This window comes from Oryzias latipes, chromosome 5, assembly GCF_002234675.1.
Source record: "Oryzias latipes chromosome 5, ASM223467v1".
Lineage (NCBI taxonomy): Eukaryota > Metazoa > Chordata > Actinopteri > Beloniformes > Adrianichthyidae > Oryzias > Oryzias latipes.
Genome location: NC_019863.2, coordinates 24,400,555 through 24,688,912, shown reverse-complemented (window position 1 = coordinate 24,688,912; position 288,358 = coordinate 24,400,555). Strand labels below are relative to the sequence as shown.

At 39.4% G+C, this 288,358-nt stretch overlaps 11 protein-coding genes and 2 long non-coding RNA genes across 30 annotated transcripts in view; 6 read left to right on the top strand and 7 right to left on the bottom strand.

Annotated features, from left to right (window-relative positions):
- LOC101172809 (protein TMEPAI) overlaps positions 1 to 30,118 on the bottom strand; it is a 32,736-nt gene extending 2,618 nt beyond the window's left edge. The window contains exons 1-2 of one of the 2 annotated variants that reach the window (XM_004069203.4): positions 29,522 to 30,118; positions 1,057 to 1,211 (exon numbers count right to left, since the gene is read on the bottom strand). In XM_004069203.4, coding sequence (XP_004069251.1) covers positions 1,057 to 1,211; positions 29,522 to 29,618 — 252 coding nt within the window. In that variant the 5' untranslated portion in view covers positions 29,619 to 30,118. Of the gene's footprint in view, positions 1 to 1,056; positions 1,212 to 4,887; positions 5,165 to 29,521 lie in introns of those variants that run through there. The other variant, XM_011475326.3, reaches the window with a different exon arrangement.
- Positions 30,119 to 61,406: 31,288 nt separating this feature from the next.
- On the top strand, positions 61,407 to 67,568 carry LOC101156161 (RLA class II histocompatibility antigen, DP alpha-1 chain). Its single transcript, XM_004069056.4, has 4 exons — positions 61,407 to 61,589; positions 64,067 to 64,324; positions 64,412 to 64,693; positions 66,904 to 67,568. Exons 1-4 carry the CDS (start codon positions 61,535 to 61,537, stop codon positions 67,029 to 67,031), a joined length of 723 nt encoding a protein of 240 aa, XP_004069104.1. The 5' UTR covers positions 61,407 to 61,534; the 3' UTR covers positions 67,032 to 67,568.
- Positions 67,569 to 68,046: 478 nt separating this feature from the next.
- On the bottom strand, positions 68,047 to 74,071 carry LOC101155921 (ADP-ribosylation factor-like protein 8B). Its single transcript, XM_004069055.4, has 7 exons — positions 73,865 to 74,071; positions 72,245 to 72,325; positions 72,080 to 72,153; positions 71,907 to 72,000; positions 71,626 to 71,693; positions 71,391 to 71,461; positions 68,047 to 69,296 (listed from the first exon to the last, which is right to left on the bottom strand). The coding sequence occupies exons 1-7, from the start codon at positions 73,985 to 73,987 to the stop codon at positions 69,247 to 69,249; spliced, it is 561 nt and encodes a 186-aa protein (XP_004069103.1). The 5' UTR covers positions 73,988 to 74,071; the 3' UTR covers positions 68,047 to 69,246.
- Positions 74,072 to 75,360: 1,289 nt separating this feature from the next.
- On the bottom strand, positions 75,361 to 83,843 carry naaa (N-acylethanolamine acid amidase). Its single transcript, XM_004069054.4, has 11 exons — positions 83,629 to 83,843; positions 79,804 to 79,968; positions 79,593 to 79,716; positions 78,077 to 78,167; positions 77,921 to 78,006; positions 77,673 to 77,845; positions 77,540 to 77,602; positions 77,396 to 77,462; positions 77,286 to 77,314; positions 75,950 to 76,019; positions 75,361 to 75,861 (listed from the first exon to the last, which is right to left on the bottom strand). The coding sequence occupies exons 1-11, from the start codon at positions 83,802 to 83,804 to the stop codon at positions 75,796 to 75,798; spliced, it is 1,110 nt and encodes a 369-aa protein (XP_004069102.1). The 5' UTR covers positions 83,805 to 83,843; the 3' UTR covers positions 75,361 to 75,795.
- Positions 83,844 to 88,277: 4,434 nt separating this feature from the next.
- dec1a (bHLH protein DEC1a) lies at positions 88,278 to 90,000 on the bottom strand. The gene is made up of 5 exons (NM_001104731.1): positions 89,910 to 90,000; positions 89,753 to 89,816; positions 89,556 to 89,663; positions 89,194 to 89,317; positions 88,278 to 89,116 (listed from the first exon to the last, which is right to left on the bottom strand). Exons 1-5 carry the CDS (start codon positions 89,984 to 89,986, stop codon positions 88,287 to 88,289), a joined length of 1,203 nt encoding a protein of 400 aa, NP_001098201.1. The 5' UTR covers positions 89,987 to 90,000; the 3' UTR covers positions 88,278 to 88,286.
- A 1,661-nt stretch (positions 90,001 to 91,661) lies between these two features.
- On the bottom strand, positions 91,662 to 200,923 carry LOC101155104 (inositol 1,4,5-trisphosphate receptor type 1). Of its 14 annotated transcripts, none has more exons than XM_020703412.2 (64): positions 200,715 to 200,922; positions 199,657 to 199,767; positions 193,657 to 193,727; positions 178,251 to 178,366; positions 178,065 to 178,151; positions 177,402 to 177,560; positions 173,874 to 173,972; positions 173,664 to 173,747; positions 173,408 to 173,554; positions 172,668 to 172,772; positions 172,446 to 172,490; positions 172,273 to 172,302; positions 171,766 to 171,920; positions 169,173 to 169,272; positions 168,929 to 169,089; positions 168,657 to 168,798; positions 168,418 to 168,576; positions 168,164 to 168,336; positions 167,131 to 167,250; positions 166,862 to 167,053; positions 166,420 to 166,671; positions 166,179 to 166,320; positions 164,505 to 164,661; positions 164,201 to 164,394; positions 163,988 to 164,126; positions 163,818 to 163,872; positions 163,566 to 163,731; positions 163,313 to 163,480; positions 163,149 to 163,220; positions 162,750 to 162,887; positions 162,528 to 162,653; positions 162,243 to 162,443; positions 161,727 to 161,978; positions 159,946 to 160,071; positions 159,667 to 159,795; positions 159,482 to 159,499; positions 158,056 to 158,082; positions 157,703 to 157,823; positions 157,420 to 157,604; positions 155,197 to 155,345; positions 154,023 to 154,134; positions 152,502 to 152,537; positions 147,543 to 147,578; positions 146,066 to 146,113; positions 145,383 to 145,512; positions 142,738 to 142,922; positions 132,966 to 133,149; positions 130,589 to 130,851; positions 129,763 to 129,963; positions 127,571 to 127,681; positions 127,188 to 127,283; positions 126,979 to 127,113; positions 126,583 to 126,690; positions 124,683 to 124,914; positions 121,918 to 122,040; positions 113,075 to 113,250; positions 112,836 to 113,000; positions 112,532 to 112,721; positions 110,556 to 110,648; positions 109,699 to 109,844; positions 107,644 to 107,809; positions 106,687 to 106,847; positions 93,924 to 94,085; positions 91,662 to 92,690 (listed from the first exon to the last, which is right to left on the bottom strand). In XM_020703412.2, the coding sequence occupies exons 2-64, from the start codon at positions 199,743 to 199,745 to the stop codon at positions 92,604 to 92,606; spliced, it is 8,397 nt and encodes a 2,798-aa protein (XP_020559071.1). In that variant the 5' UTR covers positions 199,746 to 199,767; positions 200,715 to 200,922; the 3' UTR covers positions 91,662 to 92,603. The 14 variants fall into 14 exon arrangements, with proteins under 14 accessions (XP_020559071.1, XP_020559084.1, XP_020559083.1 ...); XM_020703413.2 differs by having other exon boundaries at positions 92,580 to 92,690; positions 130,589 to 130,845; positions 200,715 to 200,923; XM_011475324.3 differs by having other exon boundaries at positions 92,580 to 92,690; positions 172,677 to 172,772; positions 200,715 to 200,923.
- Positions 166,941 to 170,373, top strand: LOC105354127. Its single transcript, XR_908824.2, has 3 exons — positions 166,941 to 167,056; positions 167,145 to 167,237; positions 170,190 to 170,373. It is a non-coding gene; the product is annotated as an uncharacterized LOC105354127 (long non-coding RNA).
- Positions 200,924 to 208,699: 7,776 nt separating the features above from the next.
- Positions 208,700 to 211,155, bottom strand: LOC101172575 (histone-lysine N-methyltransferase SETMAR). Its single transcript, XM_004069202.4, has 2 exons — positions 210,984 to 211,155; positions 208,700 to 209,767 (listed from the first exon to the last, which is right to left on the bottom strand). Exons 1-2 carry the CDS (start codon positions 211,074 to 211,076, stop codon positions 208,970 to 208,972), a joined length of 891 nt encoding a protein of 296 aa, XP_004069250.1. The 5' UTR covers positions 211,077 to 211,155; the 3' UTR covers positions 208,700 to 208,969.
- Positions 211,156 to 211,325: 170 nt separating this feature from the next.
- Positions 211,326 to 215,982, top strand: ap5b1 (adaptor related protein complex 5 beta 1 subunit). The gene is made up of 3 exons (XM_004069201.4): positions 211,326 to 211,668; positions 212,477 to 213,271; positions 213,939 to 215,982. The coding sequence occupies exons 1-3, from the start codon at positions 211,531 to 211,533 to the stop codon at positions 215,808 to 215,810; spliced, it is 2,805 nt and encodes a 934-aa protein (XP_004069249.1). The 5' UTR covers positions 211,326 to 211,530; the 3' UTR covers positions 215,811 to 215,982.
- A 541-nt stretch (positions 215,983 to 216,523) lies between these two features.
- Positions 216,524 to 219,447, bottom strand: c5h1orf50 (chromosome 5 C1orf50 homolog). Its single transcript, XM_004069050.4, has 5 exons — positions 219,277 to 219,447; positions 218,429 to 218,544; positions 218,247 to 218,333; positions 218,041 to 218,172; positions 216,524 to 217,079 (listed from the first exon to the last, which is right to left on the bottom strand). The coding sequence occupies exons 1-5, from the start codon at positions 219,323 to 219,325 to the stop codon at positions 216,894 to 216,896; spliced, it is 570 nt and encodes a 189-aa protein (XP_004069098.1). The 5' UTR covers positions 219,326 to 219,447; the 3' UTR covers positions 216,524 to 216,893.
- Positions 219,448 to 220,722: 1,275 nt separating this feature from the next.
- p3h1 (prolyl 3-hydroxylase 1) lies at positions 220,723 to 235,977 on the top strand. Its single transcript, XM_004069200.3, has 15 exons — positions 220,723 to 221,227; positions 223,023 to 223,175; positions 223,246 to 223,435; positions 223,516 to 223,647; positions 224,661 to 224,800; positions 225,362 to 225,451; positions 225,525 to 225,577; positions 225,659 to 225,786; positions 225,855 to 225,982; positions 226,051 to 226,146; positions 228,182 to 228,332; positions 233,441 to 233,558; positions 233,635 to 233,710; positions 234,510 to 234,650; positions 234,756 to 235,977. The coding sequence occupies exons 1-15, from the start codon at positions 220,772 to 220,774 to the stop codon at positions 235,782 to 235,784; spliced, it is 3,081 nt and encodes a 1,026-aa protein (XP_004069248.1). The 5' UTR covers positions 220,723 to 220,771; the 3' UTR covers positions 235,785 to 235,977.
- An 18,722-nt stretch (positions 235,978 to 254,699) lies between these two features.
- cldn19 (claudin 19) lies at positions 254,700 to 267,587 on the top strand. Of its 4 annotated transcripts, none has more exons than XM_011475321.2 (6): positions 254,700 to 255,412; positions 260,899 to 261,063; positions 261,324 to 261,408; positions 262,882 to 263,028; positions 264,484 to 264,523; positions 266,792 to 267,587. In XM_011475321.2, the coding sequence occupies exons 1-5, from the start codon at positions 255,190 to 255,192 to the stop codon at positions 264,506 to 264,508; spliced, it is 645 nt and encodes a 214-aa protein (XP_011473623.1). In that variant the 5' UTR covers positions 254,700 to 255,189; the 3' UTR covers positions 264,509 to 264,523; positions 266,792 to 267,587. The 4 variants fall into 4 exon arrangements, with proteins under 4 accessions (XP_011473623.1, XP_011473624.1, XP_011473622.1 ...); XM_011475322.2 differs by having other exon boundaries at positions 266,406 to 267,587; XM_011475320.2 differs by lacking the exon at positions 264,484 to 264,523.
- A 20,083-nt stretch (positions 267,588 to 287,670) lies between these two features.
- Positions 287,671 to 288,358, top strand: part of LOC110015081 — a 2,859-nt gene continuing 2,171 nt past the window's right edge. Inside the window, exon 1 of the long non-coding RNA XR_002290144.2 lies at positions 287,671 to 288,033. This is a non-coding gene — a long non-coding RNA (uncharacterized LOC110015081). The remainder of the gene's footprint in view (positions 288,034 to 288,358) is intronic.

The window sequence follows — 288,358 nt, the reverse complement described above, 5'->3', positions numbered from 1 at the left end:
ACACACACACACACACACACACACTTTGAGGAGCAGGTGATTTAGAAAGCACAAGCAGAGTCAAATGTTGAGGGAACCGTAAGCTAGAGCGTGTGCATCTTGAAATAGGTGCTGCGGGACATAGAGGCCCAAAGCGCACAAATGAGTCAAGATGTGAGTATTAGCCCGCAGCAGCATTTCATCACTGTGATTGCATGCCGTCTGTCTGCATGCCTAAAAGTCAGCCTTACTTCCCATTCCCTCTTTTTGATCAGGAACTCTCCTCAGTGTGACAAGCCCAGGAAACGGCCACTCCCTTCCTCTGTGTCTACTGCAGACTGTCAGCTCAAAACTATGTAATAACTGACTGCCCGCTCGGTTGCTGTGTAATTTGAGATTTAGTTATCATGGGGTGTTAATGTATGTATGGATTGCAACTTTTTTGTCCATGGAATTTTGTAGATAAAATTATGTTTCTTTCTTAAATACAAAGAATTGTATACAACTTGTATACAAAATTTAGCTCTATTTCTGTCAAAGTTTTTGCTTTTTTCATTACTTTTATATCTTCCTTTTTAATATTTTTCCCCTTTTTCTTTCTAAACCAGTCAGATTTGAGCTTACAATGAGAAAAAAAATGTATTTTACGTATTTGTGCAACCAGTTTTCCATTTTCTTGGATTTTTTTTTAAATCAAATTAAAATCAAATCAGACTTTATTTATATAGCACTTTACATCTAGAACATGACACAAAGTGCTTTTTTACAGCTGTTATTTACAAAAAAGCTCAGATCATACTGACAAAAACTTTTGTACGTAGCTTGAAAACATATATTTATAAGCCATCATTTATTTTCACTTTTTTTTTCTCTAAAAAATTAGTGATAACATTTGAGATAAAATTGCATTTTAACAGCATTTTTAAATTATGTTCTTAATTTTTTAGATGGTTCCCGCCACTGAAACAGATCATATTTTTCATTTCGTATCACCTTATTTCCAATATAAACTGAAAATAGCTGGAACACCTGGAAGCGCCCCAGTACAATCTGGGTGTGACAAGTCATGTGACTTACGTTGGCCAATGGCAAGTGTCTCCTGCGTGTGGGGGCATGTCTGGAAAGGATGGAGCGTGCCGATAAGCGGTAGTGGTTCAGCAGACAGGTGATGACCACCACCATCACCATCATGACAACCACGATCACCAAGATCTGGACAAACTCCAGCTGGGCTGCAAAAAAACAAACAAAAAAACACAAGAATAAAAAACTTGAACAACAATCCAAAATGCAAAAATAAAAATGTTACAACCAGACGACAAAATATTTATCTTTAAAGTCCGACCACAAAGTCAGGAAGTTACTTTTGCTGTTTGCCGTGGCTTCAAAACTACTAATGTTTAAGGAAAAAGAAAGATTGCTAAATATAGGCTTCATCCAGTTGCATTGTGGGAGTGTGTAATTTGAAGGGTTTTAGGGAAAATCCACAACTTTGTAGATGATCAAACCACAGAAGTTATCTGAACTCATAATGATTAGATTAGCCTCCCCTTATCCACCCACAAATCTGTGTATTGATGTTAAAAAAAGAATCTTTTCTCACTTGTAATGATGTAACTTTATTACTTGACACAGAAATGTTACACATTCCTATTTTTGCCATCACACAGGAAAAAAAAGTTAAAATAAGTTGAAGTCTTTGTTCTTTTTACTTTAATACAAAGAGCAATTTAAAATCTAGCATAATATAGCATATATGAAAACCTAACATTGCAATATAACTGATGTTAACAACAAATATTCAACAATATTGACGTTCAGCACCCTATTAAAGTCCTGCCTCTGTCATTTGCTTTGGTTTAGTCACGTTTCTAGAAACTGTAAAGAGAAAGGTTATTATTGTTTAGTAGAGTTTTTTTATAGAAGAATAGTTATTCCAAAACAAAAATACAGCAGTAGTTTTTCTAACTAATTAAAACCAGAGATAGACGCAATGTTTGATAATTTTAATTAAACTTAGGAAACTTTATTTAACACAAAAACGTTTCAATTCATGAAAGCCCCCAGGTAAAAATGAATAGTATACATATTTCCTCATAAGCTCAAAACTAAAATTAAAAAAAGAAAGAAGAAATTGATGAAAGAAAAACATGAAATGTCAGGCTGGTGTTTTAACTCTGTCATGGCTGGAAATAAAAGAGGTTTTTAGACATGCAAAGGCCAGTCCCACAAACGCACAAAGGCCAGACGCCAAACCAGACAGACAGGGCTACCTTTGTTTAGAAACAGTCTGCTCTGACTACCAACTGCTGCTCAGGGCCCCCCGCCCCCTCCGAGCCACGCACACACACATGGTTTTTCACCCACTTCTCACACGGAACAGGCAGAGGTCAGGGCTAAGTCAGACGGTGGAACAAAAACCACCCTGCAGTCGACCAACACGCATGTACGGGCTCGGTTCCCACAGTGTCATCCTTGTCTATATCTATGGATTTGGTCATGTGACTCCTGCCAGAAACACTTTTTGTATCAAAAAGCAGAAACATTCATAAGACTTTAATTAAACAGTTAAGAGTGCTTAGTAATATTAGTCTAGATTGATGCTCCCCTGCAATGTTCAGCCTTTCCCTCATGTTTCCAAAAGCATTATGAGAAATGGAGTCACACCAGTGGTGTGAATGCACTCTGAGTGGTCACTCCAAGTGTGACCACCAATTTTTGTTTTGACCCCCCCCCCCCACCACCACCACCACCACACACACACACACACCCAGGGTGTGTTCACCACTTAGTTTGGAAAGTGTGAACACTCATTTAAGCTCTGATTTGGACCAAACAACTGTAGTCTGTCCGTAAAAGAGGATCCCGGTTCATTTCCAACGGAACCTTGCTGTCATCCAGCAATAATGAGATTTTCTTTATTCAATAAATCAATAAATTGAATTGATTCAGTGGGACTAGAACAGTCAAAAGCTGTAAACAATCATTTTAGTGAACGGTACACTTCGTCTAGAAAGCAAAGATAAAGTAATCCAGCTAAAGAAACAGCAAAAGTGACAAAAAGGATATTTGAGCATTTAGAGTCCAAATAAAAAGTCCAAAGTCTGTGAGGATCCTTGTTCATCCATGTTGTGCTAACACTGAACTATTTCCGCCTTTTCTAGAAACTGGTCGTCCAAGTTCTAGAGATTTTTTATCTTTGCAAAGATCAAAGCCTGAATCTGAGGAAGAATCAAGGAAAAAAATGTGTCGATATGGTCTTAACAGGGACGACACAATTCTCAGTTTAGAACCGAATTGTAAGTTACACCATTGAACTGAATCAATGAAAAGTAAATTGTTGCAACCCTATTGCATACCATTAGGTCTACATTTAAAGTGCCAAAAGCATACTGTGCTAAATCTAAGAAGGATTTAATATATATGGTTTTATAAAATCACACTAGGCTAAGCATTTGTCGGCTGAAAGGTTTTTCTTCTTCAAATTTAACAAAAAAAATTCAGAATTTTTGTTGTCATTTGGTATTACACAAATAATAAATCAAACCGTAACGTATTATAATGTATTTCTAACATTCTCAGAACTGTGTTTTTGCAGGGGTGTTTCCATGAAGCTGGTCCACTCTCAAAAGTGCAGTGTGAAAGCAAACCTGTAGAATTTTAGATGGAAAACTTTTCAGCATTTCCTGCTGAGTGAAACTGAATATTCTAAACTTTTCTGGTCCATACACTCTCTAATGTTCATACTTGTATCTCACAGCAGTGTTTTGTTCAGCGCAATAAACTGAAGAGTCTGTATAGCTTCATGTCAAACAGTAAACAGGCTCTTTAAATTTTCCTTAACAAAATGGACTGTAACAGCAAACTTTGCCTTTGTATCTAAAGCTGAAAGGTTTGATTCTTGCCAAGTGAACACATTTTCACCTTCAGTTCAAGAGTAAAGCTTGGATCTGAGAAGTTCATGGCCTAAATGTGGGTGGGGATTTGGTGCTTCTCTCTCAACAAACCAAATGTCCTCTTCAAGAATAGCTGAAGGAAATGTGGTCAAAACATCAGAAAATGTTGCAGGCCATCAAGACTGTTGTTTAAACCTTCTCCTAAAAAATCTGCATTTTGAATTCTACATACAATTGAGTTTTTATAACTTTCCAAGTATACTGTAGTCAATGTAAGGGCAGGTATTGCAGGAAGTATACTAACTAAATACTTTTAAAGACTAAATCGGAACATTTTAAGTTTACAATGGATAAATGGTATATAAAAAACGTAAACTTCAAGTATGCTGCCTCCCTTTTAGTATAGGCTAAGTATCCTTGTACTACACTTAAATAGTAGAGGTGTAGCAATTCATTTTAACAACAATTCGATTCATATAACTTGTGGTTTCTGATACAATTCAGAGATATTGGTTCATTTTAAACAATCCGATTCACTGACCTAAAATCAATCTCAGACATCTTTCGCCTAAACCACAACAGGCGTGTAAATAGCTGTGTATTAAGTGTAAATTAAATATGCGTACAAACAAACAAGAAGACAAGAATTCATGCCAAATCCACTCACATTTTAGTTTAATAAAGTTCAGTCCACTGTTTTGTTTCCACATTCTCCCCTAATCTGATCAAAGTTTGACAGCAGGAAACCTTTTTCTGCAAAAGTAATCTGCTTAAATGTAATGCAAGTATCCTTAATCTAAGCTAAAAGTGAGGCAGTGAACTTGAAATGTACTTTTTATATACTACTGTAAGCTTAAAATGTTCCACTTTAGTTTGAAGAAGTATTCGGTTAGTAAACCTCCTTCATAGACTTGCTATGCTTAGGACACTTAAACATTAAATGACTGCTTTTTGCTAGGGGAGACATAAAACCAAATTCAGAGCCTGAAGTAAGCACAGCTTTAAAACTCACCACACACTTGTCTCTGAATGCAGTTTTCATGGTTGTGAGTCCCTGACAGCGGCTGCATAGTCTCTGTGCTGAACAAGATCTTTGCTCAGACCAAAAACACCCGTATTCCACCGACTACAACCCCAGGATCTCTTCTTAAGGCAACACTGAGAAATAAAGTCAAAATAATAAAAAATAAAAAAAGATACTAAAAAGACAGCATTGCTGCTTCTAAATGTTCGCCCTACATGTCCTGCGACGCGCTGGTGCGTCCTCCCCGGCTGACACACGCACTCTGAGCCTCAGGCAGGCTTTGTCTGAAACTTTTTCTCACACACATTCCCACACTGTCCAGACGCCCTCACACACACCGAGGGAAACAACTGACCAGACCCTTCCTGCCTGCCCCCCCACCCCCACCCCAGAGCGCTCAATGGCTGTGAACAAAAGGGGTCAGTATGCGGGAGGGGGAGGACGGGGGAGTGGTGGGAGCGTCTGGAAGAGACAGATGGGTCAAAGGGATGGACGGAATAATGAGGGATGGCAGGGTCTGTGTTTGAGGACCATATATGTGTGTGCGTGGATGTTCAGGGTATCATTAGGACATAAAATTAAGACTCTTTTCAGTAAGTCCACTTTCTACTATCATGGTACTTTTGTGCAGCTCTAACCATGTATGGTTTTCTTTACCATGTTGCATTTGGTGCACTTTTTATTTCCATTTTCACGTTTTCACTTTTTTCCACAAGTCCGGAAATACATTTTTTTTTTTGTCTCTTCAATTTACAGAATATTTGTCTGGATATTTTCTGTAAAATACAAGTGATTTTTCTCTCTCCTTGAACTCTCCTGTGGATCAATTGTCACTTTCTGACTGTTGGATCATGAACTCTGACCTTAATGGAGTCCAGTGAAGCCTGAACTTCTTTCATTACTGCTCTGCTTCACTAATGACCTATCTGAACTTTTTTGTTTTTGTTTTATTCGTTCACTGTCAACGTCAAATTATTACAGCCTCATTTATTTTTCTAGCAAATCAACCTCACCTCAGGCATCGGAAAATAAAAATAGGGAAATAAGAGCAAATAAAATGAGTTTTAAGAAAATATCTGGTGCAAAATCTCTTTTAAAAATTATTTTTTAGCTGTTTTTTTAGAATAAATATTCAAAGATGTTGCATCATAGGACTTAAGTTAGTTGGTCACATTGTTTAAAGCCTAGGTGGAGAGGAAGTTAATACATATTTTATGTATTACTGTATATCTGAAAATAAAGGTTTTGCATTTTTGTACAAAAATGATGGGAAGTCGTTACATCAGACCACTTGTTGGTTTTTTGGTGCCAATTTTGTCTTTACTGTTTTTGTTTTGCATATTTATCAAGTATTAATTGTAGAAGGTAAACGTATGTTAACATAATTTGTAATAACTTGCGTCTATTTCTTATGGTTTGATTTGAAAGAACAAATAAGTGGCTTAAAGTGTGTTCATTTCTGCAGTTTTTCTCATTTCGGATTTTGCTGGTTAGAGAAAAGCGACATCAGGAATTATTAAACCATTTTCACTTGTCAGAAACATGAGGCTGACTTGTGATCTCTTCCCTCCCTCGGCGGTGCTGTCTAGACAGAAGCAGGCTGTAAGCCTTACAGGCAGGCAGACACTTCATGGATAATCTAAAGCAATTAGCTCCTTTGTCATTCGCTGGCTGCCCTACGTCGATCTGCCTCCTTCGCCTCCTCCTCCTCCCACATTCAGAAAAAGGTCACTGGCAGTCACTGGCGAGTTAGATGGCTTGGCGAGAGCAGGCAGGGATGGAGATGGCGGGGGGTGGGGGGTCTGGGTCTCATAAGTAGAGAAAAGTACACGGAAAGTAGAAAATGTCGATCATATGTGGTAAAAACCCAAAAAACGACTGAGTAAGGAGTGAAAATACCAAACTAAGATGAAAGATGAGGGGAGGCACAGTGGGAGAGGAGCTTTCCAATTGCCCCCCCACTTTCCCGTGGCATGACTCAACAGTCTGGGCAGTTAGAAACTCGAACACGCAGTGTGTGTGTGTGTGGGTGTGTGTGTGTGTGTGTATGAGACAGACTTATAGGTCGTGGGTCCACACAATTTGCTTGCAAATTTCCATGAGAAAGACTTTTAGGGGGTGTGATGATGGGCAACAGACACACATACACACTCCACTGACTTTGGGCGCAGCCAACAAGTGTGGGAACTTTGGTCAACAAAACACACACTATTGGCTATAAGAGTGGGAAAACGGGGAGGAGGGATCATGTTTCCGAACCAAAGGGTCTGTCATCGTCTTGTCCACCCACTTAAAGAATCTCTTCAAAAACGCACTTCCAACGAGCAGTTTTATAGAGGCACGCATCCTGCTGCAGAGGTGAGAAGCTTTTCTATCACACCGTGAAAGAAAAAGTCAAAAGAAGAAACAAATTTCTGTTGGTTTTTGACCTGTTCATGACCTTTGGTGCTTCGCTACTCTACCAAACTCATAACTAAAAGCCAAGACACACTTTCAAACTAAGAGAGATGCATGCACTTGCTACATCAAAGGCATGCAATTACAAAGGGTTACAGTCCAGTAGTGCAATTCTGATGAAAAAAGACAGAAAGTCACTAGAAAGTAGAAGAAATAGGCTTAAGAATTCACCCCCCCCCCCCCACCCCCTCCCACATTCCCGATCATGCATACTGAGTGCAAAATACCAACTTCCTCAACCAGAAAGGCACAGAAAAGTTCAAAGTTCTATGGGAAACAAACCCATACCACTTGTATCTGGGCAAGAGAGAATCTATCAAACGCTTCGAACGTTTGACATTCGCCCACATACTTTTATTAAGACATCTGATTGGTCAGTTATAACTTGAATAACTTGCACTAAACAAAGAGAAAAAAAAATCACAAAAAAATAGGTTTATTAAGAATATGTTAAAAAAGTTAGTAGAGCAGAAATGGATATTCTGACAAATAGAATGACTGTGTCTACGAAGTCCACCTTCGCCCAACAGTAGTTGGATCGGCTCCAAAATGTATGGATATATTTTTTAAGTTTAAACATTATCTTTTTATACAGCTTAGCAGAAGAAGTTAAATTCAGAAGTTCAGAGAATGTGTCAGTGATGGAAAAAGTCATAAAGACATCAGTTAAAACAATGATTTCATGCCTTTTTCAATGTTGTTGATAAAACAGATAAGGCGTTTACATGCTTGAATGCTCCTAAATAAAATCAGCATATTCCATATGTGTGTCCCAGTTAGTTACAGCTTATGGAAAATAAACTTTTCCAGGCTAAAATGATTCAAATCATCATGTCTTCTGCAGGATTTGAGCTTGTTTTAGATCTGAGCATGGACGTTCATGACATGCCAGCATCATATTGATAGTATCAATCAGCTGTTTTTATCAACATATCAGGTAACAGCCTGATATGTGGTTAATTTTGACTTTAAAAAAATTCAGATGAAGTGCAAATTGTAAATGCAACCAATAGCAAATGTTGTCCACAATTTCTTAAAATCAATATCGGCTTTTTCTTTGTTTGTTCTGGGTGTGGCAAAAAAAAAAAAAATCATTTAAATTTCAAAAATGTAACAAAATGGGAAGCATACATTGTGATAAGAAAGCATCTTTCAGTTTCATTCGATTTGCATTTTAACCAACCAGATGAAGTCGTCAGCACATGATTTTACATCAATAAGAATGGAGGTTTTATAGTTATTCTGCAAAATTTGAAAATCCATGTAAATATCAGTGGATTAGAAGCTAAAGTGGGCAGAAATATTTTGGAGACTCTTTATTTGGGACACCAGACTTTAGATTTTCCTACTGTTGACTTTCTCTCTGTAGCCCAATTACATTCAGCCAAGTCTTCATACATGCATTCAGCGAATATGTTGGTGTTTTTGTCTTAATTCTCAGCCTTTCCAGGTCGTTGGTGATAAAACTAAATGAGAACAAATACAGGAATTAAAGCACAGTACATTATTGTGTCTACGGACGCCTTAACAGCCTCGTGTTGTCTTTTTTCATCAGCGTGAGAGAAAAACCTTAAGAATTGTTTGCCCAAATTCAAAGATGCTGTTTGAGAGACACAACTGATATATCGGCCAGCAAAAAAAAATGATGTTCGGGGCTTCCACGTCTGCAAAACTGAAGGAAAATATAGCATGAGACTTTAGTAAGAAGGTGACCCGAAATGACGGTGAGAAGAAGGATGTAAGGAAGAGAACAAAAAAAGTGCGGATCTAAAGAAGCAGAAAGTAGAGCGATGGGAGTGGAAGACAGAAGAGCATTACTCTAAATTTAGCGTGCTAATCCGGGGACTCCCCTGTTAAACTGTGAGTCCCATCTGGACGACTGGCTATGCTAACGCAGAGTAGGTCACCGTCCCTGCAGCAAGCCAGACATGCCGATGGTAAAACTTGCTGACTCTCATTCACTCGGTCAAAGTGCAACGACCTACGACCCCTTCACCTCCTGATAACTACTCTGGCAGACGTCTGGCTGATCACAGGATTGACAGCTTGTTCATAAAGATATGATCAAAGCGAAGATAAAGACACATGAAAGCTCACCACAACACAGATATTTGACAAGAGCATGAAGTTCAGTGCAAACATCTAAAACCGCAGACACTTCCTTGGAGCACAATGCAAAGTTGCAGATGATACAAGTATTCAGTATGTGATTTGGTCTTTATTACAAATGTTTTAAGAGGCAGCTCAAAGACTGTTATGGGGACGCAGCGTCTGAGTCAGTGTGACATAAAAACTTTGTCAGTTTCAAAGTCGAATTAGCCTTTTCTTGGTTGAACTGAAACTAAAAAAGTACTGTGCTGTGGTGGTTAGCTGCATCAATTTGTAGCCAGAATGTTCTGGTTGTAATCCAAGTAGTTACTTCCTGGATTCTCTGGCTTTCTCCCAGTGTCCAAAAACTATCCAATACCTTAGTTAAGGTTCCTGAACTAAAATAAGTGTCAGAGTGTGGTTGAATGTGTATGCATGAGGTTATTGGCAAGTCCAAAGTGTGGCTGGTGTAAGTTCTCCTGCATCCTCAGCCAGGAAAAGCAGGTTTCGAAAAATGGATGGACACTAGGTCAACAACATCAGAGTTCCCCTCCAATCAAATTAAGACTCTAGTTTTTAGGCGATTCATTTCTCGTGTCAACAACAGAGTTTTAAATGAGCTTTAACAGATATCCAAATAAGTAGACGTTCCAAGGAACTAATGTCTGGCTCAGTCAAAGCCAGCCAGGATTTGAATGCACTCTTAGATAAGCACTCCAACCCAGAACATGCTCCATGTTTCTCCAATGGAGAAAATTGGAGGATAACATATTTATGGTTGTGATACTTGAAGTGGGGTATCTGAGGGCCCTATAACAGACTGGCGACCTGCTCAGTGGGGGGCACCTTGCCTTCACCCAACTGGGTTAGGCTCCAGCAACGCTGTGACCCCAACAGCGATTAAGTGGGTGGGTTTGGAGAAATGGTTGGATGGATGGCATCTCAGCTTTAACGCAAAAAAGCGTATCCCCGGCTGTTGTAGTGGACCCTGATCAGAGGTGAATGGACATGATATTGGGGGTAAGTGAACAGTTTTGGACCCTCTCAATGTCAGCCACATAACAGTTTGCCATTTTCATTGTAAATTGCTGCAGGCTAGTGGAAAAAAAAACATGGCTTATTGGATCAAAGTTTCATGCTGACTTCATCGTCATCTACCAGAATTATGAAGATACACAAGGTAAGAAGTGCAGCATTACGTGTGCTCTTTGTTTTCTTTCTTTTGGCTTAGTTTCACATTAGTCTTTGACTAACTCGGAATCTAATCTGGCCAAACATTATTATATAAAATAGATATCAAAGCAGGTTTTTTTCTCACCAAGGAATTCAATGCTTTGGTTTAGATTATCTTCAAAAATATCTGCAAGATATGTTTTAAGTTCTGATATCTTATTGTGTATGTCTGTAGAACTGTAACACTGAATGGTGAAACATTCATGGAAAATAAAAATAGCAGGAAAAAATATCTCAGCAGAAAAGCAATCAGAGTGTCTGGCCCTGACAAGCTCAGTCACAACAAAGTGACGCACCTGGAGGGGTTATTTTTAAAGTGTCTCGAAAGTTTGAACATTTTTACCGGCTCAGAGCAGCCCGACTGCTGAGAGGAGCAAAAGCACACACGAACAGAAGTTTGTGATGACACTAAAAAACAACTCAAATATCCAGACAAAACACAGACAAAGGAAAGACATGCACCTGATCCTGCACTGCGGACTCACAGTCTCTGATGTTAGCTTAATATAAAGAAGGAGACAGTTTATAGACACACACACACACACACCCACACACACACACACACACACACACTACTGGCTCGACCTGCAGAGCTTTCTGTCTGAAACATATGAAAATCAAACCTCATTATCAGCGGCTTGTCTGGCTGCCTGTGTGTTGCTCATTTCAATTCTAGCCAGAAGGAGCTGAACTGCCCCTGTCATCTTTCACCCACACACACACACACACACAGCGAGACCTTTGTACACAAACACATTGTTCATTTGAATGTAAAAGAGGGGCAGATCGCCAGTGTGACGGCTGTGTTTGATGGCAAAAACATGACATTAGACATAATAATCATTAACACAGGCATTAGACATTCACAGGCCAGTCACCAAAACTACAAACGCTGTAGCTTCCTATCAAAAAGCCTTCAGTTCTTCGTCATAAAACCTGTAAATAATCAGCATTTTGTGTTTTACAGTTTGTGTCAGCACCAACTTCAGTGCCGCTCATGTTTTTATCGGCTCTTTCATAAATGTGTTGTAAAAAAAATGTTTTTCATCTCAAAATGTTTGACAAGCTTGAACTGCTGATAATTAAAAAATCCATTTTAGAAATTATAGCATGAGATTGAAGAATCATAAATGGATGATCCTTCCATGTTTCTAACTTATTTGGTTTTATCATTTCAACCGAATTAACAAACCCAATCTCTGAATTACTTGCTTGAAAATAAGTATAAATATTTTCAGATTAACCCTTGTGCTATCTTAGATGACCCCACCCTTACATTGACGTGTTCTCCCTACCATGACAAAGGTGGATAAAGGTGGAAAGATTTCATGTAATCCATGGACACCAGTGAAGATCACAAATCATTGAAGAAAAAAGGTTCAGAGCACTGTCTAGTGGGTCTAGATGACCCAACGTTAAAGTGCCTAGGATAGCACAAGGGTTACAAGCAGATTTTGATGTTTAAATACTGTGCCAGCTTTCTTAAAATGCAGGTTGCTTGTGCACTGTACAAATGTTTCAACCAACTGGAAATCGTTTATATTTCTATTTATTTATTAATTTTTTAACATTCAGCTCAAGTTAGTAAAATCATTAAGATATTCCCAAAGGCTGCCTTGTAGTTTTACACCTATTTATACATGATAATAGAATCTTGGGAAGACACAAAACAATTTTGCACAAAAAGAATTTTGTGCAGGTCTTCCTGATCACAAACACCGACGATAGGTTGCAGTTTTTTTCCATTAAGTTGTGCATTTTATTTGTGGACACAATCAAGTCTAGACGCCAATAGATAGAATTAACTGTACCCGCAGACGTTCCAACTACCCAAATGATTTTTTTTTCTTGTTCTATGATTATCCCACGGCGGTTCTGAGGTTTGTGCTCAGACAATTTGTCTGTGAGTCACTCCTTTAATTTCAATTGAGTCAGAGCTTCCGATGTACATAAAACACTTGAACTCTGTGACATGAGAGAACTGGTGAGTCTAGATCAACTCGAAATGACTGTTTTGGAGTGGCTTTGATGCTTCCTGACACTGCCAGGGCTCACAAAGCAGACAAATCTGTATGGATATCTGCCTTTGTTTCTCTTCCTTTTGTCTTGATTTTAAATTTAAAAATGAAGGCTCATCTCCAAGCTCTCCGTTTGTAAACTCAAATCTCTAGTAAAACAAAAAGTACAGTAAGAAGGTTGCTCATTATGAGCAACCTCCTGTTGGTGAAAGAGTACAGTGAAGTTTAAATCCATCAAGACTTGGACTGTCTGTACAAATAAGCTTATCTGAAAATGATTAGAAGATTTTACAATATAGAAGTAGAGGGCGTTGGGTTTAGCTACCATTGTAAAAAAAGAGGTGTTCCTCAGGGATCTGTTATAGAGCCCCTCCCACCTCAAACTAAAATACACAGACTTCCATCTTCAAAATGTGTTTTTTGTATTTACGCTCAGCTAGACTTTGTGAAAGATCTTCAGTCTCTTCTGTCCATCATCAAATTTAAGGCACTACGACTTAGTTTTAACCCTGTCATGCTGCTTGTCGCTAATTTGCAATGTACCATTAAATCCAGGACTCCAGTTAATTTAGCATCACCTTGAGATTCCTGAGTGTTTTACTACTTGTTAATTTACCAGAAGTTATACTGTCATCACAATATTGATAACTAATCTTGCATATCTCGAGTTTTCTTCATATCGTGCAGGTAGGTTGGACTGTTGGCGTGGAGTAAGCCTGTCCTCATTTCCCATCATCCCTTTGTTTACACTCTCTTCCACTATATAACAGCCCCTCACACCCTCAACCCAACATTGCCGGTGCAACAAAAATGGCGAGCAATATTGGAGCTGTCCGGCCACACAGTATTGAGCCAGCCGCTAACTGCGATGAGGTAAACAAAGACGTTCATGGATCTAGTCTCCGGCAAGTGGGTGCATCAGAATAGAGGAGAGCAGGGAACTTGTGTCCCACCAACTACACACTACGTAACAGCTACAGGCTTTTTCAAACACCTTTTTGTCGTTTGCTCCTGTTTCACAACAATTTAAAGAACAAAAATTTATGAAAGGCAATTATAAGGTTAATCTCCTTTATACATGTCTTCCATCATAGGAAAATACTACAAGAACATGTTAAAAACACCCAAAACCTGGTTTTCATTTGGTTATGCATGAATCTTTGGCACACTTGTCTAGACTGAAAACACTGAACATTGCAGCCAAAGATTGAAGGGTCTGCTCCTCTTTTCCTTTGATTTCAAATGTTTGCATTTTTTTTCATTAAAGAGGCTTTTCATCTGCTGCAAGGTGATATACCTGATCTACATGTTTTTCCAAAAAATGTATTTTTTGCTGTTTCTAGTGCCCTTGTTCAATTAAAAGATAAAAGTGCTTTTGCTGCCTCTGCTTTGAATCCGCTGCCATGGATAATTGTACCTGAGGTCTGAGGTGATTTTGCCCAAACATTTATATAGATGAATGCATGAATGCATTTGTATACTTCATCTGCATTTCAGCTGTGTGTCTCTTATGAAGGAGTTTAAATCAAAAGTGTTGATTTCCTGATTTGTACCATGTGAGATTAAAGCTTTTAAAAAAAGGATGCTTCCTAGTGTAATTAGCGTGAGATCAAGCTTACAAAAGGAGGGGGATGCGAGGTGCTGTCTGCTTCTGTGTACGAGCCAGACATGCGCTCCCTCTCCAAACTGTGTTCAGCTGCCAAACAAAAACCAGCTCAGCCGGTTTTCAGCCACACACACACACACTCCCACAAGCACAAACACACACCTGGCTAGACACAACAGTGTCTGTCTGACCCCGCGTTTGTATTTCTGGGAAAGAAAAATCAATTCCACATCAATACACAAGGCTAATGAATTGAAAGTGCATCTATCTGGAGATGGAGTTTAGTAAATATGCACAGAAAACAGGTCAACGGTGCGAATGGCAATAATTTGCTTCGTGAGGAACTTACAATGCACTTTGAAGTGCGTTTTCCCCTGATACACAAAGATTTTTTTTTGCATTTTTAGGTCTGAAGTCAAGAGTCAAGAAACCGAAAGAAGTATGCTCAAATAAGATACAGAAGAAAACATTTTTACTAAAAGCCTGCATTATTCTAAAATCTCATTTGGCTTTCAGTCTGCTGACCTTGTGACCTCTTGGAAATATTTGTTTTCTGTTCTTTTTGTAAAAAAGATGGAAACAAACAAACAAAACAACAATACTGATAGGACAGGGGCAAATGCAGCCCTTTCTGTTTCCATTGGCTGGATTCCACAGCGTTCCAGAGGAGAAGCAGGCAGACATGACTGTAAGCACCGGCAGCATGCATCACATTTTTCCTGGCTCATATCACCTGAAATCCAGAGATAAGATGTGCCCAAAAAAAAAAAAGAGAAAAGAATCCCTGAAGCTGAGAGTTTCTGATGGAAACTAATCAGCAAGAATATGTCCGAGACATTATGTCATGGAAAAAGCTCCAACTTATCTGTTCAAGATTAGAGCGTAAATATAAAGAAATTTCAAAATAAAACAATAGGTACATAAATACAGTGCATTAAAAACATGAAGATTTAAAGTTTCAGACATTTAATTAGATAACAAAAAGCACTCTTCAAGTACAGTTAATGCTGCAGTTCTTAAAAGACCCACACCGATCATCTTTTAAACTATTGTAAACGTGTTCCCAGTGGTCTTTGAACCATAATTATTTTTGTTAAAGTGTCGTTTTGTTAGGACAGTTTCTGCAGCGTGGCAGTAGTTCAAGAAAAATCCCCCTCTGAGTTTGGGTGGGATTGGTGGCGTAGAGAAACCCCGCCCCCTCTCCCTGTCACCCTGTCAGTAAACAGAGAGCCCTCTGTTTACTGCTAGCTTACAGCCCCCATTTCAGAGGAACAAAAATTGTGAAAATTATTGGAGCTCTCCAACGGCACAGTTTTTAGCCAGATGCCAGCTCGGATGAGGAATACCGAGACCTGCATGGATCAGTTTGTCTGCATTTGGGTGCATCCAAATGGAACGGAGAAAAGAGCATCTGCTCCTGATTAACAATGATTTAAAGAAAGATATACAATTTCTAGCTGAATTTTCTTAATATACGTACTCCATCATTAAGAGAAATACAATAAGAACATATTAAAAACACCAAAAACACTAATTTATTTGAGCAGCTCTTTAAGAGGACACATTTAAAAAACGTTTTATTGTTCTGAGCCATCTAAAACCAAGTCCAGCCTTTTTTATTTTTATTTAACTAATCAAAGTCCTATCGAGATCGGCGGATCCCAGAACTGTGAAGCCAAAAGGTCTTAACCTTTGTGCTATCTTAGATGACCCCACCCTCAAATTGACGTGTTCTCCCTACATGACAAAGGTGGATAAAGGTGGAAAGATTTCATGTAATCATGGACACCAGTGAGGTTCACAAATCATTGAAGAAAAAAGGTTCAGCGCACTGTCTAGTGGGTCTAGATGACCCAACTCCCAACGTTAAAGTGCCTAGGATAGCACAAGGGTTACAAGATAAACTCTACACCTTTTTGTCTGCTTTACAACACAAGTGATGTTTGCGGAAGTAAAAACCATAAATTGCACCAATGGTCACATTATTTGTTTCATTGCACACCTGCTTCTCAGGGCATTTTCCGATTCATAGGTGGAAAAATAACTTTTTATATTTCAACATCCTGAGTAATATTCGAGGGGATAAAAAAGGAAAAATGTTCTATGTTTAACAAAAAAAAACACAACAAAAAGTCAGTCAACAGGTTGCATATTTGCCTGTGAAACTTTCTGCAGAGCTGCGTCTATGTGGTTATTCCATGTTAAAGTAACCCCGTGTTGTTTTGTGGAAATACACACTAAAACCTTACTCTTACGGACCGTCAGCACCGACAGCTAGACCTTTTCTCTTTATCGTCTTCTTAAGCGACGGGCCTCACCTGCGGCTCAGTGGCAAACACCACACACCTGGCTTTGAAAGCGTTCTTTCACTGTGAAAGAGCCGGCTCAAATCAGCCCAGATCCTCAGTGCATCCTCCGCCTGAGTCAACTTGCCTTTCCTTTTGTGCCGCTGCGTGTTTGTGTGTGTCAGGCAGAGATAACCTCCAGTTCAGACAAAACAAATATCTGCAGAAACCCAAACATGGCTGTAACAAAGACGCTGGAATGAAATGTTGCAAGCAAAGGGAAACTCTGAGTGGGAGGTGGGCTGGAAATCAAAAATAACAGGAGAGAATATTTGAGTTCCTGGAGATTTTCTGTTGCATTTGAAATGGTTTAAAACACCTAAAACAGCACCTTTTTTTTTCACTGTGACATCTACTAGACTGTCTCCCACACAGGCACAGACTCTTATTACTTATCAAGACTTTAAGAACAATATATAAAGCTTTTTTCTTTTGTAAAATCCCTCGCCAATGACCCTATTTTGTGTGCAAAATCCGTATCTTTTATACTTTCCGTGATGACAGAGCAGAGTAGGAAAAGAAAACAGTTCCAGTCCAATGCAAAAAATGAGAGATTTGAGTCATGTGTGAAGCAGACTCAGCCAAGAATCTGTCCAATCTGAGTGACGGGAGCTTTTTTAAAGTCACGCCCTGCAAGATGTATATTCTATATTCCGTGAAAAGGAAAAACCACAGAGGAATTTCATAAACATGCCACATCTATTACACTTGTTGGAATCTGGCCTAAAGAAATGTTTAACTGAAGATCAGGATAGGAGTTATGCTGGGGCTGGCCGTCCACCTCCTCAAAAATGTAAATGAGTGTTGGAATCACAAGAAACTACTGGTAGCCGACTGAGTTTTCATCCCATAATCCCACCATAATGCCAGCCACCCCACCCTGTTGGAGTTGCCCTTGCTGCTCCCTCATAGTGGACTCAGTCATGAAGGAGCTGTTGACACACAAAATGTATAACTTAACAGAAAAACCACCGGCGAAGCGCAAAGACATAGCCAGCACGCTTACTGTTTGGATCCAATAACGATCCAAAGATGGTACATTTCTAAATTCTGCTACCCAACACCCAAACACGGTGGCTTTGGTTGCAGAGAGTAGTGTAAGCAGCTGAGATCAAAACCTATTCTGGTCAATGAGTGTGGTCTCCAGGGATGCAGCGAGTCCCTTTGCCACGATTTAGTTCCCCTCCATTTTTGGGGCACGGTTTTATTTCAGTTGGATATATGAATTGTGTCGTACAAAACAACAACAGAAAACGAAAACTTTGGAAAAATCCTTGTCATAATTTGCTACTAAGCAAGTAATGATGGAAAAGCTTTCAGTTGGCTTATATGGCCTGGTGTAATGTAATAAATCAATAATAAATCTGTCTTATACCTTAGTCGCAGCTGCCCTTGTTGGTGGATACACACCGTCTGTGGGCGAATAATTGCCAAACCTGTACGGAGCATGCAGATGGCCCGCTCAAAATGTTGAGGCTGTAGACCGCTCTGTGAGCCCGTGGTGAGAAAGTGTTCGAGCACATTTCTTTTCTATGGGCATGCTGGGCTGACAGGTTGTAGCAAACACTTAAACACATGAGGATAAGCAAGGGTTAAGTAGGGGAGATGCACGTCGTACACATTTCTTATTTTTCACCCCTGAAACCTGCATATTGTGCAAGGGGCCTGTTAGTGCGCTCTTTGTGCTTGTAGTCTGACTTTTAGAGATTAGGATATTCGACAACCAGAGCACTGTTTTTGGGCATCCTACAGACACTTGCATACCACCTGCACACCCTCACCTGCAGCCAGTGTCAGTACTTTTACCTTACGTACAACTGCAATGCAGCAAAAGGACACCGCACAACAGTATCACCCACACGTCATAAGTGCGTGTAACTTAGATTATCCTTACAAATATTTTACCACACACACAACCATCATATACGTTCCATTTTAACGTAAAGGTGACCGTACGAGCCACAAGAAAACTTTAAGACACATCTGGGCTCTCTTTAACATGACATTCCCTCTTCTCTACGACCCTCCGCGGTCCCAGACATAAAATTGACATTAACTGGATCAAGCAGACAGGAAATAAAAAGCACAACTATAAGCTTCGTTTTCACGCCCAGGTAAAAATGTCCTTTTGCAGACAGAAGAAAACTGTCCACACCCAGCACACGTTGGTTGGACCAGCCTGGCTAACACGTAACTAAATAAAATGAAGCTTTGTAATAAAAAGTCATTCTGATCACACATTGTTCCTTGCACATGACAGTATATGAATTTAATGTGTGTGTCTTTATGTGCTGCTGTCTAGACACACTACCGCCTACTTTATATGATGTGCTTGCGATACTTGAGGATGGGGGGGGGGTTCATGTCTTTGAGTGTTTGGTAATGAGACCTGCCTGTGCACTTAGACTGTGTTTGAATACTTGAATATGTAATGGTAATTAGAGGTAATATAAACAGAAAGGAGGAGTTAGTGGCACTTGTGTGTATGTGTATGTGTGTGTGTTTATAGATGCAAAAGATGTGGTACCAGCTGTTTCCTGTGAGCTGGGGGGGGGGTATGGAGAGGCAGACACAGTCCTTTCTTTAAGTGCGTGTTTGTGTGTGAGTGCGCACGTACGTGTGTGTGTGTGTGTGTGTGTGTGTGTGTGTAGAGGGTCAAGCCCACGGTCATGAGCGACTGGGACATGAATGTGTGCAGGGGAGGCAGAGGGGATGTGTGTTGTTTCTCAGACCAGAGTGCTTATTGTCTAGACCGAGTCCCACAGTCAGGGCCAGCTGACTGGTTGATGATTGAGCCCGACGGTCTCACAGCAGACTTTATGGGAAAAAAAACACTCTCCGAAATGCTGTGGTGCTCCACATGTTCATCCCGTAAACAGAAACAGGACGTCAGTGCATTACGAGCCAGACTCCAACAAATGTGTGGAAAAAATCCTCATATTCACGTACTGTGCTACTGCTTGACCATAGATAGATACCCGTACCTTGGTTTTGATGCTAATATAAAATACTTTATGTAAGCGATGTATATTTTATTAGTTTCCCAGTGGCTAGAATAAACTTTGCTATTAAATGCCCTGAGAAAGAGAAAAAATAAAGTAGAAAAGAAGACAATGAGCATTTTACCGTGTTTTCTCCTCCTCCTCTCATGACCTGACCCCTGACCTCTGCACTCCCAGACACCAAGGCTGTTTCATTTCACCCCCGCCCTCTCCGCAGATGCACGGCACCCTGGTTTTCATATGCAAACACTCCCTCATCAACACAACAAGCATTAGCATGCATGCATTTCTAATGCAGGTGCTTTTCTGTGCATAAATTTATCCACTCTTTAAAAATGAATCTAGAGCTCGGAGGATCTTTAACTGTGTACATGTGAATCAACCACTGTTCTATTCTTGATGACATGTCCATGCTCTTCCATTCAAACAAATATAGTTGTTGTTGTGAGTTTTCAGACCTTGACACTGATTTTAAGACGAAAATTATGGTTTAAACTGAAAGGTTTCTCTTGCGTTTAAAAAAATGTTGCTTTTATTGCTTTAGCAATCAGCCAAGGATGCAGCCAGTGACTGGACCCCTCCCACAGACATCTGAATTGTGTTCATACATAAATCTCTATAGTTGCACTCAGACCCTCAGGTCTGAATTATGGATCACAGAGATGTTCATTTTTCCATTAAACCATTTTTAACCCAAATTCCGACACCATTATTGTAATTTTTAAACAAGTATTTTGACCAAGAAAAGGTAAATAAAACCAACAGGCTCACATATTTATGAGCCATGCTAGCAAATTAGGGTTAAGTTGTTGCAACACGTTCCTTTTAAGCTTGTGTTGACACAGCTTCTAAATGCAAAACAAAAGATCTTATCTAGATCGTATAAAATTAATGTCTAATTTGTAGCCAAATTTACACTTTTACACTTTATGTCAGGCTGGAAAAGTTTTACTCAGACAGAAGACTTTTTTGGAATAGAAGTCATTATATTTATTAATTACAAGAGATATGTTTTTTTCATATAAATGCAGAAGAATTCTGATTGCAAATATTGTGTGAGCTTCTCTCCATCAGCAGGTGAAGCTAAAGCGAGAAATCCCAACTTGGCAAGACTAATTAACAAAACCACATGTACCAATTTCTTCTGTTCACATAATCAGACCTTATCATGAGCATTTTGCACAGCAGACTTCCCCTGTGCCAGACTAATTAAGCTAAGACCCTTTTATTTCATCAACGTAAACATGCAACAACCAAAGTATTTAGAGAACCAGACAGCCATAAAGGACGTATTTTGTCTTTCTCAGACTAATTAATGTGAAACAAGACAATCTTTTCCACGTTGCCTCATGACACTCAGACAGTCGCTGCCTTTATTTACAGAGGAGCCTCTCGGCACTCAGACAGTCTCTGTGTGGATTTATTCACAGTGCCAGGCAGACATATAGGCCCAGCTCTGACTACAGACTAATTAATGGAACTACATGGTTCCAATGGAGGTCCAGGGCCTCAGCTGAGAGCCGTCTCATATGCAGATCATATGCAGAGCACACACATGAGCACTTACACAACCCCCAAAGTGTCAGTGAACTTGACCCCCAAGCGCACATGCTGGATGCATCTACATATGTGCACGATGGGAGCATCCCGGTGACTTTTTGGGATTCTGTGGGGGTTGCTGCTGTCTAGACGGAGAAACAAAGAACAGCTGAGAGGACCAAAAAGGGATGGGGTGAGGGAAAAGATTCAAGGAAGCTGGGACTTTACACCCCAATGACGAAAAGCATCAAAATGACTCAGACGCACCAACATTTTGATCTGGTTGCACAAATATTTGATTCATGGTGAAACAATGCCTTGAGGATCGAAGGAAATGGGGCCAAGAGAGGAAGAAATTCCAGTTAAAGGGGCAAGGAAATGAGACAGCTGCAGCAGAAGGAAGCAGGATGTGAGCCCTTTGGACTCTGTCCTCGTCCACGTGAACACGGAAATTTGAAGTTCTTCCCTCCTTCATTCTCAGAAAAGAAACAGCAACGGTTCCATGATCTCTGTCCGAGGACAAATTCAAATCCCATATAGAGAAGGAAACGCTGCCCCCCTTATAAATACTTGTTATTCTTTTAGCCAAATCTGAAGAAACTCTGCAGCATTTGTGAGAGGTCAAAAACTTAAAACTAATGCCTTGAAGTCCCACTCTGATCATCTGATCTATTGTAAAAGTGTTCCCAGTGGTTTTAATTATGATTATGTCGTTTTCAGCCAAAAATCAAATTGTTTGCGAGGACATAGTTTCTGTCAAGCGGCAGTACTTAATTAGAAATTCACTTCTGAGTTGAGGTCGGGACTGTTGGCAAAGGGTAAGCCCACCCCCACTTCCCATCACTTATAACTCTCTGCTCACACGCTCTCCCACAAGCCTACAGCCCTTCACAACCCGCTGCTGCAAAAATGGCGAGAACTATTGTAGCTATCCCGTCGTACAGTGTTGAGCCAGAGAATAGCTTGGACAAAGAAAACAAAGACGAACACGAGTCTAGTTGTCTACAAGTGGATGCATCAGAATTGAGTGGATTATGTTGCCGCCCACAAATGCCCAAAATGCATTTTTTCGTCTGCTCCTGAATCACAATTTAAACATAGAAATACTCAGAAATGCGCTTCTGAACTTAAGTTTTGATATATGTCCTCCATTATCAGTAAAATGCCACAAGACCATGTTACAAGACCAAAAACAAGATTTTCCCAGGAGTGGGTCTTTAACGTCATCTGAAATCAGAAAAACAACGGAGGGCAGCCGAGTCAACTGCTTTTGGAAGGTTGCTTCCAATTCACCATCTTCCTCAATCTTTTCAAATCGCCTTGTGGTTCAAAGCAAACTGTCAACCGGGTTAAAAAAAAAAAAAAAAAGTCATTTGATCCACACATGTTTCCGTAAACAAAACGTCTGCTGGTCCCTGCTTCATGAGAACAAAGCTGAGCTGCATTTTCAAAGAAAAAAAGAGCAAATCTTAACTCAGCTGACTATCACAACATCACATGCACAGTCACACAGAGAGGAAATTAACAAACTAGCACGTGTGTAGTCTTGCACTAACAGCCAGACAGAGAAGTTTACATAATACGTCTAGGAAGGCGGCCAGAACCGCCGCAGTCATTTAATTTCCATGATTCACTGAGTTTCAGGGAAACGGGACAGAAAGAACCTGAATCAATGAGAAGTAAAGACAAACACCAAAGGCAAACACTCCCCATGTGGCCAAACAGTCTCGGAAACGTCCTCTCAGACACAAAAGTCACACAAAAGAGCGTATGTTTAGAGGTACATTTTATAAGTAAAATGTGTTTCATCCAACTCTAAAAGTCAGCCCTCTCTGCTGTCGTAGCTCCCAATTCAAACTGGGAGCATCTGTAATAATTGTCCCTACACTGAAAGCTGCAGCCGTCAAACTGACACAGTTTTGAGATCGGCAGCACGGTCAGAATCCTAATGAGTCATTATCTCTGTCACATGAAAGCAGAGTTTAGAGGAAGAGAAAATATTTCCATAAACTTCCTAAACTGCCCCCCCAAGAGATTAAGCAAAGTTGATTTACCCGGTCGGGCCTGTTCAGAATGTAGAGAACATCCCTGCAAACCTTTCCTGCCGCTGTCACTCAAACAGGGAATGCTAAACATCTATTTTCAGAGTTATTTCTCAAAAAGACATTGTTCATTTCGGTCGTCAGCAGCACTTCGAGGAGCTATTTTAATGATATTTATGGACTATTTGCCATTTGATCTCTTCCAGTTGCATCCCAATATCAATGTTTACAGCATAAATATTAAAAATATCTATGTTGACATTCATGTTTTTATCATATTTTCACTTCTTTGAGAATAATTTAATTGATTTCACTAAATGCAAAACAGCATTTAAGATGTTTTGAGGGCAAGTCATTCTTAAATACACATTTTTGTACACAATTGGTCATGCAGTCAGAAAAAAAGATTACTTTAACATTTTAAATCAAAATATCTAGAATGCTTTAAATAAAGAAGTTATTTAAAGGGGAACATGGGGGGGGGGGGGGGGGGGGGTTCAAACGAACAGGTAGAACCTGCTGTGAAGACCCACTCTGCACAAAATGAAGGATTTGTCTGAAATATCAACATATCAGCTCCGCTAGCAATAGTTTAAAGCGTTTTGTCAGATTTTATTAACAATACAAAAACTGGATAATACCAATATGAGCAAGATTTAAAGTGCCACTTTAATATGTAATTGCACACAAAAAAATTCAAATCATTCAATTGCACAAGAAAAGATAATGCATTTGATAATGCATTTTTGGGATTTTTGTGTTATGGCTGCATGGGTCTTAAACCTGTGAAAACCGAGACAACGCTGCGGTCCTCAGGCTTCGTTCCCGTGTGGCCAGGTAGGGCTCATATGTTGGTGTTCTTCCCTCTCAACGCGGCAGTCACCTCCGGTCTACCTTGGAATACCATTTCCTCAAATTCAAACAGCAAAACGCTGTTACCCTGCAGCTGAACTCCCAAACTCTCACACTCTTGATAGGAACATTTGTGTTGGCTGCACAGACAGATGGCGGACGTGCTGATGTCAAACCCAGGAACAAATGCAGCAGCAGCTACTTGAAGGAAATGATGCTTGAGGGCCGATAGCATCAGTGACTTCTCATGCACCTACAGACCAGCACGCATAGTCCGCCTGTGAGTAATGCTGATGTCATGTGCTTTGGCTAGCAGGGCCTGCCGCTTGGAACAGATGTGTTCTTGCATCTGTGTGTGTGTGTTTTCTTATGCCCAGTACATGAAAGCCTACAATTACAAAGCACAAGATCCACATGAAAGAAGGATAAACGGATAAATGATAGTGAGAAGTGAGTCAGGGGCTCTGCAGCTCTTTTATAGATCTGACCGTTTGAATGCTTGAAATCCAGCTGTTGTAGGTGGATGGGGCGGGGTGCAACCCTACTTGGAGCTGCATTAGTGTTGTATCCAGGAACTGCTCTATAGCTAATTCAATCAGAACCCAGCGGAGCTGCTGATGTCTTCTCGCTTCCTGGTATCTGTGTTGGAAAGGAGCAAACTCCCTGCTTTGCTGAGGTGTCACGCTCTAACAAACACAGAATCAGGCTCTCATTCTCCTTCCCTGCATTGTTGGACACAAATTGTACTGTTTTGTTCCGGCTTTAAACACAGTTTCTCAAATGCATTTCAAAGGAACACAGTACAAAAAAAATGAATCTTAAGTAACATTTTTATTTCTGTCTTGAAAAGGTAGTCAGGAAAGTTTTTCAAACACAAAATATTCTTAGTTTAAGCAAACATGCTTCAGATTCTTTCCCTTAAAATGACATTTTACCCCACTGGCAGATTTTTTTTTCTTCCTTTAAAAACATTTTTCAAATTTAAATCCTTTTTGACTTATTTTTATAGGGGGCTTGTTTTTGCAGAGTGAACGCTAGACGAAGAGCAGACAGGTTTGTGATTGGAGGTAAAGTCTGAAAATAAGATCAATTACAAATTGTGTCACAGGTCCCTCACCAGCAAAAGTCACACTCGCTTGTATTGTGTTTCTAAACGAAGAATTGGATTTGTAAACGTGTCTTTCAGTAGCACAAAGCATCAGAAAATCATTCTCTCTTTTTTTAGGTAAGAGTTTAGATATTTCCCTCACGTTAAACATTCTTTGGATTGCCATCTTTCATGTATAAAATGTGAATTCTTCTGACTTCCTCCTGCCACACGCCAACACATACTGCCCAGGACATCAGCACGAAGATTAAAAATAAGCTTTCTTTGTGAAAATAAAAAAAGAGACCAATGCATCATTAGTTTCAGTCCTTCGTGACTTTCAACTCAGCAGATCCTCAGCGCCATTCTTCCCAAAGTTTCAGCTCAGTCCTCCCTCTGCCGCCTTCCTCTCCTCTGTTCCCCACCGCATCTCCTTCTTTGGTTCATCTGTTTCCCTCTCTGTCCTCCAGACTAAACATTGTGTCTGTTTTCAGACAGAGGAATTGTGCGCATGTGTGTCCGTGCATGTGCATCTGCATTCTTATCTTCCCGTTCTGTAACAAGTTCAGGCAACGATCCACGCAATCTGTGACGGGAGCCGGGTTCACACGGACATGCTCTCATTCGCTTTCGTTTAGCCCTCATCGCTCGCTGCGTCTCATTCATTTTTCACCTAGAAAAAATGTAGCATGACTCACAGTTGGAGCTATTTGACAGCTTGGATGAGCATGAAACAAAACATCTGGCTCTTTGCATTTTAAGCTCTGCAACTGCAGATCTGAAATTCTTTTGCAGCACGCAGCAGGAGAGAGTGAAAGATTAGGAAGATGACTAAACTGGGGATACACAGTCTATAGCTTAAAGCTGAGGCGGGAAGAATCTGGGGAAGTATTTAAAAAGAAAAGCCAGAAACCATGAGCATTGGCAAGCGCCTTAAACGTGTTAAATGCAGATTACTATCAAATGGAGTCAAATCCCACTCCCCCAGATGGTAGTCAGCTGTATAACCTTTTCAGATATCGCGTCCCACTTCTTACAGAGACTTTTATCGCTTTTATTTCCATACAACTCAAAGATCAAGCCTGAAAGAAGCAACATTTTAGGCAAAACCTCCGTGTTTGAAGGCTGCAAATAGACCAAACAAATGCAGAAAGGTTTCCTTCGACACCTTACGGGGTTTCAGCAGAATTCCACAGATTAAAGTCCCACTCTAAAAAAAATTGTGTTTTGGGTGTTTCTAACATTTTCTTGTTCCTTTTTTCTTATGATGGAGGATATTTATAAAGAAAATTCTGCTTAAAACTGTGTTTCTGAGTATGTCTTTATTAAAATTGTTGTGAATCGGTAACAGACTAAAAAATGCCGTTTGAAAAAGCTTTTAGCTGGGATGTCGAAGCTACTTAAGCTAACGGGAGAGAGAGTAGACAGATGGATGTCGGGAAGTAGGGGAGGGCTTACTATGTGCAAACTGCCCACAACTCGAGGCAAATTTTTAATGAACTCCAGCCGCTCTGCAGAAACTATGACCTAGAAAATGACACATTTTTTGATTTTGGCTAAACGACAACCATAATTAACAGGCCACTGAGAGGAACACTTTTAAAATGGATCAAAAGATGATCCAAGTGGGACTTAAAACCCCAAAGTTTTTATTTTTATTTTTAATTGAGCTTTATATTGATCCATTTATATTCTGAGGTAGATTTAATAAATTCCGTACTTTCAGTGCAGCAGCAGTTAGCTGCAAAGACCCCAACAGTGGTGGCAAACCTGCCGGGTCAATGTTTCTGTCCGCACCTCCTTTCTGAAATGGGGAAACACACAAACGATGTGAGTTTTTTGGTTTGGAGAGACTGGAGAAGCACCCGCCTATCTCTAATGTCATGTCAAAAAAGTGTAAGGAGAAAAAAAATAATCAAATAAAATCTAAAAGGACTGGTGACACCAGCATGAACCTTTTCCCACACATGATTGAGTAAAACGCATTACTCACTGGGTTCCCACATTACTTTGGTTACCAATTTAAAAAGTGGAAATTCATAAGAGTCTTTAAAGTATTAAAGCTGCTTCCAAGAAAAAACAGTTTCCAACCTGGAGTGAAAGCCAGAAGAGTTGGTGCTGTGAAGACTGGGACCACATGTTTTTAAAAGAGCTTAAAGGTCATGGACTCATTCCAAATGAATGCTAAAATGAGGACGTACCACTCTGTTTGGTTACACTGACAGAATGAAACAGGAAAATTGGCTTTTTCAGCATTGACTGGGCATTTCATGTGGGCGATATGGATAAAAATATCTCCAAATTAGCATAAATTAAGTGTTTTCACCAAAAAAAAAAACAAAAAAAAAAAGAGTTGAATTTTTTTTTATAGAGGGAGTCATATATGAACTTGTCATAGAAACATTAAATAGGATTCTTTCTGAGTTAATTAAGACTATCCCATAAAAATACATTTTCCAACCAATAGAACTTCAAAAGCTGTATTTGAGAACCTAAAAAATGAGCATTTTGATAGGTTTGATTTGGCTGGAACTCCTGTTGTCTTTGCTTGATGCTCACAGCTGGCACTGGTATGGAAGAATGTTAAGGTCCTTCAGAGTTCCACCCCCACCCTGAAAGACCATCGTTGTGTTGGGCCAATCTCACAACAGGCCAGCCATACCAAGTTGGAGCATGTTTGACACTCAGTCTGACTTATTTGACTAGTACTAGTACGATTTGGACTCCAGTCTTGATGGTTAAGCTCAAAGTAAACGCATCCCAGTGGGGAGTAGAGAAGAGCACCGCGGGCTCTGGTTAAAAAACAAAAACAAAAAAATGACGCGCTATAAAAGCCAACCACAAAATCCATCATTTTTTTAACCAAACTGTTCTAGTCCTAATGAAACCACTGTCACTCTGCTACATCAGATCATGAATTTATAAGTTTACTTTTTTTGCTTGTTGTTTTTATTTCTGGTACTTTTTACTTTATTTATTTATTTATTTATTATTCAATCCAATTTAACCAAGATTATTCACAAACTTCCTTAAAATCCACTTGAATTTTACAAATAAATAATGATTATTAACTATTAGTGAGTTTAATTTAATGGTAAAACTTGCATTATTAATGAGTAAACATTATTTTGAAATGAATAAATCAATATTTTCCCTGTCATATTTGAGAAATCTCGTCTGTTCTACCTTTTTTACATTGACTTAAGACTGAAAAGCATGAAATGACTTTCTAAAATTCATAGTGTGATTAAAATAAAACTAACCTAGTTGACATTCATTTAGACAAAGCATGTTCAAAGCCATCCTGAAATATAATTTTATTACATCACAAATGTGTTGATTAAATGTGACAGAAATGATTGTAATAAAAGATGGAAAATGAGGATTCCTTTCACATCTTGTCCATTTCCACCCATTTATAATTAGGCAATAATCTTAAGCATAACTACCCAAAAAATGGTTCCTCAATAGGTGTAAAAAATAAAAAAAAGTAGCAGATTATTTGTGTCTTGATCTAAAAGAAAATTACATTTTTAGAAGTGCTGACAAACGGCTAACAGGAGCGGTGCTGCTGCTGATCTGCACTGAAAACGTTAGTTTAGACAAAACAACACTTATTCATCCTGACTACACGAACCACGCGCGTGCACACGCACGAGCCGGCATGAGTCAGAACCTGAGCTGACCTCAGCCGCGCACGCGTACAAAATCAAGACCTGGCGGCATCATCATCATCACTAGATTATCTCTGGAAGTCACAACAACACACAGACGGTCGCGCGCACGCAGGGATTTCCCGGACACACAAACACACACACGAACGCCTTCGCGTGAACGCGCTGAGGCGACCAGACAGACATCTGGCTTCAGTGGGATGACTGAACTTCCAGCTCCCCCATCCTCAAACTCTGAACCACGGAGGAAAAACCGCCCTGTTCACGCAGATCCATGTCTCGCCTGACAAAAATGCATCTATTTTACGTTTAAATCGAATTTTTAAGGCATTTTAAGAACATCTTTGACTTGTTTTGGCTGCGATCAAATGTTTGTTTCAAGTTCAAAATCAACAGTGGGAAAAAGCAAACACTTCAGACAACGTATTTAAAAACATGCAGAAAGTTAAAGCTGGGCCACTCAAAAGAACTAAGATGTTTCTTTGTTTTGTTCTTTTTGTTTTTTTTATATTATGTCAGAGTGACAGAAAACTAACACACCTATGGGGAATGAGCATTGTAAAAGCAGAAGACATCAGCAGCAGCTTCCTTCCTCCGACTTTCACACCGCAGCAGAAGTTGCTGCGACATAAAAGATCCACGCAGGAGCAGAAAAGTGGAGTAAAGTGGTCAAACTTACTGATTTCCATGCTCTGCTGGGAAGTGAGGCGCTTGCAGTTACAAGTACAGGAGACATTGGCGGCGGTGGCGTTTAAAACACCCATCAAGTTCAACATTTACGGGGCCCCGAAAGCAGACATGAACGCTCCACGGGAGGCGCGCGGGGCTCAGCTCGGGGAGAGGGAGAAGGAGACCGAAAGCAACGTCACCTCGCCCCCCTCTCAGTCTCCCGTTTGCTCGCTTCTCCCCAGCCTCCTCTCCTGGTCCCGCTCTGCGGTCCGCCCGTCCTCCCCTCGTCTCGGTTCTCTCCTCCTCCTCGTCTCTGGTTTCTCCCCTTCCTCAAACGGATATTTTTCTGCGAACGTGTCTGTCGTTCATCTGTCCGCCGCGGAATAGAGTCGAAAATGGGGGACTTCTGATAGTTTCATCGTCCGGTTCGGGTTGAGTCAGTTCATCCGTCTTTTCCGTCCCGTGACCGGCGACTAAACTGCCAGGGGACGTCCGTCTGGTCCTGGCAGTTCCTCTCTCCTCCTCCTCCCTCTCTCTCTCTCTCCCTCCGTCTGCCCGTCTCTGGGGATTTCTCCCTCTGCTCCTTTCTCCCTCCTGTCTGACTGTCTGAGAAGCAACAGACGGAACAGAAAGATTTATGAGCTCAGACACGCCAAACTTCACAAGATAACATTGGATTTCTGCTTTTCTTTTTCTTTTTTTCTTCTTTTTTGGTTATGCACCACTGCGTTTCAGCGATCCATGACGGACCGTTTCAAGCACATAATCATACTCAGACTAATAATCCACACAACCTCCTGTGAGAAATGACTCAATGCTTTTGTCTTGGAGAACATAAGCAAGGTGGAGACCTAAGAGGGAAAATCAAAAGAAAACTAAGATGCCTTTTTGTTGCTTGCTGCTTTAGGGTTTTCAGTTATGAATTAATGTTTTATCATGAAAACTCTTCCAGGTCTTAAAGATGCAAGTTACCCCCACATGATTACACCACCACCACCGTGTTTGACTGCTGTCAAAGTGCTGTTCATCAAAAATGCAAGTTTGCCTTCTAATTGGCTGGAGAGTTTCTCCAACGGATTTTGAAGAAATCCAGATGTTTTGGCGTTTGTGAGATGAGTCTTTGTGGTGTTTTTCTTTTTAAACTACTTGCACACCAGGCTCTGCATCGTGCATTCAAGCAACCACTTCCAATGAAAAGTCTATGGCTGAATCCAAATTCTTCCCCTATCCCTCCGGCTTCTCCTTATCCTTCCAACTGAAGGGGCATTTGGAGGGATAGTGGTGTCCAAACCTTTGTTTTTTTTTTTTGAATGGGAAACCCTTGCAGAGGAGGGCTCTGTATCCCTTCGCTGTTAGGGTAATCCGTGTCGCGCTGTGCCACAGGAGAAATGCATGCTTGACGTGGGTGTGGTCTGATGCACAGAAGTTTATATGTAAATATCATTAATGACCATTTGTTTCAGCATGACCTTATAAAGTTATAAAACCAATTTTATGTTTTTTTTCCACAAGCGCAGGCAGCTAAGCGCTAATGTAAATGACTGGAGACTATTGATGACGTCAACGAGTGAGAGTGACGTCCGAATTAGAACACACTATTTTATAATAACTCTCTGGAGGGTGGGGAGAAGCCATAGTGGTAGGGGAAGAATTCGGATTCAGCCTAAGTAAATGTGCGTATTTGCTCGTTTCTTTAAACTGTCATGTTAACGCGTCACTACTATAGTTTTTTAGTCCGTTTTCAGTCTGCGTAAAAAAAAGTGCAGCTATTTAACAGTTGTCGTGTTGAAAGTTAAACCAGTTGAACTTTGACCAATCAGGGACTCTGATTTTTGTAATGATACACAAGTAGCGTTCTTTTTTTTCCATAGAAGTGCCAACTTTAAAAATTTACAGCGGAGAAGAAATTAGTTGTTGTGGTTTTTGTCCAGCCAGAATCATAAGACACCAAGTCTTTCATTTATTTGAATGAAGCAGGAAAAGACATTGCTTCGACTGCTTTGTCATTTCACATCCAGCCTCTTCCAGCTGTAAGTTCATGCGCTAGTGTCGGGTAGCAACAGTCCAGTGTGAACACCGTGTGCTAAAAGCACGTTGAAGAACCTGCCTTCAGCGCATTCTTGAATGGACGATACATGCCATGGTGCAAATGTACCGGTACTTCTGATTTAGATTTACTTTATTGCTCCTGGCGGGAAATTGCATAAAATTATTTGAATTTCCTTAAACTTTTCCATGGAGCCACTTTTGCCTTAACTGAGACACTAAGTTTGTGAGCTTACCTGATCTCTGTCAAGTGGTCCATTTCAGAGCAATGGCCTTGGTTCACACAATTGTGCTTCGCTGCAGACTACTCAAATGTGAATGCCTCCACCCATGACCATGATCCACGAACCCTGACCTCAACTGAGTCAGTGAGTTTATAAGCTTACCTGAACTATGGCATGGATTACACAAGTGAACGTTCGTCTACTTCAGACCAATGGCCTCGGTTCACATGTAAATGTACCGGTACCTTGATGCGGATCATGCCAACGTCAATGCAGAAGGAGCCTTCACAGACTGAAAAACAGAAGCAGAGCAAAGATTGTGAATGATGTCAGCGTTGTGCATTAGAAAAGAAAAACAGCCCACAGCTCAGATCTGAGTAAGTGTGAACGATGATAAAGTTAGAAAATCCCAGTTGGAAAAATATTATGAAGTGAAGAGGTGTTTAATTAGATGGTAGTCAGAAGAACATCTGACTACCATCTTTACTTTTATTCTGACAAATGGTATAATGAAGATGTGATATACCTCAACGTGTTTCAACTGCTAGCCTCTTTCTCAGAGGGTTTCAGCAATATTCATTTATTTATTTTATAGCCGTTTGTTCCACTTCAGTAGTTTGCTACACAGAGCGGTGAGTGAAAGTCAACTAAGGTATGATGAGTGTCAGCATTCCCAAGCGTCTCTTAAATAATGTCTACTGAACTATGCTAGTGTGAAAGCAAGTTTTAGGAGAGTTAACAGAATTGAAGAAATTCTGGTGCAAGTAGATCCTTTGTCTGCGTTCACACCAGGCATGTGACACGTGTTCTTGAATGCAGATTTTCTGCATGGTGTTCTCACTGGACAAGCATAGAAGGGCTTCTTCATTTTTTTACTGTTTACTAGTTGGAAGAGGCTTGTTGCGAAATGTCAAAGTGGTGCAAATCTCGTGAATCTTGTTCCAGAATTTTTCTTTCACAGCTTTATTCTGATATACGAAAGTCTTGGTTTTGTATCATTCTGGCATGGCACAAACTGCAATTGTTAATTTTTCCCTCCACGATCAAGTTTCAAACAGTGAATGTAAAGGAGCACCAATCCGAGTCCCTGATGGTCAAGGTTCAACCTGGTTTAACCTTCACTGGCCACACGTTTTGTATGTAAAGCATTGGGACGGTTGTAGAAACTTGCATAGCTATGCGTGAACATGGTAGTATTGACCAATGAAGCCCGAATTCCCTTTTAATGCCCCTTTACATAGACATTTCGTTGGAAATGGTTGCCTGTAAAGCGCGTTGCAGAGGGTGGTGTAAACACAGCTTTAGAGGGCAACAGAAGGTTCCAGGTGGAATACCGGTCATACCTTGGGGTCCTGCAGTGTCCACATGAATGACAACATCGATGGATTAAGATAGAGCAAAAAAGAGGCTTCCTGACCCTGATCAGAGTGAGTTAACATCGAAACACAGGTTTGATCAATACATTTTGTTGATTTGATGTTGACACATTTAGATTGTGAAGTTCTTTGATGCAATAGAGAGTTCACACCTACACACCGTTAGTAACACCTCTGCATACTTCTTTGGCATATTGATCCTGTCCTTGACTTCAACACAATGTGGTTTGTGCCTCAGCAGAAATGCTCCATTGCTTTGAGAGTGTGTGGGTGAGCCCCAGAGTACACTCGCTGCTTCCATACCCTATAAGCTTATGATATGGTTTTAATTTATGATGTGCAGACAGCAGACAAACAAGATAACGGTTGTAAAGGCTTGAGCAAATAGAAGTTCGCACCTGCAATGCACAGGACCCTAGTTTGCAGCCACAAAAACAAGGAGAGGGAAAGTTTTGACTGGTTTGAGAGTACAACATGTCTCAGCAGAGATAACGATGCAATAAACGGATGCCTGTAAACAACCAGTTTCAACAAAGTCATGCAGATTTACAGAGCAATGCCTTCAACCAACATACTCATTTGGTTGATTTTTAGACCAACTAAAGCACATCAGTGTCTGAAAGACTAACTTTTCTGTTACTGGATGAAATGCGGAGTTCTTTTGAAGTGGGGTTACTTGAAGTAATGAGTAAATTGCGGTTTACCATCGGTTGACAGCAGACAAAGTCCTCTCAGTTTGCAGAATGAGGGAGGAATTCTGATGGGGAGGCAAGGCTAAAAATTTCTCAGAACAGGGCCTTGAAAGAGCAAACTTTTCAAAATAAGCCTCAAACATTTAATGGTTGTCTGAGCGATCACATTGTGGGTATTATGTATCACATTGGTATGAGACTGTCACACACAGTCCCTTTGAGACCTTGAGTCATTTTGAAGATAGTTTTGCCACAAAATTCTCAGCTGCAACAAAAGTTTAGTATTAAAGTGTCTGATGAAAAGGCAAATAAAAGTTAACCCAAACACACAGGCTTCTCTCTAATATTCACACAATGTTTAAATAATCTTTGAGTCACAAAAATTCTCAAATGCTAATCTGTTAATCTGCAGTAAAACAATTAGCAGGAAAAATATGCACCATTTTTTGCTCATAAATTTTAAAATGTTGTTTAGTCATAGCGCTTTTCTGCTCTGCTTTAAGGCAAAAAGCGCTTAACTGTCAGAGTCCCATTCACGCAAACACACACATACTGATGTTTCGCTGTCTAACACTGGCGCCAACCTCAAACCACCAGGAGCAATGTGAGGTTCAGCGTCTTGTCCAAGGACTCTTTGACGCTTTAAACTTGTTTTAAATTGAATTGCTGAAACGTGTATGTATTACTTCAAGTTAGAGCTCTGTATTAGCAGCATGAGATTAGATGTTCTCAGAATGTTTCAGGCCAATGACAACTTTCTGCACACTTTAGGCAGATCACGGCCCTACGGTAAGTCGAGAACCCCACACTTACTGTAAATAGGCCATTTATTTAACCTATGAAATGTGGTAGAAAAGAACTTTAAAAAAAACTAAAAATACAGACACACAAACAAAAAAGGGATAATAACGTAAAGGTAAGGACACACCTGGGATGTGACGCATGTTTAAGACTGGATGAATAAAGAGGAGTTTCTTCTTTTCTTTTTCCTACTGCATGTCCACCACCCAGAGTGGGATTAGGCTTGGTGCGAAATGCAGAAGTACTGGAAATCTAGCAAATTTTGCTCCAGTCTTTTTCCTTCACAGCTCTATTCCGATATAAATATGAAAGACTTGGTGTCATAAATCCGGACAAAAAGGTGTTATGTACGTGAAGGGCAGCCACACATGAGCGTGAGGGTTTTGAACATGGAAGTCCAAAGCGCACGTTTAAAGACTTTTCATTGAAAGTGGCCGCTTGAACGCAGGTTGCCGAGCGCATCTTAACATTCACATAGAAGGGACACTGCTGGACAGGCATTTCTGCTGAGAGGGGACAGACAGCCCTACCATGCAGCCTCTTGTGTTTTTACTTTGTTTTCCGGCAAAAGAACCTGCCGAGGGTGGCTAACAGTCTATTTTCAGTCCTCACTCGGATTGTTATTAGATTTAAATCAAGGCAGAGACTAAAATCTCTTAAAAAACATTTGAGCAGTGAACACTTCAGACCCAGTATCTGCTGACATGTAGGATAAGGTGTGGTGGAAATCTCCAAAGAACTTCTGTCCACTCCTCAGACTGACAGAAAGGTAATATCACAATACTGCTTTTTAAGACCAACATGTGCCAGTTGACATTCCCATTATAGGATCACACAGTACACTGTGTCTCGTCACATTTATAGACAAACTTGACAGTTGTCCTCCCTGATGGTGTGAAGGACCTGAACATATATGCAGTAATTAGTGATAATGTCGGTTCCCATCACTCTGACAGCATCAGGCAATGGTTTTCCACCCGCTGTTACCCTTGATCCCTCAACCTAATCAATTTGTTTTTCCTAAGCTATGAGGTGAAAGGTTTACGCTCATCATCCCTGTTCTTGGATGACCCTACTGGCTGCCATGGATGCAGTTTGTGAGCATATCAGCGGAGGTACCTGTAGAGGCTGGACTTAGACTTCAATTGGATTCTTCCCCACGCTGCAAAGCAAAGGAGGAAAATATCCGTTATGATGAGGATGAGGTATCTGTGGTCCAATGGAGGGGATGGACATGATCCATGAGAAAAAGAAAGTCACTCTTGGCTATTTTTCCACTTTTAAATAGCATTCACTGTTTTGAAGTGCTGTAAATGTGTTTTCTGTGCCCCAGCAAAAATATAAATAAGAAACCACACCTTCATATTTTAAAGACACCAAGTATCACCAGATGTGATACTTGGTGACCAAAATGTGCATCTGTAGGTTTAATATTGAAACCTAAAAACCTCTGTTTATTTGTCTAGGCCCAAAGAGCCAGACAGCATTATGTCCCTTTGATGATTGACAGGCCCTTGGGACCAATAAGACTAGACAGTAACAGTATGTCTCATCTGAGTCAGCTTCCTAATTATGCCTGTTGAAGTTAATAACTGCAGTGTTAAAGTAGTTTTAATGTCCATCTGGATGCACTAATGCATCATCAGACAGAAAACACAGATAACAACCCAAAATACTAAATATTTGATCTCCTTGTGTCTAAAAAAATAAAAAAGCTTGAATCTTCAAAGGATTTGACTCAGCCATTATATAACTGTTACCAAATATGACTTGTGATATTACAAAAGAAAAAAACAATCAAATATAACTTTTTAATTTATTTTTTGACACCAACTGTAAAGGAAATGCATTTAAAAGATATAGAGGAATAATATGAGCAGTGTTGGACATGTTTGACTGCTTCATTTTGATAATTAGACATGAATTACCTCTAGTATGTTTACTTCAAAATTTTAACAAAATAATTAACAGAACGAGGTTTAGTCAGGGATTTTTCTGGCAAAATATACTGCCCTCTGCTGGAAATCAGCAGTCAACTTGGCAATTAGCATGTTAATTTGTTATATATATCATTTTTTAATACAATTATAAATTTGCAGCAAATTTTGGTCAACTAAACCTAAAATGCTGTTGTTGAATTTTTTAAATTTCACATGATGGGCTGTTAAAATACTTTGCCATGTGATCTACTTTGAGGATGCATGTGATGGATTTGAACTTCACAGCTCTTTTCTTCACAGGGTCAAAACCAAGCGGTGAGTCGTTCTCCCCGATGATCCAGTGTAAACACATTCATCCTTTTTAATACAGAAAAAAAATGTTGGAACTGGAAGATAAATACATGGACTTAGAACATAGACAACTTTTAAAAGTCCACACGGGAAATATAAAAAAATAAATCTAGTTTTTCTGACTAACAGGAAATGCACAAACCAAACACAAGAAAACCAAAAATGTTTCCAAAGATAGAATCGTGCAAGTGTCCCTTTCTAGTCACACGTGAACTGAAATAGTCTGCACATCTATTATATGTACGCTTTCAAAATAGTAGTAATAAAACAAACCATGTGGAATAATTTTGCCATAGTGGTCTCAACATAAAAAAAAAAGGTCTAGTACCCCCATCTGCAAATTGTTCAAAGCTGAGGGTGCAGACATCTTTGTTGTCTGCGGCCTCCATGCAGGCAGCAGCCTGAGACTGATGATAGAGCGGGAGGTTAGTCAATTTACCGTCTGAGGGGGACTGAGTCACTGGTCGGACACCCAGGTGTGGTCATTCTTTGTGTCTCCATCTTTATCACACCCCTCTCCTTTGAAGATTGAAGTGACTGAATCAGCCGGCCTGCCTGCCGCTCTTTTAGAGTGAGTGTATCTGTTTATCGCAGTCTTTTTGAACTGAAAATGACAGCATTAAGGCAGAGGGGGTGGTGGTGGCGGCTCTTGTGCCTCTTTAAGAACCAATGAAAAGATGAAAGACGATCCAGGAGGGTCAGTTTAAGTAAAGGACACTTGAGTTTGGCTTATCAGATGCCACAACCAAGCACAGCTCTTTGTATTGTAACACCATAGATAAGAAGCAGAACGGAGACAGACCTGCAGGTTTACAGCTGTTCATGGTAGAAGAACAGAAAACATCCAGGTTTCCCTGAATCAAGCTTTGCTTCATCACTGCCTTCATGAACTCCATCAGAAACGTATTGGAGACATTCATCCAAAAGTGTTAACCAACCACGTTTGTATGAAAGAGTATTTCTCCTGTAACATACACCCCTGCTACATCTTCCTGCATGTAGCTCAAGAATCACCACCCCATGAAGAAAAACAAGCAAAAAGAAGTCTTGTTTATGAAGTTTATCCGATGAATTCTTTAATGGGTTCCTAACTAAACAAAACAGTAAAAGAGAAGCTAACATGCAGAAGTAAACTGTAACTCAAATTGTTCAGTGGGAACTTAAAGTTCACTTCATTTTGCTCCATTATGGTGACAAAGGATGTGATTCAATTTATGAATGAGTTCTTCTTTTCCAATTCACAATTGAGCAATAGACCTTTTTCCCAAAAACCGGAAGTACGTCATCAACGTGTAAACCTAGTTCCGGTTTGTGCTTCGCTGGCGGAGGAATGGCAGAGCCTAGAGTGTTTTCGAAGAGCCTGAGTTGTGTTCCGAAGTTCACCAGCACCGATGTGATGAAGAGTGTGAAGATGCAATCGTCCACTAAAGGAAACAAATTGGACATGGGATATAAATTCGTCCACGAAGAGTTTATCCACCATTACCAAGGTAAGCTTCAGCTAGCTTTAGCCATAGCCGCATCACCGGTAACTCTGTGTGTTTACGTCAACTGTAAATCCTGGTGTTATTAATTTGTAATATAAGGCATCGCAGTGAATATGTTGTGTGTATGTTTAAGTGAAAAGGCATGAGATTAACATAACACCCAAAAATTTGGTGAAGCTGTAAATAAGAAATGTTAAGTTGCCCGTATGCGTGTTCATTTTGCTGCGGTTGCGGCACTTTCTTCACTTACTAGTATTATTTTTCTGAAAGTATGGTGAGCAGAAGTCCTCTTTTCCTGGACATGTCCTCTCTTTTGATACTTATATAATAAAATAACATTGAACATAGATGAAATGTAATTATATTTGCTTCATGTATGCAGCTCTGAACACCAATTACTCTCGATGAAATATCTCACAAACTCACTTCACTCCTCTTTTTTACAAACTCAAATCTGGTCACCCTATTGACAGTTATAGTTTCATGTCATTCTGAACATTGATGTAGCAACATAAGTATGTCCTAATTTTAACCTATATAATTTATTGTGTCTAGATATCACTGGACGCAGAAAGTGCCAACCTGAAAGCTTTCGTCTGCAGTTGTGTGGCTGCTAAAGGATTTTGCAATCACATAGTTGCCATCCTGTTCCAGACCGCACATTATTCACAGCTGGGTCTGCAGGCTGCTCCACCCCCCTGGCCTGCACGAGTGGCTTGCAAAGATGGCACAGGTGGGTTTGTGATCATATTGTCATTATTTTTTAAGAACGTATGTGTATCCATAACAACTCTTAATTATTATAAAAACACCCCCAGTAGTGACTACAGACTTTAATTGCTTTCTGCCTTTTACTTATAAGGGAATCCATCCTGAACCGGTTAGTGAGCTGATGGTGCAAAAACCCAAAACAGTTGGCAGGGACGGTCAGAGGTCCACACTGTACAAGGCATACAGGTGATTAACTTTTTGTTGCTTTGTGAGCAAGTTAAGTTTTTTTTTTTTTTAATCTTATGACTAACCAAATTATGGTTACAGCAGATATAATGAATTAAATTGAAATGTAGTTATGCACTTATGTCTAACTTTTGTGTGTTGTGTTTCTCTTGTGTAGGACCACAGCCAGATCCATATGATGGCATCTGGAAGCAGATTATGCCAGGTGCAGCCCCAACCTCTCATGGTTGTGTTGGATGGGTTTCTGAGATGGAATGAAAGAGAACTTGGATATATATTGTGGCAAATGCATGAATGCATACCTTAAATTACACTTATCTTGTCTTTAACAATCAGTTCAGCCTTCTGTCTTACTGTTGATCTGTAATGTTATTTTTTATTGTAAATGTTTGATGTTATTTGCATACCAAAAAATTAAACGAGGCACAATTTTGACCAAAATTGTTTTATTTGTTCATCTAATTTTTTTGCGTAGTCAGTCACATTTCAACAGAAAAATATTACGAATATAACAATTATATTTAATTAGATTTTAAGAATATGTGGAAACACTAAATTTTTCCATACTATTTGCACATTATACATTATTTACATACCAAACATTAATTCACTCTTCAAAACAAAAAAGTTCATGATAATTTGCCAAAACACGGCGGTTAAGCCAGATCTGATTCACACTGCCCATCAGTGTGAGCGGCACAGAGAGTTCCTGATGTGAAAGGACTTTATCCTACTGATCACTCTTTCCACTATAATTCTGAGGCGGGTGATGGCTGCGGTTTGTTCTGTTTCCTCCTTGCTGAATTGAGCTGAAAGCTTAAAAGGTGGAATGATGATCTTAGATCCAATGTCAGTTAGGAGGTCTTGAACGAGGAACTTTTGTCCGCCATGACATCGTCTCCTGGCTCCAGCAAAGGAACTTGGCTTCTAAGTCATGGATGTAATCCAAAGCCTCATCCAGAGCACCTGTGAAGATAAAGAAATTAAAAATCAGTCTTAATATATAAATGCTACCTTTCAACACAACACAGTAATCATGTTTTGAAAACTATGTTAAGTATTTAATTACAAATACATTTCATTTATTTTTGTTAAGGAAATTACAAAATGACAAAATGCTCAAAAGTGATTAAATACATGTAATTAAAATAGGTGAGAGCATGAACATCTTTTATTATAAATATTAATTTGTTCAGGTAGAAATGCATGTATCCAATAACGGTACACATAGTTGACTAACGTTAACCAAACACATTATGAACAACCTTACCTGCAGGTGGGTGTGTCACGTAGTCGTGATCCATCTTTACTGTCTTAGCTTAGCCACCATGTCGCTAGTATCTTCACAGCTTAGCTGCATAGCCTGACGTTTGAGGTTCTGTCATATTCTGACTCCCTTCTCAAAGGATCAGTAAAGTTGTTCCAAGGGAAAATACTCGGGGCAACACCACTCTTCAGGCGACGAACGACGCAGCCGCACCACAATCCCGGAGCGAAGTTAGTAAGTGCCGGCAGCAGAGGGTGCTACCTGTGTTTACATTAAAACTATGCCCTTCATCTCTTCGGATCGCCTATATCCATTTGGGTTTCAGGTTTGGATCCACAGGAAAATAATGAAATGAAAGGTAAGGCTGTTTTTGGTTGGAAGACGAACAGCCTGGAACGCAACAGAGACTGCAACTCTTCGACTCTGCCATTCTTCATATCTGCTGCTACGCTAACAGGAAGTTGTTTTACACGTCATTGACGTATTTCCGGTCGAAAAATGCGGAAGTGTGAAAAAGGTCTATTACAAAAAATGTGTGCGTGATATCGTTTTAGTGTGCCGTTTCTGCACTTGGTTTACATCTTCACTTCAAACCAGGAAGAACTTCATGTGTGGAAACTACCATCCGCATGTTGAAATGGGTTACGCAAGAGAAAGCCAATAACTCACACAAGCCCTGTTATTAGCAATGTTTGGAGAATTCCAGATGCATTTGTGTTTAGCTCAAAGAAAATGACAGGAAGTGAGCTGTCGAGTCACGTATTGTGCCTCTGATCAGGCATGCCACTAGTCCGACCCGTGGGCCAGATGTGGCCCGCAGGCTCTTGTCATAAAATGAATAGCATACAGCTCCCAGGACCTTCTAAAAACTGTATACAATTTCTTGATTGTGGTTGGCTAAATTACATTTTAAGATGTTGTAAACTTGTGGCAACACTGTCAAGTGACTTTTCTGTGTCACCTAACTCATTTAAAAAATAAAAGAGTTGACAGTCAGGGCCATCACTTACAGATCAAGTGAGAATTGGTATAAAAAAAAACTGTCTGCCTAATGTTAGTAAGGCACCCACTAGTGAAAGCTAAGGTTGGGTCAGGGGTGGAGCTATCCTCCTAGCAAAAAGCTTTGACATCCCTCCACTTGCCCCCCAATTTTGTGGTGAATAATTGTATCATTGTTGACAAAAGATTAAAAAAATCATCAATACAAGTTTCTTTAAGCTTTGCAAAAATAAAAGCAATGTCTTTAAATGAAAACTTGGGGTCATCAATGTATTTGCTTCGCCCCATCTGGGCTTTCAAGAATTCAACACTTTTGTTTTTGCAACAGCTTTACTTTAGTATTAGCACTTCAGCCAAAAGAACTCCTGTTTTAATGTGAATAAAATCAATAATAAAACTGTTTGATTTACATATTTTGATGATTTCATTTGTAACAGCCTTCCAGTCTGCTGTTCATTTGCCACCCTTCCAAAGTGTCCTGCCCCCTCCCACCCCCGCCATGGAAAATGTTCTAGCTCTATCACTGATTGGCGATCAGAACAGCCTGTTAAATTAAAGCCAATATAAATAATCCATTTCTCATAATTGTGGGTGCATTGACATTTTTTTGTCTCTGTATATTAAGTGCAAACTACAAAAGGCACCCAGGCACATTTTTAGCCAAATTTATAAGAAGAAATAAAAATGACAACTCCTCTCTTTTATACCACACACTACACATATCTCCAGAGTTACATGTTAAAACATATGTATCATTTCAGCAGCAATAACGTACTGTGGCTAATGTTTTTGTGGCACAATTAAGTCATTATTTTTTTCACTGCACTGTAACAGTAAAAAGCCTCCAACTGGTTTCTTGGTAAACTAATTTGGCTCCAAATACTTTGGTTTTAAAACCAGGATTAACTTTCATTGATCTAATATTTAAGCAAAGTTCAAAAGGACAATTCAGTTAATAATTTAAACCATTGAAATATTTAGTATGGAATCCTGTTATTTTACTGATAAGGAATGGAGTCGCTGGCCTGTAAAGTTTTAGCTTGAACTCATCATCACTTTTGCATGGAACTGAAAAGTAGGATAGATAACATGACTGGCTGCATTCCAGACAGGTGAGTAAGTTTAAGGTCATGAAACAGAGCATGCTGCTGTATTGTTCATTATTTACCATGACAAAAAGGTGGAAGTGAGTCACAGTAAGATTGTTTTACTGTTGTGGTTCTCTTGACATGATGGTTTTAGAACATGGAAATGCTTTTTCACTGTTGTTCGTTAGGCTTTTGTACCATTTCTGTTTTCAGAGGGAAAAAAAATCATGTTTGACCCCCCAATTTGACTAATTTCTACACATTTATGTGGCTCATATTTTACCTTGGTATGGTGGAGTCAGGCTGAAGGATGCCAACTTTTATGAAGCTCGATTCCAGCAGATGGGCCAAAAGTTTAGCCAACAGTGAAACTTTGGATGCAGGATTTCTCACCAGGACTAAAGGGAAGTTTAGGAGTTGGATCAGCCGGTTTGTATGCATTTGTGAGCTTTGTAGCCTTGAGGGTTAATAATATAACCCCTGACATGTCTTGGTGCTTCAGCAGAATTCGCTGCTTGGACCTCTTAGCCTTTAGTGCAGATTACATTTTCACTACCAAGTTCTTTCCGACTCAAGCTGTTCACTCTAAATGTCACTTTTGAGAATTGCGGTTTCTGGTTTTTCATCCATACTGAGAAGTTCCATTCTTCAGTTTGACACAATATCCCAAGAATTATTTCAATGAATTGTTGGTTACTCATATTTTTGAGATTTTTGGAATGCTCCAGACTGAAAAGAGGAAAATCTTGAATTTAACCGAAATTACAATAAAATTATTCATGACTTTCATTTATTTTTTAAATTTTTTTAATTAAAACTCCACTCCAATCATCTTTTGAGCTCTTTTAAATTTTTTTAAAAAAAGAGCGATTGCCTCCAAGATGTGGGCATGCAACCCCGCCCCTTTACCCTCCCCGTCGCAGAGTCGGGAGTTTGCGGCCCCATCCAACATGTTTTCTAGGTCACAAATAAGCTCTTTTTCATACTGCATTTTTTCTTCTGCTCCTGATTCACAATGATAAAGATCTTCAAACACAATTTTGAGCTTAACTCTTATCATTTATGTCCTTCATCATCAGCAAAAGGCCCCAAGAACATGTTAAAAACACCCAGAACATGATTTTTATCAGAGTGGGTCTTTTTTTTTTTCTTTTCTTCTAAATTAAACATAATTGTTTTAACCACATGGTGTGAATTGTCAAAACAGGAAACTTTTTTGCATGCATCTCTCTCTCCTCTTACATCTACAGTAAGTCTCTTGGCCCAGGTGTGCAGCAGTCTGCAGGGCAGTCTTAGGCAGCGGCCAATCCCATTGCAGGTGGAATTAAACGGGGATTAAGCATGTTTCTCCGTGAAAGCAGACAGACAGACTAGCACTAATCTGACTTTAGCCCTGTACTGAAAAACAGCAGGCTTGAGCAATCCCACTCTTCCGCGAATGCATAATGTGTAATGTGCGTGTTCATGGGTGTGTGTGTGTTCTTGTGCTTCTACCTTTGTGGGAACCAAATACTCTCTGAATACTGAAACGTGAGAGAATAAACTGTTGCGTGGGGCTAGATGTCTGCAAGGGGTTAGTTTAGGATTAGGGGTTAGGGTTGAAAGCACAGTCAGGATTAGGGTTCAGGTCAGGTTTTACTGTTTTGGATAAACCTTACATGCAATGATAGAAGTATCATTTATGCAAGTTACAAATCATTCCTTTGAGTACTTTAAAGTTAGTTCCCAAAATATTGGATTTTATTGATATTTTCAGTGTCAATTTTACAGGAACATTTTCTCTAGTGGGAAATGCACTGGTCCGATTCAACTCTGACATTAAAACAATCATTTAATAGTCAATTAGATAAAAAATGAATTTATAAATAGAGGTTTAATTGACTGGATGAGTGGAGAGATCATCTCTTAGCTCCAAACCAACTGGGTTGTTCTGTTACATAACACCCTTAAAGCTGTTTGTTCTAAGATGCAACAGCAGTGACACCCAAACTGCCCCCTGTTGCACAACGAGAAACTGTCCCTTCCATGGAAGCACTGGAGCGCCAAAAAAGAAAAGAAAAACAGACAAAGATGTATTCACAGATTGGTTAATAGCCTTTTAGCCTTTTAAACTGAAAAAGGCTGATTGAAACCACAGAAAGGAAGTTTATAACTCCAAAGTATCTGTATATTACAAAAATAATAAATGGGAAAAGTAATATACATAACAGTGCTAGAAAAACATATATCCCAATAGGACAGTAAATATGTCACACATGGGAGATCTAGGTATGAGGTTGTAGGCAATTCCAGGGCAGCATCTTGCAGGGTGGTATGGGGGTTGTCCATACAAACATTTATTTTGAATCTCTCTCTCCCAAGTTATTCTAGATCATTTATATCGACACATGAAGGATAGTTTACCTGTTTAAAGTGTTTTTCCAGGTGTAATCTCACTAGAAACTGTTCAGAATTAAGGGGTGGGGACTAGCCAGTGTAGTCACCTTATGGAATTAGGAGAATCTATACTTCACACCCAATGAATGCATCTCTTTATTTACATACTCTTACGTATAAACCAGTCATTGACACTCCTGTTTTGATGCCTTTGTCTTACAAGAATGTATTGCTTTTTGCTTAAATAATGAAGGACTTAAGATGATGTTTGTAAAGCGAGTGGGAGGGGTGACAGTTCCAGTTTGAATTAAGAACAAGCAAAAAAGAACTAAACCTTCAGGTCAAATACATATATACACACACACACACACACACCTATAATGAAACTGTTCAATTTAGACATTTGCGATGCTGCACTTACACCTTCCATTGATTGGCTTAATGAAAAAAATATTTCTTATAAGATTCAATTTCTTACAAGGCAAACATGAAATAACTAGTCCATACATTTTGGTTAACTGAAAACTGCAATTAAAAATGTGCTTGAATCTGGCTGTAGAAATTATATATAAACTTTATTTTAGTGCAATTAGGGAGACTCCTGAGGCTTTTTGTAACCACCTCTGCTGACAGCCAAAGATGAGGAGCCACCCTCTTTCACACAATGACAGGAACCAAAGTAATGGGACAGAGTTTGTGACAGAAACTGAAAATTTGGCCAAATAAAACTAAAATGTTTGACCCAAAAAAAACAAAACAAAGACCACCAGATACAGCAAAAGAGGTAGCCGCAGCAGGTAACCTGGCAAGCTTCAAACGATGAACCAGACACTTAAATCCACTGAAAAAGAATTAGGATGAATGAAAGCAGCTGTGGATGATTATCAAATGTAACCAGGTGAGACTATGACTGAGAGAAAAAACACAAAACCTAAAAACAAAACATAAATCAAGAAAACATAACTGGGATCAATCTACAGATAAATTAATCCTCACACTCAGCAGGTTTTCTTTTCATTAAAAAATGTTGTAAGCTGAATGTTTCTTTGCTCAAAGGGAAAATGAAAGAAAATAAGGATACAGCTGGATTTCCTCCATTATGATTCCTCGTTATGGAGAAAAGAGAATTTGCTTCTGTGTTAAATGAGGAAAACTGACTAACAAGGATTTGCGCTGACAGTATGTCATTTTACCACACATACAACAAAAATGAAGAGGAGTCTCTTCCTATAAAGATAGACATGGGAGATGGAGTGGAGTCAAGAATGTTTAAATCAAAGTTTAAGGTTGTTTACTGATGAAACAAATGATTAACCGAGTTTCAAAAAGTTTGACAACAAATGGTTTAAATTAATACACTTATTTGCTGTGCATTGCGTAAAATAAACCATTAAAAAAAATGAAAGTCAATTTGTGGCCTGGTTCTTTACTTCTTTATGGAAAGCAGTGATGGTTGAATACATAAAAATTAGACCATTTTTCAAGACAGTAAAACAAAGTTGCAATTGATTGCACATGTCGTTTGCATCGGCAGTGAGTAACAGTTTTGTTTCACGTGTTTCACTGTGTTTTATTATTTTATTGTATGCTTTTTTTTTTCCTTGAACGTGAGCCGTCTCCCCATGTATAAGAGCTTTGAAAAAACTTAGCAGTTTCTGCTCTCATTCTTAAAAAACGACTCAAAATTATGTTTGGTTCCCTTTTGGTGGTTTGTGTCACTGACTGGAAGTGACCTTAGGTCTGCTCAAGGAAAACTTACTGCATCTATGACAGGAAAAACATTTGTATGAGCAGCTTTGTTGAACTTATTACATGTGGAGTTCATCAGGGTTCTAATTGTGGACCAATGACATTTACTTTTCTTCAGGTAATGGTGTTTTTTCCCTTGCATGAACGACACGGCCCCAAACTAAATCTTAAAACACATCACACTATTAAATGGCTTTTTAGCAGGATGACTGTCTGACAGATTTAGAAGAGATATACGGGCTTCACTGACTGAATCCAACTAAATATAGACATTGAAAACTAGTTGGTAAAATAAGACAAAGGGTTGAACCCCCTTCATTTTGCATTAGGAAAATAAAACTTTTTCAAATGATTTGTTTACCTTGCATATATTCTGGCTATTCTTCAACTCACAAGTTTAAACAGTATGGCAAACGAATATGCTTAAAATACCAAAACTGTACAAACAAAAAACTGGCAGATCACCATGGCACCTATGTAGGTTTTTACCAGGAGTTTAAAAAAGTTTCACAACAAATGGTAAGAATTTATAAATGTTAAAATTATTTATTCCTTGAAATAAACCAGTAAATGAAAAAAGTGAAAATTAACTTGTGGCCTGCTTCTCAACTTCTTGTGTAGAAAGCAGGGATTGTCACATGGCACACTGACAGATGAGGTACAGTTGTCGACAGAATGTATCAGAGAGACATCAACAAATGATTCAACAATATTCTTCGGATTTATGCTACGTTCACAACCGGCATGTGACGCGCATTCGAGGAACACGCTAAAAGCGCATTTTTGAATGCACTGGACTGTCCCTACCCAAAACCATTGCATGCAGGTACAGTTGGAAGAGGCTTGCAGCGAAATGTCGAAGTGATACAAATCTGGCGAATCTTGCTTAACTTTGAAAGGTTGGTACTTCCGTGAATGAAAACGAACGCCATACGCCATTTTACTTTCAACATGTGTTTGATGGCAGCGCGTTTTGCACTTAGAGCCAGAAAACACACCTAAAAATATGTGTAGTAACACGTAAACGCAAGAGTTTTGAACACGGAAGCCAAAAACGCACGTTTATGTTATACATGTGCATTTACATAGACTTTTCTTTGAAAGTGGTCGCTTGAACAGGTGTTGCTGAGGCCGGTGTGACCATAGCTAGAACATAGCCTTCGTTTTATTTTGCCAAGATGAACAAATGGATGTGTGTGACTTGTCAATATTGTGCTGTGCTTGCCTCAGCATCAGCGTTTGGGCACAAACAGGCGGAGCTGAGACAAAAACATCAGCCCTGACATTTTTCCATGAGTGGAATATTTCCTTTTTGATCCTGTATGAAATAAAAATTGAACATGAAAGAGCAAAGCCATTAAAGCTCCCCCCAAAAAAACAACAAAAAACCTGTGTTGAAAACCGGATAAAAAAAATACATTCTGCAGTAAAAGTGTGACATTTGACTAAAATCTATGCTTTGGGATGTTTTACGCAGGTTTGCGTCTGGCTGCACACACAAACACACTCTGTCACCCTCACTGCAGCAGCTGTGTGAGGTAATGTCTGTCTCTCTCCGTCTGTGCAACACCCGCAAGAATAACACATCCGCCTTTTTCTCTCAACCTTTTTCTGTCTCATTATCTTCCCTTCTGTCTGTCTCTCTGCCCCCCCCCCCCCCCCCCGCTCCTCTCTGTCTCTGTACTGTCTAACACAAATTTCTGTTCAAGCCCTCATCCATCCTGTACGCCCCCACTAGCGTTTGAGGCAGCAGACTATTAAAAATGTCCTCTGTTGAGCAGAGATTGTGTTGTAAACAAAGGGGGGTAGAGAGGATTAGTGGAGCTGCAGGGAGGTGGAGGAATCACATGAAAAAAACTGGTGGGGGGGGAATGATAGAAAGCGAAGCGAAGGAGACGAAGGCTGCAGAAATCACACAGAAAGTTACCTTTTTTAAAATGTGTGACCATGTTTACAGACTTGCTTCTTGAAGGCTCAAACTGGCCTTTCTGTGCAGCAGTATAACCACTGCCAAGTGTTGTGTGTAACTTGGATGTGTGATCTGCTTGGATATGTGTTAATAGTGGGCGTTTTAAGCTTCTGTTGTTGTTTGTGTGGCAAATACCAAATTGAGATGATATGCAAGTAAATTCATAAACAAAACACCCCTTATGGGCTTACATTTAATTGTTTTTTTTTTACTTTTAAATGATCAGAATGTTAATTCCAGAAATTCTAATTGTGTTGGTTTGGCTAGCTTCATTAAAATGGAGCTAAAAGGAAATGAGCACTCACTTCTTACTACACTGTTGATGACCCCCCACCACAAACCATGACTGTGCAAAAACTCCAAAGAGTGGGGTCTGCATCTTTCCCTGTCACATGATTTGACTCCTCAATACTAGGACCACAAATCAATTCAACTAACTTTGTGAACTAACTTTGTGATACAGTGCAGTTATTACACCTTAATGAAAACAACCTGGATATTAAGATATATTTATACATCTATATATATGTTAATGGTTGGCTGATTCTGAAGAGTGGCTTTGCGTGACACATTACCACTTTACGCTAGTAAAGGTTTTGCTACATGTCATAAATCAGCAGATTCATGTTGATCGAGAAAGCGGTCAAATAGTTCTGGTAGGTCAAATAGCGTGTATCACCGGCGAAATTTCCTCCTAAAGGGTTACATGGGTGTTGACTTTACCTTTAATCGGGGCTGATTTAAGAAGTTAGAAACTATTTAATTTTTTTCAGATTTAGATGATGTTCAGCATAAGCAAGTCTTAGACAAATGAAATCATTTACTATTGCTTGACCCTTGTTAAACTTCTGTGAGCTGATATGTTGTGTTGACAACATTTGGCTTCTTTTGTGCCTTTTGCTTAGAATTTGGATTTTATTCAATACGTTTGTGAAAAGAGTCAATCATTTTTAAGGAAAAAAAAAACAACATGTATATATCATTATTGAAAAAGGTTGAGGTACCAGTATTGAATTCAGGTTAACAGTACATTTTTCCATGTACAATGTTTTGGGAATAAACCATTGTTGAGTTACTAAGTTTCATTTCATGCCTTGTTTTTTCTCTAAATGTTTTCCACTCATTCACAGCACAGAATCAGCCTTTTTCATGTCAGTTTGTTCAGGGATTTTGTGTTTTTGGCACTCATGCTGTTTCAACTGCTGATTTCAGCAGCAGATTTGTTTTTTTTCTCCAAAATAACATTTCTCAGATGTCGTTAGAGTTTTGTTTCAGTCTCTCCTTTTTTTTTTGCACTGTATCTTAGTTTTCCTATTAGAAAACTCTAGGGTTAGGGTAAAGCTACAGTCAAACTTGTCCTCACTGTTTTCCATGTTGTTCCATAATCTATCATATTTTTAATGAAACAGCCAAACTGATCTGCTCATCTTTCTTCTTTCACTTCCTTTCCTGTGCTTCGTGTGTGATGCCCCCTTCTTTTCAGCATTAAGCAGCTTCTCATTTCTATTTGTTTGCAATATTTTGACGGAAGCATGAGGTAGTATTCTATATTTTTGCTGTTTAGTTGCAAATAAAAAGAAAGGCTTGAACATGTTTGGGTATCCAACCCTAACTACTCATTTGAAATGCTACTTTTGCTGTTTGTTTGTATTTTAGCTAACCTACAGATTATAATTTTAAATGTATTATTTGGGTTTAAAAAAACAAACTCATCAAAAAGATGGACATTTATTTCATGAATTCATGTCCAGGGATTGTGGCCTTTGCTGCTAGTTTTTCAATGTTCTGTTTTCCTCCTGCTATGGTTTCACCTGTTTTCAGTGCTAATTATGCACAGGTGTCCTAAATTAAGCTAATCGTCCTCAGTTTATATAAGTGTCTGGGTTTCAGGTCGTCTGATTTGTCACCAATAAAGTTTCTCCAATTGTTTCATGAACTTGATTTTGAGTGTAAACATTGTGGTCCTGTTCATATTTTCTTAACAATTGTACTGTCATAAGCTCAGTCTTATGCTTCCTAATTTTGAAGCCATCAATTCCCAACACCATGAATCTTTTTTTTTTTTTGAGCAATTGTGTTGTTTTTTTCAAACATAAAGCAGCTAATGTGTTAGAATTGCCGGAATGTTTGAGTTGATAATATGTAAAATTTCCGCATTTATTCCTTATTCATTTAAGCACTTGGCTAGATGGATTTATACTTGTAAACAAACAATATTTGGCTTTAGATTGGTCAATTCCATATTGATTTTAACTGTTTTAAATCTAAAATTTAACATAAATGTGAACTTTTGAAAATATCAAATCAATTTGGCATTTATACCCAGGACTCTTAAAATATATTTTACAATTGCAATATTGAGGTACAAAGAGTGCCCATTGAGAGATGAAACTTATCTCACTAATTATACACAATAATCCCAAACTGATGTAGAGTTTGGGATTTTTTGAGGATCACAAAAGTCTTTTTTTTAATGTAAAACAATTCATAGTTGTATTGACCTGATTAATTTGCTATTTATTAAGAAAACTTACATTTAAAAATCACCTTAAGACCTCCTAGTTTCCAGAGTTTGTTGTATTTTTCTTTGTTTCGTCATAAACGCCAAAACGTTAATTTGAAACACTGCACTTTTATTCTATGTAGGGGGTCACAGAAAAGGCTGTTTGTGTGCCAGTGCTGGGATTTCAAATGTAAAACTTTTAATCTTTTAAAGCTATCCATTATGTGGTGGAATCTCCCAACGGCAGTAAATCAAAGTGAGCAGATGGGAAGCCGGCAACACGATGCATTAAAAGATCTTTTTTTTTAAAGTATTGTGGCTGTCCCCTACAACCCACCCACACAATGTGTTTTATTTAACTCTTGCGAATTACAACCAGCAGGCAACTTGTTAAATTTTTGTTTGCATTTGTTATAATGTCACGTAAACACATTTTGTTTGGTAGAAACATTACGCACACAGTGAACCGCATATATTCAACACACGGTCTGGCACGAGTTATTTTAAATTCTGTGGGAGTGTGGGTGTCGCATGTTTACTGTGATGTCATTGTATAATCAGACTAATCTGATTACTGTGTGACAGATTTGATGCTTCTTAGTTTCCTGTCTGTGTTGCTGCTTTATCCCATCAAAGAAATTCAAAAAATTGAGACTGTCTTGTTGACTTCCTTACTATTCAAATTTGTATTTAACTTGCAGCTTAAATACATCATCATTGCGGTCATTGTTTTTTAAAGGCTTACAGCTAGATTGTTTTTATTTTTCACAGAGAATAAAAGTGGGACCGGAACTAACTGGAGTAAGCGTTACCATGAGTCTGTCTTCTGCTGCTGGACCTGCAACTTTGGTACATTCAAGTTTTGAACGGGCTGTTGGAAAATCTGATCTGGTTATTTTAAATGCATCTTTAGGTTCTTTAGGTATCTATCATTTTCACAACTCTTTGTATTGCTAAAAATAAACAATTTTAATAAACTGGAAAAACAAGAAAGATACTTATGTGAGTCAATGCAGAAATCTGCTGTTTGATCATATCAGCTTGGAAAAAATGTCAGCCTAAAGGCCCGTACACACCGGGACGAATTTCGCGCACGATATTCCCCGACGTTTAACGCCTCATGACTAAACAAAGGGCACCAATGTGAGTGTGCACACCGACGCGAAAAACGCCACGCGTGAAAGCGTCATTTTTTAAATTTTTTTGGTGTGGGGATGACTGGGCACTCTCCCTCCTTCTTTTTCCATCCATCATCCATTTTAGAGGAACATGAACACTCACTTGAGCACAGGTGTTAGTTCAGTTTTACACAAATAGTTTGCGTGATTCAATGAAATATCTCACACTAGTTGGTTTGAATGCATAGGTATGCGTGTGGGAACATTATTTGTATTGTGTGCATGTTGACATGTGAACATTTTTGGAGCCAACAGGTATGTTTGTGGCATTTGGGTGTGTGTGTGTGTGTGGACAGGCCCCGCCTTTATAGACCTGTATTACATCATAACCTCACTGTTATGAGTATAACCATCCAGCAACCTGTTGCTTTATGCTGCTTCATGGTTTTACCCCCCCCCCCCCTCCTTTTCTATAATCACCCTCCTATCCCCCCCCTCTCTAAAAACTTTTCCGTCCGGTCCAACACAAAAGATTTTCAAATATGATTAAAATGAGTAAAGTTTGGCCTAGATTACAAAAGGGGTTTATTCAGAAATACTGTACCTCTGGTTTGTCAGAAGAATCATAACCCCTGTTGTTAAAATAAAATTTATACCATGGTCCGGTTGAATACTCGATTCTGATTGGCTGCTGGGCATGCATTAAAACCTGATAACCGCACGGTGAAAAAAGAAGTTCGGTCAGCTTAAAGCTTAAAGGTTTTGTATCACTGCGCCGGCTTCTTTAAAACAACCTTTTGCTTCATCATCTGGACAGAAACATGCGGTAAGAGGTGAACTTTCTCTCTTAACTGATGCTTTATTCAAGCCATTGGGACCATCAGCATATATATATATATATATCGCAGAAACTTGACTGCAGCGGTGGCGCTGCGCGACGCGGACTATATGTTACGTGATGCATCGCGCCGCATCATGTAACATATAGTCCGCTTTTTGTGAGAAAAAGCGATCCAAATCCGCTTTTTCCAACTTCGTGGAAGCAACCGCCCTCCGCTTCGTGTCGGACGGTTCAGGCTTCCACGGCGTGTGTTAAAAAGTAATGACCGCACACTTCGTCGGCCATTAACCCTTACATGTCCAACACGAGGCCTTCAGCTCTCATCTGTTTGCACAGCTGTTGGACAGGACAAGTTAAAAAAATGTATCTTTAGGTTGCCCTTCTCTACAAAAAATTGGAGAAAGTGGTCTACCTCAGAGCTGTGACGGTGTGGGATTTTTGATCACCACAGTGATGAAGCAGCAGGGGGCGCGGTGTCGCAGCTAACTGCACCCCCCCCCCCCCCCCACCAAACACAAAATGTTGGGGGTAGGGGTGGTGATGAGGTCATCACCGCAGAGATGTGGTTATCGTCACACTCGTACCTACTGATAACCCTTGTGCTATCCTCGGCACTTTGACGTTGAGAGTTGGGTCATCTAGACCCACTAGACACTGCTCTAAACCTTTTTTCTTCAATGATTTGTGATATTCACTGGTGTCCATGGATTACATGAAATCTTTCCACCTTTATACACCTTTGTCATGGTAGGAATAACATGTCAAAGTAAGGGTGGGGTCATCTAAGATAGCACAAGGGTTAAAGTCCTTCCTGGACTTGAACATTGTCTCTGAGATGTTTCTGTCCAGCTATAGCACCCTACACAGAACAGAATCTGCTCTGTTGAGAGTCTTTAACGCCTTACGATAGGCCCTTTGTTGGTTTTTTGCTGCATTTAAGACTGTCCCCAAATATTTGGTTTGGCTTGGGCTTTACTGCACTCAACTGGTTCTCTTCCTATCTGGTTGACAGAACTATACATGTAAGCATTTCTGGATCTAATTCTTCAACGGCTCCACCGTTGTTTGGGGTTCCGCCAGGCTCAATTTTAGGACCTCTTTTGTTTTCTCTGTACCTCCTTCCTCTGGACTCCATCCTGAGTAAACATTAAACAGAGTTTCCTTTTACTGCTGACCACAGTCAAACGTATTCACCAATTCAAAAAGTTGCTTTGTCACAGCCCTTTTGTCTTTTTTACAAGATATGGAAGACTGGATGGCCATGAGATTTTCAAGTTTTAATTGTAATAAAACAGAAGTGATGTTATTTGGTCCAAGCAAATAATCTGAGTCCTTCACAGTACACCTGGGTCCCACGGCTCCACTATAAAACATTCTATGTCCCATTAAACCCCGAGGTCAAAGTGGGAAATGTGTAGAGAAGGAGAGAGCAAAGATCCTGTGTGAATTTAAGACACAATTGGACAAGATGGTATAGATGAATCAACCAAACATTGAAGTGGTGGATAAAGAACACAGGAAAGCTGTTGTGGTGGATGTGGCAATTGTTAGCTACATCAGGTTTAATGAACATGGGAAACTGGAGAAATACCGGGGATGCAGGGAAGAACTGGAGAAAGCTTCAGAGGTGAAGGTAGCAGTGGTGCCTGTGGCAATGGGAACCCTTGGAAGTAGCCTCCAAACTAGTGTCTGCTTAGGGCTAGTGGCCAAAGTAGTGGCTACAGCAGATCAGTGGAAAAACCTCTGACATCTCAGTCCAGAAAGTACAGTTTGTAACAGCACCCTGTTCCGATTTTGGAGGAACATCACTTAACTTCTGGCAAAAATTGTCTGTCAAATATGTTGTAATGCACAAGCCAACATTTAGCCTATACTTTGGAAAAATATTCTAATCATGTCTGCAATATCCATCCATCTTTTGAAACTACCATATCGCTTTCAGGGTCAGAAGACTGCTGAGGCCAACCCAGCTACTGTTGGGCAAAGGCGGAGTACACCCTGAACAGGTTGCCAGTCTGTTGCAGGCCCACATAATCGCATGCACACCTAGGGACAATATAGAGGTACCATTTAACCTACGAAGCATGTTTCTGGACTGTGGGAGGAAGCCAGAGTACCATTAAAAATTTGCTTTTTTTTGGTGGCCAGATTATTATTATGAAAAGAGAGTAATTCTGTGTGTTTTTTGTTTTGATCACACCTGAACACATAAGGGAGCATTCAGGAGGCTAATACTTTGGCATTGTAGGAATTGGTTGGTTTAAATGCTCATGTAAGCACAGCCTCTCTTTTGGTTCAAATAGGCAAAGAATGGGAAAAAAAAAGTTTCTTTGATGTACTTTGAAAACAAAGTAGACCAAACCAACTGGGGGCACCGTGCAATTACCAAAGCTAGCTCACTTGAGGGCAATATTACCCAAAACAAACAGAAAACAGGTGATTTTTACTGGTTCAATAATGACTTAATAATAATAATGACTGTCTGCCTACATTCGATTTGCCAAGAACCATTTTCTAACTTTTTTTTGTTTTTCTTGTTTAAAGTCCTGCCACCCTGCGACAGACTGGCAACCTGTCCAGGATGTACCCTGCCTTCGCCCACGAGTGGCCGGGATAGGCACCGCCAGCCCCGTGACCCGAAAGGGACAACACGGAAGAAGATGAATGAATGAAAATAAATAAATAAAGTCCTGCTTCAGGGTATTTATCCAATTAGAAATGAATTCCTCAATTGTAACTTACTCTCTTTAGCCTTTTTGTATTCACACTGTTACTAATCACACCAGGATTCACTTGCAAGGGAACTAAAACTTTCATTTTGAGGTTGACAGGGGTTTTTCGATCCAAGGTATTCAGATGAGCTTTTAAGTCTATTAAAAAACGCAGAACATCTTTGGAAACAAACTTTTTTTTTTGCCGAACAGAAAATCCTGTAACTTATTTGGTCACTAATTACTGGTTATTATTAGAACATGGGAAATATGTCACAGTCAATTTATCAGTCTTCAGTTTTGTATTTTTAGATGTGTTCAGACACCTTTCTCTCCTTTTCCCACTCATCCTCTGCCCATTTCTTTAATTTCTTGTTTCATGTACACTAGGAGTATCACAGGAGGCAAAAAAAAAAATAGACTAATCAATTTATCACGTCTCTTTTCCTCTCCGTCGTCTCATTTCCTCTTTTGTCACTTTTCTTTCTCCCTCCATTGCTTCCTTTGTCCATTTTCTCTCTCAAGTGTGATCTGTGTGGGGAGTCACTGTCTAGACAACTGATTATACCGAATAATGAGGGAGAGAGGGAGGCGAGCACAGACAGAGCTTAAAAAAGAGGAGGGAGGAGGAGGTGAAGGAGATGGTGCCAGACAGTGAAAGAGATGTGTAAAGGGGAAGACAGCAAAAGAAGAAAAACTATCTGAACTGGATTAAAAAGAATACAGACAGATTGGAGAAAAGACTAGAAATGAAATTCAGTAAGAGTCAAGGGAACAAACAGGACATTATTTAAACACCAGTCGGCACTAACCTTACAAGTCCTATAGGCACTGACATCATTAAAATGAATTTGGTCCCTGGAAATTGCTGTCTCGTTGGAGGAAAGTCACTCACAAGCTTTACTCTGTCTGTCCCAGCTCATGAGCAATCAGTGAGTCCAAAAATCTCCCACACAAACACAGAAATACACAAAATCCAACACACGCACCTTAATAGGCTTATCTGGAGCTGCTGTTTCATCCTTCAAACTGGTTCATTGTTGCTGTTTTGGATGATGGAAAGCTCTCTCTGCTAAAATGGCACAGAAAACTAATATCAGGCGAGAATAGGATCAAATTCAAAACCCAGAGCTCTAGCAACAACCTCAATGGGTTTTTTAAAAATAAAGCCACTGCAGAATGGTAAACCTCTCTTGCATGGCATTTATGACATTTTGTGCATCATTCATTCATTTTATTTTTTCATCATCTAATCCATTTATTCCCTTTCGGGGTCACGGGGCTGCCGGAGCCTATCCCGGCCACTTGTGGGCGAAGGCAGAGGACACCCTGGACAGGTCACCAGTCTGTCGCAGGGCCACAATCACACACCCATGCACTCTCGCATTCACACCTAGGGACAATTTAGAGTTACCAATTAACCTATGTAGCATGTTTTTGGACAGTGGGAGGAAGCCGGAGTCCCCGGAGAAAACCCACGCATACACGGGGAGAACTCCACCCAGAAAGGTCCCCCCTTTGATGTTCTGTTTCAGGTCCCCCAGCCGGGACTTGAACCGGGCCTTCTTGCTGTGAGGCAAGAGCACTAACCACTGCCCCACCGTGCCACGGCACCTGCTGCCAGCTCTGCGGTCCCCGCGAGGGGGATCCATGCCTTTCTCCGGCCCTCGACCCGGCAGAACCACGGGCGGATGTCCCAGCTCTGCGGTGGCAGGGGCGTGCGGTGCCTCGGCTGGGCCCTCGGAGCCCGCCTCGGCCCGCCGTCCGTCCCCGTCCAAACGTTACTTGGATAACTGTGGCAATTCTAGAGCTAATACATGCAAACGAGCGCTGACCCTTGCAGGGATGCGTGGATTTATCAGACCCAAAACCCATTATGTACATCAGAGTGTCAAATTCCTGTTTAAATATACACTCACTGGCCATTTTAGGCACACCGAGCTATTACCGAGTTAGACCCTTTTTGCCTGGCATAGATTCAACAAGGTACTGGAAACATTCCTCAGAGTTTGGTCCATGTTGACATGAGAGCATCACCCAGTTGCTGCAGATTTGTCGGCTCCATATCGATGATGCCGATCTCCCGTTCAACCACATCCCAAAGGTGTTCTATTGGGTTGAGATCTGGTGACTATGGGGGCCATCTGAGTCTAGTGAACTTGTTGTCATGTTCAAGAAACCAGTCTGATATGATGCCAGCTTTGTGACTTGGCGTGTTATCCTGCTGGAAGTAGCCATCAGAAGATGGTACACTGTGGTCATAAAGGGATGGACATGGTCAGCAACAGTACCCAGGTGGGCTGTGGTGTGAAAGCAAATCAGCTTTTACTGATTCCCACACGTGGTTGCAGCATGCACACTTGGTACTAATGGGCCAAAAGTCCCAAGAAAATATCCCCACGCTATTGCACCACCAGCAGCCTGAACCATTGATACAAGGCAAGACCCATGCTTTCATGTTGTTGACTCCAAATTCTGACCCTACCAACCGAATGTCGCAGCAGGAATGGAGACTCGTCAGACCAAACAATGTTCCATCAATCTTTTACTGTCCAATTTTGGTAAGCCTGTGCAAATTGTAGCCCTCAGTTTCCTGTTTTTAGCTGTAGCCCATCTGCCTCAATGTTGGACGTGTTGTGCGCTCAGATATGCTCTTCTGTGGACCTCGGTTCCAACCAGTGGTTATTTGAGTTCCTGTTGACTTTCTATCAGTTGGAACCAGCCTGCAATCAGTCTGCCCATTCTCCTCTGACCTCTGGCATCAGCAAGGCATTTCCACCCAAAGAACAGGCGCTCACTTAAGATTTTTTCTTTTTCGGAAAATCCCAGTAGATCAGCAGTTTCTGAAATACTCAGACCAGCCCAACAACCATGCCACGTTCAAAGTTACTTAAATTACTCCCCATTCTGATGCTTGGTTTGAACAGCAGCAGATTGTCTTGACCATGTCTATGTGCCTAAATGCACTGAGTTGCTGCAATGTGATTGGCTGATTAGAAATGATCAAGCATTTGGACAGGTGTGCCTATTAAAGTGGCCAGTTAGTGAAGCTACACTATCTATTGTCTGTTGTGAAAAAAGCATTTTTAAGAGTCTCAATTTTTCCAAGAAACCTGAACTCTAGAAAAATATCCATGTGTGCGGGTAAAGTTTCATGTGGTCTACTCGTGAAGAATGGAAAACAGTTGTGAGTATGAAGACAGTGAGTAGAAAATAAAAGACAGCAACCCAAGGAGATGCACTTCATCAGCTGTCAAATGTGGCAGAACTGAGTCAACACTTTTCCTGGGGCCATACAGCAGTTGTCAACAAACATTTGTGCAGTGGAAATAAAGAATGATACACTGAGTTGACCGTTGGAATATGAATTGGCACTTTCAAAAATAACAATATTAAGTGAAGGACAAAAAATTGACTGCTTTTTCCTAATAGCTTAGGATTTTTTTGTTACTGAAATCAAACGTTTTAACACAATTTCAAACATGATGTAGCAGTAAATTATCTTAAGGAACTTATAGCCAGATGAGTTTTATAAAACAATCACAACCACGGAACTGTAATATTGCAAAATCATGACATTGGTTTAGCTAAAACAAATACCATTAGCTTTGTTTTTTGTAAAAAGTGCCCAATGTTTTAATCCTCTACAGATCCTCTGCATGCTACACGTTCAGAGCTGTTAAGGGGCTGGACTTCACTCCAACAGTCACAGGCCTTGAAAAGATAATTACACTCTGGATAAGTTTGTTAGTCCATTGCAGGATGAGAAAAAAGAAGTTTTCAATACTTGTTTCTCAAGGTAACAAACGTACCTCACAAAGAGCCTTAGGCATGGCTGAATCCCTCAATGTCATGAGGGACTTCTCGGTCTGCTGCTGATGATTTAATATTTATAAAGGGCTCATCCCTGAGCAGACAGAAGTTTTGATGTGGTACCCAAGTTGCTAATGTCCTTGTACCCCTGCACTGCCATAGGCTGGATATACATAATGTCAATCTAAAGTTAGTGGAGCAAAAACTTTTTTTATTTTTTAAAGCATGAAAGGTGGGCTGTGAGTGAACCTACACACCTGGTTTGGCTTGACTTCATCCCTTTTTTCTGTGAATTATAAAATTCACTTATAGCTACACCTGCTGGCTTCAGTCTTTTACATCAGGGATGCCATGAAAATATCTGCATTTCATAAGAGAAAATCCAGCATGTTAAACCTTTTGTATTTTTACAACCTTTTCAACATCTATGTAAGCATGTTGTCATCAACACATTGGTGCAGCAAATGCCTTGCAATGGACTAGCGACCCGTCCAGGGAGTACCCTGCCTTTGCCTAACAGTTGCCGGGCTCTGGCATCCCTGTGACCCCGAAAGGGACATAGACCGTTAGTGGATGAATGGAAATTCTTCAATTTAGAAATTTTTGCCAAACTAAATGTAATGTTCCTCCTGCTGGCTGATAGCACTGTCCTCTGGAAACTTAAACAAATTCAAGCCAAAATGCATTTCGGCTCTTCATAAAAACCCCTCATGATGTCACCATGCTGGTTTGGTTAATTGCCTTGAGTTGATTCTAGTGTTGACCTCTTTTAACCACAACACAACAGACGGACACAGGGAAGTATCCTATTCATTGAATATGAAACAACCTGGCTGCACACAGCTGCAATTCCTCTGTGACAGGACCGGCAAACCATAATCTTTGGCAACAGAGGGACTAAATGTCTTCCAGATAGGTATAGAAACAAATGAAAAACGAGGTCCAAACAGGGGATTCTGCAAGTTTCCAGTTTTTAAATCAAAAGTCAGACTGCATCAGTTAAAACTAGCTTTAGTTCAATTATTGTTTTTGACTTTGATGCCTGTGATGCTTTGTGTACACAGACTTTTATTGTTTGGCCTTTTCAAACCTGCACTGAGTGCTTGAGCGGCACCACTGAAAGGAGACAGTAATTATTATGGAAATCTCTCTTAAAAACAGTGCAAGTCACATTAAGTCACCTTTAATGAATCAAAGTTAAACACTTTGTGCGTTTTGGGTAGATAATAAGGTTATTTATTGTGGCCATTTTCATGCTTGTTTTGTGATTTTTAGCCCTACAATACACTGTAAAAATCTAAACCTTCCTCAGTTTTCAATATTTAATCCAGGCGTTCACCATTCCTTTTCATGGGTTCTGTATAGATGACTTGAGGGTTACACCCTACACAATAACAGTTTCATATTTTAACTCTTAAGTGTGTTTGGTTCTTTCTACAGAACTTTAACTACAAACTCGATTCCTGCATTAAAAAAACAGTCCAAAGGGCAACGATAACACAGAAGTGTAACCACGTACATTAACATTTCAGGATTCAAATGCAGTTTCACTTCTTCATGTTGCCTTCTAACCATGTGACAGACGGCACAAGGAACCAGGCAGACCACCTCTCTGATCTACCAGGCAACTGTGAAATGCTCATCTGTGACTGGCTCTTTCCACTCTTCGCCTCGCTGACAGTCTGGTCCAGCTGCTTACAGTCCTGGGGTTTAAAATGTCTCTTACTTCACTGCTTTTGATCACCGGAGCTGTTTGCGCTTCTTCAACAAGTAAGACATTAACTGCAGCTCGATTTGAGCTTACGTCAGTGTTTGGTGACGGAGTCACAATTTACTTTCAGTACAAAACTCCAAGAGGATTAGAAGTATTGCTGGTACAACAAAGAGGATGTAGTCTTGTGTCTTTCTAGTCGGTGAAACTTATGAAAACAAAAAGAGAACCTGGTTATGTATCTATTGACAAAGAGGAACAATCTTAGCCTTTAGATTCTGCTTCACTCCTTTTAGGTGCGAGGATAGTCTGAACATGTAAATATTTTTGTAAAACCCAGACTGATGGAACTCCAGAAGAATTGAAAAAAAGTAATTTTCAAAATTGATGCTTGCTATAGATCTCTTAAAACAGTCATAGTGTACCCTTTTTTTAACAGTTCAAGGATATTAGAGCACCGAATTCCATTACGAATTCCTGGAGTTTTTCTGTTGGAATTCTGTCTTGGTCCTTTTGTCGAGGTTGTAGGTTTCCAGCTGTCTAACAATCAATCTGCCATCAACAAAGTCTGTAACTCATCAGTGAGCTGCTCTTTGCACAACACTGTACAACCATGTCTGCTACTCTTTGGTCCAGAAGACGCATCATCAGAACTGAAAAGGTTAGGCAACTTTGAAAATAAAGAAAGACATTTTCAGATTTTACCAACCGGACATGATGGGCCTTCTGGATCATGTTCAGATGTGGCTTCCTCTCTTTGGTTCCATCCACAGGCAGCTCAGGCGTTGCTGGAAATATTCCCAAATCATTCATTATTCTCAAAAATGGAATCATGCGATGGGTGAATTGGTTTCATCTGAGGACCTGAACACCATGGGTATCCAAAATAAAAAAAAGTGATCAGCTTTGTTCCCGACCCACAGAGACTTCTCCAGTTTCTCCAAATCTTTTGGCGATTTTCTGTACTGTAGATTATATACGTAAAGGCCTTTTCTAGTTTGACACAGAGGAACATTGTTTATAAAGTAGTCCACAATGTTTTTATACACTTTCACAGAGTAATTTTTTTTTACCTATGAGACTCTGACAGTCTGCAAAGCCCAGATCATCTTCTGATGTCGATTCAATTATTCAGTGGTTAATTGTTCTCTCCACTTCGTCTTCTAAATATTTCTTAGATTTTGAAATGGTAGCACACGTGGCTGAAAAACTATTTGTTGTAGTAAATTTAAGTCTCTGCAAATATATATATATATATATATATATATATATATATATATATATATATATATATATATATATATATATATATATATATAATATATATATATTTTTTCCAAATATAAAGAAGTAAAGTTTTTCTTACAGTTTTACATTAAGGTGTTTTTTTTAATTGATAAAAACTTATAGTTTTATTCTGAAATTGAAATGTAAATATCATATAGTATCAAAATTAAAAAGAGCTATGTTATCATTATTTTTGTCTTGTTATAAATAAAATGGTGCTTTGTGTTATTAGGAGATTTTTAGTTTTCATTTAATTTAAAGTTAAAAAGTAAAGGCGTGAGCTGTGGCCCGCAGACGCTACCCTGCCCTGCTCTCGCTGCCCCCATTTGACCCGCTCTCAAAGGCTGAGTGGCTGCTACCCCCCTCACTCCTCCCTTCTGCCCCTGAAACCCTGGTCAAAGCTGCACATGAAAAATAATCAAAAAGAAAACTCCTTTTTTTTCCCAAATAGGAGCTTTCCTATCGATTCATCTCCATAGCAACCCTTTTCTTTTTTCGTCGCCTGTAGCTGACGAGCAGGCCTGTGTAATTTTCAGAAAAATCTGCAAAAGTAAATTTTTGGATATCCTTGGCAACAGAGGTTTTTGGTTAACCACACCCACATTTCAAACATGTCATACCGTTTCGTTCAGCTTGAGCAAATGAATCTGAGTTAACAGGGAGTTAGGAGGCTACTGATCAAAATCCCTCACCGGAGTTTAAATTTTTGGAAGGTACTAAAGGTGTTTTTTTATTTATGAGAAAATTCAAGATGGCGGGCTCTTGTCAAAGTCAAAGGTAAACAAAACGTCGTTTTTTTCCCTCTGTGATGTTGTCTTTTTATTATTTTGATTTCTTTTTGACTATGCAGGTGTGTGCATAATTTGGTGAGTTTTGGAGTGTGTGGCAGGGGGGAAATTTTTCCTAAAGGAGCAGAACGAAAGAAGAATGGCAAAAAATAGTATGGTCCTTGCAAGACTGCTGCAGGACAGAATAACACAATTTTCCCAGAATTCAAGTTGTAAACTCACCCCAGGAATAAAAAATTTAAAAAAGCATCAAAAAATATTTTACGTGTTGGCTCTTATGAGTTTTAACTCTAACTTCTTCAACCCCTTGTACAAGAGCAGCTCTTACAGGACTATCACTCCTAATTTTCCATGTGTTGCTCCTTTGGTACAGAGTTTAGCCTCCTTTAAACCGTTAGTTTCCAATTGTAAAGATCTGCAGTCTTTCAGTCACATAACAATGTCTAAATTTAACTTTTTAGCCCCAAGGCACATGTTCCACTTCATCTATGGATGCTATGAAACAGACGAAGTGCGGGTGGACTTGGTTGTTGATGACGACACGATTGGATACGCTGATTTCACCAAACAAGAGATGGTGTGGTGTTTACCTTATGTGCCGCCCAGTGGCAAAGACTTGGAGAAAGAGGCTTTCAAATTTGCCAAAAATAGCATTGCAAACTGTCATTCTGTTTTGGCAAAGGCAAAAAAAGCAGATCACGGAACACCTTTACGACAAGGTACTGAACGCTACATTTTGGGGGGTTTAATTCTTGTGAAATCCAACCAATTGATGGGATTTTTTTTTTCGCTCTTCAACTGACCAGAGCCTCCCGACCTCTCCATCTATACCCGGTACAAGGCTGAGGAGGGGGTGCTCGACACTCTCTTCTGCTCGGCCAATCATTTCTACCCCCCCACCATCAACTTCACATGGACCAAGAATGGCGCGGAGGTCACGGAGGGACTGCTAAACCTGCGTTTCAGTCACAACAAAGACGGGACGTTTCGGGGGATCTCAACCCTGAGCTTCACTCCTCAAAGGGGGGACGTTTACTCCTGCTGGGTGAGCCATGAAGCCTTGGAAAGACCGCGCATCATTACCTGGGGTGAGGCTGCATTTTACACAGCGACGAATGAGAGAAGATGCAACAGTCGTTCAAATGGAGAGTTTGGTTTGTTTCATAGAAAATAAAACAGCCATGTGGGCTTCTCTGATCCTTAGAAACCAGGTCAACAGAGTTGGTTATATAATTAAACAAAAAATTATATTTAAATATCAGAGAACTGCCATCAGAAGAATCAAAGTGCTTTTATCATCAACATATCAGAGAAAAACTACATATACCCAATGTGAAAATATAGGTTATGTGCACACATTGTATTAAATGCAGTAATTAAGTACCGGTAAATATGTATGACTTTGTTGATTTACTCACAAGTAAACATTATAAGGGTAGTTCAAATATCCTGGTACAAAACAAAAGAGATGTGAAAGATATTAATATATTATGCATACAGCTATACATATAGACGTACATATACATGGGTATATATGTATATGTACCTGCATTATATATACCAGTGTTTTTCAACCAGTGTGCCGCGGCACACTAGTGTGCCGTGGGAGATGGTCAAGTGCGCCGTGGAGAAATTGCCCTCATTAACTGATCTAAAAACATTTTCCATCTCCAGGAAATCAGCTCTTTGTTCATCCAAACAGGCACTGATAAAACACTGAGTAGTTAGGAATATAAAAGATCTTAAAATTACTTTTTCTTTGTGTTTATTTAATTCTATTAAAGACATTTTGATAACAATCACGGTACCGCGATTTAGCTGCAGCTATAACTATGTAAGGACAAGTCCCGCCCCTTAAACTGTCTCCGCCAATCATTCTTGAAGGCTTAATCACATATCATCAGTCTGACCAATCAGAAGTGCTTAAAGTCTTCTCTTCCTTGTTCTTAATTCTGCTGATAAAGTCGCTCAGTTCTAACAAATATACCAGCTAAAGACGAGCTTTAGCTGGTGGTTCATCTCTTAGAAAAAAACAGCCGCAACTTCCTGCTTTTTCTGCCACAATTATCACAAAAATTCACGTGAGATTGCGGGGGGGGGGGGGGGGGGGGGGGGGGCGCTGTCGATCAATACAGACCATGAATTTCTGCTTCTTTTTTTTTGGATGCTGGTGTGCCGCGGGATTTTTTTTCAGGGTTAAAGTGTGCCGTGGCTCAAAAAAGGTTGAAAAACACTGATATATACACACACACACTAACATGCACACACAACCATGTCGTGACTCAAAGTACTTACAGTGTTCAGCCATAAAGTTTAAAATCTAATCTGCATCTTTTTGAGCAGATTTTAGAAGAACTTCCTATTTAGTGGTTGGATAACAGTGTAGCCAAAAGCAGAAAACCTTTTTCCTGAACTAAAAGTGAGCCTGACATTTAAGTTCTTTCCCGGGCTGATTTAGTCTCATCTCTTTTGCTGTCTGGCTTCTTAATCTGAAAAAAATTAATTGGTTGGGAAACCATTTGAATAAGACAAAATAGACATAATCTGTTGGGACACATTTAAAATAATTAATCATGAAAACATTTTTCTATGTTACAGTCCAGCTGAAAATCAACTTTGGAGTCTAAATATTTTTCTGGTTGAACCCTCCTTGGTTTTATTAACTGCTTTTAAAAGTTGAGCCATGGCTCGCTTCTGCCCCCTGGAGGAAGAACAGAGGCGTGTCATGAGAAGGTTGAAGGATTTGCAAATGACTAAAAAAAGAATACAACCCAACGGAAACTGTGTTTAACATCAGTGTGCAAAGTATTTATTAAAAACCTAAACCCGCAAAAAAGTCAAAAGAAATAAAGTAAACTAAAAACTTATCTGGAAGGTAAAACTGTAAGAAAAACGTTACTACTTTATATTTGAATATAAAGACATAAACCCAGTTGTGAAAAAATAAAATGATTTGCATTACTGAGACTTAAACTCTATTACTATAACAAACTATTTTAATTTTTCTTTCATGCAACATAATGAAGCCAAGCAGTTTTAAGCGGATAATGTCAGATATATTCGTATTTTCGTACTTTTTATAAAATCACTGATTTAGACAATTGTTGCACTGCAGCTTACATCATCGGTGATATTTTTTTTAGTCATGTTTAACTAACTTTACAGTAAAATGGGCTTTACAAATGATCAAAACATTTCTGCTGAGTGTTTGTTTCTCCAAATTCATTTGGCTCCATATTTTTAAGCTCAAAACGCTTTGATGGGAAATATTCATTTGTTTAATCTCCTTCGTTTACAGAATCCAGAAGACGAAGAAGTCCTGCACGGATGTTCTTCTGTGCGAGTCTGATTTTGTGCTTAGCTGGCATCGGGACTGGCCTCTACTTTTTCATCAAGAAGCCAAACTATTGCTGTGGTTGTCAGTGAATCGTTTGGATCCGCCATGCAAACCTGCAGTCTCGTATATATATTTTACTAATCTAAGCTGAGGCTTCAGAGACACATGCAGTTCTTTTATCCATTTGGGTTCTTTCACTTTGAAGAAAAATATTAACTAATCAAATAAATAAGGATTTTCCCGTTTTAGTTCATTTGAGTTATTTCAGTTTTTCTCTTTACTTTTAGATTTCAACATGTCAGACAGCTAAGAAAAATGATGGTGAAAAAAAAGGTCTTAAAGTATAAAATTGGATTTAGGCTACACATAAAGATTTTTTTAAGTATTGGATTTTATCGTTTTTTTTTTATTTGCAAAAGGAGACAAAGGATGACTGCACACCAAAGTCATATGGATGGAAATTGCCATGCTTGTTAATGTTAATTCAAGTAAATCTGCTGCAGCAGATCTGTCTTATTTGACATGTGTGTTTTATTCTGAAAGAAACTAGCCGGTGTCAAAAGTTTGAATTATATAAAGAATGGAAAACATGTCACTTTCAAACTAGTAAAAAGGTACAAGCTACATTTTGAATGAATTGCTTAATGGCCACAAAAATATTTCCCATGACTAAACAGTGGGACAGTAAGAAACCACGCCAAATAGCTCTTTAGTTTGAAGACCCCTGAAGACAAATCTGACGTTTTTGGAGGATTTTTATTTTTTTTTCAGATGGACACATGTATGCAATGAACAACCTGAGTGAGGGGGACTCTGGAGAGGAAGAAATCCCCTTTGAGAAGAAACCATCAAGTCATTACCTTCCACTTTGAACTGTCAATTCCTAACAATATTTATTCATTTCAGTCAAAATTTTGACTTTGTATTCTTTGTCCAATTCTTCTTTCTACTCTTGTGGCTTGGTGTTGAAGAAATATTTGTTTGTGTCTTGCCTACATAAACCAATGGGGTCACTTATGTCTTATTTCTCTGGTCCTCTGCTACCATCTAGTGGTGGAATTTTGAAACTCCTTTTAAGTGGGGGGAAGAAAAGCGAACATGAAATCGTTAAAAATAAAAACATTTATTAGCAGTCACAGGGAGAAAATGCATGACATCTACAACAGTATGTCTGAATAAAAATGCTAACAACTTTATTTACAAATCTGCAATAGAACGTGGATAAGCACATGCACGTACAAATGATCACAGCAAACAGCTTTCTGCAGAACAACCCGCTGGGACGGCCCTCGCTGCTGCTGTGGTCCAAGCAATCAACGTGAAGGATTAAAATGATCAAAGAACAAGAAGCAAAAGGGGCGGGGTCAGAAACGCAGCAGCCGTTTTGGGCTGGACTTACCCTCTGCAGACGCAGAACCACCAACTCTGGACATTCATTGGCTGACTGCTTTGAATTATTGATTAACGGTCCAAAAGCTGCTTCCTGGACAGGGTTGAGGCAGAACCGGATCAAACGGTGACCCCTGCTGCCCGTGGGCTCTGTCAGCATAGCCAGCGATGCTTCTCGGTCAAATTAAGTGAGACCTACACTGTAACCTCCACCCAAGCAAAGTCTGATCCATAATTCAAAACTGCACACCAATTTACCCAGAAACCAAGTGTAACTTCTCTCACACACTAATTCACTCCTCATCTGTGCAGAGCTGCCACTTCTCAGACATTAGAATGAGCTTATATCATTTCAAAACATGAGATTGTCTAGAGGGGGTCTGAACCCAGGGCTGAGGGATGACAGCAGTTTGAAGATGGAGCGACAACTCTCTGATTGGGACGCTTTGGTAGTCGAAGGCACTTAAAATTTTGCTCAGGATCTTTTTGCCTTAGACACAACCGCCCCATGAACCTTTTTAGAGTAAACCGAGGCCAGTTTTGCTCGATTTAAAGCAGATGCCTCCGCCTGCCGGCATGGAATCTAAGGCATCAGCAGAAGCAGCCATCATCTCTTGGAAAAGAATGGCTTGAAAGTACAATCACGTGTTTATCTGTGTCCTGGTTACAAAAAAGTGATGCAGACGCGCGGCGCGGCCTCAACCGATAATGATAAGGCGGGACAAAGCAGGACTCCAGACGACAGGGGCGACACATGAGTGGTTGTGTGCTAATGAGAGGTGTGGGTGGAGACAGAAGCTGGAATATTTCACACAGGCAGTGGAAGGGGCGGCTGTCGAGGACCCGGGACCAGGAAGGGGCAGACGTCTGAGCTGCAGGGAGGAGGAAGAGGAGGACGAACCAAGCCTTCAACTTTCAGCTTCTCCGTGACTTTGAATGGTGGATGAGCCACTGCAGCGTGATATCTGGAGGGAGCAGGAAAAGCTGATTTAACGAGCTCTGAGGTGGCCGACTCAACCATCAGAGCGGCTTCATCACACGGGGAAAGGAAATACTGGAACACACACAGCCAATGTAAACCCAAACATTTGCTGTAAAGGAAACATTTAAGGCGTTTGGTAAACATACAGGCTGGACAGGTAGAGAAAAGAAAGCTACATTCACACTTTTTGTGCTTTTTGGTGTTTTTAAAGTGTTCTTCTGGCATTTTTCTGATGATGGTGGACGTATGTTTAGATTATAAATGCATTTCTGAGTACTTCTTTATTCAAATCATTCGGAATCGGGAGCAGAAGAAAAAAAACACTGCTTTAACCCTTGTGCTATCCTATGACCCCACCCTTACTTTGACGTGTTCTCCATACCATGACAAAGGTGGAAAGATTTCATGTAATCCATGGACACCAGTGAAGATCACAAATCATTGAAGAAAAAAGGTTCAGAGCACTGTCTAGTGGGTCTAGATGACCCAACTCCCAATGTTAAAGTGCCTAGGATAGCACACGGGTTACAAAGAGCTTATATGCGATGTAGCAAAATATGCTGGGCGGGCCACAAGCTGATTGCTCCGCAACAGGGAGGGGAAGAGGGGCGGGGTTGCTCTGTGACAACCCTCCCTGCCAGAAATTATGGTCTAGAAAATGACCATTTTTGATTTGGGCTAAAAAACGGCATAATGGTGACGCCAAATTCCAAAGGGAAATGTCTGAAGGCCCTTCTGGTAGAGTCTGAACTCTGAACAAGCCTCAAAGGTTTGCTGACAACATTCGGTTTTCAGATCTGTTCGCAAACAATTACAATTTAGTGTCACTGGTCAACAAACGCAAAGTTGAATTATTAAAAAATGTGCAAAAACAAAAAAAAAAAGGTAGCGGGGCTTCAATCCTCCCTCTGAATTTTCCTCCAGTAATCTGCCAAAACTTCTTCCTCTGAAAGAAGACCTTTTTGATGGTTGATATCCGAGTACTTTCTCATGAAGCTGAGGAGTCTGCACCAGAGAACACGTCTTCAGAGATCTCTGGTTAAAGCTCAAGCGAACTTCAGTGCTTTGTTTTAACAGCGTTCCCTCCATAATCACCAGAGTTTTGTTCTAAATAAACCTGAGATTGGAGATGTTTTAAGGTTGTCAAAATCCTCACTGCATACTTTAAACTCAGTTCTCAGACAGATATGAACATTTTTACATTTCCGTCTTGTTTAAACTCTCAGAAGTTCAAACCTTCATGGGAAAATAAATCCATTATTATTATAGAATGAAAATGATCTTCTCACTATCAAAGATTTCTGTAGATCTGGCAAACGGAAGGCATTCTGAACAGGATAGACTGCAGAGAGAAGATTGACTGACAAGGTCTGCAGCCAATCAGGAGGAAAAAAAAAACATGCAAAGCTGCACTGAAAAACAAAAAGCCCCAGAAGGGAAATCGCGATATAGCGAGGGATCACTATGCTTGCGAGATTAGCAACAACGAGTGCCATTACGGCGGCAGAAGCGACCCAATGTCTGTAAGAATCCTGGTCCCTGAAACGGGCAGAACAGATCCCTGTGAGTCTGGAATCGGAACGAGCCTTTTTCATTTGTCTCCATCAGAAAAGCTATGAATGACATCACTTCACTGAGGCTAAAAATAGAACGGTTGTCAAATTTCAGGCCTCGAGGCCCAGTGTCCCGTGTCAGGTGGTCGGCTGCAGAGGAGGCGGGGTTTCTGAAAAAGCCCCTGATTTAGAGGATGTGAGATGTGAATATCTGACCATCACTTATACTTTTAACTTCAGATCTGACTAAATAACCTCAGGGATCTGCAGTTGATGGTGTATTGACTTCACTTAGCACATCTTCTCAATTATGAGTCCTAATGTTTTGACATACAAAAGCATGAATTCGATTCAAATAAATGTTCATGCCGTAAATTGTCAGTTCACTGAAATGTTCCGTTTTTTCAAATACATTTTTAATTAAAATAAATGTAATTACAGCAAATGTTGTGCTGTTTTTCAAAGTATGTATGTATATTTTTTCCCATCCAAATCCATTGATGAGAATACAGTCAGATATTTACCTATGTTGTCTTTCTCTTTGCAGGAAACAGAGTAGCAGCAGATCTCTCTGTCCTGAATAGCAGAAAGGTTCCTGCAAAGGGTTAAAGTGAAGGACGTCAGCATCCACGCGCCACTACATCAGTCTCCAATCAGCTAGCATTAACCGATTAAATCAATCTTCAGATAAAAGTGCACCCGCCATATTTTACTCAATGTGACATCTATCATTAAGGAGGGACAACGAGATTTCCTCACATTTTTTCAATGAGCTGCTTCTCATCGAGTGCGTTGGGCAAGTCTCGTTTGTTTCCGAGGACTAGAACCTGAAAGACAGAGGAAGCCCGGATCAATAAGCATTCTTTAAAGGACTGATCTCTGTCTAAACGCTCAGACAAAACTCACAGACTGTGACACACCTAGCAGTCATTTATTCTGGTTTTAGCCTGACTCGTGGCAGCTGAAGAGACTTTGTAATGAGATCATCAAACACAAACGACGTGCTGTGAGACTTTTCAACACTTCAAACGGCGACTTACAGGAATTCCTTGTAGTTGTGGTTTCTCTAAAAGGTTGTGCAGCTCGTTTCTGGAAGCTTCTATTTTTTCCCGGTCGGCTGCGTCCACCATGTATCTGCACGCAGGAGGCACATAAAATGAGATCCCGCCCTTTCAATGCAGCCCAGAAGCCCAAAAAATGACGACAAACCTACACGATTGCATTGACCCCTCTGCAGTAGCGCTCCCACATGCTCCTGAAGCGGGGCTGTCCTCCTATGTCCCATATCTGCAGAAGGGGAGGGGGACAAAGCACAGCATGAAGTCCAGATGAGCTCATTTCCTGCACTGCTTCGGTCCCGTTCTGCAGACGACCCCACCTTTATCGTCACGTTGCCTTTGGTGACCTTCCTCATGTTGAAGCCGACTGTGGGGATCATGTCTTCGCTGAACTGTCCCGACTGCACGGAACACAAAAAGTTAAAAATTACATCCAGGAAATTCATCTGTCCAACTGGATTACAAAGAGGATTTAAACAGGAGATGATACCTTCAGGGAACCATTATGAATCTGCAACAATTCAATCTGTTGTACTTTCCTCTTATGTCATACTTTACTTTACCAAAGTAAACACTGACAGATTTTTGAGTGCAGTGCACAACATAAAATCAATTCATACCTAAAGTACACCAGATTACAATGCAGATTTTCTATTTTTGTACAAATTCCAGGACTTAAAGTGTCCCTTCTGATTCAAAAAGTCACTCAATTAGCTCTGATTGAATTTTCTTTTAGTTATTTTCATACATTTCTGGCTGAGATGCATCACAAAATCTGACATAAACTTTATTATTATTAAAACTGCTGACATCACGCCACTTCAAACTACATTTGCTGCATTGAGACAATCCTATGTGGCACAGGATGTCTTTTATTTTGAAAGGAAGTCATGGAAACCTTTGTCAAAAGTTATAAAACACATCATACTAGGGAAAAAAAGGCTATTTTCTTTTGTTGTTTGAAACCCCCCAAAAAACAATAGTTATTTTATATTCATCATAATAATGGAAACAATAACAAAAATACAAATCTGTGTCTTGTTTTTGTAAAATTCTGAAATAAGATGTTGTGGCTCTTTTGGTGTTGAAGCTTGTAGACCCCTAGCCTAGTCATGTAAACATCTTTACAATTTTTGGACATAATTTCAAAATGGAACCAAAACTATCAAAGCAAGGAAAATGACCAATTCAGCCTTTGCTGTAATTTAAACCGCTGTAGATTACACTGGATTACACAGAAAATGATTGCCGATAATCCAATTTCTTTCAATAATAAAGGTGATAAATTGTAGACATTATTATGTGACCCTACTACTGGAATGTTTTTGACAATTGTGGCTTTATTGTTGTTATTATAAGTTTGACTGATAATTATCCAACCATCTGACCAAAACAACAACAGCAGGACAACCTAACCTTTCTCCCACATCCATCCAAGACTGACAGGCGACACTTAAACTGGAGCAAAAGGCCACACAACACCACCACCCTTCCTTTGAACGTGTTGCGTCATTGAAATGATGTTTTCAAATTGTGCTGTTCGGGTAACTGGAAGCCCTCATCTCCGGATCACCCTGAACGCAGCGTGACGCAGCCTGAGAAGGGGAACGGCAGGCCCGTGTTGTCGAAACACGGTTCACGTTGCCTCACCGGCAGCAGCTCTCACCATCCAAACCCTTTCACATGACCAGTTTCACAAAAACTGCACAGTCAACACCAACAACCGCCCCTCCACCTAGCCCGACAGCTCTGTTGAGTTCCTCACCGGCGCTAAAAAACACCATTCTGCCCCAGTTTTACTCTAAAACCACTCCGTTTGTGAAACCCTCAACTTAGTTTCAGCAGAACCCCAAAAAACAAAACGTCTGGACTAAAACTAAAGACATTATCTACAACTTCTCCAGGTCATAGTCGGGGCCCGCGCTAACGTTGCTACTTACTGCAATCACGTTAACAAAGGTAGTTTTCCCGGAGTACTGGAGTCCCACTAATGTGAGCTCCATCTCCTCCTTCCAAAACAGCGCCCTGAACCAGTCAAGCAGTCTGTTGATGAGGGCCAGCATCTTGGATGGCACAGTAGGTTGCAGTCTCTGCGGCTGACTACAGCACAGTTGGCTAGCAGAATACAGGAAGTAGCCAGTGCTTGGTCATGTCATGTGATCGTGAAGAGACACGATGTCACGCGCGCGAGCCCCAGACAGTACTCCGCCTTACAAAGATAAACAAATGTCATTTAAACTTTTAGGTTGGAATATTACTAAAAAACTACTGTTTATATTTTAATTAAATGTGCATTTTAAAATGTCAGTCTATTTTATTAGCAGAGTTATCTGGAGGAGCATGGTGGTTTTTTTTTTTTTTTACATGTTCTTGTGGCATTTTTTCCTCATTGGAATCGTTGTGAATCAGGAGCAGATGGAAAAAATGACAATTTAAAAAAAATTGTAATGTGATGTCACAAATATGATGGCACAAGCTCCATTCTGATGGATCCACTTGCAGACAGACACCGGTCTTTGTTTTCCTGGTCGGAGCTGGCATCTGGCTCCAAACTGTATGGCTGGATTATAGCTGCAATATTGCTCGCCATTTTTGGTGCCCCGTAAGTTCATGTAGTTTTCATTTAAAACATACATGTAAAGAAGACTTGTTCAATAAAAAGGAATAGATTTACTCTTAAACTTTGATCTTTTGTAGTTGATTAAATGTAAAGTAAGATCTCAATCAGGTAAAGTATTATACTTATCTTTTCCTCTTCAGTGAAATCTTGCAGAACAAGTTGGAGGATGTGTGGTGCAAGAATGTTATCAATGTTGAGTGGCTGAAATCCCTTTTGATGGGTTTTGTGATCAAAATATTTTGTAAAATTTCTTTCAGAGGTAAAAAAATAATAATAATCTACGTTTATGTGCTCAAAAAAACTAATCAGATTCAGCAACAACAGCTCTTTCACAGTGAATGATTTTTCAAGCTACTTTAAAGTCCAGGTCCTGATGATACAGCCCCACACCATGAAAGTTCCACTGCCATGTTTGACTGTTGCCATGAAATGTTAGATTGAATACAGATGTAATGGGATCAAAACCTTCCAAAAAGCTGCTCCACAGAATATTTGTCCAAAAATTTGAGCTTATCCAGATGTTTTTGCTAAATTATAAAAAAAATATGTAAGTTTCTTCATTCTTGAAGTCTCCCATAGCTTAATTTTTGTCCCAAATTTTTTTTCTCCTGTATCTCTTTCCATGCCGTTCTGTTTCTTCTGATGACCTTTTGGACATCTCCTTGTTTTATTTTCTTTGTCATTTGGTTTTAATGGCGGCATAACGTATTAATAACGTATTGCCTTTGGTGTGTTTTTGGTCAGACAGCGTCTACTGAAGTGATTTCTTGATTCAACAGGTCCGATGGTTGTTAAAAATGTGCAGGAAACTTTAAAAAAAGTGATAAATCTGTTTATTTCTTAATTACCTTTATGCATAGGGCTAAGCAGATTAAGACATTTTTCCCTTCAAACAGCCTTTTATTGAGTGTTTCAGTATTTCATTAGAGTTGGTCACACCTGCATCATGTTATAAATACACTTTACAGAACTGCAAGCTGTCATTTTAGTATTTTTATCTAAAGACATGTGGTCTTTATTTATGATTTCTTTGTAACTAAAAAAGCAGAAGAAACATCTAGACAGCAGTATATAATGTATTTTAACACTATTTATGCCTTTAATCAACTTTCTGTCAATTCCAGATTTTGAGTTTTTAAAAAGTGCAAACATATTATTAAAAAAAAAATCACTATTAAAATCTCAGTAAAAAGCCAGATTTATCTTGATAACCATAAATGCTGCAATTTCACATGACTGAATTGATAAAAATCAGTGAAAAGTCTGTGCACCCTGCACTGTTAAGAGACTGTCGGTGTTGTTGGTGTAACGACACCCCTGGAAAGAGAAGGAAAAAAAAACATTTATTTATTTGTAGAGAAAAAGTCTGTCATCATGGTTCAAAGTCATATATATTTTTTTTTACCTTTGGCCAGACAACTGTCATGTACTTTTCTGCAGACTTCGCGCTCATTACAGTCGAGTAAATGGTCCCTCTGGTGGTGGGAGGAGGAATAGCATAAAACACAAAATAATAAATGCAAAACATTGCTAAAATGTTAAATATAAGAGCAAATTTGTGGAAATCTGTTCTCTTAACTCATATTTGGATCCTATGACTAATTGGGCATGTCAGAATACTAATATTTCACATGCAATACGCTTTTTAAAATTCAGAGTTATTAACAGATTAAACTAACATTTAGATTTCTCCAGTAAAGACTAAAATCCTTGTTATTTTAGGCGCACTCATGAATCCGTTTTTTCTTAGAACGTTTAAAAACAACTAATTAAAAGCTTAAAACTAAAAAACAACAGATCTAAGAAAAAACTACAGAGTACCAAACGTATGTAAAGTATACATAGATTTTAGGAATATAAATGGTTCTAAGGGATTTTAACTTGCATGTTGACAGTCCTTCAGAAATGTATGTCTGGGATTTTGTGAACATCTGAACAGCTATAGATTTTAATTAACATGTGAACGTCCCCACCCTCAACAGAGGTCACACTGTGGATCTTATTGGGCCTCGGGGACCTCTGTTGTGGATGAGGGCACATTCAAGTACGGTTTGTTTTTTTAAGTTCATGATTGCATAATTGAGAGGCTTCCTGAAAGAACCATAGAAGGCGCTGTCTACACCCCGAAGTGGCTGCAAACTTGATCTCACATTTGAAAACCAGCAACAAACTCTTTCACATTCATCTATGGACTTATCGATTCAGCATTTCAATAATAAACTCGCAGCAATTGCGGTTGACAAAGTTTCCCCATTGAAATTACAAACTGTTAAAGGGAAATTCGACTTTTTCATAAAAATGTATGTTTTAAACTGCCTGCAGAGGGCAGTATTCACAAAACAGAGATTGTTTTTGTTTGCCTCTTTTATTCCATTTTCTTAGTACAAAATTCGGACGCCAAAAGAGTTTTACCATTTTTGCAGCTATTATGTAAGTATTTTAAAAGCTTCCAGCACCTCATAGAAAAGATTTCAGAAAATTTTGCATTTTTGGTTTTAAAACAAAGTGGCAATAACAGTATTGTTATTCTGCCTTGGACATTTGAATGCAGACCTTCTGAAAAGTTTTGAGAACATGACTAAAAATAATTAAACTGCTTTTATGATCGTTTCTTTTTAGGATTCTGCTGTTGGGAAAATATTCCTTTCTCCAGGTTAGTTTTTCCTGGATGTGAGTAAACTGTGAAGCGCGTCAGCCTGTCAGAGCTTCATTGACAGGTAAGCAGATTCCATCTTTCTTACCTGTTACACACTGGAGACAGCGTTAAAACCTGCAGAAAAGACTTGGTTTAAAAACCAGTCTATGGGTTCCTGAACATTTCTCTGACTTAGTTGAACTTGTTCATACTTGCCTGATAAAGAGAGTATGAGTTGATGCGTTTTTGGCCTATAGATTTTAGTGCATCGTTTGCTACTTGCCTGAGAAACAAACACAACAGCAGCATTACAACATCCATCCCAGCATGGAAGAATCACCGTCACGCGAGCTGACTCACCGGCGATGATCAGAAGGTGGTGGGGGGAGCCAGTGGTCAAAGTTGGTCTCAACTCTGAACCATCTGAGGAAAGTGGAGAAATGTTAAAGAGAACTCACACACATGCACACGCACGCCAGCTGCCGCTGCTTACCCGTCATACATGGGATCCAGCGGCCAGATGTCCACGGGGCCTTTACGATCTCTGGTGATTATGACCCCTTCCCCTGGTCGAACCCCTCCCACGATGTAGTACACCCCTGTGATGAGGGGGGTTTTTGATAGACGAATGACCGCGTCCTGGAAATCTTCTGCTTCCTCCAGGGTCTGTGAAAAACACACACGCTGACTTTCACTTCCTCCTCGGTTCGGGTCAACTTCTCCTTTGTGTCGCCTCCTCACCTCCCGCACCAACCAGCTGACGGGTGACGCGTGGACCAAGAGAGCAGACGCCACGTTCTTCCACCAGTTCCACCAGTGCTCCGTTCCTGATGAGTTTGAGAAACAAGCGTGAAGACGAGAAGAAAAGAGCAGTTCTGCGAAGCTCAGGGGTTCTACCTCTCTGGTCTCCGGAGATGGTGATTTTCTTAGGACTTTGTCCGGTCCACAAGCCCACATATCCGGCAAATGTAGTTCCCTGGTAAGCCATCTGCAAGGTGATGCGTATAATTATGAGTTATTAAGCTCATTTATCCAAGTTCCAGGGTATTTTGGTTTATTGTCCTTTTTCCTCTATGATCCAGACCCTACAGAACAGGCCAGATTATTGTCGCCCTTACCAACTCAGGTTCTGTTGGAAGAAGAAGGTCATTCCTCTCCTTTGTGGCCTCATACACAATCAGTACCACAAAAATATACTTGATGTTATTTCTTTACCTGGATGTAGTTATTTAAACTTTGGCTTGTAAATTAAAAATGTGAACCTTTTAGGTTGTGCTTCTTTAGCCCCATTCAGAGTGAGAGATCGTGGGATTTCAGCAAACTTAAAGGCTTTGGAGATGGTCGTGTACAGGGTTCCCTCACTATCACGGTTTAACTTCCACAGTTTTTCTGTTTTGAGAAATTCTTTTGTTCAATTCTGAATTTTTTTTGACAGCACAAAATGTTCTGCATCTTGATTGGCTGTCGACCTTGTCAATCAATCTTCTGTGTGCCGTGTCTCCTGTACAGAATTCGTGCAGGTTGCCAGATTCACACAAAACTTTATCCCAAGCAGGTCTTTGTTTCCACTCTATAAAACTGGACTTCGGAACTTTGAGACTTTAAAGAAGAGAAAAACGTGTAAAATTGTTCGTGTGAGTGAAGTGTGTAATCCCACTTCACGGATTTAGAACATAACTCGCAAAATAAACAAAAGATCTCCGTATATTGGTTTAACACCAACTAGTTTACAATGAATTGTCTCAAGAAAAAACCCCACTTATCACTGAATTGGAAGCAAACCTGGAAGAACCACTTATTGCAGTTTATCCGTCCGTCCGTCCGTCTATCTCGATATCTATCCATCTAGATATCTATATTTATAACAGTCTGGTTTCAAAACACTTTACATGTTATCAAACCCTAAATTTTGCACAATGTCAAGCATGTTTTTTTAAGCGTTTAACACCAGAACTTTAGCTCTAGTGTTGGCATTCTTTCGACTACCGTAACTCTTCAACCGTTTACGCATTTAACAAAACGTCATCAAATTCTGAATCGGAGAAAAACCGTCTTGAACGGATATGCAGCATTTTTCAGCAGTGAAGTGCTTATGCAATCACCGTAAATCAGATGATTCAGCTGAAATGCGGCTCTGTGCCGTTATGCATATCGGTGCACACCGACATGAAAACCACTTTCCCCTGAACACACTAGGAGTTACGGTAGGTTAAAGAGCGTGTGTTCTGTAGGTGTCGCCTGCGACAGCTCCAGTCTTAAAGGGTTAATTAGTGGGCGGACCAAAAAAAACTCTTACATTCTTTGCCCCGCCCATTTGCCCTTTTTTAGACATTGCTGAGTTGGGCGTAGTAACCTTCAGAGTTGATGGCAGAGTTTATGCGTTCAGTGTATACATCTTTACAACTTTTTGTACCTTCCCATTCTTCATGAAAATCACATTCAGAGTCATATTCCTCAGAACAGGATGTGGGTAGTCCAGATTCCGGCCGTGGTAAATGTTTCCAGATTTGTCTTGGGTTATGATGCTGGTGCAAAAGCTGCAATACAAAAGAAGGGTGACTGCTAAAGCTGACGACGGACGTCTGCAGGAAGCTACTTTTGAATACAATGAAAGCGTCACATACGCTGAAACTTCATAGGCAAAGTTGAGGATGACGATGTCGGTAAGGTTGCCTCCAAAGTGCGATGCCAGTCCTCGGATCTCCCCGGCATAAGGAGGAGGAATGTACTTTTCCAAGGAATTCACAATAGGCACAATCAAATGATGCACCCATTTGGGAACTGTAGAACTAGAAAAAACGACAAGAAAAGAAGAGGACGCGTGAGTTAGCATTTTGTTGTGGTCTCCTGTTTTTTGAGATTTTTTTGGGGGGGGTCGGGCTGTTTTTAGATGTGTTTAGTTTTTTTGTTTGCTTGGATTTTCTTCGTCTTAAAGTTGAGTCAAAGCATTCCTCCACCACTATGCTTGAGAGCTGGTTGTGCTGGTGTGTTTATGGTCAGGCATCCTCAGGTGGCGAATATCTTTACAAGATTACTTTAAAGCCTTTTCCTTAAGTTAAACCTCTCAAAGAAGAAGCAACTTTCTGCTGTCAGCAAAATGGTTTTAATACATTTTTTCATTAATGACTGGATATTTTAAATTAAACCTTTGTATACTTTTTGAAACCACACTTTACTTTAGTAGAGTGTAGTTTATTTTTCTAATGCTTTACTTGGGAATCTATAGGAAATTGCTCCCTTTTGAAACCAGCCTCCAGTGGTCATTTGAGGAACTGCAATGATTGCAGTGAATTGTCACTTCAGACTTTGCTTTCAAATGAACAGATGTGGGGTTTTGGTTGGGCCAATTTATTTGAAAGCAGTCACTGTTAAATGAAAATACACAACCGCCCCCCAAAGCCTTTAAGTCGGACCAATGAAGCCAAATGGACGAGTGGTGAGCCATTTCAAAATAAAAGATTTTAAACGTCATGACACTACTTCAAGACAGCATTACCTGAATAAATGAGAACCTTCACCAACGCAGGTTTTTGTTTAGTTTTCTTACTTGTTTTCTTGGTTAATTGGTATTTATGTATATGTCACTCTTCAGATTCTGTCTGGTCTGTTCTGTTTTGGGTGTGTTTCATTTTTGTCAATCGTTCGCTTCTTTATGAACCTTTACTCAGATTGCTGGTTCTGTCCTCTACAAACCACTTCCCCTGAAAGCAGTAAAAGCCAAACTACAACAATTGGTTTGTGTCAACAGGGTTCGCCTCCTTCTTCCAGTGACATTTTGGGGCAGAGGGTGAGTGTGTATCCATATGTTAAGCTCAGCGATCAGCGTAAAGATCACTGACTGACTCTTGTTCCAAGTCGGACTGAGTAATCATTTCTCTCAGTCCAGGTCTCATATACAGTCAACGGTAAAGACCACCTTGACTCCTAACTGCTCTCCTCTTGTGCTGCAGCTTAACAGACTGCTTCCTGTTTCAGAGCCTGCACATTGGAGAGTTTGGTCTCCAAGAGTCCACTTTGCTCTTTGTTTTGACTGTTTCTGCCAGTGTTTCCACATAAATCCTTCTGGATCACCTTCTACGTTCTCTTGTCTCTTTGTTTGCATTTGGGCTCCTAACCGGTCTGTGACATCACCAAGGCCTTCAAACTGTTGAAAGACAGAACAAGAACTAATTTTGGAAGAAGAAAGGATAAACTAAGACATGTTTAGGCTTTTTACACCAACTTGACTGTTGGGGTCTGCAACCTGAGCCTCCAGAGCCACATGTGGCTCCTTTATCCGTCTATTGTGGCTTTAAGGAAAAATGTGGACGATTTCAATAAAACAATTGGCTGTTTAAGTTTAAGTTGTAAAAGTTTTCCTATTATTAGAATTATTAGAATATTCTTCTGCTGCAAAACAGTGTCTAGCTGAGAGGCAGTTCAGAGGCACAGTCCTTACATGTTCAGACGAAAAAAATTGGATTTTACTCTAATTTTAGTTTATATTTAATAGTAAAAGGAGAAAATGGGTGAAGGAGCACCAAAGTCCTATTGTTGTAAAATGTCACATTTGATATGTTGGCTTTGTTGAATTTTTAATTACAGTAAATCTGCTGGAACAGGAGGATTTTCTTTCACACAGTTTGTATTTTATTTTGAAAGGAACATGTACCGCTTTCAAAAGTAAAAGAAGTTACAATTATTATCAATACAAAAAATATAACCATGTTTCAATTCAATTATTGTAAATGTTTATAAGCTAAATTTTGCAAATGAATGGCTTAATGGCCACAAAAACATGAAGTGTATGTTTCTAAACAATAAAATGGGCCTTGTAGCTCTTGCTACAACTAGACCGATTGTTTTTTTCAAGGCTAAAAGGTTGCAGACCCCTGGAGAAGAAAGTTGGGAGTTGATAAAGAGTTCTGTGAAAAAGGTGCTCAACCAATTTCAACGAAAATCCCAAGTTCAGCAGAACAACTGTACTTTGATAGGTTTAAAGTCCGCCTCCACTAAAACGGCAACATGCACCAGTTCGACTGACGTTTCCTTTTCACATGTATGTTACATTTATCATACTTACCGTACGTTCAAAACCTCAAATCTATGTGAGCAAATGTTACATGTTTCACAAAAGCCACAATAACGACACTTTCATGCAGTGGCAGAGAGTAACATATACTGAGTTTAAACTTTTGCACAGCTGAAATAAAAATGTCACCGTCTTCTTTCCTCCTTTTCTTTTCCGTCCGGTCCAACAAAAAATATATACAAATGTAATTAATATGAATAAAGTTTATCTGAAATTACAAAAGGGGTTTATTTAAATATACATCTGGTGTATCATAAGATTCATAACCCCTGTTGTAAAAGTAAAATATGTCCAACACAAAAGGCTTTCATCTTTTCATCTGCTTGCTTAGCTGTTGGACAGGAAAAGTTAAAAAAATATATATTTCACCATCTGTGACTCAGTTTCTGGCATTTCAAAATAAGAGTTTCTGGTCTGTCACTTGTGCATTTTTTTAAACACTGCAAGAAAAGCAAAGAGTTACGGAAAGCCTCAGTTATAAATTGTCTTTTTGAAAAAAAAATTTTTTTTAAATGATTGTTGCTAAGAGCAGAAAGTTTCTTCTTTGAAAGGTTCAAGTTTTGAAAGAGGCATCAGAATAATTTTACAAAAACTGTCTTCACATGTGACCAAAGTGGAGATTCCTGAGGCCCTGCGTCAGGCTGGCGACCCGTCCCGGACTGGATGGATGGAGATGCCTGATCATAAACACACCAAACTTCCTTTAAGCGCTCAAGCACGGCGGTGGAGGGTTGATAATTTGGACCTTTCTGAAACCAGGTTAAAGTGTCTACTTTTGTAACTTTTATCATAAAAATAAAGAAGTGTGAAGTTTGAGGATTAGAATGACAACAAAAGTGAGGTTTTATCTTTATTTTTGAAAGGTTCACTAAAAATGTAAAAGCATATAAGAGTGAGATACATATTTATATATGCAATCACAACCGTTTTTGTGGAGCTCTATAACATCATCTATTACATTTTATTTCTATAGTTTTCGCATTAAGGAATGTTGTTGGGCGGACTGTGATTGCACTGTACATTTATCTACTTCTGCATTTTAACTCATTAAATGTTCTGGAACAAGGAAGCCTATAAAAAGCTTACATTTTTATTTGGTTAATTAAAGTTCCTGTTTAAATATTTTTTGATGCTAATTTACATTTAATAAATAAATCTATTTATTCAAATGTACTTAGTTAAATCTGCATTCAGAACACAATCTGGAAGGTAATTATAATACTGAATGACCAGAAAAACAATTAAGGTTAAAGCTAATATTACATATACTAAAAGTGCTGGGTGTTTGCAGGATAAACAGTTCCTTTTTTATATTTTAAAAGTTCGTTTTATTTGTTGTAATAGTTTTTAACGGATTAGGAATGAAAACTAAACTTACTCGATTATTGCTGCTGCCGCTTTGTTCAGGTAAGCTACGTCAAAAACTTTGAGCAGCGGTTTCCATCGCTCCTCTGGCTCCTCATCCAGGCTGATGCTCACCGTTGGAGGGGCAACCTGAGCCCGGCATGGGGGGCCCAGCAGCGGGAGCAGCAGCAGCACGACGGTCCACTCCATCGCAACCAATCCAGTTCCTGCTGACCGCCGGACAGCTGCTGGGAAAAGCGAGGTCTAAACTTCCCGTGAAGATTTTCACAATAAAACAAAACCAACACCCCCAACACTTTTTGAGGCTCGCCTGTTTTTGAAGGCTGTCACTTTCAGTGGTAGTATTATATTGTATTTTGCATTTATTTAAAATATATGGAAATTTAAAAACTTAAAAAATACAGGATTCTCGTATCAAAGTGTTCAATCGAGTTAACAAAGGAGCCGTGCTTTTATTTTGAATGTTGTCACAGCGGAAGTTATTGAAGGGAACAAGGAGGAGAAAATGAAACAAAAATGATCACCAGAGATAACGTTTAGAAGTTAAAACAAATTAAAGTTCACAAAAACAATTTTTTTAAAGAGAAAAAAAAATAATGAAACAAAATCCGAATGATCCGCCAGTGTTTTAGCACAGTCGATGTATTTGAGTGAATTCAATTTACCAGGAAGTTCGTTGAGAGGGATTTTCCCTGGCTTTTCCTTTATTATTAAAAACAAACTTCTCAAAATCCAATAAACAAACAACCACAACAAAAAAACGTTTTTATCTATTTAATTTAAAGAAAACGAAGAAATAATTGTTTAATTATAGGGCAATAAAGTTTGTGGTGTAAACCTTTATTCTGATTACAATTTTGGAATTCACTCTATTAACAAATATATGAATTTGAGGCTTACAGAGAAAAAAAGGATCAGGAAACATGCTTTTGCTCTAGTTTTCAGATTATAGCCAAATCTGAACACAAAAGCACGCACAAACACACACCACTGCCTCATTCCTCAGGGATTTATCCTCTTATAAAGGATCAGAATCACTGCTTACTGATAAAGATAACCTTTCATGAACATTTCTGACAGGTTTTTTTTGTAAGAATTCCTAAAAAAAAAAAAAAGCTAAATATTCCCAAATATTGTCATGCCTATTCAGAGGTCAAACAAATAGCGCCACAGTTGTGTTAGATCCACAGAGGGGTCACTGTGCAGAGGCATCTCAGTCGCTGTCCTTTCTGTAAAACAAACGTTCTGTCTTCCTGCTTCAACAAGGTCAACCCATCATTTCTGACCTTGGTGAAATGCTCTTTGTCTTGTGACTGCCCTCTAGTCATAATTTTTGAACATTGGGGTCACTGTTTTCTGCAATCATGGTTAAAAATGTCACTTTAGGGAACACCGCATCTTTCCACGCTCAATGAGTCCATTTCATTCATTTCCCACTCGTTTTCATCTTAGGAAGAATCTTTTTTGTTCCAGTGAAATTGGAGCAAAACGACAGCCTCCATCCAGATGGCAGTGTGTCCTTGAGTTAGGTAATACATTTATCACTGTGTCTGCATGTGTTTTGACTAGGAAAAAGTTGAGCACCTTTTAGAAATCAGTTATGCTTTTTTAGCTTCATAAATCTATTTGCTTTTTGCATAAATGTGTGCAAAACAATAACTTAAAGAGTGAAAGCTAACAACCATGTCATTGCCTAAATGCACTTTGTTGCAGCTACTTTTTTTATTTATCCACTAAATCCAATAACAAAGTGATATCAAACTGTTTTGAATATATTTTGAAAACAGTTTCTTCCCCATTATTTTTTCTTTGATGGTATCTGATCAAAAAATATTTTTCCTGTACTACCTATGTTTAAAAAGTGTTTATAGTTGTGTTAGTATGTTTTTTTTATTTTAATTTTTTAAAGAAAAGACACTGTGATCTGCAAAAAAAGAAGCTAAAACATCAAAAAGAAAAAACATTAACACATGAATACTGTATGGATGGTTCAGTTTGTGATTTTATGAAATTTACAACCCATTTTAATACTTTAAAAAAGTCATTTAATTTATTTTTTGATGTGTTCTGTTGTGTGATGGAGAACCCGCCCTCCTCCTTGGACAGAAAATTTTAAATATTTATTTATGATATATGATTTAAAAAAAATGATCCAAGTCCAAACTGACTGAATGAATGTTTTGCATATAAACACAAGTATATCTGGTGCTCCTGAAACAAAGACATAAAAAATACTTTTAGGAAAACTTCTGGCAGGAGGTGAGCTCTTTTTTAGCTTTATACATTTGATTTGAATTGTCTAATGTATAATTCAAATTCCAAGCCATGAGCCTTGGTGACCTATGTCTAAACTGTGACCAAGGATTCTAGCAGTTTCAGTTCTTTGTGATTTTGTTTCCCTCCTGACATATTTCTGCCAGCAGGGGGCAGAAAACGCCAATAAATATTCTCAAAACTCTTGAGCTCTTTTCTCCATGACTGCAATTTAGATTAATGCTAAACAGATCATTTCTTTGTTTAATTCCAGCACATATTTTAGAACTAGATGCACAAATTTAGTGCAGTTAAAGTCCTATGGAGGGCAAAGGATCATACTGAGATAATTTGATTTAAATTTTTCTCTGTAAGAAAAGATGGAACCAAGTAAACATTAAAAAAAGTTTTGCCAAACTAGGTTCAATCTTCATTGATTCCCCATTCATGGTATCTCCATTGCAGCCACAGTAAAGAAAAAACAACAAGAAGAAAAACAAAGTAGTTTCTCCTACTTCTAATAAGTAAAAAAATACATAGAAGTATTTTTTGCTTACTCAGTTCTAGAAAAACTATAACAATAAATGGTAGATGTACCAGGAAACAAGGAAGCATTCTTACCTTTTTTTCTATTTTTATACCTAGCAGAAGGTTTTTTGTCTTAATTAGTTGATTTTTACTTCTAAATTAGACTCGAGTGATTGACATTGTCTCAATAAGATGACAGCTCTTTCATTTAAACTGTTAAAGACAAAATGAGTTTGTTTTGACATAAAAGCACATGTGAATGGAGTCCTGTAGAGAGCTGGTGTTCACATTTCTGTAGCAGCTGCTGTGGAGTCCTCCTCAAAGACAATAACTTGAGGTTTCTCTGATCTCCAGCCTAAACAACTAAATACTGTTGTGAGTCTAAAACATCAAGCTGGACTTGCACGTGTCTCTGGGAGCTGGGTGGCGTGCAGCACCTCCGTTACCTTTTCTTTTTTTTTTGTGGTACCATGCCGACCTCAGGGTTACCCAGGAAACGGCTGTCAAATGGGCACAATGGAGCCGTGTCAACAAATATAGAATAATTTCAAATTCTCACTTTGCTCAACTCTGACCTCAAATGACATTTCCACCGGCATGTTTAGTCTTATTCTATTATACAAAGAAGATATGTACTTTTGTCAAACTACACCAATAAACAAAGCATAAAGGTTTCTACAAATACACAAGAAATGGGGAATTAAATGGCAAAAAAAAAAAAAAATCAAACTGAGTTCTTATGAAAACCTTTCGTATTTTCAAATGTTTAACTTGTGTCCTGTAATCTAAGACGTGCTATTGATTCCAAGGGGCTGAAGCTTTATGGGTTATGTAAGCGTTACGTCATGGTGGTGTTGTGAGGAGTTGTCAGGTTGGCTGCAGTGACACATTTAAGCCAACAGGCACTCAAACACTGACGGAAAAAGAGACCTTTATTAATATATCAATAATACTTTATGTACAAAATATTAACAAACGGTTACATTAAAAAAAAATCCAGAGTACCTCATTGGATACAAACTTTTTTTCCTTTGAACTTTACATTCATGCTTTTTACCAAAAACACTTGAGTTCATCCCAGTTGCTGTGTTTAAAAAAAACAAAAAAAAAAAAGGCCATAGCATGAGCTGGGATCAGGCCTCGCCTTGGCCGAGAAGTTTGTGAGCAAAAATGCAAATGTACACACTTTTCTGTCTGCATACAGCAAACCGCCACCTCAACTTTCCTCTGACTGCTACGCAAAACACACTCAGAAGGTCAGGTATCCAAAATAGAGGCGTTCCAAGCGGCACGGGGACCTCAGCCGAGCTGCACAAAGGATCACCAATTCAGATTTTAGGGGCACGTTCGTTACGCCTCAGCATGACAACATCCTGAGCCGGCCGCACAACTCCTGTGTCAGCACAACTCCCAACCACACGTGTTGTTTTGGTAACACTCTAGTCTAAGCAGTGTTTTGTTGTACTTACAGGAACGACAAAACACACTTGCATTGCTCCACACAGCAGCATTTACAGGGGAGTTTCTCTTTTTAATTAATCTTTACATTCATTAGACTGATGTGCAACAATGAAGGTCTACGTCGTTCTGCCACAAAAGGGGAGGGGTTACATTCTAAGACATTCATTGGGGAGTCTAGAGAACAAAAGACGACGTGAATAAAAAAAAAAAAAGAACTCAATCTCAACAGTCAAGCTAACCGTCTTCACAGCGTTTCAGTGCAACAGGTGGATGACAAGTCTCAACCATTAAAGTCCATCAAGGTTCCTGATCTGAAGGGAAGGGGGGCGGGGTGCGCTGATGTGCTACAGCTGCTTTGAAGGGCGACCAGCGGGCTCCTTTCCCCTCCGGCTGACATTCAAAGCGCAGGATGCTGCCGGAAAGGCCTGCTCAGTCTTTGGTTTGCAAGTTCAAAGGGGGGGCCGGCTTTAAAGCTTTGTGCAGAGCCTGGGAGTCCACTGAGGTCTGCAGGGAGGCCGGTGACCCCGCCCTCGAGGTCAACAAGGAGGAGGGCGGGGTCTCCAAAGCCGCCACGGAGCTGCTCATGCCTGGGTACATGACCGGCATGCCCCCGGGGTACCAGCATTTCTCCAGCATCGGCAAGTACGCCGCTGCCGCGGCCGCCGCCGGGGGGAGGACGTAGAAGGGGAGGCAGAACGGGGGCTGGTTGGGGGAGAAGCCCATGTAATTGCCAGGATGTCCTGCTGAGTGGACAGAGAGAACCTCGTCCTCTGAAGAGTCTGATCTTGACCTTTTGGCCCGAGGCTCGTCGTCCTCTTTTTTGATGCCGGCCTGGTGAGGCTCGGGGGTCCCGAGCCTCCTGTCCTTCTCGTGGCTCTCCAACCACTGACTTTTGTGCTTTTCGTGTTCCCCCCCATAGCCACTATCCGTGTCTGTGTCGCTGCCGCTCTGCTCCCCCGTCCCGTGATGGTAAGTCCTCTGAATGACCGGAACGCAGTTCTTGGCGGGGGTCTCGGACGGCCTGGCGTCCGGCGTGCCGGGCTTCTTCCCTTCCTCAGAGAGCTGGGGAAGGGGCTCGTCCGGCTGCGGGCCGTCCTGATGGTGCAGGACTTCGGTGGCGACCTTCTGGAGGTGGCTGATGACACGGGAAGGAGTCAGATCCGTGCTGCTCTCTTGGCTGGCGAGATAGTGGACGACCTCTTTGGCGCAGAGGTGAAAGCCGGAGCGAAACATCTCCGAGTCGTCTCCTGCATGATCGCCTGAGTGATTAGAGTTGACGTCAAACCACTGCCACCAAGACGATCCAAAAGCTGCTGGTGTGTCAAATTCAACTTACTGATCTGCAAGTCCTTCTGCAAAGCAACGATCTTCTGCTGCTGCTGCTCCAGGAGGGCGCTCAGGGTCTTCACGTGCTTGAGCGTGAGCTCCAGCACCACCGCTTTCTCCAAATGACCCAGCGTCTAAAACAGGAAGACCTTCGATAAGCATGTTGATCTTCCTTATGTAACGCATTCTGCAGCTGAACAGAGGGCACCGCGCCAACTCCCCCCACACCTCCGAGCAATTTCAGCCAAAAGAAATCCTCAAAAGCCACCAACAGGTTTTCCAGGACCAAAAAACGAACTCTTTTGCTTTAAATAATAATAATAATAATAATAAAAAATGGAAAGTTTGAAGGATGTAGAATAGAAAACTCACTGTAAGTTTAAGGTGCTCGGGCAACAAATCCTTCAGCTGCGCAATGCACTCGTTGATTCTGTCCCGTCTCTTCTTTTCGATCAGTCTGTGCGGCAGTTTGTAGGTCTCCTAAAAGCAAATTTAAAATAAAAATCAATAAGGATAACCATGTAAATAAATAAAAAACTTTTATTTTGAATTATGAATCCAAAGCTTACCTTGCACTCGTCCCTTCCTTTCATGCCTCTCCTGGGTTTGAACATATGAATAGGAAAGTCCACTCTTTAAATAGAAAGTAAAATATTTTAGACATGTATTTATAAGTTTAAAAAAGTTGACAGAATGGAGCAGAAAATGTCCCACTGACTGACTTACCCGTGCATGTCAGCTATATCCATAGATGGGTGTTTCGGCGCAAAAGGAGGCGGTTGCGCACTTGGAATTCTCTCCATTTCTGTTTACGAAGTAAAAACCGCCTTCAAGTCGTTCAAGTCCTACCGAGAGTCTCCGTGGAAAAGCTCCTCAGCTCTTGAGCCGTTCGCTGCTGTGACCTGTAGCTCGAGCTGTGAAGCGGGAGTGTCCGGGCTCTTCGGCTCACCCACGCCCGGCGGAGTGTGACGGAGGGAGGCGGGGCCGCAGGCTGCGTGTTAAAGCCTGTGACTGCAGGCACGTCTCCGCTCCGTCACATGAGCCTCACGTGTTGGACGGTGCTTTCAACTCCTCGCCCTCCACGCGAGCGCACACCCCTCCCCCCGCAGCTGTGTAGTACTCCCCCCTCCACACGGAAGAGTCTCGTGTACCACCACGCTCCTCCCGGGCGGGCGGGGCCGGGCCGACCGTGTTTACAAATAAAACAACAAAGTAAAGCGGCACTTTTAGAAGATTCTTTAATCTCAAAATGGGATAAATCGTCGCTCGCGCTTGAATCAAAATTATTAACGTAAAAAAATAATATAAAGCGGAAATTATTTTTTTAAAAGATGTGTATGTGTGTGTGTATATATATATTTATTTGCTTCGAGGAAATTCCAAAACATTTTCAGGAAAAGTACTTTTCTTCTTGCTTTAAAAAAATATTGACATAAAGTCAAGTCTGTTTACATGTCACGAGAGCCCCGCCGCTGTGCGGCACGTGCACCTGCGGCGGAGTGACACAGTCGGCAGGGCATGTAAAAAGTCACGGCTGTGTGCCTCCGCTGCGGGGCTGAAGGAGCGCCTGAGCCGTACCCAGCAGCTGCCGATTGAAGCCCGCCCGCCCCGTGCCCAGCAGCGGGCTGTCACGTGGAGCTCCTCATGGCGGGCACGCAGATCCCTGCCGCTGACGTCAGGCGCTGGAAGACTGTGTCGGTCCTAGCCGTCCACGTCCCGGCGCAGACGAACTATTTATGGCAACAGACCCAGAACAACACGAAGGCGCTTTCACTTCTCACTCGTGTTTCTCTGTTAATTCAAAAAAATAAATAATAAATCTGTTCCATCAAACTTATTTTTCTTTATCCCACGTGACTGAATTTAAACAATACTCTTAAATGAAGTGTGTTTAAAAAAACTTTACTGTTAAAAACTAGTATACTTGGTAGATTTATATATATTTTTTAAAAATCAACCAATAATGATGAAAAGTGCAGAAATATCATATTTTAAATTTACACATGATTTTCTGAGCTTATAGGTGAATAACGGTTGAGGATAATAATTAACACTTCTAAGTAATATAGCTGGGCAATTAGGAAACACATGTAATAAAGTTTCTGCTGGAACCTTCCATCTGATATACTATGCTTTTTTTAAACATGAAAACCATGTGACTCGTGAAAGTTGCTTAAAAAAACTTTTCAGGAAAGTCCACGTTTATGAGGGGTGCAAGGAAATTTATAGCTCAGTTATAGCCCGTCTGTTTGCTCTGCAGGGGTTGATGGTGTAGAAAAATGGGGGTTATTTTTTAATGCTAAAAACACACTTTCACTTTTTAAAAAACTGTTTAAATCCATCAAAATGTTTGCACTTTTCCATTTTTAGTCTCCTCCAACATCTTTAGAGGTGTGTCAGTGCACAAGTCTTTGTCAGGGTTCACATCCATTTCAAAATTATTATACACACATAAAAAAAGTAAAATCGACACAAACATAGATTCTAATAAATCGCTCTACTTTATTGTACAAATTGACTTAAAATTGTTTAATCTAAACATTTTCAAGTTACATAATTTTTCTTGTTCCTTATTTTTCTATACAAAAGAAAATATAAGCAACAAACCTTATGTACAAGTAAAGCACAAAATTTCTATCAATAGCAACAAAAAACCCCAGAAAAACCAAAATCCTAAACATTAAAAAAGTTTCATTGAGGCACAAATATACCAATAATGCAACATAAACAGAAATTACCTTAGTGCTTTGTTATCATTTAATTATATGAATCCTGAGCAGACTGTAATAGCATAAGACTGTTTTTTTTACATAGGAAAACTTATTTCTCTTTAAATAACGTAGCACTTAGACTTGAATGTTAAATATGCATTCGTGGAAGAAAACTAACTGCTTCTATTGCTTTCACTAAAAAAAAAAAAGACAAAAGAAAAATTGAATGAATGAAAAGAAATCACAGATTAATGCCATCTTAAAATATTATCTATCTGCTTTAATTATCTGGAGACAGAGAAGAAGATATTTTGAAAAGGACATGGTTGGTGGAACCTAAATCTACACACCAGAGAGGTTGCATATTTAAATTAGGATATTGCACAACATACAAAAATAACATAACAAATACTGCGCAAAATGTCAGGAATATATATATATATAAAACTTTAAATGAAAATTCAAATAAAAGAAACCAATTCTTCCTGTTCAGTAAGGCCATGTGTTGACTAATCCAAAAAGATGTGGCACGGACCCCTAAGCTGAACAGAACAAAGTGGGTGAGTGTTTCTGTCTGAGTGGAATAACACGTGTGTGGGGACACAGCTTCACATCACCTAATAACTACCTATGGTTACAGTGTTTCCCTACCGTTTAAAGTTACTTTCACACTCAGTAGGTGTAAGCTGTGTGCGCTTCGTCCAGGAACTTATGCAGGCTGCTGGGGGTTGATGTTCATGTGCGCAGGTTGTCCCAGCAGGCCAATCCGCTGCTTCTGCTTCCTCTGTTCTGTCATCTGAGCACAACACAGGTTGTATTAAAAAAAAAGAAAAAGTAGTTCAGCAAGCATGTACATATATTTCTACTCTGACCCTTTAAGCATTCAGCTCTCTAAAACTAACAAACTCTCAACACTGCTCAACTGAAACAGGTTCTTCTGAAAAGCTGCCAGCCTCTTCATGCACTTTGCTGCATCTACTGACGAAAGCAGCTCAATACAAACTACCAATTCTGAAACTCAGTCGACAGAAATTTCAGAGATCAAGCGCAGACTGAGTCATAGCACAGGTATTAACATTTAAACCAGCAAGAACAAGAAAGGGCTTTCTGCTCAGAAAAACCGTATTTAACATAAAGTGACGAGGTGTGCTGAAATACAACACAAGTGAGAGGACAAAACTGGTCCAGCAATGACTGCTGGAGGAAACACAAGTCCATGCAGTGGGATGATGTTAAGGAAAAATAGGATTTAAGTAGATCAAATGCTCGATATAAAACTCTGCTGGCAGAAAAACAAATAGCTGTTTCTGATCTGTAATTTTCTGAGTGAGTCAATTTTTCAGGGAATGACCTAATTAAAAATGGGCTGCACAACTTTCTTGTTTTATGCTCTTCCATAAGGGAATTTTCTACCAGAAAAGATCCTGGATGCATAACGTGACTTTTGAAAATCAAAACAAAGCAGACTTAAATGCTGAACTGAGTCAAAATTCGGCCAATGTTCCGCTCGTCTTCCAACAACACAATCATTTCCTTTCGTCTGGGTCAAAATGTCTCGGAAACATCCACTTCCTCAAATTTACTTCTCATTTCAGCAGAAAAATATATTTTTACTATTACTAGAAGTACTAGATTGCTTATCTGTCAGACCTGAACGTACATGCACCATAGGCAGACTGTTTATACTCTTGCAGCATTTTTTTTTTCCTTACTGGCCTCTCTGTCAGTGAATTTTATTAGTTTACATTCAATGCAGTTTCAAAAGAAGACAATAGGGTTCACCTTGCAAGTTTACCAAGTGACAGGTGGATAATAAAACAAGACTGAAAGCCTCACAAGTCATGAACTATGACTCATCGACCTCTTGAATTTAACAAGTCTGCACCTAAAGAGCATCAAACTGCAAACAAAGTAAGGACAATGTCATCCGGCATTCGATGTCATTCAGCTTTCAGAAACCCGCGCTACGCCCGCGACAAACGCTTGCATTTTGTGTCTGCGTCAATCTCGTATTTCGGTTTTAACCCACCTGCTCCTTCAGCTCCGTCAGCTGGCTGGAGAGGTTGGTCACCAGCTTCATGGTAGACTCCAGTTTCTCCTGCAGGTTTCGGATTTCATTCTGCTCCCCGTCTGCGTCGCTGCTGACCAGCGACATGGCCCGCATCCGTGGAAACCAGTCCAGGTTGTGTTCCTATTAAAACCAAGTTTTGTTAGGTTACACCTAAACACAACTGAGATCTGGTGTCATCAACCAACTATCTGCTCTTTCAGGCCGTAAGCATTTCTTCTGCTAAATTTCAAATATAAATAATTTTACATTGAAGCTAAAATGCGATTTCACCCAATTTGATCAGTTTTTGTGGTCTCAGGCCCACTTTACTCCCTTATTGCAGAGATTTCAGTCAAACTTATGATGGGACTTTCCATGCTAGGATCGCACAGGATATGAAATCACTCAAAAAAAGGGCCGTTTCATTACAGGCCCGCGTCATGCCTGCTGTTATCGCACCATCAATGAGGCTGGCATGCCTAACATGAGCTGCAGATGGATGCAGAAACTTAATCATACATGCAGAGCTGAGAGGATCACGCAGCTGGCTCCACAAATGAGCCGAACAGAAATCAAGCTCACGCTCGACTGCGGCTGAAGCCGAGCTGCCCTGAGTAAGGGTGGAGGTGGGGGTTCACGCTGGGACAGTGTTTACTAGACTGCGGAGCATCATGAATGGGACCTTTGACACCACCTTTGGCACAGTATCGTCAGCAGCTATAAAAAAACCTGACAGCTTCACTTTTATGGTTATTATCAAGCCTTTCTGGAAGTCTGAACTGAATGCTTTCAGAATCAAATGTGTGTTTACTTGACAACACAACAATAATTTAAGCTAAGTGAGATTCGGCTTTTCCAATAGAAACCACAATGACTGAAGGTGTAAACGTATTTGACCTCTTCCTTTTTTAGCAAAAAATGTCTGCGTATTTGTGAAAGATGAAAATAAATGGCCAAGAAACTAAATATTACACAAAGAAAAACAGAGTAAATATAAAATTACCTCATTCACAAATTGAAAAAGTCCAAACCTGCTTGAACCTATGGGAAATAAAGTATTGGTGACCTGATTTTAATCATTCTCCAAGACCACATAGGGATGTAGGTCCTACTGTTTGCAATCAGTCTCAGCAAACAGTCTAAATTCTTAAGCTTTAAAGTTGCTCCAGACCATCACATTCTCACCACCATGTTTGACTGTTGCCCTTATGGTCTTATTAGGACACACCGGTACTTTATTGGCTAATATTTCCGATACAGTGGTTCCTCGTATATTTGGGGGGGATTATGTTCTGAAAAAATAACCTGCAATTGGTGAAATCCAAAAAGTAGGACTACAGATGTTTAAAACCCCTGACTACATGATGTATACACTATTTTTTGAGGGATCACTGTAAATCAGGACACTCCATCCAAGAAAATTATATTTTGATTCCAAACAGCCCTCACAATGAATGCCAAATATTTAAAAAATACATTTGACTCTTTTTTTTTTCAATATTAGACCATTGTCATGGTTTCACACTGCAGTTTTTTTTCTCTTCAACATTGTTGGAAAAAGCAATAGAAAAAGCTCCATCTTCCACCGGAGATCCAATTTTTTCTCTTCTTATTCCCTCATTGATTCATGAACTTTGACATTACTATAAGTAATAGAGAATTTCGCCATTGTCGGATGAATAAAGTTTGATCTAATTCTAATTCTATCTAAGCAAAACTTATTTTCATGTTGTTCTGGTTACTGACTTTCTGAGTGAGTCCTCATGACGTTCTTGAGTCATTCTGGTTGTTGGTCACTCTAGGTATCTTTTATTTTTGGACAGTAGGTGGTGATTCTGGAAAGCCTCAAACTCAAAGAAATGTCTTTTCTTTTGTTTTTTAACACATTCAAACTATTATACTTCCAGGAACTTTGCTTGTTTCGTGCTCTTCAAAAAATTCTATGGATGGGAGCACGTTATGCTTCTTTTTCAGATATTTCGCTGTGTTTCACTTTGTCTAACAACTTCTGTTTATGTTATTTCCTTTGATTGAATAGGTCTGATGGGAAACTGAGCTCATCTTTTTTGTAAAGAAAAAGAAACTGTATATGTATTATTTAAAAAGGAGTTCATTAGTTATAAATTAAGGACAAATACTTTTTTTAAAATGTAATTCCTTTAAAAGCCACATTTGTAGTTATGTTGGTATTTTTTTCTGTAATTCAAACTTTCATTATCTGGGGTGCGACAGATTCACAAAATAGGGAGTAAATGCTCCAAATCTAATCAGATGAAATTCCAAAAGAAGATTACACCTAAAATTTAATTTTTAATCCATAAGAACCCATGGTGACATAAATGTGCAGAAGAACACCAGGAATGTGTTTCTGGTTGTGGCTTATCCCATAGAATTTCTTTTTGTTTAAAAAAAAAAGGGGTCTGGGTCAAGGCAGGGAGGGAGGGAGGGAGGGAGGGAGGGAGGGAGGGGGGGGGGGGGGGGGGGGGGCTTCTGACTTATGGGCCACAGAGGGTTCTAAAAATGTAAAGAAGGGCTGGACCAGGAGCGGATGCGTGGAGTATTTTGGCCATCCAGCTCATATGAGGAAGAAATTGAATCGGGATAAAAACATGGTTTCATTTTGATCGAAAATGTATATACATGTATTTTAAAATTGAACATTTTGAAGTTTTTGTTTCAAAATGTGCTGCTTTTTTTCTCATATTGGTACCAAATGCACCAATAGGTTGAAATGCAAACTTGAAGAAATGCTGCATTCATGTGGTGTTGGAATAATGGAAAAATGACTGTCCGACTCAGAAAAAACACACATGTACGTCGGAAAAACAACAAATCTTTCGACGCCACAAGAATGAAAAACAACTCCCTGCACCTAAACAAAGGTCAATTTATTTCTAGTGCACTATATATTTGGAGACACCAGAATTACAGGAAAAATAAAGCCTGAAATTAATTTATTTTAGTTTAGCAGGCCAGATTAAATAGTTTAATGGGCTCTGGGCTGTAGTTTGCCCCCCACTGGTCTGGGTTCCCATTGGTTAATGTTTATTTTGACCTCAAAGGGAATATATTTTATTCATTTGTAGGATACAATGAAAAGCACGGAAGGCATAAATAAAAGTAACAGACAAAACACTCAGAAGTTGTGGAGCTTAATGTGTTGGCAGGCAACTCGGCACTTGACTGCTGCATGCCACTGGCATCGAGTGCAGTCAAAAATAGACTAAAGTCATGTGAACGCAAGCTTGTTTAATGAACGCATGTTAATGTTGCAGATGCGTGCCTTTAATCATCACAGGATCTGTCTCAACGGCACATAAACAGAGAGGAAGATTCTGTGTAATCGCTGTGGTCACTGGCAGGTAACAGCACAGTACCAAAGAAGGGAGCTGAAAAAGTCCCTGGGTTTCAGTGGTTGATTTTGAGATGATGGGGAGAGTGGGGTGGCCGTGCGCACCACAAACCAGTTTTAGGTCAGATGGCAGCCAAAGGGGAATCACAAAACACTAAGATAATGACTGGAGCGCACTCATTCTGAAAAGAGGAGAGAACGACTGTGAGTTTGTTCCATTTCCTGAATGCAAAGTCAGAGCGGCTGTGTTTATCTGGCATGTGTGCAACATCTATGTGCAGCTGCCCTAATGAGAACACTGCAATGACGTATTCTATTCAGTCCAACCTCAAATAAGTACAAGTTCATAAAAATTGGGAGCAAAACTCCAAAAAGCGATGTTCTACATCACTGCAAACGAACACGGCTGATTATCATTTCAAAAAAGTCCTCGATTACAGATAAAAACCAGAATGCACTGATTATCCAACTCTGAGCACCAGTGTTACAGTAGCAAGGTTTGGTGTCTCTTCATCCCCACGATGTAAAAGAACGAAAGAAACAAGCAAAGTTTCAGTTTAGATTAGGCAAAAAGACAACTGAAATTTGGAAAATGGAAATCACCAACTTCAGTGTTCCCCCTCCCCACACTTCTCTGCCAGGCCTTTCCTGCAGTTATAGCTAGAGTAGTTAAAGATAAAACTAACGGCAGAAAAGAAAGTGAAAAAGACGCTCAGTGAGTTGAGGATCATGTGGCGGACTTGATAAATGACATAACGTTCAGCCATGCTTGCTTGGAGGGATATTTGGTTTCTACTCATGGAACTCTGCCCTTTCAGCTCTACAGCATCTGGATGAATCCAAGCAGAAAAATACACAAACCCCTTCTAAATCAGTTTCAAACTCAAATACCCAAATGCAAAGATTGTACCACATTGACAGAAAAACTCCCAATGGTCCCAAAATTGTATTTGAATTTGACAGATGAACCTTTTGGGAAAACATCAGCTCTGTGTACACAGATTTAAAGACGAGCCAAAGAAAAGAACAATGCTGCTACTGTAAAACACGGAGGAGGTTCGGTTATAGTTTGGGCTGCTTTGCTGCATCTTGGAAAAAGTTTTTAGTCTGTGCAGATTGAATACAATCTGGAGTCTAAAACGGGTTATGGAGCAGAATGCTATGAGTCAAAAAGCCTAGTCCCAGACATAGGTCACAGGTCTTCCCGCATGATTATGACCCAAATATGCATTTTATAACGTATAAGGTGACCTTCAATGAGCTCTGATCTTAACCACATCAGATATCAGTGGAAGGAAGTGAAGCAGGCTGCTTGGAGAAGATGCCCTTCAAACCTGAGACAGTCTGAGGTCTTTGTTCATGTGGAGTGGACCAAAATCGCAGTGGACAACAGCAAAATCATATCGTCTGTCTCAGGTATCTTTTGACTGCAGTGATTGACTCAAAAGGTCATACAAGAAAATAAAAAGTTAGAAGTACCATTGTTTTATCAAGGACTGTTTAATTATTTGCTTTGAGTTTAAAGACCCACTCCTATCATCTTTCAAACCATTTTAAAAGCATTCCCAGCAGGTCTTTTAATTATGATTAAGCAGTTTTGAGGCCAAATCAAAACCTTTAAATGTCCTCCATCAGAAAAATGCCACAAGAACACAAAAAACACCAGATTCTGTTAAACAATTCAAAAGCAATTTGGAATTTTCATTGGTTGACCTTAAGGAATGTAAGATTTATTAGTACTTTAGATACAAGTTAGTGCAGGGATCATTGTGGGTTTTGTTTAAGAGAATGAGACAATTTCGTCTGTGTGAATATTTGCCGTTAAAAGATTGATGTTTATTTTTTAAATGTAATTTTTACGTTGTAGTAAAGAAGGTAAACTGAGAGACACATTGCTGAAAAAAAAACAGCCAATAGAAGATACTGACACAAAGGAAAAAGAGAAGGTGAAAGGCATGTTTGGCAGCAGAGATGCAAATAGTGAGTGACTAATTAGTCTGCGTCATGGTGGTCAGGTTGTGGGCATTACTAATGTATAGACAGTGGCTGATATAATGGGTTGTTGTGTTCTTATTGCCCATCAATGTTTACCATCGGTCTGACCATACAGAGCACAAATCATTAAACTTCCTCCACCTTGCAAAACAGAAAGGTGTGGACCAAACTTTCTGTTGTTAACCACTACAATAATAATTGCAGTAATTGGACTTATTTGGGTCTTTTGCCCACAACAGAAACCCTCAGAAGTTATTGTCACAAACAAATTGTAGCTCAGAGCTTGACACATTTGAACATAAATCTGAAAAAAAAAAAAAAAAAAAAAAAGAGTAAATTTCTCCTCTTGCTAATGATTTGGAATTCCTTTTCAACAATAACATGACATTTTTGTATATGTATATGTATATCACAATTTAGATTTTTTTCTTGCATGACAAGTTTAAAATAATATGTTTTATGATTCAATTTTCTTAAATCTGACTTAGTGGGAAATGTGACACAACTTTGTGAGGGCTTGCTTTTCTCTTGCAGCCCAGTAAAACAAAACCTTTACATATCTCTCTGTCATGGCCCATAAATCAAGAAAGGGTGTGATAAGGATTTGACGATAAACACGTTTATTATCTTAAAGGAGTGTTTAGGCTTTCTGGTTGCTGTTGCTCACAAAACACACACAAAAATTCATCTCTAATGTTGCGTCAACATAAATCATCAGGCCTCCTAATCAATGTAACAGTAATGGCTGATTGGTAACGACAATGATAATTGAGGACGTTTTGAGTTTACCAAATGGACTCGTTTCAAAATAGAATAAATCGATTGTCTTGAAAATTGCATCATTGCACCATTTGGATTGAGACATGGCAGGTTTATTTTACTATAACATAAAAACCATAAAGTGCAGCACACATGTGATGGCAGCCAAAATTGATCAATCCATGATTCCAGTCCGATGTGGGGAAACGCTTTGAATTTAGCAAAGACGTGTGACCATAACAGCGTAGTAGAATGTTTGTATCATTTTTGTGTGGAAAACACAAGTGTGGGCTGAACTTAAGGAAATTAAAAAGTGAATGGTTTGATATTAATTCTTTTTTGCTTGTTTGTTTGTACACATATTTAATTTACACTTGATTATCTCGCAAGAAATAGAGGGAATCTGGAAAACTTCACCTGCTCTGTTCAATACCCAGGTAATTATCTCTGAGTCACATTGGTTGAAGTTTTGCCTAAAGATGTCCTGATGTGACGTCGGTGGATCTAATGAAATGATATCAACTATGAATCGGATCATCAACTGCAAATAATGATATGAATCGAAGCTTTGTTGAAATAAACAGTTACACAGCTACTCCATCTATTGTTCTCACCTATTAAAGGAGTTGAAAAGTCTTGCTGCCCTCATCAGTAGTTTATTTTCTGAGTCACCTGATGGACAAAGTCAATGACAACAGTCTGCCGCCGGAAGCTCTGCTGTGTGTTTGTGTGTTGTGTAAAGGAATGTGGTCTAGCCAACAATCTTAGCTTAGCTAAACTCTGTATGAAATTGCAAAGAGTGGTCTCCTTTTCCACATGCAACTCTAGTGGTGAAACATATTATTTAAACTTTGTTAAAAAAAATGAACACATACATTTTAACCTTTTAAAATAAAAAAATACATCAGGAACAATACTACTAGAAGAGACAAAAACGCTAATAAAATCTCTGCTCACCGATTTTACTTAAGAAATTTGCACCAAAAATACGTCAATTACATTTTCCCATGGATGTTAATACACTAAAGACGCGCTGTTTATTTGACATCAGTAGCCCGGCACTGTTTCCATGAAAGCACTTCCAGTAAATTGATGAGCGCAGACCCAAATAAAGACTCTACAACACGCTGGTTCAATGGAAGTGACGGAAGTACATTTTTCATGATTGAAACCGCACGGGCAGTGACAGAGAAACAGGATGCTGTGTGGTTAAAACAGCAACAGAAAACGTCAAAGTCATGCCACAAGCCACCTGATATGGTGACAGCCCACTCACTTACAGACCAAGGAAAAAAACAAGAAAAAGAAAAATCACACATTTCAACAGACGACAATATTTGTAAGAATTTCATTTTCCCCCTGCTGTGGCGGCACGTCCACACGGAGAAGTCGTAAGCAAAGACATTTGAAAGTTGCAGCAGGGACTGCCGTCTCCAAGTGTCAGACGCAGTAAGCAGTAATTGGGCCAATGAGTGTGAACAATGCATCATCTTTTTACACATTTGATGTGACATTTCACCCAGAGCTCTTTACTGTTGACGTCAATCCCAGTCATTGTCAGAGTAGTCTGACTTGTACACCCCCTTATGTCCAGCCGCATCTTCCATGTTACAGTAGCATCAAGAAAAACGAAACAGAGACAAAAACCCGCAGAGAAAAAAAATATATATATAAAGCTCCAAAATAACATTTCTGGTAAAGTATATTTCCAACAGTAACGAAAAAAATTGTTTTCTTTTTGTTTTTCCAAGAAAGTATAGCTAATCTCCAGATTTAAATCACCAGATAAAATTTCCAATAAATAAAACAAATCCTGCATAAAAATACTAGAATCAGAAAAGATGCCATAAGCAAACTGTTACAGCAAAGCACCAGAATACATAAAAATAAAAATAAATAAAAATAAGAGTAGAAATGTTTGCAGCATCAGAAGTCATTGTTTCACCAGTGAGCATTAATTGCACAGTGAACCACCACTTACAGGTGAGGTAAGACATTATTTGTTTAAGGGAGGTGTTCTAAGACATTATTTGTGTTTTACTGAAAAAAACTTTTTTCCCTTTTTTTTAATTTTACATAAAAACAATTTTAACAATTGATCTTGAATCCGTTTGAAAAAAAATGAAACCATTTTCTCTGTTTTATTTGAAACTTTTTACTTTATCTGCACAGCATACGCACATCATTTCTTACATATTTTGCATGAATGCAGTTTAAAGTTTGCAACTTGCTGCACAGTTAGTCAGCCAGTTCTCTGGAAGATGGCAACCACAAAATGTCAAATGAATGCAGGTTTTATTGGTAAATTAAATTATTGATTACTGAAATACTCTTCTCACTTTGCCCTAAAAGCCCATGACCTCCTCCTAAAGACAAAAGCACATATCTCCCCGGCTATAGTGTAAAGTAAAAGATAAAAAAAAAAATAACTTGACTTAAATGTAAAAATTTGAAAACATGTTTTCAAAAAAAAAAAAAAAGGTTTCACTTTCTGTTTAAATTTCTAACAAAATAATTTAAATCAGAAAATCAAGTCTATACTGTAGATACACAAGACATGTCTGCTCTTTTATATGTATTCAAGTCAATCTATTTAAAGAACACAATGAAAAATTTAATTTAAAGTGTTTAATTTAAAAGTTCTGACAAATACCCCCACTGGTGGGAAAAGCCCAAAATACTCAACAACATTTAACTCAGCATATCTCCACAAGTTTAGGGGTCGATAAATTTTATTGCTGAAAAGGTAAGACATGAATTGAATCACTACAAAATAAAATATGTATATATATATATTTAGTTGTCTTTCTAAATGCCGTATGAACACAAAAATAAAATCCCAAATGTTGTACGTTTTTCTACTTATATAGGCCTTTATTCCCAGAGGATAAACTCAATCTTTTGTAAATTGGTAAAGTAATTTGTGTTAAGAAAATATATAAAAGTAGATTGTAAACAAGTCTACCTGCATTTTGATGGTATAATTATAAAAATGTCAATCCGTACTTTCTCATGTTTGTAGAAATTAGTTACTAATAGTGAATTGTGACTTTTTTGATACCAGACTGGACTAATTCCTTAAATTTACCTGACTTTCACCAAAGTCATGAAACTGATCAAAATACAGCTGATTTGGACAGTTTTTCTGTGTAAAAGCACAACAGCTTCCTGGTTCCTGGCCTCTTAACTTTTAAACATCCTGCCAAACGTGTTTGCTGTTTTCCTGGAAAATCTATGGCAGAAGAATGACAGGTCTGTCAACCTACCAGAGGTCAGGAGGGAAAGGAAAAGCAGGTCATGAGGATCCAACAGGCTGCTAGGCTGGGTCACACCCAGCTGAAAAGAGTTCTGCACTCTTGTTTTTCGAGAGAGATGTTTGGTTTACTGGCTTGAACTTGAACTGAAGCATGTAGACGCTGTTGTCTCTGCATGTTTATATATTGGTATTAATGCTTAGGGATTATTGTTCTTTAATATGGGTAGAAAGGCTTTTTATAGCCTATACGCTGAGTTTCTCCCTGTCAGTTTGGTATGTTGGTTGTCAGGGTTGAACCAGGGAAATCCTGCATAGTGGTCTCCTGCGAGCGACGTAGTGGGAGTGGGACATCTTGTGAAGACCAGATTAAATAATCAAAGCAAGCAATAGACAGATAAACCTAAAAGAAAGGAACAATATCCTTTCAAGAATGTAACCCTTCCTTGTGAACGGTTAATGCTCTTTGTGAGAGAAGCTCTATGAGCGTTTTGATCTTTTTGGACTGCATGAAGAAGCTGCATGTGAAGCTGGGGGTCAATCGTAATAGACAAGCCAATCACCTGACAGGTCATCAAGGTCTGCATAATGTGCAGCGTCTCTGCTAAGCCTGAAAGCTGCTGATCAGAGAGCCCCCATGACCAACTCCGTTAGGCTCCCAGGGGTCCAAGGTTAATAGGAGAGAGACGATGGGGGTTAATCCAAAATCAGGTGATTACTCACAAGACTGACCACAGCCGATCAAGAACAAAGACAGAAAACTGGGTTAAATATAATAGGAAACCTTCAGAAACCAGCAGCAGCAGCACAAGTGCGTCAGAAAAGCAACAGCTTCACAAAGTGGGGCTTTCCTGGAGCGATGAAGTGCTCTCTCATGGTGTACATGTCATGAGTCTGCTCGGCAAACAAAACAAGCATCATTTTTTTACATTTTTTTTTTACTTTTTTACCAAAGATTTTAACTGATGACTCTCGGTTGCTTTCTCAACCGTGACCTCAAACGGAGAAACAAAAGACAAAAGTGCTAAACTCTTTGCTGCATCCACATCTCAGGGTCCATGATGTGCATGTGAGCGCGTGCTCAGTGACTGAGCCCGGCACAGCTGCTTCGGGGGATTAACACCATTTAAGCCAAACGCAGACTCTGAGTGAGCGCGCTCCATTCACAAAGCTGACTGATAGGATAATACTTTAGGATTACATACCTATGAAGGTGAGGATTACATAACAGTCTGGACCAAAAGAGGCAGAAAAATGTGAAGGCATTTCTGAATAAAGGCACAGAATGCACAAGCAACCAGGAAGAACGTTCTTTTTCCAAAAAATAAAGTGTTTAAGAGGATGCTCAAAGTCTAAACAGGCTAAAGGCATTTGTTAACATCTATTATACCAAAATTATAAGGTTCTTACAGTCATGAAAATATAAGAAAGAGAAACAAAGACTTAAAAAGGTCATCACCAGGAGTGTCAAAGTGTTAACTTAAATATTATATTTTGTCCTAGTATCAGTCTTAAAAAAACCTTTACGAGCATCTAAATTGGCTGTTAAATGTATGTAATACGTACAAAAAACAGTGAATTGTTACAGGATTATTTTATAATAGGCCTAGAATGTTATTAATCAAACTGTAACCTTTGTGTGGCATGTTTAAAGTTTAAAACAGCGCCCCACCAGAAAGTTTGCAAAAGTTCTTTGTCTTCATTTCTGAAGATGGAGATCATAAAGTGTAATGTAACAACAAGTACCAAGTAGCAAATGTGTTTTATTGATATTGATGTAAAAAAAATTGGATTATATTTTTCAATTCATAGATTTGACAATGGAAACCGTGGGGGGCATTCATTGCATCATTTAGATCTGACCTTAACTAGATCCTTATTATACCATGGTCCGGGTGAATACTCGATTCTGATTGGCTGCTGGGTGCGCATTAAAAAGTGATATACCACAGGATAACCACACGGTGAAAAAAGAAGTTCTGGTCACCTAGTTTAAATGTTTTGTATCACTGCGCCGGCTTCTTTAAAACAACCTTTTGCTTCATCATTTGGACAAAAACAAGCGGTAACAGGTGAACTTTCTCTCTGACCTGATGCTTTATTCAACCCATCGGAAAGATAAGCATATATATATATCGCTGTATATCGCCGAATTTTGACTGCAGCGGTGGTGTGGCGCGACGCCGACTATTTGTAAGAAAAGCGGTCCAAATCGGGAAAAAAAACAAGAATTACATGGTATAAGCGGGTTAATGGCCTTCGAAGTGTGCATTATCATTTTTTAACGCACTTCGTGGAAGCAACCGTCCTCCACTGTGTTAAAAAGTGATAATGCACACTTCGTCGCCCAGTAACCCTTACGTAACCGCTGTACTATCTCATTGTATTTAACTGTGCTGTTTTTTTACTGTTTATTTTACTTACGTATATATTTCTCTGTATTTTTTTCCCTACTTAAATGTTTCTTTTTCTGTCCATGTTCAAAAGAAGGTTCAAATTAAAAGAAGTGTGGATGTGCTAAGTACTGCATCATTATGTTCTTAATAAAAACTTTCATGAAAAAAAATCTTAAACTGTCAAGATCGACATACGTACTGTGATGCTTGATTGCCCACTAAAATAGGAACAAACTAACCATCTTCTACATTCTAATGTCTTTTCTGCTGCTGTCCAATCCTGCAAAGCAGCATCAAATTATAAAGTTTACAATTTGTGTTAAACGCTTTTTGGGTAGTTTTGCAATTGTGTTAAAATGTGTTAAATGCAGATGTTTTAGCGTTGTTTATCTGGGACTTTGATAAAAAGGAATTTAAAAAAAAGAAAAGAAAAAAAAGGAAAAAATGTTCAATTTTTACACCTACAAAAAAAAGCACGAAGAGAAAAGGTTGTTTTATAAATACATGACCTCTTTTCTGCTTCACCAGAACATTTATGCATACCTATGGTCCAATATAAATAAAATATTTAAGTAATAAATATGATGCATAAAAAGCCAAAAACATATTTTGTAAAATATTTTAATAAAGAAAACACTTTTAATGATCTTTTTATCCTGTGAAAATCTTCTTTTGTGCTGCTTTTTTAATTCAGTAATTCCTATCTTGCACCAAACTATCTTGTTTGTCTTTTATAAAAATACAAATCTTCCGATATTATATTTCCAATAAAAATTATTGAAATATGTTTGGATGTGAATGATTGATACTTTTGTCTAATATTTATGCAATTTAAATTGAAAGAATTGTACTAAACTGAACCAATTCAGTACAAATGTCATTTTCCCCAAATAAATTAAATAAACGGTGGATTGTAATTTTAAAAGTATTGGCTTAAACCTCTGCAGGGAAACTGTTTAAAATGCAATTGCACGTTAGCATCCTCACCCGGATCATTTCTGCCACGTAACTCTCTGGACCTGTGTACTCTGTGGAGTCCTTGACCTTCACCAGGACGATGAAGAACAAGTAGTGCCACATGTTGTGCTCAACTTTGATGTGCTCCTCAAAAGTAACTGTCTTGTTGTCAAACTTGTCTCTTTCCAAACCTAAAAGTGGAAAAATGCACACATGCAGACCAAACAAACATTACTCTCACTTCTCAAAAGTAAAGAAGCTGCATGATGAAATAATTGTTCTACTCATCTAAATGAGTGGGAAAAAAAGAGGAAACGGGGTCATGCGGGAATGTGCAAATAAAAACGTCAGCGGTAAGTCTTACTCATAGCCTTCAAGTAACATTTTTCAGCACTAAATCAGCTTTTAAAAGGTTTTGTCGGGCGTAACACGAAAGGGAGTATGCCGGGTTGCAACACACAAAGTTTGAGCGAAGCACACTTTCAGAAGAAATGCGGCGCAGCGACTGCCGAGGCCAGTGTCTGTGTACAGTCTAACGTGGTCAAGCACCATATGGCAACAGGAAGAAACACTCCTCCTCCACAGCAGCACCTACCATGACTAACTATTCATTCTGGGAAGAGGAGGCGTGGGGTGTTTAACCAGAAAAACAGCCCTCATTTTGCTAACAGCCTCGATGTGAAGCTGCAGAACAGCAGCTTGTATGAGAGCTGCGGTGCTGGAGCAGACCACTCGATTGTCTTCTCCTAAATTGATGTCACCTATAGGCTTTGGTGTGTGCATCTCGTCAGGCTCAGACTGCAGTTTTAACACGGACGGAAATGAGCGCCATCTTTGTTTGACTGTTAGACGGGAGTATTATAAGAAAATAATCATGAAAAAAAAAAACAAAGTAAAAGATGTGCCCTAAAGATTGGACGCAGAAGAAAAAAGGAAAACACACATGTAAATATATCTACACAAAAGAAGTCAAATAAATCTTCTCACCGCAAATAAAACAGGTCGTCTTGAGGATTTCCTCTTTCTTCTGTTTCTCACTCCTCAGGTCAGCGAATGTGTCAATGATGACACCAAAGATCAGGTTTAGAACAATAATGATGACCATGAAGAAGAAGAGCAGGTCATAGATAACTCTGGCTGCAAACAGGGGTTCCTGCCAAAGTAAAAAAACAAAACAAAACTGCATGATCACTTTTTTTATTTAACACAAGAGAATTCCCCTTTGCGGTGGGCTAGTATTTCCAGTAAAGATGTGTTTATATACTGTATGTTTAAATGAGCTAAAGCATTGACTTTAATTACAAGTACTTCCCACAAAATTAACTTTCAAATCTGTTTACATGAAGCAGTCCTCACAGATGTACACAGAAATGTACAGCTCTGCTGTGTTTTGACTGATTTCAATAACGTTGGCTTCAAAACCTACAGATCCTAATTCTAAAAGTTGATTCTTGGTTGTCCAATCAATGCGCAGTTTTCAACATTTGCTTAACAAATCTGAAAAACCAAAACCTTTCGCAGACAGATAAACACCTCACCATTTCTACTTTCATCGTGCTACTGACCTATTACTAATTCATAGAGTTTGTGCAGCTGCATTTCAAATATGATGCAAAAGTGTAGGTGGGATCTGTGGGGCCCCCTGGTGACACGACTTAAATAAAAGCACACTGAATGTACCGAGGTAACCTAGTGCAGTGTTTTTCAACCAGTGTGCCGCGGCACACTAGTGTGCCGTGGGAGATGGCCCTCATTAACTGATCTAAAAACATTTCCCATCTCCAGGATTTTAGCTCTCTGTTCATCCAAACAGGCCCTGATAAAACACTGAGTAGTTAGGAATATAAAAGATCGTAAAATACCTTTTCTTTGCGTTTATTTTATTTTATTAAAGACATTTTGATAAGAATGACGTACCGCGATTCAGCTGCACCTTCGGCTGTATTTTGGAAAAGTCCCGTGTTGGGGGGGTTAATCACATGTCATCGGTCTGACCAATCAGAAGTGCTTAAAGTCTTCACTTCCTTGTCCCTATTTAGCTCGTAAAGTCGCTCAGTTCTAACAGAAATACCAGCTAAAGCTCGTCTTTAGCGGTGTAGCTTTCCACAGAATCCGGTATCAGACCGTGGAACAAGTGAACAAAACAATGAAGCTCCAAAAACCGATCTTCGGCCGCTTTATGCACTACATTTCCCATGATGCATTGGGTTGTGAGAGTGACAGCGCAAAAGGAGATCTGTTGTTAAACGTCTTGAAACTAACGAACACACAAACTGTTTTTAAATCTTCTAACTTAACTTTTATTCCATCTTTTAGAAAAAAACAGCTGCAGTTTCCAGCTTTTTCTGTAACAATTATCTCAAAAATGCATGTGAGATTGTGCAGGGGCTGTAGATCAATACAGACTATGAGTGTTTCCTTTTTTTTTTTTTTTGGATGCTGGTGTGCCGCGGGATTTTTTTTAAGGTTAAAGTGTGCCGTGGCTCAGAAAAGGTTGAAAAACACTGACCTAGTGTATCTTTATGATATTTTCACATTTATCTGACATACTTCATTTAACTGTGACTAGTTTACAAACACATTTCAATAGGGAACAAGTACTTTTTCACAGCAGTTTTTTATGTGGTTTCACACACACACACACACACACACACACACGTATATACATACATATATACATATATATACACACAACAATTTATACAAGTAATTTGGTTAATGTTTGGCTCAAATGGCTGTTAAAAACCCTCATAGATTGGATGCTTTTCCCCAGTCTGCACAGCAACTATCAGTTGCTGGTGGAATGCTTTCAGCTGAGCACATCCCTCAATCATCCTGAGCTTCTGTTGACAGATTGCAGCCTTTTACTGCATTTAACAAACCAACCACCCAATTCAAGCTGCACAGGCAGTGGTGAAATACAGGCTGTGTGCTTTGTTTTCACAAAAAAGCAGCTCAGGATAAGATGGGAAAATGGTTTCAGGCTTCAAGCAAAATGTTTTATGCTGTTTTAGGTGACGTTGTGCTTCTGTTCACCATTACCTCTTTGGATGGTTTTCTTAACACGTCCCCAACACCTCCTCCACTCCGGAGGCCATGGCTCAAGACAGTGACAATACACATGAGCAGTGAATCGCACGTTCGCTCTTTGTCCTCAATTACCACTGATGGGTGGACTGCAATGGAAGCTGTAAAACAATAAAAATGACCCTTTTAGATACATGTCTGAGATATAATCTGCATTAAAAAACATGAAAGAGTAGACTTCTATCACAAATTAGAAAAATGTGTTTAGTCCAAAAAGCCACATTTAAATGTTTGAGTTTCCTTTAAACCTCAACAGAAAGAAGGGGTAATCAGACCATAATTAGCTAATCCAGGTTGTGTCTGATTTGGAAGTCTTGATAAGGTCAGAAATGAGGCGTTGGACAAGACAGTTTTGGACATGGCTGACTGCTCAATGTTAGGGTGTTCAGTTGAAAATGAGCCTCTGTGCTATCACTGAATGGTTCCAGAGACCTGATGGGGTTCAATCTCATGACTTTTCCACCTCGAGCCCCCTTCTTCAGGTCTAAAGACTAAAAGGAGTTTGACCCCTCTCCCTGAGAACCCAGAGCTGACCCACCCCTCTCCAGTCCCATGATTGCTGACACAGTCTGACTGTTCATCGCTGCAGATTGCCTCTGGCTGAGCCACCCAGAGCCACAGTCATTCACACAAAAGCCGAAAGACAAAGCAAACATACACAGACATGAGCACAGTCACACACCAACACTCAGGAATCTCCTACAAGAACAAACACGAACTTCTTTTTTTTTTTTTTTACTGAAAACAGCTATTTGACCCCAAAGAGCAGCTTCGGCCTTTGGAGCAAACTTTTACCTTTGGCTTCAACCTACCATCCATGACTGCCTCTGAGGTGCAGTTTTCTCCATTTTCCTTCTGACATCCACCACTGGAGAAAAACTCCCCCACCATGCTGGCTCCATGTTCTGTTTGGAAAAAAATATTAGGTCCTCATTTCACCTTTGAAAGACATACATTTTTTAAGCCTAAACATGCTTAAATAAGGGTCCTAAAGATGAGGATTAATCTGTCAATTTAAAGATCCTGTTGGTTCCTGTTCTCAATTTTAAATAAAAAAAAAGGGCAGCTCATAAAATTTCAACTACATTATTACATTGTTACAATACAGGCACATACTGTAAAAACATTTATTTCTGTTATCAAGTTGGATTGTTTTATTTAGGTTAAAGCGAACTGACTTGCTTGTATAACAAGCCCCTAGTGGTGACTTCATTAACTGACCTAACTCCAGTTTTGTTTTTAAAAGTGCTTCACTCTGGAAGTCAGAGAGTAGTAGAAGAAGACAATATTGAAAACATAAAGTAGTTGGAAAGTTTACAAGATGAAGGCAAGTCTTAGAATGACGACTCTGGTGAAAATTGTGTTTTTTATGCTTTTCACATGTGGCATTTTTTCAAGATGGAGGACACATATTAAGAAAATTAATCTCAGAGTTGCATTAGTAGAGTATTTCTTTATGCAAATTGTTGTAAGTTAAGAGCAGACAAAAAAAGCTATTTGAAAAGGAGTAAATCTGTGACAAAGAAAATACACAGGGTAGGCCACGAGCTTCTCGCTCCACAACAGGGATGGAAAGGGGGCGGCGTTGCTCCGCACCAACGGTCCGCAACTCGGACAAATTTCTAATGAACTCCTGCTGCTCTGCAGAAACTATGTCTATGTCCTAGAAAACAACACAGGTTCTTTGATTCTGCCAGAAAATGGTATAATCATATTTAAAAAACCACTGGGAATGCTTTTAAATATGATCGGAGTGGGTCTTTTACAAAATTGCATGAATACACAAGACAAGTGATTGGAATGAATATTTCATTTAAGCAAAAGCTTTTAAGAACTGCACTAAATTTATGTTTATACCTGTTTTAAATAGGGGTCACCTTTCTTTTTAGAAAATTTGATTACTTTTTTGCTTGACAAACCACCTTACAATCACTTTTTGAATGAACCTGGCCTCAGTTATTTTCATCTTTTTACCTGCTTTAAGGCTAAAAATGTCCGCCTTAAGAAGAAAGAAAAGAGATCTATGCCTTTGTCATCGATGTTTTTGTGATAACTGATCTTTTTTTTATAGAAAAAGCTGCAGCAGCATGATCTTGTTGACATCAATGAATCAACATGCAGGAATGAATCATCAGGCTTCTTTTTCCTGTTAGGGGGGAGATATTTCTCTCCAGTCTTGCCTCATATGTGCACAGTTTAGGTAAATAAACCAAATTGCTTTCCGATGGGTCTTTTGGGCCTTTCATAAGAAGCAATGCTAGAAATCTGGTCTAAACCGGAATTAACAGGCAAAATGGATTCAATAGTTTTGCTAGTTTAATTTTTTTTAATCTAGGATCTTAAAATGTCTTTTATGAAAATAATTTTTCTATAATTACATACTTTCCAGAAAGAATTCACTTTACATGAGCCCAATCATATAAACTCATCTGGATAAAATGGGCATTGACTAATTTAATTTAGCTCTTAAAAACTTCATAAGGTTTAACTGGAATTCTTTTGTTACCATATCCAGACATTGCCAACCAAATGGTTGCTCATTTTATGTTAGTTAAAATATTTTTTATCTTTAATATTTTCTAACGACTCGAAGAAAAACTTCTTTTTCTTTCAATTTGATGCTTTTAGAGGTTTCTCTGGTCTCTGCCTTGCTGCTTTGTCTTAACAACTTGACTTCATAAAACCCTGTGTTCAAACATTTTATCCACACTTTTATGCAAAACTGGATGTTTTTATAGTTTAGAGATGGTGAAAAGAAGAATGTAAAGAAACATGGTTCTTGGCGTACCAAGTGTTTTGTTGGGTATCCTGTCGACGGCCAAAATGAAATCGTCTTTGAAGAAGATGTAGCCTACTATGGAGAAGAGGTATACCAAGATAAGAGCCAGCACGGCAGTCAGGACAATGGAACGGCCGTTGCGCGTGACGCTCTTTATGACGTTGAGTAAGGTCTCTTCTCGGTAAACCAGATCAAAGAGCTAAAAGGAATGCATAAAACACAAGCACAAAAACATGAGTTTTAAAAAGAAAGAACTGAGCGAGAGATTGAAATGTACTATTGCTTTTGATTGTGTGTAAGCATGCTCACATACTAGAAGGCTGTAAAAGAAGACATGGACAAAAACTCCCAGGCCACAGATTATCAGGTAGAGCAGGTGATACAGGAACTCCACATCCATGATCATGGCTTTGTATCCACGTGTGAAGGTTCCTCGGTTTCCGACAAAGCTCGTCAGGAATATCACCTTATTACAGAACTGAGAAGGAACATAAAACAACACTCTGCAATCTGCTGCATGGTATCATTAATGCTTTCCTGTCGTCCACTTACATTAAAACCCCCCAGGAGCAGCAAGGTGGGCTCTAAACCCACAGAGAAGATCAGGCGCAGAATAGTGGAGGCAATAAGTGCCCTGATTCCATGAGGCTGAGGCAACACTATGACGATGGCAAGAGACACCAGCATGGCGATCCACAGTAAGGCTGAAAGATGAGGCTCCAGAGTGCCTGAGGAAACAGAGAGAGGTTTGAAAACTTCTTTAGACATTTTTTCTAACAGCATTCATTTTTTTCTCCAGTAATGCAAGCAATGCATATTTATAGACCTCTGTAGACCTCTTGTTGTTATGCAGAATCTACCAAGTGTGACTGCTACTTAGGTCTTAGTTACATGCACTCGTACAGGGGATTGACCTGTATGGGTACTGCTGATTTTTGGGTTATCTGGGCCTGTGGAGGGTCATAGACAGGAGTACTCTGCTCTTAAGTGGAGTGCAGGTGTGTCTTGCAGTTCCCTTGTGGCTTGTGCAGTCACCTTAATAGACGTCATCTTAACATTTTGCGCTGGCCCCCTGTGTGCTCAGTACAGTTTTGCCTATTTGTGCCTGCTGACAACCCCTATCCACCCATAAGGGCAGTGAGTAAGGCATTAGCTGCAGAAAATGCAAACACGTTCACCTAATTTTGTCATGGTTTGAGTTTCTTTTGTATTGATTTTTGCTTTCTGTCTTGTTCTGTCATGGTTTGGTTCTGTTTCCTGTTTTATTTTGAAAGGTTTCCTGTCTTGTTTCTTGAGTTTTACTTCCTTTGGTCCCTATCTGCCCTGATCGTGTTCACCTGTGTCTTGTCTGCCCTGTCTGTATATAAGTCTTGTCTCTGCCTTCCTCCTGTGTTGGTCCATTATCCCTGTCTGGTGTTCATGTCATGCCATGTTCCTCGTTTCTTGTCCCTCGCCACGCCACAGTGAGTTTTGTTTTGTTTTTGTCATCCTGCTCTGCAGCGCCTTTTGTTTGTTCACATTAAACCCCTTGCCCTTGAACCGTGTGCCTCCGCCTCTGCATTCTGGGTCCTACCGGCTCTCAAGCCACCCCCGCACATGACAAATTTTTGACTTTCTACTGCACTATTTATCCATAAATATGTTTTTGAATCTTAGAAAAGGGAAACAAAGAGCTTAGCTTTCATTTCATTTCATGGGTTTGCAGCTTCAACGTTCTCTTGATAGTGCCCTATAAGGCAATATCAGGAGATTTAAAATACTTAGAACGTAAAAACATTCCTACGAAGTTTTAGGAGGATCCGGCATTTTCTGTTTTGTCTGAGAAGCCTGAAGGGCTCTCATTGTCTGCCTCCACGCATTGCCTCCCTTCAAACACCTCCTTCTTGCAGTCTCACTGTATACAGATTATATGACAGGTACTCGTTACATAACCCTCTGCTGGCTAAAAATACACCTGGTTGCAGCCAAATAAATCAGGGATGCTTCCAGATAATGCTTGGTTAAAAAGCTGCATGGGTGTTCACTTGGCAGTGAACATGGTAGCTTTGACACGATCTACCTGCTGTCATGGGCCTTTCATCACTATCAAGCTGTTCAGACACCACATGTATAATCTAAGCCTGTCAGTCATGTCATCCTTTGTCTTTCGAACAAAGGCCAGTCATTTCCCCTCATGGTTTATTGAGACCCACCCATTGCCAAGTGAAGTCTTGAAGCATAGGATGATGTTTGACACTGAGAATCGACTACAGTCAGGACCATAAATATTTGGACAGAGACACATTCCTTCTAATTTAGTTTCTGTACATTACCACATTCAATTTGAACTAAAACAACTCAGATGCCATTGAAGTGCAGACTTTCAGCTTTTATTCCATGGGTTGAACAAAAAGATTGCATAAAAATATGAAAAACTAAAGCATTTTTTAAACGCAATCCCTTCATTTCATGGGCTTGTAAGTAATTGGGCAATTGACTTCCATGCTATTGCATGGGCAGGTGTGGGCAATTCCAATGTTATGTCATTATGAGTGAAGCAGATAAAAGGCCTGGAGTTGATTAGAGGACTCGTGCTTGCATTTTGAAGATTTTGCTGTGAACAGACAACATGCGATCAAAGGAGCTCTCCATGCAGGTGAAAGGAGCCATCATTAAGCAGAGAAAACAGAAAAATAACATGCGAGGAATTGCTACGGTATTAGGAGTGACAAAATCAACAGTGTGGTACATCCTGAGAAAGAAAGAAAGCACTGGTGAACTCAGCAACGCAAAAAGACCTCAACGTCCACGGAAGACAACAGTGGTGGATGATCACAGAATCATTTCCATGGTGAAGAGGAACCTGTTCACAACAGCCAACCAAGTGAACAATACTCTCCAGGAGGTAGGCGGATCAATATCCAAGTATACCATAAAAAGAAAACTCCATCAAAGTAGATACAGAGGGTACACTGCAAGATGCAAAGCACTCATAAGCCTCAAGAATAGGAAGGCTAGATTGGACTTTGCTAAAAAGCCTCTAAAAAGGCCAGTACAGTTCTGGAAAAACATTCTTTGGAAAGATGAAACCAAAATCAACCTCTACCAGAATGATGGCAAGAGAAAAGTATGGAGAAGGCGTGGAGAAGCTCATGATCCAAAGCACACTACATCATCAGTAAAACACTGTGGAGGCAGTGTGATGGTCTGGGAGTGCATGGCTGCTAGTGGCACTGGGACACTAGTGTTTATTGATGACGTGACACAGGACAGAAGCAGCCTAGTGAATTCTGAGGTGTTCAGAGACAGACTGTCTGCGCAGATACCCAGCATCTGGTGATGTCCATGAGTTCAAGACTTCAGGCTGTCATAGCCAACAAAGGGTTTTCAACCAAATATTAGTAATGACCATTTTGTTTTCAGTTATATATATATGGAATAAAAGCTGAATTCGGCACTTCAATGGCATCTGAGTTGTTTTATTTCAAATTCACTGTAGAAATGTACAGAAACTGAATTAGAAGGAATGTGTCTGTCCAAATATTTATGGTCCTGACTGTATATTATTAATAAGAGTTTAATAATTCTGTCCACCTAAATATTCATTGCATATAATAAGATAATAATAATAATGGATTGGATTTATCTGCGCTTTTCAAGTCACTCAAAGCGCTTACATTATGTCCATTATTCATTCACTCATTCATACTTGGTGATGGTAAGCTATGGTTGTAGCCACAGCTGCCCTGGGGCAGACTGACAGAGGCGTGGCTACCAGTTCGCGCCTACGGCCCCTCTGACCATCACCGGGACATTCATGCACATCCACACACCAGTGGAGCCACACTGGAGGCAAGGAGGGTGAAGTGTCTTGCCCAAGGACACAACGACAGTTGGCTGGGGGGAGCAGGGATCGAACCGCCGACCCTTCGATCATTGGACGTCGTGTTCATACGCCTGAGCCACTGCTGCCCTAAAGACCGCCCTAAGATCAATGGTTCAGTTTGTGGTCTCTGAGTACACATCTTTAAATATCGGTAAACCTGACAAAATGGTGGGGCCAGAATTGGTTTTCTGCTAATCGACTAGTGGGCAATACTTTTTTCCCTTTTTTACATAAGTGGAAAACAACTGATTATTAAAATGCAAGAAACCACAACCTGCAATTTATCAACACAATATTTTACAATGAATAAATGCAACGAAAAGAAAAAAACAAATTTTCCTGTAAAAAAATCTTTTTTAAAAACCGTTTGCATTTATTTTCTCTTACAAGTTATGACATATATTTAAAAAAAAGTACACTAATCAATGAGTGCCCTCTAAATCTGGTAAAACTAATAAAAAAAGGCTGTCTTATTAGCTGATGACTACATTTTGATCAATCAACTTAAACGCTTTACACAAAGAACGTATTAATGCCAAACTAGTTTTTTCAATGAAGTCAAAAGTAATTTTTTTGTCACTATCTTTTTATGTATAAAAAATGAAAGGGCTTATCTGGGATGGCATAAACAAGCAGAACAAGTTGGCTCAGTTGATATCAGTGCTCATGATTCAACAGTCAGAAGGAAACTTTTGGACAAAAACGGATCTATGGGAGAGTTGGAGAAAGACCACGGCTCAGCAAAAAGAACCAAAATTCATCTGACAAAAGAAATCTGGTCAATGCCCAAACCTTTGGACAAAGAGTTTTTGGATTGATTGACAAAAAATGACCCTTCTTGAATGTATGCATCCTGTTACATCTGTAGTCAATGTAACAAGGCACCCAACCTCCACAGAAAAACAAAAAAACTCCACAACATGATAACACTCAAGCATGGTGGTGGGATTGTGATGATCTGGGGCTGCTTTGCTGATTTAGCACCCAGGCAACTGAATTCTGCACTCTAGAAATAAATCCGTCCACCTCTGAATAATAAAAGAATTATCAATTTGTTGTTTATTTTTATTTTATTTGGAAAGGCCCTCCACTGTTTGTTTAAGTCTGTAAAGAAAAGGAACAAAAATCTTCAGAACTCCAGAAAAATGTATCGGCAGCCATCACAAACACACAAAACCTGTGTTTACCTATCAGGACATGCTGTTTCTTCCCCATAATTCTTAAGATATCATGCAAAAGCATTTGTGTTTACGCTGTGTATTTTTGTGTTATATTATGAGACTATGCTGACACACAGATGAGATTCTCTCTTCATTACGGTAGGACGGGGGACCTCTGATCAGAAGTTTGCAAATTTGATTCCCACCTTGCCCACCCATATGTCGAAGTGTAGACACTGAACCCCACCTTGCCTCTGATGGAAGGTTGGCACCAGTGTTTTTCAGCGGTTTTTGGCAACTGTGACTGCAGAGCGCAAGTATTTCCCATTTTCCTCATATTTAGATGTTAGCCTGCAGAAAAACAGCAGCGTGAGCTTTTGGAAAGACATGTTTCTCTTTAAACATAACCACCTCCAAGAAACCATCTATGACAGGGCCACACCACGACTAAGGGGGTTTTATTGTGCTGCAGCTGCTGATTCAACCTGGAAATTTAGCTCATACTCATAGCATGTTTAAGCTACAACATAACTAAAATTTTACAAGATGTTGTAACAATGTCTGCTTAGAAACAATTGAAAAAGGGTGTTCATCTGTATGGAGGTCACTGCAGTTGGGCGCCTCATAAAGTCGCCAATCTTCCGGTTAAAAGTATGACCTGAAATGACCTTCTAAGCTGCTGAAAGACTTCTGATGCTGGAAACCACATAAGGTTTATAAAGCTAATCTAACAACCTCCTTTATTTCAACTTTCTTTCTCTCTTTCTTCTGCACCACTGCGTAGAAGTTCAAACAAAAGGCGACCTCGCTGTTCGACCCCAGACAAAACAATTGAAAGTTTATGTGAACAATGTGTGTTTTCTCTTTGCTTTAGAACAATGGAGTCCTTTAAATGCTGTGACTTTTTACATCCCCACAAACATGGCCCTCACAGAAAGCCAAGAAAGAAGGAACAAATACAAAACCAAAAGAAAACTAGATCGATTTGTCTTAAATTAAGCTTTTGAAGTCATCTGCTTAACCTTAAAACCCAGAATTCCTTTTTTACAATGCAAATTTATACAATAAAATGATCAAACCTGAGTGAGCAGAGGTTAATGTGAAAAAGGGAACACGGGCAAATATAAAAAGGTTTATTAAACTTGTAACCTCGCAAAAATCACAGTTTCCTGATTCTAAATATATTTAAAAAAATCAAAACTAAAGGACATAAAACCAATTTTGAAAGACGGTTTTGGAGCATAATGCAAAATTCCAGCTTCAAAATGTTTTGATGTGCGCGTTCTCTTATCAGCCGCTCTGAGTGTCACTTTCACGCTGCATAGTCACTGCTGAAGCATTTTAATGTACCACATTTCCTGTTAAAGATTCAGGCTTGATGAAGCCTTCACACAACACAGCTTGCATGTGCACACAAGCAAACAAACACACCTAATTACCAGAAACGATACCTATGGTGAGGAAGACAAAAGAGAGTGTATACAGTGTGAGACAGAGACTTTAAACTTTAAGGACAAGTCCGGATATGAAGCCTATTCTTTTTTAACAGGTCAAAACAGACATTAGAGAACATTGTTTTTTAGTCTTGTTTAGGGCACGACGGGTCAAGATCCAAGTCTGCAGCTATGTTTTTTTCCTCTCACAGCTCTGCCACAAAGGTGAAACTTTCTAAACCACAGGCACGGGAGCCGATATCGCTCTGAAACTCACCTGAGAGGGTTCCTCCAAGGACATCTCACAATGCAACCTTTTAATCTACCCAAAACACATCAAGCCTCATGAAATGTAAGCTCTCCGGGTGGGCTGTTGGAGGCAGATCAAAGTCTGCTGCAACTGAGTAATTTAGCATCACATTTGAGAAAATCATTGATCTTTCCTGTCAACATCATCCATTACTAACAACCGTGGTTTGGCAGATCTTCACCAACTGAACTTTAAAGACCATCTCTGAGGAAAATGGTGTTTTTGGTGTTTTTAACATGTTCTTGTGGCATTTTCCTGATGATGAACATATGTAAAGAAAATGAAGCTTAAAATTGAATTTCTGAGTATTTCTATATTCAAATAGTTGTGAATCAGGAGAAGACAAAAAAAATGCAATTAAACAAGATTGTATTTGTTATATATGATATATTCTGATGCATCCACTTGTAGATGGCTAGATCCATAATACATTTTTGTTTTTCTCATCCAAGCTGGCATCACAACTGTACGACTGGATAGCTCCAATATTGCTCACCATGTTTTTGCACTGGTAATGTTGGAATGGGGGTGAGAGGGGCTGTAAGCTAGCAGGAGAGCATGTAAACAGAGAGCTCCCAGTAACAGGCAAAGGAAAGGGGGGTGGAGTTACTCTGCACCAATGACCCCGCCCACGACAACTCAGGCAAATTTTTAATGAACTACTGCTGCTCTGCAGAAACTATGTCCTATAAAACGAGAAAGGTTTAAAGTCTGCGGAGCTTAACGCTTCATAACTCCCCAAACCTGTTTGCCTTAAGTCTGAAACAGAAGATGAACGCATTACAGTGATCCCTTGCTATAACGCGGTTTGCTTTTCACGGTTTCGCTACTTCACGGATTTGCATCGTGCATTGTGTTCTGCATTCTGATTGGCTAAAAAGTCACTCCGCTTCTTCTCTACCTGTGCGTCAATAACCTTGCAGTTTAATATGTGCACGTACGTAGATCAGCTTGCCAAATTTTCATTACTACGTGCAAATTCTCTTGATGGTGGCATGTCGGTGTATAAGGATCTTTTTGCAAAGCAGAAAAAAGAGCGACAACAACTGCCTATCACTATGCTCTTCTCCCGAACAAACGCAGCTGCACCGCGGGCTTCAAAAGAAGAAAACACTGCAGAGCGGAGTCAGGATGCAGCGGCTCAGTCTGTAGAGCAGTGAAATACACCTGAGTCACTATTTGTCCCACTGTACTTTGTATTTTTTTCATATTCATTTTAAATTTTCTCCCGTTTAATCCAATACTCGGGTCGCGGTGGGCGGGGCTAATCTCCGCGATTTGAAGCCTTCTGTTCACATTCATTAAAATTATTATTTGGCAGTACAGTACAGAGTTATTTGTTGAAAACAAGGTTTCTAAAGTACTTTTATTTGTGAAACAAATGGTTGAGCCTGTAAATTGGTTTGTTCTTTCTTTTCAATGTATAATACAGTATTTAATTGTATAATAATAGTTTAAAAAAATAAAGGTTTCTACTTCACGGATTTTGCCTATCACGGGGTCTTTTTGGAACGTAACCCCTGCGAAAAACAAGGGTTTACTGTACTTGTTGAAGACATATGACTGGTTATGACATTTAAAACTCAAATTGATCCTATCCTAAATCCCCTAATATGAACTGAGAGGTTACCGGTAACCTGTCATAGAGCTCTGCTTTCAGTTATTTTTTAATAAGACTGATGTCATGCTTCAGCTTGAAGATGCCTTTACCTTATTTATCTGATCTGAACTTGGTTATCTTAACTAAGCAGACCAACCTACCGGGAAACTCCATTCTAACAACATGCCAACTTTAACAGATGTGTGCTGTGGGCGCTTTCATTGTCTACTCAAATGCATAGCGCTTAGGTCACGGAGTGTCTTTAATATAGGGTAGATCTGGATTGTCCAATAATCGCACTGCTGCTGAACTGCACCAGGGTCACCAGACAGGGAACAAAGCTCATTTCAGTCACTCATTTTAGGTGTAAACACTTCATTTTTGGAGGTGATCTAATCTCCTTTAGTCTGTTTGCTCTTGAAAGCAAACCAAACAAGGATGTGAAAACGTTCTTATCACCTGCCCGTTTGAACCAAGTTGACTAGAAGATCGTAGCGTGAAAGTGTCCATAGACCGCGTGTAAGAAAACACAGAAAAAAATGACACTGATAGATATCTCTTGATTTCAGTGGAAAATAGGCACGAGTGCAATTTTACGGGTTTTATAGCCTTCGAAACGCGTCAACAATGTGTAATCTCTCATGGATCCGCACTGCTGAGAGTACTAACGGCTTTCTTTGGAATTATCTCTGAAGGTTCTGGATCACTTACTATTTTCTTGGTTTTTGCTCCAGTTTTAGGATTGACAACATTCCTGCAGTGGTCAAAATAAACAGCTTACTGAACACAAATGTATTTATGCTTTTGATAAGAAAAAAACCCCAAACATATTACTGTACTTCTACCACTGACCTCAGAAGCTAATGTTTGTGCATTACAATTCCATTTCCTGTGCTGTAAGAGGCCCATTTCTTGTGTTAACCACAAAAAGGCTAAAAACACTCAGTCAGCCTTGGAAAAAAAGAAAGCTTTTCCAAAGCTTCAAAAAGTTCAGAAAGACAAAAACTGTATTCAGATGTAGACTGACCTCCACGGACACCCTCCAGTGGGTAGAAGAAGGCCACAAGGATGTTCATAAGCACTGCCAGGTTGAAGGAGATGCTGCTCCAGAAGGACATGTTTCTGGAACACCAGTACAAGATGGGCTGGGCTGGAGAACAAAGTAGTTAAGGCAATTAACAAAACTGTTGTGAAACTCAGCAATATCCAATCATCAGAAAACTGAACAACTCATGAAATACAATATGAGTAACGCAAGTTTCATTTTATGACAAAAATTTAAAACCACAAGTTAAGTTAAGATGTGCTATGAAGTTGTTTTTTGTCTTTATGCCAGTCATGTGGGAGAAAAATATTTTGGATTTTGTGAGATTTGTGTTGGGATGAAACACATCACCAAAAGAAATCTGAACAGGTTAATCTTTATTTGTAAAACAATAACAACAAATCTCCTGGTTAGGCTTAAATAGCAACTTCAAGCATAAGATCCATAAAAATCGGACAGAGAGTTTTGAACTTCCAGCTTTTTAAAAAGAGTAAAATGCACGTGTTTTTTAAACAGTAAAAACGAAATCCATTGACACGCATCTTGCACAAACTAAGGTCAGGGGATCAGTTCCGTGGTTGAGTCTAATTTAAACCCTGTTCATCAGAAAAGAGGAACTGCGGGTGGGGACTTTTTACAAAAAAAAAGTCACAATGTTGACGTCAAGTGGTGAGCACCAGCACAACATTACACTCTTCTGCTGTGTTGATTCATCTATTTATGAAACGGGAGGTTTTCTGGGCAACGCATACAAACAACATCCCTTCAGGCTTTTGCACGGACAACTCATGACACGCTTGTCAAAAATGCATTAGGAAAGCTGTCAAAGAAGAGTTTAAGGGTCAACGAGGACAGGCCAAGACCTGAAAGACCAAATTTGTGTTTTACATCCTTCAGGACATATAGTGATAGCTTATTTTGTGTTACCATAAAGTTAAACTGGTTGCCTGCTTTGATTTCCTTGCAAACCTTCAGAACATTTTAGGGAAAAGATGACTAATAATGCAAGACAGTCAAAGTAGGCTAACCTGTAAATCAAGTTAAAATGCTGGTTTAGAGAAATCTAATTACTCAGGTGATGTCTTAGAGTTATGCTTAGCAGGAAATATTTATACTTAAGATGAAAAGAGTGGAACCTGACTCTCTTCTTGATGCGTAACAAAAGGTACCTGTAAACTCCAAAGTAAACACAGTGTTTGTGAATGAGCCTTGGCTTTAGTAATCATCTACTTTGTCACCCTCACATGACTGACATCATTCTCTCCCGGGTGAAAAATTGCACTTTCTGTATGTCACAAATTCTCCAACCCTTACATCATCTTTTAACTTAACGTTCTGTAATCATTGTTGTTAGACACTTAAACACTGATACTTTTTAGAGGTAAAATACACTTATAAATGGTTTACATGAGGCTCCCTCTGTCATCCCTCCAGGTTTAAAAAGGAGCATGTACAGTTTGTGATCCAGCCCCAGAGCAAAAAAAAAAAGAACTTTTATATGATTATGGAAATAAGACATTTTGGTTTCATATTGTACAATCTTCCACTACATTTCCAGTTTCCCCTCTCCTTCCCAAATCTGACCTCTTAAACATATATGAAAACTCCATTAAAATTTGATTTCCTTTGACCTATGAAGTCAACATGCTATATACATTATTTTCCTGTACAACTCCAAGACCTGTACAACCTGGTATGCACACATGACAAGATCAAATGGCATTACGAAAACCATCTTGCAAAGCACAGTACCAAGAGGAATGCAGAAGAAGAGGTGGAAAGACAATCTCAAGGAATGGACAGGATTGTCTTTCTCTCCGACTCACAGAAAGAAGTCCATGACCATTGAGAATGGCAGGAAATATTCAAGAAATCATCGACGATGCCTCTACAACCCAGATCGATACAATACAACCTCAAGAACTGAAGATTTCAGACTCTGGGATGGCAAACATAACAGCAGATGTGGTCAGGTTATTTAGCCCCCGTCACCAGGAGTGTCAGACTCCAGGCCTTGATGGCCGGCATTCTGCTGTTTTTTCAGAAACTTGGCCCAACTTGCTACCACTTACCTGGATCAGGTATGTTTTGCCAATGAGATTGGCAGGTTATTGGAAGTAAATGTAAGCCACCATTTTTTTCAAACTCAACATTGGTGTTAAAGGTTACAAAAGATTGCCGAAACCAAAAAACAAAAATTCAGTCTCAGACCCTCATGGCTTCTTATATTTTTTCTGACTGTTTAAAACAACACTAAGAACAATTGGAGACAAAAATAATACATGATTCAGAAAACCACAAAGACTTGTTCACTATCAAGAGAATAACTCTCATTAAAAAGCACAACAGCAAGACTTAAAACTTGTGTGAGAAAATATTTTTTGGAGGTATCTTTGTGAGTTTGTTGCCACCAGTCCCAACCAAGTGACATGAAGGTACAACCTACAATTTAAGATCTAAACACCAAATATTTGGCTTTGGGTTTTATAGAAACAAGTTTAGACCTTCACATCCTTTAGAGTATAAGAGTTCAGACCAGCAAGTAGAGAGTGAGAGGAATACTTTGGGAAGGGTTGCTAAGTCATAAGTTTAAAAAAAAGTACCAGACAATAATCACTATGATAGCAAGATCATTATTGGTTCTAATGCATGACAAAACCAAAGGTGCATGGAACCTGGAGGGATGTCTGAGGAACAACTCTAAACAAGACAAAAAACTACAAAAAGAGAAGAGAAAAAGAACGCACAGGGAACAGTATTTGTGTTACCGGTAGCCTCTTGAGTACCGCGCAGCTTCTTCTGCCAATTCATCTCATTGAAAAGGTCCTCAGAGCGCAGGAAGAAGTCATTGATCTTGCTGCCTTGCTCATCTCGCTCGGTGGTGTAGTAGACCCGCAGCTTGGATTCTTGGGTGAGGAACTCGCAGATGTTGGGCACGGGAAAGACGATCTGCTCCATGGTGCGATCGAGTCGTACGATCTGAGCACCGTCACGACAGGAAAAACCACAACATACTCCGTTATTGTTTCATTAGACAAAGTTTCACCCATTGCCTATAATGGTGTGGGTAAATGGGACAGAGTCCTACGTGCACCAGTAACAGACTTGTTGAAGAAAACTAAACAAACAACTTCATGAGGTTGTGAACAATCTGCATTCTTTCTTGTTTCTTGTTTAAACACAGGAATACATGCAAATATGCTAAAGGTGTGGGTCGCAATATTTTTGGACAAAAAGGGATGTGAAAAATGATAACAATCCAACACAACAATAGAATTTCTACACTGCTAAGCAGTCACCTCAATAACAGATTTCTTCCTCTGTGAAAAAGCTTCTTATGCATTCTAGCAATAGCAGCTGTATCCGTGAGGCTAAATTTAACAAGATCATGACAAGAGGATATGAGAGAAGGACAGACTTTTATTCAAATTAAAGTCCCACTATTGGTCCAAACAATAGAGTTTAGTTAAATTTGGCCCCGTCCCCTCAGGGAGCGGTGAGCTGCAGTTCTTGCATTCAGAAAACCACTGAGGTAGTTTAACCCTCCAATCCACAAATGTAATGCAGGAACGCAGTGGTACAACCCGACTGTAGATTTAATCCCACAAACTTTCAGCCTTGAGGAAAATCTTCTGCCACTGGACCATTACCCTCAATGCTGTGAAACAACTGCTATGTTTATGGTGCAGAAGATGAACATTTTTAAGTGATCATCTACACCTAAGGCTGATTGATGTCTGATTTTTTTAATCCAAGAATTAGTGAATAGAATGTGGTGTTCTTACTATAAAGAACTACGATTAAAAGAAAACAACATACATCAGATAACAGGAGCTTCCAGAAAGACTGGCAATCTGTAGTTGTATTACGCAAAATTAATAGGAACTACAAAAGACTGAAATTAAATCCAATGTAAAACGATGGCTAAGACAGCTGGTTAAGACAAAGCTGTGCAGGTATTAAAACCAAACAGATGTGGATTCAACAATGATCTTAAGCTTGATGGATTGGATGCTAAGAAAAAAAAAACATTTTTAGAACCTTTCCAGAGACAGTATAAAACTTAGAACAGAAGATTAAAAAACTAAAATATTATGAATTAAAAAATCCAAAAAAATATGAGAAAGACAAAATAATATAGAATACAAAAAAAAGAAAAAAGAAAAAGAAAGAGCTATTTTAATAATTTGAATACAAAAAATTGTATACCATAAATGAATGTACCAAGTAAAATAGTAAAAAAACAACATAGACAAAATAAAAAAGACAAAAAGAACAAGAAGAAAAACCGCAAGATCAAAATCTAGAAACAAAAGTCCAGGTCAAACCAGCTCATAGGCAGCAGGAAAGATTTGATGTCGTCTGTACATATCTTGTTTGAACTTTTAGTTAAAAAAAAGAAAAAAAATATTTACATTTGTCTGAAATAAGTGTGCAAAGTGTGTAGTGAGGGGTTTTACAGCCCTAAAACATCTACAATGATCGTAAAAACTTAAAGACCACTGTAATTGTGATTATGTGCTACGGTCAATAGGTATACTTTGACCAATTTAAATAACCTAGTTTGGAACAAGATGATTTTTTGGCTCTGTTTTAGTGTTTGGTGGGATCAGGGCTTTAACATACAAGTCAAAATAAACATCTGACCTCAATCTGAGCTGTGTGTTTGGCGTAAAACTCCAAAGCTTCATCACCCTCTCCATACGTCCCTCCTGGCTTCAACATAGCCTGTAGTTCCTTGTTGTGTCGAGCTAACTGCAAACAAACCAACCAGAAACAGAAATGACTACGACATCTCAAGCTTTACAGAGATTCTATGTACATTGCAAGCTCTGCATTCAAATCTGAATAGCATACATTCACCAGTGAGGCGTCAATATCTAGAGTGAAACCTAATCTTACTTCTTCCAGATCTTCATGGTCATCTGTTCCTCATTAGTCTCATTAAATCAGACAAGACTTAAAATAGTAAAAGTAACAGTTAAGATGTTTTGGTCTATGCAGCAGGACCTGTCAATCAAAGTGCTTTCTCTCCAAGCTCACCTGATGAGCCAAGATGTAGATATTATGACCAACGTTGCGAGGAGAAGCAGAATGCTCCTCCTCTCCATCCTCGCCCTCCTGTGGCTCCTCCACCTCGATCTCGCCCTGCATGTAAGCCTTTTTGATCACCTCCACCTGAAGAAACGTGCAGACCGTCACAAATTCATTCACCTAACACCATGTGAGGATGCTAAGGACATCAGACGAACCAGCTCTTTAGGCCTCATGTTGTACAGTATCCTCTCAGCATTCTCGCTGTCGTGACGACTCTCCATGATGGCAAGAAGAAGCTTGGAGGCATTGTTCTATGAAAAAATGATGCTTGTTTTCATTATACAGTACATCTATCTGTATTTGTTGTATTTTTAACCTCACTTTACTCTTGGATTTATTCTGTTGAACTGAGATTTGGTTAGATTTCATCTTCTAATTTCTTTAATTAAGACTAAGTTAGTAATTTCTATAATTTGATCAGTTTGAATCTTTATGATGAGCTCCTGAGCTCCACAGTAAAACTAGCTTAATTTTGGTCATAAACACCATTAAACCACATGTTATGAAGACTAACAGAACATGGACACATAACACTTACTTTGAGCTCCAGCACAAGATCCATTCTCTTTTTACCAAGGGGGTTGATGTCATTGAGGATGAGAGCAATGATGATGTCAATGCCATTGCATTCATGTGTGGCAATGCAGTTCTAAGAAACACAAGAAGGCAAATAATGTTACATTCAAATGTACAGAAAAAGTCCATGTAAATTCAAAACATGGCTTATTAAGCGGGTTGGTGTTAATTAAGATTTAGATATAATCAAGTTGAAACACATCTCAGAGGTCAAATGGGCAGAAATGAAGAGAATTAATTGAAATTGTTCTAAAAGCCATGAAACTCTTCATTGCCATCTTTAATTATTTCTGTTGGAATCTGAAAATTAAAAATGACTTTTTTACTCTGAGGTTTGTTGTTTCCAGCAGTTACAAAATACACCTGATTGCCAAAGACTCTTTGAATTAGGTTAAATCAGGTATAGACTGACGATGAGCAACACATTGCATAATATACCATGTCGACATTAAACAAAGATTATTGGAAGTACATAAGTGGGTCAGACTACGCACATCCTGTTGCTGAATGTCTTATAAAACCTCTATGAGGTAAATTCTATTAATTTCTGCATGATCCGATCAGTATCTCGCGTTCATTACAACTTTGCGCCACTTTGTTTAGGTTTGTGGGCAGTGGTTTTCGCTCCGCTCTCTGAAGTTCTCATCTGCTGCTGTAATGCTTTACCCAAGTGATATAGGTTTGTTGCTGCGTAACCCAGTTTACACCATGGTTCAGCAGTTTGACGAACATGTTTGACTCCAGGATAACTAAGCTCTGGGTTTGTCCTATAAGACAATTCCAGATATATCTTGAGAATCTGTAAACAAGCTCCTGGATTTTGGAGAAATTCTCTAAGTATTGAGCATATTCTATTTGGAGAAAACTCCTCAACTTAATTTTATGCGGTGCACATCATTTGGATAAAGTATCATCCACCTTTTCACTATGACTGATATCAAATTCCATGTCTGGAAGTACTGTGAAGCCCTTTCTTCCCTTGGCTCCAAAAATTTCTCACAATGTTTGCAGATGGATTCTCATTTTCCTTTCGTGCCCTAAACCATTCTCATTTTTTTCTCTGTTAGCCGGAAGGTGAGCGAAATCCTAAACAACTATGTGATATGACAGATAACTCCAGGCACATTATTGTGGGTAAAAGTACTCAATGTAACATGTTCTTTCTGTGCTCCCCTGAATTGGTGTCATGTGAATAGAATGCAACAGAGGCTTAGCAAATGCAGGACCTTTTGAGAAAAAGGTTAAATGAGGCTTCAAAAGACACCAGGATTAGGAACACTTACAAACACAAGAATGACAGGGCTACAAAAACAGTGGGTTCAGTGACAAAGAAGGATAAACAAAAGAACTTTAAAAGGAATTTACAAAAAGGGAAGAGAGTCAAACTTCTGTTATAATGAGATGTCAGAAATTTGATCCGCGTCACTATGATGTTCTCTGAAAACAAATTCAAGCTCCATCCATCAGTAAAAACATCTGAAAGCACCTTTCACGGGTTTCACGAGTTTCCCTTATTCTCTAATTAAACATTTTTTGGTCAAAAGTAGTCAGTCATCAAATCTAAGCCGATCACACCTTGACTCGTGACCAAAACCAATCACATGATGTGAAGCAGGGTCACGCCTAACAAGATGAGCCAGCAGCCCCACAGGGACTGAAACATATCAGGCTAATGGAGTGTTTCAGACCAGAGCTAAAACATCCTGAATACATCCTGAATGCCTCTGTGGACAAAGAATACCTCTTTGCTCTCAGTGCATACATACAAAGAGCTGAGTTTAATCTGGGCACCCCCTTCAGGCTCTGAGTTTCAGTTGCTTCATAGACTGTTTTAGCCAGTTGCTTGTTTAGTCACGCCAGTTTCACACTTGCCAATAAATGGTGGCGAGGAAGCAGGAACAGAGGATGCTGTGATCATGTGAGACGACCAAGCAATGTTTGTCCACGCTTAAGAACAAACAGAGACACAGCCAAGAGCTGACTTGCTCTGCGCTCCAAGAGAATGATGTGTAACTGCGCAGTTTCTGCAGTCCAAACAAAACCACCTGCGCTGTTGGAGAAGTTAATTATTTGCATTTTGATCTTCGCCCAAAAGAAAAACATCCCAATGAACACGGTCAACTGGAACTTTCTGGTGTTATGTGCATACGTCACCTGGTTCTCATGACAGGGGCCTTGGCAGTACTCTGTGAGGCTCTCCACCGTTTGGTTGATGAGTCCAACGTTCTTCTCATTGATGTAGAGTCCCAGAAGCCCCAGTCCTCCTGTGGTGCTGCCACAGATACAGTCCAGGAACTGAAGAGTCTCACACACCAGATTATAGTTGTTCTTGTTGTTCTGATAGCGTAAAAAGTTCTGAGGAATGACAATGGAAAAAGGCATCCTCCTTTACAAGAGCTCATGACATGATCTTGCACTTCATCCATGTGACTGAAAGAAGTCCAGCTGGTATCAGAAGCTCAAGGTAAGGCCCTTCAAAACATTTTAATTTTGATAAGTTCACGAAATGTTACAGCAAAAACATGTTTGTCATTCAAGTAAATTTGGAAGGAAGGCAAACATGTCAATGATGTGAGCATTTGTGCTGCAGGGCTACCGGTACACAAACGTTTTGAATCAGGTTTAGGATGGAGACAGGCCACCTTTCACTAAATGAAAGCTGTCTTCTGTTGGGGGAAGTAAGCAGAATCAGTGCAGAAAGGAAGTATTTTGTCTGGGTTACTGGAGCTTAGACATATACAGCCTCATAGTGAAACTAGATCAAGACAAAACAGACACTGAAACAACAGCATCAGGAAGTTCTGCAACTGGTGCCTATTTTCTACCCGGTTTCGTTTCTGTAAAACTGAAAAACGGGATCGTTAAAATTTAGAAACACATGCCAGGATGTGTTGGCATGTCAGCAATCACCGAGGGGTTGGAAAGCTCCAATGAAAACAACATCAGCCGACATTACAGGAGGCCTGGTGGAATGACTGACCTGCAGGTCTCTGTTGTGGTTCTCGCAGAGGAGCTGCATCAGGCGGAGAATAGGCTGCATGATGGTGATGATGACACTCATTTCACCTTCATCCTGGCTCTTATCAACTGTCGGGATGGGGGAACCGTCAGCGGCAGCTTGATGCTCTTCGGCCTCAGCCTCACGCCTGTAAGTTGTGTAGGCCTTCTTGGTGACGGTGGAGGCCTCCACCAGCTGCTCCTTCACCTCCTCTGTCACCATGGCAACCACCGGCACACCTGTTACTAACCACAGGAAAAGGAGGCCAAACACAGCAATTACACTTCAAACAAATGTTGTTTTCCAGAAAATGGGTTGAATGCTTTTAAAACCCCATTTCTCTTCCTGAGCTTTTTGTTGTATGTTTTCATAAGCTCAAACAAATATTTTTAATGTACAAAGACCACACAAGTTGATATTAAAGAATAAAGCTCTCCAAGCACATCTGGCTCTATAAAATAAATTACTTCCCTTTTGTAAAGTTATGAATGAACGTTTGTTGTTTTCTTCTATAAATCTAAATAATGCTTCTAATGACGTACTTATGCCAGATTATTGAAATTGTGAGGACTGTGCACCTTAATTAGCTTTTTCAGTGATATTTCATTTTTAATCATGTTATGTTTTGAGTTTTCACCCTGTCATAGACACACTAGGTTCTAGCTAACAATCAACAGCTGTTTTCATTTGTGTTAATTGCCATCAGCAGATATGAGAGCCTGGTTTTCAGGTCATCTGTTTTATCCCTCTTTTGTTCCCTTAGTTCCTGTCTTTTGTCATGTTTAATTTTATTTGTTGAACGTCTTTAGTTTTTTGCCACAGGTCAGATTCTCCTGCATTTTAGGTCCCACTGCTACCACACAGAAAGACTTGTAATCACTTTAACAGCATCTGTCTAAAAAGTTAAACATACTGAAAGATGTAAAAAGAAATCCACTGCGTTGTCATGTGAAGACATAGCAGAGCTAGTTAGGTCGATATACCAGACAAATTGGGCAATTTGTGGTAAAAGCACGAAATTTGCCGTGGATGATCTTAAGACTCCCCTCTTTCAGAGAAGCATGTGAGAAAATTCCAAAATGGTGGCCAGTTTGAAAGATGGCGGCCATACTCAATTGTTACAAACTTATTCAATTTCTGTTTGCCCCAGACACAACAATAAGGGCTGTTAAAGACCCACTCTGCCTTGCACACCCATGTGTCAAAGTGTCCTTGGGCAAGACACTGAACTCCACCTTGCCTCTGGTGGGAGGTTGACGCCAGTGTTCGGCAGCGGAGCCACCATCAGTGTGTGAATGTGTGTGTGCCTGGGTGAATGGGACTGTGACTGTAAAGCGCTTTGGGCCTTCGAAAGAAGGTAGAAAGCGCTATATAAGTATACGCCATTTACCATTTACCATTGATGAAAATGTGTTTTTGGTGTTCTTGTGACGGTTTTCTGATGATAGACACATATTAGAAAAACTATACTTAAAATTACATTTCTCAGTGTTTCTTTTTTCAAATCACTGTGAATCAGGAGAAAACAAAAAAACCTTGGTGAAAAAGAACCTATTAAGTAGGAAATATGCTGGGCGGGCCACCAGTTCCCTGCTTGGCTCCATTCTGATGCATCCACTTGAAGGCGACTAGATCTATGTACATCTTCTTTTTTTCTCATCTGAGCTGGCATGTAACTCAAAACTGTACGACTGGATAGCTCACCTTTTGTTGTTGCACCGATAATGTTAGGTAGGGGGTGTGAGGGGCTGTAAGCTAGAGGGGGAGCTGAGTTATGGATGACGGGGAGGGGGGTTTCTCTCCACCGTATGTCCTGTCCACAACTCAGAGTTGAATTTCCAACAAACTTTCTTGAAGGTTTGTTTCCTGTTAAATCTTGAGTCAAACAATCAAAGAACTAGAAAATACTGGTACAGTCAATGATAGTGGGTGAATTTGGAGTGGTCTCGAGATTATGTTTTACATTTGTTCATGGTGGAAGACCTTTAACATGTTTGACATTAAACAGTTCTAGAGAGAGGAGTGTAACTGCATTCCTCTACAGACATAAGTAACGCCCAAGACAGCTAAGGTTTGTCTTAATTGCTGTTGCCATAGGTTAAGTTTCGGGGGGCAAATACTTTTTGTCAAAGACGTGCAGGTTTACACAGCTATTTTCCCTTGTATTTGTATTTGTTTAGAAAAAAACATGCCAGATTCTGTCTTTTTCGCTTTCACTGCAGTGTTGTGAATTACAGAGTTGGTTGAACATTAGTGTTGAAGTAAACCTGATAGTAAAAAAAACAAAAAAACAGAAGTCTAAAATGGCCTTGCATATGGCTCACGTCAGTATTTTATGTTGGTGATGTGAGCGGCTGACCTTTCTTCTGTGGTGGCGTGCCTTTGTCTGGTGGTTCCTCGTCCTTCTTCTTGCTGCCCAGGTCACTGGTGTTGACCGTCACGGTGGCTTTGATCTCCTGCTGGGCCAGCTTCATTCGCTCATTAAACACCTTAAAGAATTTCTCTGATTTGTTGTCCGTCGTTAAACGCTGATAGAAAGATCGCTGGAGAAGAAGAGATGCTCTTTTTAATTAACTAACAAAGAAATTCGATAGTTGGGTTTAAAATTTGTACTTAAACGAATGTCTTATCATATTATTTTGACTCCATTCCTAAAGAACTACCTTTTTTTCTTTTTTTTTTAACAATCCCTGCTTGCAGCAGGTAATTAATTCCATGTTTGGAGTGACTGAACACACCTGGTGAAGCAGATAGTAAATAATTAATTAATGCGAGCCCTTTTTGTGTCTTTTGGCTTATCTTCCTCTCAGTCTTTGATGGATTACTGTGGGCCAGAGGTTCAGTTTGAAGAACCAACAGAACACCCCTCGTTTGGGGAAAAACATCCTCTGACTTCTCTGCAGTCAGCTGGTTCTTTTGTGTTCTCCGACCGCTGACTCCCAACACGTTTCTGGCATCGTGAGGACAATGCTGAGCACTTTCCAAAGGCATGAGCAGCAACAAGCACACAGAAAGGATCTGGGATTAGCTTGCAGACAAAGTGTGAACACACACACACCTATGCAGCCTCACAACTACACTTCCTAATTGGGACACAATCTTTCTGAAGCCACGCGCTGAACATGCACAGATTTCAAAAAGGTTTTGCTGCAGCACATTTAAGATGAAAAAGAGTACGTTATAAACATTGCATCTGAACATTTGCCATCTTTTAGGAACACACTGGAAGCACGGGGCAGTTGTTTATCTGCAACAGGCTCATATGCTCCCGTCCCATTCCCCTCACAACAATCTGTCCTTACGTAAGACCTGTAATCAGCTGAGTGGTTACAGTCAGGGCACACAGTGCCTCAGCTCTAACCCTGTTACATCAGCCCGCAGAAGGCGAGCAGTGGACAGGCACAAACACAGAGAAAGGAAAACCCTGCCCTACTTTTGGCTGCCAGAGTGGCACGAAGAGAGCGACTGCTGTGAGAGGAAAGAGTCAGAAAGTGCAAAGGGTTGGTTGACGCAAACAGGAGTTATAGCATGTGGAGATTCTAGGCTGAAACTGTTACATAAAACAGTTTCCCAATTTCAGTTGAGCTCAGTTGAGTTTTTCAGCAAAGATGCTAACAGTGAAACAGCAAGCAAGTGCTGCAGCCGGCACCACAATATCTTATCTGTGTGGAAGATCTTTGATGATGGCAAACAGGGCAACCTATTGAGTGCAAATCTGGAGAATCACCTGACGAGTCCGGAGGGAAGCAGATCACTTAAAGTATTAAGTTGTTTTCTTCCTCCCCTTTATGCAACATTTTTTTTTTCCTCCCGCTTGTTTTTCCAAGCTGTTAACATCACGATGCTGACAAGACAGGGTCACTTACTGATAGGAATCTGATCAACAGGGAGACTTATACAATCAGGCAAACCGCTCCAAACAGAAAACAACAGCTCCAGGACAGCAGCTTTACAAGATTACCACATTAAAAACAGATCTCATGACAGCAGCCATAAAAACGGCATTTTCTCTCCAAAGTCAAATGAATGGTGTGAATGCTTCTGTGTCTTATGCGGTCAAAACCAAAAAGAAATCACTGATGGGTGTGTCCCTAACTTTAGTTGGTTATTGACCAAACTGCAAATAGCTGCAGAAAATTGTAAGCAACAATGAGTTGCAAAAATCCCCATATAAAAAGGTCAGCAGATTAGTTATTCAGTGTTGGGGCTCACGTTGGATACTTTTCCGTATTATTACAGTTAAATCTTTCATCATCATTCTTGCAGCATCTCAAGACCTGAGATATTACAGTGTTTCTCCTTGTGTTGCCTCTACAAATCAGATGTTTTTAAAGAAAGTTTGCATGCAACGTTGTGACCGCACTACATATTTGCTTCAGCAGGGGTGAGTCATTATCAACTGGGGCAATAGATCATTGCATAAGAGTAACATGTCAATATTTAATTGCTAAATTGATAAAAGTACAATTGAACCAACAAAAACTTGACCAACTCACTGTTGGATTGTTATTGACTTTCTAGAACGCCCAATCAGACACATTGTTAGGAAGCAATTCTGTATGATACTTTTTATATTCTGCCGATTTATTCTTTGAGGAAAGTGTCAGTGAGCCAATCCGTTTTGGATTTTCTCCAGAGGGAGAGTCATCTGCTATGCATCCAACGAGAGAATCAATAAACCCTTTAAGAGCTGTGATTGGCTTCATCTGATAATTCAGCCCTTGTACCTTTTTTTTCTTCCTTTTTTTTGCACTGTACTTTAGCTCCTGAAATCAACATGGGCTTGTTATGTAAAGCCTGTTTATACCAGCACTCACGTTTTTTTTTTAATCTCTCTGTCGCCTTGCAGGCTGACACCTGGGTGAATGACAAAGCCATCTCTGTGGTTACTGGAGGGCTATATGCTTGAGCCATCACCCTGCTGGTATCCACAGAGAGCTGCTCTTTGAAGCATGATAGCCAGACACTACATCCAAATCAAAGTCACTTTTACTTCTTACAAGTTTTACAAGCAACCAACAGGTTAATGGTAAAAGGACAGCTTTTTTCTAGTCCAGTTTACAGCTCTGAGGCCACACTGAAACAATTTAATGTGTTGAAACACACTAATGCAACTCTTTCTTGGTTAGGAGTGTTTCCATGAATCCTTCTACACTGAAGGTCTAGCTCCAGTCTTGGCATTCTTTTGACTACCATAACTATTCAACCATTTACGCCATCAACACAAATCAGCTGATAACATAAGGTATTGTGTAATGCTGCAAAGCCGATATGAAAACCCAGAAGCGGTAAGAAGCGGCTTGACCAGGTTGACCGCGTTAACATTCAAACATTTACGGTATGCCATACAGCAGGTGTTATTTAGGTTTTGCCAGCAACATCTCCAGTGTTAAAGGGTTAAACCTGTGGAGAGTTTAGCCCTCCAAAAGCTGGAAGTTGACAGTTTTGTCCAACAAACAGGCCGTAAACTTCTTTAGTTTATTTTAAAACAACATCAATGGTGACATCAGGCATTTAAACAGCTACTTCTTAATTCCCATGATTTATTTTTGCACAAATGACAAAAAAAAAATATCAGCTGATGGAAAAAAATGAGCAGTTACGGATAACGAGGAGAAGATAGATGAGCTCCTTCCTGCAAAAAACATGTAAATAGGTTTGCATGTAAAGCGAGAGCTCGCAGAACTTGGTCCAGTGACTGCTAACATGGCCTCAACATGAAAGCTGTTAGATGAAACAAGGAAAAGCATTCTACATCTCTGAGTTTGGGGAAAGAGGTCAACCGTTGCCGGAACACTAAGTCTGAACACTGGAGTAAAAATATGTTAGACCAACAAAATAAGTTTTGTAAAAAGAAAAAGAAATTTATGTTTTAACTTTTTACTAATGTCTCCCCATTTGAAGGTAATACAATAATTATCCCCATGGCTTTGATGGTCAAACACTATTTCTTTGCCATAAAATGTAATTGAAATAATGAAAAAGTTAATTTTTGCTTTCCTATTTGTTACTTTTTGTTTTCTTTTGCGAAAAGCAAACATGTCCAAGCTGTACATAGCAGACTAAAGTAAACAAAATCCCATCAGCTTTTGGGAGACTTCCTGGACAACTCTGCGCTTAAGAGAAAGCTGGTATGCTGGTGATGCTGCTGCCTGGAAACTCACTTTGCAGAATCTTTTTTAAAGCTTTTCCCAGAGGTGGGGGGGCAGTGAAACATGTTTGGTTGAGGCTGAGCGCTACAGCGTGCCGCGGCAAGTCCACTGAGCTCCTGGTGACACCTGTTGGCTTCCGTGACAGTCGGGGGGGCTCCGAGGCCACGAAAGCAGAATTGGGACATTGGACAGAGCAGAGATGCTGTACTGCTTCTCTTACATAACCCAAACATCTTGCAAATGTTTGTGGAATAACCTTTCTTGCTGCTAAGAATATCTCTTGGTAGCTATGTGCTGCAGAGGAGTAGTCAGACTGGTCTTGATGGAGTGCATACTTTGCTGCGAGCATGCTAAAGTCATCACGTAGGTCTCACTGCATTTGCTGTTTATCAGTAAACTCCCTGAAGGCTTTGGCCCGAGGTTCAGACAACATGCCACACATGCTTGAACCATTTGTGGTAACTTTTCCGGGTCAATAAAAAAGTATAAGTAGGTCTCTGATAAAGATGCTAATTAATCTGTGCTGTCAGTAAAACCAGTTTGCACATCAACTATGATGACGAATGAACAATAATAGGTACCAAAATATTTAATTTTTAAAGATTGCATTGTAGTTTTACCTTTCTGATGCATTTTGGAGATTATTATTAACATAATTTTAATAATAATAATCCATTTTATCTAAAAGTGCCTTTCAAGAAACTCAAGGACACTGCACAAAACAGAGGTCAACAGGTTAAAAGTACTCAATTAAAAACACAATAATGAGTTAAAAAATTCAAAAGTGAAGTTCAAAGATACTGTACAAAACAGTGGTGCATACATTCAAAAATTCATTAAAAACATAGTAAGTAACAACTGACTGAATCAGAAGTGAATCAGAAGGAGAAGGCAGAGTTAAAAAGGCGAGTTTCAAGTTTGAATTGGACTAATTTTATTTCAAATATCTAAAACAAAGCAGATGAAATAGCCTTCCAACTCAAACCTTTTCTGATTACCTAACTAATGTCAGTCCATCAAATGAAGAGCCTAAAACACTGAAAATTGTTGAGAGCTTTACACAAGTTTGGCTCAAACCCAACCAGGGATAACCCAGAAAAAAAATCAAAATCAAAATTTCAATCATTTAACTGCAATAACTTATGTTAAATCAGATCGATGATGTACAACTTGGATTACTATTAAGTATAACAAACAACTTTTTTCAGCATCCTGAAAAAAGGTTTGTTTTCAGGCCTTCTTCAGTCACCCATTCAACCAAAACGATGCTCCAGTCTTAGATCATAAGCTCATTTATCCAGTTGAGTTTATTTTCTTTTTCTAAATACTTCACATTGTTGGCTCTTTTTTTAGTTCCCCTTACTTGCTGCCAACATCCTCTCATGACTCTATGGAGATGCATGGAGAAGTCTTAGTCACATGCATCCATACTGGGGGTGGACCCGTTCAGGCTGTGGAGGGTCGTAAATGGGAGCAGCTGCATCTTAAGATGTGTCTTGCAGTTTAAGGGACGTCATGAAAAAGGGATCTGTCGTGCGTGTGGTAGCTCTGTGCACTGGCTTCTTATTGACCACGTAGAAATGCTACATGCAAGGGGTGTGCAGGTGATGCTTAAGTGCCTGGACGATACCTGTGGGATGCTCACACAAACTACACTCTGCTTATCAGGGAAAAAGCACTAACAGACCCCTTCAGCAGGTTTCGGGAGGATTGAACATAAAGAAAAATCTGTACGCTAGGCCTGCATCTTACCTACTTCCCTCTTATTCAGCCTCATCTATTGTTTAAGTGTTTGCTACAACATGTTACCTGCAGCACGCCCATAGAAAAAAATGTGCACCAACATTTTTGCTGTACATGCTCATCGGGCGGTCTCTTCCTCTTTCGGCTTCTCCCATCAGGGGTCGCCACAGCGAACAATTCGCATGGTAAACTTGGCAATGTTTTACGCCGGATGCCCTTCCTGACGCAACCTTCTCAAACCGGGCTTGGACACAGAGGTAGAGAAGGGAACATGGAGCAGCCCGGAGTCGAACCCTGGTTTCACGGACGGAAGGCGCCGCAAACCAGCACGAGCTAAACCAGCTCACATGCTCATCGGGCGGTCTACAGCTTTGATATTTTGTCCTGAACAGGTTTGCAGGTTTACCAATTTGTTTTTTTTATTTCCCACAGACAGCCTGTATTCACTCTTAAGGGCTGTTTCTTTCATTTATTCTTAAAAACAATTTAGATAAATTCATGCAAAACGTTTACTAAGTAAATCAACACTTTACTGTAAACCCAGTTGGTCTGACTAGGCCTCTATGTTATCATATCATTTAGAGGCAGAAGGTACAAATTAAACGAAGAACTTGTAAAAGAGTCTTTATCCAATGGCCCAGAGTCTCATTATCTGTCATACATTAAGTTGTCATAATGAAACCTTTGATTGGGTAATCAGATGAGCATGTTTAAAGAAGGAAGCGACCTGAAAAGACTATGACTCATGTTTCTACAAGCACACTCCCAATGTCCCCAACTCCTGCCATATGAAGACCAGCGAGCAGGAATCTCAGAGTCAAAAATGATTTCAGACTGAATCCAAGAAAGTTCTCAGTCTTATTCTTATTCCCAGAAATGATGTTGGCTTGGTTACAACTCCGGATTCCCCTGAAAAAACAAACAAGCTGACTTCTCACAGAAATCTGGGCATGTTTTTGAGATGTTTTTCCTTTTGACAACAAGAACCTCTCTGTCCTCAAAGCAGGGCATGCAACCGGCTGTTGTGCAAGAAAGGGAAAATGTGATGCATCTGGTGATACAGTCGTGTAAAAAAAGCAAGCAGAATCCCTTTCAAATTAAAGGTTCACGAATAAGGCCATAAAAAAAGCTGAAAATGTGACTTCAAATTAGATACACATCATCAAAGTGACAACATGGTTTAGAGAATAACTTTAGACTGCAAAAATTAAGAAAAAGTTAGGGGAAAAAAAGCTTGATAAGAAAACAACAAATTCACAACTTCCTACAAGGCAGGGCTCCAGACTGCGACCATTTGGTCGCATTTTGCGACCAAAATTTGAGAGTGTGCGACTGAATTTTACATCCAGTCGCACATGTGCGACCAGTAAATTTGCCTCTCCCTCCCTCCGTATTTTTAATACATTAAACGTGGAAGGGGCAAGTCAATGATCAATGAAATAATCAATGATGAATAATCAATCACACGCACGCAAACACACACACAAACTCGCACACATATACTCATGAGACGAGAGCACACACTCGCGTAAGTGGCTAAAATGCGTGTAGGGGGAGGGGCCTAGAGATAATCGAGCGCGCGTAAATATCTGTGGGAAGGAAACGGAGACAAATATCATCCCAACCTGTGCGTGCATCTGAGCTATGAGCAAGCGAACCATTGATTCATTCTTCCGACCTCCGGCTGGTGTACCAGTGCCAGAGTCTACAGCAGGGGTCTCAAACTCGCGGCCCGCGGGCTATTTGTGGCCTCCACCTTGAAATGAAAGTTTAATTTTAATGCGTCCTGCCAGTTTGTATGAATGACACCTTTTCATTGTCGTGTGCGGAGCTGACAAACCAACCAATCACAGTGGAGTAAATGACTATTGGGGGCGTGAAAATGACCGGGCTTGAAAGAAGGAAACCTGACAGCCCCCTCCCCACTCCACATGAAGGAGTTCCTTACTTTCCTTTTTAGAACGTATCTATTCGCTCGTAATTTTCTAAATACATGCAGTCCGTGCTGAACTTTTCTCTGGGTCACACAGAACCGGAGGAAGGTTTAGGTTTTGGTTACGGCGGCGCATCAAACGGTTATGCACGGCCGTTACGGCAGCACACCGCTCCCGCGGGAGTCGGGTCAGCTGAGGAGAATAAATGTCCCACACCTACATGCGTGACAGCTAACGGGGCTTGAACTTTAAACACGTGCGAGCAACAACACGGTTTAGTCCGAGACGCACTTAAAACACGTGGTGAAAATTTACGGTATGCGCCCCTAAATTTTCTGGTTCTGCCCCTAAAATTTTCAGTTGGGGGCCACTGTGCTCCTAGTGAAAAAAGTTAGTCTGGAGCCCTGCAAGGACCTAAAGAAGAGATCGTATCAGGTTTACAACAGATTGAAACCATTCAGTGCTTCGGAAAAAAAAAACATCAGCAAAAGTATGATCATAAAGAGCTAAACTAATTGATAAAAATTGTAAGTGAACTGGTGTTAATTTTCTTTTTTACATAATGTTTTATTTAGAATGGGCAACCAAAATGAAAAAAATATACACCTTTAGCAATGATAAACAATATAAGCATGTGTATAAAACATTTATAATATTTCTAATAGTTTTAATACCATGTGACTCATGACCAAGTGACTTTCTTGCAAAATTTTATTTTTAAAATAATGTTTATTAAGATGGAAAACTGTTTTACACCTCAAAAGAACAACTAATATATTAAGTATTGCACTAAATGCAACAGAAGGCTAAGAAAAGGTAAAGCAGATAAAAATGAAAAAGAAGAATTTTAAAACCTGGTATAAATGCTTAATGTTACAAATCATGATTTATTTACTCACTGATCACTTACGACAAAGTAAGTTAGACACATATGAGCTAAAGTAAAAGCTATAGAACTGCCTTACATGCTCAAATGGATAAACAGTTATTTTGGAATTGATAGAAACGTTCTTATTGTGATAAACAAACCCAAAACTCAAGCCATATGCCTGAACAAAGATCAATGATACACTAAACTCTATTTCCTGCTGGGATGCAACTGCTGCCAATGCTTATGAATCAATTCAAGATCTAATGAGATCTAAAATGAACCTGAAAAGTGCTAAAAAAATCCTAGCAGAAAAAATGGTATTCATTTTTTAATGTTTTGAAAAGAAGAAGTATTTAGATGCCTAAAAATGGAGACGGATAATATTCTTCTTGTTTTAAAAGCTTCGTCTTTTTTTGTAGATAATTTTAAATTGAACTGGATTCAAACAACAGGTGTCGCAGGGAGGTGTCAATATCGTACAGTACATGCAAATAATTTTTGGATTGTTTCCATCTGGCATTTAATAAAAGCTCCACCTCTAGTCTGATCCAGAAAAGGTAATCAAAACAGTGCCTGTATCATTTAAAAAAACAACAACTTTGCCCTAAAAAAAACAAACTCGCTGCACCCAGAATGTGAGCTCCAGGCTATAGTTTCAACCTCCGCTCCAATCATTCTGCTGACTTTCAAAGGCCACAATGCCTGTAGAATAAGCATATAGTCAAAGCATCAGATAAAGTATGACCCAGTTAGGATACCGGTAAGATAGTTAGCATGCCTCAGGCTCTGGGCGTCACTCGACCAGCTTATGTAACAGGAGTCATGTGAGAGCACTTGTGTACACATTAGGATGTCGGGTCTTGTCAGGTAACAATAATATGCAAATATAAAAAGATTATGCAACATTCTCATTTATGCAAGAGAGCTAACAAATAAACCAAAAGCAAAAAACCAGAATAATAGGATTCGCATCTGACGAGCTGCATGCAAGCATACACATGAGAACCTGCATGCACTCCAGCAGACACACACTGCAAGGATTACATGATTCAGTAACAAACAGACGCGCTCCACCCTAAGCTAACTCTAGGGTTTGAAGGAGTCAGTGTTGCCTTGACAACCTCTGGCTTGCTGTGTGGATTTCAGGGAGAAACGTGGCAGTTTGAACGTGTCCTTTCAGATCACTATTCCTTCATCTTTGGCTTTTGAGTTTATTGCAGGTAAAATAAAAGGTACTTATGTGTAGGACAGTTTCTGCACTCATCTGTTAAAACTGCAACTAAAGTTGTTGAACAAAAGGCATGTAGGATGACACTTAGAGACAAGCACAGCATCATCTACCCGCTGACTGCTTCACACTTAACTACAGGCAACACCATTCAAAGTTCACACAGCCAACTAAAGCAACAATGATTGTGAACCTCAGCGTACCTGGATGACTGTGTTTCCTCCCTCCAGGAGAGCAATGGCCAACAGAATACTCTCCTGGAAGATGCGATCGCTGGTGGCGTTCATGATGAGGTCAATGACCAGATCAGAGGCTCCCTCTTTGTCCAGGTGGCACTGAACTTCGGCCAAACTCAGATCCCCTCGACCTCCGACCCCAGAGCTTACAACTGATGTCAGGGAGCAGAAAAAAATCGCATTCCAATTAGAGCACATTCCACCAAAGCTAGTTATTAAATATATCATTTAAAGACCCCACTCCGATGAAAATCGTCCTTTTGGTGTTTTTAACATGTTCTTGTGGCATTTTTCTCATGATGGATTTAAAGAAAATAAAGCTTAACATTTTTTTTTCCTGAATATTTTCTTATCCAAATCGTTGCAAATCAGGAGCAGACGAAAAAAATGAAGTTGAAAAAGTCTTGTGTGACGCAGAAGCTACAACAGCAAACTGCTGTGGCTAGCTGCTCAGGATTTTTTTTTTGAAGCGTTAATGTTAAGTGACGGTTATGAGGGGCTGTCAGCTAGCAGGACAGCATGTAAACAAACGGATGATGTGAAGTAAAAGGTTGCTCCGCAGCAATGGTCCGTAACTCTTATGAACTACTGCCGCTCTGCAGAAACTATGTTCTAGCACACGACACAGACTTTGGCTAAAAACTGTACTCAGGTTTGAATCATAATCCAAAAAAACCACTGGAAATACTCTTACAATAGATCAAAAGGTAATCAGAGTGGGACATTAACTGATTCTTTCTTATTCTTTAAATGGCTGTAAACCAAGGTTAACATGATGAAGTGGAGTGCGGAAGAGATCAGTGCAACACGTCATTCAGGCACTGCAGCTTCACACGTGTGTTTAATCCACAAAGGTACTTTAATTCCCTCCGCAGCTGCCGACTCCTGCAGCCAGTCAATGAAGAGCTGGTGACATAACGGCACCCATCAGAGCCGTCTCTGGCTGGACGAGCAACTGAGTCAACAACATGCCCCTTTCTGGATGGGGCCTGGAACGCTGGTCGCCTGGCAACAACCCGACCGCGTTATGCCAAGGAGAGAGGCAGCGTGCTCTCAAAACAGACAGGAGAGGGCTGGATCATGGCTGAGCAGAAGATCTTTTTATTTTTTTCCACTGTTTGGAAGCACTGTATATGAAGTGCAGCGCCTCAGATTATTGTATATAAATAAATAAACTCAGTTCTGAAAGTTCTAAATGAGTTAAATAATAAATAATCAACAAATAAATATTCAATTACTGCATAATATTTTAGATTCATGGACCAAATATTTAAAAACATTAAAAGGCAAGTGTAGACTAAATGTTATGTGTTTACTAATTTTTTTTAAAATAATACCTCAAGAAATAGGAGTTAATAGATGATTTCAAATGAAGCTAAATTAAAAACTGACATGTTTGTAAACCAATAATAGATTTTAGCCAAACTTGTGTGACATTTGTGCGTTACCAGTTCAGTGCTTCTAAGTAAGAAAATATAGTCCCATTTTCTATTTTCATACAACTTATTTGTCTAAAGCTGGTCGTTAGCTGTCGCAGTCCATTCAGACACCGTCTTTATGGCCTTTTAATCTTTATGGCGAGATGCTGGAAATCTTTAAAACATCAGCTGGCTGGAAAGTCCCTAAACTCAGAGAGTTCTACAGAGTATCTTTACATGGACAAACTGGAACGTCTGAAGTTTATTTTACACAGATGGAGGAATGAAATGTGAAACACAATGAGCAATAAAGGTACTAAATAACACTTCTTTGTATCATCTGAAACACAGAGCTTTCTTTTAGCATATTACACCATATTCTAAAACCAAATATTTCTGCTATAGTTAATATGTTTTGGAAGCAATTTGTATTTTCCATTTACTTTTTGTACAGTTAACACAGGAGAAGTAAAGTTTAACAATCAGTATTAAGACATCTAAGGACTGAACAGCCGTGCAGTTGCCTGAACAAAACAAATAAGACTTTTTTTATCTATTTATACTTGAATAGAACTAGACAGACAGTGTTGCTTGAATTCATTGACCAAAAAGAAATCCAGGTCTATATATTTAAATTTGTTGAGTTTTAAGATAAAATCTGTATTTACAATTTTTTTAAACTATTGACACTGTTCAAACAGTAAAGATCCCATCTCCAAGGTTTTCAAATATTTCCATGCATTCACTGAGTTTGGCACTAAATGAATTTGGATGGAGAACCACCAGATGTCCGCTATCAGAACAATTTTAAACGTAAATTCACTGGAAACAAGAGACCTGCATACTCTAAATATTTTTGTCGATAAAACACCATTGACTATGCCAGGAATCAGCAATTACAGTAAAGTAAGCTTTGCAACTTAAGAAAATATAACAAAAATCTTTGTTTAACATGTCCACACTCACAAGATGAAATAGGTTTTTCCTTTCTAGTTATATTATGTTCTAAGTTAAAAATAAAATACAAAAAAGGTGATAAATCTTAAAAAGACTGTATTTCTTCAGCACCCAAACAAAACTAGGTTTTATCATTTCATTTAATTGCTGCTTGTTAAAACGTGTGTTCCTAATTGCTAGTAATAGTTTCTTAACATTAAAAGTGTTAAACACAACATATGTCTGTGTTAAACCCACCAGTGGGGGATTTTCCTTGCGCTCCGGGAGCAAGCGGGCCGTTGCTGAATGTTGTGAGGCTCTCTCTTCTTGGGCCGGCTTTGACGTTTCCATAATAGCGGTTGACCAAAATCTGTCGCAGAGCCTCACCCTATTAGAAGAAATGTCTGTTATTCTGTCTGTCATAAAGAATTCAGTTTATTTCCAAACATAATGTACCAACATAGCATCACAAACGGGGACATTCGTCCAAAAATACATACACACAAACAAACAGTTTAATGGCAAGTTCAACACCAAAAAAGCCGATGAAAGAAGTCATGAAAAAGTAAATAGAAAAATAAACTCCCACTTCACATGTTATTAATGTAAATACCGGAAAGTATTATTATAAGTTTTTATATTTTAATTCTATACAGATCTGAACACATATGATGTATGAAAAATAACGAAAAGTATCCCAAAAACTTCATGTGTGAGCCTAAACTCAACAAGACAAGATCTTTAATTTGGAGAGTTGGAGAACCAAAGTTAAAATGTTGCCTTGTTCCATACTATTTATTAAACTGATAGGGGGGGGGGGGGGGGGGGGGGGGGTTGGAGTGAGCACCATGCTGTGGAAGCGGCGTGACTGTGAGGACGCCATTCATCAACCATCAGGAGGATGGAGGCCTCGGGCAGCAAACCGCCTGCTGTTCACCTACCCTCTTTTGATCCTCCACTTGCTTCAGTGGCTGGTTGGGATCAAGCTCCTGACAGGTGATGTTAGCAGAAAGCATCAAAATAAAAAAAAGAAAATATTTTTGGGGGGAGTGAGGGGAGGCAAAAAAATAAATGTGGGAAAATAATCAGAGAAAAAAATAAGATATTAAAACAGTGCAAATTAGTTACTTGTCAAGCATGCAGGAAATTGTGCAAAATCGACCATGCAGTTAAAAGGGAAGTGGTTGTGTCAGGCAAGATGTGAGGTTGGGTAGAGTCATGCAAGGCATTGTGCACAGGGAGGACTGACACTCTACAAAGACCATTTCACAGTCAAAATGTAACAAAAGTAGTATTTGGAACTTGACTTGTGGCTGTGAAGAAAAAAATTCAGCTCTGCACTTGGTTGTCTCTCATCGTATTATCTTTGGCCACAATGACAAGCCTCAGAGAAGTATTTACAGAGGAGACTACCAAAGTGCCAGAAGGGTTACAAAAACAAACATTAAGAGTTTAGAGGGTGGTGAGTATGGGGGGTCCAGGTTGCATAATGGAGCTGTGATCTACAAACTCCACCTCTAGCTTGTACTCACTGGAAAGAGCTGTAAATTGGAGTTTCCTCAAAAACCAGAGTTTGATTAAATGGATAGGCGGTAATGACAGGGTTGGTGGATGGGTGGGGATACAATCAATGGTTTAGACCAGGGGTGTCCAAACTTTTTGCAAAGAGGGCCAGATTTAGTGAGGTGAAAATATGTGAGGGCCAACCATTCGGCCGGCATTCTTTGAACTCTTATAATGACATTAAATGCAAATTAACTATTTAATGACTATTTTTTTAGCAATGGGATTGCTGTGAATTTCTGATTAGAAAACCAGAAATACTGTAAAATCTTTCTGAAAAAAAACCTTTTGTCAACATCAAATCTGGTTTTTACATGAAAAATTACATTTTTTACACTATTAAATGTTCACTGTAAACTTCCAAATGTAAATCACGCAAACAGGAAAAAACACAAACAAGTATCTTATTCAGAGGTACAAACCACTGTAGGTTTGAACACAGAAACAAATAAAACTATTCTTCTCGTTTGGCCCTGAAGGCTCTAAAGGGTAAGTCAAGTTGCTGTCACAGGCTTAGAATGACTTCTTACGTAATTTAGCCAATCACAATCAAGAAATCAAACACACAGTTCTTAGGAAATGCTGAATATTATTGATTTTATGACAGGAGCCTGCGGGCCGGTAGAAATTTGAACGTTGGCCGCATTTGGTCCATGGGGCCAGACTTTGGACATGCCTGAGCTCGATTTTAGAAAACAACAGATAAGACAAAATATCACAGGTTCTACTGTTCAACCAAGAAATGAATCACAGGAGAAAATGTATGGGGATGGATCACTCGTGTTTCACACTGACTATGATGGGATGCACAGTCTCTGATCAGCACAGACCCATATTAATGGGCCTCAAACACACCTCTGCAGGAACTTCAGGCTCGGGTGGAGGTGCCAGCTGATTGGAGATAAGAGGGGGGTGTTAGTCAAGGTTAGTACACGTTTGCTTTGCCTCCAAACTAAAACCTGCCCAATCAGAATCATCTAACTTTCTTATCAACCCATTTTTCTGCTGCGTTAATCTGGATTTCCGATGCCCCCTAACATATGGGTGTGGGTGGTGGAGGGAAAGCAGACTTAAGTTAGTAGTTTTCAAAGGACTTGCTTGATAAAAGCGGGGATAAGGAGCTTTAACCTGTTGCAGCATGAAAGCAAAACCTTGTTTCTGCTAAATAACAAGCTTCTCAACTCAAAACAGTCAGATTACGTTGCAGCATCGTGATGAGCTTTCAGTTTTATTTACTGTGGTTCCTTTATTTTGCTTTTTGCTCCAACTTGTTTCTGCTCATCCCAAGCACAACACTGCATTAATATTGCTTTAAAAAGCAAGACAGTTGCGCACGAATGAGCACCAACACAAGCATTCATGTGTGCTGCTGCACTACAAAAGCAAACCATAGGTATTATTTTTATCTGTATGCAAAACCGACTGGTTGCTTGCTATACTTCTGGATGCATACAGTCGTATACAACTCTCCCCTCATAGGAAGCAGTCATTACATTGATACTTTTGTTTTTACTCATGACCCAAAGTGATAGAAAAGATACTCAACTTAACCTAACCGATTCTACATTAAAATAATGAACCCAAGAGTTAACAAAAACCTAGATTAATCATGTTTAGATATATATTCACATTTAGATAAAAAAAATTACCTTTTATAAAAAGGCTTTGAGCCTAAGTTGTGAAACTTTACGCATATTGACCCTCATTCCAGAGGGGGCTGCCAGTGTGGAAAAATAAATGCACAAGCCTACATAAACATAAGCATGTTTCCATACAAAATGTAGTCATGATGCTTTATGCTTATTAATTGTGGAACTGTTCAGGGACTTCCCTGAGCAAAACCTTCTCTAAAGTCAACGCTCTGATTTTCACAGAACTATCTCGATGCATCAGCTGAACCATTAGCCATCTTAACTTTAACCTACACGATTCCAGGTTATCTGCAGTTCTTTCAAGTATGATAAAATGTTTTAATATCACCAGTGTTTTTCACGAATGTGAATAGTGATAAAAATCTTTAAACAACTAACATGAGCCCAGCCAAGACGGCAGGGTTTGAAATTCTAGAGGGAGTTGGGAACATCAGCACCTGTCGCATCTCAATATCTAACTGTCTTTTGTATTGCTTTTTTCAAATCATCAGACAAAAAATGGCATTTGAAAAAGATGTATTTGTGCCCTAAAAAGTGTGCTGGGTGGGCCACAAGCTTCCTGCTCCCCTCCAATCCAATCCATCCACTCAGACAAATGGATCCATTATCACCTTTGCTTTCCTCATCCGAGCTGGTGTCCGGCTCAAAACTGTATGACTGAATAGCATCAATATTGTTCGCTACTGATGTTCCACCAGTAATGTAAGGTTGAGAGTGTGAGTGTGAGTGTCTCTGTAAACAGAGAGCTCTCAGCAACGCAGAGGGAAAGGCGGGAGGGGGGTTTCTGAGCGAATGGTCCCGTCTATGATTCAGAGGCAAAATTCAAATGAACTGCTGCTGCTCTGCAGAGACTGTAAACTGTAAGCTAAATGACATTTTTGTTTCTTTTGACTAAAAACGACATAATTAAAATTAAAGACCACTGGGGACGCTTTTAAAATTGCTTAAAATATGTTCAGAGTGGATCTTTAAGGATATTGGATCTTCAAACCAAATGCAATGGCACCAACCCCAAAAAAAAACAATCAATTGATTCCCTTTGAGAACAGAAAAATGAAATGAGTGATGTTATAAAGCCATCGCCAAGCAATCTGTAGGCCAAAGAGCTTCTTTATCACCTACAGTCAAGCCATGTCAAAAAATCAAAGTGCCTTCTTTTGAAAGATGAGTCCGCTTCACTTTTAATGCCAATTCACGAGCGTCACATCGGTGTGGAGTTTCAAATCCCAGAAAAAACGTGTGTGCTGGGTGTGCTTATTATGTAACTGCTTCCTGAGAGCTGGCGGGAGCATCAAGTTAGGGATTCAACACCAGCCCTGCACATGGCTGAACAAAGTCTGGAGCACCCCCTGTTGAAAGAGACCAAATACTGCAGGCTGGAGTCTCAAGGAATATCAACTGAGGTACAAATGACGACAGGGGAAGGCCATCCCATGCTAACCACGAGAGTAGCAACTGAACACTAAAAAAAAAGGAACAAAAATGGCAGTTTATTTTGAATTTAGAGAGAAAAAAGCAGAAAAGAGAGCCTCACAAATATTTAGAGACAACCAGACTTTTTTTTGACAATCTATGCTCAGAAATGACAGATACCATTTGCCCCAAAGCTCTCTGGCCTTTCACACAGACATAAGACAAAAATGAAAACATCCATTGTTTAAGACATGACAGAGGCCTGATGGCTAACCTTGAAGGCTAGCTTGGTTGGGTTTTTACTCTAATTTGCATGTTATCAAGTTTATGTGGCAGAAGGAAATGCCTCTGGGTGAAAAGTCATTCTGCTTCATCTTGCACGCTCTGGTTATAGTAAAATCCAGCCAACAGGACTGGGCAAGCAGTAACAAGATGCACACATTTCAGTGTGATACCGTACTTGGATGACTCTTTGGAAGGGAAGAGGATCTGTCTTTGACTGTGTGCTATTTTGCTGTAGTTTCAAGAGCAGGATCAGGCTGAATTCTGGAGTCACACCGCAGATGTTAGGCTGGGTTCATTTTGCTGCTGGACTGAAAAGCTCATGTTTGCATCAGACATGTTGGTTCCATCTGAGTGTGGGCATCGATAAGAGCCACAGAGCACGTGCTGAGGCACATTCTTAGAATGCTGCTGGTTGATGAAACAAAGTGCTGCTGTGTGCAAACAGACTCATTTTTGTGGAAGTTGGGGATTTCCGTGGCTTGGCTGCTAAACGACCAGAATAAGGAGGGAGGAAAAGGAGGGACAACAAGACAGAGACATGACAGAGAAAGTGGAAGCACAATGCTGCTGGCGGCTCTGGAAAGACCCTTTCCCACAATTCCTCCATTTCCTCACTGAGCATCTTTGTTAATCAGGAGCGTGGTGGGGAAGGAAAGTGAACAATCATTTTTTTAGTCATCACAGTATTCTTATTTTCCCTGCTTGCACATATTTTCCAACTTTGACACAACACACACTTTCAGTTTTAATCAATCAAGTAATTTTAAAGGAAGCATGTAATAAGGTTGGAAATGTCAACAAACTGATTACTGTTCATCTGAAAACTGTTGATCTTTTTCTTGAGCAGCTCTACTTTCAACACAGAAGATCCTGACCCAGTTCTGATGTGAAACCTGTAAACTTCAACCATTAAAAATTACAGCTGAAAAGTTACAAACATTAACAATAGTTCAAAAGAATTTTGAATAACTGATTTTTTAAAAATTTTTTGAGGATGTATGAAACTGTTTGTTCATTAACTCCATCTAAAATATACATTCAAATAGCATTCTCCTCTATAAACTCAGTCAAGGGTGAAAGCACAAACGTGCTTTTACTCTGTGCAGCAACTTCCCCTAACTCCTCTGATTCACCTTTAAAAACAAGAACAAGAGACAAGTTTTGGCCTATTCCAGAAGCTTCACAGATCATGACCATAATACACAGTCCTGTAAAAGGTGATAAATCCCTTCTGTGGTCTGTTTTCAGTTAGGTAAAGTAAACACATTCAGCTTGATTGCGTCAGAAAAGCAAAAGACTGAACTGCCAAGTACAGTTTTATGCAAACTTCTATTTTAAACATGCAAGATAAAAGGCTGGTAAATCTATCAATCTATTTCGAGAACTAACTATAGATTGACTACGTTGTCTGAGTTCTTTCCGTTATCCGAGTAAATAGAAAAAACTGCTTTTATTAATCCAAAAACAAAAAAAACAACTGTTCAAACCTATCTGACACACATTACAAAAAATACAAGGGGAAAAAATGACCCCTTTAAACCTTTTGACCCAGGAAGTCTTTTATCTAGACGTACAGTCAGGTCATAAAAATAAATTCAGCTCTTAAGTTTGCTCTGTATTTGTGAAAAAGTTCTGCTGAAGGTAAACAGTAAACGTAAGAAATGTTTGAATGAACTAATAAAAGTTCCACTTGTATGTATTTACGCCAACAGGATGGAAGAATTTTTAAATGATGACGTTGTGTTTCTGGTGTTCTTGTGCTATTTTTCTTATGATGGAGGACATTTATATAGGAAATAAAGCTTTTTATTTTTTTGTTCAAATTGTTGTAAATCAGCAGCAGACGGAAAAAAAAAGCTTATTATTTCATGTACTTTTGATTCTTTATGTGCACTTTGAGTTTTATATCTTCAGCTATAAAATAAGGTTTAAAAACAAACAAATGTCCCAGCATAACTCGCTCCTGAAGGGAACATTTGATTTAAAAAATAATAATAATAATATTAAAAAAATGAGCTAAAGAACAAAAGGATAAGTAAGTTAGTGTTCAGGAATTGAAATGTGTCACGTTTAAGTTTGACTTCCGGATCTGCAGAGACTTTTAAAACACTGGTGTCATCAGAAGTGTCCAGAAATCTCTAATCCCTTTTAAACATGTCACAACTTCATAATCACTACAGTTACACCGCCAATGAATGTATTCCAAACTAAAAGCTACCACATAAACATATAAAAGCAGGGTGGATGAACACATGGAGTTCGATCGAGTTAGAAATATTAGCTACATTCTGAATGAGGAGTTAGAGCGGCTCTTAATGGCGTATGAATGCGGACGGCGAGGAAGGACGGGGGGAAGCTGCTGACATGGATCACAGATGGAATCGCAGTGCTTTATAGACATCTACTTGAAGCACAACTATGTCTATATCAAATGGACATCACAGGAGTAAGTAAAATGATCAACCTCAGCCACATCCATCTCATCATCAAAGGTAATCAGCTGCAAGAGAAGAAGTATAGGAGGCACAGAGTTAGTAGAGCTTGTTAGTGAGCGACAGCTCCCTTCACAAAAGTGAAAGAGTCTCAGACAGACACCATAAAGTAAGTTAGTAAACCGTAAACCATTATCGTATAGATATTACACATTATAAAGTCGTATTATTTTTCTGAATTTCTCCACATGGGATTTAAGAGCATATGTGAAAAAAGGCTGCTTGGATCAGATTAGAGTTTGTTTCTTGGAAAGTCTGCTTCAACTGAACACGTGTGAAAGCTCATCAAAGCCCTGCTGTGCCTGAAAAGGAGGGTTTGCCTGCAAGTGAACCCTGATGGGGCTCAACACAGTGTGAATACAGGAGGTAATCCATGAGCAATTAGAAAGGACAAATCAGACAAAGCTCAAACAGAGAAAATTTGAAGTATATTACACAAATGATAGAATCGTTGAATTGGTGAGAGAAAATAATACAAGCTCAGTTTTTTTATATAATTTCTTCCTGGTGAGTGTTTGTTTCACTCCTCAAAAAAAATCAACAGCAATAACTGTGTAATTTCATCCATTTGGTTAAGTCTGTTCAAAAAAGTCAAATGACGAAAAAGGTAACCAAATGGTTAAAATAAAGTTTATTCTAAAAGATAGGTTGTTGATGGTTGCCAGGGATCTATTAGGAACAACATTTATCCCTATCAGAAATAACATTTACCTGAAAACAGTTACTGACTATGACTGTAAGCATACACTTCCCAATCTATTAGGAACAAGTATAGATTTAAAAAATAAAGTGTTTCTGAAAACGGTCAGAAGAATATCGGTAGATTTGTTTTAGTGTCGAGCCGATACCGATAAACTCAAATTGTGCAAATATCGTGTGTTTCCGATACTGGCTTAGATATATTACCCATTAGTAAAAGTGATGATTAATGTAACACTACAAATATTTATAGATCACGTTGGTTACCTTAAATAGAACTTTTTTTTTAGCCTAAGGGGACTCATTTGTCTTTAACTGGAAAATGATCTAGATTAAAATGATACATTATTATAATACACTATTATATTGTATGTTATATAAAATATTCTTCTGGCTGAAACATTTTCTTGATTAAATTATTTTTATGTAAGCATTTCAAGGAAAAAACTGTGGAAATATTTAAAAGTAATTCTTGTGTTTTGTTAGTGAGGCTCTGAATCAGGCATCACATTTTCTAAACTTTAACCTTTTTAGTTTTCTTAGGAGAAAAATATTGAGAAGTAAAACAAAAGAAATGCAGTTAGTGATATTACTTATATACAGCTGAAAAAAATAAATGTACACCCTCTGAAAAGTACAAATCATGTCTTTTCTTTGAGTTAAAAATGTAACTTTAACCTATTACTGCTTTCAGATCTTTTTGTAGGGAAAAGAGTCCTGAAAGGTTTGAGAAGTGTTTTAACGGATAGGAGGGATCATCTCTGGCTCCAAACCCTTTAGATCAGCTGTCATACCTTTTCTCCAAATCCTCCGTCTTTTGTCATCATTTCCCTCAGAGTCTGCAGCACTTTAATGCACAGACGCTCCTCGTTCTCCTCCAGGAGCTGCTTAGTGTGTTTGATCAGCCTAACACAAAACAAGAATAAACTTACATTGCATAAGTTTAAAAAAACAATATTCGATTTTTTGTATTGTTGTATCGTTTTGTGTCTTTATTTCATTTTGAAATGATCAGAACCATAAAAACGTAAAAAAAAAGACAATAAAAAAATTCAACTTAAGTCTTTCCTAGATTCCACTATCAGCCATTATATCTTAGATTATTTATCTAAGATTATTTAAAAATCTTAACTCATACTACTATTAAAGAAAGATTGACTGCATATTCCTAGTCATATTTCTAGTAGAAATGAGACAAAAAATAAAAGGTTTTTGTACAGCATGACGTGAAGGTGAATTTTAAGGAATATTTTAAAAATATAATATACCTTAAAAGTTTGTATAATAATATGGGAAGCACTAATTAAATGTGTTTTTTTGGTCATAATAGCTTCCATAACTATTTGGGGACTGCTGGAGCTCAGTGACATAAAACAGCAAAGATTAAACTGAAGATACAGAAAAATCTTCCTTTATTGTACAGTTGTAATGCAGCCTCACTGCCTGTGCAGCAGTGTGAACCCAGTAAGTCTGAGAATGTCTGAGATGTTGGTTAATTGTTTCTGCTGAAGTTGCACAGCGTTCATAAAAAGTTTTGATAAAGTACATTTGTGATTAACTTTTTGAGTAGAAAACTCAAACAGTTGGGTAGAAAATGGGTTCCCTCGCCTTTTTATAGCCCTAATTGACAGGAATTTGGGGCTTTCTTGTTTTTCCCACAAAAAAGATTAAAAAAAAAATTTCATTTAATCTTTTGTTTATCATTTTGTTGACATTTTCCTTTTTAAAGATATTTCCACCGATTAACCTTGTTGAATTCTTAGAAACATTTTTATTTGCACTTCAAACAATTTTTTAATTATGAGCATCAGTTTTGTTTTATATTAATTGATAATTTCACTTTTTTTTTTCTTCAGACATATTTCAAAAATATATCTTAGATTGAGGCATTCAAAGTGACAAAGAATTTATTTCTGAAATTAGCAAAAAGAACAATAATAAATCAGAGGAAATAAATCTAAAGCTCACTTGGATATAAATCCTCCACTTTCACATTTCTTGCGAGCTTCAGTGTTCTCCGGGAAGAGCAGCTCTGGACGATGCAGGACGTCCACCAGAACGGAGAGCTCCGCTTGGACCAGCGGCCTCAGACGGTCCTCCAGAGCAGAAACAATGTCCTGAAGAACACAAAAACAGCTGTTAGATGTTTTATTAAGCTGTGAGGCCATCATCCCGTGGTGGATTGATGGGGAGTCTCGTCTTAAAAGTGTGCTCAGTGAGATCATTGATTACTGACAAAGACTCTTTTTGTGTTTAACTGTGTTAACCAAAAATCCCTAAATACACTTGTAATAGATTAGAGTTCTAGATTTGACTCAACTTTATTGTTACAGCTCATGTGAGAACAATGCAACAAAATACATGAATGCCACAATGAGCAGAATTAAAAGCACTTGATTACCTGTAGAACTTTTTTAATTAAATTTTTTGTATGTACTTTTACAATGAAATTACTCTTCACATTTAAATATTAAATCACAATAAAAGATGTGAAATTTTTATCTATCTTGCATTTTTTTAACCAAGTCAAATCTGTCTAAATAGTACAGACAAAACTCATGAAGTACAATGTTTCCAATCATTTAATCTAATTGTATCAATTGATAGTGCAACATTTGACTTTTTTTCCTTTTTGTTGTTGTTTCTCCATCAGATTGTTTTGGGGAATTTGTGAGCATTTTCAAAATATTCTTTTTCCATATTTAATTGTATGGGAATATATATGAAAATACATTTTAAAATATCATACAGACTATCTTTCCTGCACATAATGGAATAGATAAAAAGATTTAAAAAAAAGAGAGAAACAAAGAAGAGAAAAAACGAGGACAACATCCTGGAAGTCAATTTACTAAAAGAGGCCAATGACCTTCTAAAAACAGGTTTTGAAATTTGATAAAACCATGTATGGCTGCTGCTGAGAATAGAACTGTTTGTTTGTTTTGTTTTTTTCTGACAATTGGATGACCTCCTACCAAACCCAGGGTTTCCAGTGTAAAACAAGATAACAGCTGAGCTGAACAAGGCAGGCCAGACTTTTTCACAGACTTCCAGTGAAAGCTGAGTCACGTTTTACAGGAAAAATGGGCGCAGCAGCTTGTCAAATTACTCCGTTGTTTTTTTCTTTTCATAGACAAAAAGGCTCCCCCTGGAGCATTTTATCAACCACTAAAGCATCAAAGACTATCCCAATCATGGAATATCGATTGAAAGTACTTACAGTGACAGAGTTTTAATTTCTTGAACTTGTTAGGATATAAATGTGGGCAGAATTTTCTCTCATCGCTTGTTTTCTGCTTTATAAATGCCCAGAGAGGATGGGAAAATGCAAGTTGCCGTTTTTAAATATCCTTCAACCAACTCTGTTTTACAGACATGCGTATTGCTTCATAAAATGTCTTCAAGAGTAAGGTGGAAATTCAGGAATCTATGAAGAAACTATAAAAAAGTGTATTTTTAAAGCTTCTTCCTGAGAACAGAGAACAGATGAGAACAAAAAATTCAATTTTTTGGGGGGAATTCTGATGTGTTTTAAACCCTTTGATAAAGTCCACATAAGAAGTTGAAATATCATTTTTTCAAATTACATATAGATAGTCTCAACTATGATATGTTTGGTACAATTTTGCTCACAAGAAGTTAGTTTAAGATGAAAAAATATTGACACGACTGTTCAGGGAAAAGTACCTTATTTACACACTGTCTCAAATTTGATACACACATTTTTTGTTGTAACATGGTGTCACTATATTTAAAAAATCAATTGTAAACAAATTTTGCATCCTTTCATTATAACAAATAGTCATTTACAAAAATGAATAACAACAAATGAGTTATTCTCACCATTATGTTTTGAAAATTAGCAAAACTTTTCCCACCAAAAGTGTTTTTGAGATTTCACGAAAGGAGCCATTTTGAAATGAACATAAAAAACCCTTTTACTGCCTCTAGTGGAAGGATAATGTTCTACATGGCAGAAAACACCAAGTTATACACAATGGGTTCTTAAGTAAAGTTTGGATCATGGTAATGTGATGGGGGGACTCAGAAATGCACTTGTCAAGTGTGATAGGAATTGTTGTATAGGGTTGATAAAATGAAACACTGTGGCTCTTTCCGTTTGTTTGTCCAGATAAATTGACAGAAGAAAATGCATTTTACTTTTGACAGCGGGAGATGTGGACTACAGACCTGCAGCCTCTCAATAATGTTTCTGTAGTCTTTAGAAGTGGACGGGCAGGAGTCCCGCCGGGAGGTGTTCTTAGCGGACAGTCTCCAGTTGAGGATGCTCTTCTGAACGACATTATTAGACTTTACAAACAGGTTGTTGACCTGACTGTCGAGATCCACCGGGATAGCAATAGCTCTGCTCTTAGCTGGGAAAAAAAAGAGATGTATATTTGTTCATAACATCATCGCTCAATTTCAAAGGTTTTCATGAAGGTTTGTCCTCAGTTGCGGTTAATGTGCTTACCCACATCTGAAAGCACTTTGATACAAGCCTCCACTGAGGCCTTCTGAACGGGATTCAGCCAGTTACAGTGGTAGATCCTGAACACGCCCTGGAGCAGTTGTACAAATACGGGCTGGCGAGTCTAACAGACAAATGAAAGCATGTTAGGACAAAAGCTCCATAAGACGGTTGTTGAGGAGAATTCTGAAAAAAATCCTTATGACCCCTGCATGACTGAGGATATTTGTAAACAATCATACAGAGGTAGCTCACTACAGGCCTAAAAGACGAGCTGTTAAGGTTTGTTCACGCTCCCATTTCCCACCAACGCCACTGATTTCTACCTGCCAACAACCACAGACTACAATAAATACCTCTGTTATCTTTCCGAGAATGGCTGCCTGTTCCAAAAGAAAAGGAAAAGGTTTCTGTGTAATCATGACGAGGAAAACCTCAGCACACAGAAGCTGTTAGAGATCACACCGGATTTAGAGCAACTATCAAGTCATTTTCCCCCTAAAAATGTGCTGAAAAATAGACATTAAATTTATGTGTAGAAAAACTAACAAGTGTTTTACTATCTATAGAGGAGCAAGAGCATTTTATATGGGGAGGCGGAAGTGGTTAAGGAAGACTTTGAAAAGGTGGCAAATGGGGACATATTACTTTAAATTAAAGGTAAATTAATGTAATTTTTATTTTAATTGTTAGTTTTTGCAATGCTTAAAGAAGATTGTATTGATGATCTTTGCAGATTTTTTGAGTCCATTCTTTTTAGAAAAAAATAAGTCAGCTTTTCATTTGCTTGAGTTTGTATTTGAATTTTTCAGGGGGTCTCATGCAGACAAAAAGGTGAAATGTATTCCTGTCTCTAAAAACATGTTTGTGTGCACACATAATACTTATTTCCACAAGTATGATGGATTCTGGATGTTTAGATGAGGATTTTATTGATAAAAAGCTGGATAAAAGGATTTCATCTGTGCCTTAGTTTTGTATTTCCAGAGATGCTCAAAATAATGAAGTCAGTCAAACAAAAACACATTTTAATTTTTAACTTTTTCCTTCTTGTGCTTGTTAATTTAAACTTTAGGTTCTTAGTTAACTAATACATTTTGCTTTACTGAATTTTTTTACAAATGTTTTATTTTTTCATTGCCTTTTGCTGGGGTTGTAAGCATGGAAGTTGCACTTTAAAACAGATTCAATCACAGTTTTGCTGGTAAAAAATGTAAAGGCATTGTTTTATAAAAACAGACAGCAAGTAATAAAGCCATTTTAAAACCAGAACAATAACATTGCCATTTAAAATATATGTAAATCTATGTATCTATCACAATTTGAAAAATCACAGTTTACTGCTCTTTTTCTAACTGTAACTCTGTGTTTTGATTGTTTCTGTACATCAACACTCCTGATCCAGCTCATCAGATCTTCAAACATTTTCAAAGTTTGATTAAAAAAATAAAAAGCATGTCCTCTGAATCAGATGTGTTGCAGAAGGGAAAAGAGTCAACAATTGGGCCCGAAAAAAGACGAGAAGCACTGGTTTACTGGGAAAAGTGTTGATGAGCAAATAGCCACCCAAATGTTTGAGGAGTAGACCGACCACATCACATGTTTGCACAGTGTGCAGCACATCCCAGCAAACCTTGTGCAACATTAACAGATCTGGGAGGAACTGAGTCTAGTTGGTGAGTAAGAGATGACAGTAACAAAACCCATAGAGTGAGAACTTTAAGAACAGTTGATGTGGAACACACCCAAAAGTTAGGTTAGGGGGGGGTTACCATTACTTACATATATGTGAAGAGTGATCTGTGAGAGAGCAAGAATGTTATTTTGATTGACATACACATATATTTTAAGGATAAGTCTTTATAAATAAAATGGCCTAAATAAACCCTCAATTTGGGAGCAGGTTGAAGAACTACACAGAAAGTATTAAACTCCGCATTGCAGTGTCTAACAGCAGTCCACGCTACCTGCAGGCTTGTACTCTGGTCAGAGAAAGGCGAGCTGAAGAAACACGTGACAATGCTCATGACGGTCTCAGTTACGTAACGCTCCAGCATGGTATCTGCATGTTTCCTGTCGCTGGTGGTGTTGCACACCTAAAACAGGGACGGCAAACACACATTATTACCATGAGATATCAGCGCTGGGTCACACTTGCTCACTGCATGCTTTGTTGACAAAGGAAGCATCACACTAATGGCATCACATAAAACAGACCAACATCCGGTTATTTACAGATCACATACCCTGCAGATGTCCACAAGAAAGTTTTCAAACAGCTTCCACATGTGGTTGGACGTGTAAATCTCTTTCATCTCCACCTCGGTGTCCACGTAACAGTGGTTCAGGAAGTTAATGTAAGCAATTTTCACCTATTGGAATAGAAAAGACAAATAAAGAAACAATTTATCAAAGGAAAACTCACAGTTGATTACACAACATTTATGCGAATTCTTTCTACTATCGCTTTACTACACACCAGATTAGATACCTAGCTTCTTGATTGCCCTTTGGAAAGAATGGGACTGTGTCTTTGATTGACTAAATGAAACTCTTTGATTAAAGATAGCTGAGATAAGATTGACCCTTTAAAGATGCCGATTCCGCTCAGACAATAGAAATCACAGAATGGAGCAACACATGAGAATAGTCTGGAGTGGCCTCAGGTAGCAAAAATAATAATAGTAATAACTTTAACCGAAGTCACATGCACCGATACGGGGGGTTGACTGGAACAGGTGGGGTAGATTTTTGGATTATCTGAGCCTGTAGAAGGTGGGCCGCATCTTATTGGGAGCACAGGTGTATCTTGTAGTTCCCTTCGGATTTGCATGACCACCTTAAGGGACGTCATTAAAATGGAACGTACCATTGTGGTGCATGTGGTAATGAGGTGTATCGTGAAGTGTCATGAAGTATTTGTAAGGATGATATAAGTTACATGTACGTACAGGTTATGCTGTTGTACCCCTTATGCCACCATATGCAGTGCCTGCGACTCACCTACTTCACCCTTTCTTACCTTTGCATGTTGTATAAGTATTTGCAATGACCTGCTGCCAACAGCATGCCCGTAAAACTAAATGTTCATGAACAATTTTGCTCTGAAGGCTCACCAAGCGAACTTTGAACTTGATACTTCCTGCGAGCTACACACAGGCCCTGTCCAGGTTTGCCTGTTTTTTGCCCGCAAACAGCCCGTATCCATCCGTAAGGGCAGGTGCAACTAAGACCCTATGGACTTAAGGTAAGGTCTTTTCTGATCCACCAAAAGTTCCACCATGGTGCAGAGGTAGAGTGATCGTAAGACCGCCCTGCCCGCCCATATGTCAAAGTGTCCTTGGGCAAGACACTGAACCACACATTGTTCCTGGTGGTTATAGGTTGGTGCCAGTGGTCGGCAGCGAAGCCGCCATCAGGGTAAGAAGCTCAGACCAAACAAAAGTGTGTCTTATTAATCCAGGTGGGAGATAGCTGAGGCCTAAACTAGCAGTAGGGCAGCAAGCTGTGTGATCTCTCCCAAGGGGCAACACTTTTCGATTTACAGAATAACTCTGGAGGAAACACAAGTTAGAGGTACTGAGTGAGGTTCACCAACTAACAACTGGGGGCTTTTCACACAATATCGACTTCACCAAAAAGTAAACACAGTTATTCAGTGGTTTTTGTCTTTATAACTAGATTTTCAGCTGCAGCAGGAGTTAATATTTTGATACTCTTGCTTTCATACTTCATATTAAAACTGCAACTAAAAAGGGGAAGGGTCTTCTGATTGATAGGTGCCCAGCAAATCTTCAATTAATGCCTTTTCTGTGTGTTTTCCAATAACTGGCAGTCCCATACGACTGACACAACTCTCAAGGAGTTCATGATCCAAAGAGTCTTGATGGCTGGAAATCCCCACCAGCCAGAAAAAAAAAGCTCAGTGATTGTCAGCTTGGCTTTTAGGCATGAAACAGAGTCCTTTGAAACTACATGCAAATATTTAGTATTTAAATTCAATCAAAAATAAAATATTTTCGTATACCTCAGGGATGCAGTCTTCATGGGTCACTACTCGCACAATATCATCCAGGGGTAACAGGGAGTTACATTTAATCTCAGTGTAGACGTTCTTCCCTTCAGTGCAAACGGCCAGCAGTTCAACCAGGTGGATGTGGTACATCAGGGGGCTGTTTTCGTCCATGCGGTCCCGTTCGGAGCGCATCATCTGGACCAGAGTCTGAAAGGAGGCCCGGTCGTTGTAGAAGACCAGGACGTCTTCACCAGAGTTTACCAGCTGAGGGGTAGTAAGCCACCGTGAGGACACGTGAGAGCACTAAAACCTTCATCTCACACAGAGCCACTGTTGTTCGAAGTCTGAACAGCATTTTCTTTGAGATTTTAAAAGCAGTGTATGCAGGATGTTGTCACATCTTGCAAAGGACACTGATAGATTGTTGATTTAAAATATTAACTGACTTAAAATATTAACTGTCAGGAAATGGATCACACAGGAACTAGCAGCCAAGCCTTAAAGTGATAGGGTATTGCATGAGCATACCTCGGCCATGACAATGTCCTGACACTTCTTGATGAACTTGTTCTCAGCTTTAACAATAGTCTGCAGAAATTTGAGATACTGAACATGACGCCCGTGGGACTCGGTGCAGTGGACAAAGTGCTGCACCACGCGTTCATTGATCTCACTGCACAGCTGGAAATTGTTCATGAAGATATGCTGCATAGTGACAGCTTCCAGGATCTGTAAAAAATCAACAGGAATTCATCATTTTCAAGTAACACTTCCAGTGGGCAGAAAGTGGAAGTTAGATGAGAGCTTACTCACTCCAGGATTGAGAAACAAATTGATGTGTTTGTGGAGAAGAGCCTGGTTCGGCTGATTTCCTGCACAGAAATTCTGCAGAAACTCATGAGCCAATTTCATGATGTCCTGCATGCGGACATCCTCACCCTGGTGAAAATGCCAAAGGAATACTTATGAATTACAGTTATTTTAACCAAAAGCTCTGAGACCCTTAAAGTGTCCTGATTTGTTTGTATTTTGCACCTTCTCGTAAGGGATCTGTAAGAGTTCAAGCACAACGCTGTGAGCTCCCATGTTCCTCAGCAGCCTCTGCTGCTGCTTCTTGCTTTTCTTTCCTGTGCTGCCTTCTTGAACACAAAGTTTACTGAGGCGGATGAGGATCTGGAAACAAAGCAAAGATGAGGTAAGGTTATGATAATTACACATGCCAACAAATCGCTGGGCATTACACTGAATCTGGTATAACATTAACAAAAAAATAAATACTGCTGACTATGTTGACCTGAATAAGTCAATGTAAAGGACTTTAGTTATACTGGGAAATAAGAAAGAGACTAAAATGATACACTGACTAAAAACTATTATAACTATTTAAAAAGAGGGAAAGCAGGAAAATTATGAAAACTAAATCACACAACAAACCTCTTTTACAACTCTGTAGTTATAGCTGCTGGTGCTTTCTGTTTTCTTCTTGTCTGAACCAGATGAATCTCCCTAAAAAACAGTATGCAGCAATAAAATCAATTATATCTCCAAGATCTCTTTCAATAGTTTTACTTGTCAACAGCTGATTTTGTTCTGGAGACCTTCTTTTTGTTTTCTGACTCTGAAGGTCCATCTCCATCCATCCCATCCTCCCCCTGCCTCTTGTAAACCCAAAGTTCTGACTTCTCCACAATGGAGCGCAGCTGATCCAGATCTGACTTGATCTGCTTGTAGTTGTCCACATCTTGGCTGGTGACCAGCAACTGAACCTGGAATTTTTTGAGGGACACAGATTTTCCCAATTTTCTCCTACAAAAATAAACAACTTTATTCCTTTGAGAAAATACAGCTTACTTGTTTGAAGGCCATGAGAACCTCCTGCCTCTGGCTAAAGTGTCTGAAGAGGAGGTGAAGAGCTCCAGATACAAGGGGCGGATAGTCATGCATGGTCAGGTGCAGCAGGACCCTCAGGAACGTGCGGCCCCCGTGGTCATCAAGGTCTAAAGGAGTGTTTTCCTCACTTTTGGTGGAAAAACAAAGCAACAAAGCTTCACTTCAAGTGAAATACTTCTACATGCTTTGAAATCCAGAAAGGTTGTCAGTCACCTTCCTCCAAAGATCCCCTCGGCTTGTTCCTCAATGTTTTCAAAGTCAAAATTTCCTGTGAGGGAAGGAACTTTGATTAAAATATTTTATCATCAATTTAAAAACTGTTGAAATAAAATCAAAATAAAAAAAGGTAATGAAGGTTTCTGTTAAACCGTGATGTTTCTTGCCTGGCATTTGAGTAGTGTTGTTGTTGCTTGCACTCTGATTGGGAGCGTTTTCTCCTGGTGGGTTGTTCTCATCAAACTCGCATTTGAAAATACAGAGCAAGCAGGAAATTCTGTAGTCAAGCCTCACATTCAAAATGAACTATAAGAAAGGAGAAAATGTTACAGTACAGTCTAATGGTTAAAGTCTCCTGAAAAAGTTTCCTGTGGTTCAACCTGCAGAATCTCAATGATCTTGAGCTTCGTGTCCATGACCATGATGTCTTCTCTTTCTGGTTCCGTCTGTGTTTTCACCACTTCTCCCTCCGGCTGATGAGCTGGTGCGGTGGGCAGCAAACCGCCTCCACGCAGAACTACCTGCGTCATCAGCTCCCCGACTCCATGAATGGACTTCATCACGTTGCTGCCCGCTGAAGAACAAGCAGGGTTGAAGTAAGACATTCACAGAAACAATGAAAACTTAAATGAAACAGTTGCAATAGTATTTCATTTTTCAGGAGTGCAAGAACATGTGGTTCACATTTGTTGTTTTCATCTCCCTTCTCGATCTTGTTGATGGGGTATATGGTGCTGACATGAACACAGTCCAAAATGTTCAGCAAGATCTTGGTCAGTCGGAGCAAGTCACTGAAGTTGTAAAAACCAAAGTAGATGAGGTTCCTAGCCAGGTTTACAACCTGCAACCAAGAAGAGACAAACAACGCCTTTAAAGACCCACTCTGATCATCTGTTGATCTATTGTAAGAGCGTTCCCAGTGGACGGACGGTTGGCACAGAGTAACCCTGCCCACTTCCCCTCTCCGTTACTGGTAGAGCTCTGTTTCCACATTTTCCTGCTAGCTTACAGACCCTCACACACCTAATCTAACATTACCGGTGCAGCAAAAATGGCAAGCAACATTGGAGCTATCCACTCGTACAGTTCTGAGCCAGATGCCAACTCGGATGAGGAAAATGAAAACACACATGGATCTACAAGTGGATGTATTAGAAAGGAGCAGAGCAGGGAGCTTGTGGCTTGCCAACTGACATTTGTACATAAGAACTGCTAGCTTTCTCAAACAGAATTTTTCTGTCTTTCACAATCATTCACAATGATTTGAATCAAGAAATACCTAGAAATGCAATTTTAAGCCTAATTTTCTTTATATGAGTTCTCCATCATCAGAAAAATAACATATGAACATTTTACACACCAAAAACACAATTTTCATCAGGGTGGGTCTGTAAAACAAAAAAACTGCTGTGGACATTGTGAGGATTTTGTGCTTTAGTTTGATTTTTCAGTCGTGCTCTTGGTTTTGATCATGTTCCGTTTTCCCTCCATCAGTAGCACCAGGTTTAGGCTTGGTACATTCACAGCTGTGTTGTTTTGTGTTAATAATCCTCAGAATATTTAAGGCTATGTCCCAATTCCCACTCTTATCCCTAACTACTAAAACACTATATATATATAGTGCACTATACAGTGAGTATTGAAGGAATTGGGGCACAACCTAAGTGTCCGGTTTTCGGTCCTCCTTGTCAGGTCATCTGCTCTGCTTTTTCACTCGTGTAACGCTCCCATTGTTTTTGTCATGTTTAAGTTTATTCATTAAATGTTTAGGTTTCTGCCATGCTGTATGCTGCATTAATGTGTGGTAACACCTCCTCCGAAAACAGAGATTACTACCCATTAAGTGGATGCCTCCACAAAAACCTGTTCCTCAATTCTGTGCAACAATTGCACCCAATGTGTTTTCTCCATAATTTAACCCTGCAGTTTAATTGACATATCGTAAGTATTTAGTTACATCTGAAAATATCACTGTTCCATTTGTTGCCATATCTCAGCAAATCTGCCGTGAGTCCTGAGATTTGATTTATGAAAACGGCCCTAGGTTGTCTGAGCAGATCGAGATCTTCCTTCAAACTCAATGGCAAATTTGTCACTTTTTTGACATATCCACTACAGGCCTGCCACTGACATTTTATAGAATGTGTCTTTTAAATAATAGCAGGTCAGGCACACAGGGAGTGAAATAGAGAGAAATGAAGCTCTGGAGGAAAAAAAGTAAAGAAAAATGTATTTAGCAGCGAAACTGTTTAGTCAAGAAGCCTTACTGCAACACATAATCAACCAAATACAGTGTATTAATTTTGATGTTTTTATTCAGTCAATTTCTTATCTGATCTGGTGTAGAGAAGACATTACCTCAAAGGTAAGCTTGTTTTTCTCCTTGTCAGTGAAGGGAATGTTCTGTGACACCACCTCTCTCAGGTAGTTCTCCACAAAATCCATAGTGAGGCTGAATCGTTCTTTGATTTCATCTCTGGAGTTTCCGTCATTGTCATAGCTGCACCACAAAGAAGGAGGGAACACATTCAAGAGAATTACAGTTTTTTATTTTTGATAAATATGAACGAGTCAACACAAATCAATAAGTGGAACTTACTCATCAATAGCGATTTTAGAAGGAATTTCTGACCACAGTCGAGCGTATTTGACAGGAGTGACCTGTTCCTGAGGGTCACGGTCCACGTGCATGTGCAACATCAGGCGGCAGAAGGATGCTCGGAGGTCAAACGGCAGATCCTCATCGGACATGCAGCGCAGAATTAAATCCACGTCCAGTTGATTCGATATCTTGTTGATGGCCAGGTACTGGCGGTCCAGGCACATTCGGGCAAAAAGATTTAACTGGCACCTAGAGGGGAATATTTCAAATTTGGAGATTTCCTTTTTTCTGGTATATTTATTCACACAGTGAATTTATAGGAAAAGAAATGTAAAGTTTCCTATGTGAAATATCCAAAAAGATGACTCATGTTTATGTCACTCAGGCCTGGAGTGGAACTGCTGAAATACATGTGAATAAAGAGCACAAAACTTCAGACCTGTAGTAGCTGACAACTTCCTGGTCCTCCTTTTGGCCTTCTCTTGCATCCTGGGCCAACTCCCGGACGCTCTTGCTCCGAATATCTTTGGCGTTGTCCTTCCAGAACAACCACACCTCCTCTTCGTCTTCAGCCTGTAGAGGAATGTCCCCATTTGTAGACGTCTCAATTTCAAATCTTGAGAGGACAAGCCTGGTGAGCAGAGGCGAACATCATGCTAGAATTCATAGTTGGCAATGTCCATTAATAAAATTGAACAGATGGCTCACTTTGTCTCTATGAGGATGTCTGCATTGTTGGAGTCCAGCACAGCATTGCAGATGAGCTCCTGAGTCACTGGGATGGATTTACTCATGGACACACAGAGATCTGACAGGTAATCCAGAAACCTTGACACAGATGAAAATATAGTAAATGTTTGAAAAGCAGTGGAGAAACTAACAAGAAAATAATATTAAAGTACACTGACTGTTGTCTTAGAATAATAAAAGGGGTTAAAAGAATTTTGCTAGAAATGACCATTCCTCCAGTACCATTTCAGACTTTAAAGCCCCACTCTGATCATTTTTTATCTTTTTTATTAATGATTATGCAGTTTTTAGCCAAACAAAACAAAAAAATGTGTCATTTTCTAGGACATAGTTTCTGCAGAGCAGCAGAAGTCCATCAGAAAATGATGCCTCTGAGTTGTAGGTGGGACTGCTGCGCTAATTTCCCATCATGCCTTTGTTTACATGCTCTCCCACTAGCTTGCAGTCCCAATCTAGTATTACTGGTGCAACAAAAATGGCAAGCAATATTTGAGCTATCCAGTCGTACAGTTTTGAGTCAAAAACCAGTTCAGAGAATTTAAACAAAGACATACATGGATCCGTTTGTCTGTAAGTGGCAGTGGTGGAGCAGGGAGCCTGTGGCACGCCGATTATAATTTGTACGTAAGAACTACAAGCTTTTTCACATGGTATTTTATCGTCTGCTCCTGATTTACAACAATTTGAATAAAGAAACTCAGAAATGATATCTTAAATTATTTTATACATGTCCTCCGTTCTGTGAAAGTGCTCATGTTACAAACACCAAAAACAAAACTTTCATTGAAGTGGAATTTTAATGACTTCTTTTAATTGACATCTTTTGAATAAAACTGTCAGCATTTTAACCCACATGCTAAACTTAAGCGGTTCTAGTGTCACTTCACTCATTTCAGCTTACATTCATGTTTTGTTGGACCTTAAATTAGGCACAATGGCTGGCTTTGTGTTGGTTTCATGGCAGCATTCATTTCTTGAGCTAAAACCTCACCTGGGCTCCCGGTTCTTCCTCACTAAAGTTACAAAAGTGTCTATTTCAGCAGCAGTGATGTGTTTTTCCAGCAGCTTCCGGTTGTTGTGAAGAAGCGCTGTGATTGTGTCTTCTGCCAACACATCATATCCGATCTGCTTCTGCATGAAGCGGAACTGCTTGGCTATGTATTCCTGTGAGGAGCGCACAGGGAGGGGGGTTATTGCTGAGAGGGAAATCACTCCCATCAAGGTTTTGACTGTGTATAAACTTACTTGGTTCTTCCGATAATCCTGCTGGGAATGGCGGAGAACTCTGTAACAAAGCCTGCAAATATGCCTGAATGGTGCATGGCGCTGATCTCCAAGCTCCTCCAGCCGAAGCATGGGGCCGTCACCGCTGTCTGTGAAAGGGGCTTGGAGAAGCTTGAAGATCTAAAACAAAAAGGCAGCAGGAGGTTTAGCTCAGTAGGAACTCCAAATACCTGTATGAGATCTCTCTGCTTAACTTCTACCTGTTTCAGGATGTTTTGCTCCCTCATGAGTTTCTGTCTTTCTCTGTTGGGTTTGTTAACCATAATCTCCAACACGTCCTGGCCGCTGTTGGGGATGTCTACCACAAAGAAAACTAAATCTTCTAGCAGCTTCGTCACAAACCTTGGCAGTAAACATGAGGGAATAAAAGAAACAAGACATTTGATTTTAGAGAAATATTGGTCCCATAAATGAAACACAAAGTGTTTTGATGATTTATTTTAGATCATGTTTGGAACATTTTCAAGCATACCTCCTTTCATTCTGTGTGATTGTCCCTTTCTCCAGTTTGCCGGCTATGGAAGCCAACACCTTACTCGCATCATTAGCAAAATCTAAATCACGCACTTCTGCTGGTGGCACTGGAACGATGGCAAAGGCTTCTTTATCTTCTTTCACCTCTGATGTTCCAATCTAAGAAGAATAACAAGAGGATAATTAGTAGGATGAAACATAATTGTTAAAAAACGTTAACTGTGTGGCAACAGTTGACTCACCCGCAGCATTACTGGTTTTTCTTCCTCTTTGTCGATGGGGTTGTTGGTGCTGTGAACCCATGTGTTGGTGAACAAGTGTTTCAGCCGCACGTAGGAACTCCTGTTTGACAAAAGAAATATACACAAAACTGATGGTAAATATAAAATTTAAACGCACATCATAGTAAATAAACAGGCTCAAATACATTCAAAGCATTTTCTTAACAGCCCACCAAGAATCACTGATGGAATCAGTTGGACCCCTGATAATAAGCATCTGCTTCGGGGGTGTCCATTTATCCATGTTTCGTATTGTGCGGTGATTTGTTATTTGTAACACATTGTGGAAAACTAAACTAAACTAAAAAAAATCAGTGCCTCATCTCCAGGAAGAGCTTTAAAGACCGACTCTGATCATCTTTTGAGGTTGAAAAGCGTTCCCAGTGGTCTTTTAAATGAGATTATGACTTTTTTAGCCAAAACCAAAAGACTTGGTTTTTTTTCTATGACATAGTTTCTGCAGAGTGGCAGTAGTATATTAGAAATTTGGCTCAGAGCTGTGGGCAAAGGGGAACCCCGCCCCATGTCCTTTCCCCATTGCTGAGAGCTTATGGCTTATTTTCTGTGAAAAATTAGGCTCTTTTTCAAACAACATCTCCTAATATGTGTCCTCCATCATCAGAAAATGTTACAAGAACATTTAAAGAAAACAACAACTCTATTTCATCAGAGTGTGTCTTTAAGAGACTTGGGATCTTTATACGTGCCATGACAGTAACATTTGGTTCAGCTTTTTTGGTTTCCATGTGGAAATGTCCTATATTTTGATGGCTCCTAAATATTTCAGATGGTTCACCTCAAAACTCCATCCATCCATATTCTTAACCCACTAAATCCCATTTGGGGTCACGGGGTTGATGCAGTCAAATACTGTTGGGTAACCCCATGGGTAACACAATCACTCACACTTACATTCACACCTAATCACACCAATTTGGAGTTATCAATTAACCTATAAAATCTGTTATTGATCTGTAGGAGGAAGCTAGTGTTCCTGGAGATGACCCAAGCATGACTTCACACAGAGAGGTCCTAGCCGGATTCAAACCAGGGCCTTCTTGCTGTGAAGCAAGAGTGCTGACGACTACATCACCATGAAGACCAGCTCAAACGTTACTTTGTGTGAACAACTAGTCCCTGAATTATTAAAAGGTTAAACAAACCTAATACTTTAGTATTTTTTCAGACAGAGAGAACACTAGCACATGCAAAGCCCTTATTTCAAATCCGATCAGAGTTATTTTCTGTGTTTGTGTTATGTGTAAATGGAAAATATGGTCAGCACAGCACTAAATCCTCACACATAGTGAAGACTTGCGGAATTCTCACAGCAGATTCGACACAGAAAGCCGGCTGCTGCCACAATCTCAGCGGGCTTTATGCAACGGTCCCACATGAGGCGTGAATTTCCAAGGCCATAATTAGTTCCAGGGGGGGGGGGTATTTCAAGGTAGTGCTAAAAGTAGACCAACTTAAGCTAACATGTCCTGATGACATAACAAGACTTGACAGCAGCTCAGGGAGTTTTGTTTCTGATGTGCAGCATTAGGCAAAGGACTAGAGCAGTAATTTTGCAAAAAGAAATCAATTCAAAATCTAATCAAGTATGTACTTATACTCACACTTGTACTTATTGTTTTATAATTAATACAAATCAAAATAACTTGACATGTAACATTTTACTAACATACAATGATTTCTTCCAAGAAATTGTATATTAATCATAGTAACATTTGTGTTGAAGTAACACCCCCCCATTTGTAAATATAACAATTTAAAAAAAAGTGAGAAGTAAATATTTTTGTCATATATCGACGTCAATAAGCCAATTTGACAACAAATTCAACAAATATAATATTAGGAATGAGTTATTGATGTTGGCATTAGCAGATAAACACAGAAATGTTTCTAACATCCTGTTTTGACTTTGATTGTCAAAACTAGGCTCCGTCATCTTTTATAGCAGGGAGTTTCCACCTCTTGTGCTCACGATCCAGACTGACTGGCTTCCTGTTTTACTCCATTTCAGTAATTTCCTGGTGTTCTTTGCAAATGAAAGAAAATAAAAGGTAGTGTGTCAAGAAATAATTTACAGCATTAGTGTAAAAGTTCACAAATTGACACTGCTCTTTCTCTGTTTACCCTTAGTTAAAGTTTGAAGCACGACTAAAGTTATTTACGAAAAACATCAAAAGATGAGCAAATCAATGAATCAGACATTTCCTTAAAACCCCCCTTATTTATTAATGTTCCAACTTCCCCTAAAAAGACAAATGACTGTCTTCACTCTTTGTTATCTGATAGTCTTGACATCATTGTGGCCAATGTGGTAAAAAATATGTCGTTTGTTAATTTATCACCGCCCGTTGTTTTGTTCTACTTAAAGGTGGACATGTTTTTACTGAACTCTTTAACACAAATAATTTACGTTTCAACCTTCTCCACTTCAAATCAGTGCATACCTAGCTAACTATGTGTTTTGTTTTGACACAGAAGAAAAAATACCCCATTGTGATTCTTAATTAAAAGTACTTTTAATGAACATGCCACATACCTGGGCACCATGGAATCTCCTCCTCTCAGAGTGGTCGGGTCCAGCTCAAAGATGGAGGAGATCTCCATCCCGTCGGGAACGGGGACCAGTGTGCACATGACCTTTTCCTGGGGCGTCCGCAGGCGGCCCCTCAGAGCCTCATTGTCTATATCCAACTATAGGAAAGGAAAGAGGCGTAAACACTGTTTACAAACCATACATTAAATAAAGGATAAAGAATCTATAGCTGTAATATTCAACCATGCAGGTACATCAGTGTATGCAATCATTGACCCTGATGTGGAATTAAAATTTCTAAACCTTTTTTTCGGATTTTTTTTATTTACTTAGAAATAAATATTTAGAACATTTTTAACACATCAGAGTGGAATATTACATGCTGAGACCCTGTGGTGCTGTTTCCTTAAGAAATCCAGTCCTTTGATTCGCTGGTTGCTAAATGAATTTTGATGATGCAGATAAAGGGCATGAAAAGTGAAGTCAAGGAAAAATATTATACAGATGTACCTGGAAGTTAAAAGGAGTAAAGTCCACCACCTAAAAAAGAAGTCCAAGGGCCAGAAAATATTTATATAGGTAGACAGGAAGATAGAAGTAAAAGAATAAATTAAAATAGATTTTGAAAAGATAAATAAAGTCAGCATTATGCTGCAGAAAATGCAAAAAGCGTGTTTGCTCACAGAGGATCGCTGATCAGCACTTTCCTCCTCAAAGTCTGGATTTACCTGGAACAAAAGCAGGTCAAACATGTCAAGATCATTGGTGTCAGGGTTCTCCCTCACTAATTTACGTAACTAGCACTTTTTAACTTTTGACGATTTCAAACCGTTTCTCCAACTTCAGATTCCGTTTGTCTAAAAATTCGAAAGGGAGAATGGTGACATAAAACCCCTGACACAAACCTCACTGACCTCGGCTGCCAAATAGCACCCTGTGGCCAAATGTTTAAACCTGAACAGGCTGTTCCAGTAGCCTGCACCTCCCCTGCAAGGATCGCGGTGGACCACCTGGAGATTAAAGCAAGAAGGGAAGCATGAAAATTGAAATTTAGGGAAAAATGACGCATAAATATTCACATATACAATTACATTTGGTCACAGAAATTCACAGCGAAACCTTCCATCTCAGCCACATGCTAGGCACAACAGGATGGCTTCGACTTGTGAGCTGCAGATGTCAACCAGTCTCCTCACCACAGGATTGCTGGTTCGGTTCTCAGCTACTCCAGTCATGTCTGTCATACTAGTTTGGTTTCCAGTAAGTAAATATGCAAAATGACCATTCAAAAGCAATGTCCGATTATTTATTACTGATTTTTACCACTTCTTTTAAAAATAATTTTAGTTTCAATTTTTTTTGGTATTCACTGTGGATTCTTCTTTCGTTGCTAAAAAAGTCCTAATAATTTTGCCCACGTGTGCACATTAAATAGAGCTTAGCCTTATAAAAAGCCCCTGGAAAACACTACAGCTCATCATTTAGTTACACATTTGCATAATCTCTACAGGTATAGACAACTTTGAGCAGAGCAGATTTAGTGTCATTAATACATTTCAAATATTAACAAGACATAAAAAATCTTGTATTATATAAAAAAAAAACGGGGAAAAAAAATTTAATTTGGAGATTATGCTTAACCTACCTCCACTTCCCACAGTGCTTTGCTGCTTGTGGCAGAAGTCGCAGACTGCCGGCCAGTTGTTCTAAGAAAAACGTGTTGCTTCTTTTTGTGATCGTCACAAGTTAGAAACTTTTCCTGCTCTGCGTGAAACAACCGCACCACGTCCCCCTGCAAATTTAAAACACACTCATCTGTAAGCAGTCAGGCTTTATGCCATGGAGTAATTACTAGAGAGGCTACTGGCTAATATAAAACAGTGAAATCTGTGGACACCTACGCCTTTAAGTATTGTCTCCTTGTTGTCACTCCACTTCATAAAAAGAACTACTTTCCAACTTGTGTTGCAATTCACTGAATTAACCTAAAAGACAGAAGAGGAAAAACATTTACATCATACACTTTAAATTATCTTTCATTATTTAGATGAGACCAATTAACATCTGAGTTTTCTCTAAAACTTGTTTTCAGCACTAGCCTCATTCCTCACCTCATTACATCCTGGGTTGTCCACTAACTGGTGGCTGCTGGCATGTAGAGGCTGCCCCGCATTCACAGGGTTAAGGACTACTTTGTCTCCAATTACAACCTGTGACAGAAACGCAGGAGCATCGAGCAGGAAGTAGAGAAGAAAAACAATTTTTGAGGAAAATTGGAAAAACATATATACTACAAATCCATTGGTTAGAAATACTGCAGTAACTAAAATTTGATTGATTTGATTTATTGATTTATTTCAAGCATTGTAGTCAAAGCAATAAAAGATTTACACATATTTATCAAACTCATTACAAAAATGTTGAAATGCATAGATTAAAAAGACAAAAAAATAAAACAAAATAAAAAAGTCACTTCAATCACATTTGCTTAATTAAATACAGTGATCATTAACCAAAGTTAAGCAGAGCTTGATTTATTGCTTGAAAAGGAGTGGGAAGAAGCGAGCTTACATAGACCCCACCCCTACTGAGTTCATTAATTTGATAGTTTTACATGGTTTATGTAATCCAGTTCTAATCCGATAGATTCTTTTCCAGTAATAAAATCAAGCGCATAGTAATGATTGATTATAATTTAGAAAACATTCATTCATGAATTCAGTAAACAGTAACGGTAACCATTATGTAATAATCATTGATTATTAGAACACATAAAACCATTAATTATTGCTACACATTTTAGATCAAGTAAAGAAAATCAATAGCTTATTGATTGTAATTCAAAAATTTCAGTAATAATTAATGCAAATTACAATGTAATACTCATTGATTGTAATTTAAAGAGCTTTGATTATTTCACCACCATCAAGTTCACACATGTATTTGGAATTATTCAAACACCAGTTGATCATTTACTCCCCTTATCTTTATATGGTGAAATCAGAGTTTCTTCATACTTTGTCTTGAATATTTGGATATTTGAACATTGTTTGAGCTCATTACTTAACCCGTTCCAGAGTTTAGTGCCACACACCGACACACAGAAACTTTTCTTTGTGGTTCTTATCAGTTTGATCTTGAAGTTCCTACATCCCATCAGTTTGTAGCCTCCTTCATTTTCTAAGAACTGTTTTTAGATACTGAATGGTAACAATTTCCCACTGGCTTTGTGTAGAAGTTGTGCAGTGTAAAAAACCACAGAGTCATCCAGTTTTTAAAAGTCTAGATTGATGAAATAAATTGTTTGTATGATCAAGATAGCCGGCTTTATGTATAATTCTGATGGCTCGTTTTTGAAGTTAAAAGAGAGGGTGTAGTGATGTAGTAGTGAACACACAGTGGCGCCATTGTCAAATGTTATTTAGTGACAGAAAATCTGACTAAATAAAACTACTTGAGGAAGTGGAAACTGTAGTTTTTCAAAAACATTGATTATCTGTCTGTTTTGCACAACATGATAACAGGTATAGCTTAAAAAAATCCGGATTGGATCTGACATGGCTCCATTTCCCTTTCAAACATCAATCTAAGAGCTGTAAAAACATATTTTTTCTATCATGTTCCTGCTACCCCATCTACTGATTAAGACACCAAACTGCACTGAAGCTGCTCGGTGCACCATGGCAGGATCAATAAAATGTTAAAGGACAAATCTTCCCAAGGGGGCTAATTATGCATAACCTAAGTAGCCAAACACTCGGCTTAACTATTAGCTTCAAGCTTAAACGGAAGAGGTAACGTCCATCTTTAAATTTCCTTAAACAGTCTTCCCAAGAAGGAAGTGTCACAGTTCAGTTAAGATCTGTGTGAAACAAAAGATTAGCCAGTCCTATCTGCAGATCAGAGAACTGGGGCAACAGCAAGGAGTGAGATACAGGAGCCTCTTCTGGGAGCCCAACCCTCTCAAATTCCTTTTGTGCAGCATTTAGTTGCCTGCAGAGCAGAGCAGCACCTAAAAAGGGTGAAAAATGATTTTTTTTTAGCCTAGTAAATCTATTAAATTGTAGGAGTGAGTAAGTAAGCAAAGTAAATACATCTTTATTTTTATAGCACTTTTCACAGGGAACAACTCAAAGTGCTCCTAAATGTTAAAAAAAAAACTTTAAGCTTTCTTTAAAATGACTCAAAAAAAGAAAAGTTAAATATTACATAAAGCACTTGAAAAGATTACTCCTTACATTTTATTTTTGTGCATTTGTTTAACTTGGAGTATTTAAAAATTTAAAAAGTGTTTACATAAGGAAAACTTCTGCAAGGATCTAGTATTTCTTTTTAAATAAAGAAAGCTGCTCAAGCTGGATTGCTCTTAGAAAGTACGTGCTTCCAGCTTCTACTAAATAGTAATCAAACTGTTTCTGATTCTATTTGCAGAATTCTCAGAAAGTTGAGTTCAGCCGGCCTGATTCCTTTCAGACCTGTTCAATCAAGAACCAAGCCCTACAGATGTTGTCTGACAGTGAGACATGCTGAAAGATTGCACAGCTTGATAACATTATGTTGCCATCCAAAGAATGAAGACAAAGAGTCCAGAGACAAAGTCTATGACATGTATCTGTCCTTTGAAAGACTTTAGGACCCTTTATTTACAAATTAAGAAAACTTGGAATGTGGAACATCCTTAGTGTTAGGAATAATGACCAACCAATCAAAAAAGCTCTTTCGGGAGGTCATTAAAGAAGCTGAAACAGGGAACATGGAACAAAAAAGAATGATTGACAAGGGTCTACAGCCAATCAGAACACAGAAGACAGAGTGATTAAGAAGCATGCACTGTAATAACCCTGTAAACAAAAATGAGCTGTGATACAGTGAGGGACCACCGTACAGGAAAACATCAGAACAACAGTTAAACATGGTGGTGGTAGTATGATGATGTGGAGCTGCTTTGCAACTTCCCGACTTGAACCACTATCTCTGGTAATGCATCCATAAATTCAGTTTTACACCAGAAAATTCAGATGGGTAAAGTCTTTCATCGCTTCAATGCCGTGCTCTAAAGCACTGGAGTTTTGCAGAAGAGCAATGATCCAAAATATATCCAACAGCAGAATTTATTTTCACTTAAAAACAGAGTTTTATGGTGGTCTAATTAAAGACGGCATAGTATTTCTTCTGTTTTTACCGAGTTTCTTTTATTTCTTTTTCTAGAAGGGACCATGGCTTTTTCTGAACATTATTAGTTACCTTTTATCACTTTTTGTTTAGTAAACCCAAAAAATCAGATATAGGCTTAATCTTTATAGCAAGAAGCAGACATTCTTAATCTATATTTATGGCCTGGTAAAACATCACTAAAAAACTAACCCAGCTTCAGGTCTTTACTAACAATATGATTCCAGAAATGCAAAAAAAAAAAAAAAAAAGAAAGAACTGAAAAGGTCTTTCTCAGTACCAAATAAACTTCATTTTGAAGCAAGATAGAAAAACAGCTCTCCAACAGTGACCCTGAAACTTTAGCAACTGATGAGTGGTTCCTGATTTTTTTTTCTTCTAAACACGACATCTGGCCAGGTGTGGTGCTTTGAAAAAGTATTTCGTCTACAGGGCATACCGGTAATTAACTTTCATTGTCTACTCACACTGTCTCCCAGGGATCTCAGCTTGTAGAACGGCTGAATGTAAAACCAAGACCCCTCATTTCCTGCAGAGTCCAGAGTCACCCTCATGGCATTCTTCTCCAGCAGAGCAGGTAACCTCTTGTTCACTGTTAAGTATTTATTGCTTTTCAAATGCAGCAGCTGTTGGCAAAGCAAAACAAAACATCCAAGGATAAAAAAATAAAACTGAACAAATATTTAGAAAAACAAAACAGGAGCAATGAAATATGTAGAGAAACTGGCACAACAGAATCTTTTTATTGAAAATAACTTTTTGAATTGTTGGGTTATCAACATTTTTAATGCAAGGGCTGTAAATGTCCTATGTGATGCCCTTGCTGACAACTAGCAAATCTAACTTAATTCCAGACCTGCGAAAGAAATGCTATTAACTGACTGTGGCAAGAATAAGTCCTGCTGTGGAGTTTCTATTCTGGAAATCAGCTTTATGAAATGTGCTTTAAGGAAATGAAGAAAAAAATGCACCTTTACAGCACATCTTTGAGCTGCAGCAATTATTTAAAACTTTGTCAGACTTAATCAGCCCCATGGTGAATGTTATCTGGCTCACAGTATCAAAAGCGCAGCAACACAGCCCCGCAGTTCTGTTAAGGAGGGCAGCTTATCATAAGCACAGCAGCACACCTGGATGACATTTCCATACTGTATGACGGTTCCCAGCAGCTTGCGGTTTTCAGACTCGTTCTGCTTCTTCTCCAGGTCTGCAGCGTGCTGATAGTCAAGAGAGAAAGGCAGTGAAATTTTCTGCAAAGTCTCTAGATGACAACGTTACTGCAGTTCAGGCCTGAGAAACTAGAAAGTGTGCCTCACGTGAAGTTTATTGAGGAGGACAGTGTCAGTGGTACTGTTGCCTCCAGGTTTGGCTGCCTTCCAGAACTGCTTTTGTGCCGAGTATCTGTTCATAGGACACAGTTTGAAAAGGCAGTCTGAGGGAGACAAGAAAGAGAAAAAGAGATTAGTTGCATTCGTCATTTAAGACAGGTTTGAAAAACAAAATAAGAGGCTTCATTGAACGCAAATGTGTGGCGCACAACATAATTCACAAAACCAAACTAACCCTGTGTTTAGATATGTACATTGGTTTGGCATGTTAGGAACAACAGCCCTGGAACATCGCCTGTTCGTCCTTCCTTCATGTGGGCATCCCTGAACCCCCCTACATTCTTTAAGACGTCTTCCCTTACCGAGAAGGAGGGTCTAAGGGCGGGGATGCCCAGTTTAGCTTAGTCGGTTTGGTTTAGTTTAGCAATCAGTTATTGTATTTTATAACTGATTTTTTGTTTTGTACAACTAGTGAAGCCCGTTGAGACAACTGTGCTGTAATATTAAGCTATATGAATGAATTGAGTTAGCAGAGTAATATGTACAAAGTTTTATGAACAATGTAATAATCTTAATAGGTTCAGATTTTTTAAATTGTAGTGATTTTTCTTTTGGTGTTCAAACTGGAGGAGCAGACAAGCGGGGGGGGGGGGGGGGGGGGGATCTCTTTTTTTTCTATTGTTTACTGGCACAAGTCTGCCACTTTGGGCTGGAAGTGGCTTGGTGCAAAATGTCGAAGCAGAGCAAATCTTGCTCCAGACTTTTTCTTTAACAGCTCTATTCCGATATATAATAGAATAGGCTTCACATAATTCTGTCTGTCAAACAACAATTATTCATTTCTCCTCCTTGATCAATTTTGGCACTTCTGTCAATTAAAGTGGATATCTTTATATGTCAATACCAAATCCAAGTCCCTGATGGGTCAAAGCTCGACCCGGTTTAACTTTCAATAAGCTTAAAACGCACAATATGTGCATTTACATAGACTTATCATTGACTATTTTATTCAGACATTTTAAAAAAAGACTTCAAGGGCAAAGGTACCATAGTTCAGTACTTCACTGATCGTGAAGCCTACTCCCTATATGGTGCTATCTTTATAGGCAGCCTAACTACCAATTCCTGAAGTCATTTTTCCACATGTCTATCTAAATGGCCACGTTAAGGTTCAAACAGGTTTTTGGCAAAAATGAAAAAATTTGATTTTTGGCTTTTTAATAATTTTTTAACAACTGTCTATTAGAGGAAACATTTGGCTTTCAGGTTGCATTTGAGATTTTTGGCTTTGGAATCCTCTGTACAAAGCTCAGCCACTTTTTTCAGCCATTTTTGCAGGAATTTGCATTTCTGAAGCCAGCCTCTTCACAGTTTTCAATCATTATGCTGTTCTATAATTCTGCCCTAGGCAGATGAAAACAATAGTTTGAACTTGGTAATGTTATTGTTCTACTGTCCAGTATTGCAGATGGTTAAGGTAAACAGAATTTGTAAAAATAAAAAATAAAAATAAATTAAAATGCTGGGTGCTGCACGGTGGGGCAGTGGTTAGCGCTCTTGCCTCACAGCAAGAAGGCCCCCAGTTCAAGTCCCCGGCTGGGGGATGTGAAAAACAACATCAATGGGGGACCTTTCTGTGTGGAGTTTGCATGTTCTCCCCGTGTATGCGTGGGTTTTCTCCGGGATCTCTGGCTTCCTCCCACCGTCCAAAAACATGCTTCATAGGTTGATTGGCAGCTCTAAATTGTCCATAGGTGTGAGAGTGAATGGATGTGTGATTGTGGACATTCTACCCTGCGACAGACTGGCGACCTGTCCAGGGCATCCCCTGCCTGCACCCACAAGTGGCCGGGATAGGCTCCGGCAGCCCCGTGACCCCGAAAGGGAAAAACGGTATAGAAAATGAATGAAAAATTAAAATGCCTCCAAAAGTAAAATACGTTTTTTTAATGCCATTTAAGGGGGTAATTTCTTTATAGAATCATTTGATGACTTTTGATGCTTCTTAAGCCTGTAGAAGAAAGCTTGTTAAAAGCAAAACAGCATGCAGAATGCTTCATGTATCTGCAGTGATATCAGCTATGCCTGTTGGTTTGCACTTATTGAAAAAAACATCATAAACTGAAGAACATATCATTAAAATAATAGGATTCATGACTTTAAGACAATCTGCCTAAAGGAATTCTGCAATTATTCATATTTTCTAACAGAGACAGGATGACATGGTTTAGGTCTAAATTAAACTGCTATTAGGTGATATCTATTTGTAAAATTTCTGCCAGTGCTGGTACACCATAGAGCAGTGGTCGGGGACCCATGGCTCGCAAGCCATATCTGGCTCTTTTGATGGCCACTTCTGGCTCGCAGACAAATCTTTAATTATAAGGAAGAAAAAAAAGTTTAATTAGACCAGTCTTTCCCAGGCGCAATGGAATGCCAGGGGGGGCGCGCAGTAGTAGCACTGCTTGGAGAAAAAAAAATCTGCGCCACTATCAGTTTACTATTATCTGTTATATCACAGAGTTTGTACCGCCCTGAAACCTGCGAATTGCCGTCCCTGCAGCTGCGCGCTCCAAATGTTTGAGAAGGAAAAGGGGAGGGGTAGTGAGCGCAGGCAGCGAGGTGAAAACGGTGCGTTGATTGTCAGAACTAAGAACACGCTGCCCGTCACATACCACACACTGCAGCGTGTGAGTATTGCTATACTGACAATGTTTGGCTCCACGTTATTTAGACAAGACCAACACCAAAACCACGCAGCACCAGAAGTCGCATTAATGGTAAGAAATACTCATCATTTATTAGCAACATTTATTATTATTAGTTTTAGTTTTAAACATATTGTATGGGTCTCACGAAATGACATTTAAAAATATGTGGTGTTCGTGGCTCTATCTGCCAAAAAGGTTCCCGATCCCTGCCATAGAGTTTTGAGCTAAGTTCTTTACCATTATGACACTTATATATCTTTAATAATTAAACCAGGTGGTGCAGTGGTTTGCGCTCTTGCCTCACAGCAAGAAGGCCCCTGGAAACAGACCACCAATGGGGACCTTTCTGTGTGGAGTTTGCATGTTCTCCCCGTGCACGCTTGGGTTTTCTCTGGGGACTCCAGCTTCCTCCCACTGTCCAAAAGCATGCTTCATAGGTTAATTGGTAACTCTAAATTGTCCATAGGTGTGAAAGTGAGTGTGTATAGGTGTGTTATTTGTGTGGACCTGTCCAGGATGTCCCCTTGCCTTTGCTCACAAGTGGCTGGGATAGGCTTCGGCAGCCCCGTCACCCCGAATGGGAACAAAACGGGTTTAAAAGATGAATAAATGAATGAATAATTAAACCAGATGGCACAGCGTACTGAAATAGTCCCATACTTTTGAAAAACACTGCTACACTAAATTTCTGAGGCACTTGGGTCCCGGAACAACTACCTTGCACTTTTCTGAATTTATAAAATAGAATCTCAATAACTTTGATATATTTCATTCAGCTTATAGTCTAGTAACACTACTGTAAGATACCCTGGAGTTAGTATTGACCCGGTGGTTTTTTCTTTTCTTTTACTCTCACAAAAACATTGGTTATAGAACTACTTGTTTGTTTTAACTTGACAAATTTAAAAATATATCATTGTTTGTATTTGCTCAACAAAGCTTTACAATTTGTCAGAAGAATCAGATGCTCTTATTCTTCGGAAACACCAGGTACGTGTCTGAAGCTTGTTTTTCCTCAAACGGTTGGAGTGTCTGTGAATTAAATGGGGCACCATCCATCCATACAGTGTGAACATACTGTAGCTTAAGAGTTTAAGAGTCCACAGAAAGCAACAGCTGCCAGCCATCTTTAAGGTTCGACTTTAAGGTTTTGTTGTTGATCGACTTCAGGCTGACTCCAAGGAATAGCTTTAGTTGGCCGGGTCTAGGTCAAGACTTTTGAGTATCAACCTGCTCACTATTCTCTTTACTCTTCATGTCAACTTTACTTATTTGTCTCAATTTTACTTATAACAGATGTTATGTGTTTTTGTGTTGCTTTTTTCTCTTCCTATCCTCTGTGTTGAGGTAGATGCCCATCCTTCCAGAGTCTGGTAAAGACCCTTTCTTTTGTTTTCACATTTTCAAAACAATCTTTCCTGTAGTTTCTGTGTGTAAACTGGCACAGGAGACCAAGAAGCTATTAGAATGCTAAAAATAGCTACTTTGGCTACCTCTGTGAAAAATGTGGCCAGTGTGAGTCTGCTGGGATTAACCATCACAGAGCTTGAGTGAAGGAAGGAGTACAAAAACAGAGTAGGTCAAGGACCAAGTGAAAAATGGGGCACTGGGAGAACATTTGTTTGAAAGGAATAACCAATTAGGGTTATGAAGACTTGAAAATAGGTCATTTAGAAGTCACTGAATTCATTGAACAATGAAGCTTTTTCTGATAGCTGGTCTAAATCAACAAGTTGGGATAGGAAAACAATGTAAGTTTTTAATTAACAATAAGGCGAGAACACCTTTATCAAAAGAAATAAATAAAAATAAATACCAAACATCCAAAAGCAGATAAGATAATCAAATATGACAAAAGCATGACTGTATTCAGATGGTCAACAGGCTCAGTTTAAGTCCCTTTTGAAATAGTTTGGTAGCAATTAGGCATATAAAAAGAGTTAAGGAATATAGAATTCTGAGGCATGTATCCCTTCTATGTGTTAAATCACAGAGCCATTGGAGAACCTCAGCAGATGTTGGTCTAAATATGTTGATGTTCTAGAAAGAACACATAAATGATTAACATTTTTATGGGATGAAAAAATAGGCCCCATATTTGTGTCAGCGGGTGGCCTAGTTTGGTGTTTGCCACAGAAAAATCAGTTGACCTATATTGCAGAAACTTTAAAAACTTTAATTTGTTGAGTTTTCAACAGAATTTTTTTTGAACAAATCAAGAAAAATAGCAAACTTCAAACAAATATTGCTTGTTTTGTGTTTAAACTACTTCCACTGATTAATATATTGGCTCCATTCTAAGCTTTTTTTTGCTTTGCAGCTGGGTTTTGCACTTTGTCTGTAATCAGGTAGGATACAAAAGACAAGAGGGGCATCTTCTTTACGCTGATTACATTTGCATGTGTTCATTTTGCAAATGAAGGCTATTCACAGGTGTGTTACATAACCAAAAAGTTAGGGAGACTAATCCAAGCCTAAAATCTGAAAATGTTTAGCTGTTTTTTGTTCCCCAGCCACTAGCAGTTTCGATTGCTACAAAGTAAAAACATTTAGAAATCAAGAAAAAAAAGCCAACGATGATGCTTGATCACTGAACCACTCTACAAGTGACAGCTGATGTTGTTCCTGTGAATGAATTCTGAAAATATTCAAATCTGTTTTTGCTAAATCGTTGTGTGATGCACAGTTAGCTCCCCCATCCCTGACAAAGCTGACATTTCTTTGCTCTAGTTTGGCACATACTTTCTAAAGATAAGTAAAAACCCAATATACAAGAAAATCATTAACTGTAAATAGAAAACAGGCAGTACAGGTAGCTGTTGTAGCATTTACACTGTAAAATTCCTAAGTGTGTATGCTGTGCAGTTCAAAGTCAGCTCTGAATATTGCCTTAGTTACACAGCACCCCAAAGGACATTGTGAAAATAGAACGTATGATTGTTCTATGTGTAGCAAGTGTATCGTAAAATATTTGTAAAGCTAATGGAAGTTGCATGCACTCATGACGTATGAGTGATGCTGTCTTAGAGTGACCTTATGCCATACTCTGGTTGTTAGTAAGGTTGTGCACACAATGGGTTTGCAGGTGATACGTAATTGCCCAGAAGAAGTAGGATGGCCAAACAAACTTATCGTACAGGTTTGCCCATTTTTCGACCGACAGCCTGTAGGGCAGTTTTGACAAAGACTTCTAAGGATGCTAAAAGAGTAAAGACAATTATTGGCTGTAAAAGAGCCTGTAAGGGTTCTGTGCTTTAGTTTGGTTTTTGCGTTGTTCTGGTTTTGCCTTTGTCAGTTCCACCAGTTTCAGGTTGATCATGGTCAACAGCTATCTTCATTTTAGTTCATTGCCCTCAGCCTGTATAAGATGAAAAGGTAACGCTTCCTTTTACAGTACAGTACTTACAGTGTACTTAAGTGGTATTTACATGGTACTTATAGTGTAACTACTGGGTACTTTCAGGGTACTTACATGGTACTTTTTATGGAATTTACTGGGTACTTACAGTGTGTTTACATGGTACTTTCTATGGGACTTTACTGGGTACTTACATGGTACTTTTTGTGTCTACTCTGTACTTACATGGTACTTACTGTGTATTTATATGGTACAATTTGGTTCATACCTATGTGGTACATACTGGGTATTTATAATATTCTTACTGGGTATTTACATGTTGTGCAAAGGTGTCTTTTATGGTACTTACCACATGTAAGAAGAAGGTAAGTACAAATAAAGTACTTTGACCTTTAGGTCTGCACTCGCTGCATGTTTCATGGTATTTACCATGAATTTACCACAGAAACTACCCCTTAAGTACACTGAAACTGTAACTGTAAAAGAAAGTCAGCCCTATTTCCACTCAACTACATGGTACTTTCATTCCTAAATACTGGGTATGTTCACTTGAATATTACTTGGTACTTACCCCTTAAGTACAATGAAACTGTAACTGTAAAAGAAAGTCAGCCCTATTTCCACTCTATTACATGGTACTTTCAGTAGTAAATGCTGGGTATGTTCACTTGAATATTACTTGGCACATACCCCTTAAGTACAATGAAACTGTAACTGTAAAAGAAAGTCAGCCCTATTTCCACTCTATTACATGGTACTTTCAGTAGTAAATGCTGGGTATGTACACGTATTACCATCCCGTACAGTGTACATACACACTTGGTCTTCTGACCTCACCACATGAGACAATGCTAACCTGTTGGTAAGGGTAAAGTAACTACATTGTAAAAACATATTCTGGCCTGATTACTTCTTGTTACATGAGGCAAGTTTAAAGAGAAACAAGACAGCAGTGAAAACAACAATCTTTAATATGATACATGTCTGCAGCATACAAAGTGTCATCACAATAAAATAGGTTTTAAGTACAAAACAGTGCAAAGGAGAATTCTAAAAAACACATTATTGGCCTGAGGGTCGTGCTTTTTGTCCATCAAAATTCTTTCAGCAGAGTTTGGTAACGGTGCAGGACTTCTTCAGGGTTTGTAACTGCAAGAAAATTCACAATATGAGCTGAAGTGAACATAAAAAGCAGAACGACTTTGATGAAGTACAAAATATATTTTACTTATTTAATCATTTCTGTAATGAGTTTGATAAATTTCTGTGAATTATTTTTCGCTTTGACTGTAATGCTTGAAATTAATCAATTATCCTCATTTATGAACATGACAATAAATTATTCACAACTTTATATTTTAGTTACATAAACAAGAACAACAAATAAGAAATCAAAGAAAAAAAATCAAAATTGCCATAAAAAAATCTAATTTGTTTAGACAAAGAATGACAAAAGCAATGTTTTAATTGCCAATTGCTGTGTGTATTTCTTCTTTATAAATATTATTCGCACCTACAATTTGCATTAGCATGAAAAACATTGCAGTGTAAAAGAAAAGGAAAAAAGAAATAAATAGGCAATTTCAAATTCAACACAGTTATTCACAAAAATATGTTTTAATTTTCAAACAGTTACATTCACTGTGTTGGGTGGTATTGTTGTCTCTATCATATTTGAAAATAAATAAATAAAAATAAAATAAAAACGGCGAAAGAAAAGAAAATGGGGAAAATGCAGTTAAACTCTTCATTAATGTAAATAATATGTCCACTTGGTGGATTTAACTTACTTTAGCTTACTCTCCTGTGGATTCGTCTGGAATGTCTTCTTCACCACAGCTGATCTAAAGCGGTAAAAAGACGGAAGTACGTCATCATTATTTTAAATAAACGCCTTTCTTTGATTTTCCCAGAAAGACGTGCGCTCAGTCAACGAGCACAAAACAACAGACTTTATCATTTAGGCTACGTGCTTGTTTTACAGGTGCCTCTCTCCTGGTAAGTAACAACAATGTTTGTAGATTTTCATTACAAACTTTGAAAATGTATACATGAAATAACTGAAATTATTGGAGTAAGGTAGACATGCTCTTACGTCACGTTTCAAACACAGAGATAGTGGCTTGAAATCACGAGGTTAGCTTCTTTATAAAGTTTGATCAGTTTAAATATTTACATGTAATTTATCCAATATTTTAAAAAAACAAAAACACTGGTTTACCTGCCAGATGAAGAGAAATTCAAACTGTTGCGCGCGCCTCGAGGCTCTCCGGATTAATCTGCACGTTCACTTTGGGGGTAGTTGTGCTGCATTCAAGTGCGCTGGGAATTTGCAACGTTACTTGCCCCGACCTAGTTAACAAAAACACACACTCGGGGTGTTTTTAGTATTAAAAGTAAATATTTAGCCTTGTTGTTTTACATATTTTCCTGACATTATATAATATATATTAAAACAAGTTCATTTTTAGAACAATATTTAAAAAAAAGTTAAGTTTTGAATAATTTATTATCATGTTTTTAAATGAGGATAATTGATTAATTTCAAGCATTACAGTCAAAGCGATAAAAAAATCATAGAGATTTATCAAACTCATTACAGAAATGATTAAATAAGTAAAATATATTTTGTACTTCATCAAAGTCGTTCTGCTTTTTATGTTCACTTGAGCTCATATTGTGAATTTTCTTGCAGTTACAAACCCTGAAGAAGTCCTGCACCGTTACCAAACTCTGCTGAAAGAATTTTGATGGACAAAAAGCACGACCCTCAGGCCAATAGTGTGTTTTTTAGAATTCTCCTTTGCACTGTTTTGTACTTAAAACCTATTTCATTGTGATGACACTTTGTATGCTGCAGACATGTATCATATTAAAGATTGTTGTTTTCACTGCTGTCTTGTTTCTCTTTAAACTTGCCTCATGTTACAAGAAGTAATCAGGCCAGAATATGTTTTTACAATGTAGTTACTTTACCCTTACCAACAGGTTAGCATTGTCTCATGTGGTGAGGTCAGAAGACCAAGTGTGTATGTACACTGTACGGGAAGGTAATACGTGTACATACCCAGCATTTACTACTGAAAGTACCATGTAATAGAGTGGAAATAGGGCTGACTTTCTTTTACAGTTACAGTTTCATTGTACTTAAGGGGTAAGTACCAAGTAATATTCAAGTGAACATACCCAGCATTTACTACTGAAAGTACCATGTAATAGAGTGGAAATAGGGCTGACTTTCTTTTACAGTTACAGTTTCATTGTACTTAAGGGGTAAGTACCAAGTAATATTCAAGTGAACATACCCAGCATTTACTACTGAAAGTACCATGTAATAGAGTGGAAATAGGGCTGACTTTCTTTTACAGTTACAGTTTCATTGTACTTAAGGGGTAAGTACCAAGTAATATTCAAGTGAACATACCCAGCACTTACTACTGAAAGTACCATGTAGTTGAGTGGAAATAGGGCTGACTTTCTTTTACAGTTACAGTTTCAGTGTACTTAAGGGGTAAGTACCAAGTAATATTCAAGTGAACATACCCGGTATTTAGTAATGAAAGTACCATGTAGCTGAGTGGAAATAGGGCTGACTTTCTTTTACAGTTACAGTTTCAGTGTACTTAAGGGGTAGTTTCTGTGGTAAATTCATGGTAAATACCATGAAACATGCAGCGAGTGCAGACCTAAAGGTCAAAGTACTTTATTTGTACTTACCTTGTTCTTACATGTGGTAAGTACCATAAAAGACACCTTTGCACAACATGTAAATACCCAGTAAGAATATTATAAATACCCAGTATGTACCACATAGGTATGAACCAAATAGTACCATATAAATACACAGTATGTACCATGTAAGTACAGAGTAGACACAAAAAGTACCATGTAAGTACCTAGTAAAGTCCCATAGAAAGTACCATGTAAACACACTGTAAGTACCCAGTAAATTCCATAAAAAGGTACCATGTAAGTACCCTGAAAGTACCCAGTAGTTACACTATAAGTACCATGTAAATACCACTTAAGTACACTGTAAGTACTGTACTGTAAAAGGAAGCGTTACCGATGAAAATATTATTCAAAAAAGGAAGACATTTTATCTGACAGTCACTGATACTGAAAGTTGTCCAGCATAAAAAGATGAGTGAGATTTTTAATGTTCATCATAGATACACTTCAGAGATACACTGTGAGAGACGGATTGTAAAAAGAGATTTTTAAGGAATTTATTTGTATAATGGAGCAGAAAATAGAGTAAATGTTTGGCCAGTAACAACTCAAAACTTTGTAATGTAACCCTGGTTGGTAATGACATACAGTATGTCAAATGTTTCCTGTAGGTCTTGATTAGGTTTGTATATAATGTAGCTGTTATTTTGGTCCATGCTTCCATTAAGATCTTCTCAAGAGCTGTGACATTTTGGGGCAGTTGCAAGGCAACACAGACTTTCATCTCCATCCTCAAATTCTCTAATTAATTGAGCTTCAGACTGGCTGGAACACTCCAGAACCTTAAATGCTCTTTATGTGGCCACTACTTGGTTGCCCAGGTGATGTATTTAGGATAACTGTTATGGTGGAAGATCCAGTCACTTTTCATTCTTAATGTTCTTACTGCTTGAAGGAGGTTCATCCATTCATCAGCTGGATCATCTAAATGGTTTCTAGCAAAATGTTGATGGGGCCTGGGCATGTTTGGCTAAAGCAGGAGGACCTTTGGAGCTCTGCAGGATTTGAATCCATGACGACGTATATAATTAAAGTAGTTCTGGGCTGTTTTCTCCCTGTTCTCAAAATCCTTTGACCCCAACTAGGTGAGATCTTGCATGGTGCTTCAGGTGGAGGGACGTTCTCAGTGATCTCGTATTTATTCCATTTTTTAGTAATTACTTCAACAGTTGCTGACAAAGTTTTTTCTTATTATAGATTGGTTTAACCCAGTCTTGTTCAGATGTACAATCTTATCCCTGGTGTCCTTAGACAGCTCTTTAGTCTTGGTCGTGGAGGAGAAGTTGCAGTCTGACTGTTTAAGGGTGTAAACAGGTGTCTTTAATACAGAAAACTAGTTCAAACAGGAGCCATTAATACATGTAATGAGGGGATGATAGAAACGCTTTTTAAAGACTACGTAACAACCCTGTGAGGGACAAAATTGTTTCTCATTTTTTTTAGAAACTAAATAAAATGTCTGAATCTTTATACGAAAAGAAAATCATACAATGGGATTTCCTGGATTCTTTATTTACATTCTGTATCTAACAGTTGAAGTGTACCTGTGATGAAAATTACACACTGCGAAGCCTTCTTGCATTTACAAAAACAATGTCTCTGAGAATTCTGCAACAGCCTGGTGACATGTCCAGGATGTCCCCTGCCGTCGTCCACAAGTGGCCAGGATTGGCTCCAGCAGCCCCGTGACCCCAAAAGGGACAAAATGGGCTTAGAAGATAAATGAATGAATATTTCTGAGAATGTTCATTCTATAAAGTAATGTGACAAAGCCCACAGTGTACTGTAAACTATCTGATTTGGTCATTGGTCATCAACTTATTTGTCCCAGTTTGTGGTCTTTTTTTAATTTGTTTTGTAACACCTCACTAACATCTCACCTCACCTTGTTTTTGAGTTTTATCTCTTTTGCTTCTCTGCAGGTTGGTTGTGACTTCTCCTAGATGCCCTAGCCACCCCTGAGTTCTCCTTGAGACGGTCACAGCTGCCTGGAATCACTAATTAGGGTAGCTATTTAAGGAGGTATCTTTCTGTTTTCTGTATCTGGTCGTCCTATTTGATTTTTTTGTTGTTGTTTCCCTATGATTCGAGGCAATTATTTGTTAAGTCTTTGGACTTCTCTGCATGTGTAGGGAGTTCTTCCTGCTCCTGGCTGGTCAGCCCTAACACACTGCAGCTGATATGTTTTTTGTAAATCCAGGCATCCAATGAATAAATCTCCAAAACACAGTTTCAAAACTGTATTACGAGCATGCAAATACACTAGTACACAGAAAAATTGAAGAGCATGATGCACATATTTCTGGTAGTTTCCAGGTGCCATTCAGGTTAAACCTTGATACAATTCAATGTGATTCTGTCAAAAAAATCTTACTACTATGGTGGAAAAATGTTAAAATATCCTAATGCATTTTAAACACAGACGCAGGCATTTAAAATGTTTCTTCCTTAAAAAGCTTTTAACAATCTTCATTCAACTTTGTTTCTAGTTAGTGATTGATAAAACACTTTGCAACCATGACCAAAAGAAGTAATTGATGCCAGCAGCACATGAAGTCAGCTTTTTGTTTTGTTTTTTTGCTTTCACTGCAGGCTAATAGGCCACATCTTTGAATAAGATTTGAATATCTCTGTTAGAAATGAGCAAGCACAGGTCCTTCTTTGCATCTTCAACGGGGAAGGCTGGGGGCTCCGACAGCTCTAAACTACCTGGTGTTTGCACATAACTGTAAGTTTAAAGATACACTTTTAAAGACACCAATAAAATGCAAGTAATTTGAGGAATTACCCACATCCATCATGTTTCCATTTGAAACATACTGTCATTTGTTGTCATTTTTTCTGAGCACATTTAAGGTCTAACTTTATCTGAAGTGCCTGAAATAGAATAGTGAGCGTACATGTTATATTGGGGAAAAGGACTGCATAAATCTGTAAATGTCCGCTCTTATAGCACAGACTAATGGGGAACCAAAACTGTCACAACAGTGTCATTACCATGGTAAACTTGAGTTTGAGAAGAATGAACACAACTTGTTTTTTACAAGTCAAGTTTCAACCTATTATTTGAAATTGAAAAAAACACTTACAAATTAAATGATTAAGCAAATCCAACTGCAGGATAGAAAAATGCAGCAGGGAATAGGAAATGGGCAGAGGATTTACCTTAAGCCAAAGGAATATGGATTTTTTTTAATGATGCCTTGTGACCCAGGTGTGGATTTAAGAACTCATGTAGGAGTTTGTAGAGGATTTTAAAAGTCCTGCACACATTTCTTTAGGTCTCTGTCTCTGTAACTAGTTTCAGAAACTACTGATAGGAGAAACAATTGCTAAAAAAATTTAAAACACTGCTCGGAATGAAAACCAAATTTGTTTTGCACAAATGTTTCCCCTGACAAACTTATCCCACTATATTTTCGACTAAAAAAAAACAAAAAACTGAGAATGGTTTGTGGCACATATATAAGAAAAATATTCAAACAGATTTAGAATTCTTGCAAACTAATTTAAGAACTGCTCCAAACATCAGAAATGTTGTAACTCCTTCACGAATGCTGGGCAACTTTTTAGCTCAGTATGATCTGTTACACAGCTTGAAGTTTGCAAGAGCTGTTTGAATATTTAACCTGATTCAAACAAGTATAAAGCAACCAGCCCAATACCTTCAGATGTGTGCAGAAAGAAAGAGGACACAAAAAACCCTAAATACTTTGCAGCTTAGTGTTGTTCAAAAAAATATACATATTATGAGAAAACAAAACCATTTTAGATGTAATGGAGGCGTGAGGTGCCCCTAACTTGTGCTATGTGATATATTCTCTTCTGTGCTAATTTTTTGTGTAGTAACCATAGGAAATGTGCAATAATCCACAGGAATAGCAAAATATCAAATTGATATGTCTCTTACTTCCTGTCATAATCGCACTGTAAACGGCTGGCCCGGGACCAGAGACACAAATTACGTTTTATCCCTGTGGTGAAATGACAATAAAGAATCCTGAATCCTGAACCTTTTTGCCCTATCTTTTTATGACCTATCTCCTATTTTCTTTTACAATATCTAAACTATGAATAAAATAAATTTGCAGGATGACCATATTTATATATTGTGGCACAAAATTAGCTTAAGATCTATGCTTCAGTGCACTGACATCCCAGAGAGCAACAACTCTTCAAGAGGGCAGAAAAATTAAAGTTGATCAACATTTCAGCATTATTAAGACATTTCTAAGGTTGAGTCTGAATTCTAGTGTTTTGATAACCAATACTTCCCCTGAAACTGTGGCCGATCGCCGATATTTGCGGACACCGATACTAAAGTGTTTACAGTAACACAAAGTTTAGATTTCCTCTTTTTTTCTTTATTAGAAATGCACAACTTTGCTTTTACTGGACAATCACATTGAATTTGATCCTTTTGACATACAGCAAAGGATTTCATGGGAACAATTATCACTTTGAAACTTTCATATAAATATACTAGAAGCATTCAGACCATTTTTTGAATATTGGACATAACTGTAAACCATAAGTTCCCCATTGCCAGGGATCTATTAGGAACAACATGTATCTCTGTCAAAAATAACATTTACCTGAAAACAGTCAATTACTAACTATGACTGGAAACAGAAGCTTCCCAAGCTATTAGCAACAAGTATACATATCATAAATAGAAGTGTTTCTGGAAACAGACAGAAGAATATCAGTGGATTATTTGATATTGGACTGATACCGAGATACTCAAATTAAGCAAATATCTGCAGATACTGATACTGGCACAAATATATCCCCCATCACTACTGAATTCCCTCACTAATCACTACTTAGTGCACGATGAAGGGCATTTTAGAATCTACAATTCCAAAATCAAGTGTCCAAGACATTTTGTAGAAGTCTATGTGAAAAACTATTGTGCATTGATGCACACTAGATTATATAGACTACAATGCATGGCATTTGAACGACCTGTCATGTGAAAAAATACATTTACATTTATTTTTATAAACTATCCAAGTGTTCATCATTGGAGCACAGTGGATTTGCTAATATTCTTTATGAAATGCTCATATTTATTAGGTTTTTACTTCAGGAAATGAGTGACAACATATTTGGCGTGAAAACAAACATGTGTCCAAAGTGTATTCAAATCCAGGGAGCTAGATAGTCTTGCACTATTTGGCCTTTTAGGGGTTAGAGAGTAGTGAGGGAATTCGGACACACAGAAAAACCGTCGAGTGACCTTAGCTTTCACTTTCCAGCAGACCTGTACATAATTTGATGGAGTTTCGCAATCTGCTTGTAATGTTACACAGCAAATACTGTTAAACCAGCATGGAGTAAAACCAAATCAGTTCATTTTAAACAAACAATATTAGAACAACTTATGTAAGCTGTGATAAATACCAAACCTAGTATTAAAACCAAACAATCCATTACCTTATATTCAAGTCACTCGATGAGGTTAAAAACTTCACATCTGTTTTACAGTCATTCAGATGCTGTTCTTTAAAACACATCAGTATCATAAATGTGACCCACAGAACAGACACGACTGTTGTGCATTAAAAAGCTTGTGGCAGCAAGGCCTTACCTCTGAACTTCTTGGGCGGATTGTTGAGATCCCCTGCGTCTGGTTGAACCACACAGCGGTCATCCACAAGTCTGGGAAAAAAAAGTCAGCATTAAAACGTCGTTCTTTACCGACAAAAAATTCTCCCAGACAACTTTTAGCCAGCGAAAACCTTTTGCTTAGATGTCACACTTCTGAGACCGTTTCAGTTTTTCAAAATGCTACAAACAACATTTAATTTACACTAAACATGTTGCAACATTTTTCTTTTAAACTAGATTTTATGACTTTTGTATAATGTGACTTGCATTTAATATGAAAATCAATTTGTTTTATTTAATGAACAACCACGGGGTACCAAAGAAAGCATTTTTGGTAGTTTTGTTGTAGAGCTAAACAAAGGAAAAAAAAAACACAGATTTCAGCATCAAAACAGAAGAACTTCTTAAAACCAGGCAGGAAATACCAGGTGTGTACTAGAAGACAAAAGCCTTTCTTGAATGCATTGAGGTATTGGATTTCATAGAATTTCACAGAGGGTAAAGAGAACATGGAATTCCCACTTCTCGTCTCACTGGATTCCTGTTCTTTAGAGAAATTAGTCTTTAGTACTTGTTTAAAAAACATGTTGTTGCTAATTCAAGTTACTTGTTCTGCAGGATTGAGTTTCTAAATTGAGTTTCCTAACTGTAAATGTTATGTCACAAACATATCATTGTTTTTTTTTTTAAATTACCAAATAAGGTGAATTGTATCAGGAAAGCTGATATCAGAAAAGACCATATAGCTGTTAAGGAGCTCTTCGCAAAAACATAACACAATTTACAGCTATGTATTAATTATAGGTTGTAATGTCTTTGGCTTGTACTTAAATGAGCTGAGACCACTTACATTTCTTACATTTTAAATTTGGAAACTCACTACAAAAACTCCAGACAAAGTCTGGAGGGAAAACTGTAGCTTGGGTTTACAGACATATGTAAAGTTTAAACATTTAAACTGTCAAATTCTCATTCTTGTGTTTTTTTTCCATTCAAAATTTAGTTTCAAATGTTGCCACATGTTGTTTCATATTTTCTTGACAATATTTTGAGAACAATGTAAATTATTTTTTTAAATAAATATTTTCTGTTGGTTAAACTAAAATAATTTGACCTACAAGCTGTAAGGCTCTGCTGTACACTTTCGAATGGAGGGTTGTGGCCACAATAGTTTATTTTTTATTTTTTTGTGCGTTATTTTACATATCAGAGTGGTACCTCCATTTTTTGTGGATCTTTGTGTGTCTCTCTGTCTCTGATCACTTTCAGGTGTGGTCCAGGAAATGTGTGGCTCCCATTGGACCAGATCTGATGGAGGCAGCCCTTCAAGCACTGCGTGGACCTCAAGCCCTTAAGAAGGGAGCTGTGCTGCAGCCTGTCTGCACTTGAGCGAGGCGCTCGTCTCTGTTGACCTGTGTTGCAGTGTTCTGTGTGTTGTATTTGTGTATAGGCCTTTTGTGGAGTTTTTGTTGTGTGTAAAATACAGTTAAAAGTGAATCTGTAGGGGTTAACTGCCATTTTCTTTCATATGTATTTTGCCCTGTCTCTGTTAGTCTGGGGAGGTTAGTGTTTGTCATCGTTTTGCCTTTTCTTTTGCAGGTAAGATGTCTTAGATTAGATAGGTGGGGTTTTAGTTTGCTGTTTTAGCCTTGGTTCACCCTAATGCCTTTTTTGCTTCTGGTCAAGTTATTGTTTGCTGACTATCATTTACTTGTAAATACATTGGTTACCTTACACAGATGCAATCTTTTGGTGTTTTTATGTTGTCTGGATGCAATAGTTATTTTCTTTACTTTTGAATGTTCCTCTGGATCTCCCCTAGACAGAGAAAAGGGCATAACAGAGGGGACTAATTCTGAACAGTATCCATGACTGTTTCTAAAATGTTTCCAGGATTATATTTAATTTAATTTTTAATAGACTTAAAATAAACAAATCTGTATTTGTTGCCACAAAGCCTCTAGGAAAAGTAAGTCTGCAATGTTTAAAGTCAGAATGCTCAGTCACAGCAAAGTGACGGTTGTTTAAATACCACTTTTGAGATCTATTTTTGAAATATTTTCTTAGATGTTAACATATGGATGTCCTCCTGTTATTCAACAGCTAAATTGACTTGATGTCATTACACTCAACATGTTTACAGGCTAAAATCAGTGTTGGCTAAGTCCTCTTTAAAAGTTTATTAGGTAGCAACAAGATAGAAAATGCAGACTTAGATCTTTACAAAACTTCCCTTTTTAAATAGTTTAAATAACCTTTTTAAAGACAAAGTCTAGTTTGACAGGGAGTAAAATGGATATTTAATGTTTGTTTTTCGAACGAGCATTTAATTGAGAAACTGTTCCTTTCTTGTGTGTTGAGCTTGAATTAGTTTGGTGACACACCTTCGGGGCAACTCGACTATCCAGTAAGCCGTCTTTATGACACCAAAACGCTGGAGCTCACCAGGCCATGTCAATAATCCATCTTTGAATGGCAGCCATAGTAAAATGAGGTGTAAAAAAATGTATGGAACCACCCAGAGAAACCAAAATAGACATAATTTAAGACTTCTTCTGTTTCAGGATGGTCTTTTCTGAACACTTCAAATACTGCAAAATTTGTAGACCTAACGCTTAGTTCATTCACTCAAAGCAGAGATCTGCAACTTGATGCTTTTTTGCCTCTCCAATGTGGCTCTCAGGCTTTAAAGATAAATACTTAGCCTTTAAAAAAAAGCATAGGTTAGTTGTTTGACAGATGTAACATTTTTTAAGGAACTTGCATGTGCTGCTGTCTAAAGTTAATTAAAATTCTAACATATACAATGTTATAATTCAATTATAGTGCACATTTAAAGGTTAAAGTTTTATAAATGAAAGTCTTACTGGCCACAAAAACATCCATAAAAGTATTTTTTCAAATGGTGATTTAGGTCTTTGTGGCTCTCGTTGGGTTTTGGCCAAATGGCTCTTTTAACATTAAAGGTTGCAGACCTCTGGCTTGGAGTGAGCAACAGTTTAGCATCCATGAGCTACAAGTGCTGTGAGAAAAGATCTCCTGGTCCCTGAAGGGTGTATGTATGAACTAACAAAAAAGATTAAGATGTGGTTTGCACTGATATGCCCTGAATGCTCACTTAAAACAGATGTTGCAGCTGTGGACTGACTCCAAGATGATTTAAAAACAACTATTTTCACATCTATAAAACTGGACTGTCGAGGAATCTGTGGGGAGCGATGAAATAATAGATTGACCCAAGCAGATGATGTTGCTTATCCAGTCTGTTTCTTTTTATAGCTCGAGCAGAGCAAACAGCACAAGGAAGCACTCCACACATGTGGTGATGACTGGAGAGCCACGGCCTTCAATCAGACAGATGCAAAGTCCAAAAAATACATTTTAGAAGCAAATAAATGCATAGGTGTTTCATTAGCCTCGTTACTGAAGATGAATTATAACAAGCTTCCAGCTTGTTTGTTGCAGCAGGTGAACACAGCTATCCTTCAGCGGTTACATGCTTTTATTTTGTCAAGTATCACTTTATACAATATTTCTATTTTTAGTATCATAATTTAGGTTTGCCTCTTTAATGGGCGTCCCTCATCATGAGTGGAGACACAAGATTACAGCGGGGTTGATTGTGACAAATGAGCACTGTTGTGGTGGCAGCCCCTAAAACAAGGGTGCAAATTTGTTGCCATGGTGGGGGATGCAAAACGGCAAACTGTGAAAGAGCTAGACTCCTAAAAACCTGACAAAGAGGAGGACTTGGTACAGCAGCTGCTGCTGCCGGGAAAAAAAGGAGGTGACACAGAAAGGGGAGGAAGGCTACAGCACTTAAAGAGAAAGACAAGAGGACAGATTTTCTATTTATTGTCACAAAGAGGGAATTTAAAAAAAACACCATTTATTTGTGGGTGAAAATAAATAAAAATATGAAGTCTATGGAGGTGAATTTAGAGAACAGAAATCATCACTCCAAATCTGACAGGCACCATTGTTTCCAAACCATCTTCTTACACTTATCTATCCATCTTCTAGACCCGTTAAATCCCTTTCGGGGTGACGGGGTTGCTGAAGCCTATCACAGCTACTGGACGGGTCACCGGTCCGTCTTTGGCCCACACGATCACACATGTGCACATTGAAACCTACAGGGACAATTTAGCTCACCTATGAAACATCGTTTTTGGACTGTGGGAGGACACTGGAGTGCCCAGAACAAAACATTCACGGGGAAAACATGCAAAATACATAGAAAGGGCCACAGCTGGGATTTGAACCACGGACTTTTGGTGTCAAGTGAAAGAGCTGCCCATCTTTTTATATTGTATTATAGTTTAATTTTGAACACTTTAAACATAGAAGTCACAGTCTATTGGAGTAATTGGATCTCACAGTGCAACCAAAGCTCAAACTGAAGGCCCTATAAAAATTGTGTTGGGGTTTTTTAACATGTTCTTGTGGCATTTTTCTCATGATGGAGAACTTATGTAAAGGAAATTAAGCTCCAAATTGCATTTGTGAGTATGTTTTTATTCAAATTGGTGTGAATTAGGAGCAGATGAAAAAAGAAAAAAGGTGTTATGGAGCTAATGCAGTCAGCAGGCAACAAACTCCCTGCTCTGCTCCATTCTGATGCGTTCGCTAAGCAAATAGATCCGTTAATCTCTTCATTTTCCTCGTCTGAGCTGGAATCTGGCTCCAAACTGCACGACGGGATAGCTCCAATATTGCTCGCCATTTTTGTTGCACCGGTAATGTTAAGTTGGGGTCGTGAAGGGCTGTAAGCTAGCGGGAGAGCATGTAAACAGATGGATGATGGGAAATGGCCGGAGACTTGCACTGTGCCAACAGTCCCGCCCACATCTCAAAGGTGAATTTCTAAAGAACTACTGCTGCTCTACAAAGGTTGTTTGATTTGGGCTAAAAATGGTGTAACCATAATTAAAACACCACTGGGAACATCTTTAGTCATTTTCAGTCCCACCTCTTTGCTGGTTACAGGTTCCTTCTGGGTTTAGAGGTAAAGTCATGTTCCAGATTCTTTCCAGCTGTATTCTTTGTGCTAAACTTGAGTTTTCCTGCCTGAAACTGCTTCAGTATCCTCAAACGAAATTCTACTCTTTTGTGTGTATCTTAAAAAACAAAATGTTTTACAAATGTTTTTATTACTGTGTTCTAAAGAAAATTTCAAGCATCCTATTGTACAACATAAAAATGTTGACCCCTTTGTCCTCTAAAAGTGTTCTACTTTAATCCTCTTTAATTAAGCGAAAGACTCAACGATTAAATGTGCAATAAAATTTTGTTTATTAACAAACATACACAGACAAAGTGCTAAATCAGTGCATTTATTAAAAAACATAACAAAGATTTTTTTTTAATATTTTCTTTTCTTTTTTGATGTTTTTGTTTTTTTGCAAAATTAAAAGACATCCCTTAGAGATGCAACCCCATTATTGAGGTAAAAAATCCATCAGGATTTTTTTGTTCTGATCCTTTTGATGAATCTGTGGTCAAGGCATTTAACGTCCTGCCACTCCAGAAAGCTGTTCATCTGTGTGCCAGGGCAAAAACTAAGCACTTTGCGGGCTTGAAGAGAAATAATTCAAAGGAAGAGAGGAAGTGCAGAGTGAATGGGTGAGGTGGCTTATAGTTTAAAAGCTCTTTGAGTAGAGATCAACACCACAGAAGTGCTATATGCCATTCATTTATCCCATTTATACAGTTAAAACTGATATTTCCATTGAAAATAACATCCATTAAATCCTCCCATTATAGGAATCCATTTCTTTCAAGAGCCAACTTTCAGAAGCATCTCTTTGATTCATCTAATAGAGGGTTTGTTTTGAGCCATGCACAAAGGAAGAATCTTTCCTGACAATCCAATTGTTTTTTTGTTTTTTTAAAAGAAGCTATTTAAGAACTTTGCGAAAAAACAAAATTCATTGATTTACGGGGCGAAAAAAGAAAAGAAAAAAACAAACAGGCTTACCCTAAAGTGCTGATAAATCCACTGGTGGAACCCTCTGCATACAGGGAACAAATGTCCCCAATATGGAGGAAACTAGACATCTTATCCATGATTTCTCAGGGTTTGGTGCTCCTAAAAGAAAAATGACATCATTATTTACTTTAAAATGCACATAATTAGCCATTTATAACAAAATAGATAAGTTAACAGCATTTTTTAAAATGACTGTCTTTGATGCAAACATTCAATCCTTATCAGAAAGCGTTTGACAAACACAATAGATTGTAATGTTTGTGTTTGATTGTTTTAGAGCTGTTTTCACACAGAAATCATGAGTTATACTCCCTTTACAAGATGCAAAAATATAAATTATACATGTATAATGCCTCTGTTTCTTTATTCTGGTGCATCTCTCTGGATATTTGTTTTAAAGCAAATGCAAAGATTGGTTTATGATAGAGCTGAAGTGCTCAACGCAATCAATGGGCCTCAAGTATGAGGGAAGATAACTTTCAGGGCTTACCCCACACTTAGCCACCGTTGGGAACCCAGCACCAGCTGTGGGGGAAGAGCTGTTGGGGTTTTCTGTTTCATTTAAGAATCAAAACTAATTTAGATCAAATTTGGACAAAATAAAACTAACAAAAATAACTTCTTTTGTCAAAGATAATGGTAACCTCAAGTGTTATGTTAAAAGTTAATATACCACCATAAATTAATAAATATTAAGACTTTACAATACCAAATGTGTCTCATTTAAAGTAGTTCAAACTTTAAAATGTGCCCTCTAAGGACTGTAAAAACCCAAATGTGAATTTGAATGTCAAGTCAACCCGTCACCCCCCCCCCCCTTTTTTTGTGTAGTTTATTTTTTCTTTTTATTTATTTATTTATTTATTTTTTCGTTTTCTAGCCGCACGTGCTGCAGCAGTTAACAGAAACAGATGAGCGCGTGGGCTACTTCCTCAACAAGAGATGCTCATCTCGGTACGGAAAAAAAACCAAGAAGAAGCAGACTACAGAAGCATGAAACAATGTGCTAGCGGCTGGAAATCTACACCAACATACGCAGACTTTACCTGGATGCGATGACAGTAGGCGTCAAAGGACAAAGAAGGACTGGGAAGAAGAAGAAGTGGGTCAGCACGGGATAATTTCCACAGCGCTGTCCTCGGTTAAGTCCATGACAGCGACGGTCCAGGCAGGTAAGAGCAGCGCGAGCGTTATCTCTGACAGCTCAATGCGTCCTCGGCAACAATCCTCTTCTTACCTCCTCCACATGTCACCACGGGAACGCCCATTTAGTTACTATTTATACTTTGGCAATGCTTTCTGGGTATTGTAGTCTAATGCACCTTTGCTACAAGTTCTAATTTTAGGATACTCAAGCACATTTAGACAATCTTAAATACTGTGGGTAAAATCTACTTTAAAATTATGCTCAGTCATTTATATATTTTAAGAAATTGAAGGTATTTGAAGGCAAAGTAGGGCTGCTTTTTATGAATGTATTCTTTTAAAACTAAAATATATATATTTTTATATAAGTTTGTCCAGTTTCCCCCCAAAAAATCCCAGTTCTGCCTACTTAAGAACCCCAAAAATGGAGGCATAATAAGACAACAATCGTATTTATTTTCCAAATGTTAGCTTATATTGAAATAATTTACTTTATACTTTTAAAGAAGGTATTTAAATAATAATAAAGCTATAAGTATTTAAACCAAAAAGTAAAATGGTAGAAAAAACAAATACAAAAATCACCAACATGCGTGGTGGTTATGTATTAAATTTTATAAATTGGGCATTATCGGATGTACATTTTTTATTATTCAGTCTTTATTTTTGTAATTTCTGTAGTGTTTTTTAGGGTGGTGGGTATGATTTTTATTTATAGGTATAGTTAGTTTTGAATTTTGGCGGCGCATCAAATTCAGGGCACAACGTCTGATACACATAGTGAATTTGATGCTAATATTTTCATTAAAAGTTTTTTGCAAGGGACAACAAATAAAAAATAGCTTTTTGACTAACTCTTTTGCAATATTCATGTTAAATAAACTAATTAAACTAATGAAATAAAAATAAAAATAAAATAATTAAAGGCTGTACCTGGTAAATAATACTCACAGGTGGGACATGGTAAAAGGCAAAGCTTGAGAAAACTCTGGCCTAGTGAATGACAATGACAGCGCAGTTAGCTGTCAGCATGCATCATGGGTTGTGGGCATTATTCAGAGCATGCATGGAAGGAGTCAAGCTGAGTAAATCAAAAAGTAGAAGCACATAAGATGAAGTCGATGATTGTGCAACACCACGCAAGAAAAACAAACTATGAAGTATCTTTCACTAATTTTAAATGGCTTTGATTGATTTAAAAACAGAAATAGTTTTGGCCCCCAAAACAATGAACACTGCGGCTAATGGGATGAAGTACTTCAGAATAATATATGTATAGTTTTAAGAAAAAAGCTTAATTATCCTTAATTACCATGAGTAATACTCATGTGAACTAAGCTTTTGATCGCTGAAATGGGCTCAGTGGAATTAGTCAAACCCACTGATCATTAGATCTTAATTTGGTATCTTAGCTACAGGATTTTGAGACAATAAGGAGGAAGATAGGTGTCCCGCATCACCAGAAGAAAGGCTGTATTTCTGCTTTAGCCATCACAGTTCAAATTGAGATCTTTAAGGTGCAAATCAGTGCATGAGTTTAACCAGAGTAAGGCCCAACAGACCATCAATTCTCAAAGGTTTCACGTGTTATTTTGCATTTTAATGCTCTTTCATTCTTTGTGAATGAATTGGAAAAGCACGATGCATGAATGTGATGTCATTCTCAGTTCTACTTACTCATCTATTATCCAGCATTCGGCCAGACAGTTTAAGAAGAAAAAATACGTCTTTGTTGAGTTAAACTCATGATATCCCAGGATGCTAGGGGCTAACCCTTTTTGTCTTCTGTCTTTGGTTGAATTTGACATTAAGTGAAGTTGAATAGAGATCGCTGGGTACTCAGTTGTCATGGATACAGAAGAGACAACAGGCTTTCCCACAGAAAAAAAAGGAATGTAAATACAAGACAGGACACAGCTGCTGCAGTGTTCACGAAAGGCTACAATAATTGTGGATTTGTGTGCTGCTGAGTGAATGCAGGGTTTTCTCTATTTGCTGGATATTTTTTATCTCACTCAAAAGGCTATAGGTATGGGTGCAATAAAACTAGATTTTTTTTTTAAAGATGAGAGTTAAAACAAAGATTTTTTTTGTTCAGGAATATCAAGGGTTTATGAAGAAGAGACCAAATTTGGTGAGGATCTGAACTTGAGGGATGAGGAATCCTTCACAGACTGTGGGATGGCAGAATGCAGCAGAAGTCTGGATGGAAGACCAGGGGATCAATGCCTGTGCGTGACTGAGCGAGTATTCTTGTGTCAGAATCAGTCCCTGTCTATACCCCTGTTTAACTTTGACTTCATCATAACAGAGAAGGAGGTGGAAATCTCAATCACGTCTGGTCTTGTTATCCAGAGAAATGAAGGGCTCTGAAGATCTGGGACAGCAAACCACTTAAGACACGATCCCACTGGGAGAAGGAGCCATAGATAATGGTTTATTAGCAGACTTAAGGCAAATGTGAAACTTCTGTTAGACTTTATGTCTGTGTCATGGCTGCACATCACTCAGTGGAGTGGAAACATAGTTTTAAAAAGTGCAGATGAATTATTTCCGGATAATCTTACAATATTGTACAGATTTTTACTTTCTAAAAACACTGTTCCAATCCTGCTGATTAGACATGCATACAGTACTATAAAAGGTTATTGAACATGTCCGTGAAGGATTTTTCTTTTCTTCTTTGCATAAATGTTTAAGTTCAAAAACTTCATGTTTTTCTAGAAATCTGAACATGATTTAGGCCCACGCAAGAATCCTACATACTTTTAATTGGTTTATTTACAAGCCAATCAGAAGTGAACTAGTTTGTGCTTTCTATCATAAACCCTGTGGCAGAACTTATGGGTGCTCAGCTTTCACAAGGGATCCCAAAAATCTCGGTTTCAAATGTTTCACCGGTAGGGAAAATGAATCATTGCATCCCTACTGTATACGTTTACATATGCTGAAAGTGTCAAACACATGCGTTATGCTGTATTTAATATATATGTTCTTGTTTTATTACAGTACACCAGGCTTATTATAAGCCAATTGAAAGATTTGTCTTTTATTGTTACTTGCTTATGAACAAATAAAAAATACATCTGATTTTTGTTTTGTTTTTTGTTGTCGTTTTGTAATACAAATGTCAAACTGAAAGAAAACTGTGGCCCAAAAATCACGAAATGAACGGAATCGTGGTGAAACTGAATCATTGCATCCCTAGCTTTCATTCATGAGCACTGCAAAACCACAATGAGAGCCACACATGGAGAAAACTTGGAACAGGGAAACCTTCCCAGGAGTCGGACAGGACCAAAATGACCCCAACACGATTGATCACTGGAGAGCAAGCGAAAAAGGAATTCAGAGGACAGATGAGACAAAAGACGAACTTTCTGGAAGGTGTGTATCCCGATATATCTCACACAAAACTAATAGTATTTCCTTAAAAGAACATTATAGCAACACTCAAACATGGTGGTGGTAATAGCATGGTATGGGGCCGCTTCAAGGCTTCAGAACCTTGGACAAACCTACATTTTGTCTTCTAAAAATAAATCAAAAGTCGATCTTTTGACAATGAAAAAAGTGATTGAATCTTTATGAATTGCATTTTCTTTAGCATTTTATTTTGTTATTTTAAATATTGTTCACATGTATTTAATAATCTTAAGGATTTCGGAGTGATGATTATTTAAAGGTCTTTGTGGGATCTTGATGGCAGAGTGTGACGATGACATTCTCCCACATTACATCACACTCTTGCTGAGTGGCCTTACAACAGGGCACATCAGGTAACCAACAGACACATGACTCAGGAGCTGTTCACTCCATCTATCCTTGGAAGGGAATTGCTCACAGAGGCATGCTCTCTTTCTCTTCTGGCCTCATCCATCCAGCCAGGATGAGGCAAACAGATGAACCGTAACGCTCGATCCCAAAACTACCAGTAATATTCTTCCTTTATGGCTCTCCAGCATGGATGGAGATCTACCTCACTAAAAATAAAAGACAATTACGCTGCTTTAATGGCCTCTGTATCCCCGCAGGAAATAGTCTGATTAAATCAGCTTCAGAAATATTCTAAGTAGGCCTTCTGGTTTTGTACTCTGGAAATAAAATTCTTTTTTTTTTTTAAATCTTTGTTGTGTTCCATTCATAATTATCAAATTGTTCTTGTGTTCCCGCAGAATCCACAGAGCAGACCCTTCACGGTAACGCCTGCGATGGCACCTGCATGGCAGGTGTGTGATTTGCAGACAGAGATTCTTCTTCATTCTAGGTGAAGAGATGGAGCACAGACTGGAAGTCACCTGTTTAACCTGTTCTGTGACACGTACAGTAAGCTGATTTAACTGCAGATAATCCTTTCAGCTCAGTACCATGGAAGGCCTCCAAGTACAACTTTTCCTTCGTGCTATGATGAACTTTGCAGATAAAAGCAACAACTTAAACTGGCCAAAAACTCAAAATCCCTGCAAACGTATGTCTAATTTTGATACAAATTACTGTATACACCAAATACTGTATAACACACATTGACTTATCTATGGCGATTTTCTGAAAAATATGGCTTGTCTTTAGACAATAAATCCTAAAAATAGTAACTTTTTCCTTCATTTACAGTTGATTTGTCCATCAAATTGTGTCTCTAAGTAACAGGGAGCTGTTTGTACACAACCTTTTAATCTAAGTACCAGTACTGGTTAGTTTACTTAAGTACAGAGTTACTACTTTGGACTCACATTTACAATTGTCTTGTTTGTCCTGATGAGGACATTTTAAGAAAAAAGATGGAATAGTTTTGTTTTCTAAAAAATCCAAGTGAAGATAAAAATAGTTGATGAAAAATGTTGGTCCCCAAAAAAAAAAGAAGAAAACACACCAGTCACTACATATCGAAGAAATCAAAGGTTACATTTCTCAATGTTTTTTTTTTTTTCAGTGAGCCCCTTCTTGACATAATGTGTCTTTTCACTGTTATGTGACTGACACACAGATTTCCTTTAGCGAGAGTCAATCTCTTCATTCTAGAAGGAACAGGAAGTCTCTCGCCTGTCTCAGATTTCAAAATGCAGCAGATACAATTTCCCACCAAATTAAAAGCAGGATTCAGGTTGAAGCCTTTGACCAATTTGCCACCTGAACCCCTGTTGATGTGCCAGCAATCTCTGGACCGACAAAATCGGTATCTTCTCTTAAGTCCTTTTATCAAAACCTTATTCAAATTCAAAAAAACATTTCTGTGATTTCAGTGAATTCCTAGAAAAAACAATAATTCAAGTTTGTCTTAGCTGAATTGTCATCTCTAAAATGGCCTGTAAAAAACATGTTAAGCAATAAAAAGCAGTTGTTCATTTGTGCAGCTGTGATCAGTGATGGGAGAAGTTTCTGTTGGGTTTAGAACAGCTGTTTAGGAGCATATTTCACTTTCAACTCTGTAGCTGTCACTTTTACAGCCAAACTAAACTGTGAAAACAACACATACCACTGAGCGGCCATTACATCAGAGCAAGACAACGCAGGAGACTTGGAATGAGTCACGGTGAGGTTTACTCTGCAGAGGTGTTCTGTTTAACACCCATTTGTACTTCAGCAGAGCCCTATAACAGAAGCAGCGGATTCTAAGCACTAATGTGGCCATCTTTAGGTTTGATTGTACAGGATTTAGTCAAAATTGATTCAAATTCAACCCTTCAAAACTCAGAGTCAAAGTTTGGCTGGTGAGAGGGAAATTTTGATCCTTCAGCCTCACAACAAAAGCTGGAGGAAATGTTTCCAATTGGACTCTGAAGGTTGTTTGGCAGCTGTCAGCTTTTTTACATTGATTTGGCTGCAAGATTCAAGTGCAGAACATCTGCTTTCTCATCAGAGAGGCGCTCCACTTCTGAACAAATCCACCGCCAGCTGCAATTTCTCCGCCTGTCACTCACCCCCAAATTAGCCAATGTTATCATTGTCATGCATGCCAGTCCGGATTAACTAGTCTGGGATTGTCTGTCTCTTCAAACTGTATTCAAGAAGTCTGCAGAGTCACGTGTGTCCAACTTGAAAAATTGGAGGAAAACGTCTTCCATGAACGTCTGTGCTGGCTGCTGCATTTTAAGGCATCCCTGATGGGTTTCAATGTGTTGATGTGGGTGGGGGTGGGGGGGGGGGATGCTGAGTATTTGGTAGGGAAGTTCACCTCGTGTGATGAACTGCTGGTTGCTAGGTGACAGTACAGGAAAAGGAGCCATTCAATCGCATCGCTGCTCTTCAATGCCTGGGATGTGAGATCACGCACCTCCGAAGTGGCTGCGGCTGTCCAAATTTCTTCCCGGACACACGGCTGGTTGCCATGGAGATTCCAGGGACATCTGACTCGAGGATGACTGGAGTTGTTAATTCTGAGACAGAATGATGTTATTTATAAAACTGAAAGCAGGTTTAAAGCACAATCAATTTTAAAAATTGACATTTTGTTTCAGTCATATCTGTCATACTTCAAAAAGGAAACTAATGCAAATTTCTCATACTGATGTGCAGAATTTGTAATACTATGTCTGCGTATTTCCTCATTTTTATTTGTCTTCCAACTTTGATTTGACTTAAAAATGTTTATACAACTTAAATGGAATCATTAAAGTCCCATTCCAATCATCTTATGATCTATTCTGAAAGCATTCCCGGTGATCTTTAAGCTGTGATTATGCTGTTATTAGCCAAAATCTAAAAAACTGTGTCGTATTCTAGAACACACCAGTTGTTTCTGCAGAATGACAGGAGTTCATTAGAAATTTTACCAGTGTGAGTCTTTAAAGGTCCATTTTTTTTGGATATAGGATCTTACTCCTCTTCACTAACGAGACATATACTATCTTGTGCAAAAAGGTTTGATTATTCATTTAATTTATCATTATGAATTTAACAAGCTAGGTAAGAGATAATGCCCGATGAGGTGTCCATTTTCAGAAATTAACGGATGAGGCAGAGGCGTGAACTTTCGAGATGGTCACCTTTAATATTTAAGTTCATTGTGAAATTTGATAGAGATACTGACATGTCCGTAATAGTGCTATTTGAAGAACAGAGATCTTTTCTAAACTGTGGAACAACATATATCTAACTATGTTCCATGTACCTGTTGCTCCAGTTACCAACCTGTTTCCACCAGTGCAATAATAGAGAACATTCAGGTTATGTGACCGAAACGTTTTTTTTTAGCTGTCCATTATCACTTTTTAATGGACACCCTGCAGCCAATCAGAACTGAGTATTCACCCCTACCATTGGTATAAAAAGCTTTTCTTCTGAATAGAGAAATGAGAATACAGGCCGATCCAATGATTGCCTGTCCTCTTGCTGACACACAAACCGATCAACAGAAGGTTTCCATCTCCATGACCACCTCTGGGACCCACCGTGGATCCGGCTCTGGTTCCACTTTGAGATGAAACATGGTCTCTGCTCTAATTAACCCAGATGTGGATATTAATAAGATAAAAGCAGGTCTAGACTGAAAATGGGGCAGATTGAGAAGAGAAGGTCCATGCTAACTCTAAAGTGGGACACCTTGGTCCCTCCTCTGACGGGGGAATAAAGTCCGCTTCTATATAAACCCAACCCAGCGGCCCTTTGTTAATTGGTCCCCGCTTCTCTGGAGACTTGGGCAACATGAGAAGCTGAGAATATCCGTCAGGGAGCAAGATGTCACGCGATGACAACAAAGGCAGACATCAGTTGATGGTTGATGTTTTTTGTGCTCTTCTGTTTCAGATTCTGCCTTAACTTCAGCCTCAGCGGACGGTCAACTGATATCCAGCTTCATGTGCATCTCCATAGACGGGACTTAGGAGTGTAGAAATCTGTTGGAACAAAACCTGAACTGTAAAAAAAAAAAATTCCAATACAACACAAATTAGAAGTTCAAATGATTTTATTAGTTAGAAATATTCTAAAAAGTATTCTTTTACTGCACAAAGATAAAGACAGCAGCAAAATTAAGATCAGAAAACTCAAAATACCAATTGGGGAATAGTGCTGAGCTCAGGCATGACTCATTCTGCTGCTCTAATGGGCAACAAATGTTCAAGAATTCAGGGAGACTGAAAAACAGACCTATAACTTTAAAAAGCGTAATATTCAGGAGGAATTCTGACGTGCATGATCATTTATTTCAGCAAAGGTTTTAGTAGAGAATGGATAAATCCAGAGGCAGGAAGCCTGTGCACTTCTCGGCACCACAGCGGCACGGTTTCCTCTGCTGTCCGTTTGGCCGGCTGGCCTCCGCCACAGCAGGACTTTGCGTGGTCGTCGTCTCTGCAGGCTGCTGCTTCCTGCATCCTCCTGAATAGTCAAACGTCAGCTCCTCTTCAGTTCTGACGTCCCGTGCAGCAAAAAGCGCCAGGCTGGGAACGACTGAGTGCACGCGCACAGGAACCATAACCAGATTAGGCTGGCAGGAGTGGTTGAGAAAACGGCCTACATTTCCCACCCGGGTCGGGTCCACAAATGTTTCAGTGACAGAGCCTGACCCCGCATGCTCCACCACCGCGATGATGTAATTATTCTCCTCAGCACTCTGGCTCAGCTGCCGGCCCCTGGCCTCCACAAAGCTGACCACCTCCCCTGCATACTCGCACACGAATGTCCCACGGGGAATTTGCTGCAGCGTCCGAACTCCCCAGCCCTTGTTGCTGGTGTGGAAAACCTCCAAGCTGAGCTGCAGTCCCTTCTGCACCACCCGATTCGAGCAGGAGTCACTGCAGCTGCAAAGGGCATTGCACTCAAACACAGGTGAAGAGTAATCCGAGCCGGTTCTGTTGAGGTCCAGCAAAGCACCGGTGGCGTGGTACGCCTGCCCACCAGTCTGCAGGCAGGAGCAGCTCTCGGGGCAGCAGGAGCGGGAAAGGCAAGAGCAGCCGGGAAGGGTGACCTCAGAGGGGTCAACCGCACAGCCCGGTCCCTGGACATTATCCGGACAATACTGAAAGAGACAGGAAAGAATAAGGGCTCAAGCAAAGAACGTTTTCAAAAATCTGTATTTAGACTAAAACCTTTTTATTTTTTTAACCAACTTCTGTTTATTTTATTATTAAAAATCATATGGGCCTGAATGTTTTTGTCTAACAACACTAAAACCTTTGAAAACTTTTCCCCCCAAAAATAAATCATCTACAGATGAGCCTCTCATGAAAATTCTCTGATTCGAAAGGATTTAATTTCATGAGACTTTAATTTCAGAACACGAGGATGAAAATGTGAGCTTTCGGGCCCACATGAGCAGTTCTAAAAGAACTTAACTTTTGTAAAAGCAGCTTTAGTTTGGCCAGAACCAGTGTTTGTATGTATATAATATTACTCCTTCAAGAACTTATTTGTTTTATTCAAAATTAATTGGAAAGGAAGAGAAAAATGGAAGAACAGTGCATCTGCCTGCAACCACACTGACAGTTGATGTGCTGATTTGCTGCCACCTACTGGCAAAAGACCAGAATTATAATGCGATATAAAATTGAGGTTTTATTTGCAGCTGCAACCTTTCTGATAATTACAATTGTATGAATTTCTTAAGTGGTTAATAATCTTCGGGAGTTTCGTCCCCACAAATCTCATTTTTGGATCATTTTCCACTTGGTGTTTTATGTGAATCTTTTCTGACACGGAGTTTGGTTCCTGTAATTTGCACATGTTTACATTGTTGAGGCCCACGGAAGCCATCAAAAGAGTTACAATTGTCAATTTTACAGAATGCATAATAGACTACAGCATATTAAAGAACAAATAATTAAAACTGTTGGTTTCTTTTCCTGTTCATTTCTCTCTTTTTTATCAATGTGAACACTTGACATATATTTTTTTTTTACTTCCCCCTGGAACTGCTGACTGTAAAATACGTCATTGGATAGATTCTGTACGTGCATGTAAGCAGATATTTCGGCAACAGGCGGCAAGGATGATCACGTCTGCAAGTTTAGTCTGCAATGAATGAAATGAAATAATACACAGGTGTTTCTTGTTTCATAAACAACTCAGCACAGAAAAGAAAACATGATCCCAGCACTTCTTATCTGGTGATGCAGGAATATTGTTCACTTTGCAGCAAGCACAGTTCGCAACAATATTTATGCATCATATTATGGAATCAAGTAAATGCATAAGAGCATAAAAATAGAATCCCTGATCACATCCACTACAGTTACCTTGAATGTAGGGGTTATTGGATCTTTACATAAAACAGGAACATCCTCCAAGCCATCACTGATGTCCACCATGCGTTTGTTCAACGCATTCATGCTGGAAAATGAAAACAATAAAAAAAGAGAAAAAATAAGCAATGCAGCTTCCGGGTTATTCCTGGAAAACTGTCTCCACCTTGCGGTGGGGAGGAGTCATTGATGACCCATCAAACAACGTCACCTAAATGAATGACAATCTTCACAAACTTGTCATCTGTGATTTTTTTTTTTTTAGGGGGGGGGACTTAACTCTGGATTTTTTTGTTATTATTTTAAACTCTACAAGGTTTTCAAACAAGTCAAAATGGACTTGCTGTGCACTTTATTGCAGGTTATCCTCCGAAACATCAGGGGGCGCTGTTAGTTTAATTCAATCGTCACGTGACAAAACACAGAACTCGTGATGGTGTTTTGCAGCAGTTGAATCAATGAGGGATACTATTTTTCTTACGAAACCATTACGGAATGTTAAAAAACGTCGATGTCAATCAAGCCTGAAGTTTGAGCCATAATGGCGTCCGGCTGGGTGGAGAAGGTTTCCGCCTTCTGCCGCAGTCCAAGTCGCTTCCTCTTCGGGACGAGCTCGGAGGTTTTTCTCGCCGAGCTGCTCCGAGAGCTCCGGGACGACAGAGCAAACTACACAGTTAAGGTGAAATAAAAGGAGCATGTTCATACATGTATCCACAAAATATGTGTTTTTACTTAGCTGAGGTGGTCTTATTCGGTTTTTAGAGTTTTCTGTCTATTAATAATTTAATAATAAAACAGTCCACAGAGCTGCATAACAGTTTCGTGATTTTATTTTGAAAAAACGCACCTTACCTCCATAATTATGGCCCGCAGCAGCAGTCATTTGGCTTTGAGTTTCAACAATTCGAACAGTTTAAACCAGAAGGGCGTTATGGTGTGGGTACCCACAATGGGTTTGAAAAACTAAACAGGCATTTCATAATCTTGCTGATCATCTGCTGAGATATGACCACAAAAGACAAAAATACTAGAAAGCTATGTGAATAAAGTAGGAAAATTATTACAATATGAGAAAACATTTTACGCGAATCAGTACATTTATTAGTTAAAATTTATATTTTTTTAAAGGAAAAAGGTCGTCATTTTTGTGCATAAAAAAAGCAGATTCAGTGAGGTTCTTGATATCCATGCGATTTCTCTGAATCGTCTGCAACATACATTAATAGGGTAACACTCGATTGTTTATTTTGAAAAGGCATTTCGTTGTAAAATGAAAGCATACATTCATGATTTTTATTCTTGTAAATTGTTGAATTCTTTTCTAACCGTTAATAGTTTCTTATAATATTACGGCTGTATTCTCATAAAGATGTGTACTTTCCATTGAATTGTCTGACTTATTTCTCATATTTTTCATTTTTGATGGTGGCTCAGTTGTAGAGATCAGTGTTTACATTTTCTTTTCCTTTCTATCTTTGTTTCTCCAGGTCCTCCTGCTGTCTCCTCTGTGTGAGTACCCGGCACTGCTGTGCCCCTCAGACTCTGTTGGGGAGGAGACCGCTTTGGAGCTCATGTCCATCTTCACCCAGTCCCCTCCCAAGTTTGTGCAGTTCCGCTCTCAGCTCCTTGTGGCCCTCACCTGCGTCCTCACCTGCTCTTCGGATGTGAGCGGTCGGCTCCGAGCGTTCCCGGATTTCCTGGATCTACTCCTTCAGCTCGCTCAGGACACCAGCGACCTTCACGGCGATGCTGCCCCGCGCTCGCTCCGGGCCACAGCTTGCGACTGCCTGCGTGAGATGGAGGCCCTCTACCCCGGCCTTCTCTCCCAGCGCCTTGAGCTGCTGGGTGGACACCGGCATCAAGAAACCTCCAGGCTGCACCAGGCCTATGCGGGGTTGCAGGCCCTGGTCCTAAGAAATGCCGTCTATCAGCTCACTCAGGAGAAGGAAGCAGGTGCTGCACATTTAAGAGCCCTCTTGGGAGGAAATGAGTCAGTCGAATGCGAGGCAGACCAGAACGCAGGCCCGGCGAGCGGCAAAGACTCTGCTCCGCTGTCCTCTGTAATCTTTGGACCGATGGGCACAGTGCCGACTCTCCACACCGGACCCGACTGTAAGGAGCTGCGCTCCGCCCTCTCCTCCCTGCTGGAAGAGTCTTATCTCTTCACCCCTCTGAGCCAGGCTGCGCTGTTATACAGGCTCACAGAGGTGGTTGCCATGGTGCCCGCCATTCCCCCCACCATATTCAGAGCTCAGCTGCTGCGACTACTGGGAACCAGTGAGGTTTGTGTCAAACATGGTTGAAATTATGAGCAAATTTTGAAATAATTCTATGGGAACCAACATGTATTTACTTTGCACTTGTCTTTTCAACATTTGCTTAAAAATATGTATAAATGCATGTTTTAACATGCTCTTATGACCTTTTTTGTCAATGGAGGGACATGCATAAAGAAAATTAAGTTTAAAATTGCATTTCTAAATATTTCTTTACTAAAATAGTTGTGAATCGGGAGCAGATGAAAATATGATGGGACATTGACTGCATATGAGAGGAGATTGGGGGCGGGATTGCAGCCCCGCCCACAATTCGGAGGCGAATTTCTGATTAACTATTGCCGCTTTACAGAAACTATGTCCTAGAAAACGTAAAAGTTAAAAAATTAAAAGGCCACTGGAAACACTTTAAAAATCTGTAGAAATACATGTTAAACCTGGTTTCCTCTCATCTGTACAGTAAAAAAAAGCCTTAAGCTTTTGAGAAATCAGGGAAACTTCGATATATAAATATATCTATGCTCAGGATTATATCATACATTTAAAGTTTTTCATCTTTAATGCTGTAAAAAGAAAACAATACTTAAATCTAAAATCAGTTGCTTTATTGGTAAATTTCCCTCGTTTGAATAAAACTTGATAGAAGTCAGCTTTTGTTTTCTCCTCCCCACAGGTGACCCTCCTTCACACCACACTGCTGATGAAGAGCGCCTTCACCGACAGTCTGTTCAGCTCCGAGGACGAAGCGTTTCTCTTCAAGCGACTAGTTGTCCTATCGCAGCACCCGCTTCTGAGCACACCTGAGAAGCTCTTCTACATGGACTGCATCCTGCACTTTCCGGAGAACCGTCCAATCAGCTGCGGCGACAGCGACGAGGCCCTCCCTGTGCTGCTGACCCCCCGGCTGGCTTCAGCTCTGCTGCCCGTTGTGTTCAACGACAGCGCCACCCTGCTGTCCCGCTTTAACCTGCTGTCTCTGGTGTACCTGGAGGCGGGGGAGGAGGAGGACGGCCGAGGGTTGGAGTACCTGTACGAACACCTGACGTCGCTGCTGCGGATCGTAGAGAGTGGGGGCAAGCGGGAGAACGTTGTTACTTTCTTTAGAGCGGCCTTCCTCTTCCTTTTTCATTTTCACCACGTGGAGCGTTACTGCGACAACCTGAGCCAGCAGCTGTGCCAACTCTACCTCCAGCACACGCGCTTCGCGCCCCACCTCATCAACCTGGCCGATCGGACCCAGGAGAAGCTGCCTGACTCCTCCTGGGCTTTGGGGCTCCTGAAAGCCCTGCAGAGGGTCATTTCTGAGACCCCCGTCAGCCAAACGACCCTGCGTGACCTCAGATGGCATCTGAAGGTGCTGACTCGAGCGGCGGAGGAGGGAGAGATCTCGCAGCACGGCACACTCCGCTTTCTGTCCGGCATCATCCCGCCATCCTCATCCTCGCTGAGCTCAAGCGGCGATTGGCGCCTGGGAAACGGCATCCTGGGAGTTTGCCGTCGCTTGCTGGTCCACCCCAGTCTTGAGTCCATGTTCATCCCTCTGGCCGACATTCTGCAGCATGTTGCCGGTCACTATGGAGACACAGACATCCGGGACCACGCCCGCCTCTACTACACCCTTCTCACCACTCTGTCCAGGGAGAAGCTGGCCACCGTGCTGGCTCACCACGCTGAGGGGGGCCAGCAGGTCAAGAAGCGAACTCTGTCCTGCCTTATGACTGAGGGGGAAGGACTGACGAGCATCCTGACCATCCATGAGACGGAAGTCGCAATAATCAGACTAATTGAAGCTGATTGTGAACAGCTGGAAGCTGAAGACCTCGTGCAGGACGAGGCAGAGCGAGGAGAGCCCGTGTTGGAAACCTACAGAGCTCAGTTCGGCAGCGCCGCCTTCGCCTCACAAGTCACCCTGAAGTTCCTGCTGACTCACACGGAGACCCGAGACGCTCGCTTTGATCAGCTCTTCAGCATCCGCCTCCACTTCAGCCTCACTGATGACCACTACAGCGAGCTGCAGGACCTCAGCGTGCCGTGCCTGTTTAGGGAGAGGCCGCCGCCTGTCGTGACACTGACGCTGAAGCCCAGGGAGCCTTACCCAAGCAGCCTTCACGTCAGCGCCATCTTCACCACCCAAGACGGGCTCACCTGGCACACTACCTTACCAGACATCCGAGTGTGTTTTCAGCAGATCTTCCTGCCCCTGCCCGCCCCCCCGAGCTGGGGCAGGGCAGGGAGGCAGGCCGTGTTTGCAGGATTATGGGAGGAAATGTCTTCCGAAACGGGGGAATGTGCCAGCAGTCTGTTCTGCTGCCAGCTGGAGGAAAAGGCTCTGAGCGCGCTCGTGGAAAAGCACTTCCTCCCATTCCTGGTGTCAGATCCGTCCCACAAAGACGAGTTCAGAGCGCTGCTCTTCCTCCCCCCACAGTCCCACGTCCTGCTGAAGATCAGCTCGGAGGAAGACGCGGTGCATTTCTGCATCGCCACCGACAACTGGGAGCTGCTTCCTCACATAAACGACTATCTGCTGAAAATCACAGCCAGCTGACCTTTTGAGTTTTAACTTTTAACATTGAACTTTTGTCAAACAAAATGTTTGTGATTTAAAATAAAGTAATTGCACTTTAATCATTTTGACTGAAAATGACAAATGTGATCCAGACTTAAAACTGTGCTTCCTTCTTTCTTGATCGAATAAACAAACACTTCTTTAAATCTCACTCCGATCATCTTTGAAAATATTTCAAAAGTTGCCCCAGTTATGATTTGGGTGCTTTTAGCCAACATTTTTAAAATCCTGTGGGATTTTCTAGGTCATGGTTTTTGCAGAGCAGCAGGAGTTCATTAGAAATATACCTTTAAAGTAACCCCACCCCATTGCTGAGAGTTTACACGCTCTCCACTAGCTTACAGCCCCTCACACCCCCAACCGACCATCAGCAGTGGAACAAAAATATTTGAGCGATCCAGCTGTCGAGTTTTGAGTTAGATGCCAACTTGGATGAGAAAAACACAGACGTGCGTGGATCTAGTGGATGCATCAGAATGGAGCAGAGCAACGGCTTATGGCCCGCCCAGCAGATTTTCTGTATCACAAATAACCTTTTTCAAACTGAATTTTTTCATCTGCTCCTGATTCACAACAATTTGAATAAGTAAATACTCAGAAATGCAATTTTGAGCTCCTTTTTCTTAATCTACGTTTTCCATCATCAGAAAAATTCCACACGAACACGGTAAAAACAGTAGAAACACAGTAAAAACAGTAGAAACACGGTTTTTATCGAGGTGGGTCTTTAGAGAGGAAATTAAGAGCGGCCTGATGTTGAGTCTAACAACTGGAAATAGTTTTTTCTTTATTCCTGTAGTTTCAAATATTGAAATGGCAGCTTGTTATCAGATGAACAGAACACTGTCCCAGTGGGTGAAGAAGCTCTGAAAACAAAACAAACCTATTAAGACTTAAAAATATATCAAAGCTGTCAACTTTACACCTTGTAGGGTCTGGTTTGTCAAAGAAAACTTTAACCAACCACCATGTTAGTGATTTTTATTTAAAAAAATGTTCTTAGTCTTTTATTTGGCTTAGTTCTGTCCATTCTTAAAAGTTCTTTATCTTGTCAGCAGACTTTTATTCAGTGAGGCCTTTAAAGTTGGGGCCGTTGTAAGACGGTAAGGCTATTTTTTGGCTCAGAAGTTTGTCCATGATGGCGATCTCTGCGTCCCTCCTGTCCACCTCGTCCACAGGAGTCCAGGACATGTCGTGCTGAAGTTTGAACGCTCCTAAAAACGGATGAGGGCAGCTTGGTCCCCACTCCTTCAAAGAGAAGAAAAACAGACTGTTTTTTACTTTCCAGACTCACAAAAGAAAAAGAAACAGTTTTTTCTCCAATGTTTTATATTAGAGAATAATCGTTAATTCTTTAAGCAGCAACAGTTGAACCCTTTTAATAATCTGGGGCATTATTTTTAATTTTTTTTTCTCCTTTCACAATTTGCTCTAAATTGTCTTTACAACAGTTTTTGTGGTAACGCTTGATATACATCTTTTTAATACAACACCAGCTTATTTTCAAAAGATTTATTATTAGAATATTACACAATAATTCAACACTGAACCTCAAACTGTATAAAATTTAATTCCGAATGGAAAAATGTAAATGCAGATCAAACATTAAAAAAGTATAAATTTAAATAGAAAGCAAAGACGAGATAAAAGAAAATGTAAAATTTGTCTTAAAAAAAAAAAAAAACAGGTGAAGCTCCACTCAAAGTTCCAAGGATTTATTCCAAGTGGAATCACAAATATGCGTCTTATGTTTGTTTTAAACCAAAAATTCCAAAGCTAAAAACTTTTTGAAACTTTCAAATTAAATTTGGAATGAAACTATAATAATGGGTTTATCATTGTCAACATCCAATGTGTTTGGCAAACTCACCAGTGAGTTTAGAGACTACTGAGGGTTCAAAAAGGGAATTGACATTTTTATTCCATGCTTAAACAAGGTTATCATTTGTTGCTGTTTCAGCAATGTTCTATGGAGAGAAAAAAAAAACAACTCCAAAAACTTTAATAATCTGTTTGCTTTGCACAAAACTCTCAGTTCTACTGAAACCAGCTGGTCCGGACAAAACCGTGCTGGGAATCTATCAGCTTCCTTTAAAGTTGCATGAACTTTGAACATCAAACCCCCTTAGCACGTGCACAGTCAAGTCAGGCGTTCATGTTCATTCACAGAAATGTTACATAACGTTTGTGTTTCAAGTGAGGCTCCAACCTTAGGTGAGATGATGGAGAAGTACTTCTGTCCAGATGGACGCTGGTAGAGGAAATACATGTTCCCCGGCTTCTTTACAATGTTGCAGGCGGCGTGGTGGAGGTCTGCGTCTCTTTTTGCTTCTTCCAAAACCTGACGGCAGAAACGAGTGAGATCCAAGAGGGTTGAGATGTGTGCGCTCCCAGATTGATCTGGTGCAGTTGTACCTTCCTGGCCTGCTCCTGCAGATATCTGATCTGGTCTGCAATCACTGTCAGCTTGTTGCAAGCGTTGGCTTTAACAAACTCGTCTCCCTAGGAAGATTTAAAAAAAAGAAAATCAAACCCCGTATTTAAGGTGTTACTTGGATTATATGCGTCAGTGACATGAGGGGTGAAAAGACACACACCTTCTGTACTTGTCCTGCCAGAGCCACCAGATCCATGGGGTCTCCCACTCTGTTGGTCTGGTAGGAGCTGACCAGTTCCAGCCCACTGGGTGCCGGGTTTCTCTCAACCAGAGTGACTACAACACAAGGAAGGTTACATGATAGAAAACTAATGTTGCAGCCACAAGTCTCTTTCTTTAGTTATTCCACTGTAAGTACAGGACACGCATAGTACCAATTTATAATGTAATATAAATTGGTACTATGCGTGTCCTGTACTTACAGTGGAATAACTAATGAATATATGAAAGCAAAAAAGGAAGTGAATTTAAATTAATTCTCAATAGAAATGGTTAGGTTAGCATTATCGAGTAATTATTTTCTGACTTTAATTGTTTTCTACTTTTTCTTGTTTGTTTTATCTTTGTCTGTTGGAACATTAGTGTTAAGATCTCTGCTTCTGTCAAGCGCCAGTTTTTCAAAATAAGAGCTCGGATCTGCGTTGAAGGAAATTCTAACAGATTGTTGGTTACATTTTAATTATTGTGTGTTTGTGACACTTCACAAAACCTACCCACATATAAATGACATTAGTGGTTGTAGGAGGGGCGTCTCAACGGATATGGGAACATTTTGTCCATCAACATTCAAACAAAGATCATAAATGAAACAAAATCCGGATCCACAAACACGAAAATTTAAAAGACTCAGCTTGTGTGGTAGAAAGTATATGTGAAAACAGCAACATAAAGATAAAGTAATAACAGAATAACGATGCTTAAAATAAAAAAATGTAATTACTGTTTAGCTATTTTAATCGTATAATGGTTAACAAAATTCACAAGAAAAAAACGACAATCAATTGGTACCTTTAGTTGTGTTCTCAGGCTGGTTCGGTAGACTAACCGTCCTCTCCATTTTATGTTTAATCGCTATTGAACTCCTCTTCACTACCGAAAACGAGATTTATAGGGCTGCTCTTCGTTCTCCACTCACCGGTTTAGTAACGTGCTGAAAATACTGTGGCCACCACCCTTTTTTCTTGGCTTAGTAGGACACATATGTGCCTGTACGAAATCAAAGCAAATAAACTTTTCTTTCAATTTAGGCTTTTTTTATATTGTTTGTTTTTACCCCAGTTATAAATTATAATCAATAATCAATGAAAAGTTAAAAAAAATTATATCAGCCCCAATAAAACGTTTTTTTCCCTTTTCAGGCATAACTTTGGACCCCTAAATCCCCAAACCCAGGTTACAGCTGATATATTTGTTACATGTTGGAGTTACAGCATCGCACGTGTCATAGCTTAGTTGTTTTTACCCCCCCCCCCCCCATGAGTATTTAAATAACTGGATCCTAACCAACAGAAGATTGTTCGTTTGTCACATTTCTTAAAGCTTTAAACCTGTGTAAAATATCTGAAATTTTAGGATTACAATCCTAAAATGTGTACTATAATTCAGTAAATGATCTACGCTTGGGGTTGATTGACAGCATGTTATTGCTCCAGTACAGGTTTGGGTAATGGGGCACCAGGAAGTTTTTGCGGTTAAAAAAAGTTTAAATAAATAAATGAATCATTTTGAATCAATAAAAAAGCTATTTTAATTTTTTTTTTTAACAAAAACAGGTAAGCCTACATGTAAAAACACTGAAAAATGGTACCTAAAATGATAACATAAGTCATACCTTAAAGAAAAATAACACGTCATATTATCTTACTTAGACTGACAAGCCTTTCCATTAGAATCACCTTAACTCATTTAGTTTTACATGATTTTCCCACTTTAAGATCAACAAAGTCTCTTATCCTCATATTTTACCTTAGCTTTAAACTTTAATTAAAAAAAGAGGCTTAAGGACGACATGTAACACTATTGCCATTACTAAAAAGTCAAAATAAATTCTTACATTTACTAACATATGTCACATTTGTTGCTAGTATAACAAGTGGTAACATTTATTTGCATTTAGAAAAGTAAAGTTTCACGCCCATAAGAAAATTTATTTTTACCAAAAACATGCAAATAACATTTTTGTATACAAGTTATTTTTGAGTATGGATAAAAATTTCTAGTGATCGGAGTTTTTTTTAAAGAAATTAAATAGTAAAAAAGAAATATTAAAAGGGGAAAAAAGCACTTTTCATTAAACATGATGATGGGACAGGGCGTCATGTAAACACAAACGTTTAGTTATGTAAATGTGGGTAAATGGACGTTTCAAAATGTAACTTGATGATTTGGGGGTGTGCACTGAGTGTCCAACCCCACCTCCTGCAGCAAGCCCCGGCCTGAGCGCTGACACCTCCCCACCAGCTCCCCTCTCGGTTCCAGCCGCTCGGCCCGGACGTTTCCCACCATGGAGCTCCGCTCCGCGCTCTTCCTCCTCTGCCTCGCCGCGCCGCTCTGCAGGTCGGACTTCAGCTCCGGAACCCCGCTGGAGCCCTATGACTTCCTCTTCGACGCGGCCGTGGAAGCCTACTATAAGGCGGACTGGCTGTCGGTCATCCTGAACATGGAGAAGGCGCTCAAGAACAAAGCCACGGTCCAGAGAGTGAAGGCTGACTGCCGGCTGAGCTGCGCCAACCAGACCGCCTACGGGGAGCCGCTAGCCGGGTTGGGAGTCCCCGTTCCAGGAGCTGGGTCCGTGGAGGATCTGGGCTTTTTCCAGAAAATCCTCAAACGGGCTGACTGCGTGAACTCCTGCGAAACCGAGAAGCTCGGTTCGCCAACTTTGCACCTCGTCAGCCAGGAAGTGGAGCTGGAGTTCAAGAAGAGGACCCCTTACAACTACCTCCAAGTGGCCTATTTCAAGGTAGAGCCGGGCAGGCGACGTACGTGATGTTGCTCCATCTACAGCCGACATGATCATGCAGCCGAACATCCAAAAAGTCATGCAACAACAGCAGGAGAACCTTTCCAGGTCCTCTGCAGGCAGTCATGCTGCAGGCTCTGCAGAACCCCCCACCAAACCGAGTCCACCGTGCCACGTCTTAAGGTGGAGTCAGCCTCTGCACACTGACGTGAGGACGCACATTCTGTGGTGGAAAACGATCAAACTCAAACTTTTATTTTCTAAAAGCAGTTACTAAAGTTCAGAGTGAACACGTTTAAAGGCTGCCTTTGAGACTTTTGTGCAATTTACAGTCATTTGAAAACGTCTGAAGCTGTCCAGAAAACATCTCTGATAAGGACATGTATGAGAATAGTACTTGTGGTCAAAATTGGAAATATAATTTTTTAAAGCGATAAAAAAAGGTAAAATAAATCAAACAAAATAAGTCTGATAAATCAATGTGAAGATTAAGATAATTAGTAGGGGTGTAACGATTAATCAATGGATGATGGACGAATCGATTTGTATTCCTACGATCCAACCAGATCGATCTGTCTGAGGCAAGTTGTTAATCAAATCGACCTATACTTTTATAAAGTTGTTGAAATGGATTCTATCAATATTGGGAAATACAAGGACAAGGAAAAACTTGAGCTGCACTGTTCAGTACCAGGTATTTATCTCTGAGTCACACTGGTTGAGGTTTTGGCTAAAGATGATCCATTTTAGGTCAGTGAATCGGATCGTTCAAAATGAGCCAAAATTGGCTATGAATCAGATCATCAACCGCAAATTATGATTTGAATCAAATCGTTGTTAAAATGAATCGTTATAGCCCAAACACACATATCTTTATAAAAATGCAAGTAAATGATGCCATTATAATCATTCTTAATCTTAGATATTTTTTCACCTTCACATACAGTAGATGGCACATTGAATCCATTAAATATTAATTTTGTAAACTACATTTTCATGGCCACCGGGTTTTAGACTCATAGCTGTAATAATTTTAAAAGAGTGCTTTTTGTTGCTGAAGCAACTCATTTTATGCATTTGTTTCATGAATTATAACTTTTATTATTTATGAAAGTGACTATTTGAACATAATTTTCTAAAAATGTTTGGCCAGTGCAGAACTGTTTTATTGGAAGCACTGACCCGGAGGAAGGATTAGGGTTAGGTGAATAAGTGGAACCAACAAGGTTATTTAGCTTTGGACGCACTTGAAAATTGTGTGGCCAATGCAGCAATGTGAATTTTCAGTTTTCGTGCTTGGTTGCTCGTAATTATGTGCAAATAACATCAGCCATTATTTATTAATATTGGAAATCGGATGAGTCAGACAATGTGGACTAGGGGCACAGGACAAAAATCGACTTTTTGAGGAGAATGGAATCTTTTAAAACTCTTTCTTGAACAAATTGAATTCAAATCTGATATGATAATGGTTAGTGTTGGAGATGCTGCAGCTGCACCAATAAAAACCAATGTATTGATCAAACTGGACTATCAGGGGGACGAGCCAATTGGTTCTGGAGCTTGCCTGGAGACAATGATAAGGAAAATAACTCGAAGTTTAGGTCCATCATACAACAGCAGTCCTCCTCTCCATTCATTCTTCTGCCAGCTGAGCAGTAGTGTTATTGACTGTTGTGGATAAAATTCTTGCTTGTTCTTGTCGCCGACCTGCCTACCAACATGACTGCTGTTTCAGATGTAGATGGATGTCCTTCTCCAGGTCTATTGGTTACGCATCTGGGATTTCTTTCAGATCAATAAACTGGACAAGGCAGTGGCGGCTGCCAACACATTCTTTCTGGCCAACCCAGACCATGTGGAAATGAAACAGAACCTCGACTACTACAGGATGATGGCGGGGGTTCAGGAGGAGGACTTCAGAGATTTGGAGGCGAGCCCCCACATGGTGAGATCTCCTCTTCTGATTATGTGGTCGGAAAGGAGAGACCTTCCACTGATCCTCTCTGCTTGCCCAGGCTGAGTTTCTCCTGGGGAAAAAGTACTACAGCGACGACTCTTTTGGCCTGGCGGCTGCGCATTTCGAAGCAGCTCTAGATGAATACTTCACAGCTGATAAGGAGTGCAGAGTTCTGTGTGAGGGAGCTTACCGCTATGATGGATACAACTACATGGAGTACAGTGCAGACCTGTTCCAGACCATGACAGGTGAGAACTATCCTGCCAAAAAACAAGATCTCTTGAAAATTTCAGATGTATAAGAAGTTTTGTTGGGATTTTTGTATCAGACCACTACATACAGGCCCTGAACTGTAAGCAGCACTGCACTGTGGAACTGGCCTCGGCTCCTGGCAGAGACAAACCCTTTGAAGACTTTCTACCTTCACACTTCAACTACCTGCAATTTTCCTACTACAACAGTAAGTCTCACCCTATTACCAACAACACAAATTATGGAGCAACAGAAAAGAAAAGAAATGATAAAACAAAGACAGACAAAACTTGGAAGATGTGTCCAAAAAACAAACAAACTTAAATACACAGTATGAGGAAAACATACAGTCTTGCAAACCTGCCGAGGTCACAATCAAAGCCATTGGAAAAAGAATACATTTTGAGATAAACTCCTGAATTCACACCTTTTCTTCTTCTTCGTAAAACGGACTTCGTTGGAAGTGGAACCAGACGTCATCAGTAAACAGGGATTGTTCCAAGTCAGTCTGAGTCAACATTTCTATGGCAACCACTCTCGCCAATCAGAAGTGAGCTTGTTGGAATCAGAAGATGAGATTTAAAAATGCCTCTACTCGCAGCATGTTGGCTTGAAATTGTTTGAATTTCAATACATCCGACTTTAAAGTCCCACTACGATCATCTTTTGATCTACTTTAAAAATGTTTTCAGATGTCTTTTAATTATAAATATGCTGTTTTAGCCACAAAAAAAACCCTGTCATTTTCTAGGACTTAGTTTCTGCGGAGTGACAGGAGTTTATTAGAAATTTGCATCAGAGTTATGGGCGCAACTGTTAACACAGTGTAAGCACTCTCCCACTTCCCATCATTCATTTGTTTACACACTCTACCACCAGCTTACAGCCCTTCACAACCCCAATCTAACATTTCCAGTGCAACAAAACGGCCAACAATATTGGAGCGGATTGTAGCACCAACGTCAATGCTACAGGCTTATACCAACAACTTTTATTTATCTGCTCCTAATTCACAATAATATGAATCAAGAGATACCCAGAAACACAATTTTAGGCTTTTTTTCTTTATATAGTATATATAGCTCTAAATATATATATATATATACATCATCAGAAAAATACCACAAGAACATTATTAAAAACACAATTTTCACGGGAGTGGATCTATTAATACAGCAATGATAAACCATTTTAACACATTTTTCTCCTCTTTTCCTTCAGGTGAAAAGTATGAGAAGGCTATAGAGTGCGCTAAGACTTACCTGCTCTTCCACCCAGACGATGAAGTGATGAACCAGAACCTGAATTATTATTCTGCTGTGCTGGGCGAAGACAAGGCAAAAACCATAACAGCCCGTCAGGTATTAATAGCTGTACTGTTAGATAGTAAGTTGTATTCAGTTTAAATCTGATCTGAAGACACATTTCAGCAACACAAAAGGCAATCTTTTTTTTTTTAATACAAATTGGTTTCATTTAACAGTTTACCATCCTGAGGAAACTTTTTTGCTAAGTTTTCTGTTTTGCATGATACCAACCATGTTTAATCATGGAGACAATTACGGAAATTCTACTTGTAATTTTCAAGGGGAATGTTATTGATGAAGTTTAGGATCCACTTAGATTTATTTCTACAAATATGGGGATCACATGCAGGACCATAATGCATCATTCTATGGGTTAACCCCTTGACTCTTGTTCCAAATTCACCTTAATTTAACATCTAATTGAAAGCAAAAACAGGATGACATTGTTTTTTCTAGCAGGCGTCATGGGATTACCCAGGCTTAGAAGCTTCTCCGGAAAAAACAATTTCTGATAATTGTGGTTTCGGCAAAGTCAACAAAAACTACCATGAAATTGTTCAATGTTGGTTCATGTTACGCTAATGTTTTTGTGTGTCTCTAAATCAAAACCTCCAGGTGGTCAAACAGCACATCCAGCACTCCTTACTTGAGAAGGAGCTGCTCTACTTTGGCTACGAAGCCTTTGGGATCACCTTTGTAGATCCGGTGAGCCGCGTACTTTTTATCCTGCAACAAAATACTGTCTGCAAGCTAAGTTTTTGGCTATTCCTGTTGTCAGGACACATGGACACCTGAGGACGTCATGCCAAAGAAGTTAAGAGACAAACAGAAGTAAGACCTGAGATGGAAAATCTGTAGGTTTCAGGAGTGACGGGCAAAAGTTTAGACATCTGGTTGATGTGTTTGTTTGAGGGCGGAGAGGGAAACTGCAGCACGCATCACTGAGGAAATAGGAAACCTGATGAAGGAGATTGAGGTTTTGGTGGAAGAGAAGAAGAAGGACTCTACAGAAATGGCCAAGATCATTGTCCCGCAGGAAGGTGCGTGTTTCTGTCGCAGAACGAGACGTCGTGATGCTTGAACACTTATTGTGACCTGCATTGGACAGGGGGCGCTGTGTTGTATGACGACATCAAGGTGACCATGACGTCGAAGCAGCTGAACGGCTCTCAGCGGGTGCTGCTGGACAAAGTGATCAGTGATGATGAATGCAGAGAGCTGCAGCGCCTCTCTAACGTGAGTCCCCCCACTCTGTTTTTCTGCTGAGCTTCTGTCAGTCCATCACGTCTCGCTCATTTCCTCAGGCAGCTGCTCTGAAAGGCGACGGCTATAGGGGGCGCCCTTCGCCACACACGCCCAGTGAGACGTTCCAGGGAGTTACTGTCCTGAAGGCTGTTAAGGTCTGTCATCACTTCCTCTTTCTGCACCAACATGTGAACTGACCAATATCCTAAAAACAGCCTTTGAATGTGCCATAAATGACTAAATTAATCAAAGTATAAAACATCCAGGGCTGCACGGCGGTGTAACAGCTAGCACTCTTGGGTCATAGGGAGAAGACCCTGGTCTGACTCCAAGCTAGGACCCTTGAGTGCGGAGGTTGCATGTTCTGCTCGTGCTTGCGTGCGTTTTGTTTGGACACTCCGGTTTTCTCTCACAGTTCGAAAATATGCTTAAGGGTTAATTGGTGATGCTTAATTAATAGGTTCATTGTTATGTCTGAATTCCTGTATTATTTAGTGCACTATATAGTGCGATCGCCGAATCTACATTTCCAAAAAAAGAAATTTCCCAGAAGTCTCTGTGAAAAACTAGTGTGCACCGATGCTCACTAGATCGCCGAATACAGACCGCAGTGCATTGCGTTTGAACGATTTGTCATTTGAACAAAATGTATCTACATTTCTTTTAGTTTTCATCATTAGAACACAGTGGATTAATAAATAGTCTTTGTAAAATGTTCACATTTATTAGGTTTTTACTTTAGCAAATTGGTGAGGTCTTATTTGGCATTAAAAAAAGAAAGTATTGAATATGTGTTTGAAGTGTATTATAATAAGCTTTATTACAGACTCAAGGTCCACTTGCCACAAAATACACTAAAACATATAAAAGACTTAAGGATAAAAAATAGGACACTCAAACAAATATAAGAACAATGACATAAAAAGTACCGTATATATAAAAAAAACAATGTCATAAAAGTATAAAAATCAATGACATATGAATATAAAAAAATGACATGAAAGTATAAGAACAGTAAAATAACCAGGCATCATGAACTTAATAAAAAGACGAAAACTGCTGACTTAAAAAGAAACGTAAAAATTTAACAAAGACGACCGTACCAAAACCTCCAAATAGGGGATTGGAATCTAAAAGTGCTGTGCTTTACATTGGTGAGAGTTAAAATGATTTCATTATTTGAAGCATTAAGACAATAATAGTTAATAGATAAAATGTCTTGATTGGCACCAACAAACAAACTGCTTAATAAAATCCTTAGGGCATCATTCTAGGCTACTTGTAGCTTCCTCATGCTGGATGCCCTATAATTTGTCCACAGGTGGGCAGTATACAAAGGTGTGCAATAAGTTTTGAATAAAAGAATTTTAGGATTGTAATAAAATTAAAATCCATGGCACTAGATTGTACCTAAAGGCTATGTCTGAATACCCTCACTGCTCCCTAACCCCTAAAAGACCAACTTACTGGGACTGTAAAAATAACACCAAACCCTTCTCTTCATTTTTACTTTTTAAACATTTTCTGTTGTAAAAGGATTTAGAAAATCAGAATCACCTGTTTATTACACAAAGATAACGTTATTAAATACAAATTTAACTCAAGAAACTTTGAACTGTACCAGTCAGACCCACTAAGACATTTTTAAAGCTTTGGAACTCTAGAGAACTACAGATCCCACAGAGAAAATTCAGAGCAGCGGCAAACCCCAGCTACTGTCGGGTTGCCCGTATGGGCAACACAACACGCACGTTCACACCGAGGGACAATTTAAACACCAAATAAACCTATTAATTCCACAGGAAGAACACACAAACTCCACACAGAGAAGTCCCAGCTGGGATTCGAACTAGGGCATCCTCTCTGTGAGGCGAGGGCGCTAACTGCCTCCCCCCGTGCCCTGAGACAAAAGCAACAAAGAGAATATAAAGAAGAAAGACCACAAAATCATGGAGATGCACTTCATTTTTTTGCACCGTTTCCTCTGAGGCAGGACCAAACCATGATTGATCCACCAGTGAACGGAAATTCTGCAGCTTTTTTGTCTGTCAAAACATTTGAGCAAATCAAGCAAAATGTTTCTGTTGCTAAAGCTCAGAAAAAAGTCCTGCTTCTTGAAGGAATCAATCACATAAAAGACTTGGATTCTTCTTTTGGTTTTATTTTTTGTGATGAACTTTGTTTTCACAGTTTGGACAGGAAGGAAAGGTTCCTCTGAAGAGCAGCCGCCTCTTCTTTGACAGCAGCGAGAAAGTCAGGAAGGTGTTGGAGTCGTACTTCCGCCTGGAAACGCCGCTCTACTTCTCTTACTCTCACTTGGTGTGTCGATCGGCCATTGAAGGTGAGTCAGGCTACGTTTTCAGGCATCCTCTGCTGCAGGAGGTGGTGGTGAAGCAGAACTTTGAAGTGAGCTCAGGTTTTTTCTCAGACAAAAACCTTTTTAAAGTCTGATGCTCAGTAGAAATAACTTGATAATTTCAATTTCTTATTATTTCCATTACCCCGCCTTCGCCCAACAGTAGATGGGATAGGCTCCGGCAACTCGGTGACCTCGAAAGGAATATAGTGGATCTAGAGAAGGGATGGATAATTTCCATCTTGTTCTTCATTGTAATTTAAACGTTTAATATCCCAGAGGAAAGAAAAAAATGAAGGGGTTTGTCCAATTATCTTTGAAATATCAATATTTACAAAAAGGTTTCTGGCTGCTTTGATTTATTTATTTATCTTTTTTAAATGTTCTATAAATGCCCCAATTGTTTTCTAATATTTTAGGAAAAAAGTAAGAGTTTACAACAGCTGAGCACTGGTTAAAGTCTCAGCTGTCTAATTCTGGGTTTAGAAATTCAGTTGCATCTTTGCTGCAGTTTCTTCAAATTTTTGACCCACCTTTCTAAAATTTGACTTTGTCATCATTTTTTTTCCAGCACCTGTATATTTAGATCGTTAGAATAAAGATTACACTGAGCTTCACCATGAGGCTCCTGCCAGAAGAACGACTTAAAAGCAAATGTTCTTCTGAAGAGGAAGGCATCACTGCCTTTCGAAGCTGATTGTTGAGTTTTTCTTGCATAATTTGGACATAAAGCCTATAAAATATTGGAGTTTTTCTTTTTTTCATGAATGGGTGAGACTGTTTTTTTTCCATTGCTTAGGTCAAAGGACAACAATCTGCATGCCTGTTTAATGAAGCTGTTACGTCTGCCAGAATGGCTGGCAGCTTCACCAACTCTTTAGCATGGGTTCGGTTAAATTTGGGTTTCTGGAGAAGCTCCTGCAAAAAAGAATTAAAGTGGCTGAAGCCCAGAAACTTGTGGAACTCCATTTCAAATTTTGTTCTTTAAAAAGAATGTATCATAAACACGGAAGCCTAGTGTTTAGCAACGTGGACCTGGATGTTCACTGGTTCAAGTCTCTGTACTGATAGGATTAGACTTAGGTGGAGTGGATCTTTCTCTTTCAGCTTTTCCCATCAGGGGACGCCACAGCGAATCATCGTTTTCCACCTCACTCTATCATGAACATCTTCTACCCTAACATTAGCCAACTTCATGTCCTCTGTTAAGACATCCTTGTATCTCCTCTTTGGCCGTCCTCTTGCCCTCCTGCCAGGCAGCTCCATCTCCAACATCCTTCTACCAATATATCCACTATCCCTCCTCTGAACATGTCCAAACCATCTCAGTCTGGCTTCTCTGACTTTGTCGCTAACACAGGCAACATGAGCCGTCCCTCTGATGTACTCGTTCCTTATCCTGTCTAACCTGGTCACTCCTAAGGAGAACCTCAACATCTTCATCTCTGCTACCTCCATCTCAGCCTCTTGTCTCTGTCTCACTGCTACCGTCTCTAACCCATAGAGCAGAGCTGGTCTCACCACTGTCTTGTACACCTTTCCTTTGAGTCTTGCTGGCACTCTTCTGTCACACAACACTCCTGACACTTTCCTCCACCCGCTCCAACCTGCCTGCACTCGCCTCTTCACCTCTTTTCCACACTCCCCATCACACTGAACTGTTGACCCCAAGTACTTAAACTCCTGCACCTTCTTCACCTCAGCCCCCTGTAACCTAACGCTTCTACCTTGATCCCTCTCGTTCAGACACATGTATTCTGTCTTACTACGACTGACCTTCGTGCCTCTTCTTTCCAGAGCAAACCTCCACCTCTCTAGCTGTTCCTCCACCTGCTCTCTACTCTCACTGCAAATTACAATGTCATCTGCAAACATCATTGTTCAGGGAGATTCCTGTCTTACCTCGTCTGTCAGCCTGTCCATCAGCATAGCAAACAAAAAGGGACTCAAAGCTGATCCTTGGTGTAGTCCCACCTCCACCTTGAACTCCTCTGTCTGACCTACAGCACATCTCACCACCGTCATACTTCTCTCATACATGTCCTGAACTACTCTGACATACTTTTCTGCCACTCCAGACGACCTCATACAGTACCACAGCTCCTCCCTCGGCACCCTGTCATACGCCTTCTCTAAATCTACGAACACACAATGCAGCTCCTTCTGACCATCTCTGTACTTTTCCATCAACATTCTCAAAGCAAAAATGGCATCAGTGGTGCTCTTACGGGGCATGAAACCATACTGCTGCTCACAGATCTCCACCTTCTTCCTAAGCCTGGCTTCCACTACTCTTTCCCACAGCTTCATTGTGTGGCTCATCAACTTTATTCCTCTATAGTTGCTGCAGTTCTGCATGTCACCCTTGTTCTTAAAGATCGGAACCAGAACGCTTCTCCTCCATTCCTCAGGCATCTTCTCACTCTCTAGAATCCTATTGAACAACCTCGTTAGAAATTCCACTGCTGTCTCTCCTAAGCACTTCCATACCTCCACAGGTACGTCATCAGGACCAACGGCCTTTCCGCTCTTCATCCTTTTCAGAGCCTTCCTAACCTCATCCTTTCCAATCTCTGCTACTTCCTGCTCCACAACAACCACATCTTCCTCCCTTCTTTCCCTGTCATTTTCCACGTTCATCAGCTCCTCAAAATACTCCTTCCATCTTTTCTGTACACTCTCCTGGGTTGTTAGCACCTTTCCATCTCTGTCCTTAATCACCCTTATCTGTTGCACGTCCTTCCCATCTCTGTCTCTCTGTCTGGCTAGTCTGTACAAGTCCTTCTCTCCTTCCTTTGTGTCTAACCTGTCATATAGCTCATCGTAAGCTTTCTGTTTGGCCTTTGCCACCTCTCTCTTCACTCTACGGTGCGCTTCCTTGTACTCCTGTCTACCTTCCTCAGTCCTTTCTACATCCCACTTCCTTTTAGCCAACCTCTTCCTCTGGACGCAGTCCTGTACTTCCTCATTCCACCACTAAGTGTCTTTACCGTCTTTCCTCTTTCCAGATGACACACCTAGCACCTTCCTACCTGTTTCCCTGATAATCTCTGCTGTAGTTTCCCAGTCATCTGGAAGCTCATCCTGACCACCCAGGAACTGTCTCAACTTCTGCCTAAATTCCTCACAAGTTTCTTCATTCTGTAGCTTCCACCACTTGGTCTTCTTTTCTGTTTTCCCTCTCTTCTTCTTCCTGACCTCCAGAGTCATCTTGCACACCACCATGCGGTGCTGTCTGGCTACACTCTCTCCTACCACCACTTTGCAGTCATTAACCTCTCTTAAATGACCTCGTCTACATAGGATGTAGTCCACCTGAGTACTCCTACCTCCACTTCTGTATGTCACTCTATGTTCCTCTCTCTTCTGGAAGTAAGTGTTGACTACAGCCATTTCCATCCTCTTCGCAAAGTCCAACACCATCTGTCCTTCCAGATTCCTTTCCTTCACACCAAACCTGCCCATCACCTCCTCATCACCTCTGTTGCCCTCACCAACATGCCCATTAAAGTCTGCTCCAATAACAACTCTCTCTCCTCTGGGAAAACTCTCTATGACCTCATCCAACTCACTCCAGAATCTCTCCTTCACTTCTAACTCACAGCCAACCTGTGGCGCATACCCACTGACTACATTCACCATCACCCCTTCGATTTCTAACTTTAGGCTCATCATCCTGTCCGAGACTCTTTTCACCTCTAGAACACTGTTTACAAACTCCCCCTTCAGAATCACACCTACCCCGTTTCTCTTCCTATCAACACCATGATAGAACAGTTTGTATCCTCCTCCAATACTACGTGCCTTGCTGCCCTTCCACCTTGTCTCCTGCACACACAGTACATCTACCTTCCTTCTCTCCATCATGTCTGCCAGCTCTCTGCCTTTCCCTGTCATTGTGCCAACGTTAAGAGTCCCTATTCTCAAACCTATGTTCCTGCCTTTTCCCTTCTCTCTCTGGCCACGGACCCTTCTGCCTCCTCTCTTTCTTCGACCAACAGTAGTCAAATTTCCACCGACACCCTGTAGGTTAACAGCATCGGTGGCGGTCGTTGTTAACCCGGGCCTCGACCGATCCGGTATGTCTAAAGTGTTGTGGATGATTCGCATGGTTATTTTGGCAATTTTTACGCCGGATGCCCTTCCTGACGCAACCCTCTCTATTTATCCGGGCTTGGGACCGGCACAGAGGCAACTGGCTTGCAACCCCTGTGGCTAGATTCTTAGGTGGAGTGGATACCCAGCAATAATTGCTCCACTTTTGTTACCCTACCGTGGGGCCATTGAGCAAGGCACTTGATCCAAATGGTTCCTGTGAAGTTGCTCAGTGGCTATGTGTTGATCTGTGGTTGTAGCATGTGTGTTTGAACCCTGGGCTTAGGCCTGCACAGTAAGTCGTAGATTTATCGTTATGGAGATATCAAGCTGTGCAATACGCATATCGCAAAAGTTGGCAGAAATTGCGATAAATGGTTACCTTAAACGTGTTACAACAATCTTATGGCAGCTTGAAGTATTTAACGAATCAAATAAATCCCAATAATATTTTGGCATTATATGTGAGGAAATAATAATAAGATATTGTTTGGTTTGCTTTGATAATAGCCAAGAACATATTTTTTGTTTTTCAATTAATTTCTAATAAGTATTAATCAAACTGTACATGCGTATTTAATCTTAAAAATATGCAGACTGTTTTAACCCTTTTGACCACAAGGCGGCAGCAAAGATTTAAAAGTAAGAACCATAAATTGCATAAACAGTTTTTTGTTTTGCAAACCCTCCAAAGCAGACTCCGAAAGATGAAGAAATAAAAAAAACATGAAATTCTAATTTATTTTAGATAAAACTTTTGACTGTAAAATATAGAGAACTAGTTTTTATCGTCACAGAGAAAAGCATAGCTGCTCTCTGTTTGTTGTGTTGTTGTGAAGTTATTGTGCATAGAAAGCTAAGCATCCTAATAAAACTAAAGTGGCTTGATATAATGGAAATGAGAGTTTCAAATCCCTCATAAGCCCTGCTCTGACAGGCGGATGATCAGGTGGAGGTGATTTGCAGATGTAAAAATGCTTTAACCTCTTCCTTTGTAGAGAAGCAGGAAGGTCGGACGGACTTGAGCCATCCTGTTCACGTGGACAACTGTGTGCTGGTCTCTGACGTCAATGAGTGTGTAAAAGAACCTCCTGCATACACACACAGAGACTACAGGTGGGGCCGCACACTCACATGCACACTCATCTATTTTTGTATGATCACACACCTGACATGATCGTGTCTCCTGTAGTGCCATCCTGTATCTGAATGATGACTTCGAGGGGGGGGAGTTTATTTTCACTGAGCTGGACGCCAAAACTGTCACGGTAAAAATACAGAACAAATATGTAGCCATGTAAAAATACAGCATACTATTTCTTTATTTTCTTTTAGGCAAAATAGATATAGAAGTTGTAAATGTAGGCCAAATCTCTGTGTGATTTCTTCTTTAGTTCATTGATTAGGAAAGATGGAAGTCTGCTAAACCATTGTGACTCTTTTCTAGACTTGCACACCTGAAACTAGAAGCAGAGCACTGATTGCCATCTAAATAATTATATGAGCTAAATTACTTGCAAACCTGATAAACAGAGAGCTGCAATTGAAAATTAGAATTAAAACATGTGAAAAAAGGAAAGCTTTCTCTCTTTTTTTTTTCTCTCTCTAAATTTGATTTTTAGAGCTTTTATCAGATGTAGTCTATAATTAGAAATGGACTGGACGAACATTTGCAAGATTTTTTTTTAAACATATGAAATGTTTTTTGGTTTGTTTATTTGAAAAAAGACACACAGAATGAGGTCAGTCAGTTTGGGGCTTTTAGGGTCTTTTTGTATACATTTTTCCTCCATTAGTTCTCATCGATCTTATTAAAAACAATTTCCCAATTAGACAACTACCTAAAATGGTATTTGTGTTGATCTTTACGTTCAAAGCAGCAGCAGAAATGTCCAGTCGATGTTTATAAAAAACATTGACTGAGATTTTATCTTCATTTTCTGATTTGGAAATTTGACACCACTGAATATTTGAAAGCTGCAAATTTTAAACATAAATCAGCAGGATATTTGTTTTTAGTAAAGCTAAAAATGTACATTTATATTAATTTATACTGCACACACGCAGGCGGAGGTGCGGCCACAGTGCGGCCGTGTCGTCGGGTTTGGAGCTGGGAAGGAAAACCCTCATGGTGTCAGAGCCATCACCAAAGGTCAAAGGTGTGCAGTCGCGCTGTGGTTTACTCTGAATCCTTCTCACGAGGAAAAGGTAATGCTGACAGAACAAGTTTTTTTTTCATGATTATCCGCCGTGTGGAGAATATAAATGTCAAAGGTCAAGTTTCTTCCTAATCAAGTTTTTGTCTCTTTTAAGGAGAGAATTCAGGCTCAGGAATTGCTGAAGATGTTTTCCACTCCTGTGAATGCAGAGTTCAGTCCACAGGAGGTCAACGCAAAATCTCAGAAGGTCACAGAAGAGTCTCCAAAGGTCACAGAAGAGTCTCCAAAGGTCACAGAAGAGTCTCCGAAGGTCACAGAAGATTCTCCAAAGGTCACAAAAGAGTCTCCGAAGGTCACAGAAGAGTCTTCAAAGGTCACAGGAGAGTCTCCGAAGGTCACAGAAGAGTCTTCAAAGGTCACAGGAGAGTCTCCGAAGGTTACAGAAGAGTCTTCAAAGGTCACAGAAGAGTCTTCAAAGGTCACAGAAGCGTCTCCAAAGGTCACAGAAGAGTCTCCAAAGGTCACAGAAGAGTCTCAGAAGGTCACAGAAGAGTCTCAGAAGGTTACAAAAGAGTCTCCAAAGGTCATAGAAGAGTCTTCAAAGGTCACAGGAGAGTCTCCGAAGGTTACAGAAGAGTCTTCAAAGGTCACAGAAGAGTCTTCAAAGGTCACAGAAGCGTCTCCAAAGGTCACAGAAGAGTCTCCAAAGGTCACAGAAGAGTCTCAGAAGGTCACAGAAGAGTCTCAGAAGGTTACAAAAGAGTCTCCAAAGGTCATAGAAGAGTCTTCAAAGGTCATAGAAGAGTCTCAGAAGGTTACAGAAGCCCCTCCACAGGCCCAACAGGAGCAAGCAGAGAAAAAACAAAACACTGCACCATCAAAACAGAAGCTGGACGCACCAGCCGACCTGCCGAACGACACGGCAAAACCAGCTGCCAAAACAGCAGGCAAGACATCAGCTAAGACCAAAACTGCTCCTACAGCACAGACCAAAGCAGGAAGCCCGGCGAAGGCCAAACCAGCAGCCAAAGTTAAAACTGCAACTAAAAAGGACGAAAAGCAGAAAACTCAAGCAAAGCAGGAGAATAAAAAGAAACCAAAACCTGCCGCAAAACAGACAGGCAAAGCCTCCTCTAAGAAGAACTCTGCATCAGACTCTCAGAGCAGCAAGGATGAGCTGTGATCTTTAGGGCCTAATTTCTGGAGGCAAAACAAACAATAATAGTTCATTTTTCAAATGTTATTTGCTGAAAATGTGCCCAATTTGTTAAGCACATTCCAACAGGAAGATTTTTACTGTCATGAAATATTCTTATGCGAGACGAGTGCTGTGACTGAGTTTTTAAAATAAAAAACAAGGTTGAAACAAGTCATAACATCTTTTTGAAGAGTTTGTCTTTTATCGAGTGTAACAAAATATTGAAACCAGAACCTGTACAAAAATACTTGGTGAGATTGTATGTTTTTGCAGTTTATTTGAGACTGTGTGAGCTCAAAAGCAGAAAACTCATGCATAAACCAAAGCCAGCCTCCCACAGTCCAGAATTCCTCCGCAGCATCCCTCTGCTCGGCTGCAGCTCGTGTCGCAGTCACTGCTTCCTTTGTGTCGCCTCTCTCTTGTTCTCTTGCAAAAGAGAGACAGGCACACACACAAGCAACTTTGTTTTTCTTGTGCGTTTCAGGCCTTTAGATTTGACCATTGTTTCTGGTAAGGAGGGTGGTGTGGGGTGGGGGCGCAGTGTGGGAGTACAGTAGACAACGGAGGCCGTGGTTGGCACACCCGTCTCCGGTTGTCCTCTACAGTCATGTCAGATGCACTTTCACGTCTCTCTCAGGATTTCTTGTTATAAAATACGACAATCATAGGCACAGCTTGTTGTCATGGCGATGTGGTGGCAGGTTGGGGTCGGGCACAGCAGGGCACGGAGCTCAGATTAACAACTGTGACTCAGGAGAGAGGAAAATAAAGCAGTAAGCATTAAGGGCCAGAGTGACCTCCGTCTCTGCTTCTCAGCTCCGCAAAGCTTTGGCTGCAGTTTTCAAGATTAACCTGCCTCTCCACTCTGCACACCCTTGATCAGCACTCTGGGAGATTTCAGTGTCCATTTATTGAGAGGCCATGTTAGGCCACAGCACAGCCTCCACTTTTTCAGGGGTTTACCTGCAGACACACACAGGTATCATCAAACCGGTCTTTCTGCAGTCATGAGAAGTGTGGCAACACCAAGGCAAACTGTATCTGTCAATCTCAGGCCCCTTGTCTAAAACCAATCTTGTGTTAGAGGGACAGAGGGGTCCTTTGTCTCTTGGGCTGTTCGAACGGATGCCTGCTCGATGACTTCAGCTCCTGCGCGAACTGGCTCCTTATTCTTCCATAGGACTGGGACCTCAGTGGTGCCGGTCCGGGCGTGGAACCACAGCTGAGAGGATCTATAGATGTCACATAATGTGAAGAGAAACAGTTATGGACCTCTTATGTTTACCTGGTGTTTGTGCACATAGACATTCTCAGTTTATTAGTGTTTTGTCATGTAAACAATGGTTTGAAGGCTGGCACATAAACAGAAAACCGAATATTAGATAAAAATCAACACAGAAAATACTAAAGCTTGGAAAAACAGAAAGAAGGTCGAGGAAAAATCAGAGACTAATTGACTGAATACCACACATTTTATTTAATTTTGGATTTTTAACCTATGAACTTTGTTATCTGGTTGTCACAATCATTTTTATTAAAAAGTATTTGAAAAACTAAAAAGTTTTTTTTTCATCCCATTTTTTCAACCAAGAAAAAAGGTGGGAAACATTCCCTCTCTAAAAATAATCAGGAAAAAATCCACATAGGAGTTGCAAAGTATTTTTTATTCAAAACAAATTACACATAAAAAAGTATTTATTTTGTTCTTTGGCACATTTTTAAACCTAAAAATATATTTGAAAAATTGTTTATCATAAAATTGGGATTTCAAACACACAGAAATGCTTTTTCTAATGTTCTGTTAGTGTGTTGAAATGTAAAACTTCTTTTGTCTATGATGCAGACCGTGTGCTGAGACAAATTAAACACACTTAAATGTAAAAACAATAAAAGAGATTTACAATCCAAATCAGTTTTAATATGTTTGTTTTTTGTCTGTATAATTATAGTCTGTTTAGATGTCTGTGATATTAGAAACCCAATAAGGGTAGGAAAAAACATAGGCTCATCAAAGCTGTCACACTACAGTCATAATCTATAGCTATGAATCTTACCAGTGCAAACGTCTTACTGGAATTGAATTGGTCTGTCATTATGTTTTTCGTAAACATGAAAAGAAGAAGATGAAGGCAAGGATGACATAAAACATCAGAGAAGAGCTTCACTTGCAGGGAGACAGACATGCAGATCAACAGCTTGGCTTTGAAATGCTTCCTGACTCTATGTGAAAACATGAAAATGAAGGGTCGTGACTTGCTGAGATGGGAATGTTGGTGGCAGATTGAGATCTTAAATTTTGGGCAAACCAGGCAACACTGCATGCTGCAGTTCCTCAAGTGACCACTTGGGGCTGGTTTTACAGAAAAAGCAAGACCCCATGTTCTATTTTACAGTAAAAATAGACTCATTAAAAGTTAGCTGTCAAGATGTAGCTTTAGTTATTGTTTTTGAGAACTGCGGGGGGGGGGGGGGGGGGGGGGGGGGTCTTCAGGCTTGTTTTCTCCATGTAGCACCCCATGAATGACTTCAAACATTATTGGTTCAGTGAGATTTGAGACACAAAGGAGATGCTCTTCATGTCCCAAGGTTATGACTACTTTCTGAACAAACTTTATACCACAATCTTGCCATTTAAAGGTATTTAAAGGAAGTATGAAACCTTTCTTTTGAGAAGGCCATCTGTGAAGGGGGCCATTATGACTCAAAGTAATTCAGGATTTCTTTTTTTTTTTTTTTACCATCTCTGCAGGTCAAGGTATGTCATCCGACATTCCAAAATCCCTGTTAAAAACTCAGTTTTAAGGCTGCAATGAGCATGGGCGCCCTTACAAAAGACTATTATAATCCAAGGCATTGATTCCATTATATAAAACCGTATAGAAAGCATAGAAAACAGCACACATGCGCTCTAAGACGTCTTTACAAGTGCAAACATCAAGCTTGCAAACCAAACATGGTCTCATTTGAATGACAATAGTCCACAAATTCCAGATAAACTTGAATTGTTCAGTGAGTTATAGGCAGTGACTTATGGGTAAAAGTAACAAAAAAATAGTGTGTGTTTGTGGGGAGGTTGACCTTATTAGATATGCATTACTTGTAAACGCACTTTTATGAGTCTAAACACAACAACAACTGGAAAAGATTTGCAGAGAAAACAGTAAATAAGTTTGAAAATACATTTAAAATGTAAAAGTTTATCAAGCATAAAGCTTATTTTAAACTTAAAAACAGGTCAAATTAGTATTTTTGTCAGGATATATTGCAGTCTTTTATCTGGATTTACAGTTTTAGATGGGTTTTATTGTGAAAACCTTTATAAACCTAAAAAAGATTCACTTATGTTTAATCTGGAGCCGGTTTAGCTTGTGCTGGTTTGAGGCGCCTTCCGTCCGTGAAACCAGGGTTCAACTCCGGGCTGCTCCCTGTTCCCTTTTCTGCTTCTGTGCCGGTCCCAAGCCCAGTTGCTTTGAGAGGGTTGCGTCAGGAAGGGCATCCGGCGTAAAGGCCCGTACACACCGGGACGAATATTCGCCAGGCGTTATTCGCCAGCGTTTTTCGCCACGTTTTTTGTGTTCACACCCAGGCGATTTTCGCTGACGGTGAGCCGAGCGAACATGCAATTTCATTCCCTGACATTAGATGGCGCTTAATGTAAACAGAAATACTCCTGTACACAAGGTGGCGCTGCGCAACTTTACCCTTCTTAAAGTCGCTTTTCACTCAGAAGAAGATAGCAAGTATTTACGCTCTTGTCAGAATAATACAAAGAAAACATGAATATTTCAAGCATCAGTAGCTCCAACTGGTACTTGGTAAGGGGATATTTAAGAATGTCCGTCATTATTTCTTCGCGGCAGTGTAGACGCTACTTGGCGTCTATCTTCTTCGCTGGTATGTGTGCTCAGCAAGGCAGTTTTGTGTTTGAGCGCCCCCAAGGTGGGTTTTACTGTAACTTCAGAAGCTCCAGACACGTGTGCAAAAGCGCCATTCTCATTGGTCGAATAGATTTCGACGCGACGCGTCGAAAAAAAAAAACGAACCCGAGGCGTTTTTTTTTTTTGACGCTTTGTCGCTTGGCGTTTTTTCGCGTCGGTGTGCACACTCTCATTGGTGCCCTTTGTTTAGTCACGAGGCGTTAAACGTCGGCGAAAATCGCCGGCGAAATTCGTCCCGGTGTGAACAGGCCTTAAAACATTGCCAAGTTAACCATGCGACTCATTCGCTGTGGCGACCCCTGGTGGGAAAAGCTGAAAGGGAAGCAACTTATGTTTAATCTACTTTTGAACAACTGCTTTTTATGACGGAGTATTAGGGCCACCAAAAAAAAAAAAAAAAAAAAGTAAAATTACGACATTTTATCTCGTAAATTTACGAGTTTTTTTCTCGTAAATTTACGAGAAAAAAGTCATAGATTAACAAGGAGAAAACACCGAAGTTGTCCGTTCATCGGAGCATCGCTTGAAGATGAAAGATGTGGAGCCTTTTGTGAAGCTTTATTTCCAGGTTTATTATAGGTTTAAAACGAAGACATTCTGAACCTTTGGCGACTCAAAATCAGATTATTGTCAGTGGAGCCGGTTTTCCGGGGTTCAGTGTCAGTAAAGAGGAGTTTCAAATGTAAAATAAGGAGCTCAGAGACACGTTTGGGTGCAAAGGATCGCTGCAGCTTTTATTCTCCTTTTCATTCACAAACCCTGAAGTTCATCTGTCACCTTACATCATGAACCTGTCATCAGATCCGAACACCAATGCGGAAGTAAACGTCCCGTTATATCATCAAACAACAAAGATGAATGAAAATAGTCTATTATATTAGCATTAGAACGTTGAAAATGCCAAAAAAAGTGATCCTCCTCCTCAAACGGAAGCGTCACACAAACGTAGAGATCTTGTTTTTGGTGGAGGAAGAAAGGATTGAAGTGGAAAGCTGCAGGGACACCGATGGCTGCAGGGATCCTGCAAACCAACCATCAATAAATAAAACTTTAATAAATTGTAAATCAAACAAATGAGCTTCCAGATATTTGGAACGTTCAAGCTCATTCAGATCACCTGTTCACTGTTCAACAAAGTTTAGTCGGTCTGCTCTGTTGCTGCACGGCGTTCACCTGCTGCTCTGCATGCTCACTTCCACTTAATATCGTAAATTTACGAGTTTTTTTCTCATAAATTTACGACTTAAAATCTTGTAAAATTACGAGTTTTTTCTCATAAATTTACGAGTTTTTATTTAGTAAATTTACGAGATAAAAACTCATAATTTTACTTTTTTTTTTTTTTTTTGGTGACTTTTTTATTTTTTTTGGTGGCCCTAATACTCCGTCGTAGCTTTTTACAAGATTCTTTTTAAAATTTATTGGGGTTATTTTCTTGTTCCAGGGACGTTGATAGTTAAAAAGTACAAAACAGATATGTCTCTCTTTGGCCTCTTGACATCTCTCATTTCAACTTCCTTCTCCTGAAACTGTCAGCTGGTTAGCAGGGCTCCTGGTTTAGAGGAGGAGGAGGAGGAGGACTGAAGTCTTTTGTCCCATCAGATGAAGTTGTCTGTGTGAGCTTGATGATGGTGAAAGCTGGTTGGCTAACAGCCAGGTCCAAACAGGGAGACAGATGGCAAATAAGGATTAGAGAAAGAAAATGAAGATGCAAACCGATGAAGATGCACTGAGGCCAGGATATGGACATAGATGTTTGACCTGTAAATGTAAACTGCAGTAAAGAAGGCGCTAACATGTGTGAGAAAGCATTTTACGATCAACTTTAATTTTTAATATTAAAGGCAACCGTCTCAAAAGTTCACACCTGCGTGTCATCCATTTATTTCCGATTAAAGGACACCTTATTTAGCATTATTCCTTACTTAGTTTGATAAATGATCAAACTTTTTTGCACAAGTTTAACGGTAAAGAAGAGTAAGATGTTATATCCCAAAAACATGCACCTGTAAAGATCCGTTCCAATAAAATTGTGTTTTGGGTTTTTTATTGTTTTCTTGTGGCATTTTTCTGATTATGATAAAGGCCTTTTTTTCAGAAAATGAAGCTTAAATTTAATTTATTTCTTTACTCAAATTGTTGTGAATCAGTAATGGATGAAAAAATGCAGTTTGAAAAAGATTGTATTTGTGATGTAGAAAATGTTCTGGGCGGGTCACAATGAATTTCAAATACCTGGACATGAAAACTATGGAAAAAGAAGCTTTGAATCCAGACAACAATTGAACTGTGAATTATTGTAGTAGTAAGGATACTCCCAATTTAGAAAGTCTGGCCCCCCTGTGCCAGAGCCCAGTTCTTTTTTTTTTTTTTTTTTTTTTTTTTTTTTTAACTTGTCCTGTCCAACAGCTAGGCAAACAGATGAGAGCTGAGGGCCTCTTGTGTTGGACATATTTTATTTTAACAAGAGGGGTTATTCATCTTCAGACAAACCAAAGGTATGTCTGAATAAACCCCTTTTGTAATTGAGGCCAAACTTTATTAATTTCAATCATGTTTGAAAATCTTTGGTGTTGGACCGGACGGAAAAGGAAAGAGGGGAAGAAGAGAGAGGGACGTTAGAGAGAGGGGGGGGTAGGAGGGTGATAATAGGAGGGGAAGGGGGGGTAAGACCATGAAGCAGCATAGAGCAGGCAGGTTTACTGGTTGTTTATCGTTACGGTACGGTTCAAATGTAGTACAAAAAGGGCGGGGCCTGTTCACACACACTCAAATATTATCAACACACCTGCTAGCCGCAAAAATGTCCACATGTCAACATGCACACAAAACAGATAGTGTTCACGAACGCATACCTATGCCTTTAAACCAACTAGTGTGAAATCTTTCATTCAATCATGCAAACTATTAGTGCAAAGGTGAGCTAACACCTGTGCTCAGGTGAGTGTTTATGTTCTTCTAAAATGGATGGTGGAATGTGAAAAGAAGGAGGAGGAGCGCCCAGCCACCCCCACACCCATACCCCCGCCGCAGCAGCAGCGGCAGCCGGAGCCCCCCCAACGCCACACGGGAACAGGCAGGGAACAACCGCCCCCCGGGCGACCAAGACCGCCACCCAGGCCAGGGCCAGCAGGACCGCCGCGAGGCCCCCAGAGCCAGAGAGCAGGGAGGCGCAGAGGGAAAGAGAGCGCCGCCCCAGCCCAGCCGGGCGGCGCTCGGCTGGGCTGGGGCCCAGAGCCCAGTTCTGATAAAATACATTGTTGTGATAGGTTGTGACATCAGATTGTGACAACTGCCTTTTTTCACCTGCGGAATGTTGCTAAGATCAGAAATACACTTTTTCAAGAGTGATGCTGAAACACTCAGCCATGCGTTTGTTACGTCGAGGCTGGATTACTGTAACTCTTTGTTAGCAGCGTGTCCTAAGAGTTCCTTAAGAAGTCTTCAGCTTGTTCAGAATGCAGCAGCTAGATTGTTAGCAGGAACTAGCAGAAGAGATCACATCACTCTTGTGTTAGTTTCACTTCACTGGCTCCTAGTTTATTCCAGAATCAAGTTCAAAATGCTCCTGTTAACCTATAAGGCCTTACATGGTATGGCCCCATCCTATATTAAGGACCTCATAGTACCTTACCACCCAAACAGAACACTTCACTCCCAAAATGCAGGACTGCTTGTGGTTCCTAGAATTAGTAAAAGTACAGTTGGAGGAAGAGCATTTAGCCACTAAGCCCCTGTTTTATGGAATAAGCTCCCAGTTCATGTAAGAGAGGCCAACACAGTTTCTACATTCAAAGTTAGACTGAAAACATTCCTCTTTGGACAGGCTTATTGTCAGACTAGCTAGTATTCAGAGATTATTTAATTTAATGTTAATGTGTTGAAATTAAACTTAATAACAATAACAATTTTTTTTTAGTAGGCTGCTAGAAGTTGAAGCTGGGGTAGCTATGGTGCACTGGGGTTCTGTCCTCTTTTCTCATCTACTTTTACTCTCCCTCTCTCCTCTATTCTTGATCATTACTCATCATTTAGTTCCCTCTGTTTGGTGCAGTGCGATTCATGTACTGTCCTACTTTTCCCTCTCTCCTCCGGGTGAGTAGGAGTGCTTCCAGGTTCCAGTTGGCTCATCCGTGCTCCTGTACCTGACCGAGTACCTCGTCTCTGGCTCGCCTCTACTACTGCTTCTACACCTGGATGTGGATTCTGCCTCTGGCTCGTCTCTGCTCTGTACCTGACCGAGTACCTCGTCTCTGCTCCTGCTCCTACACCTGGCTGTGGATCCTGTCTCTGGCTCGACTCGCGCCCCTGACTGTCCCCCCAACTACATCTGGATGAAGGTCATCTGCTGGACTTTAAATATGTAGTTGTAGAGTTAGATAAGTTAGTTCTTCTCTATGAGTTCTGGTAAATCGCCTGTCCATCCTGGGGGAGGATCCCTCCTTCATGTGGACACCCCTGAGGTTTCTTCGTTTTTTTGTAGGAGTTTTTCCTTACCGCGAAGGGGGGTCTAAGGGCAGGGATATCCAGTTTAGTTAGTGTTTTTAGTTAAAGTTTTAGTATTTTCCTATTGAATTATATGTTATCATGATCCTTTTGATTTTATGTTTAACTTTTTCAATTAACAATACAGAGCCCATTGAGACGACTGTTGTTGTGAATTTTGGCTATACAAATAAAATTGAATTGAATTGAATTGAATTGAATTGAATTGAATTGAATTAAAGTGATATGCCGAAAGGTAAACATCGACTAATAAAGGACCGGACTTATCATTGTGTGGCAGCTAGTGGTGAAAATGGCTCTGAAAATGCTGAGTTGCTACTGAGAAATTAAAAGGGAACAAATGTCTTGATTCTTCAACCGCTGTGGGGCACACTAAGGCCCCACAAAGTTTAAAGAAGCTTTTCTCATTTTTAAATTGTAATTGTCATTGAAAACTACAAGAAAGCTTTGTTCCTTCCTTTAACCAGACACCCTCATTCAAGCAAATCCAGCAGGTTTGAACAATCTCCTGCGTATGTTTGGTTACCGCTCAGGGGCCCCTCACTTCAGGACAAGCTTGTGACTCCACCTTCCTCCAGATTACCAAGTTGGATGCTTTGTAGAGCGCTGCACACAGTCAGTATTAAGGATTTTATCCAATGAGGCTTTGATTTCCAAAGCTCAGAGCTCAGGTTTTTCTTTGTGCTCCACTGGTTGCCCACATCCTGTCAGGACTCCCTGCAGCTACATTCCAACCATCCTGTTCCTTCTCCATCAATCCCTTAACAACAATCTACTGTCTGGCACCTGCACCCAGCTGCACAAACCTCCACTTTCTGCCTAAAGACAGCCAGGAGCTAATTACCCCCCGTATTTTGACAAGCAACAAGTGAAATGTACAACCCAACAACACCAAACAAAACATGTATGAGCAGGGCATTAGTGGCGATGAAGGGGAAGAGGAAGATGGAGGTGAGTGGGGTCAGAATAAATCAGGTTCTAGGGGCTGTTGAGTGTTTGGTTAAAGCCAGATGGCAGGAGAATGGTGTCTGCAGCTCCTGTGAGGGCCAGCAGGAATGCTTGTATTATCTCTGCTCTTTTTTAGTGAGTGGAGGTTCAGAGTGCCACAGTACAACAGTGGATTAAAACACACAAACCCTTTTAATCTCTAAACAGTCCCCCTCAGATGTTCACTCTGGAGCCACTGCCTCTCTTCCTCCTTCTGTCTGGCAGTTTACAGTCCTGAGCACACTTGTATGGTCTTCTCTTTGCATCGATAACAGATCTTGGTGTGGTACGGGGTGAAAATAGTGTTAAATGTTCAGATTTGAAATCTAAATATTAAGAAACACCTATTAGAATGAGCTAACCAGGCCAATGGTGGTTGCACAGCATGTGACGGGTTGTCAGCAGCTTCCACTCAGTGAATTTTCCTGTTAAAATGCTAGAGAAATCTGTTTTTGGCTTTGAAAAAAAGGCAAATTTTTTGAGTCTCAAATAACATTTATACCAGGCAGCAGTGGATGCAGTTTATTTTCTGTGTATAGCAGTAGCAAAGTTTGTTATGGTTTTTACTGGCATCAGTAAAAAGAATGGCTAAAGGTTTACCATCCATCCATCCATCCATCCATCCGTCCATCCATCCATCCGTCCATCCGTCCATCCATCCGTCCATCCGTCCGTCCATCCATCCATCCGTCCGTCCGTCCGTCCGTCCATCCATCTATCCATCCATCCATCCATCCACCCATCACACCTCCATTTCTACAAGCCAGTGGTTTCTGAATTTTGCGTCAGGAAGGGCATCCGGCGTAAAACATTGCCAAGTTTACCGTGCGACTCATTCGCTGTGGCGACCCCTGATGGGAAAAGCCGAAAGAGAAACAACATTTATGGGTCTGCCCATGTTCACACCTGGTTTGAGTTCATTTATATAACACCAGCCTCAGTTTTTACTTCCTGGATCTCTGTTGTTTGATATTCTGTTATAATTTCTCATCATTGTCTTTTTTTTATTGTTAATGTTTTACCAACTTTCATTTGAGCAAAGCAATGTTGTTATTTTTAAGCCTTTTATAAAAAACGGTATCCATGTATATGATAATATGGTAAATGGCGTATACTTGTATAGCGCCTTTCTTCCTACAAGGACAAAGCGCTTTACAGTCACAGACCCATTCACCCAGTCACACACACATTCACTCACACATTCACACACTGGTGGCGGCTCCGCTGCCAAACACAGGCGCCCGCCTACCACCAGAGGCAAGCTGGGGTTCAGTGTCTTGCCCAAGGACACTTCGACTCATGGGCGTGCAAGGCGGGAATCGAACCTGCAATCTTATGATCATGGGTCGACCGCCCTACCGCTGCACCATGGCCGATAATATATTGCCTTTGCTACACCAAAGAACACATTTTTTATGAAATCTTAGTTTTTTTCCTGAACTCTTTTCCTACCCGGAAGTAGCGTGTCTGTGTCTCAACCAAAAAAACAAATAAGATCCAAACTTTTGCAAAGATGGATGTGCATATTGTGCATATTATCCGTGGAGAAAGTGTGTGTGTGTGTGTTAGCCTGTGGGCGGTGCTGGAAGAGCTAGCTCCTCCTGGAAGAGGCTGTTCCTTAAAAATCTACATCACAATGGGAGAACCCACTCGTTTTCGTGGATTGGTAAGGGCTGATGCTTAAAGCACAGGTTTTTAGAGAAATACTCAGAAATGCGTGAACAGATCAAAATACCGCTTTAGGTTGTTTTTTTTTAAGTGGAAGGAACATTGTAATAAACTTAAAAGGTCAAAAACGTTTATTTTGCATGCCCTTTAATATCAAAAAAGGGTCTAAGAGCAAAACTCATTCCTTTTGATATTACGAATTACACCTGTAATTTAAATCTGCAAAAAAATCAAACATTGTTCTACTTTCATTAGGGTCTACTTGAGCCAGGAGGTGGGGAACCCAGAGCACCTATGGGCCCCTCTCAAGTCTGGAAAGCACTTTTGAGGAGTTTCTCTTAAATAACAATGTTTCAGATTCTTCTGTAAGCTTTAGGCGTTTACAATAAAGCTCCTTCTGGCTGCAGATAAATGCAGACTCAGAGTAGAATGCCCCCCCCCAACCACTTTCACACAGCAAAAGACTTTCTGCCTGCCTTTGTTTTTCTTTCTTTACCCCCTCTTCACATCTTTTTGGTCTTTCTTTAAGAGTCGGTTCAGAGAAGGAGTTGAAGGGAGCGGATGGAGCCTTCACATGCAGGTGCAGGAGATTTGGTTCCAGCTGCATTTTGGTACAGGAGCGATGGGTGGTGGTGGGGGGTGCAGGAGGTGACAGCAGGAAGGGAATGACTGACAGAGACAAAGACATGAGGAAGTGTAGGCTGGATGATTTGTGCGAGTGAGTGTTGTAAAGAAAAAACAGGAAAAAGAGAAGAGAGGTTTGTTTCATTAGGTTTTAAAGTTCAGGTCCCCTTTGTTCAGCTTGGCTGCAACTTCAGAGAAATTCTTTTTTCAATTCTTAAAATCCCTGAAAAGAGTTTGTTTAATTACCATTACTTGTATATTCTCTCTTTGTTTTTGTTATTTTTTTTTACTTTTTCATGATTTTAAATCAAAGATTTGCTCATTTTATTTCTAATATTGACAGGTCTGTTCTTTAAAAAAAAAAAAAAAACTTTCTTTCTTAAAGTGCAGCTACTTTAAAGTGCAGGTCTAAACTGTTGAAATGTACAGCCTCTGATCCCCCAGAAGGAAAAACAGGGACTTTAGTATTTTAATTACTCTGGAACGCTATAAATTCGACAGAAAAAAAGGTGCAGTAACTTTACAAGCTAAGAGTCTAATTTCTTTTTAATTAAATTGTCTAATTGTTTCCTTTTGCAATAGGAAAAAAACCCTTTTGAATGCAGCAAATTTAAACTTAGAAAGTGTGTGATTTACTATTTTTTTAAATTTTTTATATGTTTGATTTATAATTAAACAAATAAATAATTATAATTTACTATGGTATTACTTTTTTTTCATTTTATTCTAAATGTTTAAATTCAGGACACTTTTGAACATAATTGATGCGTTTGTAAATTTTTAGTGGAATAAATAGATTTAATTTAGTAATTTACTTATCCTCAAAAGGCTGTATTTGTCATATTTTGTGTGTTTTTGTGTCACAGTCTCAGCAGGTTTAAGTTGTTAGTTATTCCAAGCTGTTTTCATTTATATTAATTATCCTCAGTGTATATAAGAGTCTGGTTTTCAGGTTCTTCTCATTTGCTTCTGTGTTTTGCCACAACTCTTTTGTTTCTTCTTTATTTGAACATGTGTTTGCGTTTTCATGGTTTTGTCCCACTTTGAGTTTCATTATCATAGCTTTGAGTTTAGGATTGGTTTGCTGCATTTTGAGTACCACACCACCAGTTCTTGACAAAGATGACTGTTCCTCCATAATCTTAAAAACAGTGTCGGCTATGTGTTTTGTTGTCAAAATCTCAAGTTGAGTTTTTCTAAACATCTGATCATATTTTTATGAGTTTAGTGTTAGGCCTGAATATTTGCTGTCAAATCTGTTTTCCATTTTCGAGTCAGCGGAGGCCTCTGAAGGCATATTTCTAATACATCTGTTAAAAAAAAAGATGACATTTTTGTTGTACACCTTGAAGCTGCTGTCCTATCCTTTCTGGGGAATTGTAATACTTAAATAATGGTATTTTAAAATGAAAACTGTTTTCCCAGTTCCCAATACTTGTATTTTTGTCTCCAGTTCAAGTTTCCTGATCATCATAACTTTATATTATCATTTTTATTTTTGCATTTTCAGAGGATAATAGGTTTATCCTTTTGTACAGCAGTGGTGTTAGTGGTTTTGTTTTGTCTTTTTGCCTTTCCCGGTTTCGGCTAACAGACACTGCAACATGGCCTTTCAGTTAGAACATGTGCATTACTGCTATTTTGTTTGTGTGCAATTATTAACCTAAGTTGTGAAATAATATAACATATACTGCATTTTTTTTATAGCTCTGAGATCCCAAAATAAAATACCTTAATGCAACATTTGTACAATGTCCGTTTAGGGTGATCTAAAGTAAAAGCTTCTGAATTTGCTGTCTTTTCACAGTCAGTGACTCAGATCACAGCATCCTGCAGCCTAATATAGTACAGTTAAGTCTCGCAAGACTGGAGTTCACCTTTTGCAGTCTTGCAGATTTCCTTTTTTTTGCACAATTTTGGATGTTTTTTTTTCTACAGTACATTGTGTTCTGCATCCTTATTGGCTGTAGAACATTGTCAATCAATCTCCTCTGTGCCATGTCTCAAGTGCAGATTGGGCTGAGTTTGCCAATTTTGCATAAACCCTTGATAATGATCAGATCTTTGGATTCATAATCCTGGACCAATTTGAAGGTTGGAACTTTGAGAGTTTAAACAGGAGAGAAAAGTGTGTACATCTAAATGTGTGTCTGGGAAAAGCATGTAATGAGAGGTTTTACAGCCTTAAAACATTTGTAATCCTACTTTGCAAACAGGATATTTTTTTAACAGGATCCCCACGATAAATGAGAGAACACAACTAAACTGAAACAGCTTGAAGTGAGTATCAGGTATTCGTGACACAGATAATATTCTAAATATGATAAAAATCACAGCAAAATAGCATAAAATGTTCTGTGATTCACATTAAGGTGCTAAAAACTCTAGCAATCGGGTCCCTCGTGTTTGTGATTTGTCACCACCTGTCATGGCCCAGAGAGGCACATTACCTGCATTCAATTCAGTGTTATGTTTTATTTCGACTGAATCTGCAAGAAAGAAAGTGTAACAAGGGAATGGAGGAGAGTCAGTTGGGTTAATTAGAGGGAGGATGAGAAGTTGTGAGGAAGGGAGGCTGGATGACTGAAGGGCAGCAGCAGACGGAGGAGGTGGGTTTAGAGAGTTGATGGGAACAAGAGCAGGGACTTCGTCACGGTAATCTGCCCCGGTCCGTTCCCCACGTTTCTAGTTACAGTAAGTCTGTGGTGATGGAAACCTCCCGTGTCGTTGGGAACTCTCGCCTCTGGTTAGCAGCGACATGGCTGAGGTCTTTGATCAGCTCAGCTGACTGTTAAGCTCGGCTTAGTGTGGCAGGGGTCTGGAAAATCTGGGGAGGGGGAAAAGGGCTTGGAGGGACATGGCACCCACTGGGCCAATGGACGCAAATGAGACGCAATCAAGATGAAGGAGGTGCAGGTTGGGCATCTTCCACTCCGCAGTTTGTAAAGTTAAACTGACAAAAAAATCACATTGAAGTGGAGAGTTGTGAAAAGAAATGTCAGAAAACAATCTTTGAAGGGTCATTTCAGGACTTTTGAGGAAAGATTTTTAAAAACGATTCCCATATCTTTTTACCCTCACGACCAGTTGTCAAAACACATTAGACCAAGAACAGAAGCCGGTGAAATCTCTAAACTCTCATTTGTTTATCTCTTCCACACTTGCAGCTCTGCTTCTTTGTGAGTCTCAGCACTAGAGGCTGCTGTCTAATGTGAAGAAAATTTGCTCTGTTCAACCCCATAATCAGTTGAGCCAGCAATCTCTTCAGGGGCACTTGAGCTCGACCACAAGAGCTCTCCTCAGCGCCGCAGACATACATTATTCATATCTGAGCTTAATTTGCATTCATTTAGACGCACACCTTCTCATGTGGGCTCTCTGGGTGAAAATCATTAACAGGAAAGGCTGGGGGTGGGGTAATTACAGTTCATAGCTGAGCGCTACACAGTCTGTGGGAATACTGTCACAATAACTCATGTAAGAGTGATATTGGTGTCCCCACAAGGGCATACAGTTTTCCCTAAAACAACATTACGGAAAATCTGTTTGCTTTTATTCTTCAACCTGTCTGTTGTGCGGGATTCTGCTCTGTGTGAATGTCAGTACAATCTAATCTGAGAAGCGCCTGACATCTTTGCATGTGTACGAAACTCCTGACTGCATTTGAAGGCTTCCTGTTTGGAAAAGTCATTTGAAAGAGATAAAAACTGATCCTCAGGGGGAGGTGGGTGTACTGACTGGTAATGTTGTGACGAGGAGCCAAACTGAGAGCACAAAGACATTAAAGACCCAATAAAAATCTTGTTTTAACATGTTCTTGTGGCATTTTCTCACAATTGAGGCAACATATAGGGAAGATTAAGCATAAAATTTCATTTGAGTATGTATTTACTCAAATTGTTGTAAATCAGAAGCAGATGAAAAAAATGCTGTCAGTGGCTGCAATCGTTGGCGTACAAGCCCTGCTCTGCTCCATTCTGTTGCATCCACTTGTAGATAAGTAGATCCATGCACATCTTCGTTTTCCTACAAATTCTCTGGTGCCTGTCGTGGGGGCAATCCTGGAACAGAGCCTAGCTGGTATGTGGGACTCCAAGGGCAGCTGACAGGTACTGTCCGGCACCTTGCAGTGGTGGATACCAAGGAGGAGTTCAGTAAGGCAATGGAGAGAGTTGGGAAATTCAGAAAGTGACAAATGTCAGGCATAGCAGGAGGGGAGAGCAGTTTCCTGTCATCACCCTTTTCAGTACGAGTGGGGGGCTTTTGACTTAGACTGGGGTTATTGGTGGATGGTGGAAGGAATATTTTGAGGATCTCCTCAACCCTGTTACACACTTTTTTTTGAGTAAGAAGAGACTGAAAAGGGCCGTCTTGGTGATTGGGGTAGATGAGGTCTTCCCTGAGACGTTGTGTTGTGTTGTCTTGCTTGACGTGTGTCTGCAGGATGGCATGGCAGGCAGACTGAATCGCGTCAAGCAAATAATCAAACTTTGGATTCAGGAACAACAGTGCAGTTTCCATCCTGGTCAGGGAGCAGTGAACTTCCTCGACGTGCCAGAGTATTGGAATTTTTGTGTGACTTCTTTCATTCAGTCCATATTCTTTTGTGGATTTGGAGAAGGCATTCAACTGTCTTCCCATGGTTTCCTATGGAAGACGTGGAGGCTGTCTGGTACGCTTCGTTGTGATCAAAGCAGAAGTTTAGTCCACATTTTCAACTGTATGTTGTTCCCAAACGCATGTTGGACTCCGAAGGTACTGCCCTCTATTATCGGTTCTGTTCATAGTCACAAGACATTCTTGGTGTAGCCAGGGGCTGGAGGGGTCTGGGAATCCCCGCTCTGCTTTTTGTAGATGAAGTTGTCCTGTTGGCTTCATCAAGATAGGACCTCCAGTTTGTGTTGGGGTGGCTCACAGCTGAGTATGAAGCAACTGGGATGAGGGTGTGAGGCCATAGTCTTTCACTGGAATAGGTAGTATGTCTTCTATGGGTGGGGGAGAGCTTTTGTCCCAGGTGTAGAAGTTTAAGTGTCTTGGGCCTTGTTAAGAAGTAAGCAAAAATTGGAGTGTGGGATTGACTGGTGCATTGGTGTGGAGTCTGCTGTCATGCAGTCGTTGGTGAAGATGGAGCTGACCCAGACAGCAATGGTCTCAATTTACCTGTCAATCATTGTTCAACTTCTCACCTAGGATCATTTGCTCTGGGTCAGGACTGAAAGAATGAGATCCTGGCCACAAACTGGCAAAATGAGTTTCCAGTGCAGAATGGCTGGGCGCTCCCTTTGAGATAAGGGCTTGCAGTAGAGCTGCTGCTTCTCCACATCAAGAGGAAACAGCTAATGAGGCTTAGGCTTCTGGTTTGGATTCCTCCTGAATGCTCCCCTGGGAAGGTGTTCCAGGCGTGTCCCATCTGTCTGAGACCCCAGGGAGGACCTAGGACATGCTGGAAAGACTTTTGGCTTTTGGTCTTTTGGCTGGTCTGGAAAAACCTGGGGGTTCCCTGGAGCAGTTAAGTGTACGAGGAGAGGAAAGTCTGGGCATTCTAGCTTAAACTGTTGGTCTTGTGAGCTGGTCCCAGACAAGCAGAAAAAATGGATAGATGGATCATTAAATCTTGTAAAAAAAAAAGCCAAAAATTAGCTAAAATAGATAAATTAACATTTAATATGACAGCTCTGAAATGTCACCATGTTACTACCATGTGCGTTATACAGGTGTAAAAGGTGAGCATTACACAGCTTTAAAAATCATGGAATTACCTTTTGAATTGTTTGAGTGACATGAGATGCAAGAGCTGCAATTGTCAGGAAAGAATGGAAAATTTGAAAGTTTGCCCCACTTCGAAATTTTGCACCAAGCCTTTTCCTATTGTAGGTGGTAAACATGGGCTAGTAAACAGTAGCAAAGGAAAAGAAGCCCCTCCCTGCTCATCAATTGTGAACATCTTGGGCTAAACGCGTGGTCAAGAGCCCACATTTAGCACATGGTTCAGAGCATGTCTTATGCCTGGTGGGAACATAGCTTGACACTCTAATTAACTTTTTTGCTTTTCTCAAAAGTCAGTTGCTGTATGTCGTTAATTCAAAATCACAAGGGCGCCACACAAGCCCCCACTCCACCACCATCGACCCATGAACTTTCACTTTTACTTCTCTTTCATCTCCCTTTACTTTTCAACCTCAGCTGACATTCAAGTTCTGGAGCCCGCCCCGTCTTATGTGTCAAGACTTTTATGAAACAGTCATTGTTGCACAAACACAAATATCTTGAGTGGCGTTTGAATAAAAAAGGCTTTGAGGACTGTCACAGCAGGACATACAGATGTTTGTTGTTGGGATTTGTGATCATGTGGTTGAAAATTTTCAGGGCTTAGGTGGTGTGAGATGAAAGAAGGGATGGGAAAAATGCAAAGACGAGTTTTAGAGGGATTGGAGCACAGATGGAGACTTCTGTAAGAGTGCAGACAGAGGGGCACGTCTGCTGTGCGTGAAGAGGAGTGCATGCAGGGTGTGGGTGAGACATGTCTCGTACAGATGTGAGTAAACGTCCATGTCTCCGAGAGCAAGTGTGCCGGTGGTCTAATTGGTAGAATAGAAATATTAAGTTAGTCTGGAGTTAATTTAATGAGGCGAGCTGAAGCGGGGCCGACGTGGTTAGGAACTGTGGGAAAACGGGCTTCTGCACTTCCACGGACAGAAAAGGCTGGAGTGTGGCTCTGTAAATGCTTCTATGGATGTGATTTTAGGTGAACTCTCTCTGGCTCTCTCCTCATTTGGCCACGTTACCATGGTGATGAGAGGAGGCTCGCTTTGGCGGCCCATAATTTCCTGAGAGCCTGCATGGATGTGACATGTCCTTTTCAAGCGAGCCATTGTTTGGATGCTGATTTATGTGTTGCACTTTATCGCCACCTCCTTCATGCCTCGAACTCGGGGGGGATGGCAAACATTTAAAGAATCAATACATCTGATTAAAGCGCCTCATTGGAGATTTGTTTATCGGGTTTTTGTCCTGGTGGGAGCCGCCCTGCAAGATAGCTTAATTGTAACTTTTTTTCATCTTTTGTTTTTTCTGTTCTCTCTCTCAGATTGAAAAAAGCCCACCCTCTCCCCTCCCAGGGGGCGTTCCACTCACACAACAGAGTCCAATCACAAAACAGCCCTTTTCCCCATCCCTTCATGGTCAGCCTGTTGAGTTCACAAGCTCCTTTTTTGTTCTTTTTACTTTTTATTTCTGCTGTCCCTCACAGAGCTACTCGAGGTTGGAGCAGATGGAAAGGTTGTAGCGAGGGGGAAAATAAGTCAGGAAGGAATAGGAGGACACCATGCAGAGGGTGAAGCAGTCCAGCCGCGATGCTTGATGAGCTCCATCAGTGACCAGCAGAAACTCTTTCTTTTACTTTGACTGATCCCAGGAGGAACAAAAGAACCAGACCAGGCAGCCTTGAGGAAGTTATCCTGAAGAGAAGCTCAGGACGTCAAGAGAAACGCACTCAACTCTGATGTTTGTTAAAGATAAGGAGATGCTGAGAGGGACAAAATAGCAAAGGAATCAGTTAAAATCAATAAAAAAGGTGTGCCCAAAAAGACTGTTCCAAGTGGGGGCAACACTTTTACCGAAATTAAACAAGATAAAGAGTCAGATCAGGAAAAGAGGTAAATAATAAAATGGCCAACTCAGGTCTTCAGTTGTTGGGTTACTTTCTGGCATTAGGAGGCTGGATTGGGATCATCTCCACCACAGTCTTGCCTCAGTGGAAGCAGTCGTCCTATGCCGGGGATGCCATCATCACAGCTGTGGGACTGTACGAGGGGCTGTGGATGAGCTGTGCCTCGCAGAGCACAGGGCAGGTGCAGTGCAAGATCTTCGACTCCATGCTCTCGCTGGACTGTGAGTATAAGCTGGGTCCCGCCAAACCCTGCTGTGTTGTAACTTTTGTCCTCACACTGAATTCTATGTGTTTGCTCTCTGTTTTTTTGAATTGTACTTTGAGATTTATTTTAATAAATTCTATTCATGATAGAATAAATTAACAATGAGGACCACAAAAACAGACACATCTAAAAGCCTATATTAACATTGTGGTTCGAAATTTCTGCAAAAATGACAGATGGAATTCTATGTTTTTATATATAAAGAGTTTTTTTGTGCGTTTGCAAATTTGAATATATTTTTTATGTTCTTGACTTTTCCACATTTTGCCATATCTTTTAATGATTTCTTTGGGAAAATATTTAAAAGGAAGACTGTCCTCAGTCTAGGCCTGGAGGAATCGTCTCACCTGGACTTCTCAAGTTTTGTGCTTGCATTTATGATCTTTATTTCCCGCTAAAAGCTTGGCAAGGTGCTTATTTTTTCTATTTACCGTATTTTCCGGACTATAAGTCGCACTTTTTTTCATAGTTTGGCAAGGGGTGCGACTTATACTCCGCAGCGACTTATATTAGAAATAAATTGAAATAAATACATTGTTAACCCTCCTGTTATGTTCATTTGTGAGGAACAGAGATGATGTTTCTGGGTCAATTTGATGTTTGAGGTATGTTAAGTGTTAAGAGGATGTTAAGTGACTCAGAGAATCAGCAAACTTTTTTTTACAGTAAGATCTTGAAGGCTAACAACATAATATTCTATTTTCCAATGATTTCATAGATTCAGAAATGCAATAAAAGTGAAAACTGTTTCTACAAATACAGGATGAAAACAGAGTATTAGTTAGCCAATGATGCTTCATGAAAAGAATAAATAAATAAGTTTGAGAAAAAATTACTGTGAAATTATTAGATAAACAGTCTGCTATGATTTTGTCATATAAGGTTGTGAAAGTTAAAATGCGACTTATAGTCCAGTGCGACTTATCTGTGTTTTTTTCTACTTTATAATGCATTTTTGGGCTGGTGCGACTTATACTCCGGTGCGACTTATAGTCCGGAAAATACGGTAACCTGTTAGATCACAGAGCTGTCTTTCCAGCATCAACATGGTAATGTTTGCTAGATATGGACACTCGTCTCGATCACTTGGCCCTACAATGCAGATTCAGTCTCATGTTGGAAAAAATTGGACCAACATACTTAGAAAAAAGGCAGAAAACACTACTGCAGGTCAAACAATGTTTAACTTTGAGATCAATTTTTCAATTCTTCAAGCACATAGAAAGTCACAGTTTATATAGATTTCTCTATTCTAGATCACATAAAGTGAAACATTTTTCTATATTACCATGTTTGATTCTGTAGTCATTAGCAGTTCTGCCACAAATGACATAAACATTTTTATTTTTGTAATTATTTAAACTTTTCTTCTCCCTGTTGCACATATTTTACATTGCTTTTGAGTATTTCCTCAGAAGTGTGGAAATCGCAGTTTCTGTAAACCTGTTCCTTTAATGTAGTCATTTGTAACTGAATTCCAGATCATCTCTGAGATGCAAAAGTTCCCAAGCTGTAAATCTCACTAGAAATTATGGATCTTTAATGAACTTCTATTCGTGTAATGTGTGAGAAATGCCAGCGGGCGAGGAATGTGAGTTCAGACGTAAATCAGCTGTGAATATGAGCTTCCTGTCATCTCCGATCTGTAAGCAGTGGCTCATAATTAATGGCACACAGATTATATGAATCCATCCATCTGCTGTCTGCTTCAATCATCCCATTAGAGATCCTAATGAAAGACTGTGCATGGGAGAGCTTTGCCATATAACAATTTCAGAAAATAAACATTGTTTTCTCTGTGGTTTAGTATGCAGTCTGCCTTTTTTCTAACATTTGATTTAACACATTTTCAATAAGGGCAACAGGGGCGCCCTCCAAGCTGATGTCCCATCTCCTTTGGTTCATTCCAGTCATGTAAGAACAGCGTATTGTCTTTGGGCATGAATAGAGGGTGTCAGGAGAAGAAAAGGGCAGTGTTGAGCCCAACAGCAGAGATATTCCCAGAATGCACTCCGTCTTATGCACGCATTGTTCCACTTGTTTTGGAACACACCCTGTGATTGAAAACAACAGACAGGTGTACCCTCCAGCCCCCTCCCAACAGATCATGTCATGCACCTTAATCTGAATTGAACTTTGGTTTAATCCATCAGTCAGAGTTGTCTAGCAGCTCATCTCCCTTGGATGCGTTCGCAGCAGGAGCAGCATGTGATGGTGGGTGTAATTGTTCAGCAGACTGTGCAGACTTTGTGCGCTTTATTGAAGCTTTTGCTCAAGCAGAAAATGATAGTCAGTGTAGAGGACAGGCGAGAAAAAAAAAAGTTATTTGTTGTGGGAGTAGAGCGGCAAGAGGGTGCTGAAAGGACAGCTCTGTGGCATCTGTTGTCACACCCAGTCACTTTGTGCTCTGGAAGAGGAGCAGTTTGGGGTATTTGTTGAGTGAAAGCGTACATTTTTTTCCCCTTTGGGTGATAAATCTGTTCAGTCAGTGAGAAGGGGTAATCTGTTTGTGGTGTTTTCAAGCATAAGTAAGGTGTAATTCTTATAACTCAAACTATTTTAAGAGTTAAACACCAGTCCCACTTTGTTTTCACCTTTTTCCAACCACCATAGAGTTTAGGAAACTTAACCAAGTTCTTAGTTTACACAGTTTAAGCAAAAAGAAAATTATGATAGATTTAGGCTTGTAAATTTCAATTTGACCTAAAAAATGTAATTCCTTCACTCTAATATGGATCAAGAAAATGAGCCATACCACAAAAATTTCCAGTTTGCCACAAAAATAAAAGCCTGACATTAGCTAAGAGCTCAGCCACTTTGAGGATGACCACTATGTGTTTTGAAGCCCGATTTCCAATGTCTCCCTACCCATGATGTTTTCCCAATAAGAAACACCCTCCAGTACATGTTATCTTGCAAGGAAACACTAGAGAGTAGCTGTTCCGTCAAATACATGATCTTTTTGTATAATAAGTCGATCATATATCAAAATGGTTGAACAATCTAACCTTAATCAAATCAGTCAGTGGTGTCTTTAGTCATGAACAAGAGACACCCCGAGAAGCAAATGGTCAAACTACATAAGCGACCGTTTGGGAAGCCCACCTGATGATTTCGAATCTTCGTCAAATTGCTTTGCAAACCAGTGTGACAGCAATTATTTCATGCACTGGAAAAAAAGAAAAAAGTAAGACAGATTTTCTTTCATCTTTTAGGTTTTTAAGAGATTTGGGGTGATGCTGACAGAAAGGGGACTATATAAATAGTAATGCAATTGTTGATTTTTGTTGTAATGGGTCCAGTGTGGGTGGTAAATCTGAGGAGTAACAGATGACCTCACAATAGGACTTTAGAGTGATTTAACACACAAGCAGGCACACAGAGTGTGAATGAAAGCATGTGGCTGGCACTGCCAGGCTTAGCTGCAGAATGAGAGAGGGGCTGATGGGTGAGCCTGCCTGCTGCCACCTCCCCTACAACCCAAAGGCCCCAAGTGCTTCATCAAAGCATGACCGCAGTGCAGTCCTTTAGCAGAGACCCCCAAATGACCTCCAAATAAAACATAGATTTCCATTAGATGAAAAACAACAACATAGAAAAAACTCAAACCTCTCTCTGTTAGAGACCAACCATCAAAAGTAGCTGAGCAGCCATGAATCAGACTTCAAAGATCATTCATAAGTCATAAATCGCCTCAGATCAGCTTCTGAAAAGCAGCTTCATTGATGCAGCACGAATGATGCTGTGTGTGCTTTTGTCACAGAAAGAAACGATGGCATTGACTTTTTATTCAGGCTGTTGCTCAACCACTATTTTTTAAGCCATTTCTTTGAACATGAATCTATTGTCTGTGTTGTTTTGATGAAATTCATTCGTTTAAACTCTGACTTTAATGAATCAGAAGCCAAATACGATCAAGTATCAAGTATTATTGAAAGTTACACAGCACTATCCGACAAACATCTGAATAAATTTGAGCAAACCACAAGCAGTAACACTTGTCTGAAAAAAAGATCAGCTGAAAAAAAAAAGAATTGATGAAATATTGTTGACCAAATCCACCCCACAATGTTTTTAACAAACACAAGATGGGCATAAAGACCCTGATGTCCCTCTGAGCTGTCGTCATAATTTGATGTTGACACAAAATTGTGAGACGCAATACACAACTTTAAGATGATTTCCACCTGGACCCTTTCTCACTTTCTTTCTGTCTCAAAAATTATCTCAAATCAGTCCCACGTTTGGCTCGTCAGACAGCTCTAGTGACTTGCTTGAGTCAAAAAACTAGAAAAAAGGGTATTTTAAAGCCAAAGTTTGCAATTAAAATAATTTATATTTATAGTAATGTTGATTTCGCCTATCAATGGGTTCTGGACTGTTGGCAAACATGTATAACTAAATAGTCAACACCTGCAATATCAAAGTGTTGTAAACTGGTCTCATTTTTATGATGTTTTCTGACTTCTAAAACTAAAATGAGAGCAGTTTAGGATTTCAGTCTCAAGCAAAGACTCTGACTGTTTTGAGGAAGAAATGTGCAACTTAAAAAATGTGAAGATAAAAAAATATAATAAATAGGTTGTTACTCAAGTAAAATAAAATAAAAATAAAATAAACACAAAACAGATCTTTAAACCAATTGTGATCTTTTATTTTGAAATTTTCTCCGTGCAAGTTCAAAATTACAGAAAGTTTTTGTTAAAAGGTAAAATAATGCAATTTTTCCTGAAGTCTGAATGAAATCATTAAGCAAGGCTGCCTAGATCGTCTGATGCTATACCCTGTTCTCATTTGGACAGCTCATTAACCTTCACTTTTGTTCCACTTATGCTTGTGAGCAGCAGTAAAGCCTGACTGCTGAGGAGACGGCCCCTTAACAACAAGTTGTCTTTGTAGGAAAGCCACACTAAATCCTCTGTGTGAAACATGTAAACCAGGACCTCCTACAGGCGCTTTGTGTTCCACCCACTGTCACTGCATGTGTGCACGCATTGTGCACTTGCAAGTTTAAATGGGTGTGTGTGATTATGATTAAATATGTTCCTCCCACTGAGCTATGTGCGCACGGAGGCCTGTGCGAGCTTTGCTTGGGATTCCATGAATGCGAAACCACAGAGCTATTAGATGTGAAGTGTCACTCAAGGACCCAGAAGTTGACCCAGATAAACTCCTCTGGAAAATGAAAAAAAAACTTAAAGTGTCCCCTTCTGGTTGAGTCAAAATGCATGCGGTCTTTCGTCAGTCTTACTAAGCATCAGCGTTCTTCTGTAATTATTGCTTCAGTGTCTGGAATCATTATGTGTGACTGCAAGTTGAGTGCTAAAAGCATGTTTGCTTTCTTCCCTCCTTCCCACTGTCCTCTCTGTTTTTCTTATCCTCCATTGAATCTTTCTGCATTTTCCCTTGTGGTTTTCACCTCCTTTCCTCTTCTGAATCTAGACCACATCCAAACGTGTCGGGCTCTCATGGTGGTGTCGGTGCTGCTGGGCTTCATCGGCATCATCGTCAGTGTTGTGGGGATGAAGTGCACCAAGGTGGGAGACAACAACCCGTCCACCAAGACCCGCATCGCTGTGACTGGAGGGGCGCTTTTCCTTCTTGCAGGTGGAATTCCTGGTCTATTTTTTTGGGGTTTTTTTTACCATCAAAACGTACAAACTGAATGTTCTTTATTTGGGTAATTAAGCAGGAGGGGCCAGTTTCTACAGCCTGAAACCGATGTTCTGTAAACAGGATGTGGTCATTTGGGCATTTAACCTCGGTCATAAACCAAATTCTTGGAGGAGAAGATGATCTAACTACAATTTGGTTACAGTAAATATCTGCAGGCGTGATAAACAAGGCCTAATGCTGTGCTTCCACAGGTCTTTGCACGCTGGTGTCTGTGTCCTGGTATGCCACTCAGGTGTCCTATCAGTTCTTCAACCCAAACACGCCACTCAACGCTAAGTATGTGGTCTTTTCTTTGCTTTCTTAATCAAGGAATTACCCATGAGCAAGGTGTTGCCTAAAAAAAAATAAAAAAAATTTTTGAGTGGGCTCTTTGTTTGAAAGTTCATTCATCATTTTAACATTTGCTTGGATATTTTTAGGTTTTGATTTTTTTTCTTCTTCAGCAAGTAAAATCTGATTTTTTAATTGGATAATTTTAGAAACACACTCCAATCATCTATTGATGTATTTTAAAGCGTTCCCAGTGGTCTTTTTGATATGATTGTGCTTTTTTTATCCAAGAGAACAAAAAAAAAAAAAACCTGTCATTTTTAAAGACATAGTTTCTCCAGAGCAGCAGGTGATCATTAGATATTCACCTCAGAGTTGTGGGTGGGACAACTGGTGTAAAGCAACCCCTCCCCCCCTTTCCCTCCCTGTTGTCTAGAGCTCCAAGCATGGAGCTTGTTGCCCACCCATTGTCTTTGCGTCATTAAAATATACTCTTTTTCCAACAGCATTTGTTTCATCGGCTAGTGGTTTACATTTATTTGAGTAAAGGAAGAATTTTCTTTATAAATGTCCTCCATCACCAGAAAAAAACACTCTGAGAACTTAAATGAAGAATTGCACCACCCTGATTATTTACTGTATGCTGAGGAAAACACTATAGGAGTGGGACTACCGTATATACGTTTGTTTCTTCCAACTCCCTTTAATACAGCTAATCAAACTCAATTTGACTTTATCTGATAATCAGAGTATTTAATGAATCTCATGGGATTTTTGTGCGTACTATATGCAAAACTGCAATATGTTTATTTTGATTAAGAGTAATTATACAGTTAAGAATATGGCATCATCTTCTTTTATTTTGATTTTCTGATCAAAGTTTTACTATCTGAAATAGGCTTGGTAAATCAGTTTTTTGTCATTTTATCATTCCATTACTTTTAATGCTTGAAACAAATCAATAAACCAAATCAAATCATTCAAAACAACATTGTACCCTCATTCTACAAGTTGACTCCTGTTTCTGTAAAACGTTGGAGTTGACAAAGTCATGATTGTAGATTTTTCACCCAGTCCATGATTATGCTTTGCTAAAAACTATAAGCAAAATCCTGCGACAGACTGGCGACCTGTTCAAGGTGTCCCCAGCCTTCGCCCATAAGTGACCGGGCTAAGCTCCGGCAGCCCCGTGACCCCGAAAGGGAACAAACGAAAGAAAATAAATGAATGAATAAACAAAATCTGTGCATTTTTGATCTAAGGATTTGTCCAAGTGTATGGAACTTCTTGCTTTAATATGATCTTGATGAAATCTTCCTTAAAGGTTGAAAAGCCATATTAAGCCAGAAAAAATGTGAGATCTGAAAAGCTTTAAAGTTTTTCTGATGAGCCAGAATCCTTTTGAAAACAGTTTTAACCTGAAAGCTAAAAGTGTGTTGGGTAAAACCTGCACTCCTGACACAGCTGTTTTCCACGCAGGTATGAGTTTGGCTCGGCCTTGTTTGTGGGATGGGCAGCTGCCAGTCTGACCGTCCTGGGCGGCTCCTTGCTGTGCTGCTCCTGCTCCAAAGAGGACATACGAGGGCAGCAATACTACCGCCAATCACAGCCTTCCACAGCCAGGGAGTACGTGTAAACCCCGCCCCTACTTCCAGCAGTCACCCCAAACAGAGAGCTGAGGACACGCTTGACACCAACCCTTGATAAGACACTAAAAAGACTGCTATGCACGCAATCATCTGGCAATCAAATGCAGAAACATCGGTGCAAGTGTTGCAAAGTAAAAAAAACAAAACACACTTTTTTGTTACTGATATAAGCTTTTGCAGTAGATAGAAACCATTCGTGTATGATTTAGTGAAAATTTATTTAACTTTAAAAAAAAGCGTACATTTAAAAACAAGTATTTCTCGCAAGAACGATATGACAAAAGTGTAGGACACCAGAGATCTGGGTTTGGAGCTTAAATATCCAGCACTGCAAAACCTCACCAGCATGTCCTATGCTTCCTGGTTGGAGCTGCTTTGGTGTTTTTTCTCCTCATGCATTCACACTCCACTGGTGCAGTCAGATTGTGTAAAAGTAGACAAACCACATGATGAATGTGGACACAGGATGAATGATAATCTTCATCGATGGATAAACCACAGTGCTGTAAACAGGGGGACATTAATTTTTCCACCTTTATACTGTATTTTCCGCACTAAAGGGCGCACCATATTATAAGGCACAAATCAATAAATCGTCTTTTTTCAATATATTTAAATATTTAGAGCACAATAATAGAGAAAAAGAGGAGTCAGAGATAAGACTGTTAGAAAGTCAGACTTTAACTGAGTTTACAGTTCCTCCAGGGCCGTATTCCCTTACTACTCACTGCATAGTGCTCTATATAGTGCATTCGCCATTTTGTCGCGCTGTCCAAATCTACAAATCCAAAACTGAGTGCCCAAGAAATTTCCTAGAAGTCTTGTTAAAAACCCCCACTGTGGATCGATGCTCACTTGGTGACTATAGACCACAAGTCATTGTGTTTAATCAAGTTTTGCGAAATAAAAATTCTTAAATGTATTTTTTTTAATAAACCATCAACGTTTTTATACACACACTACACTTTAGCCATGTTGGAAGTGGTAGCCACTTTAGCCTATTCACAGTACCTGTAACTCTCAACCTTGTTTGCAACACAGGAAAAAAACCTAAAACAAACATTACTGTGACTGTGCCAGCTCCTAACCTTTGACAGCGCTGCCGTGGCCACACCCAACCAAACATTTTGACAGAGCACCGTGTATCTCTCTAAATTCCTTTGAAATAAATGAATCCAACCAGAATTAATCCATATATGAGGTGGTCCAGATTATAAGACACACTAACTTATGAAAAATATTAAGGTTTTTAGGTGCCCCTTATAGTGCGTAAAATACCCTACTCAACTAATTACGTAATTTATAAAGATTTGTAGCATAAATGCAGCTTCTTAATATTTTCTGCAAGTGCAGGACTTTGATTCATGCTGATTTGTGTTTCAACAGTTCAGAAACAGTTTTTTTCTTTTTCTGTCTAAAATTACTCAATTAGAGCTTCACTTGGAGACACAACCTGAACTGCAGGAGTGGAGGTACATTGTCACACACCTCTAATGAGTTTGTGCACTGTTGGTTATCCCTGTTGTTAAGACAGATGGAAACTCGTCTTCACCACATGCCATCACACTTCATTTACTAACGCAATAATCCAGCTTTGTATTCAAACCCAATTCACAACTGTGTGTGTGCCAAAAACAATTCCAACTTGTCTCATAGAGTTCTGCCATTAAGCATCGATCACACAGTGAGTTATAAGCTACTCTGTTAATCTCTTGATTGCAAACTACTGATAAATCCGGGCAGACGAAGTAGAATGGATACCTGCAGCTAGCCCCCACTCTGGAGAGTCAAATTGGCTCTTGAGTTCCCCTCTTGATGGCCTCACATCCATTTGCTTTGTGTTTTGAAAAGAGCCATCACTGTTCCAGATAACAAAGTCTTTAACTTTTCTCAGAATGGTGCCCAGTTGGACCGTTTCCTCTCTTCTTGGAAGATACTTGTTGTTGAAGTGCCCTGTTATGCTCAGACTGGGAAGTGCTACAAGCTTACAGGAATTTTCTTGCACACTTTTAACCTTTTAGGCACTGAAGAAGCAAATGTACTAAGGTGCCTTTGTAAAATAGTAGGTCTTCAAAGGTCAAATAATACAACATTTTATTTCTCTTAATAAGCTGTATTGCACAAATATATCTCAGACTTTTGAAAAAAGTTGTGCCTACTTTCTTCTGGGCTTTATCAACAGGCTAAGCAAACTTTTGAATGAAAAGTAATACCAGACACATTGGAAAGGTGCTGTTGCTCCCAATGCCGACCGATCGCCTTTCTGTCTGCCTCGTCAGATTCATGCAAATTTAGATGATTGAGATAAAAAAGACCGAATGACAGAATGTGTCTTAACCGCTGCCACTTGTCCTGGTCTGAACACATTTTCAATTAGCAAAGAGTGGGGTAACTGTTGCACATGCTTGTTCTGTCAAATAAATGAGTTGAAACAGTGAGAACTGACAGAGTGAGTGTGACATCATCCCTAGAAAATGGCTTACTTCCAGCTCCAAAGAAATTACGCCAAGATGCAGTTTTTCTGCAGTGTCATGTTTGGAACCAGGCCTCATCCGGAAGCAGGGATTGGTCCATGTTGGTCTGAATCAACATTTCTTTGGCAGCCACTCTCACCAATCAGGAATGAGCTTGTTAGAAAGCCACACCCCTACCACTGAAACCAGGCTTGGGAGAATCTGTCAAACATTTGGAATATTCAAAGTGAGACCACATAATCCTAATGAGGCATCTGATTGGCCAGTTTATAACTTCAACTACAAAACAAATGTTAAGAAAAAAATTAGGATTAGCAAGAACATGTTAAAAAGGTAGCAGACATAAATATTTGACAGCAGTTTATTTCTCAATTTTAGGAGCCGGCAGGTACTTCCTGTTTGGAATGTGACATGGGAGGGGTCACTCAGGCCAATGCTTACGCGTCAATGTCTCAGATTCTGTTGCTCTGCCAAACACCAATACATTTTAATGACAGTGGAAATTGTTAACAGTCAACTTTTAGATTGGAATCTAACCCAATTAAGTCATTTGAACGAGCATTTATTACGACTTCCTGACCTACATTTAAACCTGACATTCCGTACTTCTCCTGCAGTGACCCAGATTAGTTGCTGGTCGTGGTGCGGTAGGCATGGATGAAACTCTGGGATGTCTGTCATTGTTTGCACTAAACCTTTTTAGGCAATAGACTCCTGGTCAACTGACTTTTAACCCCTCCCGTGCCTCTGAACTTGTACTAACTCTTGTCTCTGGACGTGATAACCCTGGGGAATGTCTCTTGATCTTGTGATGCCTCCTCCCCCTCGTGTCTTCTCATTCTGTTTTTCTCTGGTTCTCTTCTTCTCTCCTCTAATTCAGGGCAGAGTTGTTGAGTGAAACTAGTTTCCCTGACTGATCAGCCCCTGCTTTTTATCGAGGATTGTTCAACTGTCCATCCACTGACTTCCCCTTTTTTTTAATTCAAATTTTGGACTTCCTTGTATTGCAGTCTTTTTCAATATCACCCACCAAAATTCCAGTAGGACCCAAGGTGTACTGTGTTCCCAATTTCCCCACCATCTGAACCTTTTCTGTAAACAGACTTTATAAGAAATCTTATTTTTTTTTCAAGTTAGCATTAAGGCAACATAATTTGGACCCTACCCTACAACTTCTGGCTGTGATATATGTGTCCTTTGGTTTATTTTGACTGCTGTGACTGTACTCTGACTGAAATATCTTTTTTTTTCCCTTTTGAATTGCAGACCAAATGTAAAAAGTACCCCACCAGAGAAAAGGGAGCAGTACTTGTAGTTTGGGAGAGTCTTCTGGCCTTACCATGGTTTAGGTTTCTGTCAACAGACAAAACCCTCTCACTGAGGAATTCAAAACAGACAAGAATGTGTTTCTTAGTAGTTTTCTTGGGTGTTGAAGAGTGTTTGGGGGTTAAAAGAAATAATCTCCTTGTCTGTGTTGTTGACTTTTGGTGAGACAGTCATTCAGGGTATGTTTTCTATAACATGTTAAAATTCCTGGGTGTAAATACCACCTTTCCTGTTCTTTTTTTATGTACTACAAGCATAATGTTTTACTACAGTGCCTTATAACACGTATCTGTGTATATGTACATACGTATCTGACCACATCCCCTGTGAGGATGTGTCCACAGCACCTCTGCCAGCAGTTCCATGTGCCTTTTCCAAGTTTGGATTCCTGGAAAGGAATATGATGCTGCCGTACCACTTCTGAAACAACAAACACATCATGTCTGTAAATGCCACTGTCTGTCAGAAGCTCTGTGCCTGTTTGCGTGTAGCCTTGATTGAGGAAATGTTCTTTTTCTTTAAGTGCAAACATGACGTTGTGTGACAGAGTCCTTGTAGCTTTGACTCTGAAGGATGTACTGTTCTGCGTCTTCTGTACTAAGAAACCCCTGTTTGTTGCAATTATCTACCAATCCTCAGTCTAATTACGACCTCCTCCTTGTTGTGTATTATCTCATTTACCGCGTACCCTCCTGTATTTCTTTTAGAATGAAGTAAACAGAGACATGAAAATGCATTTGGCTGTGACTCTGTGGTTCCCTTCCTTCACCATTCCAGCTCCAGTCATTTTTTTTTTTTTTTTTGTACCCTGTTGTTCAGTAATTGCAGAAGAAGAATTCCTCTTCTGCTTCGCTGCACTGAGGCACCTTCTCAGAGCGGGACTCACCACTGCTACAACTGACAACAAGGCTTGAAATCTCTCGTTGTTTTGTTGAGTTTATACAAGCAAATGTTAAACTGTGAGTTCAGCGAAAGACGATTCCTCTGAGTATTTATCGCTAAACTCCAGTTTATACCTCTTATATCTTTTTTTAGCTCTACTTTTTTTGGGATAGAAATAGGATGAAATATGATGTTTACATTGCTGTTAAAATGCGATTCTTCCCTTTAAATCCTTTTTTATTATTATTTTTCAAATTACATTTTTTTAATCCTCAAAAACATTGTCCAAATGAACAAAAATGACTTAACTCAAAATTAAGTTTATCAGTTTTTGGTTTTAACGTTTTTAAGAGCAAAACCAATTTTGAGAAAGAATTCAACCGGTTACAAAGGAAGTTGTGCATCTCTTCACACCACAAAACAGGATGACTGGCCAAACATGTTCCTATTAACCCTTGTGCTATCCTAGGCACTTTGACATGGGAGTTGGGTCATCTAGACCCACTAGACAGTGCGCTGAACTTTTTTCTTCAATAATTTGTGATCTTCACTGGTGTCCATAGATAACATGAAATCCTCTCCACCTTTATCCACCTTTGTCATGGTAGGGAGAACACGTCAATGGTCATCTTGACCCCATAGGATAGCACAAGGGTTAAATCACTGAAAAAGAAACTTTCTGACAGAATGGAAGATATTGAAGAGCTCCAAAAAAACCTCATCATGTTACCATCTAAATAAATTCAAAGGGAAAGGAAAGAAGCAAAATCAGGGATGATGATTAGTCTGAGAAACACATTTGTAGGACTTGGAGACTGCAGGTAAGGGCTAAAATTCCCACATGGAGAAAACATGGAATATTGAAAAACTTTATCTGAACCTTGTGAACGACAAAAAAATCAAGGACACATGTAGGAGATCATAAATAAAGCAGAACAACATAGTAAAGAAGTGCAAAACTCACTTAACGCAGTAAAGGTCAAAGCTCACAATTCATCAAAGAGAAAGAGAGTTTAGGTTTAGGGAGTAAACAGAAACACAACGACTCGCCTCACATTTGACAAAAAAACATCTGAATTGTTCTCAAAACCTTTTGACAAAACGTCAAAAGAGTAACTTTCTGGAAAGTGTGAAACCCGTTTCAACTTTAGTTAAACAGACTTTCAATAAAAGAACATTGCAGCAGTTGGACATGGGGGTGCAAGTATGATGGTGTGGGTTGCTTTGCAGCTTCAGGAGCACAAGCTTTTGTTATAATTAATGTAATCATGATCTCTACCTGAAAATTGTTAAGCTCAATGGCGTCTATATTTATCTGTCAGCTCGTGAGTTCAGGAGTGCCTGAATTTAACAGAGGAGCAATGATCCAAACACTGCAATAATTTGAACCTACTTTAATTATTAATCATTAAAAAAGGTTTCCACAGCTTTTTGTGCAGACACAAGTTGTAACTTCAGTTTATTATATTTACATTAAACTATGAATTGAATAAGAAAATGGTCATTGAAAAAGGTCTAATTTCAAAATGTTACTATGTTCCTTGTAACTGGATTAACCCAGCTGTTCTCTTTTTTTGTCATCAAAGACAACTGTTTATGCCCAAAAACCAAACTTTCTCTTGATTGAAAAAGGCACCACCAACCTTATTTGGTGTAGGGGGAAGTAACTTTTTTCACCTGGGCTATAGGCAGGCTCGAGCACCTTTTATGTATACATGAAAATTAATCTTTTTTTTAAAACAAAAATGTGTATTTACTCACCCAGTCTATGTCTTATAACCCAATATAAAAAGGTTTTGCAGCACTCAAAAAAACAACACAATCTAATGCAATACTTTGATAGAGAAGTTAGGATAAAAAACAAAAAAAACCCCAATTGATTCTTAAATCCCTACTTAAAAAATATAACAGGTGGATGCAGAAATGTGGATGGTGCTGCAAACTGAAGTGGTTGCTAATGAGCATGTGCAGAAGTTTTAATGAGTCGTCCTCTGTACAACACAAAAAAAGTTTTGCACCAAAAAAAAAAGAACAATAAAAGAAATTAAGTTAAAACCTGCAAGAGCTCTATGGAGAACATGTTGACTGAAGTCTTCCGCTGAAGACAATTGCTCATCTCAGCCCCATGAAAAACAAGGAAATGTCTGGAGTCACAAGGACTTCTTATTCCTCACCAGTTTTAAAACAAAACTTACCTTTTTTGCAAGCTTTTTTGAGAGAATTCCCTAAAATCAAACCCCAGAATTTGCATAAATGTGCCAACTTCATTTATTACCCTGCTAAGATGCATTCCCCAGAGGTTTGATGGAGCTGGCAGCTGGAACAGACTGTCCAGGAGTTTGCATGCAAAATCAGAAAAAGGCCGTTTGAGCAGAAGCTCCCTGGGGACTGCAGGGGTGAAAGCAGAACGTGGACGTGAAATCTCACATGCACTTGACATTTAAGGGTGCACGCACATTACCTGTGACTTTACAGCTTGGGAGCCATTCACACAGTTTGAGGCCGTCGTGCAAAGCAGCTCCTTTCCCACATGGACGTCTGCTGGAACTCCATGTACGGACACAGAAGCAGTGGTAGAACTTAAAATGTGCCAAAGTCAGACCCGGTTGTGATGCATCATAAAACTGAACTCTTTCGTTCATGTTGAACTGGGTTTGTGGATACACGGAGCAAAGGTTACAGAGAAGCCTTCTGCAGAAACCGAACAATTACAGTAAACACAGGAATGTGTTTGCCGTCTGTCAGTAGTGGAGGATTGATTTCTCACACATGCATTTGATTAAAACTCACAAATGGTGGCTTCCAGGGACAGTGGACTTCTTTATGCTTTAACTGTAAATACAAAAAAAAACTAGAAATGTGTTCCCCTCAGAAACTCAAAAACATTTTAAATCAAATTAGTTTGAAGTGATAATATGTTGTAAATGTTCAAACTAACCCATTTTGGTGAAACTGAAGTTTTTGCATTTGTTTGAACTGTGGCTGCAATTGTTTCTGCTTTTTTGAGAGATTGGTGATGAGAAACTGAGTGTGTTCAAGGAGTATTTGATAGGGTCCTTTTGAAAGGAATGCTGCCTTGATTCTGGGTTTGGTCATTATCATCATTAAAACAGAGCTGCAGGCTCATTTCCGCTACCAAGCTGAGTCCGATGAATTCCTCTGTCTGCCAGCGGACTCTCTGACTGGACTGAAACACCTCCAAGAGATTTTACCCACTTTCTCACTTCCGTGTGATTCCGGGAAGATTAGGTTCTGTTTGAATGAAGAAAATAACAAAAGGTGCCATCTCTCGTACATGTTTAAGTACATGCAGTCCTTAAAGCCCCACTCTGAACTTCTTTTGAGCTATTTTCAAAGTGTTCCCAGTGGTCTTTTGATTATAAGTATGCTGCTATTAGCCAAAGATCAAAATACTTGTATTGTTTTCAAAGACATAGTTATATCAGTAGTTCATTAGAAATTTCACCTGAGTTGTGGGCAGGACTGTTAGCAAGCTGCAAGCCCGCCCCCACTTCCCATGAACTGAAAGCTCTCTGTTGACATGCTCTCCCATTGGCTTGTGGCCCCTCACACCCCCAACTGAACTTGGAACTTGAAAAAAGTATCGTTGTAAAAAACAGTTTAGGACAGTTGTATAAGATGATTCCTGGTAAATGTGATCAAACAGCTGATTTACTCTTGAGGCTTATCTTTTCACTGCACATATAATGATAAACAACAGGACAGTAATAGGCTCCCTTTCTTTGAATGTGATGTTACTGATGCACTTTTCTCACAATTATTCTTCCATACAAGGAAGGTAAAAATGCAAACTGATGCATTGATTTATTTGCGGGCCCACACCATCACACCGCCTCCACCAGAAAATTATTCCCATATTTGTGTAGGCATTAGTTTTGTGCTCTCTGCATCTCCACCTTATGATCCAGCTGCTGCAGGTGCAATCATGACCCATGGGAATCCGTCCTGCAGGGGACACCAGAGGTTTTGATCAAGAGGTAACAGTAGTTCAAGCTGCTAAATGTTGGCTGAGATGTTTTGGCAAATCCTGATACAACTTTTTCTGCTCTGCTGCTTATTTTACAAAAGAATGTCTCATAGAACCACTATGTAAAAAGGGAAAATCATTATAGCATAAACACACAATTTTCTTCACTTTGGTTTGAGAAACTTTTACATAATACAAAGAAGAAATGTTTAAAATTACTTGAAAATATTCGTGTAGTCAACAAATGTCAGACAGGAATGTAGCGCAGATGCTACCTGTTGTGAAAAAATATAATAACCTACTGAGTGGAAACATCAAACATCCAGTCAGCAGCTAGCAAGAGATGAAACCCGGAGAGCTGCAGTTGCAGTCATCCTGCAACAGAGGGCGCCAGAGACCTCTGATCCACAGCTGCATGGCTCTAATGAGAAAACACAAGATGGACCACCCCAACTAAAACACCATGACTATACCGTAAGTATGTACATGTTTAAACCAATATAAGCAGCACACTTTATACAGTATAAACAGTGAAAAGATTTCAATTGCAAAGAAATCTGTCCTTTGAGAATTTCAGACCACTATTTTGTTTAACCATACAAGTGAAGCTAATCTTGAAGCAGGTGTGTGAACATAACTAGAAAAGACCCACGATTTGCTATATTGTTACATGTGCGTAAACTAACCATTTTTCACAGTAACACAACAGTTTCTCCACATGAATTGACAGAGAACATAATCTTTTATATTTTTCACTTCATTTCTACTGACTTTTCTAGCCCATTTAGTCCAAAGTTTGAGCAGAATTTTTAGATTTATTTGGTTTGTAATTACCTTTTTTTCCCTTTCATTAGCACATATTTTTTCTTAAACAGAGAAAACATAAAAACTAAACTGCAGAAAGTGTAACAGGTTAAAATAATCAAATCTGTTCAAAATTTTACAAACGAAATCAAAAAATTTTTTTTTGAAGAGAATTGATGTGTCCGCACATTTTTAGGTGAATAAAACAAGCAAAAATCCAATTTTGAATTTAATTTTAGAATTGTAAAAACAATTTTAATCAAATGGACTGGAAACATTTTGAATTGGATTGCATAAATACTAGATGGAATCAGTGACACTAGCAAAAGTTAAGATATGAAATAAATGAGTTTATAGTAAATAAGTTTAGTTTTTGTCTTTAATCAAAGTTTAGTTTCAACTCCATAATCCGCCCTAACGTTTCTCATAAACAAAAAAGAGAAATGTATATTTTAAACTCAATAACGTAAACATATTTTAACACTGAAAATAGGGGGAAAAAATAATTCTTCCTTAACATACCAACACACCTTTTTCAAAGCAGTAGCTTTAACTTTTATGTAAAAAACTTGACCTATTTGAGTCTTCAATCGTCTTGATGATGTTCTGAATAAAGAGCTTCTTGATTAAAGTAAACATTTTCAAAGTAAAATGTTTTGAAGCTGTTAAATAACATCTAGGATGACTTCCGTCCCACTTCTCCTCATCTTCTCTGACTTTTCACTTCTGCTCAAATGTAGAAAACAATCGTTTAATGATTTGAACACAGATGGAGGGGCAGACCGTTCAGACTGTGGAGCCAGCTTGGCTCCAGCTGCGGCCGTCGGCCTGAAGAAGGCAGTGTTTGTCTTCTAACTGTGCAGCATCTTTACCATCAGATTTGAGCTGCTGGTCATGAAAAAAAGAAAAAACACGTCTATAATTACTTTCACTGATGTATACTAAATCCAGAAAGCTCTATGCATATTAATTTTGAGCATTAACAGCTTTCTGAATAATTACAAGCGAAAAAAAGAAATCATTTCAAATGTATAAAGATTAGCTCAGGTCTTTTAAAAAAGCAAAAGATTAATACAAAATAAGGGATTTGGCTGCAGAACTTGGTTTCTAGCGACACTGAGACTTTTCACTGTGAATGTTTTGTCTTTGTGCAAACATCCGCTCTACTTTTAACTGTTCTGAACTGGACTTAGCGTGCTGAGTTTGCAGGTCCCTCTACTGTTTTTTCCCCCCATCGCACTCCTTTTGTCTGCATTACAGTTCACTCCATCTCGCCTGGAATCCTCGTAATCACCTATCGATTCCTCATCATCATTACCAGTGTTTGCGTGGTGCGAGGCGCAGCTGCACACGACCATCGCTTTGATCCCAACAAGGTCAGTGGAATCAATCCCCTTTGATTGGAGATCTGCTCCAAGAAACAACTGTTTCCACGGCGCTGGCAGCTCAGCACAAACTCTGTGGCTCTGAGTCCGATGTTTTAGTTCCCTCTTTTTTACATTTTAGCTCATTGTATGGATGACAAGTGTTCTGCTAACTGGTGATTAAGTGTTTGCAGCAAAAATTAATAGAAAAAGATCAATAATTTACAGAACCTTCTGTGGGATGTTAAAGTTGGAACCATTGAGGTTCCTCCATTTTTGTTCTGTCATATCTATCTATAAAACAAAATTTGTCAAATTTACCAATTTCTGTCAGTTTCATTTGAGCTTAAAAGGAAAATGTATAATGTATAAATTTTGGGAAATAAAAATATTAGTCAAGTAAGCAATATAAAAATAATATCTAAACTATAACTATTATGTCTTGACAGACATTTCACCCAGAAATGAAAAAAAAGTTATTTATTTTTATAAATAAATAAATTCATAAATGAATGAACGGTAAAAAATAAAAATCACACATGAAACTTGAGAAAAAAATATATATATTTTTTTTTTTATCATTTTAAAGCTTAAAACAAAAAATAAAAAAAAACTGGTTCATGTGACTTTTTAGAGCTCTTTTCCAAAGTCACATTTATTCATTTACATCTATATTTATGTAATTTATAATAAAAAGACTTTCATTTTGTTCATTCTTGAGCAAAATCTATTTTTTTAATAAAAAAATCCCAAAACAACAACATTTTTGAGGCAAAATTTACTTCTAACTTTAGAAATAGTTGTTTCTGTTCTCAGTTGAATTAAAATTAATCATAATATCAAAGGTGAAACAAATTAAACTACTAAAGTCAAATGTTTTCAGCAAGGACATACCCAAGTCATTTTATCATTTGTTCTTAATAAAAGTGCCAATCTTTTTTTGTTGTAAAAATGTTTAAATATGCAGAGCAAACTTTATCACCAGTAGGCACAAATCAATTAAATTTTAAACTTCAATAGCAGCAAACTTCTTACAAACAATGTCAAGCATTTTCATTTAGTTTGCCTCCGGCACATAAGAGAATATGCATCATGTTTGACTTGACTAATGTTTTCAGAATGCAGACAGATTTGTTTTATTTTATAGAATAGAATAGAATAGAATAGAATGCCTTTATTGTCACTGTGCACATGTACAATTTGCATCATACGCGTATACAATGAAATGAAATGCAGACTTCTTACCGTTTAGTGACCGTGTCGGTGCGTGACATCACTACTTTCAATGACTGTGAATTGAAAAAAAAACAGCAAAGGGAATGTGTGACCTGCAGTTGGCCTTTTATAGTAAAAACAATACCTACAGATAAAGAACAAGCTGTAAAATAAATTCCTAGACCAAAAGAATTAGAAAGTGAAAAGAATTAGATAGCACTAAATCAAAGAGCAATGATTTGAAAACTACATTTTGAACTTAAGTAAGTTGTTTCTTTTTAGAGGAACAACTCAATTAAAATTGATTAAGCCATTGTTTAAGTCCATCCCTTGCTCATTTGGCTTAGCCCTCCTCCCTCATTTATACAAGTTTGTTGTCCAAATTCTCTGACAGTGCGATGGCTAAATAGCCATTAAAGAAGAAGCACAGCCTGGAGTTGAAACATGGGTTTAAACTGAATCTCAACATTTTTGAAAAAATGTAGAGGTTTATATCTCTGTGTCCTCCCTGACCTCTTGTTGGCTATGACAGAAAAACTAATTGCAAGAGACCGATGATAAAAAGCATAAATAAATTACATTAAAAATTAGTAGTTTTTAGAATGTTTTTTTTTATTGCATTTTTTTAAAGACCCACCATTTAAAGTGGTGTTTGTGGTGTTTTTAACACATTGTAGTATTTTTTTAAATGATAAAGAACATCTATATAAAAGAATTTAAGATTAAAATAGCATTCATTTCTATATTCAAATCAAGATGAACTAGGAATAGATGAAAAATTCTGTTTGAAAAAGCGAGAGTGTTAACAAAGGGATGATTGGATTTTAGCAGAGGCCTATTTACATGCCGATAGTCCCGCCCACAAACAACTCAGAGGCCAGTTTCTGATGAACTCCTGCCGCTCTGCAGAAACTATGCTCTAGAAAACGACACAGGTGTTTTGATTTGGGATGAAAATGGCATAATCTCAATTAAAAGACCACTAGGTTTTAACTTCTTCTTACTCCATTTCGAACTATATGTTGATGTCATTTATTTTAATCATTTATCTTTATAATGTTTTCATTTGCTGTTTTCTTTTGTTGTTTTCTGTGTATTGCTCGAAATAAATTTACAAACACAAAGACCACTGGGAATGCTTTTAAAAAAGATCAAAATATGATTAGACTGGATCTTTAAGCAAAAACACCAAAAATGCTACCAGAAAGAGAGACAAAACAATAACATGTTTGAAAAAGGTCCATAGTCCAGCGTGCTTGAGATATTAAATTCAGACCATAGATGAAAAGATGCTCATGTTGGTTAAGGTCTCAACATCGCTCCAGCTGGAGAACAGGGTGGAGGAGGACCAGCGAACCATCTAGAATGCAAAAAGGCAATAATTCATGAATTTAAGTGAAAAAAAAAAAAAAAGACTGCTTGGTTGCGGAAAAAAGGCAGGCATTTTAGCCATTGGTTCAAAGTGAAGAACTAATTGCTAATGACGTGTGGAACGATGTAACAACCCAGCGCACCAGGAAGTCAGGTAGATCCTCCCTACTGAAACCGCGCCAAATCTTCAGTACAATAAAGTTTTCAATAAATAAAACAAATTTATTTATACTCTACATCTACAATTCTAAACAAAGTTAAAGTGAGACCCACACTTTTTTTTAAAATTTGGTATAAAAATTCTTACTATGAACATTTAAACCCAACCAAGAGTTTCTTTCTCCCACCTGTAGTTTTAAAAAAATGTTAATTCTCACTTGCGTCATCACAGAATCTGCTCAGGCTCTCACTTTATACCGCAATCACAGAATCACACATATCATTTAAGCCCTCGTACACACACATCCAAAGAGATGAAGATGCAAGACAACCCACTACAAGTCAGAGATGAACTCAAAGGCGTTTTTGGAGATCTGCACAGCTGTACAGCCGGCAGCTGACAGCTGGAGTGTTGGCCGAGTGTGAGAAAGATAAGCTGCTGTGATTATCATTGTTTTTGTAAAGTTTATCGCTCGCACTTGGCCGCACTTCCCCAGAAGCATTGTTACTCTGACACACGTATGAAGGGTGTTTCATGCCGCGGCACAAAACTTGATCTAATCTGTGTGTTTTCTCTTTGCTCCAATATTCCAGCGCTTTAATTGGCTCTGACAACTTGGCCAACTCAATTCCATCCAGTCTCTTCCAGAATGCCTCTCTATGTCTCTAATTGGGTCCAATCAGTCGGAGTGATATTTATCGATTCCCCCTCTTTCTCCAACAAACACGTGCCATCTCTTTCTCTTTCACACCGACCTCCCTTAACTCATTCTTCTTGTGTTGCTCCCTTCTAAGGAAGACGCTCTTCCTCCTCTCTTTAGCTAATTTTAGTATGAGCAAAATAATTATGATTGATGCAGGTGTCTCTTTCTTCCTTCAAAGCTTTTTAAAATAGACACCCCCATCCTTCCAGCCGCCCCAAAAGAAAAGAAGCTAATTAGCGCGAGTGGATGAGCGAGGAGAGAGGCCTTATCGAGCCGTTATCAGTCCGCCTGCCCCACAGCTGTAAAAATCATATTAGATATCTTAATCGTTCATTCTGGCAGGGGCGTCAGGGACAAACTTTCTCATTTTCCTGTCCAATTGACGTGCTATGTTTCCCCCCTCTAGTTTCCGAACGCACATTTTTTTGTTGTTCTTTTTTCGGCTGAGCCTGTGAATCGCTGATGGGACGCAGGACGCAAAAAGATGAAGACAAAAGGGGAAGAGCTGGAGATTAGCTAGAATGCACGTCACATTCTGAATGGAGACCATGCTTTGGATAATATTTCATTCTGAAAAACATGTCTGCATGTGAATGCAACAACAGGAATGTTTCACTTAGATATTTTGAAATGTCAGAAGAAAAAACAGTTAGAACAGGACTGAATTCCTTGACTCAATTTAAAGATGGAAAAGTAGGCTGACAACAGAATAACTGCAGTAGACAGAAAAATAAAAGTTTGAATGATTTACTCTGACACGTCTTTAAAGTTTGGATTAACTTTTAGTTTTCTAAATTGGCTTCTGACTTCTAATTTATTATAAATTGTCAAACAGTCCTGTTGGGACATTATCAGGATAATAATAATATTATTATAATAGGATTTTTCATGAAAATGGTATTGCAGAGTTGGGATTTTAGCACACAAAGGTCAACAAAAAAAACAGGCAAATGCTCCCTGGGCTGAAAGCAAAAATTCCCTCACAACTCCCTTTAAAGTTATATGGTTTAATGTGGGACTATCTAGCGCACTGCATTTTAAAATTAATTCAGACACCATGCTCACTATCTTTTTTATTTTTTATGGCAAATATGACGTCACAAATTTCCCGAAGTAAAACCTAATAAATTGGAACATATAACAAAGACTATTTATAAAGTGTTTTAATGATGAAAACTGCTTCATTAAATGCTTTGCCATGCTTTCCCAAGAGAAATCATTCAAAAGCATTTTGGTCTATTTTCCCCAATCTAATGAGCATCAGTGCACACTGGTTTTTTGCAGAGAATTCTGGGAAATTTCTTGAACACTTCATTTAGGAATAATAGTTTTTGGATAGCGGCGAACACAAGGCATATTGGACTAAATAGTGAGTAGAGTAGAAATGTGGACACAACTCTAATGTAGCATTTTTCCCCTGTAATTTTATTAATTTAGATGATTAAGCAGAAAAGGTTAGTAAAAGAGTCAACTGTTACCTCTTCCAAAATAGTAATATTTTCTAAATTATATCTAATATTTCTGACATTTTAGAGTTAGCATTTTGGCAACATTATGATTAAATCAAATCCGTCTGTATTTATAAAGGTCTTTTCAATACACAAAGTGCTGTAAACCAGAATAAATATTACAAAAGAAGTGAATTAATTTAAACGCCCAATCGAATAAAAATTGTTATTTAACATCTAGCATTTATGTTGGAAGTCATATAAAGAGAAAACAAGCTTAAAATTACATTTCTGAGTGATTCTCTACTCAAATTGTTTTGAATCAGGAGCAGACACAAAAAAAAACTTTTAAAAAAGGATTGTAGTTGTGACATAAAAGCTACAATTGGTAGGCCACAAACTCCCAGCTCTACTCCATTCTGATGCATTCACTTGTAGATGAATAGCTTATTTCACGTCTTTGTTTGTCTGGTCTAAACAGGCATCTAAACTGTATTGCAGAATAACTCCAGAATAGCTTGCCATTAGTGTTGCACCTGTAATGTTAGGTTAGGGGTGTGAGGGGCATGTAAACAGGTGACAGGAAGGGGGGTGGGGTTGCTCTGCACACCAACAGTCCCATCCACAACTCAGAGGTGAATTCTAGGTGAAAACCCAGGTTTTTGGATTTTGGCTAAAAATACCACAACCAAATTAAAAGACCACTGAGAACGCTTCAAAAAAGATCAAAAGGTTATCTGAGTGGGACTTTTACAGACAGAGCCCCAGGCACACACCTCCTACCCCTTTAACTGATGGAGATATACATTAGGCAACAAGCTAACAATAAAGATTACTGGAAGTAAATGTAAAGCAAATGTTCTTATTATCTTTGCATGGTTATGAACTGCTTGTGTCTCTGCATTAAACACTTAAATTCCGTGTTGACTCTATAGCTGTACTGTCTACCCACAAACAGTAACCACAAACATTTGTGGCTTTATTAGCCCCTCCTCTTTGTTTTGTGAAGATGAGTAACCTGTTATTTCAGCAGGGAAACAACAGGTTAGAAGTTTCTAAGACACTGCACAGTTCCAACTAGGTTTAAACATATTCCAGGATTAAAGTTAAATGACCATTAAATTGAAAATTATGCAGCAGTTATCTGCAAAAGGCTGGGTTACTCACATGCAAACCTAGGGTTTAATTTTGAGGCCAGCATATGAAAGTCTTGTAGTCTTCTTAGTGGAGCAGCAGGTTGCACCTTTTCCCTGCTGTAAAAGCCAAACCTCCAACCCTTAAATCAGTCCGCTCCTCCTCCGAGTGGCTCTGGCATACCGAGATGAGTGAAAAATGGTGCTCACTGAGGCTTTCTGACCTCCACATAACCCCGATTTGAGACAGAATTATGCTTTCTGATCTTACTCCAACCTCCCTCTCCTGCTCTGTTTTAGCATCTCTCTTCCTCTCAGCTCTCTGTTGTGTGTGTATTTGTGTGTGTGTGTGTATCTACAGGCTGGCTGTTTGTGTACCTGCAAACTGACAGACTCTGCTTTGATCAGGCCTGAACCCCGGGGGCAGCACACTGGTCCTCCTCTCCAGTTGTCTGTGCATAGATGCACATACATGCGCAGCAGCTTTCTATGCACACGCGCACTCATGCAAACATAACAGAGGCATAGTGAGATGATGTGAGATAGGGAGAGAAAGACTGAGAGCGGGAGAAGCCTTTGATGTGCTCAACCTTTTTCTGTGTTCGTATTTCAAACGGCAGCGAGGGAGAGAAGAGACTCAGAGAAGATCGTAGGATGACTGATTGACCCTTCAAACCTGGCCAATTTTAAGAGGGCCAATGAGGAAAAAAAACACACATCCCGTCATTTCCTCTCAGGTTTCAGACCAGCTGACAGGCATCTTCAGCCTTTGGCTTTAAAATTGAGCACCCTGCTACGCTGATTAGCAATTTTCACTTATACTGCCAGTGTGTTTGTGGGTGATAGAGAGAAGGAGCGCTGGTATTTGGAGAGATTTTAAAGAGCATAAAATTGGATGCTCATGTGCCCCAGCGCTGACCCCTCCACAGTAAGCCAGTGGGCAGATGGGAGTCGAGTGCTGGGACACGGGTGGATTGAAGTCATTGGTTGTCTTCATAAAGTGGGAGTTACCCCTCTTATCCTCTCTACCTCTTTAGGACCGAAAACCATGTAGAGGTTTTCATTTAAGCAATTACACAAAAATGTTTGGGGAACCAGCTAGATTGTGCCCTCAAACCCGACCACAGACCCATCGTTTTAATTATTTTTCTGCTTTCCAGCCAGTCTCTTTCATACTTATTTTTTTCTGCCTTGAGACACTTGAAATGTTCAATCAGAGATAATGATCTTGAGCAAACGCATCGAGGAGCCAAGCTGACAGTGATTTGGTGCTGCCGTTTTGCCAGCGCTTCCTCACAGGTTTCAGGGTATTAACTGACGAGAAATGGAATGTAATCATTACTTCAATTCTGGATCCAGGACGGGACAGATCTATAGGAGAGAGGTAAAAAGTTTAGGTGCGAGTTAGCTACGGTGCTGTGCTGGGTGGGGGGTCCAGAAGCAAAGCCTTGAAAAATGGTCCCATTTTAAATCTTGTTGCTGTACCGTAAATGATTCACATGCAGTTTAACGGAAGCAGTTGGGAAGTAGGAGGAGTCCAATGGTAGACTGAATTTCCACTTCTCCCCAAGTGATTGCCCATCTTTGGAAGCTGCTTTATTTGCTGCTCATTAGAAAAGAAGGGAGGGATGATTATTGCAGCTGCCAAATTTTCCAGATGTGTGTAACACCACAAAGGAGAAGAACAGAATAATCTCTGGTGAGCCTAAAAGAAAAAGCCACTAAATTATTTCTGTATTTTGCAGAATCTTGAGAAGACGGTCTACAACCTGAGGCTCTGGAGTCACATGTGGCTCTTATATCCATCCACTATGGCTCTTTGGCTTTGAAGAAAGATACTAACAAATTACACAAATAATAGGCTTGTAGTTTTATTCAAACCGTTTCAGTAAAGTTATTTTTGCTAGATTTTTAACAAATCAGATGACTGAGCAAAATTATACAAATGAAGCTCATTTTGATCTTCTGCTGAACAACAGTGTCTAGTTGCTATTCGTAGATGAAGTTCTTAAAGTATATAATTACTTTTACATGTGTGGACATTAAAAAAGGATTTTACACTTTAGTAAAAATGATAAAAATGTCATGTTTGACTATATAGAGTTATAACTGTAAATTTGCTACTGTGTCTTATTTGGCACATGGTGTATTTTATTTTGAAAGGAACTTGTGCAGCTGTCAAAAGTAAAAGAAAGTAAAACTGTTGTACATATAGTGAAATATGTTTTTTTATCACTATAATTCACTTATTGGACGTATCTAAAAGGGTTTTGGTCAATAACAAAATAGCTCAAATGACTCTTTTATTGTTAACGGTTTGTGAACGGTTGAAGCCCCTGATCAAGAGAAATGTCTTCATCTTAGATATTTTAATCTTTTAAATTAGCGTTGAAAATGCTTGTTTGATATTTGGTAATCATCACAAAAAGAAAAAGTGATTTGTGACACTCCTGGACAATAATTTCTATAATTCCCTGAAATTCTGAAAGTCGTTTTTCAAATGACATTATTTAAAAGAAATATGATTGTAGAAGACCAATCCAAGATAATCAACAACATAAAATTTCTTTCACAGTGTAACTACAGTTTTTTTTGTTTTATTCTCTCACAAAACTGAACAACTTTAAGTAAATTTTAAGATGTTGCTCATAGATTAAACATAATTTCTTCCTATAATAAGTAAGCTCGGCAATCTGGGGGCATGACAACTAAAAAAGTAGTTCATTTCTGTTCATAAAAAGCATCTCTTCTTCAGATTTTAAATGTTTTTTTCAGGAGTCACCACAGTGAATCATGTAGTAGGAGACGCAAAGTCTTATTTTACCATTCAGATTTGATCTGATTTTACCCTTCAGATTTGATTTGATACGGCTTTGCATTCCTTACGTTGTTATTTTTTTATTTTTACAATAGGTATAAATTATATTTCTTTTTTGGTAGCCATAAAGAGAAATTTGCATTTTTCTCATTGTATTTTACTTTAGACAGAAGCTCGTATGACTTCCTCTTAAAATAAAAGATGCCCTGTGCCAAACAGGATCATCCCACTGAAGCTAATGTTTTCCTACGAATGGTTTTAAACACAGAAAGACAAAGAAGGTATTTTATCTTGTGATGCTTTCGGTACACCATCATCATCATCATCATCATCCTTTTTCTTACTTACTACTACTGTTAACCTAAACAGAAACATGAATTAATTTGTTCATGATCCAATAGAAAAAGTATAAAGAATATACAACTTGGCAACTCCCCACTGGACAGCTACCATGCATGCTTGTGCAGCCAATGATAACATGTGATTTACCTTTTATCTTTAATTCAATTCAATTTTCAATTCAATTTTATTTGTATAGCCTAAATTCACAACAACAGTTGTCTCGATGGGCTTCGTATCGGTACTATTGAAAAAGTAAAGCATATAATTAAAGGGATCATGAATACTTAGAATTTAATAGGAAAATACTAAATTGAACTAACAAACAGACCAAACTAAACTGTGCATCCCTGCCCTAAGACCCCCCTTCGCGGTATGGAAAAACTCATAAAAAAACGGATTCAGGAAAGAAAAACCTCAGAGGTGTTCACATGAAGGAGGGATCCTCCCCACGACGGATAGGCGATTTACCAGAACTCTTAGAGAAGAATTAACTTATCTAACTCTACAACTACATATTTAAAGTCCAGCAGACGAGCTTCTTCCAGACGGAGTTGGGGGAACAGCCAGGGGCGCGAGTCGAGCCGGAGACAGGATCCACAGCCAGGTGTAGGAGCAGGAGCAGAGACGAGGTACACGGCCACGTAAAGGAGCACGGGTAAGCCAACTGGAATCTGGAATCACTCCCACTCACCCGGAGGGGAGTGGGAAACAGGGACAATACATGAATCACACTGCACCAAACAGAGGGAACTAAATGATATTAAATGATAAATGATATTAAATATATAAAAACAATTTTTTAAATTATAAAAAGAAAAAAAAACAAATATGTTGAAGACATCTTAAATTACATTTTGGGATCAACACAGTTTTCAATTGAATCACCAGGAGAGCCTTTGGCAAAAAGATTTAACTGCACCATTCAAGCATGTTTGATTATGACAATCTCTCAGGATAACATGGTTTCTTACGCAAATTGGTGTTTTTTTATGTGTGTTTGTGTTTTTGTATAATTAGGACATAATTGATCCGGGAGCCGGTTTAGCTCGTGCTGGTTTGCAGCGCCTTCCATCCGTGAAACCAGGGTTCAACTCCGGGCTGCTCCCTGTTCCCTTCTCTACCTCTGTGCCGGTCCCAAGCCCAGTTGCTTTGAGAGGGTTGCGTCAGGAAGGGCATCCGGCGTAAAACATTGCCAAGTTTACCATGCGACTCTTTTGCTGTGGCGACCCCTGATGGGATAAGCCGAAAGAGAAACAAACAGGACATAATTGATCCATCTTGTACTGCCTGCAACATTTGTACAGTTGCACTTGATTCTTCTTGGTATTTTTTAAACACTTTTAGAGCTTTTGCAAAATGTTGTGGTTACCATAACAATAGCTAGTGGTATTATGTTGAATGGATGGGTTCCTTAATGTAAGCACACCATTGCTAAATAATAGCAAGATTACAGTTTTTTCTTAGGGTATTGACACTGATGACATGATCCTCTGATGTCTAATTCAGTGCTGGAATTGAGTCATAAAAAACCTGAACATGAGTAATAATTACTCTTTAGTGTGAAAAAAAAACCCTTCAAAACATAAAAATATGCAAAGCTCAAAGGTTTCTCTTCAACGGAGGGACATCTTAGTCCCCCCAGGGGGTCAAAGGTCAAGCTATTGAAGAGCACATCAAATGCAGTTTGCTTCAACAACCTTAAGTGAACAAGAAAAGAAAAAAATAACATTTCAAACAGCGACATGGTGAAAATTTCAAGGTGCCCTCCTCACTTCATAGCTGTGGATTGATCCTGCAGGTTCAACCCAGAGGAGGACGTAAATACTGGGAGAAGCTCACTGCGCTGCTTTCTTTTTATGTAAACGTTTTCACCTTGCTGCCCTCCGGCGCAGCGTTGGTGCTGAACCGTGCCGGTCAAGGGTAGTTCGCTGCGCACACAGCTGGGGGATGCAGTGCTTACGCTTCTTTATAAAGTCCTTTAACAATTTGCTCCCTGAAGTTGAGTTAGTGTGGACAACTTTGAGTTTGAAACAGAAAAAAAACTGTGTTGACCGCAGTTTAATCCTCATAAAAAATATGTATACACGAAAGCCCTCAATTTTTGAACCAAGATGTAGATATTAAGGAAGTAAATGCATTTTTACTTTTTTTAGCTTAACATTTATCAGAATGAACGACTGTCAGAACAAAAGAATCCTAAGCCAAATGAGCTTATCCTTGACAATGCCCTTTTCCACATATTCTTTTTTTCTTTGCATGCTCTTATCTCCCTTGGAGACAGTTTAACACCAGGCCCTACACCTAGAAGACACCACTTTTGCAGCATCTCTCCTCAGGATTTGCTCTGAACAGATGGACACCAAGGAGAATAAAAAAAATCTACAAATTGTTTTTGCAGAGTTAAGCTTCGGAGAAAATACGTGTCCTTCAAAACAGCAAGAGATTTTGCTTTGATCTATGGAATTATGGCCATGAAACACCAGCTCCAACCAAACTGAATGACAAGCCCTCTCATTGTCTTGTTTGCCCGAACTGAGGCCGAGTGGAGGACAAAGCAGAGACCTGGTATTAAGGTCAGAAAGCCATATTTTTCACATCCGTATTTTTTGAGGAACTTCTTTTCTGCAGTTTCTATTCTTCAATGCCTTATAGAGAGAGAGAGAGATAGAGAGGGAGAGAGAAAAAGAGAGAGAGAGAAATAAAAACCTCAATATTGTACAGAACCTCAATTCTTTCAGAAAGTTCTCAAGCACAGACTGAATCAAAAATGGTGTCATCTCTTTAATCACATTTGGCAAGTTACACAGAGACAGACAGGAGGCAACAAAGGATAAATGGAGGACCCAAAGGCAGGCTCACAGGCAGCAGGAGTGTTTATGACGAAAGCACTGCAATAACTTACAAAAACCTAAACTGCACTGCAAAAACACAAAATTTCGCTGTCGTTTTGTCTAGTTTCTTGTTTAAATATCTTATTATAGTAGATATAAGTCCAAACTTAGCAGTAACTTTTCAATAAGATCCAAAGTTTGTTTTGAGACAATAAATCTTGGATATCTTTCAGAGTCATTTAATCTTAAAAAAATCTCATGTTAGGTAAATCACCAAAAAAACAGGTTGTTTTTCTTTTAACTTCATAATGTTTTTAAGTAGAATTTTTTTGTGCATGGTGAGTGATTTTGTTTCAACAAAAAGACTATTGAAGGAAACTGGAAAGTTTTGTTCATTGGGTTTCATTGCTTAGGAAGCAAGAGAAAGACAGGGAGCAGGGGGGAGCATTCGCACCAGGGTTCATTCAATCAATTCCATCAATAAGAATTCATAGAATCGAATCGAATCAAATCGAATTTTGTTGACCCTCCAACGGGGAAATTAACTTTCCATACCTTATACCATAGTGGGTGTAAACACCTAAAGACGCATTGGATCTGGCTTTTGGTTTCATCTGTTTCTTTAAAAGAGAAACTCACAAGTGTTTCCACAGATTGTTACCCTTTTTTGCGGCTGCTGGTCCATTCATGCTTTCCTTCACATATGACAAAACTGGAATGTTACATGCTAGAATGCTAAAACACTGCCGCTTTAAAGGGTTAAGGAATAAACAGTGCAATTTGTTAGTTGATAGAATCTTTAATGGTTTCTTTTTTAGATTAGAATGTTTAAATTCTCTTTACACAAGCTCTTCAGCAAAGTAGTCAACCAAAAGGTAGAATGTTTTTGAGTTTTATTGCTGCTATAAAGTCTCGTCTTGGCATGAGCTCTTATAAACATGATTGTTCTCACTGCTCACTTCATCTCTCAGTGGTTTAGTATGGTTTCAAAACTCTGTAGAAGTTAAATAGTGTAAATCACACCTCTAACCAGTCATTGCTGCACTGTAGGTGAGTTTAGAGTCTCCTGCTGGTTTCTGGGAAGGAGGCATGTGTTTGCTGCTACCCTCTCTTGGATGATTGCCGTGAATTCAGTCCTTTTCTGTTTTCATGCAGATGAGCTTGGACAGCCCACCAGGAATCCCCTGTGGGAAGGAACTGGCTTAATTGGATGACCACCTTCACATTAAGAGCATTTTTTTTCCATTAAATATTCATTAGAATTTACCACCTGCAATTCTTTATATCTAACACAAAGCAGCAACACATGTGAAGCTGCCATAAAAAATAAATAAATAAAACAAAAATTTACATATGTGTGTCTCCATAGACTTTAATCCTTTTTGTTTAGTTGCAGCTCTATTCATATCTTTCTTCAAATATGCTTAAACTTGTCAAGTTTATTTGCTCTATGCGCAGATTTTATTTCTCATAACAAGTGACAAATTTTTGCATACAATTGTCAGCAGCTGTTAGTGCATCAGCAGTTCAGAGTCCTCTAAGCACATTTTCATAGATGTGAAATTCACCATTTATCTTGATCTGAAAACACCAGGCTGATCTGGTTCAGTCTTCCGTTGCAATGAATCTGTAATTCACACCTTCCATGTCCTGCAAATTTTCATTTTTAGAACTTGTTAATGACAACAGGAGGACATTTTTTGTGTGAAACTTCTGAAAAGTCTTAGAAAGATTGGAAGACAAAGTTTGGAAGCTCCTACAAAAAAACTGCCGACATGAGAAAAGGTAGGCAGCATCTGAAAAAAAAAAAAAGTAAAGTACCTGAACTAGATTCTGAGGTGAGTGGGAGACTGAGAAACAAGCCAAAGATGAGGTTTGTGGATTTAATAAAGGAGGACATCAAGTTAGTTCCCATTCTGCCTGTTTTGCATGCTACTGTACTAAAATAAAAAACCTAACATGCATGTCTTTATTAGGCATCTGCAGAGTTTGATGAGATCTAGGTTTTTCTTTCAGGTAGTTGAAGGCCTCAGTCACAAGCACCTGTATGGGGGTTGACTCAGACAGGTGCTGGGAGTTTTTGGATTGTCCGGGCCCATGGAAAGTCATGCACTGGAGCGCAGGTGTGTCTTGCAGTTCCCTTGAGGCTAGTTTGGCCACCTTAAGTGATTTAATGAAAATGTAATGTATTGCTGTGTGTTTAGTAATTGAATTGTGAAGTAATTGTAAGGATAATGTAAGTTGCACATAGCTAGGACCTACAGGTGATGATGTCGTATGGTGGTCTGACCACGCACTGTAGTCGTTAATGAGATGCGTGCTGGTAACTGAGTGCAAATGCTTTACGCACTTGGTGTCAATTCAATTAAATTAAATTCAATTTTATTTTATTTACATAGCTCAATATTACAACAATAATCATCTTAATGGTTTTCATACCGGTACTTA

What these genes read in the sequence shown, in the direction of transcription:
- p3h1 (XM_004069200.3), top strand. Translation starts at nt 220,772, where the DNA reads ATGGAGCTCCGCTCCGCGCTCTTCCTCCTCTGCCTCGCCGCGCCGCTC. An exon ending in GCAATTTTCCTACTACAACA is followed by an intron (nt 223,648 to 224,660) that starts GTAAGTCTCACC and finishes CTTTTCCTTCAG; the next exon opens with GTGAAAAGTATGAGAAGGCT. An exon ending in TACACACACAGAGACTACAG is followed by an intron (nt 233,559 to 233,634) that starts GTGGGGCCGCAC and finishes TGTCTCCTGTAG; the next exon opens with TGCCATCCTGTATCTGAATG.
- dec1a (NM_001104731.1), bottom strand. Translation starts at nt 89,986, where the DNA reads ATGGAGAGAATTCCAAGTGCGCAACCGCCTCCTTTTGCGCCGAAACAC. An exon ending in GATATAGCTGACATGCACGG is followed by an intron (nt 89,817 to 89,909) that starts GTAAGTCAGTCA and finishes TTCTATTTAAAG; the next exon opens with AGTGGACTTTCCTATTCATA. An exon ending in GCAGAAGGACTTGCAGATCA is followed by an intron (nt 89,117 to 89,193) that starts GTAAGTTGAATT and finishes CTAATCACTCAG; the next exon opens with GCGATCATGCAGGAGACGAC.
- naaa (XM_004069054.4), bottom strand. Translation starts at nt 83,804, where the DNA reads ATGGAGTGGACCGTCGTGCTGCTGCTGCTCCCGCTGCTGGGCCCCCCA. An exon ending in TCAGCTGGTTGGTGCGGGAG is followed by an intron (nt 77,846 to 77,920) that starts GTGAGGAGGCGA and finishes TGTTTTTCACAG; the next exon opens with ACCCTGGAGGAAGCAGAAGA. An exon ending in CCACCTTCTGATCATCGCCG is followed by an intron (nt 77,463 to 77,539) that starts GTGAGTCAGCTC and finishes TTTGTTTCTCAG; the next exon opens with GCAAGTAGCAAACGATGCAC.
- LOC101155921 (XM_004069055.4), bottom strand. Translation starts at nt 73,987, where the DNA reads ATGCTGGCCCTCATCAACAGACTGCTTGACTGGTTCAGGGCGCTGTTT. An exon ending in CCTTTGTTAACGTGATTGCA is followed by an intron (nt 72,326 to 73,864) that starts GTAAGTAGCAAC and finishes TGTTCCGTGCAG; the next exon opens with TCGGGACAGTTCAGCGAAGA. An exon ending in CAAAGAGAAAGACAACATAG is followed by an intron (nt 69,297 to 71,390) that starts GTAAATATCTGA and finishes TGCTCCCTCCAG; the next exon opens with ATATCACGCTGCAGTGGCTC.
- ap5b1 (XM_004069201.4), top strand. Translation starts at nt 211,531, where the DNA reads ATGGCGTCCGGCTGGGTGGAGAAGGTTTCCGCCTTCTGCCGCAGTCCA. An exon ending in GAGCAAACTACACAGTTAAG is followed by an intron (nt 211,669 to 212,476) that starts GTGAAATAAAAG and finishes TTGTTTCTCCAG; the next exon opens with GTCCTCCTGCTGTCTCCTCT. An exon ending in GACTACTGGGAACCAGTGAG is followed by an intron (nt 213,272 to 213,938) that starts GTTTGTGTCAAA and finishes TCCTCCCCACAG; the next exon opens with GTGACCCTCCTTCACACCAC.
- cldn19 (XM_011475320.2), top strand. Translation starts at nt 255,190, where the DNA reads ATGGCCAACTCAGGTCTTCAGTTGTTGGGTTACTTTCTGGCATTAGGA. An exon ending in AACACGCCACTCAACGCTAA is followed by an intron (nt 261,409 to 262,881) that starts GTATGTGGTCTT and finishes TTTTCCACGCAG; the next exon opens with GTATGAGTTTGGCTCGGCCT. An exon ending in CAGCCTTCCACAGCCAGGGA is followed by an intron (nt 263,029 to 266,791) that starts GTACGTGTAAAC and finishes TTTGAATTGCAG; the next exon opens with ACCAAATGTAAAAAGTACCC.
- LOC101156161 (XM_004069056.4), top strand. Translation starts at nt 61,535, where the DNA reads ATGTCTCTTACTTCACTGCTTTTGATCACCGGAGCTGTTTGCGCTTCT. An exon ending in TGTTTGCGCTTCTTCAACAA is followed by an intron (nt 61,590 to 64,066) that starts GTAAGACATTAA and finishes TTAACTTTTTAG; the next exon opens with CCCCAAGGCACATGTTCCAC. An exon ending in CGGAACACCTTTACGACAAG is followed by an intron (nt 64,325 to 64,411) that starts GTACTGAACGCT and finishes TCAACTGACCAG; the next exon opens with AGCCTCCCGACCTCTCCATC.
- LOC101155104 (XM_020703412.2), bottom strand. Translation starts at nt 199,745, where the DNA reads ATGGATAAGATGTCTAGTTTCCTCCATATTGGGGACATTTGTTCCCTG. An exon ending in ACAACCCAGGATGTAATGAG is followed by an intron (nt 173,748 to 173,873) that starts GTGAGGAATGAG and finishes TCTGTCTTTTAG; the next exon opens with GTTAATTCAGTGAATTGCAA. An exon ending in AGGACATTGTCATGGCCGAG is followed by an intron (nt 161,979 to 162,242) that starts GTATGCTCATGC and finishes ACTACCCCTCAG; the next exon opens with CTGGTAAACTCTGGTGAAGA.
- c5h1orf50 (XM_004069050.4), bottom strand. Translation starts at nt 219,325, where the DNA reads ATGGAGAGGACGGTTAGTCTACCGAACCAGCCTGAGAACACAACTAAA. An exon ending in TGGCAGGACAAGTACAGAAG is followed by an intron (nt 218,334 to 218,428) that starts GTGTGTGTCTTT and finishes AAATCTTCCTAG; the next exon opens with GGAGACGAGTTTGTTAAAGC. An exon ending in TCTCCATCATCTCACCTAAG is followed by an intron (nt 217,080 to 218,040) that starts GTTGGAGCCTCA and finishes TTCTCTTTGAAG; the next exon opens with GAGTGGGGACCAAGCTGCCC.
- LOC101172575 (XM_004069202.4), bottom strand. Translation starts at nt 211,076, where the DNA reads ATGAATGCGTTGAACAAACGCATGGTGGACATCAGTGATGGCTTGGAG. An exon ending in CAATAACCCCTACATTCAAG is followed by an intron (nt 209,768 to 210,983) that starts GTAACTGTAGTG and finishes TGTCTCTTTCAG; the next exon opens with TATTGTCCGGATAATGTCCA.